General features: G+C 44.1%; 6 protein-coding genes across 15 annotated transcripts in view; 3 read left to right on the forward strand and 3 right to left on the reverse strand.

The window, feature by feature from the left end:
* SHROOM1 (shroom family member 1) overlaps window positions 1–5,011 on the forward strand; it is a 22,672-nt gene extending 17,661 nt beyond the window's left edge. The window contains exons 4-6 of one of the 3 annotated variants that reach the window (XM_044454673.1): window positions 397–538; window positions 3,811–4,083; window positions 4,461–5,011. In XM_044454673.1, the coding sequence (XP_044310608.1) occupies window positions 397–538; window positions 3,811–4,083; window positions 4,461–4,715 (670 nt within the window). In that variant the 3' untranslated portion in view covers window positions 4,716–5,011. The remainder of the gene's footprint in view (window positions 1–396; window positions 539–3,810; window positions 4,084–4,460) is intronic. The other 2 variants (XM_044454675.1, XM_044454674.1) reach the window with 2 other exon arrangements.
* Window positions 5,012–18,687: 13,676 nt separating this feature from the next.
* On the reverse strand, window positions 18,688–22,981 carry SOWAHA (sosondowah ankyrin repeat domain family member A). Its single transcript, XM_044454581.1, has one exon. The coding sequence runs from the start codon at window positions 22,979–22,981 to the stop codon at window positions 21,503–21,505; it is 1,479 nt and encodes a 492-aa protein (XP_044310516.1). The 3' UTR covers window positions 18,688–21,502.
* Window positions 22,982–38,920: 15,939 nt separating this feature from the next.
* SEPTIN8 (septin 8) lies at window positions 38,921–99,003 on the forward strand. 5 transcript variants are annotated; one of them, XM_044454140.1, is made up of 10 exons: window positions 38,921–39,061; window positions 72,132–72,249; window positions 76,941–77,136; window positions 78,303–78,489; window positions 85,671–85,832; window positions 86,598–86,694; window positions 87,213–87,381; window positions 87,685–87,817; window positions 88,925–89,115; window positions 93,563–96,897. In XM_044454140.1, the coding sequence occupies exons 1-10, from the start codon at window positions 39,032–39,034 to the stop codon at window positions 93,564–93,566; spliced, it is 1,287 nt and encodes a 428-aa protein (XP_044310075.1). In that variant the 5' UTR covers window positions 38,921–39,031; the 3' UTR covers window positions 93,567–96,897. The 5 variants fall into 5 exon arrangements, with proteins under 5 accessions (XP_044310075.1, XP_044310076.1, XP_044310074.1 ...); XM_044454141.1 differs by having other exon boundaries at window positions 72,135–72,249; XM_044454139.1 differs by lacking the exon at window positions 38,921–39,061 and adding an exon at window positions 57,178–57,742 and having other exon boundaries at window positions 78,309–78,489.
* Window positions 99,004–102,925: 3,922 nt separating this feature from the next.
* Window positions 102,926–117,437, reverse strand: CCNI2 (cyclin I family member 2). Of its 3 annotated transcripts, none has more exons than XM_044454144.1 (7): window positions 117,229–117,437; window positions 113,430–113,586; window positions 112,773–112,907; window positions 110,821–110,895; window positions 109,045–109,185; window positions 107,700–107,930; window positions 102,926–106,784 (listed from the first exon to the last, which is right to left on the reverse strand). In XM_044454144.1, the coding sequence occupies exons 2-7, from the start codon at window positions 113,541–113,543 to the stop codon at window positions 106,374–106,376; spliced, it is 1,107 nt and encodes a 368-aa protein (XP_044310079.1). In that variant the 5' UTR covers window positions 113,544–113,586; window positions 117,229–117,437; the 3' UTR covers window positions 102,926–106,373. The 3 variants fall into 3 exon arrangements, with proteins under 3 accessions (XP_044310079.1, XP_044310078.1, XP_044310080.1); XM_044454143.1 differs by having other exon boundaries at window positions 113,430–113,592; window positions 117,229–117,436; XM_044454145.1 differs by lacking the exon at window positions 117,229–117,437 and adding an exon at window positions 115,049–117,101.
* A 5,864-nt stretch (window positions 117,438–123,301) lies between these two features.
* On the forward strand, window positions 123,302–159,833 carry KIF3A (kinesin family member 3A). Of its 2 annotated transcripts, XM_044454539.1 has the most exons (18): window positions 123,302–123,430; window positions 127,428–127,710; window positions 129,948–130,092; window positions 130,667–130,751; window positions 131,354–131,459; window positions 132,326–132,465; window positions 133,159–133,356; window positions 135,110–135,284; window positions 136,278–136,379; window positions 144,981–144,989; window positions 146,087–146,243; window positions 147,796–147,976; window positions 148,501–148,611; window positions 150,848–150,973; window positions 151,826–151,879; window positions 152,566–152,634; window positions 152,777–152,901; window positions 156,050–159,833. In XM_044454539.1, exons 1-18 carry the CDS (start codon window positions 123,425–123,427, stop codon window positions 156,096–156,098), a joined length of 2,121 nt encoding a protein of 706 aa, XP_044310474.1. In that variant the 5' UTR covers window positions 123,302–123,424; the 3' UTR covers window positions 156,099–159,833. The 2 variants fall into 2 exon arrangements, with proteins under 2 accessions (XP_044310474.1, XP_044310476.1); XM_044454541.1 differs by lacking the exon at window positions 144,981–144,989.
* Window positions 159,834–205,823: 45,990 nt separating this feature from the next.
* Window positions 205,824–212,133, reverse strand: LOC123035755 (DNA repair protein RAD50-like). Its single transcript, XM_044454271.1, has 4 exons — window positions 211,607–212,133; window positions 210,557–210,699; window positions 207,805–207,938; window positions 205,824–206,323 (listed from the first exon to the last, which is right to left on the reverse strand). The coding sequence occupies exons 1-4, from the start codon at window positions 211,683–211,685 to the stop codon at window positions 206,137–206,139; spliced, it is 543 nt and encodes a 180-aa protein (XP_044310206.1). The 5' UTR covers window positions 211,686–212,133; the 3' UTR covers window positions 205,824–206,136.
* Window positions 212,134–215,321: the final 3,188 nt, after the last annotated feature.

Consider the following 215,321-nt stretch of genomic DNA (forward strand, 5'->3'; position numbering starts at 1 on the left):
GGACGGCTTGGTAGGATTTTGAGTAAGATTGGGAGACCCTCCCTGACCTTGTCAGATCCCCAGTTGGAGCTTTTTCAGTTAGTGCTTTGGCTGGAGAACCTGCTTTTCTCCGGCTTCCCCATCCCTGGGCAGGGAAAACAAAGGATGATCCAAGCCTACTCCCTGGGAGCTTCCAAGGCCTGGCTGAGCCCTGGCACCCCGTTGTTTTCCTGCCCTTTCTCCTGGCTGAAAGGAGGCTTACCAAGAGGCCTCACAGCTCTGACCAGCCACCTGGTGGGTCAAATTCCCCCAAAAGCAAAAGGTTTCCTGTGAAGGATTTATCTGACGCTCTCTGTTAGTGAACTCCCTGTCACACGGCTAGTGAAGAATTTATTGCCTGGCTGTTCTCTATTTCAGCAGCCAGCAGGCAGCAGGCAGCTCTTGTGGAACCAGGAATTCTCTTGGACGAAGAGCAGAAGCTGAGACCCTTCACATAAACCCAGCCCTGAGAGAAAACAGAGAGGACTGGGATGATCCAGAGAGCATCACATCCAAGAAAGTAAGTAGATGAGTGGCAGTGTTTGACTGTGCGTGTCTACTCACAAGTAAGGTTCACTGAGTTTAAATGGGATGTACTCCCGGGGAAGTCTATACAGGACTGCTGTCCAAGGAGACAGAAGCTTATCAGCACAGTGCAACCAAAGGACACCCTGCCCTTGTATCTGTTGAATGTCTTCGGATGTATAGTACGTCTTGGCAGAGTCACTGCTGAAAAGCCATGGCTTCCTCTGTTGATCCTGGCTTATATTAGCCACAGTGGCTGAATTGGGGCCAGCTTGATGTTACTGGAGGAGCCAGCCAGGAGCTGACTGGGCAACTGAACCTTCTTTCAACTCTGGTAACACAGCCGCTTCCTCTAAGGCGGACTAGCTTGGGCAGTGCTGTTTCTCCAGCTGCTCCCTTCCTTCCAGTAACTGCTGCCTGAGAGAGCTGCCTCACTTTGCTTCCTTTGTGTACGAACGAACAAACAAACCTGTTTTACATGCTCGAAAGCCCGTCTTGACTAGGACCAAGTATATGATGGCATGTTCACATTTCTGTATGCTGCCCATCGTGCACAGTAAACAAGGGCTCGTGTCGGTCTCCCTGCCTCCCCGCTCATATGATTTCTCCAGGGTAAATTAGATCAGGTAGAGGTGAAACTGACACGTGGCATTTGTGCCGGGCCCAAGACACTGCAGACATACAATGTATCCCTCCCTTTCTCCCTCCAGTAAATCAGAAATAAAGCCCATAAAATCTGATCTACATCGGATCAGGATCAAAAGCAGCCCAAGAAAGCAAGCAAATCTAAAACTAGTTGCTCAGCTTTCCCCAGCCCTCCAGATGTGTGGGACCACAACTTCAACAATCCTCAGCCAGCATGGTTCCAGATGGGGGAAGGTTGTAGCAGTGAGCAAGATATTATAGATGGCAATTGGGCAGCAAGAATGCGCATGTTAAGCGATCTAAGAGAATAAAAAAGTGTTGACCTGCAGCTGGAAAGCAGTGAGGTGCCACCGCTGAGAAGGCCTGTCCCTGTCTCAGTATGCAGAATGCAGCGAAGGCCCTCTGATGAGCTCAGGTCACGGGTCAGAATAGGAAAAGGTTTTGCCCCACAAAGGACATTGCAGATTTGGAAGCAACACTTCAAATAGGGCATGGCATTGAACCAAGAGCTGCAAAAGGGGTATAATACTGGCATAGTGTGGTCATATTTCCTGGCACCAGCTACTACTCATGATGCTAGACGTCGGCACCGAACTGGGTGGGATAGCTAATACCTGGAAGACAGAAAGAAGATTCAAGGTGATCTTGATAGGTTGCAGCTCTGGCTTGAAAACAAGAGGATAGGGATAGTGCCACGTTCCGCACCTAGGAAAAAGAAACCAAACGCACCGATACAGGACGGGGGATGTTTGGTTGCACAGTACTGCAAGTGAGCAGTATCTTGGAGTGGTTATAGATCACAAGATAAATATGACTCAACGATGTGATATGGCTGCAGAACGCACAGTGCTGTTTTAGGCTACAGTAATTGAAGCATCACTTCGGAATGATGGGAAGGACTAGTCCCCCTTTACTCAGCACTGGTCCGGCCTCACCTGCTGCACTGTGTCCAGTTCTGGGCACTGCAGTTCAAGGAAGACGCAGGTAAGCTGGAAAGATTCAGGCAACCTGAGGAGGGCAACAAGTAGGAACCAGGGACTGAAAACAAAGCCCTATAAGGAGATATTGAAAGAACTGGGTATGTTTAACCTCAAAAAGACTGCGGGGGAGATATGTTAACAGTCTTCAAGTACCTGAAAGGTTGTCACAAAGAGAAAGGACAGGATCTCTTCTTGATCATCCCAGAATGCAGAACACAAAATAACAGGCTCACATTACAGGAAGCCAGATTCCGGCTAGATATTGGGAAAGATTTCCTGGTTGTTAGAGCAGTATGACAGTGGAACAAATGCCTGGGGAGGTTGTGGGTTCTCCCACCCTGGAGCCATTCAAGATGCAACTCTGCAGCCATCTGTGAAGGGTGGTTTAACTCAATGCCCTGCACTGAACAGGGGGTTGGGTTTGATGGCCTTGTAGGTCTCCAAGTCTACTATTCTAGGAATCTGTGATTTTGTTATGGAAGTTTAAGTTAGAAATTACTAGGGGCAGTAACTTGCTTTCCTTCATTTCCTGTCATCTTGTGTCTTCTCCTGCCTGGTGCCTCCTAAGGACAAGGGTAGCTGGAGGTGATCTGGAGCTCGGAGAATGGGCTCCTGATCACCTTCCAGAAACAAAGGATTTGGGGCACTGGCTTGTAGATTCAAGGGTATAAAAAAGGGTATTCCTCTAGGTATTTATTTTATTATCTATCTATCTAATTTCTAAACTGCCCAATAGCTAATGTTTTCCAGGCAAATTACAGTGAAAAGATTAAAATTCCTTACAAATCTTTAAAACAATAAACTGCAATGCAACACAAAAACTATAAGTAGCGTAGGAATTGCTAAAATAGTCATAACAGTCTAGAGCTAGTTTTCTAGAATGCCTGGGAGAAAAGAAAAGGTCCTTGTCTGATGCCAAAAGGATAACAGTGCAGGCACCAGGAAAGCCTCTTTGGTGAGGGCATTCCATAGGTGAGATGCCCAGCTAAGAAGGGCTTCTCCTGTATAGCCACCCACCTTGCTCCTTTTCTGGGAACATGTGGAGGCTTTCCAAGGATGACCTCCATGTCTGGAGCAGGTGCATTTGACAGAAAGCTTTCCTTTGGTCCCAACCCTTTTGGGGGTTTTTTGTTCCTAACACTTTGAACTTGGCTCAGAAATGGACCGGAAGCAAGTGGCGTTTGGCATCCCCTCGCTTTGGCATCACATGATCATATTGGCCTGTCTGACAGACTCATAATCTTTTATCCTGCTACTTTTGCTTGTATTTTCAGGATAATAAACTGCATTTGCTTTATTTTAGACCTGTCAAGTTTGTGCCCACATTTTATGAAAGAGCCTATCTAGATGGGCTTTCCCAAAAAGGAGCAATTCTTCCCCATCAGCCTAATAAATAACTCCTGTTATGTAGCATTAGATCTCACTAGATGATTGAAAAACTGGACAGACTTGACATTATTTTACTCCCACGCAAACTCAACAGGGAGTTGAAAGGCAGTAAAAATGAGCCTTTAACCCATGTCATGTGTCATGCCACATAGCACATACCAATTTGTGCCCCTGGATATTTTTTTCCTGCCGCTCCCCATCCAGCAACCAGCCAACCAACTCATTTCTTCCCTGCTTCTCTCCTTTCTTCCAGAGAGAGCTCATCTCCAGCATCCAGCTCAGGCTGCAGGCTCTGTGGGACGAGAGGACGCTGGTCCAGTCAGAGGCTCAGGAGCACGCTGCGCGCAGCAAGGAGCTGGAGTCGGTGGTGCAGGGCCTCTGCAAGCCCAATGAGTACGAGCGCTATATGATGTTCATTGGTGATCTGGAGAAGGTGGTGAGCCTGCTCTTGTGCCTGTCCAGCCGCCTCGCTCGGGTCCAGAACGCTATGGGAGCCATGGATGAAAACACAGACGCCGAGGAGAAGGTGAGCCTTCAAGAAGGAAGCGGGGGGAGCCCTCTCTAGTGGAAACGCACATCTGACTCTCGATAGCCGCCTTCCCCAACCTTGTGCCGTCCTGACATGTTTGGACTGCAACACCCAGAATTTCCAATCAGTGGCCCTGCTGGACAGGAATTCTGGGAGTTGTGGCCCAAATGCCTCTGAAGGCCACCAGAGTGGGGAAGCCTGCTCTATAGCCTTTATACTGTTTTGCAGTACCTGTAGCAGCAACAGTATTGACAATGTAAGAATATTATTAATAATAATAATAATTGAAAGCAACTTGCTTATAGGCATGCCAGATGCTAGGTGAGGATTGTAGATAGATTAAATTCTGAGTTGTTTCGGTTGTTTGTCTTCAGCAGTCACTACACGAGCGGCACAAACTCCTGTCCAGGCAGCGGGAGGATGCAAAGGACTTGAAAGAAAACCTGGATCGCAGAGAAAGGGTGGTGTCGGGAATTCTTTCCAAATACATGGATGAGAGTCAGCTGGAGGACTATCGGCACTTTATACAGGAGAAGACCTCCTTACTGGTTGAACAGAAGGACCTTGAGGAACAGATACAGTTTCTTGAAGAGCAACTAGAGAGGTTGGAGAAGAGTCTTCTGCCCTAAGGCCACCTTCACAAGCAACGCTTGTGCTGGAAATCCATCGGCACGCCCTGACATTGACGAAGAAGCAAACGGGCTTGTTTGACGACCTCCCTTGGCACCCTCGTGTTGACGAAGGCTTAATTGGCTGTGACATGCATTCTTAGGGGAGAACGACAAAACCTTAACTGTAGGTAGCAGGTGTTATCTTGACATTATTGATTCAATGACAAATTGGTGTGTTTTTTCTTCCCTGCCAACTGCCAGTCTGTCCCCAGACTGATACCAGCTCAATAAAAAATAGCAAACCACCTATTGTGGCATCGTAACAATGCTTCCCTCTTCATGGGTGGAAAAGAGTGTTTAAATGAACTATGGCATGAGCCTTTGCATGAGAATTAGGCACCAAACCACCAACTCTGTGGCTCGCCTGTGGCCCTCGAACAAACTTCTTTTAAGCAGCCATAAAACCCTTCCTGGAGCTATGCATGCAATGCACTCATTTCTTTGAAGTGTTTATTGCAGAATGTTCATCATATCATGCTGTGGGTCACGGAGCAACTCTCCTTCCTTCCTTTCCTGCTTCTCATCACCTCTTCCTCTCATTCCTGCCTCCCAGGCCTACTCTTGCTGCATGTCTTGAAAATGCCAGGCAATTTCTTCCACACCACCCTTTGAAGCATTTGCTCCTAAAGACATGTGTCCATCTCTTATGGCCCTTTCAAGTGAAAAGAGAAAAGTGTGTTGCATTCACAAAATGGAAGAATGGGGAAACGTGTACTTTTTGTGCATGTTTGTCTTGAGTACTATATACTCAATTTTGGTTTGTGAATGTGTGTGCGTACCTATGGGGAAATCTGTGGGTAGCATCCCATTTGTTATTTATATCTTAAATGTAAGTATCGCTTCTTAAGCAACATCTGAAACTGCCTTATCCTGGCTCCAGGATTTGGGGGGTCATCAGACACAGAATCCTCAGTGGTCTCCCCCACACACACACACACGCCTGGATGATTTGGATATGAAATCTGAGAATTTGATCTTCATGCAACTCTCTGCGGTTGGCTTTTGTCCTGAATACTTGAGCCTTGCTGTCTTGGGCAGAGGTCTTTCTGAGCACCCTTACCTGAGATGGCTTACCTGCAGATACCAGAAATGGAATCTGGAACCTTCTGGATGTAACAGACCACAGGCTGAAACTTGGAAGCTTTCCAATCCAACTTTCATACTTTAAAAGCTTGTTGCTTCTCAGGAAATGTAAATTAGTCTAACAAGCAGGATTTATAGCTCAGATTACAGTTCTTCTGATTATCTGAATGTTGTGAACTGAGCTGGAATGCACAATGCAATTCTTGGTTGCCATACTGAGGGGTAAAGAAGGAGATGGGGGAAAGATCTCTGTGCTTACTGCTCCTGGGAGGAATGTCTCACGGGGTAGGGGCCTCTTTTCAATTTCTGAATGCTGCTAAAAGTTCAGCTTCTGGGTGAGCTTTTTCAACCAATCTGCCCGTACTGAATAGGAGTGTTTTTTTATTATTTAAAAAAAATTAACCTGTGCTTAGCTGCTAGAGCCATGCCTTGTACGTCCATGTTGTGTGTCGTATGGCTTGTTCCTTGTTCAAGTCGTATGGCTTGTTCCTTGTTCACCCGATAGTCTGAGGCACATTTGTCTAGTGAAACGCCAAAACCTGCTCAGCAATGAAAGGATGGAGTGCCCTGTTCAGTATTGGGATGGCATTTCGACTGAATCCGTCCATCGCTCACAATTTTTTACTCCCACTGGGAGTAATGGCTCACCGAGGTTTCAGAGAGGAGTTTTTCCCCAGCCATCCTTTGAGATGCCAAGAATTTAAACCTGAGGTTTCTTTGTGCGAAATGTGTGGTCTGCTACTGAGCCCTCCCAGTGATGGAACTCGTTGAAGACATGGAGGTGACATTGGATAGGCAAGTGGAGAAACGATGGCTTCAGGTAACGGTCGAGCAGGTGTGTACAATGTTCGGCTGCCTGGAGCTCGGCCACCCCCCGTGCCCGCCATCCCACCGATGCCCAAGGGGTGCAGTGAAGCGGCCATCACAGGCTCAGAGGCAGAAAGGTCGCGGCAAGTGCACAGGGGCACATGACTGTGGTCTTGCACTAGGCAGGGTGAGTCCTGCCATGGGGTTCCGTGGAACATGGCCAAGCGGGATCAAAAGGGAAAGAATAAGGGGCAACCCACGGTGAGCACGATCATCTGCAGGCTGCCATCACACGCTCTTCCACAAAGAACTACCCTTGCTAGCTGATTTGCAGAGTGGGTTGTTGTGGGGTCCACTGTTGCCCACTGTCTTAGTGAAGGGAGGTGTGTGTGAGTGTGTATGTGTGCGATAGAGTACATATGCTCATCACAGCCAGCTTCACAAGTGGCCCGTGCACCTTTGTAGTAAAAGAATAATATAATAAAAGACGTTTTAAACTGAAGTTTAATAGCCAGAAAATTCTTGTTCCCTTGTCAAACCACAATCAAATAGTAAGGGAATTATTCAGATTTTGTTGGGAACATTCTTTGAAAAAACAAAAAAGACCTTATTCAGGGTTGATTTTTAAGTTCTTACTAGCTTCTGTGGTAGGTTGTAAGGTTTTTCTTGTGTTTGTTTTTTGTTTTACTACCTTTAAATTCTTAGGTGCAGTTGAGCAAGAAAAGGCAACTGAGTTCAACTGACTCAAAAATATACATTGTGACCTTAAGTGCTCTTGCTTAGAAGTCCACTGAGTTCAGTGTGACTGCAGCTGTTGTCCTACACACACTTTCCTGGGGGTAAGTCTGCACAAGGACAGGGAGGCCTTTTTCTGGACAAACAGGTTCACTTTGCAACAACGATCTGTTAGCAAGGAGTATTTCCTAGTGGTTGCCACCTTTCTAATTAGGGGTCCTATCAGTTGCACCCTTGAAGACGGGGAAACTCCTGAGGCCAGATGCCTCAGGTCATCCAGTGCAGAGGGTGGGAGGCATTCTTTGCAGTCTTCTCCTGCCTGCCCTTCTGCCCTGCATATTTTGCTAAACTGGCTTTTCAGCCCATGGTGGGAGGGTGCTTCAGAAGGGAAGGGAAGGAGGCCGAAAGAAGCTCGAGATCGTGTGTGTGCTTGCCTCTCCGTTCTCTTCCCCCACAACCCACAACCCACCAGAACACCCCCTCTCCCCTCTTCTGACCTCGGGGCAGTGTGGCGCTCTCCATGTTGGCCATGTGGGGCTCACTCCATGGCTTCCCTTCTGAGGCTGGAGCTCTGTCTCTGGTACTGGTGCAGGGAGCCCCCCCTGTGCTATGATTCCTCAGACAATGACTAGGAGCCATACAATTGCTCTCGGTGAGAATTACTTTATCTCTTGCAAGGCTATTCTTTGCAAGTCTCATGAGCTGAGACTTGCAAAGAATAGCAGCAGCAACAAAAAGGGCTTCTATCAGCATGTAAATAGCAAGAGGAAGGGGAGACAAGTGGTGGGACTGCTAAATAAGGAGGAAGGAGATCCAGTGACTGATACGAGGGAACAGGCACAGATGCTAAATGACTATTTTGCCTGTGTTCTCCCCAGAGCAGGACAGGGGAGATCTGCATGGGGGACCAGATGAGGCCAGGGATTTAGGGACATGGCGGAAGTGGAGGAATTCCTCAGGGCACTGGATGTTACAAATGCGCTAGGCCCTAATGGGTTACACCCTTGGTTGCATAGCCAGAAGTGTGGCTTCTAGATCAAGAGAGGTATTACTGCCACTCTATGAGACGCTGGTGCGCCCACAACTGGAGTATTCTGTTCAGTTCTGGTCTCCACATTACAAGAAGGATATAGCCAGGTTGGAATTGGTGAGGGATTGGGCCACAAGGATGGTGGCTGGATTGCAGGGGAATTGCAGCTGTATAAGGTGAGACTGAGGGAGCTTGGTCTTTTCAGCCTGAGTGAAGCCGGCTGGAGCCAGGGGTCAGACTAGATGGCCTGGGAGACCCCTTCTGACTTGCTCTGTTTCTGCATCTCTTTCCTGAACCCAAGGTCCATTAATCAAAGCCTGGTGCATGTGTGTCAATGACCTATTGCACTTCCACAGAGAGATATAAAATCATAGGGTCCAATGCCCTGCTCAGTGTACGACTCCAAGTGAAACCACCTTCCCAGATGCATCCAATGAATGGCTCCAGTGTGGAAGCGCCCACAGCCTCCCCAGGTAACTGGTTCCACTGTCGTACTGCTCTAACAGGCAGGAATTTTTTCCTGATTTCTAGCTGGAATCTTTCTTCCTGTGACTTCAACCCATTATTCCATGTCCTGTACTTTGGCATGACCAAGAGGAGCTCGTGTCCTTCCTCTGTGAGCACTATCACATCTTCCCTCAGTTGTCCTTTCTTGAGGCTAAATGTGTCCAGTTCTTTCAACCTGTCCCCATAGGGCTCTGTTTCCAGCCCCTGGATCATCCTTGCTGCCCTCCTCTGAGCCCTTTCCGGCTTGTCTGCATCTTTCTTGAACGGTGTTAGACACAGTACTCCAGATGCGTCTTAATAAAGCAGAAGTAGTATTCATGGGATTTGGAAGTGATGCTTCTATTACTGCAGCCTAAAATAGCAGTTGGCCTTTTTGCAACTGCAAACCTACATCTGAGTAACCCTCAAAGAACCTGACAGAACTGTGCAAAGGGAACTACTGGTCATATTTTATTGGTGAGAAACACTAAAGCAAAAAGTGGCTAGCACAAGAGCAGCCATGGCAGAGATTCTTTTATCTTTCCATTTTATTTGGCATTGTTAAACTATAGGAAACCACAGACCTTTGTCCAGCCTCTGCAAGTCACCCAGAAATCTCCTAGTGCATCCCAAGCTGCCTTCCACTCACCCGTCTTTACTATATGAGGGAGACTCTGGGCATCTTGGAGCAATCACACCCCAGGGAAAGTGAGGTGCATTCTGGCTTCCCCTTAGCTGTTTTCTTTTTTTCTTCCTTTTTTTCTCAAGTTTCCCCAGTGATTCATTTCCAATCTTGGCTACATTACATGCTTAATACTTAATACTGATTAAAATTTTATCTGTGCCTGCCTACCTATATAATCTCACATGGTTTCACATCATGTGCACCATTTTTTCATTGCAAATAGCAACACTGGAATCTTTCCTGCTGCACCAACGACCCAACAGAAAATGCACCTTGTCCCCTAAACCGTCTCTTGGCATGAAAGTGAAGCGCCCGTTTGCACCACTGCCCATGCCAAGCATGTGCTTCTTAAGCATGCAGCTCTGTCTAATGAACCTAAGAGGTTTCTTCACATAATGAACTAGGCTCTTGTTTCAAAGCCATGGCTAGATTGTTGGGTGCATGAGAGGGAAAAACCCATACCAATCCCCACTAAAATGATGCATTTTAATTCTTGACCATGTTTAGTACTATTTACACTTACTCATATATCAAAATGTTAATTTGTTTTACTGTAAAGTCACCCCTCCCTCTATATAGAATGTATAAATATATATACATAAATGCATATGGCATATGCATTTCAGAGGCACAGCACATGAAAACTCCTGGCTTTATAGCAAAATACCATTCCAAAGAAGTATTATTCCAACTTGCCATATGGTGTGCCATTTACTGTTTTGTCACTTCCCCCTTTCACACTCCCATTGTCAGTCGCACATTTGTGAATTATTTTGGGTGCCTGTCTTTCCACTGAGGGCAAGTCAACAATAACTGATGTGGAAAGGATGGCTTAATTGCTGCCGACATGTGTGAAGGAGGGGGATAATAGTGTTCTCTGTACAGTGTCATGATATGGTCGGAATCCAAAGTATGTCTATGCAGAATTAAGTTCTGCTGAGACCCATGAACTTGGAGCCAGCACAGGCATTCTTGCAATTGATTAAGCACTGTGACTAACCTCTCTTTGGGAGAGGAGATCCTCATGGTAAGGTGTCCCATCATCATAAGGAACACTCATCTGGAAATGCCAACCAACTAACCAACCGTGTTAGTCTCTATTATCCACCTGATCTGGGCCTTTGTGTTTTCATAACCTTCTGTATCTCTTCTTTGGAGGCTCTTCATGAGGATGGAAGAACCAGCAATGTTTTAACTCACCTAAATTCTCTGAAAACCACCTGGTTTGTCTCACTTCTGTTTTTGTTTTTTCCCAAGCAGAGAAACTAAATACTTCATTTCTGTGTGTATTTTCCAAAAGTGCACACTTTTCCCCATTGACTAAAGTATGGAAATGCATGTTATTTTTCAAACACAAGCACAAATTTAGGAATTGAGAAATACTTCTTTTTTAAAAAAAAAGCCTTTACTCCTGAGCGCACACAAGCTTGTGTGAACAGGACATATTCTCTGATTTGTAAACAGGAATGGTATTCTCATGCATCCCTATGTCTGGCCTGTGAATTCACAGAGCCTTTTGTTTCTCGTCTGGGTCTCTGTGTTGAAGGCTTTGCATCTAAGCATCTCCTGCACTGATGAAGGAGCACCTTCTAGTGGCAATGCTGATCCTTTGCTCGTTAGTCCAGGGATTTCCCTCCCCACTCTGCATTTTTACGTAGCCAGTGGTTGTGACTTGGTTTAGTTTGCTACAGGTATGTGAGAGCATAGAAAGTATTCATCACTCTTCATTAAAAAATGACAGTCGTAAAGCAGTTCATGAAATACAACAAGTGGAACAGTGAAACGAGAGCAACTTCTGAGTTGTAAATAAAAGAATTTGATTCATTCATTGCAAGTTATGTGAGGTCTCTGCGTTGGTTTCCAATATGTTTCTGGACATAGTACAAGGTGTTGGTAATTACCTTTAAAGCCCTTCATGGCTCAGGTACTCATTACCTTCAGGAGCACCTTCGCTCATTATTCCACCTTGTCTGCGAAGGTCATCTTCAGATGATTATCTGAAGCTTGCTTCTGTAAGTGTAATGTCTACTCCCCAGAAGACTTTCTCAGTGGTTGTGCCTCCAGCTATGGAATGGCCGGCTGGGAGAGAGGTCAAATATCCTAGAGTGCTACCTTTAAGAGGAAGTTAAAGATATGTCTCTTCTGACCAGATTTCCCAGATTAGTTTTATTTAATATGCTTGTTTCAGACCTGGGGGAGTTTATAAATTGAGCACAAGAACCCAGCTCAGCCAAAAATTCTGTCTCGTCCCTCTTCCCACCATGGTCCACCTTGATGTGTCTGGCAGGACCTCAAACCATTCTGGGGGTGGGGGAACCTGGCGTGCTCCAGCTGTTGTTGGACTACAGTTCCCATCTTCTCGACTATGAGCCATACTGCCTGGGGATGATGGGGACTTGGAGTGCAAGATCTGAAGGGCCATAGATTCACCCTGCCTTATCCACCTGTTAGAGAGACAACACGCCTGCCTGTGCTTGCACGTGTGAGCAGGCAGAGGGGATGCTGGTTCACGTCAAGTACCCTAAACGGGAAAGCAGTGCGTAAAGGCTGCCGCTGGGGCCCCTGAATCTGCCTGATTTTACAATACCACACACCTGATGGAATCAACCAATCCTACCTCCTGCTGACAGTACAGCATGCTTACCTTCCACCCACGACCCATCATTAGAACGATTACCATTCAGCCAAGACAGTGATTTTCTTTTGGCCAAATAGGTATTAGATGAAGCAACCGAGTCCTTTAGATCTCGCATTCCAGATTCTGTTTGAGACCCGGAAAATTACTGGTTTGCTAAGTTGCTGGGCAGCCAAACCTCCCCTTTTGCTCAAACAGCTTAACCAGCTGGCTTCGTTCTTACACACATTATTAAATCCATATAAAGAATCAGTGTGCTCCTTCTCGACTTCCATCCCACAGGATCTGTGAATAACCTGGGAGCAGTCACATGTGCCTTTTCTTGCAGAGCTCCAGGGTAACTCGGAGCTGGAAATCAGTCTTCAGAAAAGAGGGCTTTTTATTGTTATGTAAGACTTCATACTTTTGATCTAACTAAGTGAAACAGCAGAGGTAGGTGGGCGTAGAAATAGTAACAACTGAGAAGAACCAAAAGCACTGCGCATTATGGGAAGGAAAGCAAAGCACGTGGGGGCACGGTAGGCTGAGGAGCTACAAGAGAATATTCTGAAGAAAGGCAGGGCTCGCAAGAGCGCCCCGTGTCCATAAGAGCTGGAAACACCTTTCTGCAAGGGGGAAAAATATTGAACAAGCATTTTAGAGGTACTTGATGATACATTTGATTTTCCAGACAATAATGCATGCTAATTATGCTCTCAAATCCATACAAATCTTTGATTTGTGTTTTAACTCTGTGTTCCCTTGACATGGACTTTTGGAGTCAAACTATATATTATTTATTTATTATTTATTAAAACATTTCTCTGCCGCCCCATTCGCCGAAGCCTCGGGGCGGCTCACAACATAAAATTAAAATACAACAAATAACAATATAAAGTAAGTCACCCTGGCCAGATAAAATAAGCAAATAATATTAACAATTAAAATGATGCTTAAATAAAAACGTCTTCGCCTGGCGCCGAAAAACAACGACGGCGCCAGGCGGACCTCTCTGGGGAGCGCATTCCATAGATTGGGCGCCACCGCAGAGAAAGCCCTCCTCCGAGTACCTACCCTCCTAATTTCTTTCACGGAGGGTTCCCGGAGAAGGGCCTCTCCCGCAGATCTCAAGGGGCAGACGGGCATATATGGATGTAAGCGCTCCTTCAGGTAGCCAGGACCCAAGCCGTTTAGGGCTTTATAGGTCATTACCAACACCTTGAATTGGGCCCAGACTTCAATGGGAAGCCAGTGAAGCTGATGGAGGACTGGAGTCATGTGAACATAACGCCCAGTCCCCGTCAGCAGCCTGGCAGCTCTATTTTGAACCAACTGAACTATCTGGACCGTCTTCAAGGGCAGCCCCATGTAGAGCGCATTGCAGAAGTCAAGGCGGGAAGTCACCAGCGCGTGTGTCACTGTCGCCAAGCAGTCGTACTCCAGGTAGGGGCGCAGCTGATGGATCGGCCAAAGCTGAAGGAAAGCGCTCCTCGCCACTGCTGTCACCTGAGCTTCCAATGAAAGCTCTGGGTCGAGGAGCACTCCCAGGCTGCGGACCTTGTCCCTAAGGGGGAGTGCAACCCCATTCAGGACTAGGTTCAATTCACCCTCTCTGAAGCCCAGTCCGCCAACCAACAGGACCTCCGTCTTGTCTGGATTGAGCTTCAGTTTATTATGTTAATTGCACAGAGTGCAACTGAGCCTATTTCTTTTTACTCAAAAGTACCACAAGCAAAGGCTTCCCTGCTGATCTTGAATCTCACAAGAGGCACTTGGGCATCTTCCGGTCATCATCCTGCTGGAGGCTTGAAGAACAGTAACTTTAGCAATGTGCCAACAGTGAAGGCATTTTCAAGTAGCATCCCGGAAAGCTAGAGATACGCCAAGTGGTTTGGCAGGACTGGAAAATGGGTCTGTCCCTGGTAAAGAGGGGCAGATTGTTCTCAGTTGATCCGTTTACTGCAGATAATCATTATGTTGTACGTTTGCAGTAAGCAAATGGCACATACCAAGGGCATCCTGTGAATATCCTCATTTAGAGGCTTCTTCATTAGCACTAATCATTGGAAACATCAATTACTGTCTCTGTGCCCACTTTTGCTTTGATTCACATGCCAAGCAAATCACAAAGCACCCCAAGGGAATGCAGGGCAAGAAACTCGACACACAGAGAGCAGGAGGCAAGCAAAATGACGTCTGTCCCATGATGAATTAAAAGTGTTTTTTTCCACATAAGAAATGTTGGAACGTTATTTTTTCACTGTTGATATATTCGACTTCTAGGATCATATAGAAATGATTATCCACCTTCAAGGGACTGCAGAAAGGGACCCAGTCACCAAGAACCTGCAGAGCCATGGCAGAAAGCACTGAAAGAGACATGGCAAGCTGCCATCAGTTTCAAAAGTTGTGCAACCCACCTTGTAAAGTGGAGCACGCTCGTCTGCATGGAAGCAGATCCAGAGCCTTACACAGTAGCTGGTCACAAAGTGTGCTACAAACGTCCTTGCTCCACTGTGAAATTTTCTGTGGAAGTGCATGAAAAATGGATAATGCAGGGGGTTTGCTCATTTGAAATGCTCCATGTTCAGCTTGCACAATTGATTTTCTAGGAATCTTAGCAGATAATTTGTCTAAAAAACCTGTCCAAATCTGGCATTTTTGAAGTACCTTTATGCTTATTGTTGAACAATGCTCCAATATCTTTCAAGGTGGAGCAACAGACAGACGAACAGTAAGAAATATTTTGTTAAGGTGAATTCTAACATTCTGCCATTACATGCCTCAAAAATCTACTACCTTTGGAAATGGCACCAGTCGACTTAATAATTTGCGACTTGGCAACCACACTCTTCCTGATGAGGTCTACAGTTGTGCAAATTTTCGAACCAATTTCAAGTCACCGCAGACATCACCAGTTCAAAAATGCTGAAAATTGGCACATGGCTCAGCGGGCAATCTGCTTCTTTCAAATCATGTGGATAACTATGGCTGTGCCTTGTTCAAACTTTTTGAAGTGATGTGCCTTTCACTCATTTGACAGAATACTCAGCAACAGTTTAAAAGTTATCTAGGTTTTACTGCCCATGAAAGCCAATTCAAGCAGCTAGGCAAGGCTTTCTCAGTTTCACTGTGAATGCTGTCAGTACGCCAGTGCTTTGAACTCCACTGTTTGGCATTCTGCTGGTGGGGAAGGGCTAGCAGGGAACTGATAACAGATGATAATTTTCAGGTCTGAGAAAATCAGTCTCACTGATATGATAAAGAGGAACAGGAAAGCAAAAATTATGCTGGAGTCTTGCAGCACAGGCTTATTCAGAAGTAAGTGATTCCAAACATACAGGGACTTACCAGTCGTGTACCCGCTGGGTACAATCTACCCATTTGATGACTTGTTTGTGTTTTGTTGTGTGTGTTTTTTAAAAAAAATGTTAATAATACATTTCCTTTTTTTTAAAGCCTGGAAATTTAACAAAAATCCTGCCATTTTAAAGTTCAAAGTTAAGGCTATCACATGTGGGCTCAAGATCCACAAGCCAGGAACTTGGAAGCTCAAACCTCCAAGCATCAAGCAGTTATGGGCCAACTTACAGGAGGACTGCTCTAGCAGTACAGGAAGGTTCAGATGCTCCAGGCCTACCCATCTCAGTTTGGGCCTGAAAAACCAAGGAAAAGTGGGGGTGCATAGAGGGTAAGTTGTGAGCAAGCACAATTTCCAACATTATGCATAATCAATATTGATCATAAGGTAAATCAGTTAAGGTATCAAGTTCTTGCTTTGACCATCATCTTAAACTGGCAGGGGTTTTGATCACAGAACAGCTAGATAAATTCTTGGCTCCTCAGAAAGCCAAGACACACATTTATGAAAACTACAGACTGAAAGAGATCATGTGATCAAGAGCACTGGATTTCTAAGCAGATGGCAGTAAGTTTTAGCTTTGATTAAAGCTAAATTAAGAGGAGTTCTTTTCTCCATATGTAGTATCTTCTGCGCAGCAAACCTTTGGAAGTATAAGAATGCAAGCCTAGGGTCTCTTGGGACCATATTGGGTATTTCTGTATTTTCCTATCTGAGGACTGAGAGATCTGCTGTTAGATGGAGAGAACCAACCTGGCAAGCCTTCTTCCTGCAACTGTGGAAAGTTCTGCCACGGGTTCTTCTCCAAAGTCAGAACTGCAGAGAGGACAAAAGAGAAGAGATGTGTTGGGAGAGACTGTAGATCCACAGATCCAAAGTCATTACATTTCCCTGAAGAACCCAGAAAACAAAGGAAAGTTGTTGGAGCTAATGTAGCTTATTTCACTCCTGCTGAGAACAATAGGGTGATGGGGGGCAGCAAAGCTTAAGAGAAACAAAACAAAGGGTAAAACGAAAAAGGATGTTCTCTCCCACACTGAGACTGCTCTACCATCTGCAAAATGAATCCTTCCCACAAATTCTTTGGGGTTCCATTGGAGAGAAGTTGCTAAAGGGTATTACACATCCAACAGCAGGACCTTAAAGCCTGTATCACAACTTGTATTTAGAATTTTTACAACTCTCATGTGATAAAACAGCTTCCTATTTGAGAATGTATTTGCATAGGTGCCTTCCTAGGTGGACTTTAGCCCAGTGCAGCTGGGTGTGGATACCTTGCTAGGTAAAATAAAATTTGTGGTTTGTTGATAAGTGGTGCCTTGCCCTGCCAGTAAGCAAGCATTTGGGAGGGGCGAACAACTGTGAAGAACCACCACAGTTGATGTTGAGCTAATAATACAGTCACACACACACACACTGGCTGAAACATTGAGGATTGCTATGTAATTCCAGAATCAAGCCATGGGGAGTAGCATTGCTGTCTCTTTTTAGGGGTGTCTATAATACTTCTAATCAGGTCCAAAGCAGGCAGATGTTCCATAAACACTAATATGATTTTCACAGCAGTGCATTTTGTCAGTCCTGCTTATTTTTAAAAGCATAGAGCCTCTGCCAGAAAAAAGTGTCATCCCTAAAGGGCATAGGCTCAGATTTAAAGGTCTAATGTATATGTACTGATTATATTTCAAAATAAGAAAGAAAAGTACGCTTAATTCTGGGTTTCTTGACTGCTTATAGCTAATTTGTCCTAAGTGGTTTGGATGCATTTTAGATTTTAAATAAAGATCCATCTTCTCCAATCCATTTAATTAATTTTAAATGTTATATAAGTCTTCAGTTTTGAAGGTGGTATACTATGCTAATAACAGGATAAAGAAACAATGACTGTGTGTGATGGCATACATGTTCTCACACATTTCAAGAATCAGTCATAAGCTTAATTTCTAGATCCTTTTCATTGAAAAGAACTACTAGTTGCTTTGATGAGGATTGTGTCAATAGAAGAATCAACAGATTAATCCCATAAATTTCTGAAAAATAGAAGCTATGTTAGATGTTGACTTGACAGAATTACCCACTGACTTATTTAACATGCAGACATGTTTAAGGGCAAATGCCTTCAATCAAAATTAGACTGACTATGGATGGTTTCATTTCATATGACTCAGATGTGGTTTATACATAGTTTTGCTTGCCTGCAGGTATAGAAAATATGTACCATATAAATTTGGTAGCATTTTCTTAGCTCAGAATGAAGCAACTTGATGGGTAATTATGAATGTGCATCCAATATAGTCTAAAGTAAATCAGAGCATATAAAGCAGAAGCTTGGAATAAAGGATTGTTTTAGTTTCCTGTCATCATAGTTATATATAATTTGTGCAGAACAATTATGTCTAGTCTCATGGGAATGAAATTAATTACTGATCATTCAATCTGTTAATTAACCAAGGCTTGGATAACTAGCATCGATTAATGGCATTGCTCACTAAGAAATGGTTAATGTAGCATTTGAATTGGACTTACTAAAGTGGAGACACAAACGAGTGGCCAAAGAGAGAAAATGTTTTAGTGTTCCCTTAGATTTTGGTTTAAACTTGCAAGTCTTACAGGTAAGAAATCTGTGGTCGTACTGCAGGTACTTGCAGAGGGCGTCATTCAAGAGGAGGAAGACGACAGGTCCTTCAAGATGAGGCTTTCATTTTGTCATCACCCTGTTCCAGTCACATAATTGTCCTCCACTTGTAATTTCCCCATGTTTTCCCATAGCTGCTTCTAACCCTGAATAATCTGTTAAGGAACCAAAGATGGAAAAGCTGAAAGAAGTGTGTTAATTGGTACTCCTTCTGTCAGGAAGCACCCTAAATAACCAGCATTTTTGTTTTGGGCAGGCTCCCATGATTTCAACAGGTATGGGACTAGTAAAAATTTAGCCTAGAGATACAGCAATATAAAAATCCTTAGTGTATCTATTTCTGCTCATTTTATACTTTCTAGTGGCATAGTGGTTACAGGTGACAATCTTTTCCCTATTTGTGGAGCATATTTAGTATGCAGCTTGTAGAATGCTTTAGCAAAGACCATTAGATCTGAATGCACACACGTAGTCAGAAATAGTAAGTTCTGAGTTTATTAATGCAAGTCTGATGTCAAAACATTTCAAGAGCCACTGACCTTGAAGAGTTTCAAAGCAGTCACTATTAAAATTTAAAACATCTAATGAATTTTAACAAAGGATTGTAGTTAGTAGTTTCAGTCACATATGCTTATTTATTTCTTCATCTTGTTGTAGCAGAAACAAGGACTTTAAAAAGTATCAGAAGAACAATGGCTTCTTAAGGCAGTACAAGGAAACAACATTCCATAAAGAATGGTTTAAAGGAAATCGAAGTTCAGTTCTCAACTCAAACCACTTTAAGTAACTCTTAAGTAAATCTGTCTCGACATTCATGTGCTTAACTTCAGGGTTTAGAAACAGGAATACGCTTTGGCGTGTATTGTGCCATGCAGCTTGTGATGTAATGCAAAGTGACATATACTGAAAACCATTTAAGTATTCTTTGTCCTTAAGCATAATCCCACTATTATCAGCAGAGCTACCTTACAGTACATTTCAGTTTCTGCTTCTCTACTTCCCCTTTGCTGAGTAAGACTTGACTGTGGGGTTAACCACCTTGCAGAAGTGTATGACTTCCTCTGTGCATCTAAATAAGAAGCTACAATGGCAGCCAGACCTTCAGTGAGGAAAGCCTTCCCCATATGAAATAGTAATGGCAACAGGAGAAGCTTCACTTTATGAATGTCTGCTTGCTGATAAATCTTGAATGCACTGGAAAACCATTAAATTTAACAGGTATTAGCATTACATAAAGGTTGCTTTCCACTCACATTTATGACAATATTTCAAGTGAGCATATTCATGTTTAAAATAGATTTTGATTCATTATCCAGCATACATGTAAAAGTTTATGATGCCCTATACTCAATTAGCAGCATTTGCACATGGCATGCACAGCAAAGTACAACAATGTGTTTTATGTGAAAACACTCTCAGTCTTCAGTCTGATACAATTTTAATAGGAGTAAGTCCCGTTCAACTCAATGAGAAGTACTTCCAAGTAAATATATAAGGTCCCCAAACACTGAATAATCAATTGTATTAAAATCAATTTATACTAAACAACTATCCATCATTTTGTAAAATGGTACAATAATTACCCAAATATGAAGGACCTTTAGTTCAATCAAAGCATGATCAAAACAAGATGCTCCATCAAGCTTAAAATAATCCACAATGTATTTTCAAAAGTGCCCATGAAGCCATAAAAACTGTATGGGATGCATTTAAAAGCTTAAAACACTCTGACCTGCAAGTAAGTCCTCAGCAGGCCTTACTTCTGAGTAGACATGCAGAAGGTGTACCGGCGCTTGCTTTTTTATATTACTGAGACGCACATACTCTTAGGCACTCAAGGTTGGCTGATGGAACAGCTAACATGTCCAAACCTGGCTTAAAAGTTCCTTACTGTAAATATGTCAACATGTTTCAGTGTTTATACCATGAACTGTAGAAAAATAAGTGCCTAAATTGCTATGCTTTCATTAGGCTATTCCTTGTATAAAAATACTCTAAATAGTTTTCCCTCCTGTTGCTACACTTTAAAAACATCACTTTCAGAGAGAGCAGAGAGTCGTATTATATTTTGTCAAACTGTTAGGCATTCAGAATTGCACCATATTTCACAAGTTTCCAACAAGCATTATATAGATATTCTTGGAAAAAAACAAGAAATAACTGGCTATATAAATGAAAGATTGAGGTAGAGATGTTAGGGATTTTCTTTTTTAAAGTTGGCTAGAGCTGGTTCATTTTCTAAGCATAATTTCAGTAGGTATTTTGTGTTCTGCACATAGTCAAGTACGTAGAAAAGTACTTCCTAGATGGCACTGTAAAAAGACATGTTTTTAATTTCCAGCACCCTCTTTAAAAATCAAAGTAGTAATTTATGACAGTTCCCTAATTTTTCTTGCCTTTTAACCACAGGACTGCCAGATCCTCTGAAAATTAAGGGAACTGTCATAAAAAGTGCACCCAGTGCAAACTGTTACAAAAATGGTTGTACATTTCCAATATTGAAAATGGCACGTCATTAGGAAAGAGAACCCTCCTTTTACCCAACACGTTAATCTGCTCTGGCAGAGCTGGCTGGAAGTTCTGAATCTCCAACAAGCCTTTTCATTTCCAAAAAGCATTTTGAAAGATATTTTAAGTCAAGCACTTTGTTCTGGAGACTCATGCAGACAACAAACGAAACATAGTGCTTTTGTTTCAACATGCACTGCTTCCAATGCAGTGGCAGCCATCAGAAATGGTCTCACTGGTTTTAATGGGACTTATAATTCATTCAATTAAATGAATATAAAACTACAGTTTTGAAAGATCCTACATTAAATTTTACTCACAAAAGCAAACAAACCTTCCAAAACCCTGATGAAGTTTCACATCAATTTAGCAAGCCTAACTTTTCTCAGTCAATGTTTGGATGCTTCCAGATTAAGTTTTTATTGGGTGGTTGCCCTGTCAAGGAATTTTATAGTGACCCCAGATGATGGGGACTTCCGTCTGTACCCCTTCCATATTCTCCCATTCCTTCTCTTTTCTGCAAAGAAAAAACCTGTTAAGGAAGGACAGATTTTATAGAATTCCTCTACCTGGAAGCCTCCTTTGTTCTCAGTGAAACGACTGTGTGTGTGAGGTAAAGGTCACTAGAATGCTGCAACCAATGTTTACATACACTCTGTGAGCAAATCCATTTTTTGCTCCTTAGATTAGATCTGTTAAAGAGAAACATACAAGCACACAAAAGGAAAGTACTACTGTGACAAAATGACCAGCGGATGTCTGCCTCAATATTCATATAAATTGACTTCAGTAAAGCAGAGACTAGTGACCAAAAAACAACTCTGAAACAGGCCTCCGCTTTACTGTGGTTTCTTCCTGCTCTTCTTCTACTGCCTCAACCAAGGAAGAATAGGATGAGAAGCTTCCTTTGGACTTCAGCCTTCGCCTTGAGGCTGTGGCTGCATGAAGAAGCCTGTTCAGGGAAGCGGTCTTTTTCAAGCCCTTGGTCAGTTCATAGAAGGCGGTGTCATCAGAGAGAAGCCCCAGGACGGTGCTGGTGGAGCTCAGAATAGAAGCAGCCACCTTCGCATTCTTCTTGCTGAAGGTGTTCTGTCCAGAGACCGTGTGAAGATTCGGGTCACGCAGGAGATGCCTGACAGCAAAGGAAGACCCTTCTCTTAAATACTGAAATGGTTTCTTCCCACTGTAGTCTCTCAAGCTCACCTTGGCATTGTAGTCCTTCACCAGCTGGACAATGACGTCTTCCTGCCCGTGGAGGGCGGCGATGTGGAGCGGCGTATAGCCCCCGAAGGACTGGGCGTTCACGTCAAAGTGGGCGCCGTCTGCCCGGGCCACCTCGATGACTTTCTGCAGCATGTCACAGTTGCCCGTTTTCGCTGCCCAGTGCAGAACGGTGAACCCAGTCATGAAGTCCCTTTTGCTGGCCAGGCTCCTGTCGTGCAGCAGCAGGCCGTGGAGGCGCGGGGACCACTGGCCAGCGGTGGCCGAGACCAGCCACTCGTGCTCGGCCGCCTCCAGCGGGACCGTGGGGGGGGGCCCGTCTGCCTCCTCGCCCACTTTCTGAGGCTTCGGCGCCCTCCGGAGGGGAGGCGAGCTGGGCCCGCTCTCGGCCGGCTCCTGCTTGCGCTGCGGGGAGGCAGACCGAGTGGCGGCGCGGGGGCCCACCTGGCCCACCTGCCGCCAGGCTGCGCCTGCAGGCGGCTCCGGCTCCGGCTCCGGGCGCGGCTCCTCAGCCCCGCGGCCGCGGGCACTGGCGGGCACCACGTAGCGCACCGGCAGCATGCAGGGCTTCTGCGGGGCGGCCCGGGCGCTCCCCAGGGCGCTGCCGCCGGGGGCTTTGGGGGGCTCCGGGTCGCCGCCTTGGAAGAAGTCCTTCAACTTGGCCACGGGCAGGGCAGCCTGGCTCTCCTCGGGGCAGTCCCGGGCAGGCGCCCCCACGACGGCATGCGGAGCGGGCGCCGGGGGGGCCGCGCCCTCGCCCTCCTCTCCCTCGCCCTCCTCTTCCTCGCCCTCGGCATCGCAGGGACGCGCTCCGGCCGCGTGCGCCGCCGGCTTCAGCACCAGGAACTCGGCGCCGTCCATGCGCCGCACGACGGCCACGTCGTTCACGAAGCCCTCGAAGCGCTCGCGGAGCTCGGCGGGCTCCCCGCGCTCCCCCGCGGGCGCCTCCAGCAGCGGCGCGAAGTGGCTCACCAGCAGCGAGACGCGCACCGCGCCGCCGCGCTCCCGCAGGAAGCGCGCCACGCCGGCCCGGCTCAGCGCGGGGGCGGCCACGGCCATGCCCGCCTTCGGCCGGCGGCGGGCGCGGGCGCCGCTGCAGCGCTCCCCGGGCGGGCGCAGCCACCTGCTGCCGTGCTGCCGGCGCCCGGCTGCGGAGGGAGGCGGGGGCCGCCTGGCGCTCCAAGCTGCGGAGAGCGCGCTGGGTGGAGTGAAGCAGAGGCCACCCACGCAGCCGGGGCGTCTGGGACTTGTAGTCGCGCAGCCTGGGGGAGCCCCGGCCGGCGCGGCTCCCGGGCGTGGGGGGGCCGGCCCCGCCGCAGGCTCTCCCGCCCGCCCCCCTGTCGCAGGAGGCTCCGCCCAGAACGCGGCACGGCCTTCGCTGCCCCTGCGGGTAGGATCGCGGCCGGAGTCGCCCCGCCGGGAGGAGCGAGCCCGCGCGCGTGCCCTGCGGCGGCGGCGGCTGCCCTGATTCCCCGCCGCAGCGCAAGGCAGCCCACGCCGGGCTGGCCGAGCGCATCGCCGCGCCGAGCGCCTTCGGCTGCGTGGCCCCCACGCGGCGCGCTGCAGGGCAGGGGGCCGCAGGCCTGGAGCCCCGAGCCGCACCTGCGGGGCATCCTACCGAGACATGCCTGCTCCTCCCCCCAGCTGCGAACTCTTTGGGGCCATCCCGGGTTTTGTGCACCCCTCCCCCATTCTGAAAGATTGACAAGTCTCTCCTAAGGGTAAATGTGGGCCCGTTTCTTTTATCTTTGGTGCCTCCGACTTTATATTCAGCCCCAACCAGTTTTGGAACGAGTTTTCTGTGAATTTTTACGTCTGATGCTTAGGCTGAAATATTTATTTATTTATTTATAGCATTTTTATGCCGCCCCCATCGCAGAAAGCTCGGGGCGGCTTACAAAGCTCTTCCTACCCTTTATTATGCACGAGGGCAGACTTTTGCGCTTGTCGTTGGAGATACTTCTCAAAGTATCTCCCGAACGCTCTTCTCTTCACGTAGCGTTGTTGCAACCGTCATTGTCATGTTGCATTGCTGGGGAACGAGCAAAGACATGGAATGAGTGCTCCAGTCAGGAAGCCCATCTTTAGCACCAACGTCGCCCGTGGTAGCGCAAGGGAGGGCAAGGGAGGCCAGCCTGCCAGGTTCTTAAAACAGTCAAAGAGCAGCACAGTCAGAGAAAAAAATCCCGAGCACTGCGCATTCAAGTTTAAAATTCAAACTCTGAACAGATGATAATGCACGTCATATTAAAGAGAGAGAGAGAGAGAGAGAGAGAGAGAGAGAGAGAGGGAGGGAGGGAGGGAGGGAGGGAGGGAGGAAGGTCGGGCATTAAAATTTATACTCATTGCAGGCAACACCCGGTCGAATGTATAAGCAGCTGCCAAAAAGCTCACCCTCTGGGCTGTGATCTGGGGGTTAATTCCCATAAGAAACTCTTGAGCACCCCCACATCCAAGGGATCGGTAAGTTTCTCCCCCAAGAGAGGATGAGCCCGCCATGTGCTTCCCGGTAGAGCGAGCAACGCAGCCCGAGGTGCTGTACTGCTCCCACCCCTCCAGACCCACAGGGGCAAACAAACCCTCTGTCATGGGGAGCCTCCTGTGGCAGCCGTCAACCACAGCTGAGGGGAGCGCGCTCCGTCTGGCCGAAAAGGGAGCCCTCCTATGCATGCCTTGGCAGCTCTCCTAGTGAGAGGTAGGCAGCTGGTGCTGCAGCGTAGCTTGTGTTCTCTGCTGCCAGAACGTTTGGAGCGCTGCTTGTAACACCCTCTTGCTGTTCAGGATCTAGCAGCCTCTGCCTCACGGCCACCTGTGCCTGGTGCAAACCCACTGCCAGGGCGGCCTCGGGGAAAACCCCGGAAGACTGAACATTATCTCAGAGGATCAAAGATGTCAAACCCTCGGGACTGTAATTCAGCTGGAGCCAAAAATCGACAGAGGCAAGAGAAACCCCGGCCTCAACTTTTCTTAAGCTGGAAGTCAAGCACAAGCTCGCGTTGGAGGTCCAGCTAGCTAGATACTTGAAATATAGATCTTGGGAACTTTGATTGGACACCTTCTGGCGCATGGGTCCTCAAATTAAGGCCCGTGGGCCGGATCCGGCCTGCCATGCCCATTTAACCGGCCCGCCCCAGAGGTTTTGCACTCGCTGTGCGGGCATGCAGCGTGCTCGCGAAGTGGTCCTTTGGGACTTGCTTGGAGAAAACGACCTCCTCTCGAGCAAGCTGCCGCCTCGCCCCGCGCCCTGCCTTGCCTCGCGTGTGCGTGCATGTGCGTGCGCCCCACCCCCTCACCGGCCCACGCACATCACCGGCACCACCTTGGCGGCCCATGCGCACTGCTGGCACCTGTCAACTGGCCCCCTGTTGAAAAAGTTTGAGGACCCCCGTTCTAGAGGGCCAAAGCTGGATAAAAGGGGACCCAGAATTGTATCATATAAAAGATGGGACAGGGTTTTAGCCTGATATAATTGTGTGCTGCTGGTATAGTCTGTCCATCTTTAGTACATGAATATTGAACTATTGCTCAGGCAGACTTCCAGGCAACTTCAGCTGCATATTCATGATGGCAATTCTCGCTCCAGTTGATTGCAGCATAACCCCGAGGGCCGAAGGAGGTCGTAAATGAGCACGCAGAATAATGCATAAGAAATGAAAGGAAGCATGGTTGGCCATAAGAGAAATCTCACAATGCATATTACCAACCTTTATGGTTGATGTAATAAAGTTATTACATGAATATGGGTTTTATAATAACACATATCACCCACCTCCTTCCCAATTATGGGCACAATTATTTTCCCTTCTCTAAAACATAGGCTCAGGGGTGGTTTACAAGCTAATTAAACAACACGCATAGCTATAAAACACCCATGCACAGTGAGAGAGAGAAGGGAAAAGGGCCCCATCACAACAGATTATACAACTGCACCATTTTAAAATTTCATTATTGGACTGTATTAAATGGCCTTTGAAAGGGAGAAATCTTTGTTCTCGCAGAAGGAACCCAGAGACAGGGCCTAACAAGCTTCCTTGGAAATGCACGCCGTAACAGAAAGAAGTCTTTTTCTTGTGACCGCCCAGCCTATCCTTCAAAGGTGTTGCCAGAGTCCAGGCAGGTGGCAAGCAGGGTTATGTTCCACAGGAGCCTAAGGGCTATTTGCAGCAAGGAAGCTTTTTCCAGAGGTCCAGGGCTCAAGGAGCAAAGTCCATCCAGAGCATTACATGGGAGCTTGGCTAATTCCCACCTGCCTGCACGATGATGGGTTGTAGTGCAATTGGACGGCCATCACGAGCAGGCACTCGTTTGCCCCAACTGGGGATGAAAGTGTGTCAGAGGCTGAGGCAGTGAAGTTGAATTGGGAAAGGTGGGAGGACATGGATCCCCTCTACTCCCCTGTCATCCATGATAAAGCCTCAGAACATTTGCATCATTCGCTATATCAGGCCTACCATTACGGACATGGTGAGAGGGGTGAAGCAGGTTGCAGCCGGCCCTGGAGCGCATGGAGCATGGCTTCCCAGGAGAGCCACAGGTGCAAAGGGTTTCTTCTGGAAGCATGTAAGGCCCAGAATGCTGAGATCTGTCAAGTTCAGCACCTTGAAATGAGGTCAGAAACAGGCCAACAGCCATTGAGATGTTTCGGAAGGTGAGGACATTTGCTCAGATTGGCTACTCCCAGATAGCAAGCCAGCCGCTGCATTCTGTGCCAGCTGGGTGTTCCTGGACTGCCTTCAGGACACACGGGGACAATCCAAATGCAGGCACCTAGCTGGGCATGAGTGGCAAAAGCCAGGCCCCTGTTTGTATTATGGATGCTTCGTAATTTCTTGGTTTCAGTGACCTGCCTGAGAAGGAAAGGTACAGTGCATCTGCTCTGGGGTCATTTCAACATCATCGTCATCGTTGTCATCACTGCACATTCCTGCCATTTAGCAGCACTGAGGGCACAGCCTCAGCACGCCTGTCAGGGATGTAAAACTGTCTTACCCGAATCTGGACCGTTAGTCCATCTCACCAAGCATGCCTGGCAGGGCTTCCCAAAGCTCCCTGCAGCGACCTCTCCAGCCCTGCCATTCGGCCTGGAATTTGCGGCAGGGAATGCCTGTACGCAGCCCATGGCCTTTGCTTCTCCAGTCCTGCTGGAACCAGCTCTGCCTGTGGCACATATAATCCTTCAAGGACTCGCCCTTCGGTTTGGGTGGGTGAAGTTCCTGGTAAATGAAAGCCCAAACTCTGCTCTGATCTTAAAGATATGTGAGTATAGGCTCTGTGACTCACATGGGGGGAGGGGGAAGAAAATGAGCTTGAAATCCTACTGGGGTCGCATAGGAAATGGAGTAGGGATGGCCAGGAGGTATTCAGATCATAGGAACTCTATGCAATCTAGACCAGTTGCATATGCCAGACTTACTCAATTTACAGCAGATTCCTGCAGAAAATATGGCCAGTTTCTTCTCCGCAAAAATTCTTGCCTTTGGGGTAAGAATAGCGATAGGATGGCGGGTTTGGCTGCCCTTCCTCTGCCATGCTTACTTCACTGATCCCCTGACTAGGATGGCCGTGCTCAGGGATAGGCAGCTAGCGGCTTTCCAGGTGTTTTTGCCTAGAACTCCCATCAGCCCTGGCCAGCATAATGATGAGAGAGTTGTGGGTTATCATATCTGGAAGGCCACAAGTTGCTCATCCCTGTCATACGCAGAGGTGGCTCCGAGTTTCGAGGGTTTTGATCTAGATTTATTCAGAGGAGACCCATTGAAATCAACAAGGCTTAAATGGGGTCAGGTGATTTCAATGGGTTTACGCAAAGTATGTGTAAATCTGAATCAACCCAATGATGGCATCAAGTGGTTGCTAATTGAGTGTCACTGTGTTACTGAGATTGGATGAAACACTGTGGGACGTTGGTCTTGCCTACCATTTAGCCAGATAGTGAAGATAAAGTATTACTTAAACCCAATAAGAAACATGGAGAAGTCTGACCATGTTAAAAATTATCCCTGCTACAAATGAGAAAAATGGCCCTCCCGTGTTCTTGCAGGCCTGCTGTGGTCAATGATTGCACAAATGGATTTCATTCTCCTTTCTCTAGGAGCTTTGCTAAGACATCTTCCATGACAATAATATCACATTATTACAGTCCATCTTTCGTCCTCCATTTAGAGAACTGAAATTCAGTGGTTACAGCAGGGAATTCAGAGGCAGCCCTAACAGCTGCATTGCCAAACTAACTTCCAAATGTAATAGAACAAAACATATTAATAGCGGGGCTGCCTGGACTAATAAAACACTGGCTTGATATATTTCTGCCACAATTTCCTGCTATCCGGCTACAACCATTGTCCTCAGGAAGCTCCCGCTGGCTCTCATCTGCCTGAGCTGCAGGTTCGACTGTGTTACGAACTTGCTGTACAAGCTATAGCAGGCTCCCATTGGTTACCCCACTGCACTGCTGTCTGGAGCGTCAGGGGGCAGAAGACCAAGTCCCGGGCAAGGTCACAAGTCATTCCCTTGCACCATACATGGCGCCTCTTCTTTGTTTTGGAGCCGGTGGGGCGGCTTCCCCACACCACCTTGAGAATGACCCAGCAGAGACTGTGCTGAGGTGGCGCTGGGGGAGGAAAGCCGGGCTCCTGCCTGGGACCCTTGTGCGACATCCTCAGGAAGGGGCCGAGCCTGAAACGAGTGCGGTCCTTTTGTGACAAAGAGGTCGCCGGCAGCGGTGGCACCAGGGGTGTCTGCCCAGTCTGTCGAGATGGAATCTGGAGTCTATCCTTGTTCTTTCTTTATGTATTTTATAACATGCTTTCCTACTACAGATACTGCTCAGTATAGTGTTGTAATTAAATCATAAAAACAAATCAGTTAAAGGTATATCGCTTAAGAACGCAAACACTGTCACTGTTCTTAGGACCAAGTTTCAATGTGACATTTTGAAAGGAGTGTTGACACTTTGCATCTATCCAGAATAAACTGGGATAATCAGATTGTTGGACTTTAAATTAGGGATGGGGAGGCTGTGGCTGAATTCAGGGTGTCATGATGTTTGCATCAGTGAGGGTGTTTAAGGACAGGTTGGGCATGCACATGGTAGGCGTGTTATGAGCAGAGTTGGCTGGAGCCGGGGGTCAGTAGATGGCCCAGGAGACCCCTTCTGACTGGCTCTGTTTCTATGTTTGGCCTGCAGAGACCTCGGGGAGATGATGCTCTGTCTCTGAAGCACCACCCTTTTGAGGATGGAGAGGGGCAGGAAAGTGACTGTGCAGCAGCCTTGGCTTCATTCCTGCTGCACCTTCCTTGAGCGGGGACAGAAGCAGATGCGGGATTTGGCTGGTGCCTTGAGCAGCTAGTTGAGTCTGGCTTGCTTCTCCCTCACCTTTTCTGTTTCTTTGTGATGGTGGGGTGGTTGTCAGGAAATAAGATCTGGCTGAAAATATATTTCAGTAGGTCTCTGAATATTAACCCCTCTAAGTCCCTGGAGCACCCCCTTCACCTGCCCCATGAAGTCATGCCTATGACTACGGAGAAAGAGCTGCTATGGTTCTCTCCACATTGCCAGGAAGGACGAGATTCGAGCACACATATCTAGCTCTTTTCCAGCCTTGGATCTAGGCATCCAAAGAATCCTAGGGCCCCCTCAATGCTGCCTACGGGCCATAAGATCACTCTGCCCATGGCTTTTGACATTTTTTAAAAATTACACTGAAATGTTGCACAATCTCACTAAAGGCCCCATTTTTGTGGATCCAGAAGGTAGCAGAACTGTAACTGTGGGCAGCCCAAGCCAGCACTGTACACCTTTGCTAGCTCTGGCTTAGTGGGGCATGAGAAGCTCTGAGGTAGCACAGAGACAAGATTTGTTACCGGGTTCAGGTTGGCACAATCTGTGCCCTGAACACCTTTGGGGCCAAGTGTGCCATCGCAGCTACATGCGGTTCCAAAAGTGGAGTGCCAGTTGTATCCACACATCGGCTTTTGGGGTGGACGATAGTCTGCGCACGTTTTCTCCTTGTGCTTTGCTGTGACTAACTGCATCCTTTCTTCCTGTTTATCAGATTAAAAACCTGAAAGAAACAGATTCTTTGACTGCAACCTCTTGCCAAATCATTCTACAAAGTGTTCTGCCAAAGACCAAAGAAAGCCGTGCCGGTGCATGAGTGTATCTGCAGTGCGGGGAGGCCCAAAATCCACAGTCTGGCAAGATCTCCTTGGGGCCAACCAAAATGTGCTCACATTTCCACAGGTTTGGATATCAGACAGACTTGCCTACAATTCCCTGGATCTTCCTTTTTGCCATTTCTTAAGTTAGGGACAACATTGTCTTCATCCAGTTGTCTACTATTTCACCCATTTTTCAAGATTTCTTAAAGACAGAGCTTCAGAGAGTCTGTCAATGCCCTAGGATGCCATTCATCTGGATCTTTTCGGTGCTTAGATTTTTCTCTGTTTGTCAATCTCAGTTTATACTCCTACCCACTGAACCTGTTTCTTACATATGCCTGATGGGCTGTAGATCCTTTTTTGAGAGTAACCAAAGTAGGATTGAGCAGTTCTGCCTTTTCTATGTCACCTGTCAGCAGTTTGTCATCTTTGCTGAGAAAAGGACACACTTTAGTCTTCCTTTGATTTTCAGTATATCTGAAGAGTATAACCTTTTTGGTGCATGCCTCACCATGCTCAGTTAATTCTGAGCTTTGGCCTCCTTGACACCATCTTGGCACTTCTAGAATATCTGGCTGTACATTTTCTAAGTGACCTGCCCCATTTCCACCTGCTATACGTGTCCCTTTTATTTATTCCTTAGTTTCAGATCTTCACAAAGAGTTTCATGCAGCTATGCTGGCCATATCTGTGACCTTTTCTTTCCCCCATTGATGGAATTGTTTCTGATTGAGACTATAGTATCTACTGTTTTTAGAATCTCCCATCATTTGTGAGCTTCTTTTCCTGTTAGGTTTTCCTGCCATGGAATCTCAGTTTATTAAAATCAGTATTCTTGAAGTCCAAAGTCTATATTTGACTACCTCCAGGTTTAAGTTTGTACCACTGATGGTGTTAGCAAGAAAGGGAATGCTAATGGGATGTTCAGAGCTACTATTTCATGGTAAATTCACTGATTCTGAGTAAAAAAAAACACACAAAATATTACTTATGAATAGGGCACCTCTATAGAAATTGTGGTGATTTGGTTGCATAGTACTCACAACCAATAGTTAAAACAATGGGCATTTTTGTGATCGTTTGCATTTGGAACCAAATGGTACAATTTGCACCTGTGGATGCAATTCATCTGATATCAAAGCTCATCAGAATAGCAACAAGCATTATAAAATTATAAGCATTGTGCTGAATTATGCAAGTAAAGATTACATCATGAGGAATGTAACATGAAGAATGTAATATGCTAACACAATTTTAAGCAAAATGTCAAAACAGTATTTAAATAATAAATTCTTATGGTAATGTGTATTTTTCTCCCACAGTCTTCAGTGGAAGGGCATTTTAACTAGGCTCATGAAGAATCCATTTTGCAGAACTCTCAAGAATGCATAGCGTTTCTAATCACAATTCTGCATGTACAACTTCTTAGAATACTATCCCTTGTGTTTTGCCCGCAGCATTTGGCTCCCAGAGGTAAACTGCCTTTAAACACAGAGCAGCTTGTCTGCTAAATTTGCATCCTATACCTTCAGTGTGCAGAGTCCAGCATGCAGTTCCCCGGCAACTGCCCAGCAGTTGCTTGGGAACATGAACCAAAGGACGCTGTTGTGCTCACCTCTTGCTCGTGGGCTTTTCACGGGGTTCTGGCTGTACGCTGCGTGAAGAGAGCTCTGCATGGCGTCGACCTTTGCTCTGATTCCTCAGGGTTCATCTTATCTTTGTAACATCATACAATTGTTTTAATGAAAAGTCGCGACAGTATTTAATCCTATATACAAATGCTTGAATTTGTCCCCCCACCTCAGTGAAATGATCAAGCCAACTGCAGTAATTTCTGCTGATCCCACCACTTCCGTAAGCACACTTTCAGTCACCTAAGCCCAGGGCCAATGCCTTGTTTCCATGTTTGACTAAACATACATCCGTGCAACGTCACAGCATTGATTGGATCCAGTGTTCTGCACCGTCACTGATACAGTAGTCTAAAGATCAGACAGGACCGGGAAATGAGGATTGCCATGGACTGCATCCAGCTGGCAGTGGAAGAGAAACACGTCTTCTGAGCCTGCACAGGAGGGATGGGGAAATCTTCAGAGTAGATGGAAGGGATGCAGTGAAGAGGACAGTAAAGAAATCTTGTGGTGTTGGACCGAACTCTATGAACAGTCCTTTATTAGGGACCTTCACAGTGCTGAGCTAGGTGTGTTACGGTTGTGTGCCTGCTAGTGCTCTTTGCTGTGGGTCACTAGTCTTGTACTTGTGGATAATTGATCCTGGTTTAGGGAGTGTGGGCATTACACTTGGGTGGACACATGCTTGCAGCATAAAATAATCCCAGGCAGATCTGTAGCTGTTTCAGTACTACAACAGTGGCAAATATATCTAGCAGTGGGATGGAACCTGTTGTTGCCAAGGAACAAAGTCACACTAAGTGAAATTAATACATAACTAGTAAAGAAAGAAGGCGCTTCTAGATTAGTATGCAGAGTAAGGCACTGGAAAATATTATTATTCCATACATGTGCAGGGTAAATTAAAAAGTACAAGGGGAGAGATTCTTGTCACAAGGTGTTTGCAGTTTAAATACCAGAGGACTCGGTGGGGAATGTAGGCAACAGCAAATGGGGAGAGCACAGAGGGGGAATGGAGCTGAAGGGGTGATGCCAGAGAGAGATTTATTTTACTCTAAAGAAAGCCACTCTTTCCCAGCTGAACTTTATGTTCCAAGCAATTCAGCTGCAAGCTCTAACTAAGGTGTGGCATCACGTTGCAAAACAGGTGATAGAAAGAAAGAAAAGGCCGAATGAGCAGGAAGAACATGTCTTTCCATCCAGGTGAATGGTGTGGAAGAAGAAACTCAGAGACATGCTTTGCAGATAGTGGAGTGGCTGTTAGCTCTCTTTCCTTTGTGAGGCAGAACCACTGGTATTTTGGCACCTTCAAGGCAGGGCAAACCTGCCCCTGTGCCGAAATCTTGTACTCTACAGCAAGCAGAACGATGGAAGCCAGGCATATTGAAGTTCCTCATTCATATTTCCTCTGAGACAAAGAGGATGCTGTGTGAAGGCAAACAGTTCTTCCATTGTTCAGAAGAGAGATTCAGTGAACATTTGAAAGGATAAACAATCACACAAAGGAGACATCAACAGATAAAAGGCATTATTTGAGCAGAAACTTGGATATAAACCAAAAACCAATTCTAAAATGTATCGCTCTGTGTAGAGACGTGGACAATATTGCACAGTGTTTTTCAAGAAGTCAGAGATTCCATTCAATTGTGTTATTGTTGTAGAAGGTTGTTTTGCTTAAACTAAGTTGATTTTTAAGTGGGGTTACACTTGAAGATAAGCCCGAAGGAGAGCAGGGTTGACCCACTCCATGCATGTGAAAAGTGAACGGGCGCTTGAGGGTGAGGATAGCTTAGCCTTTTATCTGTTAGCCAAGAGTAAAGTCTGAATCATGTAGCCCCTCACCTGCTTTTTGAAATACTGATGTCTCTAAAGAGCTTTATCATTTACTTTTTCTAAATGTGCAAATTGGCCCTTTGATTAGCAGCATGAGGAAAACATCTTACTAACTATAGTCCATTGCAGGCAATAGTCCATTGCAGATGCTATTCTCCTTTATCAGTATGTGATAACTTTTTTTAAAAAAGCTACTCTCTATATAGGAAGCATTACAACATTACTACAGAGTCTTCACAAAGGTTTCTTTATTTCTGCTTTGCAATATATTCATTTATCTGATTGATAACTAATTACGCAACCAAATTATTAACCAATTGAAAGTTTAGGCATGGGCACAGAATTTCAGTTTCAAAATCATGGCAAGTAACACGAGCACTTTGTGCTGTTTAGACATTGTCTTGAATACTGCATCCGGTTCTGGAAATCACACTTTCAGGATTCAGATAAACTGGAATGAGTTCAGAGAAAAGCAGCACAGATGATAAGGGTGTACAAAGAGCTGGGTGTGTTTTGCCTTTAAGAGATTAAATAGAGGCTGGATAGGATAGCAGTCTTCCAGGGACCTAACGGCATCTCACAAAAAAAGAGTTGCCACCTCTTCTCTCTTCTCTCTTTTCCAAACCTGCAGAACATGAAACATGGCATATTCCATGGGTGGGGAAGTGAGAGGTGGTGTGTTGCCATGGGATCTTAATAAAAGGCTAAGAACTCAGCAGCACTGAAAAAGAAAAAGACCTTGAAGTTGTTGTAGACAACAAGCTACATATGAGCCAGCAATGCAGTCCAGTTGCAAAAAGGGCAAATGCTATTTTGGGATGCATAAATACAAGTATCACTTCCAGAACAAGAGAGAAACTAGTTCCTCTTTACTCTGCACTAGTCAGACCTCACCTAGAATACTGTGTTAGGATCTGCGCACCCAAGTTTTAAAAAGATGCAGAAAAACTAGCAAGGGTTCAGAGGAGGGCAACAAGGATGATCCAGTGTCTGGAAACGAAGCCTTATGATGAGAGACTGAGAGAACTGAGCATGTTTAGTCCTGAGAGGGGATATGATAGCACTCTACAAGTGTCACACCGAGGAAAGAAAAGTCCTCTTCTCACTCATCCCTGAGTATAGGACACAGAACAATGAACTTAAACTACAGCACAGCAGATTCAGGTTAGTTACCAGGAAAAGAATTCCTCGCTGTCAGAGCAATATGACAGTGGAACCAGTTGCCAAGAGAAGTCGTGGGCTCTCCCACACTAGGAACATCCAAGGTGAAACTGGACAGTCATCTGAGCGGGATGGTGTGACTTGGCATCCTGCAGCAGCAGCGGATTGGACCCAATGGCCTCCATGGCCCCTTCCAACCCTATTCACAAATCTACGAAACTGTGACTTTTACTGGCTGGCTTTGCCAATGGCCAGCAAAGATACAAATGGGATGCCTCCTTCACCTAGTTAAAGAAAGTAATAATCCAAGGACCTGTGTGAAAGAGGTAGCTCAGTGATGTGCAATCTCTTTAGACCCATGAACACATGTGACTTTAGGGGGGCATGGACACTTTTGGGGGGCCCTTCCAAGATCCCCATTTTCTTGCTCCCCCTTCCAGGATTACCCCCCTTCCTTCTCTCCCCCCCTCACTTCCCTCTTTGCCTTCCTTCCCCCACCATGTCTCCTGTTTGGCTTCTCTTGCCCCACCTTTGCTGCTTCTGCCCCTGCCCCCTCCTTTCTCGTCCCGATTGCCCCACGGCCACCTCACCACTTCGGGTGCTACGTCCACCTCCTTTCTGTGCACAGTTCCACATTGCCAGGTAGCCTAGCCTGGCAGCAGACCAAGGAGCACGGCAGAACCGCGCAGGAGCTCTGAACCAGTTCAGGAAAATGCTGCTCCCCCGGAACAGCTGGCTTGGGGGCAGCTGATGTTGGGTGTTTGTTGGTGTGTTCAGCCTAGCTATGTTCAGCCCGAAAATACATGCAAACATGCTAGAAGCCTTCTATGACCTCTTTCCAACAAGGAAACTGAACTCAGCTGAGCACTGCTCAGCCCTTGGAAACTGTGTGTGTGTGTGAGAGAGAGGATTTTTGCTACAGGTTTCAGTCATTCTGAATTTTCTTGGGTACAGGATCACATAGAGAATTGACAGCTTAAATATTTATACATGTATGTATTCATAGAGTTGGAGATGACCATGAGCTGGAGATGATTTGATGGCACATCACAGCAACAAAACCTAGAGATGCTGGGGCTGAACTTGGGACCTTCTACATGGAAAAGACGTGCAGGTGCTACCCTGTTATGGCCCCTTGTTCCAAAGGGCACTAAAGAGAGTAACTGTTCAGAGTGTTTGGCAGCAACTAGGGAGACAGAGGTCTGAGTCCTCAACTTAGCCATGAAGTTCACCAAGTGACTTTGGGCTAGCCCCTCATAGGATTGTTGTGAGGATAAAATGGAAAGGAAGAGGATTGTGTAAACCACTTGGCTTCCTTGCAAGAGGTACAAAGATAGGCTATAAATGTCATAAAAGAATAAAAATAAAATGCAGCCATCTCCAACCGGAGACCAATGTGGGAGTAAGAAGCATCTTAAGCCCCCTTTGGCTGAATTTTCAATCTTCACATCAGCTTCCAGCTGCCATCTATGGGGAGGAGTTAGCATCTGGCAGAGTTCAGCTGAAAAGTTCTGCTGGAAAACTAATGGTAAGGGAAAGAAAGAATATGTTTATATACAGACACACAACTATCCCACTGAGGATTGCAGCTTTTAAGTTCAAAAAAGAGAAAGTATTGTGGGAGGAGGGCTACATATGATTGATGTCACATGTACTTTAAGAATATTGAAAGAGTCCTGCTGAATTGGGCCAAAAGCCCATCTGGTCAAGTCCTCCGTGGCTAACCAGGTTCCTCACTAAGAAGCCCACCGGCAGGACAGCACTTGTGAGGTTGGGTGTAACTGCACCAAATCGGATGCAACTGCTTAGCTTAGTTCAAGGAACGTGAAAACTGTTTGGCCAGAGGCTCCGAAAGGCCCCTGGCCACACTGATGGGGAGAGAACAGTGACAGCGGCCCATTGTTCCTCTGCCAAGAGCAGCTTGTCTTCTCTGAGGGCAGCTTTCACAGCCACTATTGGCACATCCTGCAGTGTGTACTGTGGTGCTTCTCAGCTATTTTGAACTTCAGCTTCCTCAGAAATTAAATTGCTTTTGTCTTCTGACATTCCTCCCCCTGCCTCCAGCACCTGCCATCTGTTCCACAATGGGAGAGTTCATTGCACACATCTCGTCCTCCCTGTCTTGAGTCTTCAAATGATGGCAAAGGGTCCCTGTTCAGTGATTTAGGAAACATGCGTGGCTGGCTGAGGAATGCAGGGAATTGTAACAGTTTTCCTCTGCCCATCATGCACAGAGTTGCATTCTTATTATATCTGAAGGTTAAACTTCTTGGACAATGACAGAACATAGTTTATATTCTACAAAATGATCTGCAAGTATATTTTTCTTTTGAAGAAATGCAACGTTTTACATATGGGGTTTGCCTTGGAATTCAAGAGGCCCACCCCTTGATGGCAGTGGCTGTCTTGGTTTCCAGCAGGCTGTTGCAACCCAACCCAGGCAAGGTGAGACAGAACAAAGACCTATAATTGGGACATGCTGGGCATCGCAGGTGTTTTTTTTTGTATAAATTTGCATAGGATGGAACCTTTAAGAGTCAGAGTTGGAAAAGACAGGAGGTTATGTTCAGTCCTGGTAATCCTTATTTGTTGCATATTTACCGGGTCGTTACTCATAGTGGCAGCATAACGTTATATCTGTGCGAATGAGAATCTCTCTGGAATGTTGAATTGTAGTGGTTTTGTTATAACCCTACACGACAAATGATATCTTTCATACATATTCTTTAGCTGACTTCACAAAAGTATGCATTTCCACAACTGGAATTCCTGACACCTGCCATTTATGCAACCCCTTCGATGTAAGAGGAGAATAGTTATAACTTAAGTAGTATAAGCACATCATTACTTGTTTTTGTGCTCCATAAGTTGCTCTATTGTACCAAGAAGTCACACTGTAAATGGCATGCATTCTGCTTTTCAAATCAGAGAGAGAGGTAGAGGAGTAAGTACAGAAAAGCCTTACAGGTTACGGGTGGTTATAATCACCCAGTGGAGGAGAAAAAGTTACTGTATGTAAAAAAGTAAACATTGTGTGAGTGGTGATGTTTAAAATGTCAGTTAATAAATGGTATTAAATCATGCCTTAAAGGGGAATAGGTGAACAAAGAGAGCATGCCATTCAGCTGGGAAAAGACTTAAGTCAGGCTGCTTAAAAAATTTTGATCAACCAAGCAGTGGGGAGATGGAACGTTGAAGAGGATGCTGAGCTTTCTGTCACACTGTCTGCATCCCTTGGATCCGGACTGTTTCATTGGCAACCCTGAACATTTTGTGTAGTTGGACTTGCTCCGGAGATAAGAGGGGGAAACACATTCCAAGGTTCAGGAGAGCAGGATATACCTCCCCACTAATGGATTTGCAGAGCAATCCTACACATGTCCACTCAGAAGTAAGCGTGTGGAGGATTATAGTACCTGAGCCCTATCCAGGTGGGTCCTTCAGCAAGAAATTCTCTCTCAGCCTTCTGCAGCCTGCCATCCTCCGGATTACAATGTCCAGGATACTTTTGCTGGTTAGAGCTAGGCATTGTAGTCCAATACACTGGCGGACACTTGGCTGACTCTGACAACTACACATAGGCCAGTATTTTCAGCTGCGAATGTTGTAGATAAAATAAAGCAGGTCTTAGTTTCAGACCTGCCAAAACTGCTGTTTGGGCTGCAGTCCTATGTGCACACTTAAGGTGGGCGTGAGTGCCACTGAATCCATATTTTTGGGTATGCGTGCATCGGATTGCAGGCAGGCAAGCTCTTTCTCTTGTGACTATAGTGCCCTCTCCGCAAAACAGCAATCACAGCAGCTGGAGCATTTTAAGGGTGCCTGTAATAACAAATGTGAAATGCCGCGAAAATGCCAAGACGTGGATTTTGCGGTGCTATTTTTAGCTTGTAGTTTACGCTGTTTTTATTAGTATCATTTAAATGCAACATCGCTATCCATATTCGCCAGATGCACGTCGTCGTAGCCCGAGCGAGGAAAAGACTACAGTTCCCAGCATCCCTTCCCAGGAATGCCGGCAGCGGCGATCGGGCAGCTGCCTGCGGGCCCCTCCACTCTGCGGGAGCCTGCCGGGCTGGGGGCTCGGCTGGGGCGCCGCTTGCAGGGCGCTCGCCGCGCCGCACTCCCGGGAGCCCCGCGGCGCCGAGGGGAGGACCTCGTCCCGCGCCCGAGCCAGCGTGAGAGGGGGAGTTTCCAGGAAGTGGCCATATTGGATCCATTCAGTGGCATCCACCGAGGCGGCGAGAGCAGGTCTCCAGCCCGGCGGCTTCCCGCAGCCTAACGAGGTGCCCCCTCGCCTGCTGGCCCCTGGATCTCCCCGGCCATGGCCGCGACGGACCTGGAGCGCTTCTCTGTGAGTGGGAGCCGGCGGGCGGGCGGGCGGGCGGGTGGAAGCCCCTGCCTCTTTGTGGCTGGGCAGAGGCGAGGCGAGGCGAGGCGAAGGCGAAGGCTTGCCTGCGGGGAGCGGCGGGCAGCCCCCTGCCCGAGCGGAGGCGCCCAGGCGCTCGGGGCTCCCTCCTCGGAAGGGGGCGCCTTCTCCCGCAGGGGAGCTCGCGCCCCAGCGCGCCCCGAGCGCCGACTCGCTCCCCCGCCCTCGAGTGTGTGGCAGGGGGTGGTGTCGCCCCCCTTCAGGCTGTGCCTAGGGCCGCACGGGGAGGGTGCTCATCCCCTTGGTCGCTGAGGAAGAGTGCGTAAACAGGGGGTGCTGGCTGGAGAAGTGCTCCAGGGTTCTCGCAGTACCCCAGAGCGCTCCGGCCAGAGGGGTTGCATCGTTGACGGGGGGGGGGGGGCGCCCACGCGCCGCCTCGCCTCCCCAGCGTTTCGGGCCCTGAGCGTTACAGTGGACTTTTGCCCTGGCCTTGCAGCATCGCTCCGGGCTTTGCTGCAGTGGATCGGGCGCTGGGCTTCAGGAATGGAACTGCCGCTGCAGCATGTTATGTATCTTTTCTGAGGGTCCAGCTTTCAGTGGGGCTTGCCTGCCCCCGCCACGGTAAGACCCATTGGAGAACAATGGGACTTGTTTCGGGGGAAGCTCGTGTTTGGGTGGCTGTGTTGTAATTGCTGCAAACGGCCCGGAGAGCTTTGGCTGTTGGGCGGTATAGGAATGAAAATAATAATAGGAAGCGTGTCTCCTTAGTTTTCAGTGAGCTGTCCTTCTATATCCTTCCTTGAGGAGGTTGGTAGTGGTTAGAAGGGATCCACCTTGGTGGGAAACAGGATGCATTTTGTACCTCCTTGGTGGGAAGGTAGGATGGCAGGTTATCAGCAGAAATGTTGTCTACAGTAGGTTGCAAAGATGCTGCTGTATTTGTGACTACATAGGCTATAATTTCTTTTAAACGAGATGCTTTTGATATATAGAGAGGCAGAGTGATTGGGACTAAATTCCTCTTTTCTGCTTCAGCCATCACAAGCAGTTGCAATTATTTATTATTATATTTATATCTTTCCTTTTTTTCTTGTAGGAACTCAGTTATGGACTGTAGTGGCTTGACATAGCAAAGTTGTAGAAATGTGCTGCTCCTGTTGCAGCCCCATGTATTGCACTGAAACTATCCCTTGCTGCTGCTGCTTCTTGGGGGTGCCAGCATGCACACACAGTTCAGGCTGTATTAGCCTCAAACTTTAGTTAGCTCTGGATTCCGCAAGTGGCTGCTCACAAGTTTGTGATGCAATATGCAAGATAAGAATTCAACATGGGTGGATGAAACTTGGAGCCCAGGATGACTTTATAATCAGTGATTCATGCTATCGGCTGCCATGTTTGATGTAGCTCCGTGAAGGGGTGGACTCTCTGTTTCTCAGGATCTCGAAATGCTCCAGTTTCCCATTTGCCATACATTCTGCTTGGCATCTACTAAAACAAACAGCTATTTTCTCGCTTTCTCTTTCAGAATAATTTTTGAAAGCTGATTGTCAGACTTCTGTGTGTTCCATTATCTTTACTCAGAACACAGCCAATGTTTTGTTTCACTTGCCAGATGGCTTTGGCCATTGCAAATCCTTAATTGTGTACATGTTGGCATCTCAACAAGTTAAGAGCAAGGGATGGCCTTTTAAGCCAACACTGTGGGTGCCTCTGAAAGGCAAAACCAGTTAAAAGGTTGATTTGCACATTTATAAAGCACACATTGAACTATGCCTTGCTCTGTGTTTGAAATGTCAGATGGAAAGTTTGGAGTGTGTGCTGTGTATGTTGAGCCTGAAAGAATTGATTATTGTTTTGTTGAGAAGAATTGGAGTATTATATATCTAACATACATCTGTTTGCATGGACACTGTATATAAGCAGCCACACATTGTATTGTATTTGGATTGTGCTCAGTGAAAGACACTGGTTAGAACCATCTGATGTTGCTTTGCATGGTATGTGTATCTGACTGCCCAGCTGAGTAATTACAGTGTTTTCTACATGGCCTTTCTAACTTGTGCTGATTCACAGAAGCTTATTCTCTAACCATCTGGAAGAGACCCTTTTTGGGTGCGCATCCTGTGCCAAAAGCCAAGTGGAATTCTGGGCTGTGGAAGAATCTAATCTCCATTAGGTTTATGGCAGTAACATAAATAGCAACTTTGATTTCCAAAGCTGGCTTTTGTGCTGTGCATTTTCTCAAGATGTGAGTTCTTTAATAGCTCTCTGGAAAAATTGCAACAAGGTAGAAACCAACACCTTTGTTGATGGTGCTTTGGTTTGAAAAAGGCATCTGCTACAATGTTGAAGCAATTGCCACTCTAGAGAGCTTGTTAACACTTGTTTTCACACATGCACCCCTTTTCAGCAGGTATTACATGCTATGCAGTCCTGTTGTTATTGTGTTATTTTAAGTTTGTTCAGATACTGCGTTATTTCCCCAGTGGAGTTGTCTCCAGTGGGTCAAGTCAGGTTGTCTTCCTTAGGCTGACAAGATCTGTTGCTGAGTACAGAACTATATTATGCTATATCATGGAGCTGCTTGTGTAAATGATTTTGTCAATTTTTCCTGGGATATTTTGTGTGAATGTGGATTTGGGCATTGTGAGTGGGGCTGGACAGCAAGGATACCTGACCCATATGGCTTCTATCGTTAGTTTACCAATAAACTTTGGGAGTAGTGGCGGAAGAGATGATTGAAAGTACTCTCTGCATACTAGCAGTTCGTGGCCCCAGGGGAAAAATAGCACATGCTCGGGGTGAAATGTATAATAGAAACTGTGATCATGGACAAGTCAAGTGCATGCACGCACACAGCCCTTTAGTAAATTGAGTTGGATCTATTCCACCTCTGTGTCTGTATAGGCACCTTACATGGACCTCTGTCTTGGAGACAAGCCAGGAGGGGAGGGATCTGGTGTTAAGGAAGTCCTCCCCTCCCTGCCCCTCCTAAGATATTTCTGGCTATAGCTCTATGGTCAGGTGATGGGAGTATCAAACATCTGCAGGGTGCCAGGTCATAGAAGCCTGTATTGAGGCGAAATCATAATTCACCTGGGTGAGGTAGCCTAGCTGGTTCACGGAACTGATTTGGATGTAATGCATTTCCTGTAGGTAGGAAGAGGCACCATATGATCACCTGCCATGTGTGTGCATGATTGGGCACCACCTCCGGCCATGGCTTTCCAGCATATGTGCAGCACAAGTCTGCACAGTGAAAGGATGAGCGTGTCACACAGTCATCAGCAAAGATCTTAGGGATTTCAAGCTTGTAAACATCCCGTTGTGCCAGCCCACGGAGAAGGGCGATCCACAGGGTGAAAGAAAGACTGCAGTGATACCCGACAGAGTAAAGCACTGTTCCCGGGACCATTCTGGCAGTCGGGGCAAAGCTGGAGGCTGGCATGGACACTGTGGTTCTAAGGGGTACCGTGCATCTGCATGGAAATCATGTGGAGCCACAGGATGCCCGGGTGTTCCTGTGCTGTGCGTCTTCTTATCATGTCCATCATACGTACAAATGCCATTCCTCTGGTCAAAGTGCATACACTGAATGACTATGGCCGTTCCATAGCCAAATTTGTGGGGAATCTCTACCTTCTGTTACTGATGTTCAAACTAGATGCAAGCATGGAGATGAAAGGGATCGGCATAAATGGAAGATTTTATTAAAGCAGGTTCATTTCTATTCTATTTCAGTGTTAATGCCTTGCAACTATCCATCTGGATAGTTACTGTAAATCCATCAAGAATATTTAGCACAGAAGAACATTGCTCCAGTACCAATATTAGGAGCACTTGGAGTGCAAAATAAAACAGAAACAGAGCATGAAAGGTCCAGAAAGTGAAAGCATCGTTCACATGAGGTGAATAGCACCTGTAACTTGAACTGGTTTTGTAGGTTTAAAGACTGGTGGTAGGTGTGGTCAAAACCTTGTTTCTTGTGGAAAAGAAACAAGTTCCTTTGAAGGGGTTAGAATAACAAAGGGCACTTCACTTTTCTATACTGGGAATAGCCCAACTTCTTATGCACAAGCAAGGAGGGTAACCATAGTATTTTTGAATAAGTGTATGCACAGTTCTTCTCCCCCAAACTGGTTTGTTCTCCCTGACATCCCTTCTCTTCGTTTCCCTCAACAATCTTGAAACAAGGATGATCAACTGTGCAGCTATCAGGATTGATTCTTTGGACAACTCTCAACCTCGTCTGGTTTCCAGCCTTATGCAGCCCTCACTATGGGCAGAAAGTAGTGGATGCACATGACTCCATCCATTTATTTGGATATAAAAAATTTCTAACTATTTCAGTAGGCTGGGACATTTTGGGTTTTAAAATTAGAGACCCATAGCAAAGTGAGGTTCAGATAAATGCAGCACAGAAAAGTTACTTTACTTCCTCCAAGGAAGAAAACAAGATTTTCTGTCCCTGCAATATAATACCTGAGCAGGCCTGTAGTGAACCAGAGGAACCAGGTGGCAGGCTATTAAAAATTAGTCTGCATGTAGAGTGCTCTACGGAATAGTTGTATTATTGCTTTAGGTATTTGGGGTGTGTGCTTTGTGTATTTTATGTCTGTGAAGTGGTAATTAAAATGAAATGTTGAGAGCTTGCTACAACACTTGGTTACGTAAGCTTTAGTGCATCAGGATGCCCTGCCTTTCTGTGACCTTATGGGCGACCTCTGGAAGATCAGATCAATACTAATTAGTGATGTGCTCCAGCTGAACAGCCCTGCCCAGCCATGAATTTCACCGAGCTGCCTTGGGCAAGGCATGATCTCCTGGTCTCATCAGTCCCGTGGGGCTGTTAGGACACAAATTGAATCTTTGCACTAAAGTGATACAGGAACAGATGCTTTTTGTTCTGTCACCTTACCGGGGCGGTGCACTGATACGTGCCAAGCTAGTGCCCATGTAGGCGTATAATGCATAGCTGTATGACATGGGAATTTTTGGCTGTGCCTCTGTGCATTCTTGGTAGTCAGACCTCTGTGGGAACTATTGCTGAATAAACATGCTGCGTAAGTTGGGCAGCGTGTTATGCTGACAGGCTGGTCTGGAAGCCGATTGCCTTATTTTGATCAGGTGCCAAAAGGAGGCTAAATAATGATGTTCATCTTTGGTAAATTTTGACTTTATGACAATATGGCTGCAAATGGGATGGAAGCCTTGGGGCTAACACTTGTGAATGCCTTTGTCTTCCATACAATAGTTGGTAAATACACTTTGTTACTTCCGCTCGGGAATAGGGCTGAATATTGTTGGTTTTTCCAGGTCTCAACCCACTGCAGACAAGGGGTTGAGCCCTAACAGGACATTTTCCATATTCTCCCACAAGGGTCTGGGTGTGCATGCACGTGCGTACGAGTATTTCCTGAATGAATGAGGATTACAAAACGAGTCCACCAAGAAGTGTATGACTGCCTTGTTTCTGTTTGTAGGAAGGATGGTGTTGGGTTTTGTTACTGTTTGCACAAGAACGTTCCAACATATCATCTGAAGGGTGTAGTGGTTAAGAGCATGGGACTGGGACTCAGAGGATCTGGGTTCCAGTCCCCCCTCGGCCATGGAGCCAACTGGGTGACTTTGGGCCAGTCACAGACTCTCAGCCCAACCTACCTCACAGGGTTGCTGTTGTGGGGATAAGTTGGAGGAGGAGAATGATGTAAGCTGCCTTGAGCCCTTTGTAGGAAAAAGGCAGAATATAAATCTCAATATAAATAAATAAATAAAAATAAAATGCTGCCTGGAGAGCCCTGTGCCATGTGATTCCGCTGACTGTGTCACTTGGTTCATGATTTTAGCCATTGCTTGACAGAGTGTATCTATGCACCATGAGCAATGATAAGAATAAAAACATTCATCTCTGTTTTGTGCATGAGGATGGTTCCATGCTTGATTCCCAGCGTCTCCAGGTAGGGCAGGAAAAACTGCTTGAAACTTGGAGAGCCATCACTGCCAATCAGTGATGGCCATATTGGACTAGAGGGACCACAGTCCTGCTCCCCAGAAAGCAGTTTCCACTCTGCTTACGCAAAGCTTTCTTCATCAGGTAGCTAAGTGTTTTGTTTCTCCAAACAAGATAGAGGGCTTGTGAGCTTTGACAGATGATATTTTTAACTGTGTTTTTTTTAATTATAACGTTAGTAATCCTGGTAGCACAAGTGCTTTGAGTGGATTATATGGTAATACAAGAATAAAAACACAGTACACAGCAAATTAAATCATCACTGTTTGAATTGGGCCTGAAAACTGACTGTGATCCGGTGCAGTGAATCACTGGCATCAGGTGGTGGCATTGAGAGTCCCAGTTAGCAATCTAGCAGCTTGAACTGGGTTGGTTGAGGTTTCCAAGCCATTTTAAAAGATGGCTTCATGTACCTTCGCATTGCAGTAATCCAACAGGGATGTTATTTCAGGCTAAATCTAGAAAACACGCGTGGAAGATAACCTTACTAGAAGGTAAGCCCATTGCATTCAGTGAGGCCTCTGCCCAGACATGCTTAGGATTGCGCTGCCAGCAATACGTAGCAAGGCCTGCTTTGAATGACATGCCATGGCTCTTAACCATGACACAAGTTGTGGCCCCCATGGGTGCAGTATCGGACCCCCACTTGGGGGCTGTCATATTGTGTGAACCTGAAAAGTGTGGGTTATGAGTGGGTTAGACAACCCTCACATAACCTGTACTTGACAGGTTTGCATGATCCACATTGCTAGTTGAGGTTTCATATTCAAAAGGAAAGTGGAGTTATGGCAGGAGAATTGTACTGGCAAAAGACGTGTGCACGCACCACTGTTTATTGAACTGAGAAATGCTCAATTATTCATCTGGTTTGCAAGAAATGGCAACCCAAGGGGATGAGAGAAGATTGAGCGAATGTGCTACCTCCTGCCCACTTGCTGCTTCTGTTTTCTTTCCACTATTGTCAAAACATCTCCTTGAAGCTTAAGATAAACTTTCAAGAATTCATTGGAATGACTGGAAGCAGAAAAAAATCAGCAGATCCTTAATATACCCCAACCTCAATTTGATGCAGGGTTCAGGAGATACGTAGTTAAAGGCTTTCTGCAGCACATGTTTGGACTCCGAATCATGTGCAGAGCTAAAAATATTGGAATCCTTCTGAGCATGTGCAGAATGCCCATTTCTTCATGATGCATACTGGGATCTTGTGTTGGGTTTTGTGTATGGAAGATGGAACTGCTTTGGTTTTTCTCCTCATAGGAGGTTCTCGCTGTGGATTGTTCACAGGAGGTGCCCCTGAATGTGCATTTAAGAGGGGATTGCTGGACTGGAGAGCCATATCTAACATCCTGCTCTTTCTTGCCCCGACTGCTGACAGTTTTGAAGCTCAGACTTGCATTAGATGGCAATGGTTTGGAATGGGCTTGTTTTCTGAAGCAAAGCCAGCGTTTCACAGGCTGTGTTTTCAGAGGAGTCAGTGTGGCCCTACCCTTTGTGGTTAGATGCAAAATATGACTGGGGAATTATTATAAGAAGCTGACAATTGATACTGGCTAACCTGGGAACCTGGGTTTGCTCTGTAGGGCGCCAAACTGCTAATGATTTTATGCTTCACCTCCAGCCGCCCAAGCTTGGTATAAAGCTTTTAGAGTGTTCTTGGCGAACAGAAAAAGTTAGGAAAACATTTCAGAAATGTTACCAATAACTGAAGCAACCCTGTGAGAACGGGTCATGTGTTCCTGTGCTCTTATTTCATAATAGACCACAACTGTGAAATGTTCCACAGAGCTTTGCTGTGGGAAAGTTGGCGGCTGTGATTTCCCTCTGAGCTGCCTTGCAACTGGCTTGCGGTACTTCCTACCTCACAAAAGATACAGGACAAAGAATGTCCTTCCTTCCAAAGGGAACTGTGAGGGTGGAGTGCACAGGTTCCTCCTTCCCCACAGCAGCTTGCTTCCCCCTCGTCTTAGCCCCCTGTGAATTGTAGCTTTGTTTTGGTGTACCTAAAATGATAGAGCAGTGAGATATATACAAGCACAATTAAGTCAGGTACAGATCCATGAGAGCAGCAATTAAAAAAACAACAACAACAGCAGAACAGATTAAAAGCAGCTGACATTATATGCAGGGATACTTGGCAAATAAACGCCTCCCTGTAACACTGCAGTGGCATCCTAATTGGCCCCAGGGTGTCACCTTGAGTGTAGGATATTCTGTAGGCAGGGTGCCGTGACTGATGAAGGCCCTCCACAGTGGCTCCCCATATAACGCCGGTTCGTTTTGAGGTTACAGAGGAGGATCAATGCAGAGTCCAGGCATGGTGATGCGACCGAAAGCGGCATTGCTGGTCCTGACCCCATTGGACCTTGACCTGCACCTCTTCTCCAGGGCCCCAAAGGCCCCAGAGCTGTTCCGCAGAGCCCTGCATGCCCATTCGTGCTCCAGACAGGCGCTTTTCCAACTTAATTGCTATGTGGGGGACCAGTTCTCAAGGGGGATGCGGTTGGGGGGAAGGGCGATGCATCACTTCCCCCTGCCTTGATCTTCGGGAGAACAGCTTCCCTGGTTTAGGAGGGCGCCTGGTAAGGGAAAGGGCAGGCATTTAGGGTATAGCAAAGGTAGGCCCAGGGAATATTGCTTAATAGGAGGGGAAAGAACATTGCTTTTCTCCGCAGTGGAAACTGCAGGCTTTTGTACGGTGCAGAGATGAGATGGTGGACAAGCAGGTTTGGTGCTCTTAGGGAGACGCTCGAATCGCATCATGATCTCAACTGCCTAACAGAAGCTGAAGTAGGTGACTGTGCGCAGAGCAGAGGGGCCCACACATGCAGCAGTAACTCTGCAGCAAAGAGAAAAGGAAAGAAGAAAAGGAAAATGGACCCAAGTCCAGAGATAAAGAAACCGCTTCACCTCTTCCCCAAATCACTTCAGAACATAAACTTTAAAAGCAGGATACCATTTTGTGTGCCTGAGGGAGGAGGAAAAGAGGACTTGAATGTGGGGGACGATTCTTAGTGAGGCCAGGTCTTTGATATACGCAAGATTAAATTGTAACAACAAATGTATTGGAAGAGTATCTGTTGTGGTTACATTTTATATGGAATAACACCAACCAGGGAACTCTGTACTCCTCTGTAATAAAGATCACATGTCTGAAACATTGTGGAGGAGGAGGGAGGGTTCTGCGCTGGACAGATTCTGGCTACTTGCCGTGGCCTGAGAAATGCTATGGCCACGGGACTGGCTTCCTTCCCAACAGGGAAGCTCTTGCTCTGAGGCTGCATGGTGCTAGGAGCACCTGGGAAGTGCAGCGTGAGTCAGGGCCCATGTTCTGCCCTCTTTCTGAGTGTGGGTAAGGTTTGTCCTCTCAGTTGCATTGCACCTTCCAGATTGTGCTTTGCTGGCACCTTCCTATTAAGGGCAATAAAGGACAAAATCCTATGCAAGTTTAGACTGGAACAAAATTCCCAGCATAAAATTGCCTTTGGTGACACTGAGAAACAGCATACATGAACTCTGAAATATTTTTATCGATGTTAAAATGGGAAACTGCACATAGAACGTTAAAAATAAAGATAGCTATGAAGAAAAGCTGCCACATCAGAGCCAGAGGGATAAAAGCACCAGAACAGAAACCTGTTGTTGGTTGGTGGTGGTTCTAAGTACAAACAATGAGAAGCCATCTTGGTTATGGTTTTGATATCATAGTGAAAGATCTGGAAGTCTTAGGATACCTGCATGCGTACCAGTAGGATGGAGCATGGAACTCAAGGCCCCCAGCATCTCTTAGAGGTGCAAAGAGGAGCTCAAAATTGTGAAGACAATGTCTGCAATAATCCAGAAGGAGAGGGAGACCAAAGGGATGGTGTTCCAGGGCTCAGGTAGGTAGGGAGCTTGGGTTCCCTGTGTATTTCAGTGAAGCTTGCTTTCAGTTAAGTGTTCTTCATACAGGACACAGAATTAAGCTTTTTCTAAAACTAGAATGTGAGGAAAGTGTTGATGTTGTTGCTACGTGAATCTGGAGTTGGCTTTGCGGTTAAGAATCATCTTGTCCCCATACTTGCCAGTCTTCCCAAGGGCCTGAACGACCGGCTCATGACAATGCATCTCCCACTACCGAGAGGAAAGCAAGCCACACTGATCAGCGCCTGCGCACCCACAATGACGAATCTGGATGAAGTAAAGGACAAGTTTTATGAAGATCTCGATGCCCTACTCTCATCCGTGAAGCTCACCGACAGGCTGATTCTACTTGGCGATTTCAACGCGAGAGTAGGATCTGATCACTCTGCCTGGGATGGCGTCACTGGAAAAAATGGAATCGGCAAATGTAACAGCAATGGCCTACTACTACTGAAGACATGTGCGGCTCATGATCTGATCATCACTAATACCATCTTCCGCCTGCCCACTCGCAAAAAGACGTCCTGGATTCACCCACGCTCCAAGCACTGGCATCTCATTGATTATGTTGTCATGCGGAGGAAAGACAGACAGGATGTAAGGGTGACCAAGGCCATGCCGAGTGCCGACTGTTGGACTGACCAGAGACTCATCATCTCCAAATTAAGCCTTCACATCAAGCCTAAGAGACGTCCACAGGGAAACAAAGCTGTGATGAAAATTGATGAAAAAGATCAATGTCAGTAAACTGAGGAACTCCCGACACAGCAACTTCACTAGCAGAAGATCTTGACAACCAACTCTCAGAGCTGCAATTAGAGGAAAATGCTGAGAAGGACTGGGAACGCTTCCGGGATATTGTGCACTCTTCTGTACTAAAGGTTCTTGGACCCTCACACAGGAAACAGCAGGACTGGTTTGATGAAAACGATGAAGAGATCAAGGCCTTACTTTCTGAAAAGCACCGCCTTCACCGCGCTCATCAGAACGACCCGTTGTCAACAGCTAAGGAAAATGCCTTCAACAACGCTCGCAGGACTGTACAGAGCAAGCTTCGCAAGATGCAGGACTCCTGGTTGAGTGCCAAAGCAGATGAAATCCAGTTTGCTGATAGAAATGATGCCAAATGGTTCTATGAAGTCCTCAGATCCTTGTATGGACCTCAGCCTTCAGGGAGCTCCCCTCTACTGAACTCAGATGGTGCAACTCTCATTACTGAGAAGATTCTGATTCTACAGCGTTGGGCTGAGCACTTCTAATCTGTACTGTACCACTCATCCTCCATCAATAACGAGGTGATTGACAGAATGCCCCAGGCGGATATCAACCACAGCCTGGATGCCCCACCATCAAAGCCTGAAACCCTACAGGCCATCAGCCAGCTGTCCAGTGGCAAGGCCCCAAGATCTGATGCGATCCCAGTGGATGTCTATAAGGAAGGTGGTGCAGTGCTTCTTGACAAACTCACTCAGCTGTTCCAGTCCTTCTGGAATCAAGGATCCATTCCTCAGGAACTGAAAGTCCGTCCATTGTACACCTCTACAAGAGGAAAGGAAATCGACAAGTCTGTGATAATCATAGAGGAATATCACTACTCTTCATTGCAGGCAAGATCCTTGCACGTGTGTTGCTGAATCGCCTGACTGACCACCTGGAACAGGGTCTACTACCTGAGACACAGTGTGGCTTCCGCAAAGAGTGTGGCACTGTGGACATGATCTTCACAGCCCAACAGCTCCAAGAGACGTGTCAAGAGCAGAATCATGAACTGTGCACCATCTTTGTGGACCTCATCAAGGCTTTTGACACTGAGTCATGAAGGTCTGTGGCGCATCATGTCGAAGTTTGGGTGCCCTGACAGATTCATCCTGATGGTATGTCAGTTCCACAACAGCATGACAGCTTGTGTTCTGGACGATGGAGAAGCTTCAGAGGTCTTTCCCATCACAAATGGCGTCAAGCAAGGGTGCGTGCTGGCACCGACCCTGTTCGGCATAATGTTTTCAGCCATGCTGACAGATGCCTTTTGGAACAACTCCTTGGGAGTCAGCCTGAATTACAGGACCGATGGGAAACTGTTCAACCTGCAAAGACTCCAGGCCGTCACCAAGATAAAGGAGACTGTGCTACGAGACCTCCTTTTTGCTGACGAATGTGCCCTGAATGCTGGATCAGAGCAGGAAATGCAAGCCAGCATGGACAAATTTGCAGTAGCACGCGACAACTTTGGGCTCCTCATCAACACAGAGAAAACCAAAGTGATGCATCAGCCAGCTCTGAAAGCCCAATACCAAGAGCCCACCATCACAGTGAAGGGACAAAAGCTGCAAGCAGTGGACCAATTTACATACCTTGGCAGCTCCCTTTCCCACGCAGTGACAATTGACATTGAGGTCAACTGCAGAATTGTCAAGGCAAGCTCTGCATTCAGGAGACTGCGGACCAAAGTGTGGGACCGCCGTGGAATAAGCCTTGCTACAAAGCTTAAAGTCTACCGAGCAGTAGTGCTAACTACCCTGATGTATGCCAGTGAGACTTGGACAGTATACAGAGGCACGCTAGGCAACTGAACCACTTCCACAAGACTTGCCTCCACAGACTTTTGAGGATCCGGTGGCAGGACAAGGTGCCAGACACAGAGGTCCTCTCCAGAGCAGGCCTGCCATCAGTTCACACCCTGCTGATGAAAGCCCAGACACGCTGGGCAGGCCATGTTGCAAGGATGCCAGACCACCGCATCCCCAAACAGCTCTTCTATGGTGAGCTGTCTCAAGGAAAGCGATCGCACGGGGGACAAAAGAAGCGATACAAAGACACGCTGAAAGCCTCTCTCAAGTCCCTGGTTATCGACACCACCTCCTGGGAGACCCTGGCACAAGACCGATCGACATGGCGCACACTGATCCACCAAGGCTGCCAAACTTCTGAAGCCAGAGGGACAACCATAGCACAAGAGAAGCGAGCACTCTGTAGAGCCAGAGTTGCAAACGTTGCAACAGTGGTGCCCACACATGTCTGCCTGACATGTGGCAGAACACTCCGTGCCCGTATCGGCCTTATCAGCCACCTGCGGACACACTGTGGACAACTCACAACCCGTTAGATGTCAAGGTCCTCATCGAAAACGATGGACGAACATCACTGATAATTGTGTAGTACAAAGTCCATATCTTGTGCAGAGCTTGAATGAAAAAGTTTCAACTGCAGGAGCTCTCACCCCTCTTTACACCAGTGAGTATCCGATTTTGGCATGGGTCTTTAGGACATGCACTTGAGCCACCTCTCTTTGTCTTTTCTCTCCCCGATTTGCCCCACCAAGTTGCTGTAAGGGTAAAAGGGGATCACCCTTGCCACTAGCCTCTCCCTGATGCCCTCTGGGTGTGTCGGACTATAACCCCAGGCAAATGGGCATGCTGAAGATGGGAACTGTAGGCTGAGCGCCTCTGGAAGGTGGCAGGTTGGGGGAGATTACTCTGGATTCCTTGAGAGGAGGTTCTTGTACAGACATGACAGTGACCCAGAGGTCTTGGGCCCAAGTTCAAAATTGCTAAGAATTTTCTTAATAGAGCTGTCGATTTAGGACTTAGGATTTTAAGACCTAGATTTCAAATATGTTGTGTATTAGTTTAATACATTTCCTTTGTTGAAGAACTCTGAAAGTAGTGATGAAGAATGAACATTTTTAATTCCTCTAAACGTTTTCAAATGAGCAGTGGCTTGTTAGCATTACTGACTTGGCCTTTCTTTTCTCTTTTCTTTTTAAGCCGGACACTGTTTTCATTTTTCAGTGTGACCTCATTTGAGGAATGGAATTCTTCTGCTGAAATCATGAACTATCTCATCCTTTAAGGTCATTCTGGAGGAAATGTCTTTCATTTTTCTGTTTTGCTTTATGGTTTCCCTCTGGGTTCATTAACTCCTCCAAGGCATCATTTCGGCCTGCAGAAGTGTGTTTTGTTCTGTCTACCGTAATTTGCTTGGCATAGGCGTATCTGGCTTGTGCCACAAGTTTGCATGTGGGAGTTTCATTGCCCCTCCAAATAAAAAAGGAAATGTGTTGCCCATGCAAACTAGCATGTCAGGGAAACAGGCTCTGACATTGTCTTCACCCTTCCAGGCTAATTTTGTAGGCAGAGGACATATTTCTTTGGTGGAACACCAAAATGGTTTGAAGTTGTACAGCCCTGACAATGGTTTACCACTTCAGTGAGAATGGAAGGTTTGGACAAACCCTATGTTTAGTCCTTTCTCATGTGTAAACTTTGAGTAGCTTAGTTTAAATAGGGCAGCAGCAACAAAAATCAGAAAAAATGGTAGATGCATGATTCTTCCAGTTTGTGCTTGGCTGGGGTCATTCCTAAATGTTTAAACATCTGTGCAAATACTTGGGCAGCTATTCTTTCAGTGGACACAGGGGTTAGGTTTCTGACCTGAACTCTTTGGGTTTGACTGGTTTTTCTATATTTTGCAGTTTTCCTACAAAATACTCTTGACAGGTAATAAATCCTATAGAGTGACAAATACCTATTTATTTTGGCAGGCCTTTGGCCCATCAGCCAATTTGGAAATATGTTATAGTTAATGGATTGTTTTTATTGATTTGCATCAATGCTTTAACTTTCTCCTTTATTACAGTTTTAAATTTGGATTTTACTGCTGCTTCACTGAATGTAATTCTATTTTATTCTGTTTGCATTATTGCTCTACCTCCCGTGATCACAAAAGGCAAAGCGCAACTAGTACGTACTGGTGCTCTTGTAGCAGCACACTTTGTGATAAGAGGCCAAGGAATTGGCATTATGTTGCAGTGTTCAAAATCTGCACAAAGGCAGGGAATAGAAGAACTCTGTGTAAATGCCTGCTGGCACGGTGGGAACCTGGAGCCATCCGAAACAAATTTCAGCAGCTGGCAGAAGGCAGTTCTGCTATTCTGTCCCAGCCGGTTTCCAGGTTTCCTTAGCAAGTCTGTTCTGCTCACAACAGATTCCGCAGAGGTGCAGCTGTAGTGTGGGGTTCTGCTCTACGTACATCCACTGGGAGTGGCAGGTTTCCTCTGCCACACTTTATTCCCGTGTGCTGCATTGCTGTGCTTCTCTGGAGGACCCCAGATCTTCTGCAGCACCTTACTGAGGGACAGGGCACTCCTTACAGCTGTCATAGGTGACCCAAACGCCATGCACAGTCCTCTCTGGATCCCACCTGAACTGTCTCTCCCACATTCTGCTTGCTTTGTTTGGTCCGGGATGAAAGCCTAATACAAAAATAGGGCAAAGGGGCAACGCGGTGCCCACAGGCATCCTTTTAAGACTTCCAGATGCACCCACGCGACTCCCGCGGCCCCGCTTTCCATCTCCCTTGCCAAGCCCATGCATCCACCGCCTCTCTTCTGCCCCGCACCTCATCTCCCCTCTCTCCCACCTCTGCCCCACGCACAGCTGCCCCAGCACTTCCTCCCCACTCTGTGTTTGTGCCACTTTCGGGTGACCTTTCCCATTTTCTGGCCCCTCCTGCTGTGGGGTGGCACGTCCTTTCTTCCTGCCTTCCTGCTGGTGCGGCGACATGTGTGCAGTGCATGGGGGCCCCTTTCCCCTACTGCTGATGGCGCCTTTGCATGCACTGCTGTGGCCTTTTGGCTCCTCTTGCAGCAGGGGTGGGGAGGGAGCCAAGGGAAGTGCTGAGTAGTGGGGAGAGAACAGAGGGGAAAGGAAATAGTGAGTGGGGTGGGAGAGGAAGGAGGCGGCAGGTGAAGAGAGGGAAGGAAGAGGGAGATGGTGTACCACCACCCCGACAATTTTTAGCGTGGACAATGTAAAGTATGGTGTGGACCCACAAAGCTTGCTGACCTGTCGCATAAGGAGGGTAGCAATTCAGGATGGCTAGTGGAGTAGAAAGCGGAGTTTGCATTTTGATGGCTGCAAATTATGCCCTTCTGGGTATTCAGAGGCAGCCTTCTTACACTGCCTCCAACACCTCCTATAGAAATGAAGTCAGTCAAGTTTAGTAGGACAGGCAAAGGGTGTGTGTGTAATCGACTCAGTGCCATTGTGAATGGGATGAGCAACTGGGAGAACGTGTGTGTCCAGACTGAGCATCTGTTTTCTTTCACAACCCAAGTTTTTAATACCTTGATTATCTGTAGGCTTTGCTTGGCGATTCAGGTGTTTGGAATTGAGCAATCCCTAGACAAGAACGATTTGCCTTTGAAGACAAGTCCAAAACCAGAGTTTAGATAAAGGAGATTAAATGTAAGCTCCCCCCACCCCCGCACCGTCTCGCTCGCTCGCTCGCTCGTTCTCTGCCTGTGTGTATGTTCGTGTGTGCACACAGAGCGGAGAATTTGTCTTCTTTTGGGAGATGTGGAAGAACAGCATGAAGAAGCAGGATCCAAGTCGTCATACTGGTATTGCTTCCTTGCTCGAAGATGTTTGAGTGCCATGTGAGGGCAATTCCATTTTTATCATTGCACCAATATTGCTAAGTAGGTCAAAATGAGAGATGATGACAGATGGAGGACCATCCTCTCAGCTTTATGGCCAAGGGTAATTTGTAAATTAGCCCAGATTCCCCATTCTAAGACAGGTATTGCACCCCAGTCAGTCCTGGTATGCTCCCAATGTTTTGGACTCCCTGTGTTCCTAATTATTGGCCCTTCTGGTCTAAAACGTTTAGAAATAAACCAGCAATTCCATCCGTACTTTGGCCTTCAGAGTTGTTTGCAGGATTGTTTTCTTACCTTTCCAATTAAAATTTAAGCATAGGGTCAAGAGCTCTGGACAATGTACTCTGATTTTTATTATCTTGACTGATTTAAGAAATGAACTGGCTACATAAAGAAAACTCAGGCCAAGACCAGTCAGGGGCTGTGCCCACACCCATGTGCTGGTGACTTGCTGCCAACTACACTGGAGGCCTCGGAAGGGCCATATTTAGCTTGATCAGGCTTTAAAACTAACTTTGGCCCACTTGGGCCACTGTACTAGTTTGCTGCCAAAATTTTCTAGAAAACAGCTGCCACAGTGGCAAGTCTGGCAGCGGGTGCCCTACATAAGACCAGGTGTGGATGTGGTCTGTGGGCTTAGCACCAGCTTGCTTGAGCCATAATGCAGTGAATAGCCTTCTGCACTTACCTTGGGCTGTCCAGAGGGCATTTTATCTTGCAAGAGGATTTAACTTTGAATTTCTGTTTGTGTGTTACCAACTTCATAGAAGTGCCCCTCAGAGGTCAGAAGCAACATTGCCAACTCTCCTGGGCAGAATTAAAGATTTCCTCTGTAGATGTTTGGCAGTTATATTGGCAGCTGGTTACAGGGAGTCAGTTCATCAGAGTGGCATTTATTCTTCACCAATTGATTGACTGATTGATTGCATCTTTATACTGTCCAAAGCTCTCTTTGCAATGCAGATGGCTACAGGTATAAGAAACGCTGAATATTATTTATTTATTTAGAAAATTTCTATGCTGCCCCATTCGCCGAAGCCTCAGGGTGGCTCACAAACATAAATAACTTCGATAAAATAATATAAATTAACAGTATAAATTAAGTCGCCCTGGCCAAAGAATAAAATAAATAAATACTATTAACAGTTAAAATGACATTTGAATAAAAAGGTCTTTGCCTGGCACCAAAAAACAAATAACGATGGCGCCAGGCGGACCTCTCTGGGGAGCGCATTCCATAGATTGGGCGCCACCGCAGAGAAAGCCCTCCTCCGAGTACTCACCCTCCTAATTTTCTTCACGGAGGGTTCCAGGAAAAGGGCCTCTCCCACAGATCTCATGGGGCGGGCGGGCATATATGGACATAAGCGCTCCTTCAGGCACATTGTTGGTACCTTATTGTTGGTACATCGTCTACTGTGAATGGTGAGGGGAGATGGAGGAGTCTGCAAATAGCTTAGTTTCCCATTTAGGAACCAATAGTATTTTAAAACTGCTTGAAGGTGTGGAGTTTGATTAAATGTTGTGCTGCTCTGTGTTCCAGTTTAGTTAAAGTGTCACAGCTGTACTTGTTCAGCCTTTCCCAACCTGTGGCCTTCAGAGGCATTTGGACCACAACTCCCAGATTCCCATCCAGCGGGGCCACTGACTGGGAATTTCGGGTGTTGCAGTCCAAACATGCCTGGAACGCACAAGGCTGGGGAAGGCTGCACTTGTTCAGAGTTTTCCTTCCTTTTCCCCAATCTGCATTTTGGGACCTTCTGCCTCTTCTAACTTACTTTTCCCCCCTAAAATGGTACAATCTATCCAGTTTGGCTATTGTATTACAATCTGGATTTTTGAAAAAAAATTGATTCTGAATAGTGATAGAACAACTACATGAGCAGTATTAGGTTGCATTTTTTTTAAAAAAACTTGTTGCTAATGAGAGTTGTTCAGCATAAACTGAATGGAAATACAGATTTTGTCCCCACTGAGGTGCTTAAATCGGTTCCTGGGATGTACCACTTTGGATAGCAGGTAGAAACTCTCCTGGTTGAACAGTCCTCTGTACAAATAAATAAACCAACCCTAATCCACAGAAGAGGATTCATGTGCTGGTAGACTGTTGATAAGAATGACTGAAACCTGTGGACTTGCATGGTTGAAAAGTCTTCTGTATCTTTATCATAGTTCAACTTGGATGCCGGTTTATCTTGACTGCAACTAGAGTTTGCGAATGCTTATTCCAGCAGTGGACAGAGGCTGCTGTGGCCATCAAATAATGCAACGTTTACTGGCTGGTGGAAGAAGTCACCATTTTGGTTTTGGCCTAGTAAGTTCTATAAAAGCCTTGTGGAACCTGCCCACAGCTAAAGACTCTATTTAACAGAATGATGCAGCTTGCTGTGGCCCTGTCTTCTGTGCACAGCACAGAGAAAGTAGTTCCAAGCAGAGAGAGCTGTTTTTCTTGTGTTTGTTTTTTCTGGAATGCCTTAAATGTTTGACCGGCTAGTGTTACACAAACAGGAATTGGTGGCCGTGGGACAAGGCCTGCAGGAAATGCAAAGCCTCCGAAAAAGTCATGTAAACATGTCTTGAGACGCTAAGGCGAAATGTAATGTTCAGCTGTAGCCTCGGTTTCAATTTTTCAATGACTTTAGAGTGCCAGTGAGAAGCTTGTTGGTATGGAAGGTAACACGGACAATTCAGTTTGAACGAGAGGATTGCAGCCTTAGTTTCATGCAGTTAACATAACCATAACCGTCTGGCCACCCTCCAGTAGATTTCTGGAGCTTCAGGCAACAGCCCTTGGGCCCTCACCCAATTACCCAAGCCAGTGATGGGGTGAGTGGCCATTTTAAATACTAAAGCAATGGCTTTTCATGGTATCAGAACCCAGGTGTTGTGGTTTGTGCAAGGGAATAGCCCTGGGGTGGACTGACTTGCTCAGCAGAAGAGCCACAAATGGTCAATGTCAGGAGTTTGACAGCCACAACAACAAGCAGAAATTGGCAAACAGGTGTCTGCAGGTGGTGGTGGAGAGCAGAGAATTGCAAGCAGCCGCTCATGGGCACCCACAAGAGGGATAGGCGAGCCTCACAATAAACTTGAAGAGCTGCAGGCAGCTCCTGAGCCTCGGTTTGGCCACCCTTGGTGTAGCCCATGCCCTGCTGTAGCTTGGGATGACAGGACAAGCCATGGCCGTGGCTCAAAGGTTCATAAAGGACCCAGCATGCAGTAGGGCTGCAGTGAGCATGCATTCTGGTCCATTCTCATAAGGCTGAGTTCTTCCTGTTTGCCCACGTTTCTCCCTACAAAAGGCTCTCAAGTGGCATTTCTTCTCCCCACACCCAGTATGTACACACACACTCATACCCTTACCACGCCTGGCTTAGATTATTACGTGACTGCTTACTGAAGAGAGACTACCTTTATCCCATCACTAAGCAAAAGTTCCAGATTATTCTGGTAATTGCTGCATCCTTCCAACCTTGAACTCTGAGCAAGTGCTGAATTTTGCTGAGCAACAGGAAATATTTGTATGAGCCTCCATGACCTTAAAAATCACTTAAATATAATAGAAACTGCTAAGCATTTCGAATGCAAGATGGCCAGTTTAATCAATGCTGTTTACTTGAAACATTTGAGGGTTCTGCTTCTGTGCACAGAAAGAAATGCAAAATGGCTGTATTGGCTTCTGGCCTGCCATACTGATGTGGGGATGCATCTGAGAAAGAGCCCTTCACACTTCCATGGGCAGGAAGCCTTGCAGTGCTCTGTCCTGTGCCTGGATGCACAGGCTCTTCACTAATAGGCATAGACCTGTCTTGCAACCTCCAGCTGTGCTATAATTGGGGGGAACTCGGGTGAAATCCGGCTAGGAGATCATTAGGTTAGTTTTCAGGTGATCAACGGATCCTGTAGAGTGCTCCAAATCCTGAAGATCCCTCCGTGTGCACTGCAAGGCATTTGAAAGTACAAAGAATTGTTTTCATTTTAAAAGCCAACAAACATAACACCTCTATAAACTACTATTATAGGGTGTTTTTCTATTCTGGGGAAGCAGATTGGGCTGTTTATCTCACTTGGTGCAATGCTCTTGTTTGCAACAAGAAAGTTGTTTACGCAACAGTCCTCTTCTGCATGATTTAAATAATGCAGCCATTCTTCACGCGATCTCATGCATGAATAATTGTGTAAAACATGTTGGGACATATAAAAACATGGAACAGTATTTTAGTTTGTGCACGGAATTCTGAGCTTGTCATGCACTATTTAAGAACTATATGGAATTGATACTGACCTTTCCTAACGTGGTGCCCTCCTTAGACTACAACAGCAGGGACTGTGTTTGGGAATGATGGGAGTTGTAATCCAAGACATCTGAAGGGAACTAGATTGGGGAAAAATGATGTGCAGGTTTGACTATGCCCGGAATGGTCCAGCTCCTGAAGATCTGTGTGCTAAAAGCCTGTAACTCAGTCCAACCTTGGCTGTCACATTATTGCTAGGGATTTTGTACAGGCGAGTGTTATTCAAGTACATATTTTACAGGTTTTTAACTGCCTCTTGGCTGATTCTTGGTCTCCCCTGGCATAGGTTTGACCTAAGAAGCAGAGCTGCTCTTTCTGTTGCAGTTGGACGGAGGCTGCCTGCAGGTATAAATCAGTGGAAACTTCCATGAAGCAGGAGAAAGCCGCCTGGCCTGGCCTGGCACTGCATCCTGTTTCTCACACCTGGGAGGGAGTTCTGCCAACATCACGACTTCTCAGCCCGTGTGTTGCAGTGGCTCGAGTGATGGACTAGAACTAGGGGGATCCAAGTTCAGATCCCCAGTCAGTCATAAAATTAATGGAGTGAAGTTAGGCCAGTCACTTTTTTGGAAATGACATGAAGGAAATGATACGTCTCTTTTGAATTTAGTAACAAAGGGCAGTGCAATTTTTGTTAAACACCATTAAGCATGGAGGCATTTTCAGGACAAGAAACTTTGTCTTAAAAATGTCATTACTATGGTGCTATACTTTTAACACAGTTGCAAAGAGATAAAGAAAAGGTGGTGGTGATGGCTATAAAAATTGTATTTTTTGTAACATTTTATATCTTGCCCTTTGGTGCAAAGGGTTCCCAGCACAACTTACAGGTGCAAATGAATAATTTTAAAAGACCAATGCTTCTTAATATGTACAGTGTAATACAGTGAGCAGGTCTGCAGATCAGGGAAGGAAAGTAAGCCACTGCAGCTTATTTTCCTGCCCACATATGCTGCTTGTGTGCCACTGAATTACTGCACTACTTGTAAACTGTTCAGAGAGCCAATTCTGGCTGTGGAGGATGGCATAGAAAAGCTTGTATGAATGAATGGCCCTTATTAGGTATGGTTTGTCTTGTTGTCTGAACCTGGTGAGGGTGGTAGGCAGGAACCATGCTTGTTCTAGGTTTGAGAGGTAGTTTGCAAACCCAGTTGCCCCCCACCCTTGCTGGGTTTGGATGGCACAACAAGCCATGGTTGGCAAGGATAATTATGAAGATGTGGTTGTGTGTGTGACTAGGCAAGAATGCAAAACATCAGCTCTTATGGCTTACTTTCCTTTCCCAGTCTTGAGAACCTGTTCAGTGTATACACATTTCAGGAGTGAAGGCCAGCCTGGCCTGAAAGACTCATCCTTGAAGTATACAATGTAATTAACATATAATGCATGAATGTTTTTTTCCATCACAGTGACTCATTGCTTGTTGTCTGAAGGAAAAAAGAGAAGAACCAGTCCCATCCATTTCTACACAAAAATAAGCCCTACAGAGTTGAATGGGAATTGCTCCCACATAAATGCATATGGAATTGCAGTCTTCAGCAAAAAGAAGTTGAAGTGCCATAGAATCAACATAGAGAGTTTCCTTAAAAAAATATGGTTGTGTGGATTTCTGCTACATAATCTGGATGACTGGAAAATAGGGTGCTGTAGCAGGTTTCAAGGAAATAAAAATAAGACCAGTTCAGAGACAATCTTGGAAAAATACAGGGGAATAAAACTGGAGAAAGTTAGCCATAGTCGGTGTTGTTTTTTCCTTCACACACCCCATCATCTGGTCTTTGGTGCAACCCCTGGTTTTTCTGCTAATGGGGGAATTCCTAGGTTTGTGGTGGTCCAGCTGTCTGCCAAAGCTTCTTCAGGTGTTTAAATACCTTCTTTTCTTTCCCCACCAAGCACACGGAACAGACTTCATTTAGGAGCCTGATTTTGAGCAAAAGCAGAAAAGAAAAGCCCTTCTAAGCATGCCCATATGTTTATGTGCACACACTGTGGGCACGTGTGTCTCTCCCTTCTTTCCTTCCCCCTCAATGGCAGCTCCTCATGTTGCAGTGGAAACCTCTTCTGAACGCCTGCCAAGTTACAGGAGCTTCTCGTCAGGAGGTTTGGGGGCTGCTTTTGGAAGGGGAAGCTTTAGAAGTACCGCTGAGCTCACCATGAAGCGTTTTGGCTCGTGGCTCAAACAAGGTATAGATTATTTCTACTATATTTCTTTCCAGAGAAGAAGAGATAAAAGATAATTTCTTGAGTATTCTGAAGCAGTCAGGGTTTGGTTGGTGAAGGAACTTGGGAACGCTCAAATAATGCAAACTCTTTGGAAAGAACAGAGAGGTAGTTTTCAACCTAAAAATGCAGGTCTAACCCAACCTCGCATGTAACATGTTGAGCAGAAGAAGATTGTGCTTAACCCAGTACTCAAGATCTAAATGACTTTCTTTCTGCATGAGGTAAGGGAGAGCTGATTTTAGACTTCCTCTCTGAGGAGGTGGGGTGAGGAATCGCCACTGTGCTGTGCTCTTTCAGACAATGTGTAGAGGCCATAGAACTGCTCTCTCCATTCGGATTCTCAGTAGCTGCTTCTAAACAAATGAACTCCATAGCGTAGAAATGCTTGTTCACTCAGCCATCCCCCACCTGGTGCCTTCCAGATGTTTTGGATTTCAGTTCCCGGCCAACACAGCCAATAGCCAGGTGTACTTGTCCATTCCCTCTTTCCTTCTGGGTATCATACTCAGGACAGTCCTTTGAAGTGCAGTTCTGGTATTTAAACTTAACAGATTACAGAACAATAGGCATTCTGAATCCAGTCGTCTTCCACTAAAGCTGAAGGAGAAGCATCTGGCCATGTAAGAAGCTGACTCCACACTGGAACCTCCCCCTCCACGCTTCCCTTTCAGAGAAGCTTCTGACTCCACCTTCATGCTGGCTCTTGGTGCTTCAGGGCAAGACAGAGGGAATACTGGAGCCCTCTAGGTGTTTCTCCTGTTGCCTCCTGGCTGGATCAGGGATGGGGCTTGCATCAGCTGCCTCCCATTTGAGAGGCTGGGAGAAAATGCCCTTGGATTCAGTGGGGCCTACTTCTGCATAGACGTGTATAGAATTGCAGTGTTAATACTGGCAAACCCTGTGAAGGTTACCGCTGCACTTTCAGATACATGATAGAATTTGGCACAGGCTTTTAAAACATATTCTGAAGTTCCACAGCAGGCCATGTTGGCATTGGCAAGACACCTGAAGCATGGCCTCTATATTTTAGGTATATTTTAGTCCTCTGCTAGGAATAAAGCTTGTTTACATGATTTGGCACACACTAAGCAATTTAAAGACCCTTCCTTGGATCAAATCGAGGCTCAATTAAAAACAATTTAACTGTCCTTCCTGAATCAATAGCAGATCACTTGTTACCCAGTGTGATCACCTAGCTCAGCTTTCCTGTGGATGTGCTAGATTACCACTTCCGTCATCCTCAGCCAACATGGGCTAGAGAAATGAGTGTTGCGAATAATGGGGCCTTTACAGCACTAAACTAATTAGGGTTGTGTGGTCTGGTTGAAGCACAGCATCTAAAATAGCTTATAAAGAGAAGGCTGGTCAGCTGACTTGTAGGTTGTAGCCTTCACAAAGGCTCAAATGCTTCTCCTGCCAGCGGTCAGTTTAGTTTATATATTAAGCGTTATTTTTCTCATCCAAGAACCCCTTGATTAGTTGATAGCTCAGTCTGTTGTTTATATTTCACTTTTATACGAAAAGTAGAAATGTTAACCAACTTCAAAAACACTTATGCCGCATACTGTTATTCACATGGGAAATGGTCCAGCCAAAGCCGACTGGTCCGAAGGTTGGTGTGAGAGCTGAGTATGTTCTTATCTTTCCCACTGAAACTGATGGACCTCACGTAGTTTGACTGCCACCCTTAGTTTGACCCAGTGTGGTGCTGCTTGTGTCTTTTGGGTGATGAGGTGGATCAGACATATGTCAAACATGACAAGTTTGTTCTTAGATCATGACAAGCCATGGGTTGTTGGGTGCAAGCGGGAGAAAACAAATGCATTGACTCCTGCATTCCCACCAATTTATTCAGCACCCCACAATCAGAGGGTAGTTGGGAGTGATATGGGAACCTGGACGGATGTGTTTAAGAGCTGAACAACCCAGAGGTTAACCCATGGTTTAATTGCTTAATTAATACTTGGCAGGAGGACCTTTGGAAGCAAGTCCAGCTTTTTGGGTGAGTCCCTGCCAACTTAGTGCTGCTGTGTCCCACAGTGCCTGCCCACGCGTCCTGGCGAAGTGGCTCTGGCGCTATCAGGCTGGTGGGGACTGGTGTGGGACAGCAGTCTTGCCACAGGTGAAGTCTGCGCTTGAACTGGGCCTTTCTTAGCCAGTTAGGGGTAGGGGTAGGGTTAGGGGTAGGTTGAAAAAAATTTTTTTGGTTGAATTTTTTTTTAAGGGTTAGGGTTGTTTTTAAAGCATTCCAGTCTGCCCTTGGCTGTGAGCTTTACACCATTGTCCAGCTGAAAGGTGACCCTTTCCCACAGTCCCAGGTCCCTTGCAGTCCAAAACTGGTTTTTCTCTAGAATTGCCCTCCACCCAATCCTGATTGGACCTTCTGTACAACTTTAGCCTTGGGTTATGAGGTAGCTCCTTGATCTTCATAGTGTTGTTTGTTTAGATATGTTCTCCAAAACATGACAGAGCTTTCCAGAAACAGATTATTTATTCTAAGATCATGTGGCACTGGAATTGCATGACAATAGACTTCATTCAGCTACTAATATGTGACTTCTGTAGGTCTCAGGTTGTGGCACAGCAAAGGGGTTGAATACTTGTAGAACCAAGAAGTGCCAGTTTATTTTTGCCTTCCTAAAATAAGGCAAAAATAAAAATAGTTTGCATGTTCATAGTGTTGAGTATCTTGAGCACATCAAGTGGTAATCATCTATCTGGGATTATTTCCCGTCAGCAAAGGATATTGCTGAAATTCATATGGCACCTAGGGCTTTTTTAAAAACCTTTTTGCCTCTTACTTTTGTGCCACAATAAAAATAGTTTGTAGCTTCACAGTGTTGAGTATCTTGTGTACATCAAATGGTAACAATGCCAATTAAAGAGCCAGTGTGGTGTAGTGGTTAAGAGCATGGGACTGGGACTCAGATGATCTGGGTTCTAGTCCCCGCTCAGCCATGGAGCCAACTGGGTGACTTTGGGCCAGTCACAGACTCTCAGCCCAACCTACCTCACAGGGTTGTTGTTGTGGCGATAAGATGGAGGAGGAGAATGATGTAAGCTGCCTTGAGCCCTTTGTAGGAAAAAGGCAGGATATAAATAGAAAAATAAATAAAAATAAATAAATAAAGACTTGGTTGTACTACAGCAAAATGTGGAAAAGGCAAAGGGGGTGAATACCCCACAAGGCAGTGAAACGCTTACTGAACTTTTTAAAGCTGCTATTTCTGCCTCATAGGCTTCCATGGTAGTGGTTCTGGACTGGGAGGTTTATTGGCCCAATTCACTGAAGTGCCAACAAGGCCTGGAAGATTAATCCCATCCAAAGAGGCTGCCGTGCAGGAATTGGAACATGTTTCCAAGCATGTGTAGCCATCTGCCCCAAATGAAGCAACTGATCTCTTTGCATAAGCCTGTTTCTGCATGCGGATCAGTGGTGAGCCTTTACTGAATGCAAAAAACCCAATGTTATTCACTAGCTTTATAGTATTACTGTGATACTGTTATTCACTCCCCATTGTAGCATTACTGGTGAGAGATGGGCCATGCAGGACGTTCAGTTAGCGCATGGTTGTGGGTGCCCATGGAGGTGGCAGGGGGACCCAAGGTGCACAATGTCTTCCCACCTCCCCTTGTGGGATGATCTCAATGTGACTTGGCTTGGATATGAGAGAGCTTTCTTTTAAAGTTTAAACTCATTATACTTATTCTGTCTGTTGCTTAGAAACATGTCTCTGGTCTTTGGGGGCATTCATATTCTAATCGTAGTTCTCTGTTAAAGCCTTGTTTACTTCCTTTCCTGGCATTGGAGGAGATAAGGCTCTTGAAGGTTTCTGTTTATATTTGCATTTCATTTCACTTATGTTTTAAATGAAAGAGTGTCCCCCCTGCCAAATTTGCATTTGATGCATCCTTTAACCTTAGCAGTGATTTCACTGTATTGTGTCCATATTTTGGTAGCAAAAGTGAGCTTGTAAAAAGCCACTTGCCTGCATTCTTGTGCTGAGAACAAATGGTATCTTGGTGTAAGCTGGAAAAGAAGCTACCCTTTGTCTGCTTCCCGCCCCCACCGCCCCACCTTTCTGAATCAAGCGACCAAACTACATCTGACCTATTTTTAATCACTGCATTTATATCCTGCTGTGCCTCTAAAAAGCCCGAGGCAGTGTACCTAGCTTTCCTCTTCTGCCCTCCCAACGTCCCTGTGAGGTAGGTTAGGCTAAGAGCTGGTGGCTGAGCCCAGGTCACCCAGTGAATCCTGTGACTGTGGACACATCTGAACCGGGATCTCCCCAGTCCCAGTCCAGTCCTATTTTGTATCAGTGTCCTGGGTGGTTCGAGGGGAGAAGCAGAATTGGGACTGTAATACCAATAGTTTGTCCTTTTCCTGTGTAATGAAGATACACTAAATTTCCAGTCCAAGTAGCTGAAATTAGTGCTCATAGAAATGGATACTTCTCTCCTAGGACCAGACCAGCAGCTTTGAATGCTTTAGGGTCGGACTGCAAGATGATGGCCTTGCGGCTGACCTTCATAATGCTGAATGGCTGCATAGGGGACTTTTCATCAGTGGGTCCTGGTCTGGTCTGGTGTTACTTCATAAACTGCTCTCAGATTTTGCTACCTACAGACAATAACATCTTTGTCACTGCTGGGATGAAGAAAACTGCTTTTCCCAATGGGAAGCTTGGGCTGGCAGCTTTATTACCATTTGGTGAGCATGAGCCCAGCCAATGCTGATCGGTTTTTCCAAAAATGCAGTTGATGTGGGTGGACTAAACTATTAGGTTTGGCTTATCTGATCTGGCTGCTCCCACTGGAGGCCCTTGGGCTGCTTCTCATCTGGGGGAAGGAGAAAAAAAACGGAGCAAAGTTGATCAGTATGTTCAGCAAAAAGGATAATGATTTCAAGGAGAACTAGAATACCAGAGTTTCATCACTGCCAAGAAAGCTGCTTTAGATTCCTTGTCTTTTAAAATCAGGAAGGCTTTGTTTGGAGAAGGATATTAAAAATGTTTGAATTGTTCTTAAGTTGAACAAATTTAATGTTTTGCTTAGTAATCTTTAGGGTGGAGGACGAGAAGAGAGAAGTCTTAAGCTACAGGTCTTTCATGGCAATAAATTTAATAATTGGGAGCCAGTCAAGGCTTTCATAAACCTTTAGCTTCTGTAGACACTTCTGCCTGCTGGAGCATCATAACAGAATGTATGTGGGTGTGAACTGGGAGACTTGATCCAGAAGCATGGATGTGTGTTTCCTACTGTCATTTAAGCCTGCAGTTGTTTGGCAGAGACTCTGCAAAGAGTGGGGACCAGAATGGCCAGCTTTTTCTTTGTCAGGGCACCTGTGCTTAGCCACCTGCACGAGGGAAATATTTAATATGTGACACCTTTCTTGGCATGGAGGTTTAGTAGGCAGGGGAAAATTTTCCCCCATTGTAACTTGCACATGGTTCTTCATGGCACAGAAGACCTGTCAGAAAAAAGCTGGCCTTTCTCAAGTGATAACAAAGGCTTGACTGCATCAAGCTAGAAGGGTGACTTTAAAAAAAATAGAGGGAATTGCAATAGACAGCAGTGGTTGATCTATGGACTGGAGCAGGCTGTTCAAGTATGTGAAGCAAATGAAGAGTCTGTAGTTCGACCCGGCATCAGAACAGTCCAGATCCCATTGTGTAAAAGCCCTTGAATTTAATGCATGCCACATGAGCAGGATTTCGCTTTTTTAAAAAGTTGAACAAAAACATAAGCCAGGAGGAGGCTGAGAGAGGCTGTTTCTGTGGCTCTGCCCATAAGTTCCTAAGGACGCAACCCTTTATGGTGCGCTCCCATTAGATGTCCAGAAGCTACAGCCAGCAGGATGGGCAAAGCTACAGGAACAATTTTCTGCCTTTCCTCCTTTTTTCTGTTTTCCCCCTGAGCCTGCCTAGAGAAGGCAGGAGATGAGACTGGGGAGACCAAAGGATTAAAAAAAAAAATCCGGGCCTCTCCCCTCCCCTCCCCTCCCCAGCTCATCTTTTTTATTTTTCCTAGGTCCTCCAAGGTTGCTTTTGCAGTCTTGGAAAGCAAATATCCAAGTTCTTCCATGGTGGCTTCAAAGGACAGTGGAAGAGGACAAAATAATGTTTGGAGGTCTCCTGAAATCATAGCAGTGTCTGCAGCTTCAGGAGTGGGAATCTGAAAAATCCTGTGGTACCTAGAAAGCTCTGTAGAGACCATAAGACTGTGTCCTAAAGCTGTTTCTTTAGGCTGCTTCACATAAAACATTAACCTACAGTATGGGTTGTTTGTCATGCTGTATAAATGTAGCCATGCTACACACTAACAAAAGTGGATTGTTAGGAAAGAGATACCATGGTTTGTTGGATTATGAACTCTGGATTGTTTAAACCATTGTTTGTAAAAGAAGTAAAAATAAAATCAAGTGGACAAACAAACCAGAAGTTCTGCATTTCATGGTGCTGCAAAGGGATTTGGGATATGAGGAGGGTGAGTACAAAGACCATGAGAAATAAATAATTGAAGGACTGAGGAAAGAAACCACCAGACAAACCCAAGATAGGGCAGGAAACCATGAGCTAATTGAGTCATGGGTTGATGTGATGTGGTAAAATGTTGTTGGTGGAAAGCATTTTGTTGGCAGTGTAATTTAATCATGCAGTTTTAGTATCTCATTTGTAACCTGTTTGGGTACAGGAAAATTCTCACATGAATTCTTTGGATTCTTGAGTGTGACCTGAACATACCACCCTTGACTACACAGGGGATGTTTGTTTGGTGGCATGGGATTAGATCCAGCATCTAATTGCCACACATAGAGTTGGGAGGACCCTCTCCCCAACCCCAGTATGGTGTATTGAACAGTCTTTGCCAGAGTTGAGGGTTTGGATGCGTTAGCGCCCAGTTCAGGAATGGGTTATTTTTGGGCTGTTTTGTAACATGGAAATAAAGCAACAAGCAGTTAGGAGGCAAGATGCTTGCTCCCATGTACGTGGCAACCATGGGTTATGCGATCATGGGTTGCATTATATTCAAACAGGTCCAGTGAGTGCATTGATGGGTTAATATAACACAACAGCCCCTTGTGGATGGCTACCCATGTGATTTTGTTGTGCAAACCTGGTACATTTTCTGCGAGATGGCTTCTTTTAGCACAAGTGACTGTGATCATCTGTAGCTTGCTGTAGGGGTTGTTGTACTCAGCTGGGAAACCAGTTCCATCACAGTTTAAACATTTCTTGGCAAAAGCAAGAATCAAGTTTGTCATTCTCTCCGAGCATGCTCTGGCACCCACCACTGCCAGCCACTCCAGAAAGGCCTGGGTCGCATTTGGCTTGAACTGGCTATTCCCACCCCCTGATCCCAAGCTCTTTTGGGCTTGCCATCATTTTGAAATTAAGATTGCTGGGAGAAATATCAACAACCTCAGATATGCAGATGATACCACTCTCATGGCAGAAAGTGAAGAGGAACTAAAGAGCCTCTTGATGCGGGTGAAGAAGGAGAGCGCAAAAGTTGGCTTGAAACTCAACATTAAGAAAACTAAGATCATGGCATCCAGTCCTCTCATTTCCTGGCAAATAGATGGGGAAGAAATGGAGGTAGTGACAGATTTTATTTTCCTGGGCTCCAAGATCACCACAGACAGGGACTGCAGCCAAGATACTAAAAGACGTCTGCTCCTGGGGAGGAAAGCTATGGCAAATCTAGACAGCATACTAAAAAGCAGAGACATCACTCTGCCAACAAAAGTGTCTATAGTCAAGGCTATGGTTTTCCCAGTTGCAATGCATGGCTGTGAAAGCTGGACCATAAGGAAGGCTGAGCACAGAAGAATTGAGGCCTTTGAATTGTGCTGGAGGAGACTCCTGCGAGTCCCTTGGACTGCAAGGCAATCAAACTGGTCGGTCCTAGAGGAGATCAACCCTGAGCGCTCTTTAGAAGGCCAGATACTGAAGATGAAACTCAAATACTTTGGCCACCTAATGAGAAGGAAGGACTCCCTGGAGAAGAGCCTAATGCTGGGAACAATAGATGGCAAAAGAATAAGGGAACGGCAGAGAATGAGGTGGCTAGATGGAGTCACTGAAGTAGTTGGTGTGAACTTGAGTGGACTCTGGGGGATGGTGGAGGACAGGAAGGCCTGGAGGAATGTTGTCCATTGGGCCTCGATGGGTTGGACACAACTTCAGGACTAAAAACAACAAATCGTTTTCTCACTCTCCCCACCCACAGAGGTTGCAAAAATCATTTGCCAAACCAGCTTTCGTGAGTCTTGTTTAACAGCTATGAACAGACCCTTCAAAATACCTCAGAAACACCTTGGAGGGGATGTCTGTGTTTGCCAAACAATTTGGCAATGATTCCCTAATTTTCACAAATATTCGCAAAAACAGTTTAAAAAGTCATGCATTCGTTTTACTTGCATTTGCCTGTGGATGTTTAACATTGCATGAGTAAAGGAATGGGGAGTCTTTGATGGACTGTGTGCCCCAAAGAGGATGTAGGTAAGTTTATTTCCCCTTTGGTTTTGTCTGACAGCTGTCAAAAGGTGAGATGTCAATGTAACCAAAGGCACAAGTGATCATAGTTCACAAAAGTGGAGTGGTACCTTTTTCAACCTGCTCATGGCAAGATTTTCATTTTTTTCCTGTTTGACCTTTTGTCCCAAGGATACTCTCAGTTCTTCCCAAGATTCTACCACCTTTGTAACTTGAAAAAATACAAGACAACCTATTTATAAGAGTAGTTACTTCTGATAGCTGTCAAAAATATGGGATGCAGAAAGGGTTAGGGTTTTTTTGCCAGGAAATTATACAGGCTCCAGGCTTTGCCAGCAGGCACTCCCTCTGTACACTGTCCACTCAAGGCTCTCCATTCCTGGATTGTCCACCTGGGGCTCTTGTTCCTTCACCTGTGCATATCTCAGTTGAGGGGTAAAAATAAAAATTGGAGGGAGAGTGATTTTTTAAAGTTTGACAACCCTAGGTAGTCTTTCCAAGATGCTGTTGGGACATTTTGAAGGGGCTCTCTGATAGCTGTCAAAAAAAGAACAGCTGGCTTTTGTATTTTCTCGGAGTGGGGAAGTGGCAAAAAAAATGTGCAGCAAGGCCAGAACAGCTGGTGGTGAGATAACCCTTCAAACTTGAGGGGAAAAGAGAGCAGGGGAGGGAGGCCAGTAACTCATAGGGTGTGAACAGAATGACTGCACTCAACAACCAGCCCACCATGCAGTATTCTTAGGGAGGGCTGCTGGTGATGTGCGAAGAAATGCACAGAGTGTATCACATTTCTTCGCTGAACATGCCTCAGTTCTTTTCAGGCAACAGGATTTATTCCTTGGCAAGAGCCTTTCTGGTTGTGACAGCTTGTGGCAGCAACCTACTTTAGTACTAGTAGATGTGTGATCCCTTCTAATTCCCTGATTTGTGCATGGCATTAACTCTAAAATATTTGACTCATCTGATACAACCAAAGCTTCCAGAAAAGGTTGTTAGCCCAGCAGTTAGCGCACAGAGGAAAGGAACAGATGGAAGTTCCTGGAGATGGGAAAGAAATGAGTTTAGAACAAGATATCGCTTTAACAAGAAGAACTGGCATAGTCACAGATGGCGGGCATGAGGGGGAGTTCAGTAGCCCCGCAGAGCAGCCCCCGCCTTCATTCCCCTTGGGACCCTGCCTGAACAAAGCTGCTTACGGCTAAGTCAAAGGAACCTGATCAAGGGCTCCTTAGAAACCTGCCGGCTAACATGAGTCAAATGTGGGAAACTTTAGAAATGGAAAGGGCTGTAAGTGGTAAATCATGTGAATTGGTCTTTCTTCCCCCCACCCCCCTTTGCATAATTACAAGCCCTTAGAGCCTACCGCATTTTGAGTTTCTTTTCAAAATTACTTCACAGATTAGCCTCCTGTCTCTTTAAGATAATTCTCTGTTAAGATCAGGAAGGTTTTTTTCCCCTTGCTGATGCTTGACTATAATTACCAGTATGTCTGGAATGTGGCATATAAAAACATAATAAATCTCCGTGTGGGCAGCTGTAGGATTGTTTCTGTGACTAAGGGAGCCTGCACTACTTTGAGTAAAATGGTAGTGTTTCTTGCCATTTCTAAATGCACGCACGTTTCCGCCAACTCTCATTAACTTGCCCTCAGCAGAGGCCTGCTAACTGGTGTCATTGTCTTTAGCAGAATGAGGAGAAGCGGAATCTCTCTCTGGGGGGCCATGTTGGATTTGACAGTCTTCCTGATCAACTTGTCAGCAAATCTGTGGCACAAGGCTTCAGCTTCAACATCCTCTGCGTGGGTGAGTAGAAGGAGAAGTGCCTGGGGACAGGATAGCAGCCCACGTAAAATATTGGCTAGAACCAAGGGACGGGCCCTCGCTCATAGGAACAGCACGTGCATGCAGAAGGTGCTTCTCCAGGTGAAAGCCGAGGGAGCAGGTGATGGGCGAGACTGAGATCTGTGTTGCTGCTGTCAATCAAAGCAGGCAATGGGCAAACAGTCTCCTTGGGTGTGCTGCATTTCTTAGCCACTGGCTTTAAATCATTGCCTTCAACCATAGGCAGAGTCACAGGAAGATCAGTCTCCCAAATTTGGGAAGGGGCATGCTCTCTCTGCAATGGAGCTAAAACCTGCTCTCAGTCTTGTGATCCTATTCCAGGTGACAGGATGCTAGTTTGGTTTTTGTATATCATACAAGTTTTATATGTAACATATATAGATTATGGAATGTAGAACATTATATATTCCACACAAATATACACAATTAGGGAGAAAACTATGCATGACAAAAATACAGAGGGCAGGAAGAAGAAAAAAGGTATGATAGGGGAAATACAGGGGAATAAGGTACAGGCACTTTTAACATTTAGTTGGCAATGTAAAATTAAAATGTAACAATGCAATACTTCATAACACAGAAGAAAGTTTATGGTTGTACTCTGAATTTTTTTATAGCAAAAGTTAATGATTGTTGGTCTGACTTTAAATCTGTATGTTTATGTACTGTTATAGTTTCTTGTGAAATAAGTCATTTAAGGACATCCCTCAGATTTTCTCAAGCTAAATACTTGTGGAATGTTTTGTTTTCCAGTATTTAACTCTCTCTATATATATTTGTACCCATCAACAAATATCAACATGCATTCAAAGTCTAGTGATGCTATTTTTCTTTTTCTTTTTTTAGTTAACCCAACAAAAGCATGTTAAGTTGTTGGGGGGCCATGTCCCATACGTTGATAAACCAAAGTAAAAGTGTTCTTCCAGAATATTTTTAAAAGGGCGTGAAGTTGCCTTGTTCCAGGAGGCCATAGTTCTTAGCAGCCACAAACTGTCCAGGTTGGAACACTAAGGCAAATTGTAGTTGGTTAAAAACAGAAACAATTGTTTTCTGCCTACAGGAGAGGGAATGGCAGGTTTATAGTTTATTGTTGCTTTACTCACCCAAGGCAGCTACAAACTATAGTTTCTCAATGAGCTCAAATGCAGCCATCAATGCACATTTCCCTCAATGCCTATCCTGTGATATTGCTGTGTCTGGTTCTTCCTTGTCCCACATCAGTGGCTGACACTGGTGCCAAGATTTCTGGAAGCTGGACTGATATCACAGCAGGGGTAAGTGGGGTCTATTTGGCACTGTATTATCTATTCCCACTGGTTGCTGCTCTCCAGCATCTTGGGCAGAGATTTCCCTGTCATCGGCTGGCTGAACCTTTTAACTGCAGCCATGAGGTCCAGTCCAGTCTCTCTTGACCGGATCCTTCTATATGCAAAATAGGTGCTTGACGACCGAACAGTGGCCCCTCCCCAGTGATACTGAGCACAGTGTCTGTGTATGCCCCAGATGCCAGCTCTATCTTGGCCTGAACTGGATAGAAGGTTGAGGGAAATTAAAGTCAGAAAATGCATGAGCTGCATCTAAACATGTGAGCATGCACATGTGTGTGCGCACGCGCGTGTGTGAGAGAGAGCAAGCATGCATGCATGCATGCAGTCACGTGGGGGTGCTTTTTAGATTTTCATTTATTTTTTGTCAAGACTGTGTGATGCCCTTGTGGCTCACTGAGGCTTTTCCATTCTTCGTCACTGCTAACTGCATCATGTCCCTGGTTTCATATTTGATAATGACCCTCAGGGTTTAGAGTTGCTTTGTTTAGCAATTGACCAGAGTGTATGTTAATCTGTGTTTCCCTTTTCAAATGAACAAGAAGCCAGGAATGGTAGAACCTGAATCCTGATTAAGTCCTCCTCCTCGTCTTAGGAGAAAGGGCAGGCATGGCATGCAAGCCCGAGGTCTTGTTCCCATAGTGCTAAATCATGGCTTAGTAGCATGTGCAAATACAGGGTTTTTTAGCATGTCTCATGCAGCCTTGATTTGAGCAAGTGGACCCTATGTGGCGTTCCTCATCAGCAGCTTTTTGTCTTATTTCCTTATCTGTATTTTGCTAGTCGAAACTTCTATTTTTTGTGACTTTCACAGAAAACATTGGCTAGTATACTTGCTATCAGGTTGAAACAATTTGCTGGTGGCAATGAAAATTAATGCCTTTGATTTATTTGAGATGCATCAGTGCATACAATCTTTGTTTTATCAGCAGGGAAAACAAGTTCTGGCTTGATTCTCCAGAGAGCAAACTGATCTTCAAGGTCAAATTCACATTGGTTTATGTGTGTGTGGGGTGGGTGGGGGGTCCAGATTTAGCTAAAACAAAATTCCACAGATGCCTTCTGTGCTCATTATAAATTAACTGTCCAGCCCGAAGAGTATCAGGAAAGCCTTTACTTCAAAGCTTTTCAGCAATATGATTTTCTTTGTGCTTATGCTCTTTGTTTGGAAAATATCTCAGGAAAAAAATTAATGTATTCCAGGTGTCTTTTGGTAGCTATAGATGTATACAAAAAGTCTATGGAGTTTTATGATGTTCCTGTTGAGCTTTGCAGTTGGATAAATCCCTTTTGCTTGTTTTCTCATCATCCTTTTCTGCTTAGCCAATTTATTTAATTGGGCAAGCACTTTTGCTTGGCTAGCAATGGTACCCCACATTGCCCTGGGCCTGTATGGCTTCCTGAAGCATCTAGCCTTACTGCTGGAAGAGGGTTCCTCTTCATAGTCTTACCCAGCCACAGATGCCAGCAGCGTACTGGTAACTCTCAGGGCAATTCATCTAGCAAAACAGCAAAGCTCAGATGCTTTAACAGGCAATCAGGATGATGTGGGACATTTTTGCTGGTACCTGATTGCCAGGCACTCCATTCTCCCCATCTGGATTAGAACCTGTAAGACCTAGGGAAAGTGTGGATGTGGGAGAAGCTGTGAGCAAGAGTGATTTGTGGCAATGCATAACATGATCATGGGGTGTATCAGTGAAGGTATCTGCCTTATTTTCCAATTTGCTGGCTTTATGGAGCCTGAGCTCAGCTTTGATCTTAGACCCAAAGGTTTTTTATTTAAATCACTGAATACACACACACACAATGATGATTTGTAGTTCTAAAGATGATGAAAGCTTTATGCATTCTTTAGAAAGAGTTTGACACTTGTTTTTAAGGAACCAAACAAAACTGAATCTCTGCCTGAGTGCTGCATTGAACACAGGTTGCTATAATAAACAAATATGATCAGGGCAGATGTAAATTCTGACAGGATGGCTAAGCATGGACTGTTGAGGCGGCTTTGTGGGTAGGGATAAGGGATTCAGGCTAAAGGCCATTCATCAAAGAAAAACCATGAGCAATCCTTTCACAGCTTGGAACATCTTGAAGGAATCTTAATTATTAGTGGGCCTGTGCCAGCTCTGAAAATTTGGAGTTAATTTGTGTTTTGAAGTATACCCACACTTCATTGCCTCTTTGACAAAACCACTCCACTGCTTCACATGCTTGGGGCTCTGCCAGCCGTAGCCTGAGGTGAATATTCCCTGAATCAGCTCCCCTTTGCTCCTCTGGCTCTGCCAGCAACACAGCCTTGCATCATAAAGCACCAGCCTGGGAGTTTCTGGGGCTCTGCCATCTGTCAGACAGGTCTGTGTGCAGGATTATTATATATAATATGCTATTACGTATTAATTCCTGGTCTTTCAAAGGGAGTGTCTGTCAATAAATTTCCTTTCTGTTAAAATTCATTTTCATTCTCTCCCTCTGTATTCTTTTCTCTCGAAGGGGAGGAGAGCAGGACCTCCTTCCAGCCATGCTGAAAAGGACAGCCTCCTGAAGGCTTCTCCTCCCTCAGCCGTCGCCACCAGCAGCCGTTCCAGCAGGCTGAGCTGAGGAAGGCGAGCAGAGCTGTTCTATTCGCCCCACTGAAACAATTTTGTTTCCTCTTTCTCTCCCCATTCTTCCTTCCTCATGAGACTTGTTCTTTTAGATTGGAGCCTGCGGGCTGAGGCTGTCTTGTTTAACTGATGATCTGGAACTGTCCTGGGAATTGCCCTTTTTGGCTGAGGAGCAGCATAAAAATACTTCAGATAAATGAAGTTTATTTTTTTCTTTTTTCTGATCCCATAAAGAAGCCGGATACTCTTCTGGCATTGGAGTGCATTGGCATGTCTTGTGGAGAGGCTGTACAAATGCTTGCCTGGAACTAGTCTTCACATGGTTTTGCCTGCTTTGTAGCTGGAGAAGCCCTGCAAGTTCACAGCTGCTTAAGAAAGCAGAGGACAGACCTTGCCTGAATGTTGAACTTTAGAGGCTGCAGTGTTTATCTTTGTGAAAGGATACTGCCCTGTGCCATTAAAACAAAGGAAGCAGGAAGGAACAGGATATACCATTTGCATTTCAACCGAGGTTGAGAAGTTGTATATACAGGGGAGTTGGTTGGTTCATTAGATGCTTTCAGGAAATCAGTTATGGAGTAGTCAAAAGGGGCATCTTTATGTCTAATCCCTGAGGGTGATATTGTAATTTTCTGGAGCCAGTTTGCTTTGAAATATTGAACAATCTCCAACAGGAGAAAAACATGATTGAAGATTTTTCTTTCATTCTTAAATTTCTTAGGTGAAACTGGCATTGGCAAATCCACACTGATGAACACTCTCTTTAATACAACGTTTGAAACAGAAGAAGCCAGTCACTATGAGCATGCTGTCCGCTTAAGGCCACGGACTTACGACCTTCAGGAAAGCAACGTCCACTTGAAACTGACAATTGTGGATGCTGTGGGGTTTGGGGATCAGATAAATAAAGATGAAAGGCAAGTCGCTTTCTGATTTGGTGCAAAAACGCTCAGTTAGACATGTGAAGGGATTCCATTCTTCTTGGAAGATGGCTGGATCACAGTGTCCATCACCAACGTCTTACAAGATCTCTCGTGGAAAGTTTAGTGGGAACACCAGGCCAGAACCATATAATTGTCCTTCATAACAGGGAAGTAAGAGGAAACTCTCTCCCTGGATACTCTTAAGTCCAGTGTCACACTTAGTGACTTTAGTGACACTGTCCACAAAATCTACACATTTAATAAGCTTTTCCACATGAGTTGGGGTTGGTATGAAACAAAAGAATTCATGTTGCCTTTGAAAATCTGACTGTTGGGTGTGAACAGGACAAAAGACAAAAATAAGTCAAGAAAGGAACTCATTAAAAAAATACCCTTTCCATTATCCCCACAGTGGACAGTGAGGATAGTGGCATGCACTATGCCAGACATGGGTTAATCAAGCCATGTTTTGCTGCTGCTCCATGCAAATGAGTTACTCTGTAGTGAGTTGCACTTATAATCATATCATACAGCTCAGTACATCAAAAGGTAACACATGCCAAAAAGCTCTTTCAGCAGTTGCTTTCCAGTTCACTAAAGGCAGTCCCTTGGCTATGAACAAGTTTCATGTCCTAAGAAAATGGAAATTTGCCTTTAAGTGGATCACATCTAGTTGGCCCTCCACATTCACAGGGGTTAGGGGCATGAAAGTGGAAAAACTGTGAATATCTTTACCCCTCCCCCCCCACCCAAACTCAGCAGCACCTCCTCTTTGCACCAAGGAAATGCTCTCCCTCTCTCCCCTTTTGCTTCCCTCCTCTCTGTGGTGATTCCTTAATTTGAATTTTTAAATATATAGGCTTTATGGCTGTTTGTTCGTAAGTATGGGTTGTTCGTCACTTGGACATTCATAACCTGGAGACTGCCCGTACTCCTTTTTTGAACAATCTTCTGCCTATTTAGCTTTTCTCTTGTGATGTAGCTTGCTATCTGTGACAGCTAAAGGCATTTTATCTTCTTGTGTACCAAACTCTGTGATATATGGGAAAGACTGGCCTATTCCTCTTGCAGATATTTTAAAATGACATACCTGAACATGGCCTAGTCCTTTCTTAGTAAGTGTGCCATCCATTCAGGTTGCTAATGGAATTCGTTTTTAGTTACAGGCCGATAGTAGAATACATTGACACGCAGTTTGAAAACTACTTGCAAGAAGAGCTGAAAATCCGGCGCTCTCTTTTTAATTATCACGATACAAGAATCCATGTCTGCCTTTACTTTATCACACCAACTGGCCACTCACTGAAGTCCTTGGATCTGGTAACCATGAAGAAGCTGGATAGTAAGGTATGTGCTTGAGGACACAAAAATCCTTGAAGCATTGACTTTCTCTTATGTTTGTGTCTAACATTTGCCTTGTAGGTTACAAGACTCTCCAACTGCTATACTTTTACATAAAATACTTCTTCTCTGCCTCCTCTCTCTGTATATAGATGGAAATACACATTGTAAAGGTGATGCAATACAATATATTGTAAAGATACATTGTAAAGGTGATGCCTTTTAGAAGTATCTACATATATGCCCGCACACACAGACGCATGCGCGCGCACACACACACTTTTCTAGACTTTGTTGTGTTACAACCTGGAATTTAATAGTTACATTTTGACATACACAAGCTACTCAACAGTGTGAACATGAAGACTATTTTTATTGTGGCACAAACCTTAAGTAAACAGAACTGGAATGGGACTTGTTGGTGGCATAAGTATTCACCAGCTTTGCTGTGACATGCCTGGAGAAGCTCCGGTGCAACCCACTGCTCCAGAAGTCACATGCTGCCAGTTTTGAATGGAGTTTATCTGTGTGCAGTTCCAGCAGATTAAATGCACCTGTTTCAGGAAGGCCTGAAAGTCTCTTGGACAATATATCTAATATATATTCATCTTATGAAGCCCAAACAGGTAATTTGAGATAATGTTGTGCAGAAGCAGCAATCAGGATTGGGTTATTAAAAAAAAAGTACTGACTCTGTGGGGAGGCAGGGAATCCTTATGCAACTAGCAAGTGCCAGCTTGTTTTTGCTTACTTGACTTTTGTGGCTCAGGAAAAATATTTTGCACCTTTACGTGTTGAGTGTCTTGTGTTCAACAAGTGGTCACAGTAACATCAGATCCATTTCAGTTCCAGGCCATAACACCGCAAATACAGAAAAGTCAAAGGGAGCTACTTGCTTTTGCAAGGCACTGTATATCCTGCCCTCAGTAGCCTCTTCCTGCCTGTTGCATTATGATCATTTTGAGCAGAGCCAGTTCAGGCTCATGCCATGTGTCATTTGTCTAAATGCTGCTCTTCTGGTGATCTGGCATTGTGTGTGTGCCCCTTCAGTGCTATCACTGGCCCTTCTGAGATGGGCATGAAGAACAAAAAGGCTAGGGAAAGAAAGTCCAGTCTGTGCATGGACCTTAGTCCATTGCTTGGTCCATTACTGTTCCGCTTACAGCGAGATCATCCTGAAAGTTATGCAGAAAGCAGCTTAGTGCACAAGTTGTGAGAAGATGATAAAGATGGTCAGTTAGTTCACATGGCTTGTGGCTGCTCTCATGCAGCAGTCATGGGATCCATTGTTCTGTTAGGGCACTTCTAATACAACAGCCATTTGTGATGGTGGTAGTCAAGGCTAAGTTGGCTTAGCAGAACAAATAGTTGCTTCTCTACGATGTATTTTCAACGAGCCCAGCTGATAACTGGTTAATTGATTTATTACTTGGCATTGAAAGAGAACAGGCACGTCTTTTAAAGTGCATGCTGTTGGGAGAACCTGGGGCAAATTGCAAAGGTCATTAACATCAAAAGATTTGTGTTCAAACGAAAAAAACACAGCTATGTTCTTGTCCTCTTTCTAATGGGTGACCCTTTCAGACAAATGACACTGTGCACAGAATAACCAAGCAGTACCCTTTCTGCACATTAATAGAAGCATCTAGTCTGCTGGAGAACAGAAATGACAAACCCTGCTATGTTTTTCTGTTGCACATTTATGAATCATTGCTTTCACTCCAAGGGTTTTGTATCCTGGACTAAACATATAAAGCTGTTCGAGTTACTTTTCTGTGGGGCTGTGACTGTCTATACACTAGTCCCCACAGAAAGCCCCTGCCCCACCAGCAGTTGCTTCTGGGACTGTCACAAACCAGACAGTCACAGTCTGATTGTATGTCTGTATCCTTTCTGCTTGATGGCCCACAGGCCAGCCCTATCATTAGGCAGGGGGTGGAGCTGCCGCAGGTGACAGATGCCGGGAGCAGGTCAGTGGCAACCTGCCCTTGTTTAGCGCGCTCCCTGTAGTTCCTCAAAGCTCGCTTGTTCTGTACCCAAGACGCTCGCCGGCTGTCCTCAGGTTCAGCAGGAGATGTTGATCCCTTGCCAGTGTTGAAGCAAGATTTAACTGAACTTCTGAGCCATGTTCATGTACAGAACTGTATGTGTGCCGTCTTTGCCTCAGGCAGCAAAACATCTTGGGTGGTCCTGAGAGGAAGCATGTATATTTTGCACCAGTGAATGTGTACAGAACAGAAATTCACAGAGAGAATCAGCCCAAAGGGAGCGTGCACAGGTGACTGGCCACCTTCACTTGGTGTGTGAAGTTCTTAACTGTGTGAGACCAATACAGGGATCAGTTTATAAGACCAACAACAAATTAGGGTTGTATCTTTCCACTGCAGAATTGATTGGTATTTTGCCCTCCCTTATGAGTTTCCAGCTGATTTTTGTAGACACTGGCATGGATTCTTAACAGCACTCTTTGGAAGACCAGGATATATTATCCTCATTTCACAGAAGAGGTGTGTTATGATAAGGGATATAAGGAAGTAAGGTTGATTATGCGTAGATCTGGGCGATGGACCTCTGGTGAAGTTATTCAGGGTGTGTGAGTTAGGCAGGAAATGATGCTCTCATTTTCCAGTTCCTTCTTCTGCCTCTTTCTGAGAGCTCCTTCCAGAATGGCTCAGATACCGCATTGGCTTGAAGCCTCACATCTGCTCAGAGAAAATGTCTTTTGGTAGGCATCTGAACTGGTTATGCATTGATGAGGGCAGCTGCTCAACAGTTTTGCAGTGTCAGCAGGATAATGTCCGAGAAGGGGGAGACATCATAGACTTCCGGTAATATTACTCTATCTTGTTGATCGGAGTGACTTCACCAGGCTTTTCCAGGGTGGAGGAGCTTTTGGCACAGTTTGCTTTTCCATCATGCATTTGTGTGTGGCTGAACTCATAACCTAACCAGCTGTTGCCTACTGTGTCTGATTACGTCCAGACAGACAAAAAGTCATCTTCAAAGCAGAATGCTCAAGCTAAATAACTGCTGGATTGCAATTAGAACAAGCGAGGCAGAGCGGAACTGAACCACATCGTGCTGTTCATATAGCGCAGCAAAAAGTCGAAAGAACCCAGTCTAGCATGATACACCATTTTACCTTAATGTGTATGTCGTTAGAGTAAAGTATGGCTCTGTTTTGGAAAGCCACCTGCCTCTGCAAGACCTTTTGTAACCTGCACATGCTTTCTTATGTTAGTTTGAATATGTGATACAATAGATATGTGTTGCACATCTTTAATCTCCTTCCATACACATTTTTCCTTTTTGATGGTCTCAGCTGAGAGATTTTGGCTTCTTTCCCAGCTCTGGAAATAAGGTTGGGAGGTGAAGATAGAGGGCCCTGTAGATCAGGGGTCCTCAAGCTGTTTAAACAGGGGGCCATTTCACTGTCCCTCAGACTGCTGGGGGGCCGGACTATAGTTTGAAAAAAATATGAACAAATTCCTATGCACACTGCACATTAAAAATCCATTACAATTAAAATCTATTACAATTAATTAAATTTTTAAAAACGATTAACAATCTTAAAATATTTGCTCTGTTCACTTGGGCTGCAGCAGAAGCCCAAGCTGAGGTGGGGAAGAGCATGTCCATATTCAAGGGGCATAGCTACAATGTCTGCGATCGTGCTGGGCAGAGGGAAGATGGGCACGATTGCGCTTGTGCAGGGAAGATGGGCGCGATGGCGGCCATCCTCCCCGCCAGGCACGACCGTGGCCATCTCCCCCTCCCCCAGCACGACCACGATCGTGCCCATCTTCGCTGCACGAGCGTGACCATGATTGCGCCCGTGTCCCCACTGAGTACGCCTGCTCTGGCTCGGAGCTTTTGGACTCAGAGATTGTTTTCTCCGAGCAAGTCCAAAAGGTCTGAGGCGGGCCGGATAATTCAGCATGGTGGGCCAGATTCAGCCCACAGGCCATAGTTTGAGGACCCATGCTGTAGATGCTACAGGACTTCAAGTAGATACAATCTTAATAATATTGACAAATTATCCATCAGGAAATCTAGAGAGCAATCATACAAGAACACACACACATACACACTAGTGAAAAACATACCATCCAGCTTCTGCAAATCTTAGTCCAACATACAGGGCCAGTTCCAAGCTAATTTGGTGGTGTGTTGTGAGCCACTAACCTATGCTGGGCACAATTTTTATAGTTACCACCTGGCTGCACCTTCTTGTGCCATCCAAACCTGGGCTACATGACTTGGAGGTTTAAGCAACCCTCAAATAACCCATAGGCTGCTTGTAGGACTATTTGAGGATTCTTGAACCCTCTAACAAGACTGAATACCTGGGTTCAAGCAATGTGACAAACTGCGCTCAGGCGGTTATTATACCATATGCCATTACATACTGGGGCTTGCAACATACCACAGCGACTTGTTTGATCATGTGTGAACTGTGTCGGTGCCTGGGCTCACATGCCAGCTTTGTGCTGGCCACACGGAATGTTTTACTCTGTTCTGGCAGCTGCTCCTTGAGGCATGACACACGCTCCCTTTGAAGATCTGTGTGGTTTCAGAAGAAGACTGCCATGTGCCATGAAACAGGGAAACCGCTGTTTCAGAAAGCAAGTCTGCAGCTTCCCTGGGCTGAGTGCAGTAGTTCTGCACTATTTTGAATTCTGGCTAGGGCTGACAACTAGTCCCTCTGACAGTGTTGCGGAACACCAAAAACAGCACACACTTCGGCTTTCATAAAATTATTTTTTCTAAAATTAAGCAGCCTTCCATAACCTGGGGTGATGGACTAGAATCCCCATAATTCCCAGCCAGAATGGCCAATTGGGTATAGGGGGATGCAGTAAACTATTTCCCCCAACCAAATAAATGTAAATAGAATTTTCTGTGGGTATTTGTTCCGTTGCCTCTGTAGGAAAGCCACTGTTAATGTACCTTTGCATTGGTAGCCACAGTTATTCAGTTTCTGGCTCAATTTCAATGAAGTTTCATTATTCTTGCCATACTACTGTTTCTTAGTGGCCTACCAGGGTATTTTTCTTTTCTCGCTTCATTCACATTTGAAAACAAAAACAAAACCCTGCACCTCTGCATATCTTCAAGCTAATTGGCCAACTTGGTGAACAAATAGCCTAGCAAAAAGAAAATGCTAACATTTTTATTGGTTGCCAGCTGTTTATAAATTCTGTTGGTTCACAAAGTTCCAGGGCATTAAAGGTGCAAAAGCTGAGATTCAAAGTACCATTTGCAGTGCTCTGTTATCTCATGATAAGAGAATGAGGGAAGCTCAGCTCCAGTGACGTTTCTCTACTTGCACCCTCAGGAAAGCCTGAAAAGGGGCTTATGAGGCATATCTTACAACCCTGCAGGCTGCCTTGGGTGGGATATAAATGCCACATAATTAAAAGCCCAGATGCACATAGACCACAAAGAAGAACTGGAGCTTTCAGAATCCTCTTTGTATGCAGCCATGTCCTGGTATGAAGTAGCCTGCCAAAGCAATTCTTTGATATGTCTTTGAACACTAGATGGCTCAGAGATATCACCTTGCATTTTGCCTCCTGATGATATATGAGAGACTTGAAGAGTGAACACCAGATTGCTAACTAAACAGTCATCCGAGAGCCTAATGTCTTGCCAGGTGGAGTCCTAAGTAACCTTTGAAATAAAAGGCAAATCAGGCGACGTTATTGCCTGTTCTCTAGAGTTCAACCTGAAGAAACGGGAACAGATGGGTTGCAAGCAGAGCCTCAACACAGCCTGGTAGGGCAGAGTGCTTCTCTTCAGCGGTCAAGCCATCCAACCACAACCATTTGCAGAAAGCTCCGATCCTTTTTTTATCTGGCTTTTTGTTTATGTCCCCACCTGCCTGGCAGCGTTCCGTGACTGCCAAGGAAGCTCAGACCTCAGTGGGCTCTTTTGAGTCTCCCCCTGGAGTTTTTCCCCTAAACATTCCTTGCACCTTAGCAATTCTTGGGCTTCCCCAAGACCCAGTGATATGTCTGCATAGCGTCATGAGGCAACATAAAGTTCCAAGAATGAGTTAACTAGTAGTTTATTTAAGATTTGGCTAGCTAGGACTGAACTGCACACAAGTTTATCTCTTCCAGGGCCCATGTGAGAATCATTTGGTTCATTCTTTTCCTGAGTGGCAAACCTTAATGTGCCATAGTCATCAAATGGTCATATTTTGGCCAGCCTTCATATCCATCAAGCAAGCCATCAAAAGAAAAGCAGAAAGAAATTAGTAATTCCGCTGCTTATCAACAGGTACAGCTTGCAGCCATGAAGCTGGCCTGCTTAATTTGACTGAACAACTTTAATTGTGGGAAAATCCTGGAAATGATGAATTGCATCTGATGTAGGTCACTAGAGTGGGGGAAAATACATTCCCCCCTATTGTGGTATGTGGAAAAATGCATTCTAAGTTGCAGCTTACAAGATGGAGGCTGGCCAGTTCGTTCCATTCTGTCGTGCTTTACCTTTTCATTGATCAGACCTCATAGGCAACCTGGTTTGGGTGCTGCTCATTCCAAGGGGAAGAAAAAGTTAAATGTTCTGGCAAGCATCCAGGAAGCTCTCGTCTTTGAAGGATTTAAGGGACAGAATTGATTGTTGTATGTGAAACTTGGAGCGGGGGGGTGGGGTGGGAGGGATCAGAATCCTTAAAATGAAGGGTATAAGATCTTGCAGTGGTCATCGTATGCCTGTGATGTACAAAATGTATGCCATCAATTATTAGTTCTACCATCAAATAAGCATTGAATTAGCCAAATTACTTCGGTCAATTCAGTGTGAAAAAATACTTAATAGCTTAAGTCATTCCAATCAAAATGTTAGCGCTGCCAAGGGAGTGTTCATATGAAGCTGTCTCTTCCAGTAAATTAGGGACCAGTTCCAAATTTCATAAAACTTTGACATTTCCCTTCCTTCGCCTCAGAGATTCTTGCCAAATGCAACACATATAATGTATCCAAGTCCTTTTTAGCCAGTCTACTGAATCTGACCCGTCAGCCTCTTTCCATTTACTAGTTGCCTCAATTTTAACTGTACTCCTAACAAATATTAAAACAGTTTTATAGCCAGTTCTTGATTAGTTGCAATTAAGCCAGTGACAAGCCTCAAAAATTGAGTTTCTAATTATGTCCAATGTTTTTTTCTTTTGTGTACAGGTGAACATTATCCCTATAATTGCCAAAGCGGACACCATCTCCAAAAGTGAATTGCACAAGTTTAAGATTAAGATAATGAGCGAACTGGTCAGCAATGGAGTCCAGATCTATCAGTTCCCCACAGACGATGATGCTGTAGCTGAGATTAACTCTGTAATGAATGTGAGTAATGAACCTTGCCTCTACTAGCTTTTGTACCGGTTACATTTCAGAACCGAAGTTTATGCAAACTGGAGGACTCTGATTAATTTCATGTATGTAAAGACATATGAGCCTTATTACTCATTATTAGCTGATTATTTGTGGGATTACACACACAGTCCTAAACAAACCGATTTCCCGAATGGGAGATGCTAAACCTCTCGCTTAAACCTGCAGTGTTGCAGTCTTCCTCCACCTGGTGCCTCGCAGATTTTTCAGACTACCTTCCTGATATCTGGGTTATTTTCCAGGGGCTGATAGGAGTTGATGGAGGAGGGCTGCAAGATGGTATATTTTACAACATACAGATTTCAAAGAGCTGGAAAAGAAGGTTTTGCACTCTCAGGATCAAAATAGTTACTGCTCCTAATTATGTAGCGAGCAGCTGACCTAAGTGAATGTGGTCCAGATTTGACTGAATCCTGCCCCACCCTACAGTTTTTTGCTTCCAAAAATTTCCCTCTCCGCAAGTGGGAGGGGAAAAACGGGGGAAGCTTTTATTAAAAAACAAAACAAAAGGTGGGGAGGGAGGCTTAATCGTACCCTCTTGAATTAGAGTCACATCCCCTTTCAAGTATGAAAGGCAATGCAGCATGCAGTTTATCCCGGAGAAACTCGTGTTTAAGAGCCAAAGGAGACTCCAGAGCGAAAGCAGCCAAGGTCTGAGAGATCCGCAACTGCAGTGTTATTGTCTGTGTGTAATTCCATGGTGGTGTGTTGTTTTAGGCTCATCTGCCCTTTGCTGTGGTGGGAAGTACAGAAGAGGTAAAGGTTGGAAATAAGATGGTGCGAGCTCGGCAGTATCCATGGGGCGTGGTGCAAGGTAAGTCGGCCTCTGGGCTCTTCACCGGGACATGTATCCTTTCCTGTAATGGCTGTTTGGGAAAGTTGCTTGGACATGCAGCCATTACAGGCAATGGGTTAACACAGAGACTATTTAACACATGCATTTTATTCCTTTATTTTATATTTTACTATTATTTATTTATATTTTATTTATTTAACACAAATGGAATGGAATTGTAACACATAGACTATTTTCTGGCCACTGTCAGCTTGCCTAGAATTCCAGAGAATGTCATGGTTGCATGTCACTTAAACAGTCATTCAGAAGGAATATGTCTGTAAGCCATTTTGGAAATGCACAAAACAAATCCTTAAGCTCAGAGTGACTCCCAATAATGCAAAGTATTTAAAAAGTAACATTTCAGTCAGTCTATGGATATATCCATACCATTATAACTTGAAAAACAAAATGCCAGAGTGATGCAAAAATATTTTCGAGGCTAGTTAAGCAGTACTCATTTTGCATGTTGGCTATACCTGTCTCTTTTTAATCAGTTGAAAATGAAAGCCACTGTGACTTTGTGAAACTGCGAGAAATGCTGATCCGTGTCAACATGGAGGATCTTCGGGAGCAAACTCATGCTCGCCATTATGAGCTCTACAGACGGTGTAAGCTAGAAGAAATGGGGTTCAAAGATACTGATCCAGACAGCCAGCCATTCAGGTGAGAGAGCATCTCCTCCATTACTTCTTTCCACTGGGGTACCGGCACAAAAGTGTGGAGGCTCGACAATATTTTGCAATAGCTGGAATATTTGCAGGTAGAGTGAGAGTAACATGACATGTTGAGGCTCATCTTTTGTGTCACTACCCATCCAAAGTATGTTCCTTCTTTGACTTGTGCACCTGTTGCCAGCAAGTATATGCAGGCCTCTCCTTACAGTGTTTTGAATTATTCAGTATTTTTAAAAAATCCCTTTTAATGCCACAATGATTTGTGGCTTGTGTGCTTTGTGTTTTCATCCAGCCTTCAAGAAACATATGAGACCAAAAGAAAAGAGTTCCTCTGTGAATTGCAGAAGAAAGAGGAAGAAATGAGGCAAATGTTTGTCAACAAGGTCAAGGAGACAGAGTCAGAACTGAAAGAAAAGGAGAGAGATGTGAGTGTAGCAGAGAATGAACCTGTACTGCAAATGCATGTCCTGGAAACTGTCGCTTTTGGGAACGACCATAATAATACACTGTACAGAATGAATCCCAGTGTGAAACAGCTCGAAAGGGAGAACTACCTTGCTGGAGCAAATGCAGGCTTGTCTGGTCCAGCATTTTGGTAAACAGCCAAATCCCTCGGAAGCTTTGCCAGAAAAAATTAACGGCACAGGGCTATTCTGATGTTCAGAAGTTCCCAAACTTGGCAGCTTATAGGCATTCTATGCAGACTGGCAGAAGCAGTGGAGGAAACTTTCCCTCCCCATCTTCTTGTCCTGCATATTTTGCTCGTCAGTCTTTTTTGCCCAACTAACCCAGAGCATTTTGGGAGCAGGGGAGGAAGAAGGCTGGAAAGGCTTTACGACAACTCTAAACCTGGCCCGTTGGAATGCCTCCTTTTCTCCCACTCAGCATGCCGCCAGTCCATCATTTCTACTTTTGCTCAGTAAACCATGACTGGCTCCTGCTGAGCATGACTGCTGAACCCAAACCACTGGTTGTTCAAGGACTAAACAACCCATGGGTCTGGGGTTGCGTGTCAGGAACCTGTGAAGGAGCCATCATGGGCTGTACTGTAAAGTGGAGAAGACAGGTTCACTGCAAGCAGGGCATTCACATATCCCCAACAGCTCATCAGTTTTTCAACACATAGGCTGTCCCCAGTATAAAAGTAAAAGTGTAACCCTGAGCCAAATACACCAAGTCTTTGCAACACTTACCAAAAGACAGACAGCAAACAGCTACCCCAAAAAGTGCCCCGTGCAGGAGATGGCATCCAGACACCTGCCAGCCGCAGCAGCTGGGTTCTCCTCACTCTAGTGAGAGCTCCAGCAGAGAAGCTGGGGTCGCAGTGGAGGGGTGTTGCTGCTGCCGCTGCTCCAGCCACAGAGAGCTGGCACCCGTGTTTCCAATCATGCTTAAATCACCTCCTTCTGAGTTCGTACGGGGCACTCTCAGCTGGGGGCTAAGCCCCTGCAGTGGGTCAGGATTAGATCCTCCTGACAAGTAGAAATGAAAGCAGCATCAGTGGAACCATTTTCTTTCCTTCCTTCTGCCAGCTACATGAGAAGTTTGAACATCTCAAGAGGATACACCAGGAAGAGAAGAGGAAGGTAGAGGAGAAGAAAAGAGATCTAGAAGAAGAGATGAACGCCTTCAACAGGCGGAAGATGGCAGTTGAAACCCTGCAGTGCCAGTCTCTGCAAGCCACTTCACAACAGCCCCTGAAGAAAGAGAAAGACAAGAAAAAGTAAGCAGTCTGGCCCAAACTTTGCTTTGCTTTTGTTGTTGCCAAGATAAATGCAGGGTGCAATCCTATGCATGATAAAACAGGAGAAAGTCCTGCAACGTGGCTGAGGCATGCTGGGAGTTATAGGACTTTCCCCCTGTTTAATCATGCATAGGATGCACCCATAGGCACATAAAATGAATTTGCTGTACAATGTTTAGTCATCTAAAACTGTTGCAGTTGCTTAAGTAAAGAGGTGTAGGTAACTTCCAGAACTATAAGGAAGTACCTATGCCTGATTCACAACTACCTCACAGCTAATAGGAGAGGCCAAGGTGGCCTTGTACTGTATAAATGCTAGCCTTGGCTCCACCACTGCTCTGGAGATGACTGAGGAGAAAGGCTTCTCAGACTCACGAAGGCGATCCAGTTAATGCTTGTGATGGCCCTCGGATAGCCCTGACTTTCTGTGTACCTTTAGCTTTGCAGGAATGCTGTGTCTGCTGGTCACCACTGAAGTAAAATACGAAAGCTACAGATCAACAAAGCAGTGGTGCATTCTGCAGTATTTTTACAATTACAACAGCTGTTGGGATGGTTGTTTCATGGGACTGTAAAATCCAGTTGGATAACCTTTAGTACTTTACAAAACACAAAAAAGTGCTTTCAAAAGTGAAGAACCAGGGTACCATGAATTGGGCACTGGGGTACATCCTACATGTTCTCGACTCCATAACATTATTTAGAGAAGGTCTCTGTTCCATATTGTTTTATCTGTTTTATTGAAAAATATGTAACACACCTGAGCATATGGAGCTGCCTTATCTTGAGTCGGACTGTTGGCCCATCCTAGCCATTATCACTCAGTTCTTAGAGATGTTACCCAGCACCACCCAAGTTCTGTTTAGCTAGAGATGCTGTGTACTTTCTTCCTGAAAGCAGGTAATGTAGTTCTGAGGTTTTCTTGCGCTTATGAGCAGCAGATACGCCTTATTGGATGAGGTCAGTAGGCTGCTGAGTCAAACCGTTGCCAGCCATGTGTCCCTGAGCCATCCACAAAGAGATCTGAATGACGAAAGCCACCATCTGATGCTTGCCTCTGGTGCTGGATAACAAGAGGGAATGCATCTCTTAGAGCCATGGATGTGTCTTGCAGAGCCATTTCAGGGTCAAAATAACTCATATTGGGAAGCTACATTGTTTTTCCCTTTCATTTTTTCTGCATGTAGTGCATTTTGACACAGCCAGGGATTTGGATCCAGGGAATTGGATCCAGTGTCCTGGTTGTGCCAGCTATTCTCCAGTTGTGCAGTCAAAATTTAGTGGATGAGTTGTGGTGCAAGGCTGCAACAGATGAGAGGATGTAGATGTCCTGTCCTACCAGTGGTCTTCTTCTAGCTGCTGATCCCCCAGTGCTGGATTGAACACTAGATATTAGAAGCTGCCCTGCTCCCCATGTTAGGATCTCAGTCCAGATCGAAGCCTATTCTGGAGTGAAAAGGGATAGCTGCTGGACACAATGTAACGAAATGCCTGTTCGTTCTTGAGTTAATAGCCACACTACAACTTGTGTCGCTGGTTTCCATAAAAGTAAGTCTGCAGTGTCCAAGCAAACACATGTTATATATGACAAGTCAACTGCTAAAAGGAAATGTACCAATAGGACATTGCTCCTTGTAGCTGCTGTTCCTAGTTGAGCCATTAAAGAAGGGAAGGCATTCAGAATAAAAATCATTCCATTCCTGCACTTGGTATTTTGTCTGAATTAAAATAAAGATCCAGACCTTATTATTTTAACCATTCCTGATAGTGCTAATAGTGGAGGAAAATACAAGACAAGTATTAGCAGCATCTAATTTCAAATTGACTCTTGATACATTGCTTTAGGATTTCAGTGAAGTTCTAACACTGAAAATTAATGGTAGCATTTACCTCCTGAGAGTGAGCTAGATGGTAGTGGCATGTTTTACTTTCTTGCCAATACCACAGAGAGACACCTGTCTTTTAAATCCTAAGCAAATAAATAGCTTGAGCTGTAAAGTCCTCGTGTGGTCATATCATGAGGCACATTGAGAAGAAGGATCTGTTTGTAAGAAGCTGATCTGTGGTTTCTTAATCACGGGTAGGTCATCGCTGGTCATACCTAAATCCATGCATCCTGGGGCCGGGGAGAAGCTGTGTTTTTCCATTGGAAGAGCTTAAACAATACAGTACGCAAGAACTTGGGAGAGTACCAGATTGGAAGAGGCACTATTGACTTATATGAAGTCACAGCTGTGGTTCATTTACCCAGTACTGTTGACACCCCCCTTCACAGTGGCTCTCAGAGTTTCCTACAGGAATCTTCAAAATTGGGACCTTTTCTATGCAAAACTGAGCCTTGGCCTTTCACCTGAAGCAAGTGAAGCCAACTAAATTATAAGTTATCAAGCATATGTAAAGTGCATTATAAAATACTAGCAAGCTGAATAGTGTTTCTTCCAGCATACCTTAGTAATATTGAATTAATTGCAATACAAGCAGTCTAGTGGTCTTTATGTGTTTGATGTCCTTTTCTCTTTTTATAACTAAAATTTATTTTCTGTTCAGTAGTATAACAAGCAAATTGTACACATGTTATGAATTTGGCAGACTGAACTACCTAACATCTCCGTAGACCCAGATGATAAAAGAAACTGCCTTTATCTGTCTTAATTTATAGATTAGGCTAGTGTATTTCCATTATGTGATAGTCCATCTGAAGATGTAATTTACTGATGTCATTCAAGTATGGAAAGAAATTGGTTCCTGTGGGGGGGGGGGGGGAAGGCAGCTACTGTAAAAAACTTTCTTTAATAAAACGAGGGTTTTCCCCCCAAATTCAGCTGAACTGGCATAAAATGATATCCAGACAGCTGTTAACAAAATCTACTACTATTCAGTAGCTTAACTTTAGGAAATCAGGTTTAGTGATTACTGTCATGGAATGTTTTTTCACTGGGGAAGTCTTCAGATACTAACTTAAGCAAAGCTGGGTCAAATAGAATGATTTCCTGTGTCCTTGCATGAACGTCTGTTCTCTGGAAAAGTTGGCCGCACTGAATGGTATGCAGGAGTTGCCATATTAAGCCCGGGAGATGTAGGGCAATGCACTGTTTCCATGCATACTTAATCTGACAGCAGTGACCAGGTCCAGTAGGTAGCAGCTGCTGTTGGAGAAATTGTCCATCCCTTACCATGAATTCAGTTCATACCAATGCATGAAGTGCAAAGCCTAGAGAAGTTAGCAAATCTGACCACAGGATTGCTGTAGGGGCTTCTGTCTTTACACATTCCAGTGATTTCTTTGGTCTTGACTGCTAGACTAAGCTTCGGCCTTTACTATCTTCTTAAGCTTTGAATTGTGATCATCTGGCTTTGTATTTAAGCTTCATATGGGCTTTCCCTGTTGAGAGATACCCACTTAAGGTTATTAATTATGTCCAATTTGGTAGTAGCAATTTTATTCTTGTAGATCAAGCTAATTAAGCACAGTTTCACTGAAACTAGCTAATGCAACAAATGGCATCCATTGGTAGTGTAACTGTCATGACTACCATTAGTTCAGACTTATACTGAGTTGCTGTGTATTTATTTATTATTTATTATTTATTTAAAACATTTCTATGCCGCCCCCATTGCAACAAAGCCTCGGTACGGCTCACAACAAAAACAAAAACATACAAAATCATACAAAAATTATACACTAAAAATATTAAAACCCGGTGCATCTCGGCTTAAATTTATTTAAAAATCCTACATAATAAATTAACATTTAAAATAAGTTTTAAATAAAAAGGTCTTAGTGTGGTGCCGAAAAACAAATAACGACGGCGCCAGGCGGACCTCTCTGGGGAGCACATTCCATAGGTGGGGCGCCACCACAGAGAAGGCCCTCCTCCAGGTACTCACCCTCCTAATATCATTCACAGAGGGTTCCCGGAGAAGGGCATCTGTTGCTGATCTCAAGGGGCGGGAGGGCATATATGGACACAAGCGTTCCTTTAGATATTGAGTTCCATATCCTGTTAGCTACAGCTGATTCAAGATCTCTGGCAGACCCAGTCCTGCTACCAGAAGTCACAAAAATGGCAGCATGCCTGGGACTGAACCAGAGCCCTGGTAGAATTTAGCTCTAGGGCAACCTTCCCCAACTTGGTGGTCTTCAGAGGCATCTGGATCACAACTCAAAGAACTCCCACCCAGCAGGGCCATTGACTGGGAATTCTGAGTGTTGCAGCCCAAACATGTTTGGAGATGCAAGGTTGGGGAAGGCTGCTCTAGGGAAACCGCTAGAGGGGGATTAAAAAAATGTGCCCTTTAGTTTTGATTGCATGCTACATCCTAAAGGACCATACTGCCTTTTTAGCTTGACTTGCTGTTATGTTTTATGCTTTCATTATGTTTGATTTCTATAGTTTAATTCATGCCTTTTATGTTTTTGTTTCAGTTAATCTCACACACAGACTTATACACCGGAAATGGACTCTATACATTCATACGTTTTAGTTGCTTGCTTTTCCACCTTGTGAATCCTTCTGTCATACCATTTATGCAAGTGAAACTTCATGAAAGACAGATTGATCATCTTCTGCCTTTTTCAGTGAATGGATTGGGACCATCTTGGATGGTTTAGAAAACAGAAATACTTGTCTTCTAGATTCCCTGTGGAAATGGTTTGCATGTTTAGTTCTGAAATGTCAGGAGTTTAATTTTTTTCCATCCCATTAAATCACCATTTATTTATAAACTGGCCCTAAGCATACCTAATACATTTTTAAAAAATGAAATCTAGAGTAATGAGTTCATTCTAAAAGTTGCTGTCATCAAGTTTTTGTTTGTTTTATTTTTTGACATTTATTTTGATATAAAGAACACCAATGTTTTCATTTTGGTCAACACATATAAATTGAATGTGTTGGAGTGACACTTTAAATTTCTTATTTGAAGGAAACATTGTTAACTTCATAACGTGCACACTTACTGACTAGTGTGTTATTTAAGCAAAACCCTTAAGCATCTTGTATGTTGTGTATAGTATATGGTAGTAATATAAAAGTAATATGTCACACTTTAGCTTTTCTGTTGCTTATGTGCATCCTTACTAAACAGGGATTTAAAGAGAGCTCATGTTCACTGTATGCTATGGGAGAGACAAGTAATCTCTTTTCTTTTACTTGTTTATGCTCCTGTCCAAGTAAGTGTTGCATCCTCAAATCTATTTTTGTAATAACACTTTCCTAGTAAAAGGTAGGGAAAAAGCAGTTAAAAAAAATAGCATCTCCACTCTTTCAAGGATGGCTCTTCTGCCTGTTAAACAATTGCCATTTTTAAACCTGTTGATTTTGACAATTTTATGAAGGCTGAAAAGGTGCATAGGATTTGAGTATTTCACTAGCTAAAGACAGCAGAGGTGAGAGGCTCGATGGCAGTGACATTGAGAGCAAGCATTCCATATACTTAAAAATTGGGCAGAGCTGTTAGCTAAAGTAATCCCTAGGGCACGTAGACATGAATACTTTTTACGATCATTCCTTTGTACTGATTTACCTTCTTCATTGAGCACCTAGATACACACATGGTTGTGAATTGCCTGACCAAATTCAAAAGTCTCTCTAGATTCTTGGCTAAATGAAAAGGTAAAGGCAAATTGACTTAACCTGCTTTCCCGGATACATCATGATTTTTTGCCACTTGTTTGGGAAAAAGATGCATTTCAAATGTGGGCCTGTGAAATGTCTGAAATATAATTTAGTAGTTTCCCAGTTCACTAAGCAGATAATCTGGGAATCTGGAAGGATTGTACTCAATGGATTTGGTTCTGTGTTGGCCGTGGGGAAATCATTGGCATGAATAAATTAATTATATTTATGAGGATGCAGGACAGCAGCTCAAAGTTTGAACAGGTTTGATATGAGCTTGCAGTAAAGTTTTGAAGAACACAGTCCATGCTTTGTGCAAGTAATGGTAGGAAAAACCAAATGCACTGCTAGCTGTTTGAAACATGAAGGGATCCTTGAGTGTTTCCTACCATTTTTTTCCTCCTTTAGCACATAAAGTGAAATCGGCTCGCACCTTCAGGAAGGCAGCCATGGCCCCTAGAAGTCATGCTTGGGTGTGTGTTTGTGTTTTTAACCTTTCTGTGTGTGTGTGTGTGTGTGTGTGTGTGTGTGGTGATACTAGCAACTCTTCACAGATCTTTTTGCTCTGGAAGCATTTTAGCCTTCCAGTTAAAATCCCTTTAGGGCTCATGTACTGCCTCTATTTAAAAAAAAAAAACAATCATGAAAGGCATTTTACTTGTCTTTCCAAAAGTAGCATTTAGTTGTATCGCAGGCCTGAGGTTCTTTGTCTTATTCATCCTTTAGAAGTTCTCAGATATTGAAATGCTGTCTTGTATTGCTTTTTCATGTAAGGCCAATGTTAGAATATATTGAAAGTCATGTTACAGTATTACTTGATATTTTTAAGAGAAAAAAACCTCATGAAAAAATATACAGGTACTTTTTAACAGCAAACCACCTAATGGTGGTATAGAAGATAGTTACACTTTGTTAGGAATTTATTATACTCTTTCTTTCCTTTTTTAAAAGGCTGTGCCTCTATTAAGCTAAATATATTTTCTAAAAGGTAACTTTCAAAATATTAGGGATGGGGAATGGCTGTGTACAGGATCAAATACAATGTATTGTCATGTATATGATGCCACATGACTGATTAAAAGTTGCAAAGCAAACCTTGTTTTCCTTTGTGAAACAAAGATAATGTATAAGCCTAAAGAATTAATGCAAAGGAGGCTGCAGAGCAGTAGAATAAAGTTTTATCCGATATGCAAACTAAGTGCAGCTTGACAGTTTTTCTAGCAGTTGCTAATGCCAACAAGATCTTCTATGCAAATATCTTTTTTCTGACATTCTGGAGCTCAGTTTTTTCCTGCCCATTTTTGAAAGTTTATGAAAATGTGGTGGTAATAATTAAAATATAAAACATGTAGAAAACATGGCCATAATGGCAGTATATTTCTGATGAAGACATTCAGAATGTATGTAACAATATATTAATTATTTTATATATGTGAGCATGTGTGTGTGTGTGTGTGTGTGTGTGTGTGTGTGTTTGTGTGTGTGTATATACTTCAAGTTGTGCTGATTTTCATTTTTAGTGAAATCCTGGCTTCATCTTTGCCTCAGTCTCTGGCCATCTATTTGTAACAGACTTCCCCCAAAAGAAGTCATTCTGTTCTTTTTCATTGGGGTCCTATTTGGTACTACTTGATTTGACATTTTTGTATGAGACCAAATGGCATATTGTATTTCTATACATTATTTCTTATTTAAGAAGTTACAGATGGTTTAATGTGATACTAATCTTAAATTAAATCTTAAAACTAAGTCCAAGATTCACCTCTCATGTATGAGGTAAGAAAAGCAGGAAAGCATCAGTCAGTTAAAATTTTCTTGTTTAATATAGTTTGACTAATGGAAAGATGTATCTTTCCATGAACCTTAACTACCTTTTTCTGTTCTCAGAACTTGAGTGTTTTAGCTGGATATTCATTTTGTAGTTTGTGTATTGTGATAAAAGCAAAATGGCAGCTTCTACTCAGAAGGTCCTATTGAATGATACCTGCAAGATGCCAACAGGAAAACCTATAGAACTAATTTCAAGAAATGTTAACATGTCACTGTCATTTTTGTTTTACTAGTTTTTTTAAACAAAGCTTTCACTTTTTTCCAATTTCCTTTGTACTTCTTTCTTTTTATTAAATGTTACATTTTACTTTGAGTTCTCTTGTGTTTTCTTTTTACAAATTTCTTTGAACCATGGTAAGCATCCAGTGGGAAAAATAAAAGCGGTGTGATGGTTCCAAGATTTTCATGTACTGCAGTCATCACTTAAGCTAATGCGACTAAGCTGAAATGATCTCACTTATGCCAATGGGCCCTAGACATTTTACATACAGAAATGCCTGACATTAGGTTTTTCTGGGTTTAAAATATGGCTTGTTTGACAAACATAAAATCATTTTCTCCACAGGTAGTGGAGATCAATATTTTTGCTTAGGGGTAACTTGCACTTGATGGAATTGTCAATGACTAGTGTAGCATATTATGTCAAATGTGCTCCAAAAAGATATGGTCTTCAGGGTGGCAGGGCTCGCACATGGAAGCAGACTTGTAGTGGCATTCATAAAAGTGCGCTAGAGGGCCCGATATGCACGGTGTATGTGAGGAATAGCATGTGGTCAGATAAATGTTGAAGTTTCTTTGGCTTCCCAAAAGCCATCGCAATCCAATGAGGAATGTAGAATCTAAGGACATCTTGCCTATGTTAGGAAAATAGACTAAAGGAGTGAATGGCAGGTTTCCAGTACTAATGAAAGCACTCAGCTGGAATCCACTGGAGTCCCATATATGGCAGTGGCCCTAAGCTGTTCAGAGCAGAAAGGGATAGAAGTGCCTTAAAAGTAGGCAGTGCAAAAAGTCTAGAGAGTAAGGGATCTCCATCCAATAGTTTTGTATCTGCTGTTCACCTTTAAAAGCATCTGCGTTCTCCATGTCTATTGAAATAAGTGGATATTGCGTGGCAGCCATATTTAAGGGATTGCCGTTGTAACGTCCTAGTTATTGCTTCATGTTATAGTAAGAGTTCCATGCACTTACTCAGACCTAAGAGATTTCTCAGCACAAATCTGGACAATAATATATCTCTAGAATAGGCAAATAAGGATGTTTTGAGAAATGCATTGCTTTGCACAATGATAGCAGGAGTAATGGGAATTCATACTTGTGGGATCAGAACATATTCTTGCACTAGATACTTAACTTCAGCAGCAGAGATATCTGAGCATATAACAATATCCCATTTCCCTAATTAGGCTAAGTTGTGAAATATTGCACTGTTTAATAACCTGGAATAGCTTGGTGTCCTTCAGATGTGCTGGACAGAAAGTGCCACTGACTCCAGCTGTAGTCCAACATGGCTCGAGGAAACCAGGTTAGGGAAGGCTATTCCAGCAAAAGAGTGAGCAGAAGATGGAGCTCCAAATGTTTTGGACTTCAGTTCCCAGAAGTCCCTTCCAGCATGACCAGTGGCCAGAAATGCTGAAAGCTAAAGTCCAGAGTATCGGGAGATCTACTTTCTGTTCTAGTTGGTACACCTACGCTATCTATGTGCATGGTTTATCTTCCCAAGCCTTGATGGAGGCATTCTTGGCTATTCCAGTGAGTAATTTTTCATGTATGATTTCTACATGGTTAGGATGGAATAATTTCTTACATGGTGAGTGAAGACAGGAAATCTAAAGAGTCTGTATTTGAAAGAAAGCCAGCATGTGGGGGAATATGGTTTAGTTGTTGCATGCACCTGCCCACATACTTTTTATGTCTTCGTATCAAAGGTTGATCACTACACAAACCCCTAAGACTTACTTGCAGGCTTCCATGTTCTGATTTGTCCTTGGGCTTTCATGCTTCCATGAGTCGAGCAAGCTGCAATCATGGTCCCTCCATTTGTTAAGAATGTGCTCTTGTGCTATAGACTTGATGTAAATAAGTAAACCTGAACGCTAAATATTGATTCTTTCTTGTTCTTTCTGTAGCTTCTTTAGTCTTCCCAGCTCGTGCTCCATAACGTCAGGAAGATATGTAAATTAGAAGATTTGTTAAGGGCAAAACACCTCATGCAGAAGAAGTTTAATTGGTGCTTCTACTTTTTATGCTTGCAATGTATTGCACAGAAGAGATTCTTAAGCAAGATCTGATTTGGACAACATTGCCTGACCAGGTTCCTCGATTAAGTAGAAACTAATAATCCAACTCTATACTGTTAATTCAGGCTAAATGCATGGCATGCACTAAAACCAAAGTACTAATCTTCTTACTAGATGGGAAAAGAACACCATAAATAAATTTCCCAGTGGCAGATTAAACACATTTGAGGATGTGTTCAACATGAAGTAGATTTTTCCATTTTTACGCTTTCCATTGCCTCAGTAATTGGAGGCCATTTATCTATAAAGATCTATAAATTTTGATTTTGACCAATTTAGTAACACTCTGCATCTTAAATGCACTGCATGGACAAATATCCCACATTTTTCTAACTTTGTTTTGTGGGACTAATAACCACTCAATTGTATTTAAGATTGAACGTTTTAAGATCTTAAGATTTTAACCTTAAGATATTTTAATATGTAAAACACAATTTAAAAAGACATAATCTCTCTGTGGAATTCTGGTATCTCTTAGCACTACATATTTTGCATGTAAATCTATAATGAGAACTTACCTTTGGAAAGGAAAGTTGCTCAGTTTACTAATAGTTTCCTAATAATAATGTGCCGAATTTGATAGAAGGACTCCCCCATTCTTCTCCCTCAACCCATTTTCTTTCCTTTCCCTATTTCTGCATTTGCAACTGTTTCTCTTTTCAGGAATGGGGGAAATCCTTTCCTGTCTGCAAACAATAAATTGAACCTGGCTGTGAAACCATTTTAAAGGACAACTAAATAGGGGAGCAGGATACATGAGCGTTCTGTATCCTAGCATCCTGAAATAAGGAAACAAATAGCCCTCTCCCTTTACCAAAATAGTGAACAGGTTTGTATGGCACTGATGTAAAGATACTGCCTTGTTCAAGGATAAGGTAAGATCCAAGAGCATGAAAGCCAAGCTCACCCATGGCTAGGAAAATAGCTTTCTGTATTCAGTTTGTAAAGCTCTCATTTTTCAACTCACTTGGTACTAAGAGGCAAAATGGTCACTGTAATCCTTGAAGATGAACTGAGAATACAGTCACTTTGTGTTGGTAGGGATTATTACCTGTTTTCCTGCATTTTGTACAGTTGTCAGATTTTCCTTTCCCAAAATGCCTATAGGCAAAAACTGACAGAAGTGAGGATAATGACATATAGATCTAGGCCCTAAAATGCTCTGTGGAAAAGCTGAGGTAAAGTTGTGGGGCAGAAACTCAGGGTCCCACTCTGCAGAATGAGGGCTCCCAAATGTAGCAGCGCTGATATGCACATCTTGAGGTAAGTGATATAATATACACACATTGCTGGGTGCCTCCCCTAAGAGCACTAATACCTTGGGGAAGAGGAAGGAAAGCAACAAGTCCCGAGTCACAGTACTGAAAATGTAGTAGACAACAAGCTTTTGCAAATGTAGCCACCTCCCAAGGCTGGCTATGTAAGTGTCCTTTTCTCCCTTCCTGACTCTTGGTGAATGGAAAAATGCCTGTTGTGAAGAAACAAGGGCATTCAGCAGCAATCAAGAGGATAGCTGCCTATTTTCTTAACCCCAGCCACCAAAACAGACTGTACATGCACCTGCACCCACTCACCAAAACATCTCAAGGGGTTGGTACTTGATACTGAAAGTGCCTATTCTCCTGTGCTTGTAGAACCTAATGGGCTTGCTTTCCTTCTGAGGGAGCAGTCTTATGACCCCTAGACTGTTTAAGGGGGGCATGGGGTAGCTTGGATTCCCGTATCTGGGGTTGGAATCATAGGAATCACAGAATCCTACAGTTGGAAGGGGCCTAGAAGGGCATCAGGTCCAACTGGTTGCTCAATGCGGTGGGTTTACAGCCATTGCAATGGGACTATGCCCTAGAGCAGGGGTCCTCAAACTTTCCCACCAGGGGGCCAGTTGAAAGCTGCCGGTGCTGGGCACGGGCCGGAAAGGCGGTGCCTGGAACCCTGAGAGGACATTACTTAATGTGTCATGAGCAGTTATGGGACTTGCAGCTGGCCTAGCAAACTGCCATTTCCATCAAGCTCTTGTGCTGGAGGCGATCATGTACATGTTACACAGTTCAGCAGAACTTGCCCTTCTCAGTTTTTGCAGCCAGAATCAGAGCTAGGAATCAGAGCTATTTCTAGAGCAGCATCCCCCCCTCCTTCATTCGTTTTTTTGGCCCCTGGTTGTTTTATTACATTTCTGTTTTCTGAAAGTCTGAATGCACAAAGTCTTATCCTCTTTGATTTGTTGTCTCCTCCATTGATTCTGGCTTCTTCTGCATATGTCTTGAGATGTTCCCTATCCATAAATATATAGATGATAGAGATAAAGCATTGGAAGGATTAGATTTAGAGAACCTGAAGAAATCTAGTGACAAAATTTCCAATCCCATCTTATGCACATTTACTCAGAAGTAAGACCCACTGAGTTCAGTGGAACTTATTCCCAGGGAAGTGTGTGTAGGACTGTCGCCTTTGACACACTTGCTATTTTCATGTTTGCAAATGTCAAAAAGGTGTGTATATTAAAAGGGAAAAAAAGGGCAAAAGGTTTCAATTAGGTATTTATTTATAACAGAAATTCAGAGTGGAGGAACACCCGATTTTTAAAATAGAAAACAAAGGCAACCTAAGCTGACATTAAAAATACAAACAGTCAAGTCACAGTTGGTGATCAAAGAAAAGGGGAGTGCTTTGGTCCCATAAATGAAAAGCAAGGTCTAGATCTGCTTCTTCTATGCTTTCCCTCAATAGGTCGGCATTCATACCTATAGAAAGCCTCAAGCAGATTTTGTAGCCTGATACGCTGCATTATTTAAATTCCTATGGTCTTAGCTTATTCACTGTGTATCAGCAGCACTCCTGCCACCAGGGTACCGCTTTGAGTTCTTCAGCGCTCAGCAAAACATTCACAGTTTGGCTATTGGGAGTGATGGGAGCCTTGATGCTGCTGCTTCCTTGTGGTATACCAGCATGTGCTGAAATGTGCGCTGTTGTGTGTGTGTGTGTGTGTGTGTGTGTGTGTGTGTGTAAGGCTCTTCACCCACCCATCAGGCATCTGGCTGCCACAGTGACAACGCTGCTGTGCACAGCACCTCTCAGCTCAGGGTCTGTCCCTGCCTGGGGCTCCAGCTCCCACCATGCCCAGCCAGTGTGGCTGCGTGTGACTCATGCTGCTGGCAGGCAAACACATGGTTACGAATGAACGCGATTCTGGAAGCGCACAGCAAACTTCTGCCTCCTGAGCATTTGGATGCATCCCGCTGGCAGGATGGAGATGGAGCATCATGCGGTCTTCTAGGGCTACCATGTCACACAATCATCTCAGGCAGGCCCCCCTTACTGGTGTGAAACTTCACTTGGGTATTTTCATCTTGATAAACTAGCACCATTGTGCAAGTTTCTCGCACATGTGCACTGCAGGGCAGGGTCACTTCAGAGATCTGGGTGTCATTAATGGGCAGCAATTTGTCAATTACGGAGCATATTGTTATTTCCCTGTCAGGGTGGGTGTGCTTGGATTTTCTGCCTTGGGAGCCACTTTTGAACCTGATGCTATCAGTGTTTAAGGAAGTCCAAAGTGGGTTATATCAGAACAAATGTCTTCGAGGTTTGGAGCAAAACACCTCCAACACCTATAATGAAATCTTGGAGCTGTTTAATTGAGTTGATCTGTCATAGTTGGGCTGTGTATGTATACTTTTTCAAACATAAAAATGATAGAATGAGTGAAATGCCACACAAAGGAAAATTGTGTGCTCTTTGCAGGGAAGAAAGCATCTCTTTCATTTTAAACAACTTGCTCTCTTTTTGCTGGTCATTAAGAGGACGGCATGGTACTCAGGAAGTCCTGCTTTTTTCCTCTTTGCTTCGGAAATTTTGCCAAACAATTTGCCATCTTCTCAGCACCATGTTAAAATGGCCCTCTTTGTGGAGGCCTTTAAAGATCTCCCTGGTTACCCAAGGGCCTTTTGTTTCCTTCTTCTTGGCCTTGTCTTTTTCATTTTATTAAATGTATCCAAATGTATTCTAATAGTATTTTGTTTTATTTTAAAATGTTTAAATGCTGTTTTATGCATTACATTTCATTGTTTTTATAAGCTTTTGTGAACTGCCCAGAGATTTTTGGCTACAAGCAGTATAGAAATGTAATTCATAATAATAGTAATAGTAACAACAGCAGCAGCAGCCAACGAAGCCTATATTCATATCCCAAAAAGGCTGCACAAGCTTTCATGACTGATCTTGGGCAATAACTATTTTTTTGCTTTACCTACTTAAATGCTGTGAGGGTGAAAGGATAAGGGACTGCGGATGCTGCTTTGAGGAAAGGGCAGGGCATTTAATTGTATCAGGGAAACATGAGAAAGTGGATATAATTGTTTAAATAATGAGGACTCTAATCTGTAGAACCACTATCTACCTCAGGCAACTCACTAGACCAGGTGTCCAGCTAGGTATCTGCCTAAGGCAGCTTTTCTGGCTCTTGGGAATTAACAGCAGAGCCAGGCTGGATCCGGCTGAGGGTCCGTTTCATCTCACCCTCTCGTCACACCATAGCCAGGCAGGCAGCTGCGGGAAGCCCCCAAGCAGTGGCACGCTGCCGCTCACGTTCCCCGGCAGTCTGATCCCGGCGGTGCTGCTCACCCGATGTCGGCCATGCTCACTGACAACCTCCTCCTCTCTGCATTTGTCTGATCCTCTTCTAAATTCATCTCTGCTTCTGGAAGTGAGTTCTGCAGTTCAGCTATGCACTGGGTGAAGGGCTTATCTGTCCCAAATCTTCCTCCAGGTTCAGCTTCACAGGATTGTGGTATTACGCTTTGTCTCTGCACCATGCATGATTTGATATATTTCTTTCATCTCTCTCCTCACTTGTTTTTTTCCTAAGGTCAGTAGCTGCAGCTGCTGTAGATTTTCCTCACAGGGAGTTGCTCTAGTCCCTTGAGCCATTTGTGTTTGCCCTTTTCTGCTTTGCAGGCACAAGAGGACTGACAACAACAGCGCCTGGCTTGTAGATTTGAGCTGGATGGGTCACCGTTTCAACAGGCAGTTTTTTTGTTGCTCCATAGGAAGTAGGAAGTTTTAAATTAATACAAAAATGGAATGGAGATTCTAGGGTTGGTGATTTCTGCACCATTCCACAGAGGCGTGGCACAAATACAGGCTTCAAAGACCATGTGCAGAAAATACCTTTTCGTACCCACTGAAAATACCCATCTTTACCCACTGATGACATAGGAAATTGCCAGAAGCCCTGATGTGTAACAGTCATTCCTGTCTAGTGACCCTCATTTAATCGGGCAGGCCTGGATACAGACATGTGAAATTGCTATCATTCCTATTATACTCCTAATATAATAATTATTATGATTATATTTATTTATACATTCCCAATACTGGGACTCAAGGCAGCTTACATCCTATGCTGTTAAAACATTAATATAAATGTACAAAAGTTAAAAATATAATTAATTCACCTAGAAAATATTAAAACAATATAGACAAGGGAACTAGTCCAACGTGATCTCACAGATCCTGACTATTCCCAAAGGCCTGATAGAACAGAAAAGTTTTTGTTTGCCTCCAAGGCATCAATCTAGCCTCCATGGGAAGAGAGTTCCAGAGACTTGGGGCAGCCACCAAGAAGGCTCTCCCACAATCTTGCCAAACATGCCTGTAAAGGAAGTGGCACCAAGAGAACGGTCTTCCCTGAAGATCTAAGGGTACAGGCAGGCTCACAAGGGCCTGGACCTGAGCCATAAAGGGCTTTATTGGTGTTAACCAGACTTTGAATTATACCTGGAAACAATCTGAGAGCCAGTGAAGCTGTTTCAGCAAATGATTCCCCTGCTTCCTATAGCCAGTCCCAGTCAACAGTCTGGCAGTAACTCTTCAAACCGGCTGGAGTTTCCAAGCAGTCTTCAGGGCCAGCCCCATGCAGAGCATGGCAGCAATCCAAATGGGATAGAACCAAGGCATGTGTCCTGTGGTCAAATCGGACGCCTCCACGTATGAGCACAGCTGGTGCACTAGTTGCACAACTGTGCAAATACTCTCTTGGTCATTGCTAAAACCTGGGCATCCGGGCTCAGGGTTGAGTCCAGAAGTACCCCAAACTGCAGATCTGTATCTTCAGGGAACTGCAGCCAAATCCCTCTTCTGACTGACCATTACTGCTGAAAGACATCCGTTTAGCACCAAAATGGCTTCCTAGGAAGGAGATGGAAAGCAGAAACAGACTTGGATGTCATCAGCATACTGTGACACTTGACCCCAAAATGCTGGACAGCCGCTCCCAACCTTTTCATGTATTAGCATGGGGGACCAAACAGGACCCTGAGAAACTTTATAGGTCAACAGTCAGGGAATTGAACAGGAGTCCTCAGCCCCAGCTTCTGGGTCTGCCTGTCTAGGAAGGAATGGAGCCCTTGTGAGACACTACCTCCGGTTCCCATCCCAGTGAGGTATCATGGTCAGTGGTATTAAAAGTCTCTGAGAGGTCCACCAGAACCAACAGGGACACACTCCCCTTGTCTGGTTCCTGGCCTACATCATCTACCAAGGTGACCAATGCTATTTCCACCCCTTAGGCAGGTATGAAGCCAGACTGAAATGGATCTAGATCTTCCATCTCATCCAGAAATTTCTGGAAGTTGGGAGGCCGCCAGCTGCTCTAATATCTTGCCCAAAAATGGAATATTGGAGACTGGCTAGGTAGCAAGCATATTTCACATGTCTCAACCCAGGCTTAGCCTGTGCTTATATTGAGGAATACGGCACCACGTGGAAGAAGACATTGTAAGCCCTAGTTTAGACAGCTACAGGGTGGTGTTCTGCATTTAGGTAAACTGTCTTATTTGGGCTTTGGTGATAGTAAAACTGCACCACAAGAAGAATCAAGGTTTAGTGAACTACTTAGCATTTCTGCTTGCTCACTGGACTTTGAAGTCTAAGACAACTGGATTGTTCAGCACACTTCAGGATAGAATCTTACTGAAGTCACCAAGTCAATCTTGCGGTCTCAAAACGAATGCAGCTCAGCTAGAAGGTTTGTTAACATGTCATCAGTGCAACTCATCCATACAACTAACCTTAGAACTCATCCACAGCTCCCTAACAACACAGCATAGTTTAGCATGTGCAGGAGGGCAAAGCTAATGTCTAAATAAAAACAAACTCTAAAACTATTCTAAGGAGAACTTCAGCAAGTTCTCACTTCTTCCTGGAATTGAGTTTGATCTGTATTTCAAAGCACAGCACTTAGCTCAGTTTGCTGAATGTTGGTCCCTGAGGTTTTTGTCTTTCCGTCACTCATAGTTCAGTTCTTCATCCTTTTGATTTACATGGTGAACATGCTTAAACAAAAAGATTTTTGTGGGAAGCATCTGAAAAGCTAGGTGCTGCAAAATAGGAAGTGCCGTTCAAAAGAAAAAAAATACCAGCTTTACTGACCTCTGAAATACCAGAAATGACCTCTACAGCCATCTGGTCCCTTGTCACTCTGTAGGCCTCACTAGCTAAACTGAGGGGCAGGCTGTAATGATGGACAGGCACTATGGCGTTCCTCCTGCTTCGGATTGTAAGGAGGGCTGCTTCTGCTGGTCTCTCCAACTTCTGGCATCTCATCCTCATTGTACAGGTACCTGAATCCATCATAGAACTCATCCGTCTGCATGTCATCTTCATGGGTTTTGGCTCTAAGAACCCTGGAAGCTGCTGAGGCTGGCCAGCTCCCTCTGGCTTGCGCACTACTTTCCGTTGCTTCCTTCACTGTGGAATAACAGCAGCAGGGAAGCTTTTCATCCACATGAGGTTGAATGTTTTGGTTTGCAGGGTTGAAAATATAGACAGCATTGGATGCTTGGAAGCCCAGAAGCTGCTGGTCCACCAGTCCTTTACAGTGGATGAACTGAGTGCTGTCTATCTGTAATGCAATACGTAACAACACCATTTTATTCTTGCTTTTGTCATTCTCAGCTGCCACTGGGGTTCTCATCATTTAGACATGCAATCAAAAGTGCGAGAAGATCAAACGTTTTATTTCCAAATCTCCACCTGCACTGCAATATTAAAGTTGCAGAGTCAAAGTCTACCCCAGAGGATATGCATAATGCAGCCTACAAGAGCCAGTAGAGGGAATCCAAAAGATACGGTGGAGCTTAGAGGGCAGGGATAATGGGGCTTGGCAGAAAAGCCTCCATTGCGCTGGATCTGTCTCCTAAAGGAACAGGAGTACCAGGAATGGGGAAGTAGGGCAAGATGAAAAGTGCTGTGCTATACTGTGGCCATATTTAGAACACTTGGTCCACTCCACTCTGCTCAGCCCTGCCCCTGCCCCTGCTCAGCTCCGTGGTAACTGAAGGGTTGTAGCGGCTCTCTTCTTTCCCCTGGATCCCCACTGGAGCTTGGCTCAGTGAGCTGGAGATAGTCATTGGAGAGTTCAACAGAGTAGAAAGCCAAATCATGTGGCACGGTAACGATGGGGAATGAGGGGGGCTGATAAATTCTGGACCGTTGTACTTCTCTTGCTTAGGTAAGAACTTCTGGCTACGTGGTGGGCACTCTTGAAAATGTAGCCTACATTTAGCACCGTGTTATGATATCGCAGTACCTAATAAAGGGCTTTGAATGACTGCTCTTTCTCAGGACATTAACCCTCATCAAACTAACACGGAGTTCTCCATCTAGCTGAAACTGCATCCTAACAAAGACACACAAGCACTCCTGAGAAGTACATTTTTAAAAAACGTGCAATAGTTTAAAAATATTTGTGAGGTTTTTTCTTTAAAAAAGTTGTGCTGGCCTCAGCTGTGTGCGTGGGGGCCATCTTGACTCCTACCTGTGCTTTTTTTAGCAGATCAGTAATCACAGGAAACCAGTCAGGAGTCAGCCTCTCCAGCTCTAAGGTGATGATCACCAAAGCCAACGTGGAGCCTTTAAACTGCAGTACTTGGTGGCAAGCCATCCAGTGCTGCAGCTGTTTGGTCAAGAATGCGACGTGGCGGGAAGGATTCCTCTGAGGCAGTCCATTTAGTAGATGGGGCCACTTGGACATCACCATGGCATGGAACTGGAGAGAAGAGAAACATTTATATTATAAATACATATTTAAACACACGCACATATATGTATCTGGAGAGACAAAGATATATATATATATATATAAAACAGAGGTCTACCGTGAACTTTGTACGTTTTCATATGTCATTGACCAGAAGTGCAAACTAATCCTTATTCATGGCAGGAAACCTCTAAATTTTATTATTTTTGTGTACCACTGTTACCATTTGTGTCGTATTTGCCAAATATTGAAATGTTTAAGCTTATCCTGAATGCAACTAATTCTGAATTCATTGCATTGTCGCAATCGTAAATTCAGATGGTTTAACTTATTTGTATAATTTAAAATAGTGATATTCAAGCCAGCAAATAGAAGCAAAAGAGGGTGAAAAACAGAACTGTCAGCAATGCTTGAAGCAAATTTAACATCAGCTCATCTTCCTGGTTATATAGGGCATTTCCCTGAACAATCCTCAGGCCAGGATGGACAGCCCTCTTTGCCATAAAGAGATGAGCTTTGCGACAATGTTGTATTACAAGATTATTGCCTTACTATAGCACATGGTAACTTCTTAAAGGGGAAATTTCTTTCTATAAATGTTTAGCAATTAAGATGTGACTTAAGTGCCAGATCAGAGTGATCTATTTTGCCTAAAATGAGGGTCAAGGGTGTTTATGCAGGGTGAAAAAAAGAAAAAGCTGATCTGAGATGCTCTATTTGTGAAATGTAGCAAAAACTCTGAAAGCTTTTTATGTACAGTATTAAAAGTGCAGATAGTTAGAAATATTTTTGCAGTGTGCATTTAAACCAACAAACAAAACGATCTCTGGTGGAATTGGAAGAGTAACTCTTTCTAACAGTTCGTTTTAGTTGTCCTTTCAAAATGGGAATCTACATAATTTATAAATCTGACTGCAGCATTTGGAATGTGGGTGGGCTCAAATCTAATTCCAGTATCTTCATGGAAATACACTTCAAAAGACTTGCAGATAGCTAAGAATGTGTGGTCTGTGAGACGACCTAGAAGGCAATATATGTGTACCATTATGGTTTTTTCGTTTTATTCAATACAAAAAACTAATTCAGACTTTTGCAATGACAACAAAGTATGTTTAATGCTTACAATGTTTAAAAAATCCATTGATGTTGCTGTGTAAAGATCCCAGTGGAGTTTATCAAGTATAATTCTTTCCATTCTTAAAATTTCAGCTGGAGAACATTTGCAACCACTCTGCACTGCAAGCTTCTTTACTGATGGTATTATCTGTTTTAAAACAAAAGGAAAAATAATAAATGAAGCCCAATTCCTATGAAATTTTGTGTGGTGGTGATGTTGATGATATGCATACCTGAAAAATGAAGAGTTGCCTTTTAGATTGTCTACATGAGTGGTAACTAAGTGGTTCTTGAAATAATTTCTCTCTCAAGTTAGAAATCAGAGGTACCCCCACTATTTACTAGAGGGTAACATCCTCAGGTTTGAATAAGTCTAATTTGCCTCTGTACTGAATTCCCTGATGGGTAAGCCTTTCTCCACCAAGGTAATCCATACTGAAAAAAAGGGTGAAAAATAGTCCTCAACTGTTTTATGTTGCATTCTGCTGCTATAGTTGGACTGTTTTTAATACATCTATATGCACCAAATAAAAGCCCGCTTAAGATCCTTGAGAATTCAGATGCTCTCTGCTCCTGATCTTTACATGCCTGTTGCCAAGCTGTACTCTTGCTTCCATACCGACTGCATTTGTGTGTCACAAAATCAGGCCTGGCCACTAAACCCAGTTTTAAACAATGCATTAAGAAAAGAAACTGTTATTTTGCAGTCTGGACAATAAACTTGTTGAAAATTGTAGCAATTATTACTATTAATTATATTTCTTTACCACCCAATAGACAAAGCAACTTGCATTATCTTCAAGGTTGCCAATAATATCCTGTTGGTGTTGCAGCAAGTCAGGGCTCCTGCATCAGCAAGCACCATCTCCCGACAGGTGCAGGAAAGGGGGGGGGGTGTTCTAGGCACCATTCCTAAGCTGTGTCGGAAGAAAAGGGGAAGGCAGTCTTGCTGGCCATACAAAATCCCTCCTCCTGTATCAAGGCAATACTTTTATTAGGCCAACCAAACCACCACAAAAGATTATGCAGGCATTTTGGGTAATGCTAAACAAAATGGAACAAAAAATCCAACTGTTATTTTTCAAAACTAAAGGATGAACTATTGCAGGCTTTCTTCATCCCAGCAGCCTGAGGTGGGGCATTGCTTAGTGGCAGTGCACATGCAAAAGGCCCCAGGTTTAATCCCTGGCCTCTTTTGGTAAGGTCAGGCATAAAATCAGCCCGAAGCTTTGAGGAGCCCCCTGCCAGGCAATGTTCACACTAGATGGGCTGAGGTGGCATCAGGCACCTCCCTGTGGTCAACTTGAAGCCATCACAGAGCCGAGACTGAGCCAGTTTGAATCCTTGCCCCCTCCTCTCCACGTTCCATCTTGATGGCCTCCTGATGTTTGGGTCTTTGAATCCCATCACTGTGACTAAATATAGAATCCACCTCTTCACGATAGGGCAGTTTTTTTTCGCCCTTCCCCCTGCCCCCTATTCTTCCAGCTTGGTTCACCATCAAGCCTGATGAAGAGTTCTGTGGAGCTCAAAAGGCTGCCAAGAGCTCTCACTGCAGCTCTGCTCACTGGATAGCTGGATCTAAGTGACTATAATAGGGCTGCAACCAACAGGCAGCCTAGTGGAGACCGAGGTTCCACTTGTCCTGCACGGATGCCCTGGGATTCCATCTACTTCCACATAAGGATAGAGCCCTTTTATAACAGTGGAGTGAACATGCTGCACATCACTCTTAAAATAAGCTGGACCCCTCTGAACTTGCCACGTGTAAAGCCATGCATACCTCATCTTCTTCATTGATTTTTGCTGCAAGAACCAGACAAGTGATCGCGATGCATCGTAGGTATTTCAACTGCGCCTGAAAGAGAGGGGAATGGGGTGGGGAAGGCATGGAGGATGAGACCCAATTGGGAAAAGACCTACTGAAAACTATATAAACTAATATTAGGACAGGGTCAGCATGCCCCTATGGAACCCTAATGGCAGGGCACACAGAACAGCAAGAGAGGACACCACTGGCAGAACGGCACCATGGCCGCCACTCCACTCTGCCCACCCCCACCCCTCTGCAGTAAGGAAGGATCTGTAAGTCCTGACTCGACAGCAGTACCCTTCTGCTAGTGGAACAATTCCAGAGCCATGCAGCTCTGCTTTATTCTAGCTTTTGGTTTGTTTAGGTTTTCATTTTGATTTAGAATTGCACGATAAAATATGTAAAACCAACCAACAAACAAAAATTCTAGATTCAACAACATGTTGTCCTGCTTTTCTTTTTTTAATTAGGTTCTTTAATTGCACTTGCTGAGTAAATCTGTACATAGCTATGGTCTATGGAAATTTTATCAATTCAGTTGCATGTTATACTCGACTCATCAGCTGCATACTATTACGTTGAAGATCTTTATACAGGAATCCAGGGATATTGGGTCCAAAAGAACAGAGCAGTGATAAAGAACCATCTGCAGAGACCTTTGCATTGTGCATATTTTATATATGAGTTAACTGATAAAGTGATGAAAGAGGTCCAGATATAATTGCAGTCGTCTTCCAAAGAGATTCCCTGGAGGTTCTCCCAAGCCCTGACTTTGCACATGGGGATTCATATCCAGTTACAAAGCAGTGGCCCTCCATCACGTGAAGGATACATGCATGTTTTGCTTCACTGAACTTTCAAGGGCCTTTGACTGAGAGTGCAAGGTGTGGAGCACATCTCAGCTCTAAGCCTTAGAGATCTTCTCAGCCACATCATTGCAACACACAGGATACACCGGGCTGGGTCCAGACTAAGTCGATTGCACTCAGTGGGACTTCTTTCATGTTTTAGGGTGCTTTGCTCGCCACCCGCACTGCTCAGAAACCCCCAAACATGCAGGTGTTCAATATGTCCTGCTGGGCTGAAGCTGGCAGGATGGGCGAAGTTCAGGTGACCCTTGAGCAACAGACTTTTCAGTCCACCTAGCTTTGCACTTCAGTGGGGAGGGAAGGAGGCTGGAGGACGCACAGAATAAGCAGCATCCTGGCCTCTCCAAGGTCCTCTCTGCCAACTGGAAAGTTCTGTTTCCCCCCTCTCCAAGGTCAGTTTTCTGACCTCAGAAAGGCAAGCAGAGCCAGCCGCAGGGCAGCAGACCTCCAATCCCCCACCTGATGCTGGAGCACTGCCACTTGGGGGTGGGGGAGGGATGCTCTCAGGACTCCAATGGCCCCTGAGATGCTCACACAAATTGCTCTCTTATCTTTTCACACCGATTTCAAGGTGTCCTAAGTTCCGCTAACAAAGGATGTGACCCTGTGCACACTACTAGGCTGTAAACCAAAAAACTGGATCCTTTTTCTGCGTAGGGTTGTACTGTTGGGCTGCACCCCTGCATGCACTTAACTCAGTACCTTTCTCTGGGTAGGGACCAGGTTTGGACTTGTGGATTGTGCTGGTGGAAGTGGGTGTTCCCACACCCTCCTCCCCGCAGCAGCCCCTGGAAGACCACACAAAGAGTCAGGAGACCCTGCTAAATAGACCAAATTGTATGTGGAGGGAAAGTCCCGCAAAAGTGGGCAGTGCAAAGCAGGCCTTGGATCCAGCACAATGAACTCAGTGGGACTTGCGGTGAATAGATACGCTTAGGATTATGATGTAACCCCCTTTGGGATCTTCCCCGAGAGCACCTGCATGCAGCCAAGGGAGCCCTTCGTCACACTTCTCATTACTGGTAACAACAGGGAGGGGCCCACATTCCTTACTTTTACTGATGCCAGCAACCGATTCAGAATGCTGATCGCCAAGGCAAAGGTTTCAGAGCAAAACTGAAACCGGGAGCTTAATTCTCCAATCCACAAAACTGCTTTCTCGTAATATAGTGGAGAGATGTCTGTGCCCTAAAATGGAAGAATGGAGTTAAAACTAACAAGAGGCTCATCTGGGACAACCCAGAATTGAAAGATCATGTTTCTGAGCAAGGCTGAAAATGGAGTTCGTATTCATAGGGGTTGCCTGCATTTCCTTAGGCACATGCCATGGAAAAGCAGCTCAGATTTTACTCTGCCTTATTTTTACTTATTGTACCAGGGACAAGATGCTCTTTGCTAGGAAGAGGCTTTTCAGACAAACAGAACCCATGCCTCATCTCCTTACCCTGTGGGATTCTTCATTTTCACTCAGGCTCAGTCCTGGGAAGGTTTCTGCCTCACACAAAGTGTTACTAACTGTACGCAAGTTACTCAATGTCCATCTAGATGATGGGCAGCAGTGTATGTGGGGGGAATGGGTGGGTACCTGTGATCGCCTAATCCTAAGGCTGGGAAACACCAATCTAGCAGGGCCTCATTCCCACGTGTGTGTGGACCTCTAACTGCGTATGTCGTAGAGAGTCCTTCCATATGAAATGTGGAGGAGCATACCTTCAATGTGAAATTGTGGAAGACAGGCACCTTCCAAACTTTTGCCTCCCTTGCCAGAGCATGCTTCAGTTCCGAGGCAAGCTTCAGGCTCTCCAAAGCCCCCGTGCACTTCATAACCGTTACTGAAGAGACCTGTTTCCTGGAAAGGCAGCACTACCTGCAACTGCAACACCAAGAAGTATTTTATTTCCAAAGTACAGTCTCAAATGTAAGCGTTCAATGATGTGACAGCACATGTCAGAACAGGGACCCATGTTAAAGATAGAAGTTAAGAGACCAAAGTCTTCTCAGCCTGCCTCTCTCCGGATGCAGCTACCAACATCTCCAGCCAGCACGGCTAATTGTAGTCCAGCATATCTGGAGGGCCTTACCAGTTCGGCATTACCAAAATGCGATCACTACTAGACTACTGCAGGAGCAAATCTTTTCTAGAAAAGTCAGTATAGCCATGGGCTGAGGTGACTAATAGAACGCTCACTAGTTCTAACCCCAAATGCAAAGTGTCACAATTAAGCAATTTAAATTAATGAGACAATAAAATGTAAAAGGAACACTCAGCTTGTATGTTATGGCCTTTTGGCTGGTGAGACATCGAGACATACTGCCTCTGCTAACTGTACCATTTTTCCAGGGCAGCTAACAGAAATGTAATAAAAGCACTATTGTTGTTGTTGTTAGTTGCAAAGTAACATCTAACCCATTGCAACCCCATGGACAACATTCCTCCAGGCCTTCCTGTCCCGGAGTCCACCTAAACTCACACCGACTGCTTCTGTGACTCCATCTAGCCACCTCATCCTCTGCCGTCCCCTTCTTCTTTTCCCGTCAATTGTTCCCAGCATCAGGTTCTTCTCCAGGGAGTCCTTCCTTCTCATTAGGTGGCCAAAGTATTTGAGTTTCATCTTCAGTATCTGGCCTTCCAAAGAGAAGTTGGGGTTGATCTCCTCTAGGGCTGACTGGTTTGATCGCCTTGCAGTCCAAGGGACTCGCAGGAGTCTCCTTCAGCACCACAATTCAAAGGCCTCAATCCTTTGGCGCTCAGCCTTCCTTATGGTCCAGCTTTCACAGCCATACAGTACTTTGCAACTGGGAAAACCATAGCCTTGACTATACGCACTTTTGTTGGCAGGATGATGCCTCTGCTTTTTAGTATGCTGTCTAGATTTGCCATAGCTTTCCTCCCAAGGAGCAAGCATCTTTTAATTTCTTGGCTACAGTCACCGTCTGTGGTGATCTTGGAGTCCAGGAAAATAAAATCTGTCACTATCTCCATTTCTTCCCCATCTATTTGCCATAAAGTGAGAGGACCGGATGCCATGATCTTAGTTTTCTTAATACTGAATTTCAAAAAAACACTGTACAATACTGATTAAAAACACACCAAAAACTAAAACTTAGACTCTATTTCTCAGCACTTTTTGTAAAGGATACACATCTAAACAACTAAGGGTATGCCATCACCAAGAATGGTTTTACAATGATGTACAGAAGGCGGCATCTAAGATAGTGAGCTAACATGTGGAAAAAGATAACATGCACATGAATTTGTGGACTTTGGGCAGGGGGACTTTCATTTAAGTACATTCCAAAAGTACATTTACACACACAGATGCACACACATTTGCCAAACAGCTTTCTGAAGTTCGCACCACCTGGAGGATCAACCAGATGTTGCTTTTGGACTCCAGTTCCCATCATGCCCAGTCTGCATCGCTGATGGTCAGGGTCATTGGTCATTCCCCCCCAGCCCCCCAATCTGCACCAACAAGCCTTCTGGTCTAAGAGCCTTCACACTGCATGGCATTGAGAGACCAGATTGTGACACACAAGCCAGGATTCCCCTCAGAACAACAGGCTAGACAGGTGGAGGTGAGGAGGTCATGCCAGGGTCATGTGTCATCATGTCCATGATAGCCTGACTCAGAAGGCATGTTTTGGATCAGGAAACTTCCGGGACAAGGTGAGTATCCACTTATTCTGAGAGAGAGAAGGGAATTGGAAAGGGCATCTCAGAAAAAGGGCTCACAAAGATGGTCTACGAAGTTAAAAACAGCCTGAAATCCCAATATACGAAGCAGCAAGCACAGCAACTGGATGCCCGGGGGCTACATATTACCAGGTTCTGCACTGCCTCACATCTTCTACTCTACAGCCGATCTCTGAGCACAAATCTTTTGTGCATTGAGATACAGGAGATAAATACACATCCCTGATACATTTCTCTCAATGTGCTCATGCACACAGAACTACTCATTTTTTCTTGCTTGCTTTCCTTAGCCAGAAGCCTGAAGTCACTATGCCTACATTTCAACCCAAACATCACTCACGTTTATAGACAGAACAGGTTGGCCGATCCTTTGCGAGGCTTTATCAGCCTGTTCTTTCAAAGTAGTCCACTGATAACTCTGCAGCTCTGCCAGTCCTAGGCCCACCCCACCAAGATGCAGTGACCAATATTCACACTGCATGTGGCACGGCAGATAAATTGCGGTAAGCATTTCCCCAGGCACTTAGGGCTCACCATAACTACCCCGGAACCTGAAGCTGAGCAACATAAGCAGAAACATTCAAGATCCCTATCCATACCAGACTGAACTTCCTCATAGCTGAGACTATAACATCAAGTTAGAACAAAACTAAAGAAAGAACTTCTTCACCACAACTGATCATTGGTTAACCCCTGGAATAATGCTCTGTGCCACCCAGGCTGTGGAAGGCTTGCTACTGATCCTGGATAGCAGTGGGAGGCTACTGACTGCTAAAGGTGACCATAGAAAGAACCCTCTTTCCCAATCCCGAGAGGTGCACTGGCAATATCTTGATGTTTCAGCACCAGGTGCAGACTTTTACACGTTCCAAGGTTTTTGAATACTCTGCAAATGGACTCTCAACTGAACTCTTGCCATTTATTTATCTAAAATTTTTATATGCCGTCTCCTATGCAAGGCCTCTTAGGATGGCTCACAATCAGTAAAATCAGGTACATTAAAAGCAATCTAAACAATAAATAACATATAGCCAAGTTGCTCTGTTGTTCTGCCAAGTGACTTTTAGGCTGCTTTTTAAAAGGGTGATGTTGTAATGTTTTTTTGTTTTTTGTTTTACTTGCTTTAATTTCAAGGTTTGGTTTGTTGTTTTGATTTGATTTCTTTTCTTTTGTTTTGTTTTACTAAGCTGCATTAAGAACTCTGTTGAAAGGTCGGGTCTAAATCCCGACAAAGCTGAGGACTACAGCAACAAAACAAGAAACCTGCATTTCATGCATTTGACGGCCTTCAGAACTTGTGGTGGGGGCGACACATAGTAAAATGAGATTACGGGTATGCTTGTTTGTTAGTTTGTTTGTTTAAGTCTGGTACGAAGTGCCTTTCAGGGGGACAGTTGCTAAGCGTATCCTGCCTCAATCTGCCTTGCAGACAGCAGAAGGAAGACAGGAAAGTGCAAGTCGCCCAAACGGACGCAGCCAAACCACTGTCTCTTTCCGTTTTCAGAAAAGCTAACAACAGGAAACAACACACGTGACACAGATCATATGAATGCCTTGCAGTTCAAAAATAGAAAAAAGAGAGCGAGCGAGAGAGAGAGAAAATGGAGAAAGGGAAGAGCCGCAGCGCTTCGTTTTGGGAAGCCGCCTCCGGGCCGGGGCGCCCGCGAAGGGGGAGTCGCCGCGCGACAACAAACCGCCCGGGAAGCGCGTCTCCAAGTGTCGCCCCGGAGCGGAGCGCGCGGGCACGCCTGGCGACCGCCCGAGGGCGGCTGCCTTCCCCGCACAATCCCCCCGTTTCGGGCGGGCTCTTACCTCCCCGGGCCGGGCCGGCGGGACATGGCAGCGCCGGCGGCTTCGCGGGCGCTCTGCCCGTGGCTCCTCTGTTGCCCCCTCAGGCGGCTTCGCTGCGCTTCCCCGGCAGGGGCGCGATCGGCCAAGAGGCGGCGGCACTCGGCATCGTGGCGGGCGAGCCCGGCGGCCGCGTCTCTCTCCGGCTGCGAGCCCTGCGTGGCCCGCGCAAGCAACAGGGGCCGCTCGGCCTGCCTCCGGAGCCGCTCCGCCGCTGACTGGCAGCCCGCCCGAGTGCGTTCGGCCGGGAGCGCCCTTCGGGGGCGGGTTCAAGCCGCCCGGCTCCGCCTCTCTGCTCGGCGCTGGCTCTTTCTGCTCGGGCTCGGCTTCCCGCTCTCGAGTCCGGGGGATGCTCGGCGGGGCAGAGGGCCGGCCAGCTACGTGCTGCGCGGCATGAGCCCGCCGAGGTGTGTGCGGACCGGCACGGCTTGCGGGGCGGGGCTGGAGAGGAGAAGTCGGGCGCCCGCGGCTTAGAACCGCCCGGAATCTTTCACACGGGGTGCCGCCAGCATTGCGGGGGGTTTGGAACCGCTAGTGGAACTTCCGGAGCCCCTTCGGGTAATAAGATGGAGCCGGGGAATGTAATGTAATGTAAACTTCTTTTACATTAGTCTTCGCATGTTCTAGCGGAAGAAAAAGGCCCCCTTAAAGTTTCCTGCCACAGAGGGCACTGCATCCCTGCGACCTTCAGGAGCAGAGGTGGCATGCCTATGTACCAACGTTGTGTTCTAAGGTTGTATTGGACTACAGTTCCCATCGTCCTGCACTGCCGAGGTTGTAACCTAACATAAGTGAATGGTGCCAGTTAAGGCAAGTGGAACAGAGTTGCAGGGGAGCTAGGGGAATCATTTAGGACTGTAGCCAAGGCCATCCCACTCTTTCATTCAGGTAATAAGGTGGAGCTGAGTCAGGGAAAGCAGCTCCCAGCTATGCTGGCTGGGGAACATTGGTCTCTAAGCTATAGGCCTCAGACTTGAGTGGGATTGTTCCCTCAGTGAAGGATCTTTTAAGTTGTTGGCTCCAGTATATTTGAAATTCCATATCTAGGTCTGAGCCCAATCTTGGAATGGCTTCTGGAAGTCATGCAAACTTCTTACAGCTACTAAGAATGTATTTAGGGTGTTTTATGGAATTGGGTGTTGAATATATTTCAAATACTGACTTCTTTAACTATTGACTTCTTTAATGTTAGTGTCTCCGATCCTTTGGGGAGGCTTTGCTGAATCTGCACTGTGGGCCTCCTCTATTTTGAATTATGCTATGAGATCAGAGGGATTTGAGATCAGAGCTACTCTTCTCAACAGGGAGACAAAGCAAAGAGGAACAGTAGCAGTCTACAGCTCCTAAAGTGGCAGTATGCACATTACAAAAGTGAAATAGTTCTCTGCTGAAGTTTCTATAGAAATAATCTGCTACTGAAATGGGTAGTAAAAATGCATTACAAGATTTACATGGAATCTACACAAAGCAAAGTTTCACAACCCTAAGTAGGTATATGCATTTTGAAATGAATTCCATTGAAAGTGGTGACACACAACTGTTACTGAATGTTCCTGAGATGTGTGTAAGTGTATGCGTGTTGAGAGATATACCTGTTTAAGGGACCTCTGAAGTTTGCTCTTATCTTGGCAGAGGTGACTGAGCAATACACAGTCAGAGATATCTTCAAAAACAGGAATTTTACTGGACACACAAGAATAGAATTCACACAAAGATTGCTCTTTGCTGATTGTGAACAGGCACTATATGAACTTTAGCGTGACAAAGAAAACCTTTGCATAGGAAACGAATGGATAAAAGGCAAAATAGATGACCATGCACTAGATTCAAGTGGTGGAGACCTTAAAGACCTGTTCAGCGGCCAAACCAAGGGCTGCAGTCATTTGTGAAGAGTTTGGGCTGAACTTGCTTGGTCTGTGGTTCTGAGGGAGCTGGGAAGCTTATGGCAAAGCAAACTGGGACCCCAAAGTAGCTGGAACAGAAAGATAGAGAAGATTCAGAGAGATGCAACTGCAAGCGGGGGAGGTGGAGTTCACAGAAGCTTGCCTTTAGCAGCAGATGATAAGCCAAAGCCAGTCCTTGCATCAAGTCACTGTGACGAAGTGGGAGACAGGACTCAAGTTACCGCATTCCAGCTGTGATTGTTCAGTGCCTTCTCCTCTATTTCCTTTTTTTCTTGTACCCTGCAATAATCTTCCTTGAGGCCTATATCTATTGTATCAAACTGCCACAGGGACTGATGACAAAATAGAAACGGCTCATTGGGAAAGGGAAACAAAGGAGATCCAGGTTTCAGCCACATTCATTCCCACTTGATGACCACCACAAGACTGCATCGAGATGTCTGGGTTTCTGACCCCAAAACTGGTCCCTAAAACAGACTGAATTGCTAAGCCTGCTGCTCACACAGGCATGCAACAGGAAGGTGGGTATAGGGCTGCAGAGTTCCATTTGCAGATAAAGAACCTCCAGAAGATAGAATGGAATTGGAAGATACCTTTCCTGTGATCCTGAAGGCCCTGGGATATAGGGAAATGCCTGAGGTTTCAGGAAAATTTCCTCTTGCTTGGGCTTATGTGGCCAGAGTGGATATTCTGGCAAAAGGAGTCTGATGAGGCCTGGACAGAACCCAAGATTCCTTGATTTAGATTGCAATGGTGGAGAGAGAATCAGCAGATCCAACCAGAACAAACTAGGCTTCTACCACAAGCAGAAGTGATTGCAGCAAAAGGATACCTTGACTACAGGTGACTAGGAACCCAACCAGTGATTTCAGCAGTGTGGGACCATGTGGTTGCCAGCACCCTGAGAGCTTGGGGCCCGGGTTTTGTAAAGGTTAAACAAGTGCTATAAAGGGGTTTGAGTCCAATGAGGCCAATAAACCAAAGAGAGGAGAAGACATGGGCAGAGTCAATATAAGTCTTGGATTGCCGGGAACAAGAGGACTTGCTGCTAAAGGTATGAGGGGTCTCAAAAGGGCTAGTTTAAGAAGGTTGAAATCTAATCAAAATGGTACTGTGCTGAACCATTAAGGCTGGGGAAATCTCCATCCAACCACCCTAGGTATCAACAATTATGTTATAACTGGAGGCAAGTTGCTGGGGTGGATCCATATCAGATTTCCTGATTGTGTCATGAAGCACTTGTGCTGCAAGATTAAATAGTGTGACTAAAACTGGACCAAAGTATGTCAACAAGTTCTGATCTGTTCCTGACAAAAATTGCTTACAAAATTCTTTGCTTACTCTGGGACATAAAAGTGGTTAACATTGAATCGATTTGAACACTGCCAAAGTGTTACTATCCCTCTAGTACATCATTGGCCATGTATCACTAACTTGTCCTCCCTAAAAACAACTGAACATCCCAATCTGTTGCTACATTTTAGGTATTTTTGTTTATGCCTGACATTTTTTGAAAACTGCTGTGCAACAATTCTTACACCTGAAACAAAAATTGCAAGCAAAATTCGAAACCAATATCCCCAATATAAACTTGATGTAATCTCATAGGCATTCAGTAAACAGCTAACAAGCATGTTTTTGTGACCACAGCAATTAATAGGAATGGACACTTGCTGTATTCTATGCCTTGCTTTAGCTTGTTATGGCCTACTTTTGGAACTCCCTATGAATAAGCGGAAATGATGCAAGCCACCACCTGCCTGGCTGAAACCAACTTGTCTGATTTCAATCTCCTGACTGGTCACTTCAAAGGTTTCCCTGAATGCTAAAGAATGACTAATTTTGAGTTTGTATGCTTTCCATCTAATGTTCAAACCTATCAGTAGTGTCTGTTTTCTCCTCCTTTCTTGAGTGGTTACAACATTATGTAAAACCCTGTAGCTAGAGTTTATATTCATTTTCTTGATTGCTATCCTGTTGTCATTCTGAATCTCTGCTGTAATATCTTCAGAGACTCACCAGTGAATCAGCAAAATTGTATTTGGACATGTAAACTTGTGGTACTTCCAGATGAAGCAGTTGCACTGCCCTTCCTCACGTACAAAATGTTCAGAGATCCTCAGACCACACTGTGTTCAATTTGAACCCTCTCATATTTTCCCCCTGCTGTGTCCATTCTTGTTCTTACCATAAAAAAATGTAAAAACTGTTTAGTAAGAAAAGGTGGAATACCTACAGAACAGAAGCCCTCCATCTGGAAGCACTCTTGTGAATGGCTTTACATATTGCAAATGTCATAGTTTCTTTACACATTGAGACCACATACCTTTAGGAAGGGGTTGGCCAAAGCATAAACCTAAAAAGCTCCTGCTTTAATTTTATAGGGCTTTGCATTTACATAAAAAATATTGGGACTCAAAAGTTAGTTTTCCTTAGATTAAGAGGATTTGCTTGAATTTATGTATAAGAACTGAGAGATATTACAAGTATCACTATTAACATAATAGAATTGCTTTCTATTTGTCAACGAGGGTGATTTTATTTCCTCATTTAAAATTTGTTTAGGCAGCAAGGATAAAGACCCTCTTGAACTGGCATCCAAGCAAAAATGAAATACCATAATACACAAAGAAATTAATAAAAGCCAACTTTAATATTAATGCATCCTATTAAAAATACTAAAATTCAATACATAAGTAGCAGCCAAGCCAGTATTAATAATCTATGTAATAGAAAGGGTTTTTTTTAAAAAAAAATCCAGACTAAAACCCTGCACTGTTCTTAATTATACAGAAGTTATGGTTTTCTTCCATAACTTCAAGTTAAGATCTACCACACTCAATTCTCCACATTCTTTCCCAACATTTTCCCACAGTTTAGGAACAAACTAGATGGAACTTTTTTCCTATGACAACCATCCAGGCCCAGATTCAAGGTGAGTTGTGGCGGCAATTGCCCCTGCAGCAAGTAACTTACACACACAGCAGTTGTACTAAATTTAATCGCCCCCTCATCTCCACCCCCAGATGCAGATAGAGGATGGGGAAAAGATTAACCCTTTACTCCGATGCTATTTTCCTACTAATAATTCCCCCTGTCCGTTAGAGTGGCTGTATGAATACAAGTCTTCAGCAGCGGTCACAGCGCTGGGGCAGAAGTTCCACCCCCACCACGTGATATCCCTGGATGCTGCCTTCTTGCTTGCGCAGGTGCATGGGCTACCAGTCACGCACACTTGATCGGGCACCATGGTTAAGTAGGGGCAAAGCCTGCCTACCGCCGCGATAACCTGTGGCCAAACTAACCGCGGACACAAAAGCAAAACCCTCTTTTGAAAGCTGTTCAGGAAAGGGGAATCCTTGATCTTTACTGCATGCCCAGGAACTACTTACTTCGTTGGTATGAAAGTTTTCGACATGTATCCATTGGCTCTTGTGCCAGATGGTCAACGGGACAAAAAGGACTTTTGGGCACAGTCTTAAAACCAGAGACTGCCAAAACAGGAGGATACAGAAACCAGTGGGAGTATCTCTTGACTTTTAAGGACACATATCTTTAGATATATATAGCGTAGTTGACACTGCAGAATTTAAAACAACCACCATTACCACGACTGGACAATACGTTTTGGTTGAAGGGACCATAAGCTGTTGTTTTTCACGCGGCAGAACAAGAATCTTCCCCTGCTGATGCGATAAAGCCATGCCGGGCTGACCGATGCTCGGTGAGGATGAGGACACAGCGTACGCAGCGAGGGATTGCTCCCCACATATGCCGGAAAGAAGATGCTCTGTCCTCTAGAAACACTTTCTGTGTTAGCCAAACTTACTTAAATACATTCATTGGCAAATAGCCTGAAAAATAACAGTAATAATAGAACAGCTGATCCCCCTTTCACTTTAAAGCTTCACCGCGACTATTCGCCAGGCTAAAGCCTTCCCTCTTACGGCTGCTATCGAAACCCGTGCGGCCTTTCTCTTTCTCTCATTGGCTACAAAGCGGGACCAATAGCTGAGGAGATCCGGCGTGAGCCTTTTCCTATTGGCCGAGAAGCCTCTGCATGACGCAGGCGGGGGGCGGGCGGGCTGCTCGTGCTGTCATTCAGGCGGCGCAGGCGCACTGGCCCTGGTTATTGTTACAATTGTATCAAAGCCGAGGACGGGTACCTTGTATCTGCGAGCGGCCCCTTCTGCCCTCTGCCCCCCACTTGGGCCGGAGCGGAGCCTTCTAGCCCCGCGGACCCCCGCGCAGGAAGGATGCCGGTGAGCAGCCAGAGCCGGCCGTGCCTTCCAGCGGGTCCTCCGCTGCTGCGGCGGGCCGGTTGCTAGGGGCGGTGCTGGCTGGGAAGCGAGGCTTGGCGTCGGTGATGGAAGGGCAATGGAGGATGGCGCGGGGAGGGGTCGGGCCGGTTTCCCCGACTGCATCCTGAGCTTGTGCAGCGGGGCTGGGGAGGGGATATGGATGAGTCCCTGGGCTGGGCTGGGCTGGGCTGGGCTAACACCCCAGCTGTCTGCCGGTAGTGTCGGTATTGTTGTTGTTGTTATTAATAATATATGTCTGGATGAGCAGGGTCCTGGAGGCTTCTTTCAAAATAAAATTCAATTCGTTGCACTAATTATGCATCCATAATAAAACCACGTGATGCCGTATGGCAATCGCAGCTTTTGGCTATTTAGATCTCTTCATAGAGCAAGTTTGTTATTACAACAACTGCATCTATTGCATATTAGTGTCTGCCTGGCTTGTGATTCTGGGATTAATTAAATTCTGGTTCAGTTTTGCACATTGCTGATGACTGTGGAACCGATGTTTCCTAGGAAATGTGAAGGCCTTCCTCTCTTATGCTACTGAATAACCCACAGTAATCTGTTGTATATCTAGGTGCAGAGGGCAGGCTTCCAGAAAGCTTGGTAAGCTAGAGTTGTTGGTAGGACTCTATTTTGGAAAGAGCTACTCATCTGGAAATTGTGGGTGTGCCCCATTCACTCTCACTACCTCAACAAATAAGTGTGAAATACACAAGACAGAGGTGGTCAGATCGATTACAAGCTGTATACACTGCTTGTCTGGAGGTGGATCATTGATTACAAATCACACACATGTTGTCCAGGCATGTATGGAAGTTCAGTAGTGTCAGTTACTGATTTTTAAAAGAGCAGAATTCATCACCTTTTCAACCACTCAGCATGATTTGTCTGTTCATTCTGAAGAAATCAGTCTATCACAATAAAGCCACCTATTTTGTACTCAGACTTGTTCTGTTTTGTATCTTAGATCTAGCTTGCTAATTGGTTTATTCAGTCTATGACTTAGCAGTTTTGAACTGCATGAGAATCTTGTCAGAAGACAGAAAGAATTCAGGATCAATCCAGGGCAATCCATTGAGTTTCAGATAAACCCTGGTCCTGCTGGTAGATAATGGGGACTATAGTACTTTTTGCATAGCATTGTGTTTCTAATTACATAGAAATTAAGTTTATTTTTCTGCCCTTATACAGTACAATGAATTTAACATATTTATTTATTTTTAAATTTATATGCTGCCCACTAGGCTAACATGAATCTCTAGATGGCTTACAGCAAACAATTGATATTATAAATTCTAAAACACTAAAACAATAAAAATAATTACAGTGGTACCTCAGCTCACAAACTTAATTTGTTCAACAACTCTGGTCACTACCAGAATTGGTCACAAGCCAAGTCAAATTCCCCCATAAGGTTCAATGTAAATAAGGTTAATCCATTCTGTAAATATTTTTTTAATCACAAAAAATTGAAACAAAGTAACAAAGAACAACGAAGTAACAAAATACAGTAGAGAACACTGACCTAGGTGAGGGGGAGGTTATTGTTTTGAGGGAGAGTCCCCCTCCATAAGGACATCAGGGAGATCTCCTTCAGGGGTGTCCTCTCTTCTTTGTCTCTTAGCTGCAAGTTCTGGTCACCTTCATTACCGCTCTGCACATTCTTTTTACCACCATGCTTGCTCTGCACTTTCTTTGGAGCCCTTACTCAATATTATTGTTGAATAATACTTTACAGTACTGTATGTGCTAAAAAGCACACAAAAAAGCTTCACAGCAAGTGACCACAGGTCTGTCTGCGACCGTGAGCAAGGAAAATGAGTGTGATTGCGATTGTGCTTGTGTGGGGAAGATGGCCATGATCGTGTTCATGCAGGAACATGGCTGCAATGTTCCATCGGTTGTCACCCGATGTGGAGTTCATGAACGGAGGCAAAATTTTTCTGAAACTTTTGTTCATGAACTGAGTTGGTCGTGAACTGATGTACTACTGTATATGTTAAAACAAGCACTTTAAATTGGGCCTGTGTTTCAAGTGATAAGCAATGCAGTTTATATAGAATTGGAGTTATGTGGACCCACAGGCGGGCACCTGTTACTAAATACGTGGCCCAATTTTGAGCCAATTGAATTTGCTCCATCCAGGACATGATCATAAAAGGTGACTTGTCTGACAGGATGAAGATCCAACAGCACTTCTACCTTGTCTGAATTGAGTTTCAATTTATTTTCCCTTCTTCAGTCCATTCTTGAGCTCAGGTTCAGCACAGGGACCACCTCTCTTGGCTTAGATGTGAATAAGAGATAGAGCTGAGCATACTGCTGACATCTCAGCCCAAACATCCTGATGACCATTTCCAGCGGTTTCATGTAGATGTTGAACAGCACTGGGGATAGTATAGAGTCCTGTGGAATCCCATGGCACAGGGTAGAGCAACTATTCCCCCGCACCACCTTCAGGACACAGTTGGCCAGGAAGGAGTAGACCCGCTGCAAAACAGTGCCCCCAACTCCCATCCCGGCAAACCTATCCAGAAGGACACCATGGTTTGTGGTGTTAAAAGCCACTGAGAGATTGAGAAGAATCAACAGAGAGACACTCCCCCTGTCTCTCTCCCAGCAAAGGTCACCATAGCAGCCAAGGCAGTCTCCATCCCGAATCCTAGCCTAAAACCCAATTGAAATGGATCCAGAAAATCCAAGAGTTCTTGGAACTTCCCAGCCAACTTTCTCCAACACCTTGCCCAAAAACAGGAGGTTCACTACCGGTTAGCAGTTGGTGACTATCCCTGGACCCAGGTTTGGTTTTTTTCTACCATTAAAGTCCCTCTTGGACTTGTTTTTCCTTTTGTTAGTTTTGTTTTTAAACCTATTTTGTTAAAAACATGGATATTAAATAATGTTGAAAATGGTGATGTTCTTCTAGCACATGGCACTTCTTATATAATGCAACTAGAACTGAATATATCCAGTAAATCTTTTACTCAAGACATACAACAGATTTAGGTTTGGTATATTTAAATGGAGAGGCCATTTCAAGTGGGAGAGTTTTACCTGAAAATCTCCATGGCTGTGTAAGTTTTTTTGGTGTATAGGTTGCAGAATAGAGCAGTGCTGATTCATAGTTCTTGTATATTCATGTATTTACCCCCGCAATTCTCCCAAGCTCTTTATTTATTCAAAATGTACCTATATGTAGTCTTTCAGGGCAAAGCACTTCCAAGGCTCCTTATGAAATATAATTTAACTTAACATTAATGCCAGGAATGTTATGCTTCCAAATTATTTATAGTACCATCCACTTGCTCATGCTTCCAGTCCATGCTCCCAAGAATCTTCCCCATATCCATCTATTTCTGGCCCATTCTGTGAAGCTTCTTCCCCCAAGTTGTCCCCAGCCATTATTCTTTTCCCCAGCCTCAGTCGGTAGCGTGTCCTCACTCTGGAAAGATTTTGACATTTCAGCAACACATTCTTTCAGAAGTGGTTTAGACCAGCCTAGTGTCCTTCCATTAGGCTGTTGGACTACAACCCTCATCATCCCCAGCCAGCAAGAACACAAGCTATGATGGGTACAGAAGATGGAAGTGTTAGTCTGGCACACTGAAGGCTGTCAGGTTGTGGAAGGCTGGTGTTGATTGTCTTGATATATGGTTTCTGACATTTAGAGGTATGATGTGACTTTCCCTCGCCAGCTGAGGGAAGGGTTAGGGCAATAGATATCTGCTGAATAGATACCAGTGTTTAATAGAAGTCAGTAGCAGGTGGTCAGTTACTCCTTTGGTCCAGAACTGATTGCATGTCTCAAAATTTGTGAAACTGAGTGATGATCTTCTATAGCTTCAGAAAGAAGTTCCCTATAGTTGATGGCAGCAATTGTCAATCACTCTTACGAAGTTTTGTTTCTTGCTCTTTCATGAATTTAGAACTGACCATTTCTTTCTTTCTTCAGATCAACAAATCTGAGAAACCAGACAAGCCTGAAAATTCTGATAATGTCAAGGTCGTTGTCCGTTGTCGGCCTTTCAATGAACGAGAAAAAACAATGTGTTACAAGATGGCAGTTAACGTTGATGAAATGCGGGGCACAATCACTGTCCATAAAACAGATTCTTCCAATGAACCTCCCAAAACATTTACATTTGATACTGTTTTTGGGCCAGAGAGCAAACAGCTCGATGTTTACAATTTAACAGCAAGGCCAATTATTGACTCTGTTCTAGAAGGATATAATGGTGAGTGCTTCTTTGTTGTATAAAAGTGACTGGGGGGTGGGGAGCATAATTTGAAGTAAGTATTCTTCTGCAGCTAAACCTTCAGTAATGCAAGTATCAGTATGGAATACGAGCTATTTATAAAATTATTTGCTTTTTTCTAATGGCTCTGCTTGGTCGTTAACAACAATGAAATCACCATGGTATTACGATTAAGATTCTAGTATTCTGTTTAAAAGTATTCGCATGTTTCTGAAAAATAGATCTGCTCTGCACTTTTCTTCTCTGTGATTCTTTCACAGTTCCTTGTAGAACAGTATCTGTTCTCCAAAGGGCAGCATGAAGGGCTGCACTTTGCTGCAGATGAAAATTCTGTTCTGGGAAATGGCTTTCCTCCCTACCCCAAGTCAACAGACAGTGGCCTAGTGCAAACAGAGATCCAGTTTACACAGTCGCATTGGTCCACCATGGCTTTTTTTAGCCCCGGTGAGCTTCAGCTTATGCTGAGTGTTGTTTGAACAGTCAAGCCATACCTGCAGTTCATCATGCCATTGAATCAGGGCAGCAAGAGTTGCGCAAGGGTTGAACAATCTTTGCATAATCCTCGAGCAGACCTAGAGATGACACGACAAATTGTAGCCATGGCTTGAATGGCTGCCTCCATGAGTTGATGTGCCTTTTATCTGACCATGATTTAAATATGCCATCGAAGCTGACTGATTGTCTGAACTGAATCATAGCTTAATGAATGAGCCTACTCATCCCTTGCGCCCCTTTTTTCCTATGTTCTTTCCTCCTTCAATATAGCTCCAGGGAAAATACTTGCATCTGTTTCCTCTTTATTCAGGACTTATCCTTGCATCCAAAAAGACAGACAGTCGTTACAAGCTAGAACCATAAAACCCAGATTTTAGTCTGTTTCAGTTAGCCATAGTTGACCAATGCTTGTCTTTTTCAGATTAACAGTAAGCCAGGCTTAGTTATAAACAAGAATCAGAGGCTTTCACTCTCCATTCTGTAGCTACACAAGAAGAAAAGAGAGTAAGGGCCAGACACATACAAAGCTTGAACAGTCTTATCCATGTGACCCTAAAGCACAGCTTAACAATGGTCCAGTTTCATCCTGATCCACATAAGTTCATGATATGTTTGGCCTTTAACATGGCTTTTAAATGCTGGCTTGTTTAGAAATCATTAACCAAAAGTTCCCAGTTGGACTGTAACAGGAAACTATGGTTAATTGCAGCTTCCAGACTTGCCACTCAATAAGAACATTGCCCTATGTTAGAGTAAAACATATTTTCTTGACTGAGTCAGCACTCTCCCTCTAAGGCTAACTTAGCATATCTGTGCTTCTGTCTCAGATAACCAGGGATCTGACCACACACTACGGTGCATCTCTGTGTAATGTTAGCTTAATGGTTCTTTCTCTGTTGCAAAGTGCTCTTGTGGGGGAAAGGAAAGCTTGGCTCTTCTCCCAACAGCCATTTTCTCAACCAGTGTTCCATACTCATAGTTTACCTTACATTCGTGAGGTAAATCAGGAAACAAGCACCACAAAGGTTAAAGCAGCTGGGAGATGGGCATTTCAACAGGAAATCAACTGACAGGAGAGAGGCCGAGTACTCTGCCATATCCTGCTCCTAATCTTTACGCAAGAAACCCCAAACAGTCTTAAAGATTTTTTTTCTGCTCACACCAGCAACTGCTTTTGCAGGAAAAGTTTTAAAGGTGCGTCCATCAACTTATTGGAGAACCTTCAAAGCAGCTGATGGACACATGGGGTTTATAACATAAACTTCATATGGACAAAGACCTTGGATTGCATCATAGTGATAGTTTTTTTGTGGTGAGACACATGTGCTGATTCTTCTTAGCTTTTCCCAACCTTACAGTTTGGATTAGTCTGTAGTAGGGATGCTGGAAGACTAGAAGTATGTTTTGTTCAATCCACACTTTAAAATGAATGAGCTTGGTTCACATTTGGTTGATGCAAGAGTGGGACAGAATGGAATTAACAGATGCTTCTGTGTGAACCTGAGAGGGGACAGAAAAAATACTTTTGTACATCCTTACCTGAACACTGCATAAGCTTCGTTCTCTCCCACTTCTTGGCATACACTCATGTTGGGAAGGCTGCCGTTTGCACTATTCTGCCTTACTAGTGCTGCTGGTACAAAGATGAGTTTAGATGTGATTAATAATTTCTTCTGTCTATATCGTTATGAGGCATTGCTAGTGCTGTCTTGTATTTGCAGGCACCATTTTTGCTTATGGGCAGACTGGAACAGGAAAGACGTTTACAATGGAAGGGGTCCGAGCTGTCCCAGAACTCAGGGGGATCATTCCGAATTCTTTTGCTCACATATTTGGGCACATTGCAAAGGCAGAAGGTGATACAAGGTAAATACAAGGTACCCTCTTTCAAGCTAGATGCTTCTGGGAAATAGACAAGCAGGTCATGAAGGCAGGCAGCCCTCCCTTGGGATTTGGGCAGCCCAACAACTGGTATTCAGAGGTATCCTGTCCCTAAACATGGAGTTCTACTTTACTCTCAAAGGTTGTTCTCTGTGACAACACCCTGCTAAAGCTGATAACAATCAGCACATCATGTGCAAGTATGTGTTACATGAAGAGGTACATTCTTAATGTACATTGACTCTACTACCCACAGTTTACTGCATGATTTCTTGTTAGTATTGTGGTGGTTAAAAAAAATTACTTCATAACATTGTGTTTATGAATTTCCATTATGTGGCAGTTCATAAACCTCAGTTGTTGTCTTTACTAAATTACTTTCTAACTCCCTTATGTGAAAGCTGTTCCAGCCCTCTTTTTGAACATTGATTCCTTAATTATTATTCTTATCCGCTTCTTTTGTGTTGGAATGTTTTGTAAATGTATTTACTTGTATGAGCAACTTAATTTTTTCAATATTTTTGCATTTTTATCATTATTTTATATCATTTAACTTCAGATTTTTGGTTCGAGTCTCGTATTTGGAAATCTATAATGAGGAAGTACGTGATCTACTGGGCAAGGACCAGACACAGAGGCTAGAAGTAAGAACTGAGTTTTTCTGAACTACTACGAACAAACGCAAAGTATGAAAAAGGCCTTTATCATTGACATAACTGCTCACCTTGAAGCAGGTACCCATAACTTTTGAAAACAGGAAATGGCAAGAAAAGATCCATTCAGGTGCTACTCCATCTTCTAGCCAAAGAGTGTGAAGGGGTGTTCTGTGGCAAAGTTAATGTGGCTATTTACCTTTATAAGGGCGCAATCCTAATTTAGAGAGAGAAGTCCTTTCCCTCTTACATAAAATTTTTCTGTTAGGCTGCAGTTGTATGCACACTTACCTGGTAGTGAATCTAATTGAAATCAGTGGAGCAGGCTTCTATGTAAATATGCATAGTATTGTGTTATCAGGCTTCCTTGACAGACTTACATAAAACATTGTACTATAAAGTAGCCCTGAAAAGGAATCCTTTGTTGTTTGTGGTTTCCAGAATCCTTTTAGGATTGCCAGAATAGAAATGCATTTATGCTCCATTCGTGATATTGTGCTCAAGGGTTATAAAGAATTGCATTTCTCTGTGTCACATAGGCACACCCTGTTTAGTGATGCGTCCTGGAAACAACTGTCTGATTTGTCTTGTAGGTTAAAGAACGACCTGACGTGGGAGTCTACATTAAAGATCTTTCAGCATATGTTGTAAATAATGCAGATGACATGGACCGAATTATGACACTGGGACACAAAAACCGTAAGTTGCATAGCCCCTTCTGGCACTGTTAATGGCCCGTTCCCACCTCCATACAGTGATGGGCTGAGGAAAGCTTTACCGTGCACCTGTTGCTGCACCACACTGGATCGATCCTCCTGTGTTCTTGATGCAGAGAAAAGAAAAAGCTCACCTGCTTGCACATTGCCACTTGCCTCATGCCCTTCCAGATCTGCTCTAGGAGGTCTCCTCGTCCTCTCGAACCAGCTCTGGGTACATGAGGGGGCTATAGGCGGGTGAGGAAAGATCCTTCTCCCTCGTCTACTGTCAGAAGCTATTCCTTCAGCAGGGAGGAGTTAATTGAATACCACTCTGACATAAGAAGTCATTATTTTTATAGGTTTCACTCATCCATTCAGCTAGTGTCAGTTTCCTGCATTTGGCAGGTTGTGAATCAAAGGATAGTATCTTGGGATGCAGATATCAATTCAATGTAATGCCCATTCAGGAAATTCCATCTTACTTATTCTTGTATTCATTTCCTATGTAAACAAAGCTTACAGCCTTGTGCAATTTGCATTCTTGACACTTAAAAAAAAGAGCTCAGTACCGTAAGACATAATTCTAAATGGGTTTCTGGCCTCTTGCATGAATATGAGTTGAAGCTGCTGAAACTGACTAATACTATAGTTTAATTTTAAAAATAACCATTCATTTTAGTACTGAAAAGCATGGTAATGATAATGTGTGACTTTGATAAATAAGGTCCAAAAGCAATGTGTGTATTGGGTTTTGCAAGAAGTGAAAGCATAACCAGTGCAAAGTGCAGTGGTACTTCTGGTTATTAAATGGAACTAGTGCCCACCCTGTTAATTTGAGCTTTTCCTTGGATTTCTCCGGGTCCATAGGTTCTGTGGGTGCCACTAATATGAATGAGCACAGTTCCCGTTCCCATGCGATCTTCACCATCACCATTGAATGCAGCGAGAAGGGTGTCGATGGGAACATGCACGTGCGCATGGGCAAGCTGCACCTCGTAGATCTTGCGGTAGGTTGTTGCATGCATCCCTTGGGAGCCACCTTGGGCAGGCTTTGCTCCACAGCCGAGACCACCATCACAAGCACTGCAGGGGCCACGTCACGAAGAGCAAGCCTGTATGTGCTTCCTCAAGCAGGGGTGCTGCTCTGTTCAGCGGAACTTACTCCTGGGTGTGCGGTCTCTGAGCACAGAGATGGACACAATCTAGGCAGGTTCACTCAAGCCAACTGAGTATTCAGAGTGTTCATGTGTTCACCCACACATGCCATAAGAACAACAAGGAATAAGGACTTGGCACCTGTGTAAAACAGACAAAATGAGGATCCAATGTAGCCCCTTACTCCAAGATCCTCATAGTTGTGAGGCCTGAACTGGAATATGGTTCTGCAGAGCAGTTCCCTAAACCTATCTAGAGTCACCTGGACTGGTCCAATCACATGCCAGCAGATCAACCGTTGGTTTTTGGGGATGCCATTGAAGAAGCATATAAGGTTTCATGAGAGTCCTAAGAATGCAGGTCACACTGGCCATATGTATATTTTGCGTAACCATTTTCCCCTCTTACTTTTGTCCAATTAAATTAAAAATTGTCCTACTTCCTTTTCCATTTACCTTGTGGGTTTACCTTGCATTGTGCTCCTCTTTGCAGAAATTGCCTGCATCGAAATCTAATTTTCTCCCTATCTCTCCCCGCTATTCAAGGGATCAGAAAGGCAAGCAAAAACTGGCGCTACTGGGCAACGACTCAAGGAAGCTACAAAAATTAATCTCTCTCTCTCTACCCTTGGGAATGTCATTTCTGCACTGGTGGATGGAAAGAGCACTCATGTGCCGTATCGTAACTCCAAGCTGACTCGACTCCTGCAGGATTCTCTTGGGGGCAACTCCAAGACTATGATGGTAATAACAGGAGTTTGCATGGTAGTGACTTGGGCCTATTTGTTGTAATGGCTGCGGTGTGATGGAGATACCTTTATCACTTGCATTTATTGTTGTTACTCGTACATGCCATTAAGTCACTTCCAGCTTATGGCAAACCTATTCATGAAAGCTCTCCAAAATGCCCTACCATGACAGCCTTGTTCAGGTCTTGTAAATTCAAAGCAGTAGCTTCTTTAACAGAATCAATCCATCTCATATTTGGACTTCCTTTTCTTCTTCTGCCCTCAGCTTTCCCTAGCAGGATTGTCTTCCCCAGGGGATTTTGCCTTCTCATGAACTGCATGCACAATATTAACAGTAGCATTCTATCTTCAGAGTAATCCTCGTAAGGTATGATAGGCTGACTGAAAATAGCTAATCCATGGTCACCCATTGAAACTTTGTAGGCGAACAGGAATTGGAGGTAAACACTTTATCTGCATCATATTGGCCCTCAATAAACATTTTTAATGCTTTAGTTTTGGTGTGTGGTGGGCAAATATGCCCATTTTTAGTTTTCCATCTCTTTATGGGGGGATCACAATTACTTAAAGCAATTACTTAGGCGGCAGGTCTCCACAATAAAAGAACCATGTGAATTACATTATTTATTTATTTTTATTTATTTATTAAAACATTTTTATGCCGCCCCATTCGCCGAAGCCTCGGGGCGGCTTACAACAATAAATTAAAATACCATTTTAAAATATATACATTAAAATACAAATATATAATACCAAAGTTCTCTTTATAAATGAATATTTATTTATTCAAAGCATTTTTATCTCACCCTTATCGAAACATATTTCAAGATGGCTTACAAAACCAGAAATGTAACAGCACATTAAAAATAGAAATCCAATATATAAGAATATGTAATAAAATAATTCCATTGTATGGTTTAAAAAGATCAACGATGAAAAGACGGGGTGAATAAAAAAGGCTTTGGCCTGGCGCCAAACAAATAGTGTCAGTGCCAGGCACACCTCTGTGGGAAGGGAGTTCCAAAGCTGGGGGGCTACCACAGAAAAGTCCCTTCCCTGAGTAGTCACTCTTCTACCCTCCTTCAGAGAGGGCTCCTGAAGAAGGACCTCAGTAGGTGATCTCAGAGTTCGAACAAGTGTATATGGAAGGAGATGTTCCTGCATATACCCAGGCCCCAAGCTATTAAGGGCTTTGTATGTCAAAGTTAACACCTTAAATTGGGCCCAGACTTCAATTGGTAGCCAATGAAGATGAAACATAACTGGTCATATCTGCCAGTCCAAGTGAACAGTCTTGTAGCTCTATTCTGTACCAACTGAAGTATCCAGACCATCTTCAAGGGTAGTCCCATGTAGAACACGTTACAATAGTCTAGTCAGGAGGTTACCAGAGTGTGGGTTACTGTTGCTAGGCTCTGCCCAGAGTAGCGAAGTAGTGAAATATGACTCTAATCAAATCAAATCAAATCAATAACTTCACATGGAACTTCATTTATATATTTATACTTCCAAACTTGAGTATCCCTATAAAGTACAAACCAAGCCATGACCATTTGTAGGCCTATTGGACATCCCTGTTTTCACTTCTGTAGACTACACACCATTGTGGTTACATTTCGGACTGAGTTTTGTTATCTGTGGGAACTGAGCGTGGGGTTGCCTGGAAACGTTGCTTTGTATTGAATTGCAATTTTCTGTAGTTCTTATTCCTATACACTTTTCTCTTGTATATGAATCTTCTGCATTAGTGTGCAAATATTGGCCCGGCCGACTACAATTATGATGAGACTATCAGCACTCTGCGATATGCCAATCGTGCCAAGAACATCAAGAATAAGGCTAGAATTAATGAAGATCCAAAGGATGCCTTGCTTCGCCAGTTTCAAAAGGAAATAGAAGAACTTAAGAAAAAGTTGGAGGAAGGTAACCCACTGATTTTTTTCCTCTATAGTAATTATAAATAAGTATTGGAAACAGTTTTTCATACCTAAAGTACCTTCAGAGTTCCCTATAGAGAATGAAGTTCAAGATATTTGTTGTCCTAACTGATGTCCCTCCTTTATCTTCACAGGAGTCTCGCAAGGTAGTTTAGACTGAGAGTGATTAGGTTCAGACAACACAATAGCCTATGGTCAGGGGTTGAGTATAGATTGAGTGTGGGTTGTTATGGAATCATGAATTGTCTGATCCCAGCCTCACTAACAAACCATGACTTCTTAACCACAAGCAACCCATGAAGAAAATCTTTGATTTGTTGTTGGGTCATGAAACCACAGTTCAAGGACAGCCCACCCTCAACCTTTGAGTGTGGATTACTGTGTTGTCTGAACCCAGTAACTGATTTGCCCAAGGTAGCCTATCCCACCTTCTGACAGAGTGGACTAATGGATCTGGTCATTCCAAAACCAGTACTGTGGCCATTGTTCTCAGCTTCAAATTAATGCTTGCTTCTTTCAATAAAATATTCTGACTGCCCACTAGATGGTACTTGGAGCCAATGCTGGGTTGTGAATGTCACCTCTTCTTCACTTAGTTTAAGCTTGTTTGCAATTCATGCACAGCAAAGGGTTCAAAAGAATTTGATGTACATCAGTCTATGGGGCTGCATCCAGCAGCTAAGACTTTTCTGGAAATCCACTTGGCAAAGTTAGTTGCATTGCCTTTCTGTTCCTTTTTCTATCAGGGATGGAAGAAGTTAAGAAACAGGGCTCAAGTTTAAAGTCTTTAGTTAGCACAACCCTATGCATGTCTACTCAGAATTAAAATCCACTAAATACAGTGGGCCTTAATCCCAGGAAAGCAGGAAAGGATTGTCTCCAAACCCCTTAGTAGCAAAGTATAGTTCTGCAGATGAGCTTTCACTGGAAAGTGTCTGTTTCTTGGACCCATCTGTAAGTCAGTGCACTAATTCCCTAGGTGAAGAAATTTCCGGCTCTGAAAGCAGTGGCTCTGATGAGGAGGATGAGGATGAGGACGAGGAGATTGGCGAAGATGGAGAAAAGCGAAAGAAGCGAAGGGGTAAGGAGCCGAGGAAGTAGTCACCTTTTCCTCTCAATGTTATTGCCTTGTGTCTATCCTGTCCCCTTTAGAAACAGACCCTCTTGCAGGGTCTTGGTTTAAGCTGACCTGCCTTACTTAAAATGTGCATTGGGGGGATTATTATTTTTTTTTTTAACTGAGGTGGTAGATTTGAGTAGAGACTCTCAAGTGACGGCAGGGCAGCGTTCATAGTTCATGACTGTACAAATGTTGCTCTGCATGTGTGCCCACATGGGCATATGCAGGCAGCCGGAAAGAAATGTTAAGAGGCAGTGCTGGACTAGTCCCACCTCTTCCCTGTTAAGGAGCTCTACAGATTGGGTTGAATGCAACGCAAGGGTGCGGAACCTGTGGCCTTTCAGAAGCTGCTGTGCTGCCGTGGTTATCCCTGTCCGAGATGACATACTGGTTGGAGCTGATGAGAGCTGTAGTCCAACAGCACCTAGAACAGGGCTAGATTGGAATCTATTAATAGATCTCTTGTTGATTTGAAACAGCTCTCCAAATGTTTCTGATTCCCAACTGTTTAACTAACAACAACAAAAATGCTCCCACCCCTTCTTCATGAGCCAGCTGAATGAGAAAAGCTTGAGGAGATGCTGGAAACCAAAGGTCGCTTATGTGTGTGAAAGGACTGTAGGTCCAGGTTTGATTCTGAAAGCAAGTTTTTGGTCCAAGCCAGGTGCTCAGAGGTACCCTTTTCCTTCATTCCACTCTGTGTATGATTGCCCTGAGCACTATTTTGTACCTGGCTCCCGGAGCTTGCACTTCTACTAACAATCCAAACAGATCCCAAAAGCCTGAGGTCTCCCCACCCCAATCCTAAGAACCACAGGCTCTCCACCCTGCCATAAACTGATTCCAATCAAGCATTGTAGTGTTCTCCAATATTGTTACCGAGGGTGGTAGGTCTTCTAAATGGGCTCGTTGTGCTACAAGAGGTTTCTATGAAGGAAAAATCTGTAAGACCTCAAGATATCCATCAAAGTTTGTTTCATGTACTTTCATTCTTTGTACTCACTTACTTGGTCAGAGGTAAAAAGTACAGATGGGAATATCACTTTATTTATTTATTTATTTATTTATTTATTTATTTATTTATTTATTTAAACATTTTTATGCCGCCCCATTCGCCGAAGCCTCGGGGCGGCTTACAACAAAAAAATAAAATAACATTTTAAAATACATACAATAAAATACAAATATATAATATAAAACATACACTATAAAACAAGCCGCCCTGGCCAAATAAAATTCAATAATATTAACATTTAAAATACTGCTTAAATAAAAAGGTCTTCGCCTGGCGCCGAAAAACAAATAACGACGGCGCCAGGCGGACCTCTCTGGGGAGCGCATTCCATAACTTAGGCGCCACCGCAGAGAAAGCCCTCCTCCGAGTAACCACCCTCCTAACTTCTTCCATGGAGGGCTCCCGGAGAAGGGCCTCTCCCGCCGATCTCAGGGGGCGGCTGGGCATATAAGGATGTAAGCGCTCCTTCAGGTAACCAGGACCCAAGCCGTTTAGGGCTTTATAGGTCATAACCAACACCTTGAATTGGGCCCGGACTTCAATGGGAAGCCAGTGAAGCTGACGGAGAACTGGAGTCATGTGAACATAACGTCCAGTCCCCGTCAGCAGCCTGGCAGCTCTATTTTGGACCAATTGAAGTATCCGGACCGTCTTCAAGGGTAGCCCCACGTAGAGCGCGTTACAGAAGTCCAAACGGGAAGTCACCAACGCATGTGTCACTGTCGCAAGGCAGTCATTCTCCAGATAGGGGCGCAGCTGATGAATTAGCCGAAGCTGGAGGAAAGCGCTCCTCGCCACTGCTGTTACCTGAGCTTCCAGTGAAAGCTCTGGGTCGAGGAGCACTCCCAAGCTGCGGACCTTGTCCCTAAGAGGGAGTGCAACCCCATTCAGGACAAGGTTCAATTCACCCTCTCCGAAGCCCGATCTGCCAACCAACAGGACCTCCGTCTTGTCTGGATTGAGCTTCAGTTTATTGGCCCTCATCCAGCCCATTACCTCGGCCAGGCACCGGTTCAGCACAGCCACTGCCTCACCTGGATTGGTGGAAAACGAGAGGTAGAGCTGGGTATCATCAGCGTACTGATGGTTCCGCAGCCCACACCTCCTGATGACCTCTCCCAGCGGTTTCATGTATATGTTGAACAGCAAAGGGGACAAAATGGACCCCTGCGGTACTCCATGGCATAGCTGCCATGGCGCAGAGCCATAGTCCCCCAGCACCACCTTCTGGAACCGGCCATTGAGATAGGAGCGGAACCACTGCAAAGCAGTGCCTCCGACCCCCAATCCCGCAAGCCTATCCAGAAGGATACCATGGTCGATGGTATCGAAAGCCGCTGAGAGGTCCAGCAGAACCAACAGGGACGCACTCCCCCTGTCCTTCTCCCTGCACAGGTCATCATACAGGGCGACCAAGGCAGATTCAGTACCGTACCCGGGTCTGAAGCCGGACTGCAATGGGTCCAGATAATCAGTTTCATCCAAGAGTGCTTGGAGTTGTCCCGCCACCACTCGTTCTAACACCTTGCCCAGAAACGGGATGTTGGCCACTGGTCTATAATTAGTGGCCATCTCTGGATCCAGTGACGCCTTCTTCAGGACCGGTCGGACTACCGCCTCCTTCAAAGGGGCAGGCACCCGACCCTCCCTCAGAGAAGCGTTAACCACTTCCAAGATCCAGGTTCCAATCCCGCGCTTGGAATCATTTATTAACCAAGACGGGCAAGGGTCCAAAAAGCAAGTGGTTGGACGTACTCGCCCAAGCACCTTGTCCACATCATCGGGCCGCAATAACTGAAATTCATCCAATAAATCTGGACCAGACGGCAGCGTTGGTGTCTCCTTTGAAACCTCTGAATCAATAGTGGTGTCCAGCTCGTGACGAATCTGAGCGATTTTCTCCCTGAAATGCCTGGCAAAGTCGTCACAGCGGGCCTTTGAGGGTGGAATCAGGTCTTCCTTTGGACCTGGACGGACCAGGCCTTGCACCACTCGAAAGAGCTCCGCCGGACGGCATTGTGAGGAGGCAATGGAAGCGGAAAAGAATCTCTTTTTTGCCGCCCTCACCGCCACAGCATAGGCCCGATAGTGGGCTCGTAAGTGTGTTCGGTCAGATTCATCTCGTGATTTCCTCCACCTATGCTCTAGTCGTCTCCCAACCTGCTTCATCGCCCTCAATTCAGGAGTATACCAAGGGGAAGAGCGGGCTCTGCCCGGTGGGAGAGGACGCTTAGGAGCGATCGTGTCTACAGCCCTGGTCATCTCCCCATTCCACAGTTCGACCAGAGCCTCGACAGGAGCACCCGTCTTGTCAGCCGGAAACTCCCCCAGGGCCTTCAGGAATCCTTCTGGATCCATCCGGCTCCAGGGGCGGACCCACATAATCGGGTCCGCACCCTTACAGAGGGAGAAGTCGCTCTCGAGCATAAACCTCACCAGGAAGTGATCTGACCATGACAGGGGAGTCAAGCATAAATTACTCACCCTCAGACCACCCTCTTCCTGCCCCGTCGAGAAAACCAGGTCCAGAGTGTGTCCCCGTTCATGAATGGGGCCGGTGACTTGTTGAGACAGCCCCATGGCCGTCATGGAGGCCATGAAGTCCTGAGCCGCCCCGGTCAGACTAGCCTCGGCATGGAGATTGAAGTCCCCCAGGACCAACATCCTGGGGGTCCTCAACACCAGGTCCGAGACAGTCTCCGTCAGCTCAGGCAGGGAGACTGTTGGGCAGAAGGGTGCGCGGTACACCAACAGAATCCCCAGTCTGTCTCGGTCGCCCAACACCAAATAGAGACACTCCAGCCCTGGTCTCGAAGGGACCGGAAGTCCCTTGAGGGAGATGGAGGCTCGGTAAACCAAAGCGACCCCCCCTCCCCTCCCCTCCGGCCGTGAGCAGTGCTGGACCAGATACCCGGGCGGGCACACTTGGGAGAGGGCAACATCCCCCCCCTCTCCCGCCCAGGTCTCCGTTATGCAGACCAGGTCGGCCCCCTCATCCACAATCAGGTCCTGGATGAGGGCAGATTTGTTATTGACCGACCTGGCATTAAGCAACAGCACCGTCAGGCCGGAGGGGCGACTGACGAGACTCCCTGGCACCCTCTGGCTGGGAGCAAAACCAGAAGTAGGGACAGGTGTCAGCCATCTGTCCCTCCTTCTTCTATGCGGACACGTTAAGCTCCCAACGCTGTTACGTCCCCTGCCCATAACCACCTCAATGGCGGCACCCGTGCGCTCCCCAGGAAACATAAGCGGCAGCATGGCCAGGGACGACTCCATAAAAAGATTTAAAATACTACTAAAAACACACACACACACACACACACACACACACACACACACTCACCCCTCACTCACAGCCCAGCAGGAGGGCCTACCATCGCCAAGCGCAAGCCCCTGGCCAGCCCCGCCCCCTGCTCGGCCACCCGAACGGTGGCGACCGTCCTTTGGCCGACGCCCTTTGTAGCCGCCGGCCCTGCGTCCCCCGCCTCGTCCGAAGCACGCCTGCCACACGTGCTGGGGCGTGGCGGAGCAGCCAAGTGGGCGGTGGATGGCGGCGCGGTCTTACGCGGCCAGGCAGCGGCTCCCCTCCGGCGCGGCGCGGTCTTACACAGCGAGGAGGCGGCCCTCCTCCGGCGTAGGCTGCCGGGCGCAGTTGGTGTACTCCCATTCAGTGGCATGTCAGCCTTAAATTAGGCCACACGATGCATCAAGTCATGGCAATAACTTGGCGTGCAATTTCCATATTTATTTTCAAAGAGGTTCTTGGGAGAACAGTTCCTTTTTCTATTTCACTGTAAAAATAAAGACCTTGTATGTGGTTTGAATAAATGAACCCTCTTAGGTTTATGTGATTCCCCACCCCCCACCCCCATTGTGGATTGTGTGTATTGGCTTTTGTGGGTGGTGCAATCAGGACGGAGCAGGCTCTCAGCCTCATGCACCTCCTCACCGTTGTCTGATGATGTCCTTCACTGTGTGTAGAAGATTCAGAGATGGAGAGCTTGGCACTTATTTCTGTGTGGGCCCAGCTAGTTACAGAGAACACAATTGCCCTGTTCTGAGTATGGAGGATCTGGTGGTTCATGGAATTCAGGGTCTCCTGGTGGGAGGTTGTCATTTGCATGCATGACGTGAGCCTGCAGACCCCTGGTGGCGCCATGCATTGCGAGTGGCAGCACTGGGAATGCCCAAACGGGCCTTTTGCCACTCCTGCTAGTGCTGTGGGCCTCCACCCTTTATGAGGAATTGGCAGGTGTCTGCCCTGTTAAGATGCTTTTAGTGGGCTCTGTTTAGATTGGTGTGTAACTGTTCTTGGTCTTTAGGTCGGGCCTTGGCTTTTTCGGGTAGATTGTCTGTGCCCTTCTGCTGGGACAAGTGGGCAAATTGCAAGGAACCTGACAGTTGCCTTGGCCGCTGTTAAAAGGAGCAGCGTCTCACTCTTTGGTGTCATTTCTGTTTTGAAGCAGCATGGCAAGTTTGCTAGAAGAGCCTGTGCAATAACAGAGGGGAACAGTGGCTCTTATTAAATAGCTTCCTCCCCCAACTCCCTCCCCTGGGCTCCTTTTGTAGTAGATGATAACTACCCATTTCATTGTCTGAGAAATCTGCTCAGATGACAGCCACTGACATAGTCACCCAAGGAAGAGACCTTTTTCTGAGAAAGAGACCCCTACCATTTATTTCTGCCACAGCCATTTGGAGTCAACCCTCAACTAAAATTTTGGATGTGTACTTTTTATGTGCTCCTATTAGTCAAATGCTGGGGCTCTTTTCAGGAAATTGGTATTTGAACTCTGTTAACAGCATAGCAGATCTCCAGGACTGAGAGATTAATCCAATTAATTGTGAGACAGAAGAGCAATTTCATGGGTTTGTGACCACGTCTGATGTGGCAGAGGCTGGAGTGTAAACTAAAAACCAGTAAAAGCCATTCTGGTGGATTCTGGCCTTCACGCTGTCAGTCATGTGACTTGAGCTGGCTTCTGCATGCCAGTATTTTCACAATACCATGCTTTCCTTTCAACTGCTGAGTTTTTAGCAAGTCATTTGTCCTTCAAGGTTAATAAATGATCAAACACCAGAAACAATATTATTAAAAGCCCAGTTTTGGCTGCCAGAAGAAGTGGCCATGCCACCTTTTCACTGGGACCAAGACAATTGTCAGTCGTGCAGGTGACTTTTGTTGTTTTTTCTCACTGAAGCTGCTACACTGATTTGGGATCCTTGGCCAACACTCGGGATGTGTTTCATTCTAAGCTATACTTAATGCAGCTGTGTAGTAAGGTGCTCAAAGAAAGATATGAAAATATGATTATGTATCATTAAACCAGCCTCTCTGAGTTGATTGTCCTTTAGAGCTAATGCCTTGCATGTGTTTCTTGTTTCTTCTTCCTTTCTGGTTTTTCCATGGGGCCCCCTTCTCTGTTTTCCAGGCAGTAGCAGCGGCAGTAGTTCAGACTCTACATGCTCTGTCATAGAAAAACCTCTGGACAAATCCTTCACTAGTGAGTGGGAGCTCTTAAATCATCCAGTGAAACTCCAGCCTGCCCATAGCCTGTGCACTCATTGTTCTGATGCTGCATTTTGCTCCCTATCCCTGACATTGGTTTTGTTCAGAGTGAAACGTGGATCTCTCCCCCCACCCCATTAAGCAAAGCATGCTTTTTTCCTTTGCTGTTTCAAACGTGGAGCAAAAACAAATCCGAGACTCACTTTTGGTTAAATGGTTCAGGAAAGCAAATTTATTTAGTATTGTTCAAGAAAATATTGTATTGATAGGAAATAGAGTGGATCTAGTTTGTGTTCTCTGATATATTAATATTCTATTACATGCAAATACTATTTCAGTAGGGTGTTCATAGTCAAGGGAAAGATATTCTAGAAATGAAGCTTCACAGAGTGCATAATTTGGTAAACTTTGGGGTGACTGGTTGTAGCATTTGTGCCTAAACCATTCATGGCTTTAAACTCCTTTGCTGAACTCCAAACCTGGCTCCTGCAGGGGTTTCTCATTAGCTTATACAAGACAGAGCACATATGTGGCAGTGTTTTTCATTCTGCATGTCAGGCATTCTCCATTCTCACAGACCTGATTCACATCTAACAACTCATTATTTAATGCATGGTTTGTTTCCCTAACCAGGGTTATCTGCCAAACAATTCAGCAAAACTGGTCAATTCTTAGTCTCTGGGTTTCCTTCCTCCTGTCTCCATTCCCTTTCTGTGTCCGAAATGCCTTTGCTATGCCACAGTTCTGGCAGACAGAATAGTTGTGGGGTGGGGGTGGGGAGTTACTGCTCCTGTCTGCCATTTCTGTAGTCTAATGAAACTTGCCACGAACAACCCTCAGTTCTAGGATCACACAGAACAGCAACCCATGGTTTGAACAACCCAGAGTTCAAACTTTATAAGAAAAGCTGGTTACCAAGAATTCAGCACCCATTAGCACTATGTGTGAACCAGGCCACAGAAGGGAATGGGGAGCCCCTGCATTTGTAGGCCTGGTTGTGTGGGTCGGACCTGCTAGGTTACAGCATTCATTCATTCCGTACATCTCTGTGTCAACAATCTGCATTGTTCCTGGAAGCTGACAAGATGGATCAAGTTCAAAGAGCCCTTATTAGGCACTTTCATTAATAGTTTGAAACAAATGGGCTTTTCTCTGTTTTTGGATTTCTCTCTCACACACCCCAGTGCTTTAAATCACAATGGAATGCTCTAATTTGAGGAGCTCTTTGTTGTCTGTGGAACAAATTCCAGCTTGACAAGAGTGTGACACAGATCGGGCCTCCACATTTCCACAAAAAATATGCTTCCCTTGTGGTAACTGTTGCTTTGGTTTTTGCATGTTGCATGTTTTCACTGCATTGCCTCCTCTTTTCTTACCCTTCTTCCCTTCCTCTTTGATAGCACCAGCTAAAATGTGCTGCTTTACCACTATGGAAGCATTTGCATTTCTAGAAACAAATTTGTTTTAACACCCTGTTCAAATTAATATTGGCATTATATAATTTATACTCCTGCATGTGTGATCGGTCATATGAAATGCAGGCAGTACTGGAAAATGTAATCATACTCCAGACGTAATTGGATTTCTGTGACAATTGGCTTCTTCAGATACCCAGGTTTTCCTCTAGGATGGGAAATAATTCTCTGGCATATTTCTCAGGAGGGCATGGTCCTTGTGAGAGTTTATAGTCTGGACAGCAGAACAGACCTAATATCGTTCAGAAAAAATAATGTCATCATGTGATGAGCTGAAGATAAATGTATTCTTCAGTTTGGGATGCTTACCCTGTTTCAATACAGAAATGGGACTGCAGTGCTGACATTTAATCTTGCATTTTAGTATTTTAATTTGCTGATTTTTCTGTTCTTTTGTTGTCTGTAGATGCAAATCTTGATGAATGCTTTTATTTGTAACCTTGTTTGTTTTGTAAAACAAATCAAGCAATAATCTGTTTCTTTTTCCCTCCCACACCCTTCCTCTTTGTGCGTGTGCTGCCTCTCTGCGATTTGTTTGCCTCTTCCTCTTAAAATGCAAGATCAAGCAGGTTGGTGTGTTTGATTGGCATTCCATCTAATACCATTTAAAGGACTTGTTTTAAGGTCGTGTTCAAACTTCCTAGTTGTTCTCTCTCTCAACCGCAGTGGACTCAAGGTGCACAAAGCTTTCTTAACAGTGTTAAGCTGGTGGATTTGATGCAGTCGCAAACTGAATCGTAATGGGACGCACTCTGAAGTCAAATGGGATGCACAGTTATGGCAAATGCAGCTGTGGGAGTCAGTGAGGCCATTGTGAGGGAGTTTCCCTGTACAGTAGCAACAAGACCATTGTTTTTATCTCCAGGGTCCTTGGCTGAATCTCGATAGCCTAGATTGTACAGCAAGGTGGTAGGGGAAAGAGCAAAATGGGACCAACAAAGGTGTGATTCTTTGCCCCACACCATTTTCTGCCTTCTTACCTTAGTACAAAGAGATTTATTTTGATTTTTCCAAGCCTGATTTAGCTCCATTGTTTTGCTATTTTTCTTTTTCCAGCATGTTATTTGTTCACATGCATACATACATACTTGTGTGTGTATAATTTTATTGTTCTGACACTATGCATCTAATTTTTAGTTTTGAAATGCTGACTTCTGAGGGTTATGTGTGGGTATATTTTTTTAAAAAAATCCAGATGGCTTTAAATTGGATCAGTGAATTGGATCAGTGACTTTTTCCCTGTAATTAAGAGTCACATTTTCCCCACAAATGACCTTTAGAAATCAGTTCAGGGCCTCTGTTACTATTTTGCGTATTTATTTCTAAAAGTGTTTTTGTCACAAAATCAGCCACATGGCAACATACCTTGGCAAGCAAAAACTCTTGGCATGTCTGTATTACTAAGAATTTTGATAAGGTTTGCAGCTGCTGGTGACCCATCAAAATCCATTTGGTGCCAAGGTTTAAGAGAAATTGTTAAACTGCTTCTGCTTTGATGTACATCTTAGGAGCTTCTAAGCTACAGTAGTAACCATGGGCTTTTTAATTTTTGTTCTGAGAACTCATCTAATATGATGGCATATCATTCATATGATGGGAAAATTGCATACATGTATGTTTTTAGCATGATGACATTCTTTAAACTTGCCCTTGATTCTGCTCAAAGGAAAGAAGAAAGTTTCTCCTGACAAGATGATGGAAATGCAAGCCAAGATAGATGAAGAAAGGAAAGCCCTTGAAACAAAGCTTGATATGGAAGAGGAAGAGAGAAACAAAGCCCGGGCAGAGCTTGAAAAGAGGGAGAAAGATCTGCTTAAAGCGCAGTGAGTATTTCTGAACTTGGAATACAAGCCTTGAAATTCATGACTCCTGTAAAGTGCTTTCACATGCTCCAGGCACTTAGCTTGCCTCCTCTAGTTGCAGCCCTTACATCCACCCTGCAAGGCAGCCTTTCTCAGTCTGGTTGCATTGGAGTGCAGCTCTCATCAGTTCCACCAGCATGGTCCTTGGCTGGGAGGGATGGCAGTTCAACACATCTGGAGGATATCTGCTTGGAGAAGGGTGCTGTAAGGAAAAGCCAGCATTCTCATCTGTCCAGCAACCCCATATTGCAGATGGCAGGACTGAGGCTGACAGAAGATGGCTTGCCCTAAGGCCTGTGAGGGATGTCCTGGCAGAGGCAAGACTTGAAGCAGAGACTTCCTAGTTGTAGCTCAGTCTCTTAGCCACCATGCTGGCAAGGCTCACTAGTGCCCAGGGTACATGTGGGGTTTCTGGCCTTTGGCATATGCAAGTGTTCCACATGGGGGAGCATCAAGAAGAGGGGGTGGGCAACCTGTAGATGCTGTTGGATGGCATCATCCCTCACCATTGACTGTGTTGGCCTGGGCCGTCTGGAGTTGTATCTGAAGGGCTATAGGTTGCCACCCCATTCCCTTGATGTACGGTATGCACACGCGCGTGCACAGGCACACATGCTGAAACTTCCATAACTAGACTGACATGGCATTGCTGACAGTTCGTGATGTTCCCATGAGTATCTCTGACAGCAGTTGTGGGCAAAATGCCTTCTCAATAAATACCATACTTTGTCAGGTGGTTAGTATTACGTTTTCATGTGCGCATGTGCATTCTAAAACTCCCTCCTTTGGGGATCGTTCACGCTCCAAAAAGCCCAAATGTGCTTAAAAGGATACCTGCACACATCCCCATAGGCAGCTGCTCTCTTACACATGTTCACTGCCCTTGAAAGGCTTTTTCTCCTTCTGTCGCCACACGTTCCAAACATTCACTCCTTGCCCGAGTACACTTCTCAGATGTGTACAGTGATCCCCACACCACAAGTGGGCACTGGAATTGTTCAAAAGTTACTCTGGTGCAGGGGGAGCAGTAGGGGATCAATAATGCCTCTGTTATTGGGAGGTTTTTTTTTTCCAGGCTCCCCACCTTTACAGGAAACACTTCAGAAATAAAGGAGCAATACCTAGAACCTTCCATCTTGCTCCCATTGGGACAGTCTCCATAGCACAGTCCCTTGCAACAGCAGGGCAGCGGGTGGGGGGAAACTTGAGAGGAAAGGCTGAAAGGGTTTCCTTGTTTGTAAACCAGCCACCCCTAGTGGAAAGGATGAGCAGCTGAAAAGTAGGCCGTCTTCAGCCTGGCTAAAGTTGACAGAGCTTTCAGCTTAAATATTGCTGTGGTAGCTTCCCACACACGTGCATGCAGCCCCTGCCTCATAAGCTGATAAACAAATGTGAGAAGCTACCCAGGACTTCAGTTGTGCATCATATGGGCCTCTCAAAATTGAATTTGGGATCTGTAGTGTTAGACTCCTGGCTTCCAATGAGGAAAGTTTTGTCCTGTCCATTCACCCAGGCAAGAACATCAGTCACTGTTGGAGAAGTTGCTAGCCTTGGAAAAGAAGGTGATTGTGGGAGGAGTGGACTTGCTGGCTAAAGCGGAGGAGCAGGAGAAGCTTCTGGAGGAATCTAACATGGAACTTGAGGAGCGAAGGAAAAGAGCAGAGCAGCTCCGCAGAGAACTCGAAGAGAAAGAGGTTCAGTTCATCTCTTTGCTATACTGTTGTGTTCTTACTAAACAGCATCACAGGTACCCTTCATCTTATTTACCTGTGTGTTGGAGTCATGTGTGCAGGCACGGCTCATGCATCTCTGAAATGAGGGGTGGTATCTGCATGGCACTGCTTAAAGGATTGGAAACATTTCACCGGAGTATTCTGCCGCTTCTGCTTGGTTTCCAGACAGGGCTGAAGTTTACCTGGAGAAGAAGTCTTCAGCTCATGAATTTGGGGAGTAGAATTAAGTGCAAAGCTGCTCCTCTTTTCAACCTTGGTTCTGTTCTGCCATAGTCAGCCAGACTGAGGTTGGCAACTTTTGAACCAAGGTGGTAGACAATGTGGAAGCAAAATGCTGGCACCTGGCAACAATTAACATGGCATCCCCACCATACACTTGGGCCGAAAAACACCCCCCACAATCCTTTGCTGAATAGTATCTTTTAAACAGCCATCAGTTGGGTAGTTCTTGTTAACCTTTGGCATTTTTAATTATTTGTTAATAGCAAGAGCGTTTGGACATTGAGGAAAAGTATACCAGCCTTCAAGAGGAAGCTCAAGGGAAGACCAAGAAACTGAAAAAAGTCTGGACAATGCTAATGGCAGCAAAGTCAGAGGTCAGTCTCCTAAACAGCCCTGTTTCCAAGCACTGTTGCAGGCAGATCTGTGTTTCCAAATGACCATCAAAGGGACATAATTCACATGCAAGAGTAAATAGAAACCAGAGGAGGAAAGGCTACAGGGGTGTAGGTGTGCTTTCCATGTGGATGTTCAGGATCTGTGTAGAACAAACGTGCAGTTGGCAACATGTATGCCAAAGCTATTGAAGCATAGAAACATTGCACTTGAATTATTTACAGGATTATCAGTATCCAAAGTCCTTTACGCAATAGCATAAAGAGAAAAAAGATGATCTTCCTGTCCTGCTGTGCTTGAAAAGTAGGTTCGGAGTTCACTTTGGAGCTCTGTGGCATTAACAGCTTTGTGAAGGCAACAGTTCTCTGGCACCATTGCACTACTGCAATATGTTCTAGTAGTACTGTTTTAGTGCTAGTGTGAGTCCAGCTTGGTATGCACTGTGAAGGAGATCAGAGAATACCTTGAAAAGCCATTGCGACATGTCTGCTTAAAAATCTGCTCTTAAAATCCCTTGTGGTTGGCCCATCATGAGCTCTGCTTTTAGGATGCTACAAAACCCAGCTACAGATGTCCCACTGGGTTATGTTTGCTTAGATAGGTCTCAGTTTTTGCAGTCTAAAGATTAATGGTGAGGTCATGTGCCACATCGGTCCTTGATTCATGCCCTGCTTGGTACTTCATTCAATAAAGACCTTTCCAGGCACCGTGAAGGAGGCCATTGTATGGCCATTCCTCAAGAGGCCAGCTCTGGACCCAGTCAACCAGCTGTGCACGCCTCCTTTCCATGAGAATTGGTTGAGGCATTAGAAGTGCTGGACTATAGCCTGCAATCTGTAATGGAGTAAGAGACAGATGCTCCATTCTGACAAGACAGAGATGCTGTAAGATGGCAGTCTGATGGATTTGGGAGGGGGGGTTGTTTACCTTAAGAAAAAGGTCCATGGGGTGGGGCTGCTGTTAGATCTCTCTTACTTTGGAAGATCAGGTGGCCTCTGTGGCATGAATCAACTTTTTACCAGCACATGCTGGTATATACCAGCTACAGACTCACCTAGACAAAGCTAGATTACCGCCATGCTTTCTGTGTGAGGCTACTTTTGAAGGAGTTCAGAGACCTCAACTGATTCAGGACACAGTGGTCACACACTTGACTACTAGGATGATCTGGTGCATTTCCAGCTCTATCTAAGGTGTTATTCTTCACCTTCTAAAGCCTTAAATAGATTAAAATAGATTGAAACCAGGTTATCTAAATGTCCATCTTCTCTCACACAAACCTGCCTGGAATGTATGGTCTGCTTCAGAGGGCCAGCTCTGGGTTTCTCTGATAGACAAAGTTAGGGGGAGGCAACTGCAGAGAGGTGGTCTTGGTTGTAATGCCCCATTGTGGAATGCCATTCTGTGAGAGGTATAAGAGATGCCAGTGCATCTCTTCTTTAAAACTAGTGTATTCTGATCGTTTGTTGTCGTTACATGCTTTTCTTGATGTTTAAATGAATTTTCATGGTTTTTATTAGCTCTGAGAGTTGGCTTACTGAATTTTCTGTTGGTGGTATATTTTCCATACATTTATTTCATGTTCATTTTGAGTACTTCTGGTTAAATTTTTTAATAATCTTTGCTTATAGTCTGTTGGCCTGCTCATTTTGTGTGCGTGCGAGAGAGCGAGAGAGTTGTATATGCAGATACTGTTTAACAGAAAATGGCTAACAAATCTTTTAAATACATTTTGGTTTTCCTTCACCCTACTTAAGTTTGCAGTGTCCGTGGAAGCTTATGCCATCATAATTTTGTGGATCTTTACAATACCTGCAAGACTATTTGATGTCTCCACTTTGCAGCTTATTTTCAGTAACTTAAAATTACTTTCCTCTAAATGGATAGCATTATTTATATTTTTTTATTTATCCGGCATCATCTGGCATTTCAAGTGGCATTAAACTTAGCACAAAGAACAGAATATACCAGTCCTTGCCAGACTAGCCCAAAGTCTAATATGACACAAAGGGAAGGAAGGAAGATGAGGAAGGAGAAAGCAAAATAGGTCTGTTTGCTTTAAAAATGGCCTACTTACAAGCCCAGTGTGAAAATACTCTCTAGAAAATAATACACATACTTGTGATTACCTTTGCCACAAGTTATAACCCGTGGAAGGATCTAAATATTCCAATTCCTTATGAAAGACCCTTTTTGATGGTTTGGTTCAATTTGTAGATGGCGGATCTGCAGCAGGAACATCAGAGAGAAATTGAAGGCTTACTGGAGAACATTCGCCAGCTCAGCAGGGAGCTTCGTCTTCAGATGCTCATCATTGATAACTTTATACCTCAGGACTATCAGGTGAACACTAAATTTGCAGTAAGACCTCTAGGAGAGCCTCCTTTCATTGTCACATTTTCACTCTTAATGGCCAGTTGTTATATTCATGAAGCTGTCAACTGCCAGCTTCTGTGTAGCAGTTCCCTGTGCTGCCTTGGAGCAGGGCCAGGCCAAGACATTTCGCTGCTTGAGGTAAAGGGCAAGATGGCGCCTTCCCCTTCAGCTGGACTGGCAGATGGTTCTTACCTGGATACTGGCCCTCGGATAGAATTCGCTGCATCTGAGTACTGCAGGCTAGCTCAGGGATGCAGGGCGGACGGTGTGAGGCACAGAATTCTGCGGGAAAATTTCACTGCTGCCCAGTGAAAAAGACAGCCCTGACTGGGAGCTCAGAGATTATATGGGAGGGACCAACATGTGGTTCCTTCCCACATGCTCTGCCCAGACTGCAGCCACCCTTAGGTGGCATGGAAAGGAGCCTGAGGGAGCGACAGGCCTGCAGATAGTCTCCTAGCCATAATGACTTCTGTTCCAAAGGCAGTTGGCTACTGACAATCAACAGTTGGCAGAGATCCGTTGCCAAAATGCTTGTGTTCATCCCAGATACATGTAGGATGTACAGACTAGTTAGGGCTTTGGTCCAATGTTTGAGTGCTGCTCTTAGGTTCTTATCACCTGTTTTGAACTCTTCTGCAGTGGGATGCAGAGAAAGTGGGGAATGGCTCTGCAACTTCCCCCCCCCCCCCCCCCCGCAAGCACTTTTGGGAGGTGATGGACTGGGATGCAATTGATGTGCTTCTGAATTTGCCTTGCTGACTGATGAGAGCAGAGGCCATGAGCTTAAGCTGGGTTTTTTTGCTGGTTTCTTTCAAGGAAATGATTGAAAACTATGTTCACTGGAATGAAGATATTGGAGAATGGCAGCTGGTATGTAAGCACAATGTGATAAATGGGAACAGTGATGTAAAAGTCTAAATGTGTTTTGAAGGACCTCATGGTCATGTTTAGTCCTCATCTTCATTTACTAAAACTAGAAATGAAAGCAGTGACTTCCAGTTTTGAAAATTATTATTATTTATACCAGCCTTTTTTCCTCTTGCAAGAAATCCATGGCAGCTTACATAATCCTCCGCTATTTTATCCTCACAACAGCAACCCTGTGTGGTAGGTTCATCTGAGAGTGAGAGACTGGCCCAAAGTCACCCAGTGAGCTTCATGGCCACATGGGGATTAGAAGCTGGGTCTCCCGAGTCCCCAGTCCTTCACTCTAATTGCTGTGCCACACTGGCTCTCAGTTTAGCCAGTTTAAAGTGTGTGGCATTCCATTAGAAAGAATGACTGCTTCTTACACAGGTCTTGTCAGGCTTCCTTGGAAGTATCCCACTGATTTCAGCAGAACTTATTCCCATGTATGCGTGCACAGGATTGTATTTTAACCAGTCCTGAGCATTTGCTAGTCTCTGTTGGGCTAATTATAAAGAAAGCTGCCTCTGCATGATTTGATGAGATATCCCCTCATTGTGACCATATAAATAAAGGAGATCCCTCCCCCACCACACACAGGTAGGATTAATGATACAGTGTATAATTACCCTTATTTTTTTTTCTTTAAGAAATGTGTAGCCTATACTGGAAATAACATGAGAAAACAGACTCCGGTACCGGACAAAAAAGAAAAAGATGTAAGTGACGGCAAATGTAGGCTGCTGCCCTCTACCTTTGTCTGGTTGCCTGCCAGTGTGACATTTCTTTTCAGTTTTGATGGTGCACTCTCCTGTGACCTATGGATGTCAACTCACAATGCCCTCTTTCTTCCCCACTCAGCCCTTTGAGGTGGACCTTTCACATGTATATCTAGCATACACTGAAGAGAGCTTGAGACAGTCTTTGATGAAACTTGAGAGACCGAGAACTTCAAAAGGAAGATCAAGGCCCAAAACAGGCAGAAGGTAGAGCTGCTTTAAATTTTGTTTTGTACCAACTCGAAAGTTCAAAAGGGATGTTTACATGGTGCCCCAGAGTTCAAAGAAAACAGGATTATCTTCTTTCTACTGAGTGTCATTCAGAGTTGCATGAATAGCCCTGTTGCGTATATGGTACTAACACTGAAGAGAAGGAGAGGTCCCTGTTTTGTGTGTATACCAGAGCCAAAGGAGCCAGGTGTGCATGAGGAGCCTGTTTTGTTTTCAGTTTTTACTCTTTAGAAGCAAGGAGATGTGCAGAAGTGGAGTAGATCAAATCAGATTTCAGGTGGGGTGTGGTCACAAGAGGAAACTCAGTCCATTGACTGTGCACAGTCTAACCTTACAGGTTGGAAAAGAATACCTGAGATCTGTTGGTTTTGTACTGGAGCTGTTCTCTGCAGATGAAGCAATCCTGCCTGGAACATGGCTGGTGTAAAAATATATTGGACTGTACCATGGCAGATGATGCAGGTGCTTTTATTCGTCCTGTGCCTTGGTGGCGCAGTGGTTTAAACCGCTGTGCTGCTGGGCTGGTTGATCGAAAGGTCACCGGTTCAAATCTGCACAACAGAGTGAGTTCCCGTTGCTCCGTCCCAGCTCCTGCCAACCTTGCAGTTTGAAAGCATGCGAATGCAAGTAGATAAAAAGGTACCACTTCGGTGGGCAGGTAACAGCGTTCCGTGCACTTTGGTGTTTAGTCATGCCGGCCACATGACCATGGAGACTGACTGCGGACAAACGCTGGCTCCCTCGGCTAGGAAACGGAGATGAGCACCACCCCCTAGAGTCAGGCATGACTGGACGTAACGTCAAGGGGAACCTTTACCTTTACCTTTCTTCCAAGGGAGTCCAGTGTGATATACAACACAATCAAAATGCATCCATTATACATAAGTGAAAGCACCATAGTGTTCCTCAGTTACATAGCATTTACAACAGCAAACCTAAAATTAAACTAAAAACATGAAACATGTACACAACCTTCAAGCAGTAAAGGGCCAAGTTGTATTCAAAACCACAAGTGGACAAATATGTTTTTAGTTGTCTAAACCTCAGCAGTGTTGGGGCCAACCACATGTTTCATGGATTATTGTGTACTTATTGATATATTGGACACCACATTTAATGCAGTTCCACATCCAGAGCACCATCTGGTCCAGTTTTATTGGATGAGCTTCAGTTATTGAGGCCTGAGAATATGGAGAAGGTGCTTGGTCAAGATTAGTCCACCACTTATGGGTGTGACCCTTTAAGCAACTAAGGAAGGGATTTCAACTTGGGTCCAGGAGCCTATAAGCATCTGCTTGAGAGAGGGAGAGGTGCCAGCCTCTCTAAAAGAGGCTGTAATTAAGCCTCTCCTGAAAAAGTCTAACCTGGTTTTAGAATGGAAACTGTCTTGATCATCCTATGGGATGATTTTTGCCAGGAGAAAAACAAGAGGAGTTGATTCTCTGGGACCTCTCGGCGGGTTTCGATACCATCAACCATGCTATCCTTCTGGATAGGCTGGCTGGGCTGGGAGTAGGAGGCACTGCATTGCAGTGGCCCTGCTCCTCCTTGACTGGCCAATTCCAGAAGGTGGTGCGGGGGGCTTATTGCTGTGTGCCATGGGGTACTTCAGGATACTGTTTTTATCCCCAATATTTACATGAAACTGCTGGGGAAGGTTGTCCAGAGGTTTGGGTGGATGTCCCACCTGTATGCAGATGACACTCAGCCCTGCCACTCCTTTTCATGAGACTGAGGTCTGGCAGTGACCACTCTGAATCAGTGTTTGAGCAAGGTGATGAGGTCAACGAGGGCCAACAAACCGAGACTCAATCCAGGGAAAACGGAGGTGCTGTTAGTAGGTGGTTCATTGGTCGAGTTGGGTGATAGTCAGCCGGCTCTGGAAGGGGTTGCACTCCCCCTAAAGGGCCAGGTTTGTGCTCTGGGGGTGCTCCTTCATCCAGAGTTGTCACTTGAGGCACAGATAGACTTGGTGGCACAGAGCACATTTTACCAACTTAAGGTGATATACCAACATTAACCCTGCCTGGACAAAGAGAACCTAGCTACTGAATCCGTGCTCTGGCAACCTCTTGTTTGGATTGCCTCAATGCACTGCATGTGGGGCTGCCTTTGAAAGTTCTGGAAAGTTCAACTGATCCAAACCAGGACAGCAAGACTGTGCATGGGGACTGACTCGGAAGAACACATTGCACCAGTCCTCTTCCCTCTGAGCTAGCTGCCAGTTGCAGTCTGGGCTGGATTCAAAGCCCATTCAGGGCAAGGTTTTCTGAAGGATTGTCTCTTCCCATGTGTAGCTGCCTGGACTATGAGCGGTCCTTCGCTGGGAGTCCCTTCCAAAGGAAGCGAGGGAGGAGGCTACCAAGAGAAGGACCCATTTGATTGTGGCACCTGACTGTGGAATGAGCTCCCCAAAGAGGTGTTCCTGGTGCTGACTTTGCATTCTTTTTGGTTCCAAGTGAATGCCTTTTTTTTCTCCCAGCAGTTCACCTTTATTTTCAGTTGCATTTTATTCAGTATCACTGCTGTGTTTCTATGCTGATTCAGTTGCGATTGTTTTTGTCATTTTAAGTTATTTTTGTTTGTGTGTGTTTTTCTTAACTTTCATTAAATGCCCAGAGAGCCTTGACTATCAGGGTGCGTAAAAATAAATAAATAAATAAATAAATAAATAAATAAATAAATAAATATTGCCCTGAGTAGTATCTGGTAGAAAGAGGACTTCAGGAAATAGCTGTTTGACTTTTGGGGCAAGTAAAGCTTCTGCTGATCCCACCAAGTGTCAGTTGAGAGACTTGGAAATCAAATCAATAAGCCAAGCACTCCCTTCTCATCACTTGAGCCGTCTCCATGGTACAGCTGATTGTCTTTGACTGTGGTGACTTCACTCACCCCACCCCACCCTGTCCACTTGTACCATTGATCATGGCCTTACACACTGTACCCATTAAAAAATAGCAACTTAAGCTGTTCTGCAGGTGTGAATCACATTTCCATGCTTCCCTGAGATTGTGTGCACAACCTGAAAAGGTGGTTTCCTCCTGGAATAAATGTTTTGATCTCAAAAGTATTCTTGCCTCTCTTGCAAATAATAACTAATGTAAAATTTCTTCTTTCCATACAGAAAACGTTCTGCGAAATCAGGGGCTGTGATTGACTCATTGCTGCAGTAGACTAAAACAGGGAGTGAGCTTGCAGTAGGCGTGTGCTTGGCCAAAAGATGCAGATTCTTCTTTCTGGAGGTCACAGGAGAGTTTGATGTATTGCTGATCCAGAAGTAGCTGTAAAGGCCCATGCTGTTGCGACTGCAAGAAAATACATGGGTTTCCCTTGATTTGCCATTAGGTCATCTGTTATACTAATGTAATTTTTTCAGTCTAAGCTATGTGGTCATTGTAAATTGTCATTGTTATTAATGCCACTTTGGACATTATGCAGGGGGAAACTGTTTGGGATATCCTGTGTTTTAAAATGACATGTACAGAATGGACGAGATTTTCTGTGTGTGTGTCTAAAGTTAAACAGATTGTGAGTAGACAACCAGAATTCCATAACCTGATATACTGGTTTTGCTTTGTACTTTGCTGTTAGTCCTTCCCATTGTTCTGTGTTTGCACTGTTGTAAAATGTCCTCTTCTTCTTTTAAGAAGTGGTAGCTGCAGAGTCTGAAATAAGTGGAAACCCCTTCTGTCTGAAGCACTCTGTCTAAATAATTTACCATTCCTGTAGTATACATACAATATACATAGACTTAACTCAGTGTTGTTACGCAAAGATGGAAGGTTGCAAACCTATGTAGTGGTAGGCTTGCACTTGTCTGGAGGGCAAGGATAAGGTATCCTTAAGATTAAAACCTATCTAGCATTTGATTTCGAATGGGCCATGCCTGATTATGGGAACAATCCAATAACTACTGCTCTGCAGCTTCCATTCATCTTCACTGGGGTTTACGAAGTTCATGCTGAAGTTACAGAGAATTGCCAGGCAGCCTCTGCTGCTTGACTAATCAATCTGGAAAAAAGCATATTTGTGTGGACAAAACTCCAGAACTGGATGCCAGGTAGCTTTGAGGAGGGACAAGGGAAAAATTCAGTCTGTAAACTGTATTTTCAAGAAAGCTGGCAAGGAGTTATTTTGGGGTTGCCTTTGAAGCCTAGTTCATCTAAAAGCAGCAGGAGGAGCTGACTTGTGTGAGACTGGAGGAGTTTGCTTGAAGATCAGGCCTCTTTAATAACTGCTACATCTTCTGGCTCTTATTGCTGTACTTTCAGCAATAACTCGCACCACTTCCTTCTGCCACCATATTCCAGCTCTAGTTTGGCAGGACATGAAAAGTGAAATCTCTGTCTTTGCCTGTTAATCTATCGGTTTTCATGACTCTCAACAAGATCAGCCACCGTCAGAACCCTTGTCAGTTACAGTCAAAGATTGTATTGCATTTGATGCTTGGAAACTGAGATGCTACAATGTTATTCAGGAAGAAGCTTATGTACATAGTTTTTAAAGTTGCCTCCTTTTCTTAACTGTTTGATTCTAGGCCAATTAAGTTTTTGGATAGAATAAGTGAGCTTGGACGTGTGTTAGAAATGACCTTGGCTTGTTTCCTCATAGTATTTTAGTGGAGGAAAAGTAGAAATTTCCCCAAAATGTCAAGAACAATTCTATCACTACTGAACCATAGTTTGATTTATAGAGCATTGAGACAGTAGCATTACCTTAGAAGGAGCGGATTGGTACAGTGTTATGCGTTCTTTAGTCATTCTGTTTCCAGTCAAAGGAAATACAGATACTTGCTTGTTCTGTCTACATACTGAATTGGCACCCGCTTATCTTCCAAATCCAATCTCTTATTTATGAAGTTATACAGCTACCACACATGAACTTTTGTTACATATTTAGGATGGTGATGACTGCTAGACATATCTCTTATTGTATGTATTTTAAAAGTAATTTTAACCATTCCTGTGCAATGTGTATTTTAAAAAGCTGTGCTGGCAGCTGTGAAATGCTCCTAACAAAAAGAGAATTTTGATTATATTTTGGTAACAGGACTGCAATCGCCTGTTGTTTAGTGTTATGAATGGCACCAAATTGCTGTAAGCCATGTTGCCCAGAGGCCTCTGTAGTTTTATTTTTAGAACTTCTTTAATGATTTCAGCTAACGGTCAGCTGAAGAGAAATTGATGATGAATATGGAAGAGATGCTTGGGTAGAGCAAGCAGGATGAAGCTGGAGGAAGAATAGCTTTATGTTCATAGCTGGATTCAAACAAAACACTCGAGCTGTCCTATGCACCGAAGATGTGCAACTGTTAGCTACTGTTGCGGTGGTTACACAGGAAACTGTTGGTCAAATAAAGTATTTGAATATGGTGTGGGCTTTTTTCTCAAGCATTCAGAAATTCTTTATAATTAGCTGGCAAACATTAATACACTTGAGGGAGATAAAGCTGATCCTACGCTGACACTGATCTCGATATTCTGTTTTCAGGATTAGAAAGACATTTTCACTGCTGTGATATGCTTCATAGTGGAAGGTGGAGTGACATTTACAAGGAGCCAGGCATCAGGAAGAAGGGGTGCCAGCACTAGATCGGGGCTTCTTTTCTGATGGGTGCAGCATTGTAAATGTTTCAACTCAAGTGCTCACCTGCCTGGCTACATGCAGATTTGTACCACTTGAAAGGCAGTGGACATGCTGCTTGGGCTACAGTCTCTCTTGATGTTATAATTCTGTGGCAGTTTGTCCACAAAGCCATACCTGACAATTAACCAAAGGGAATGCCAGTGCATCCAATTTTCCTTTGATGGTACAAGTTGATCCTATTTCCTGATAGCTTTACTTTGGGAGGTTTACAATACTTGCTTGTACAGAGGTGGCAAACTTGAAAGTTTTCTCTTCCTAAAGTACTTCCAAGGAGAGCCCTAACAAGTATAACTGCTTACTTTTTAAAAGGCAGAGTATCTGTCATAGTTACAGCTGGTGCATCATATTATTTATTGTGGATGTCTTTATCCAGGTTTGATTTTTAGCCTTATAGCCCAAGCAATCTACAATAGCATGCTGGTTTAAAGAAAAGGCAAAAGGCCATTCTGGTTTAGACACAGCCTTGGGAATATCAAAGGCTTTTTCAGGGAGAGAAGCAGCAGTGGTGCAGTACAATTTCAGCAGTCTCATCCCCACTTCTGTACAAACCATGGCAGGTGAAACTGAATGAGCGTCAGACAGGAGTGGTTTCCTTGAGTATTGTGCTAACTGGTCACAGCTTACTGCAATGTTCAACCTGTGTTTCCATTACTTGCTTTAACGACATCTTCCCCTTTGACTCAATTCCTATCCTGCCTGCAACCCATGTGGTCCCTGAGGTCTTTCATGGCGCTAACACTTGCTGCTAGGAAGAGCAGCCTGGCCTTGTTCTGCCTATTGATATGCGAACACCAAAGGAAGAGGCTCTAATGTAGGTGATGTGTCTCCTTGTCCATTCTGCCATAGCCCAGCAGACTCCTGTGTTTTCAGGAAAATTGACCTGAGGGCTCAGTTTTTTCTTTGTTTCTGTTGCAGCATCTTAAATTATTTGTGTGTAACATTTTGTTTTTAAAACAGCTTGCCTACTTCCTGGATTGCAAGAGAAGAAAAAACGCCTCTCTCTGTGCCTTTGTAGTTAATTACCTTGCATTGCTTACATCTTAAATTATAGTAGTTGAGTATTGATCCACATTATCAATTCTGTATATAAGGATGAGGCAAGAAAGGATGTATCCCTATTTATTGTTTTTCTAAGTTTTTAGTTAACACTTCTGGTTTGTGGTTTTGTCATGTACAAAGTGTTTATGTTGTATATAGTGGTACTATGCCTCAACACTGAGCATGTTGAAACCAAGAAATAAATGTCTTGGATTCCCACTGTATTTTCTCCCTTACTTTCTTTCCCTAGGCTCTTTCCAACATCCCATGAGCCCAGCGTTCACATGTACTCTCCGTATCTGCTTCCCAGCCCTCTAGACCAGACTTGCTGGATGCAGGTGAGGTTGTAGGAATCAGAGAATAGGCTTTGCTGATGTTTCCCATTCCACTGATGGAAGGACAACATTGGTTGCAATCTCTTTGCATTGACTCCTGGAATCTCTCTTCAGAAAATACTGCGGTGATTTGTTTAGGAGAGCATAGCAAAAAATCTCTGGCTAGATCTTAATGCTAAATGGTGTGACATATCTAGCTTGCAGCAGGGCCGCCTTGACACATGGGCCTGATGGGCACTTGCCCGTGGGCCCATACTAATCTGTGTATGTTAACCCTTGGAAAATTGGAAAACTTCCAAAATTAACAGTAGTTGTAGTTGTCGTAGGGGCCCCAGTACACTGCTTTGCCCGGGGCCCATAATGCTGTTAAGACGGCCCTGGCTTGCAGTGGGTTAAAGAATGGTGGTAGTAAGTGAAGTCTTCCGTACTGTCTGGCCGAGTGGATGCGATTGAATGTGCAGAACATAATATCTGCTGAATAGACTCTTCTGCAACATTTTGTTGCAGCTTCTGAATACCACTTTGACTTCAGCTAGACTTTCTATATGAGTAAGAGCAATAGCCTGGGGCCTTTTTGACTTTCTTGGGAAACTGGTATTTTGGAACTGATTTACAAATAAGTTTTTTGAGATTGAGTCAAATACAGGGAAAAAAACTTCTTCAAGAGAGTGTGGCTAAAGATTTTATTGCATGTTGGGCATTTGAAACATGATTTACATTTCCATTAGTTTTATTTCAAAACACATTCACATCACTTAAATATATTATTCAGTTATTCATTCTAAATCAGCTGATAGATGATCTTGAGGATGAAATAACAAGTAGGAAAAATGCTATAATATAACCAAGAACTTTAAATAATATTAACTTAAATATTAAATACTGGCCCTGTAATTCTTACAGTTACACTCTTTTGCTTCACCAACCTTACTTGGGAAGAATAAATGCTTTAACAACGGTTTCTCTCATGTGGCTTTAGGAAGAATCATTATGTCTTGTTCGAGTTAGTTATCCCTTTTCTCTATTTCTGTGGTTGCATTAGGGCCTCAGATCACAAATGTTTCATGGAGCAGCAATCTGCCAATGCATGACTGCATGTTCAAACATCTCTAGACTGTTAAAGAAGCAGGTGATTGGGTCTGGGAACAAGTTAGAATGGATTTAGGAGGGGGCAAACTCATGTTTGTTGGGAAATGCACATCCCTTTTCCAAGACCAGATACATTTCTACCCATTGCCTGTGATGAAAGTATTTAAAGAAAAATTATCTGCTGGATGGATTATTATCCAGGGGAGATGAAAAATACGCTATGTGATCACTCATGCTCTGAACTCATGATTCCTCTGCCACAAAAGAGGGCTGAACGAGACATATGTGTGACTTGGAATGTGAAGACAGACATTAGTTGATTAGTATCGACTCTCTATGGGTTGCATCCCATATTAGTTCTGCTTATAGTAGATCTAGTTAAGTTAAAGATATATTTAATTTCAAGTTAAATAGAACATTGTCAATCATGACTGCATAACTTAGTAATTACAAACATGAATGAGGTCTTGGTTTTTAGGAAGATGTCCAGTCCCAAGTTTTCTCTGAAAAAAATGAGTTTTCCTTATACTGTACATATGTTATATAGTCTTTGGAAATAATCTCTTAGTTTTGGGCAGAACTCCTTCATAGTAGTGCGAACAGTTGACAAAGTGCAGCTGACCTTTGAAAAGAAGAAGAAATAGATCTCAGTTTGATATACAACTCCTACAGTACCCTGTTATTGAAATACAAGTAGGTTGAAATGACAATATCCAATGTTTCTCATTTTAAGAGAGTTTCTGTGCTTTGAGAAGCCCCGCCTTCTTATAGAGAGCATTCATACAAGATCAGGTTTATTTCACAGAAATGATGCAACCCTAACTACTTCATTCTGGTCCAGAGAAAATTAATTCACATGCGGAAATAGGTTTTTGCGAGCAGCTCAGGTGGGAGGGACTTGATCCCACATCCCATTACAGGGTGAGAATTTCATGTAGATCCCTGCTCAGAAAGCTAAGGAGGAAGGTGCTGTCTCCCAGTCACTTGCTATCAACCTAACCTACCTCACAGGGTTGTTGTTACAAGGATAAAATGCAACTATGTAAGTTGCCTTGGGTTCATCACAGGAGGAAAAAGGTGGACTATATATGCAATGTAATAAAAATATGTTGGACTGGAGACCCAGTGCAATGTGGGGGAAAGAGTCTTGACTGGGGACTTGGGAGATCTGGGTTCCAGTTCCCACTCAGCCATGAACCCCACTGGGTGACTCTGGGATAGTCACTCAGTCTCAGACTAACCTACAGGGTTGTTGTGAGGGAAAATGGAACCATGCAAGTCAATCTGGGTTCCTTACAAGAAAAGGGGTGGGATATAAATGCAGTTGAATCATAATACACACCCCATCTTGGCTAACACAATTTTCTGGATGGGGGCAGCTAACTGTAATTCAGATTTCAGATGAACTTTCCTTGCAGCTGGAGCCCAGCTGGAAATCCAAACCTGGCTGCATTCAAATTCATTATTCAAATTACAGATTTTTTAAAATCTCCAAAAGCATGGAGACTATGAATTACATGATTTCCAGTTGAAACTGAACCATTCTACCCCAAGTCCCTGCATTTTCAGCCCTCAAAAATAAGATGTATGTTGCAAACCAGCCTTTCCCAAACTGGTACCCGCCAGGTGTTTTAGACTTCCATTTCTATCAGCCCCAGCCAGTATTGCTATTTTGTACTGATAGGTGATGAGAACTCAGATCTTAAATTTAGAATTCTCACCACCATTGAAATGAATTATTGGCAGTATCCTCCAATGTAAAAAATATGCAAGTTGGTAATAAGATAGCTATCAATTGTTTCTATGTTCTTAAGAAAAGGACAATTTCCTCTAAAACCTGATATTGTAGAACTGTAATGCTTGAAATACCTACAATGAACAATAATATTGCAAGTTACAGTGAGGGAGAACAATCATAAGCCTAGTTTTCATTGCAGTGTTAGGCTGCAATTCTAAATGGAAGTAAGCTTCCATGGAGTTCAATGAACTCATGGGACTGCCATCTGCATAAACATGCATCGTTTGTGCTGCATATGACAAGTACGCGATCAAAAAAGCTATGGATAGCATGTAAATATTCCTGTCCCCAGAGTTCAAATATTTCTTAAAATCACCTAATGTGTGTGTGTCAGCTTTCTTATTTTTCTTCAGTGAGAAATGTTGCCGCTCGTTTAGTGCCATCAAGTCATCTCTGACTAATAGCGACCCAATGAATGAAAGCCGCCTCTCTCCACCAAAATGCCCTCCCCTTGACAGATGTGCTCAGCTCTTGCAAACTCAAGGCTGTGGCTTCCTTTATGGGATTCAGCCATCTCAGATATGGGCTGCTGCTTCTCCCTCTGCCTTAGCATAGCGTGATTTTCTTCTCCAATGACAACAGGAAATTGGTGTTTTTAGTTCAAATACTTACAGGTCTTTTCAGAAAGTCTGACATTTCCTCGATAACTGGTGAGGTAATATTTTTGCAGGTATGGGTTAATTCCCTCAGAGCCTTGTTGATTTCACAGAATGTTTTCCGGTAGGTAATACACTGTAAAAAGTGGAAAATAAGTACAATGTGATAATTCAACATATGTTGAACTCAGGATTCATGCAGCTTCCTCATTTTAGCAGAAGCTTTTTGTGTCAGACCAACTCCAGGAAAAGTACATTGTCCTGAATAAAGGAATCCTATTACTCATTCTATAACAATCTGTTTTCTTTTTCATTTGTTTTATAAGAAAGGTACTGTAGAGTTTTTGGCTGAGGCCAAATAAATGAACTTTTTGACTGAATGAGTTTCAAGACAATATTACATGCTAACACTTTGTAATAAGCAGATGTTTATGTGTTGCATGTGATTACATGAAATGACAACTACAGAGGATGCCATTCGAAGTCTTCACACACATATAAAGGAATAGTGATACTGAAAAAGTCTTACTATTCTGTCATGAATACTCCAGATTATTTGGGAAAGGTGATTCTTTCCAGAGATCAATTTTAGAAGACTAACCTTAGATTAACCTTAAAATGCTTATAATATCAGTTTTGGAAAGATGACAACCATGGACCAAGACATTACTTTTTCTTCTTCTTCCCTTAATTATGAAAGGTCTAGACATTTCCTTCTTTGCATTCTGATAAGATCCTGGCTATTCCATTTTCTAATAATTGCAATGATCCCAGTCAGGAGAGCTTTTCTACAAGGGGCCAGTATTTTCATGGAAAAAAAACCAAACAATTTAAACAATTTCATTAATAGAATGCATGTCCTGCATATATTTGCCTAGTATATGATATCACACTGAGCACTTACAGGTTCTTTGTTGTCCCGGAAGAATTCCATCCTGATTTCTCTTACTCTCTGGTTCCCACATGGTGAATCCTGTGTAGGAAAGCAAAGTGATAACCAGATAAAGAAGAGACTTCGGCCTATATTTTCTGTGAATGAAAAGCTTGGTCTGGTGAAACACTCCTGTCATTTCATCCAATTAAGAGGCCCTTAAAAAAGTTTGTTTAGTATGTGAGTGTCTGTGCTTTGGATGCACCCTTTATTCCCAGGGCATCCATCCGCCTGGGGACAGAGCACCGTTATGGCTATGTACTTGGTAAGGCAATGCCCACCTCTACCATGAACCAAAGTGGGTAGACAAGAGTGGTCCATGGTCAACCACTGGACCACCAGCCATTTTCCCATCGACCACCCGACGCTTACTGCGGGCTGAATGCATACAGAGCAAAGGGCAGATGGCTTGCTCCTCTGTTCTTTCAGCAAGTCTTGGCTAATAAACAGAGCTATGAGCAAGTGGTCATGGCCCTATGCACATTTTAGACAGAAATTGTCTGTGGCAACAAGTAAAATACAGAAATCACCTGTGGCAAGAAGAAAGTTGCTATTTGTTATAATAACACCAAAGGAAGCCTCCACTTTCAAGGACAGGACACATTTACAGTATGTGGTTTTCAAATCTTCGACTGGATCCAGATTTAGTCATCCTCATTAGCCATGATCTACTTATGCCATTAATTTCAGTAGGTTTACTCTAAGCCTTGGTGGACACTGAACACCATTCAGCAGTCAAGCAATCCATGAACTGTTTAGGCCGCACAGGAGCAAGTGAGCACACTGCCTGCTGTTCACTCCCTGCTTCTGCTTTACATCCCCTTTGCTAAACAACCCTGAGTTGTTAGTTGAGCTGTCCAGTCCAGGCAGTCTGGGTGGCTGAGAGTTAAAGAACCCAGAGATTTAATCCAACAACAAACCATGGATCCAAAAATCTTGGCTGTTTAACCCTCAACAACCCGCACTGCCAAGTTCAGGAGGTGTGACTAATAACCTAAGAACATGGCATTCCTTGTTTCTTTTGCAATGCAGGGCAAAGCAGAAGCAGCAAGCAGATGTGATGCAGCAGGTGTGGACCAAGTTTCCATGGTTTAATCAACCCCTGGGCTATAGTACGATTCAAAATTTTAAGGGAAATTCTTGTTAGATCAGTACATGAAAACCTATCATTAGATGGAGAAAAAGAAGTAAAATCTTGAAGAAATAGGTGTAACTCTTTTCACATACCATATCATCTAAAAAGCACAATCACTTATTGAAAGGTTTGCTCTAATGTGGGAACAGATTTGATTGAAAATTAGATCTCTCAATCTTGCCAGTGATCATATCCACAGCTCTTCCAAGAACTAGAGCCAGTGTGGTGTAGTGGTTAAGAGCGTGGGACTGGGACTCAGGCGATCCGGGTTCGAGTCCCCGCTCAGCCATGGAGCGGACTGGGTGACTTTGGGCCAGTCACAGCCTCTAAGCCCAACCTTCCTCACAGGGTTGTTGTTGTGGGGATAAGATGGAGGAGGAGAATGATGTAAGCTGCCTTGAGCCCCTTGTAGGAAAAAGGCAGGATATAAATTGAAGGAAAAAAACCCCTAGCTTTTCACTTGCAGAGTTACACGGTGCTGAGGGCTATAGTCCCTTGGAGGTCATCCCAGGGGCCATTCAGCAGATCGCCACAACCACCTGCAGAGGGGGAGACCCCTGGGCAGGGAAGGGGGCCCAACCACCGAAGGATTCCATATTGCCCTGATGTGCCCCCAGAGCTGGCATAATTGCTTCCCTCCTGTTGAGATCAATGGGAGGGGGAAGTGTTTAACGAGGGGAGCTAGAAGGCCAACATAGGAAAGGCCACCACTCTATGGGCCATCCAACCAGTGCAAGCCGTCTGCCACAGTAGCTCCCACTCTGGACCAGACAGGACAGGCCTCTTCATGTTGCTAAACTTCTGTCAAAAATCTTTTTGGCTGGGACTGTAAACATTCCAACAGCCAATATTTCTCTGCTACTTCTTCTTTTTGCCCAAACCTATCTTCCATTCCCTTCACCAAATGCAGAAAATCTCATATCAAATAGAGCAAAGCCTCTTACGAAACCAAGTCTTTTGCTTGTTAAGCAAGCAATAACATGAGCATCAATATGTAACTACAACATGACAACAAGAAGAAAGATCCAAAACTTACCTTCAGTGTACTGCACGTAGTATTTAGAAAGCTTGTCAAGATCTGTGTTTGTCTTGGTAACTTCTGTGGGAACGAAGTTGAAAGAATCGTGTTTCCTAAAAGACAGACAGGAAAGATCGCTTTCAAAAGCATGTTCATGTTCTTTTGATTGTTAACAGCTCTGAAGGGGATCCCAACTACTGTTTTAGCTCATCTGCAACCGGATTATTTATATCATGCAACAGAGGAAAAGATAAGTATTTGACGTATAGAGGTGCAATGTGGATTTCCCTGAAAATTAAAAACCACACATATCTACCTAAGACTGAATGGAAAATGACTAATTATTCATGGAAAGAGGAAAGTTTTACGCCAGTCCTTACAGGACTTCAAAATGAATCGTACTGATTTTTTCTTACGGTCTAACACATGTTGCACCGTGATGCTGGCTCAGCAAGAAGAGCCCATTCATGATAGCAGGACCAGTGCACCTCCCCTGCGAGCTGCCACTGTTCTGCCACTACCTGTGCTCACCAGCACGGAGCCTGGCAACTTCCAGAGAAGTTGAAATGTGTTACGTGTGCAGATCTGGGTTTGACTTTCCCAATCAACAGATATAGGCCTGTATATGTATATAAGGACATGGATATGATACAGCTACGTGCAAGTACTCCATGACTATAAAGCTTACGTTCTACAAGAATGCATGAGTGGCTGCCACTCCACATTCTTCCTTCCTCAGTCAGAGACTGATTCAAAAGCGCAAAGTGATCTTCTATATTTTGCTGTATATGCAACATGGTTTGCTCCTGGCTGGAGCATCCGGGCACGCTTACGAGAGGATTGTTGCATCTGAGTTTCAAACAAGAGAAATAAGAATTGTCAGCTTCTCAGTTTCTAGTGGATTGGATTATACGCCTACCAAATTTTGTTTTTCTAACTGCGGTGGAAATTTTCTAACAACGTTGGTATCCTGAGGGGTGAATGGCTAGGTTTGCATGCCATGGCAATGTATCATGGGTAACCAGCCATGACGGTACCCACGATGGTTGTGCCATGCAAACCTGTACCACTTCCCTCGGGATGGCTTGTTTGCAGGAATCCACCCTGCCCACCCATGGATTGTTCTAGGAGTTACTGGACCCACGGTGGGTAGTTAGGCCATCTGAACTGGATGACTGACCCCATCCTGGGTCAGGGAAGCAGCAAGAGTGCTGCACGGCTCTTTCCACCAAGCAGCACTTCGGAGCAGCTCTCACTGGGTTGTTGCCTCCTGCTGTCCTTCCACACCTCCCACTGCCCCCCGTCACGTCTCCTTTTTTTGTCTGGTTTGTTTTGTTTTCCAGAGATCATTTCTCATAATCTTGGAAGTGACAGCCACTGGCAGCCCTTCGAGGTGCCTAAACATCACATTCAAGAGGTTGTACATGGTTTGCCATCCTTTCCCCAACTGAATGTGTGCAAATACCTTCACACGGAAACACACACTCTAGCTGGGAATCCTGGGAGTTGTGGGGCATTTTTCTGTCTAAACACACAGTGTATCCCACCTTTAGTTTCAAAGGGATTGCAGAGAAATGCGTTGCTAGTTGGTCTAAAAGGGCCGCTCTTGTACTGGGCAGGGTACTGCTTGATGCTACATCAGAGAATGTGTCCATCTAACTCAGCATTCTCGGCACCCGCTGACAGGAATCCTTGAGGTTTGAAGTGAAATATTCTAAGGATGGGACCTAAAAAACTTCTGTATGCAAAGCATGTGGTCTACCATCTGTCATACTGAACTTAACGATTGAATACCCAGTGGCCACTGATAATCTAGTGATAAATGACAGATTGGTAGATGATGGAACAGCGGAAAGGGTTGTCTGTCTAGCTTTCAAAGAGCAGGAACAAATGAAAGAAGACATTCCGTCAAGTACCCAGCATCCATATCCTGATTCCAAGCGGTAAATCTCCAGCACCACTGTAAATTTAGGCTGCAAACAAATCAGCAACAGCAGGAAGTTTCTACATCTGGTGCAGGGATAAAAACCTGACTGCCACATTATGAACCAATGGGAGTTTCTAAACTGCTTTCAGGGAGCCCTGTGTGGAACACATTAGAATAGAATCATACAGTTGGAAGGGGCCTAGAAGCCCATCAAGCCCAACCCCCTGCTCAATCCAGGATTCAAGTCTCCCATCCAAATACAGTGGTACCTCGGCTCATGAACGCCTCAGTTCATGACCAAATTGGGTTGCGAACAGAAATTTCAGAAAAATGTTTCCCCAGGTCCCAAACTCCGCATCATCGTCCCTGCATGGGCACAATCATGGTTGTGCTCGGAGGGGGGGGGGGGAGATGGCCGCGATCTTTGTTGTTCTTTGTTACTTTGTTTCAAATTTTTGTGATTTAAAAAGTGTTACAGAACGGATTAACCTCATTTATATTGAACCTTATGGGGAAATTTGACTTGGGTCATGACCAATTTAGGTCACGACCGGAGTCCTGGAAAGGATTAAGTTTGTGAGCCGAGGTACCACTGTACCCAGGCCTGTACCCAGGCCTGTCTCAACTCAGCTTCCAGGGTTAGGCAGGATCAGGCACATCAGGCTATTTGTACACAGCATAAGTTGCTGAAGTTTGCTAAAGAAGCTGCTGGAGCAGGCCTTGCTGATTATTTAGTAAGTAACCAGCAAAGCAGTTGATGTTGGTAAAACAGGCCCCAGACCACAGATTTAACATTTTCGCCCTCTTGACCACCGCATCACACTGCTGACTCATGTTTAGCCTGCAGTCAACCAGCACCCCAAGATCCTTTTCACAAGTGCTGCTCTCCAGCCACTTGTCCCCTAACCTGTACTTATGACACCCATTCCTATGCCACAAGTAGAAGATCTTGCACCATGTTGAACACCATCCTGTTGTCCTCAGAAAGTTCAGAAATAGTTTGAGAGTTGAGTTTCTCATTTAGTTAAAAAGAAAAAGAACAATTGCTGAGCTCTTGGAAATCACATCCCTTCCAAAATCAGATACCCAGTGATAACCTCTTGCATATCCAGGAAGCCTGAACCACTTTATGTTGTAAGCCGCCCCGAGGCTTCGGCAAATGGGGCGGCATAAAAATGTTTTAATAAATAAATAAATAAAAAATTCTTTCCTTTTGTGTAGTGTCACTTCCAACAACCAACTGGTTATTGGCTCTGTCCCTAAACAGAACATCAGTGCTCCCAGGGGATTCAGTAAACTTACATTCCTTCTCATTGGAAACAAGTGGAGGCCCATCATTCAGCTTCCATTGCTCTTCAAAGAAGCCCTCCAGTTAGATTGATAGCAGCAGCAACAGGACAAGCTAGCTAGTATAAGGAGGTGGGAAGCCAGCCGTCTGAGCATGAAGAGTCCTAGTGATAAAGCACAAGGACTAAGAATTAAGCACTGGTGCCAGTTAAGCATCAGGAAAGGAAGCCAGTGCAGTTGATACTTCCATCTCTTCTCACAGCAAGTAACTGTAGCAATACAGTTACAACCCTTGCCTTCTTCCAGTGATTAACCAAATCCAATAATGGTAGATTTAAAAAGTTATGAAGGTAGAAAGTCGGCAGGCTGGGGGTGCCACCCAGTGTCTTGCACCCAGTGCCAGTTGCATAGTCCAGTTCAGTATAGTGAGCTCCTGGGTACCGGAAACAGGCTTGTTCTCTCAAAGCCAAGGGTGCTGACCTGGAGGAGCTCAGAGAGGCAGAAGGTTGGTGAACACCACCATCAGGGACCTAATACCAGTGTTCCAGTATGCTCCTCTACAGGTAAAAGAAGGTAAAGGTTTCCCCATGACATTAAAGCCCAGTCATGTCTGACCCTAGGGGGTGGTGCTCATCTCCGTTTCCTAGCCGAGGGAGCCGGCGTTTGTACGCAGACCGTCTCCGTGGTCATGTGGCCGGCATAACTAAACACCGAGGTGCACGGAACGCTGTTACCTGCCCACCGAAGTGGTACCTATTTATCTACTTGCATTTATACGCTTTCGAACTGCAAGGTTGGCAGGAGCTGGGACAAAGCACGGGAGCTCACCCTGTGTGCGGATTCGAACTGTCGACCTTTCGATCAACCAGCCCAGCGGCTCAGCGGTTTAACCCACTGCGCCACCGCATCCCTTTTTTGCTCCTCTACCATCCTGGAAAACAGGGGGCTTTGGGAAGTAGGGTGTCATTTGGAGGATCCCTTCCAGGGGACCTATTCCTCTGATGTCGAACAATTATCCTATTGCACTGAGGACGTGCCTCTGGGAGACTGGAGGTGGCAGGAGTTTGATGGTACGTCCCATAGATGGCTGGGTTTGTGATTGGTGTGTAGACTGCATAGTCAATTGCTTGCTGTGAGGTTTATACCTAGTGGTCAGATGGAGTGAGTGGTCATAGCCTATGTTATTACTAATGGCATAGTCCTGGAAGCCAAATTTAGGTTGCTAGGTAAAAATCCAAATGCTACATGTTCTGTGCACAGCACAGGTGGGGAATGCTGAGGAGTCTCAATTCAGGGATGAGACAATGATATGAGAGGAGGGTCAGTTTTGTTAGGCACTGGGGAACATTTTGGGACAAGCTGGGCCTCTGTAGGAGGGACAAGTTTCACTTGAACCAAAATGGAACCAGACTGCTGGCACTAACCACAAACTATGGCTAGCAGTGCAGCTTTTAAACCCCAGAGGAAAGCTATGTAGCATCTAGTTTGGGTTAAATTGTCCTTAAGATGGAAAAGTTTCTGATTGTTCAAAAGTAAAGCAGGAGAAGAAATAGGCCATGGTCTTCAGACTCCAAGCTTCTTGGACTTAGGAGGAGGGTCTTTTTTGATTTGGTACCTACTTTCTGGAAATTCCTACCTCAATGGACTGACTAGCTTGCTTGCTCATAGTTTTGAAAAAAGCTAGCAAAAACATTATGTTTTCAAAGGCTTTGGTTGGCTGGAAAACATATTTTATATTCTTTTAAATCATGCTTGCTTTTTGTTGTTTCAGATGTTTTGGTGTGAGCTATTCGTATTCTGTGCTTTTATTGTAGTGTTGATTATTTTTTATTTTAAGTGATTTGGAAGGGCTTTTAAAAGCCAGAAATAATGGCATATCAAATGTATCCATCAAATATAGATAAACAAGGATTAATCATATTCTATATGACTGCAGCGTAACATTTATTCATATACTGTAAGAACAAAGAATTTGCAGAAACCCTATCTGGCTTACTCTTTGTAATGTAGAAAGAGATTAGCAAAATGCAAATGGCCAAACTACGGGAAAAGTTACGAAATGCAGAGATTAATGTAAGAAGCAAATATGGGGGGAAAGAGTGTGAATGTGAATAGATTTGGGGCTTATCAAGAAAGTGGGTTCCAGACAAGATAACATCTTTTTTCGCTAAAATGACGCTAATGGGGAAATGCCACTACCAGACTCGTGAAGGAAATGGTTAGGGTTCGATTTGTGCGCATGGAAATTTCTAGGAGTCATTGGAGAGGCATTCTGAGAATTTGCCTAAAAGGCAATTACAAGCCCATGAAATTAAGAATTAAAGACATTAGATTTGTTAGATCAGCCAAAATGCATGGGGTAGGATGTCCAAGCAAAGATTAATTTACTGCTAAAAGCTGATTTGTCAGTTTAAGTGGCAAGACTGACCTGTGATGAGCTAGCATTTGTATTTTAGATTCAGATGCACTTCCGGAAAGATTTGCTTACTCTGAAGAAATCGTTCGAGGTACAGATTCAGAAGAAGTTCCCTAATGACAAATCAGCTTTCATAAAGGATACCTATGGCCATGCAGAGTGGTTTGAAAGTGTACAAAGAAAGCTCAGTCATTTTATTTGTGAACAGGAACTTTCACATTTGTGTTTTTGTTTGCAATGCTGAAAAAAATGTCCTGTTAGTTTTTGGTGTTGGGGAGAGAATAACTTTTATGAGTTTTGTTCTAATAAATAAATAAATGAACCTGTTCTTTTAATGTTTGAGGGATGCACCAATATAAAGTGCACCCCAGCTCTTCTACCCCCTCCCCTGCCACAAGCTATGCAGAAGTTGCTCAGACAGCCATCACATTGTTCGTTTATGGCCACACAACAGTGTACTAGTTCCACACTGTGGCGGCATCTGCCACCGGTTTCCAAATCACTGTGATGAAAGGATAGAGAGAAAAGAGGGGGTGGGCTCCACAACACAACTGAACAAACAGGGAACAAAGCCTCCGAATTATGTGGAGGTACGTTCTTACACATGCACTATCTTTCTTCCACCAGAAGAAGTTCCAGAGTCAATACAAGGTAGGTTTGGCTTTCTTTAGGAGTGGAAACCTACGGTGTTTCTTTGCTATTTGATATATCTACAAGTACAGTAAAGCCCCCAAAGCCATTGTTTTAGTTATCAGTTTCACTTAACTGCGGTTGACTGTGGTCTGAAAAAATTAAATAGAATCATAGAGCTGGAAGGGGCCATGAAGGCCACCGGGTCCAGCCCCCTGCTGTTGCAGGACACCACGTTACACCATCCCACTCAGATGGCTGCCCAGTTTCTTTTTGAATGTCTTTGGTGTGGGAGAGCCCACCGCCTCTCTAGGCAGCTGGTTCCACTGTTGTATCGCTCTCACAGTGAGGAAGCTTTTCCTGATGCCCAGCCTGAATCTGGGTTATCACACCTTGACCTGATTATTCCGTGTCCTGCACACTGATATGGGCAAGAAGAGATCTTAACTGTTCTCTTCGTGACAGCCTTTGGAGCACTTCTAGAGGGATATCACATCCCCGCTCAGGCTTCTCTTCTCAAGGCTGAACATGCCCAGTTCTCTCAGTCTCTCCTCACAGGGCAGTGTTTCCCTGGATCATTTTTGTTGCCCTCTGCTGGACCCTTTCTAATTTACCTGCACCTTTCTTAAATCTTAGTGCCCAAAACTGGACACAGTATTCCAGCTGAAGTCTGATTAGTGAGGAGTATAGGGGAACTACTGCTTCTGTGAGGGCTGGGCCACGGGCAGCAGCAAGGCGGGGGCAGAATGCCAGGTCCAGGGGACGAGCTCGAGCTGAGTCTGGAGATCACTACAGGCCAGAGGTCTGGGGCAAGTCAGCGGGTCCAAGTCAGAGGCATGGATGAAAGCAGTTCGAGTTTGGCACGTGCGGGCGCGCAGAGAGCGAGCGAGCGAGCTAGCGAGCACAGTTCCAGAGTCGGTTTACCAGAGAGACGTTGATGCGAGGGTTGTAGCAGGCTGGAGCAAGACAGGGTCTACTTGGAGGAAAGACGGGAAGAGCCGAAAGGGTGCTGGCTGGAGCCAGGTGGGAACAGACTCGAACACGGCAGGAACGAACGGGAACAAGGCGAAGTGAAGCCGGGGCCGGAGCACAAGAAACCCCCAGGAGACTTGCATTGCTGCAGCAAGGAGCAGCAGTGCAGGGAAGCCTTTTCTGCAGGTCTTCAGGGTCTCCAGCTGCACTGCGTAATTGCTCCAGAGTCACTCCTTCTAAGTGCCTGCAAAGGCACTCCTGGGTCTGTGAGCACTTGCAGAGTTATTCAGGCCCTGATCCTGACAATGTCTTGCAATTTGGAGGTAATACTTCTGTAAATGCATCCCAACATAGCATTTGCCGTTTTGGCAGCTGCATTGCATCGTTGGCTCATATTTAGCCTATTGTCCACAGTTACTCCAAAATAGAAACTTCCAGGGCCAAATCATTCAGAATATAATAGGGGAAGGTCAGCAGTGGGTTAAACTAAGTGGCAGCAGGGCAAGAGAGTGGGAGCAGTTGGCTTCCTAAGTGCACTAAGGCAAGAGGTGGACTGTGTATATACAGAAGATGGGGAAGGAAGCAATCATTTAGTCTGTGAAACCACTTTGGAAGCTGATGGGACTCAATATTAAGAGTTAAGGTTTTGTGGGGGAGCTATAGATGTTTGCAGGTTTTCTACTTTTATGGGGGTCCTGTGCCTGTATAGGTTCACTACTATCTGCAGTTTCAGGCATCTGCTGGGAGACTTGGAACCTGCCCTATTGCAATACACATAGCTGAAGGCAAGCAGCATAGGCATTCATCAGATCTCCAGAGAGAATGATCTGCACACTCTCAGATTGCCAGAGATAATCAACTGTAGCCTAATGTGGCTTTCAGCTTCCAGCTCACAGGCACAAACTGTAAGTTATTCTTAGCTGATTTATCCTTAGGTGAGTGGAACAAGCTGACTTCTCCAAATGGCTCTCACATTCCAGGGATGGTCATCGAACCATCTCCAAGCAATTAGTTCCCCAAAATAGGCACCCATCACCCATACGGGGTCATGTGTCCATAATTTCTCTAACAAAAGGGATTGTTAGCTATGCTTGGTTAGGATTCATAATACCAAGGGAGCCTCAGCTATCTAGTGTGCAAAGCACTTCAGCCTCCAGGAACAAAAGAAATGCAATTTGGTGTTTCTTTACAGGAAGCATTTAGTCTGCACTAATGACCACTTGCTCATGGCCATCTGGGAGGCCTCTTCATGCCATTCCCCTTCTCCAGAACTTCACCCATGTTTTCCAGTCTTTGTCATGGATTGTCATCGTTTTAAGAGTGCAGAAAGTCTATTAAATTTTAAATCATGATAAATTGGAAGAAAAACACCATGCTGCAGTATAGCCACACCATGAAAACGATAGAAAGCCCAAAAAATACACCAGGAAACGGCAGGAAAAAAATGTTAAAACCCCATTTTCCTTCCTGAAACAAAATCAGAGGAATACATGGTAAAGCAGAAAAGTATATCTCACATATAAATAAACTGCTGTTTATTGAAGTATAACAACAAGTTATTTGAATTACTACACTAATTCTTCACACTTTTCCCATCATAAATCTCAAAGCAGTGTACATGCAGGTCTGAAGCAGTCTCCTATGCTGGCACTGACCAGACCAAAACTTGCTTGGCTTCAGCAAAGTGGCCTTTGCACAACACGGAGAAGTCCCAGCCTCCTTTTGGGAAAGCTGCCCTGAATGAGAGAAGCACATGGGCAGTGCACGGCACATCACCAACAGGGCGAGCATCCCAAGGAGCCCGTCTCCCTTTCTGCCTCCTGCCCTCTCCTTTGCTCCCATGGTGCCCAACAATCAATGGGGCTTTCAGCAAGCCCTGCTGCCCCCCTCCCACAGCTGTGGGACAAACACTATCCTAGCAGCCTGCTGGAAAACTTTCCCATCGGATGCCCATGTAGGATCCCTTGAGGAAGTCTACCTGGCCATATGTGCTGCCTCCATTCAGGCACAAGTGTCCACACTGATGCTGTTGTCAGGATGCCTTGATAGCAGCAATGAGACAGGATATTTGGGTTCAGTAGGGAAAGACCCCTTTCGCCTTGAACCTCAGCAGTTTATTGAAAAATCACTCAGTCCCCCTGCGGTTACTTACGACAGCATGCTACCAGGTAGTGGTTCTCTCCACCAACTACAAGCTTTTAGAACATATATAGAGTGTTATATAGGTTCTGAATCACATGACATAGTAGCAGGGTGGATGATGACAAAATGAGGGGAACACAGTCAAAAGAAGGTGAGAGGTCTGGCTTAATTCAATAGCATTGATTACAAGAGATTTTAAAAAAACGATCACAGAGGCACAGGGATTATTGTGGGTCTTGGCATTTAATGAAGGGTGATTGCAATACTGCTAAAAAAACTTGTCTGGCCACCTTATCAGTTTTGTTAGCTGTTGCACAAGAATAGGCAGGAATTAACTTTCTTTGGGAGCCCCATTCTGCAAAGACTTTTCCAATCAAAAGCAGTAGCCACCTCTTAAAGGAACAGCTTTGAAATGCACACTAAATAGAAGCCTGCTTGGACTTCTGGTATTTTCTGAGAAAGAGGTGCAGAGATGTTGCAAGTTTGATTTTATAACACAAAGGCACATAGAAGCAAGCTTTTTCTACCAGGATTTATCTGACTTTCCCCAGCACCATCATGTGCCTGGCACTGTGACAGCATGTGTAAGCCCTGCACTTGGGAGAGCATGGGCACATGTGGAAGGAGGGTGGAGGGAGGGGGGATCTGCTCACACATCGGCACCAACTATGGCGGCACTGAGGAGCACTTCTGCAGTGCTACACTAAGTAGCCACAGAGCTACTTCAGTGAGCAGGCAGTTGCTTTGCGAGGCAGAAGAAAATCAAAAACAAAATAAGGCAGCTGGCTGCAGCCACACTCAGCGGAGCGTGTGGGCCACTGAGGGAGATGCAGGTGACACAGGCAGGAGGACTGCATGCTGAGACACAGGGACCAATGGGATATGAACTGCTGCTTGAAGGGAGGGAAGAGGGAAACCAGATGCCTGTCTGAATGTGGGACACAAGCTGAGACAGAAACGCAGAAGCAGAGCGAGTCCAAAGGGACTTCCTGGACCATCTAGTCTGACACCTGGTTCCAGCCGGCTTCGCTCATGATATGCCCACCATGTGCATGTCCAGCCTATCCTTGAACACCCGCACCGATGGGGCCTCAACCACCTCCCATGGAAGGCCATTCCACACCCTTGGGGTACTTGAACCTTGGTTCCTTGAGCTTGGCTCCGTTGGAGCGCCTCCTGCCTTCCTCTGCAGGGGAGAACAGGTCTCTACCCATCTCCATGTGACATCCCCTCACATACCTGTATGTTGCCAACATATCCCCTCTGAGTCTCCTCTTCTCCAGGCTGAAGAGACCCAGTTCCCTCGGTCTCACCCTTTATGGCTTCCCCTGCAAACCAGATACCATGTTGTGCAGCTCTTGCAAGGTGTGGCTTAGCTTCATGAGTGAACACACCCATCAGGCCCCAACTTTCCTGATTGTCCCAACCACTGCTGGCTGGGACTGATAGGAGCTGTAGTTATAAAAAAAATCTGGAGGGCACAAGGTTGGGACATAATGTCAATACCAGTTTGACACTTCACCCCCTTTCTTGCTCCCTCAAGAATTGACAAGGAATAGTTAGTGACAGAGCAAGACTGACCTCCGACAAGTCCATCTACTCTAGATATCCACACAAGGTTGAAGCAAAGATGCTCAGACATTGCGGTCTGGGGCCACCAGGGTTGTGAGTAGGCTGTTTCAATATTGCCTCTTCCAGACACTGCCATGGACCTGGCAATCAGAGTCCATGTGGATTCAGGGGAAGCATCTGATCATTGGAGATCAGTGTGGAACAACATGCCATTCATAGGTACAATTCATATGGTCTGGGCAAGACACAAATGATGGATGACACATTACAACATAAGAAGATATACAGTGCATGAAAGCAATTGTCCATCTAAGCCAGCACTCTGTCTCCCCAAAGTTGTGTAACTATGATGGCTAGCAGCCTTCAACTGGCTCTCCAAAACTTTTTAAAAGATCTGTCTAAGCTAAGGGTAGGCAAAGTGATGCCTACAGATGTTTTGCACTGCAACCTCCATAATCTCTGGTCATGCTAGTTGGGGCATATAGGGATTATAGTCTAAAATACCTGAAGGACACCAGGTTTTCTACCACTGGTCTAAGTTAATGGCAATCACTACATGGCATGGCATGAATTCCATAATTTAATTGTATGTCATGTAAAGCACAGATTCATTGAAAAATATGTCCTCAGTTGACATAATGTTCATCCGAAAGGCTTTCAGTTCAAATCGTTTTCCATCAAGGAAACAAAGACGTGGAGATAGTGGCAGGGATGGACATCTCCACTGGGATGACATTTCATTCTGGAAATAGTTAGAGACCTCCACTGTAAGGAGATGAGAGGATGTGCTGCCAGCCAGTCCTCCTGTGTGGGAAGAGGGGTTCTGTGATTTTCTCTTTCCTTTCTTGGAACCCTTTGGGTAAATGAAAGTGGAAATCTCCCATGTGAGCAGCAAGAGACATATCCAGTGTGGCACAGTGGTTAAGAGTGTGGGGCTGGGACTCAGGTGATCTGGGTTCTAGCCCCTGCTCAATCATGGGGCCAACTGGGTGACTTTAGACTAGTTGCAGATTCTCAGCCCAAGTTACTTCACAGAGTTCTTGTGGGGATAAGACTGAGAGCAGCAGGAGAAGAATGAAGGAAGCAAAGTAAGTCATTTTGAGATCTTTAAAAGCAAAAGAAAAAGGTGGGATATAAATCTAATAAATAAAATAATTAATAAATATCTTGCACTTCACAGTAGAAATCTCCATCTACAATCTGGTTCACAGTGCGAAGACTGCAAGGCTAATGCAGATGGATATCAACTCACATGTGCCGTGGACTCCTAGAAGCCCACCAAACTCAGTTTTGGTTAAATTCTTAGGAAAATAAATATTTCACCAACTGATACACTAACTGGTCTCAGAACAACACTGGAGCGTAATCTCCACCCCCATAGTTCGTGTTTTGTAAGGGCTTGTTTCCTGAATACAGATAATACTTTGCAGCTTTGTTAGATGCATGTGCTGTGAGCAAGCATGATAACCGCTGCTTTGGTGGTGACAGGAAAGTGTGGGAGACAAAGGTCAACAGGATGGTTAAGGACGTGTGTCCAGGCTTCTCATCCCACAAAGTGCCTTGCAAGCAGGCTTCTTTCTCTCTCAAGTCAAAAGTCAGAGCTGCCCACAGAAGACAATAAAAAAATCCAGAATTGTAGTGTGGCTGTGATTGAGGGGCAGTATCCCCCCACCCACATTTTAAGGTAGAGTAGCAGTAGCTAAGACAATAGTATGAGCTGTTTCTATATTTCTTATTGGCGAAATTGTTTGCTTCTTTCTTTGTTTTAAAGTCTGTGAACTCTGAAAAGTACAATGTGTTGGCACGGACGCCAGCAAAGCACAGGGCTTCTTCATGTAACTGAGTGCTGAATTTGAGCTGGAAGTGGAACGGAAGGACCATTGCTGCATGCTAAGGGATATTTTGCATCAAGAGTTCTTGGCTGCACCACCAAATGAGACAGACCCTGCCACACCTCTGATCTTCATGACTCAGTGGGATACATGCACAAGCCACTAGGAAGCACAGCCCATATATTTCCTCCCAAATTTCATTTGTCTTCATCTGCAAGACCACTTTACCAAATGGAAAAGGGGATGTTATGTTCATGTGAAATAAGTCCTGAATTGGACAGAACATACATTTCGAGCTTGATCGTTAGCAAGATGGTTCCTAGCTGGCTTACTCTTAGATTCAGTTTGAACCTCCAATTTGACCTCCTTGACTTGAGCTGAGTGGATAGGTACTGACTCCATTTATTAGCCTGGCTCTAGCTGTTTTAGCTGATGCTTTTTTTTCAAGGCTGACTGGGTTCTAGTCCCTGCTCAGCCATGGAGCCAACTGGGTGACTTTGGGCCAGTCACAGACTCTCAGCCCAGCCTACCTCACAGGGTTGTTGCTGTGGGGATAAGATGGAGGAGGAGAATGATGTAAGCTGCCTTGAACCCTTTGTAGGAAAAGGCAGGATATAAACCAGAAAATAAATAAATAAAGGTATATTTATGAATATATATTTGCCTTGGAGGGATGGAAGAAAGGGAAAGTGATGATCTCTGTGGAGCCGGCGGAACCGGCGGTGGCAGCAGAGTGGAATTATTCCTTGTAAGAGAGAGCAACAGCAGTGCTTGATTCCAGGTATTCTCTAAAACACTTTTGTAAAATGAAAGAACAAACCAAATTGTGCAAACTGAGAGCGCAAAAACACCTTCAAAACATGCCAGTCACTGACGGCTCCTGCGAGGTACTGCTTGAGGAATCTGAAGGGACTGTTACAATGAAGATGGTGAAATCCAGTTGTGAAGCTGGTTTTTGTGATCTCACATGAGCCAACCTTGGTCTGCAATTGCAGCAGGGAAAAGGAGAGAAGTGAGTCCTGCTGCAGCATCCCTTGAAGAATGAACAGGGAAAGAGAACTACCCATAGTGAACCTGTCTAGCACTGGATACTACATGCATTGTTTGTAGAACAACCAACCCGCTGTGGCTTGTTATCAGGCATGTCATATGAGTGCACCCAGAGGCCAAGTTCAGACATCTTGATCTGGCCAACAGGAGCATGGTTAATTCTTCACTGCTCCAGTGGTAGCTTCCCCTCCTTTCCTGGCCCATTCATTCTGCCTCTACACTTCCCAGATGTGTGAATTGGGCTAATCACAGCTCTCCTGTGCCATATGTAGTTTCAGTTCTTTGGTCCGTATTCTAGGAAACCATGAAGGGACAGCTAAAAGGAAGTAAAAAAAAGCCACTTTTTGGGAAGAAAAGATGTCATTAGAAAGTTAGAAGAGGCAGGCATCATTAGTATGCATATAAGAATTTTGTATTATTATTTAAGACGCTTTAATGACTGTTTAAATATGATGCTGTATATTACTTTGGCAAATATTATTCTTTCTTCATTTCTTACAGCAAAAATGGCATAGGAAAACGGAAACAGAACAGAAACCAAAAATCAGAAAAGAGCATTTTGCCTTCCGGTAAACAGTGGTCATTTCAGAAGGTATTCAAATCTGTGTGTAAACCTGTATTAAGATCCTATAGTCCCTAGACAGTATCTGGGGGCCTCCAGATGTTTTCAGTCCAGATGCAAATTGGCGATATTGCTCTGATTCTCGCAATTGTTACTCTGAGCCTACAGCCCCTTCACAGGCAGCCCAGGAAGGACCTCAGGCGTTCTCCAAGGCAGGAAAAGCAACCTCAGAAAAGGGCGAACGGGGATGTTCTGGTGGACAAGAGGGCAGGGAAGACAGAGGAGGCCAAGATACCTCCTGTTATTCTGCAGCTGCTCTAGCCTGCTTCTTTCCCTCCCTGAGAAGCTTTAGCCAGACAGTGAAAAGGGCCATCTAGCAAAAACGCAGCATGGAAAGATGGGGAGGCACAAATCAGCCCCACTGCTTTTGCTGCTGTGTGTTGGATGCCCACATGCCTCTGATACAATGGCTGATGGGCATCATGACAGGATCGTGCCCTTCATAGAGTGAGTACTTATAAGGAATATTAAGCAAATGTAAGAAATATATGAACGTGTATAATGCTATGTAAGGGGAAACTGAAGCGGGGAGGAGAGACAGAGAAGGGAAAAGGAAATAAAGCTGGAATGAAGTAAAACATGGTCAGATGCCGGGAATGTTATCTACTTAAACAGAATAAACATTAGGCAAGGGCTGACTAGCTGAAGGTAACAATGGCAGAAGCTGAAACAAGCCTTGGAGGACTGGGAGCATCCTATTCAAGACAGGAGGAACAGGGGAGGCAGTCTTCACCTACCCTCTCCTCCCACTCTGCATTTCTACTAGACAGCCATCTTTTCTCATCTAGCTGGGGCACTTCAGAGGGGGAGGATAAGAGGTTGCAGAGAGCATTTATGTCATACCTGGGCTTCTGCAGCCTCTTCGCCTCCCAAGATGCCCTCTTGCAGCCCTCTCTGATATTGAGCTCCTGGCCACAGAGGGGCAGCTAGCATGGTCTGCCAGAGAAAACTGATCTCTGAGAGTTGATCTTTGAAGCTGAAGTCTCCTACAACACTGCCTGGGGTTTGCTCCCTTAGTAAATTTTCTTCTCAGGCTTGGAACCTCCTTGGTGTAATCCAGACAAATCATGATCTTATACCTGATATGAATCAGCTTTGTTTGATTTTATTTTCATTTTAATGGTAGTGGTTCTATATGCCTTAGCATAGCACCCATTTAAACATGTTGTTGTTAGTTGCGAAGTCATGTTCGATCCATCGCAACCCCAGAGACAACATTCTTCCAGGCCTTCCTGTCCACCATCCCACGGAGTCCACCTAAGCTCACACCAACTGCTTCAGCGACTCCATCTAGCCACCTCATCCTCTGCCGTCCCCTTCTTCTCTTGTCATCTATTGTTCCCAGCATTAGGCTCTTCTCCAGGGAGTCCTTCCTTCTCATTAGGTGGCCAAAGTATTTGAGTTTCATCTTCAGTATCTGGCCTTCTAAAGAGCAGTCAGGGTTGATCTCCTCTAGGACTGACCGGTTTGATTGCCTTGCAGTCCAAGGGACTTGCAGGAGTCTCCTCAAGCACCACAATTCAAAGGCCTCAATCCTTTGGCGCTCAGCCTTCCTTATGGTCCAGCTTTCACAGCCATACATTGCAACTGGGAAAACCATAGCCTTGACTATACGCACTTTTGTTGGCAGGGTGATGTCTCTGCTTTTTAGTGTGCTATCTAGATTTGCCATAGTTTTCCTCCCAAGGAGCAAGCATCTTTTAATTTCTTGGCTGCAGTCCCTGTCTGCAGTGATCTTGGAGCCCAGGAAAATAAAATCTGTCACTACCTCCATTTCTTCCCCATCTATTTGCCAGGAAGTGAGAGGACTGGATGCCATGACCTTAGTTTTCTTAATGTTGAGTTTCAAGCCAACTTTTGCACTCTCCTCCTTCACCTGCATCAAGAGGCTCTTTAGTTCCTCTTCACTTTCTGCCATGAGAGTGGTATCATCTGCATATCTGAGGTTGTTGATATTTCTCCCAGCAATCTTAATTCCGACTGGTGATTCATCTAGCCCCGCCTTTCTCATGATGCGCTCTGCATATAAGTTAAATAGGTAGGGCGACAGTATACAGCCTTGCCAAACTCTCAATTTTGAACCAATCATTGGTTCTGTGTCCTGTTCTCACTGTTGCTTCTTGACCCGCATATAGGTTTCTCAAGAGACAAATAAGATGGTCTGGTACTCCCATCACTTTAAGAACTTGCCACAATTTGTTGTGATCCACACAATCAAAGGCTTTAGCATAGTCAATGAAGCAGTAGTAGATGTTTTTCTGGAACTCCCTAGCTTTCTCCATGATCCAGCATTTAAACATAGAAACAGAGCGAGTCAGAAGGGGCCTCCCGGGCCATCTAGTCTGACCCCCGGCTCCAGCCGGCTCCATTCATGACATACCCACCATGTGCATGTCTAGCCTTTCTTTGAACACCCTCACCAATGGGACCTCAACCCACCTCCCGTGGAAGCCCATTCCACACCCTCGGGGTCCTGACTGTCAGGAAGTGCTTCCTGGCATCTAAAAGGAACCCGGGTTCCCTGAGCTTTGCTCCGTTGGAGCGCGTCCTGCCTTCCTCTGCAGGGGAGAACAGGTCTCTACCCACCTCCACATGACATCCCCTCACATACCTGTACGTTGCCTGTATTTGATTTTTTTTTAAATGGACTGAAATGGATCATATCTATGATTTATGTGTTATAACATTTAAAGGTAGGTACATTCTGTCAATTTAGTAGGATCTAATTGTGTGAAGTGAAAAGCAGTATTTTTTGTCTTTTTCTATGTTTAATGTTATTTCAGGGAATGCCAAAGGATTGCAGAAGTTCAATAAGCAAGAGAGTTCTCTCTTAGCTAAAAGTTGAATGCCAATGTAGCTTTAAAAACAAACAAGAGACCCATTTGAAATATTAAACTTCAAGGTATGAAACATTCTGATCTCTTAGTTTCAATGCTTCATCATCTTTATAGTCACTTTTTAAAATCACACTTCTTTTCTTCATTGTTAAATGGTGCTTATATTACAGTGATTCCTATACCCAGCAAGGTAACGCTATCAATCTATTTCATTAATATTACAATATCAGCTGCCATTTTGGCTGAGAGGATTGCAACAAGTTATTGCAACACTGCTTTGTGGTTTTATTTTGTTTCTGAAAGTTTACAAAATATTAATGTAACTAAAAAAATTAATTACTAAAATTAAAAAACCAAATTTCTTACATTTCTATTCTGTCCAATAGCTAACCCTCTCTGATTAAATCCCAAGATTAAGCCACTTAAAAGTATATAATATACAACCAATGTACAAAAACAGAAATTGAAAACAATCAGCAAGTCCCAGGACTCTTAAAAATTTATCATCTGCTGTTAAATGAATGGACGTAGAAGTAAGTCTTGATGTTGTGCCCAAAGCATGACAATGTGGGTGACAGGCAGGCCTGTTCATCAGTACTGAAAGGGCCATTCATTGCTTTTTATGCCAGTGCATGAATGGAACATTATAAGCTATATGTGTTATACTTAAAGGTAAAAGTAAAGGTTTCCCCTTGACATTAAGTACAGTCATGCCTGACTCTAGGGGGCAGTGCTCATCTCCGTTTCCTAGCCGAGGGAGCCAGCGTTTGTCCGCAGGCAGTCTCCGTGGTCATGTGGCCAGCATGACTAAACACCGAAGTGCACGGAACGCTGTTACCTTCCCACCGAAGTGATGCCTTTTTATCTACTTGCATTTGCATGCTTTCCAACTGCAAGGTCGGCAGGAGCTGGGACGGAGCAACAGGAACTCACCCCATTGTACAGATGCTAACTGGTGACCTTTTCATCAACCAGCACAGCAGCACAGCAGTTTAAACCACTGCACCACCTGCATCCCTATGTGTTACGCTTACAGTGCTTTATTCAGAATGGAGCAGATATTACAAAATAAGGCAAGGGTGCGATCTTGTGGCCTCCTGGCATTACCTGGGAGCAGGCGTAGGATTATTTGGCATCCCAGTTCTGAGGTTTTCTGGTCAAGCCACCCCCTGCATCCCTCTCTTGCACTGTCAAGGAAGAACCAGGACAGCTCTGTCTCTGAGCTTGCACAGAGACTCTGGAGAAAAGTGAGGGTAGGCGGCTGGAGCTGGCAGATTGCTTCATACCCAAACAATGCCAAACTGCTTTCCTTCCTGCTCTGCGCCACTTCATCTGGATGGCCAACCAGCTGCTCCATTTAAAATGAAGGGTGTGAGGTACAGCAACGAAGACCACTGCTGCATCCCCTCACTGTGCTCTGGATGCATATAAGCCTCCAAATCTGGAAGGTCACATGCATCAACGGCAGGGGGCACTGGACTGCGCCCTCGGGCAAGTTTCTGTGGGGGGGGGGATAGGGGATGACCCATAGGTTGGGCAAATAGAGCTGCTGTCTGACGGGGAAGGAACTAAGTATGTGTTAGATTGGTAAGTAGTGCTCACTAATTTGGATCTAATGTTATGTGAGCATGTAGGAGGCATATTGGAAATTAGATGGTGATATGATTAATAAATCTAAGAACAATTTTTTTGTATTTTTATACAAATTGTTAAAAGAGATAGGTTAGTAATAAAGCTGAAGCTTGTCTCAATCTGCGTTAGAGAAAACAGTGCCATCTCAACACAGGTACTTTTAGATCAGATGGCTTCCCTGTGCATGCTTTTTGAAGCTATCCAGTAATGTGCACTATGCTGGTAGAAAAATCCAGCACATGGCTGTTTAGAACTGATGGGTCTTAAAACTGCCATTGATGGTCACACAATATGACATTGCACAAGAATATTGTCATAAAAGGTGCTGGGTAAGCATAATAATAACATATCCATATGTACATAACTTTACTGTTTTCCCAACTTGCCCCCAAGTGAATGGATTAGGAAAGAAATCCTGTGGGATACTGACAGTGTTGGCATTTCTAAACTCTAAAGAAAATCAGCTCTATCCTCCATCTTTTATAACATAAACTATGAATGGGTTTGGTGGATCTCTGTGTGACAATTTCCATTTTATCCCATGAATATTGCCTGTCTTAGATTTGATTCCCTTGAGGCTGTAAGCAAGAGTCTGCTGACTCTTTCCTCTGATTTCCAGGATGCCTGCCAAGTGTGTGACAGCAGATGGGGTAGCATTCAGCACTGACCCTGCACTAGCAGGAATGACCGTGCGTGCAATGGGAAGGTAAAGTAGCTGGGACAAAGACAGCAGATCTTCTGCTTCCAGAAAGGGGTATGTCAGCAGAGCTTATGAAAGAGGGTTCTGCTTACTTATCCTGTTCTGGGAGCAGTTCTTTTAGCTAGCTTGTTGTATTCCCGAGTGCTAGCTCCCTGGTGCGCTAGTAACCATTCCTGCTAGCCAAAATGGCCAGCACAGGATGCTGCTTATAATCAGCATGCTGCACATGAATTTTAGTAATCCGATTGTATTGTAAGAGCATCCATTACATGGCACAGGCCATGTAAATTTCACACAGGTGCCAGCTGTTTAATGGTTCTACTGTAATTCTACCAGAACTTTGGGCCTCCCTTTTTAAATGAGGTGTGTGAAATGACCTTACCCTGCAAATAAGCTTTCAGTGTAACCCATTAGTAGCAGTGTTGCTAATCTATGGGGTGCTGATTAAATTCAAGAAATTATTGTTTGGCTAACTCCATAACAGAAACAAAACTGGAGCCTCATTTAGGCTAGAATTGAATTGAAAGAGTGATTTCACAGTGATAAATTGATGCACTCTTTGACAATCTAGTGCTGTCTAGATATGTTACACCTCTAATAATCCTTGAACATCTATGATAGGCTGGCTGGAAGAATATGGGAGTTGTAGCCCTTCAGATTTAAAGGGCACCAGATCAGGGAAGGCTATGGTTTCCCCAGTTGCAATGTGTGGCTGTGAAAGTTGGGCCATAAGGAAGGCTGAGCGCCAAAGGATTGAGGCCTTTGAATTGTGGTGCTGGAGGAGACTCCTGCGAGTCCCTTGGACCGCAAGGCGATCAAACCAGTCAGTCCTAGAGGAGATCAACCCTGACTGCTCTTTAGAAGGCCAAATACTGAAGATGAAACTCAAATACTTTGGCCACCTAATGAGAAGGAAGGACTCCCTGGAGAAGAGCCCAATGCTGGGAACAATTGATGGGAAAAGAAGAAGGGGACAGCAGAGGATGAGGTGGCTAGATGGAGTCACTGAAGCAGTCGGTGTGACCTTAGTGGACTCCGGGGGATGGTGGAGGACAGGAAGGCCTGGAGGAATGTTGTCCATGGGGTCGCGATGGGTCGGACATGACTTTGCAACTAAAAACAAAGATCGGGGAAGGCAGATCTAAGGTCAGTAGCACTGGGCTCATCAGGGCATAATCCAAAATTAGAATTGGTCCAATCACAAACCTCATGGTTCTGTGACAAAGTAGAGAAGTAGTTAAAAAAAGGGTTGGCCTAATCTTTACATGCATGGAAAACAATTTGTAGTCCCAGTGCAAAGGATGTAAGAATTGCCAAATATCCTGGAAAGCTTTTTCATGCAGCTGCTATACCTCAGCTTACAGCCAGGCTCTTACAAAAAACAGTCTTTGTTGCCCCCTAGTGACATATATGAGAGAGGACACAAACTGCCAAAGTTAGTAATAGTGGCCACTTATGTATGAGGCTGGTTGCAGGACAGATCATGGCGTGAGCTTTCTTAATCCTTACTTCTTCCAGAAGTGAACCAGTGACACAATCATCTGTAAAGGGTATACACTAATAAAACAGAATTAAGAATAGCAACACCCAAAACAGTGCAGCAGCCTCTTTCTGCCTCAGGGTCACTTCACTGGATTCTCTAAGCTGGGCAAAGGGCTTAAGCATCTCAGTTCTCTACTAAGCTACCATTTCAACAGGTATAAAAATAGCTAAGTGGAGAATAAGTTGTTGCCTACAACTGTTTATAGCATTTTCCAGTAATAAGTTAGCCTCAGGTTAATACAGAAAAAAATTCTCTCTCCAAGTGAGCATTCTGAGTGAAAGTTCCTGGTGAGCATGCCCAGAATTTGCATGGCACTCACCGGGAACTGAGGTCTGCGTGAATGACACTGGCAAGAGTGAAAAAAACACCCAAGAGAGTCGGCTGGGTGTGTACAATCAAAACATTTACAGTTTACTCAGACATACAGGAAATATATGTGACACGTAGGCAGCCCTCAAAGGCACTACAAAGATGGAGTCTGTGCAGGAAGTTTTAATAATCTACCAGTTTGTGGGAGGGTGGGAGATCAGGTGGGGAACTGAATACACAGTATGCTAGAGTAAAACAGTAGGGATTGGGACATGCAACCTGAAGAAGAATCTTCAGGACAGGTAAACAGATATGTTAATTAACAGAGTACCTCCAAAGGACAGGCCTATTAGCATTGCTAAGGTGGAAAGTGAGAAACAAGGTTTGTAAGATGGGTTTCTGATCAGATCAGGAATCCCATCTCAAGTCTAAAGCTATTCTTACAGTGTCAGGCTTTTAGCAACCATATTATGGCAGAGCTTTTGCTCATTTGTCCTGACAATCCACAAGCTGCATCTCTGTTGCCCTGGCTGGGGTCAGGAAGTTTTTGGGGATTCCCAGAAAGTGATATGCCAACTCCAGATTTATTAAGAAGGAGATTATTATTGCAATAATACTAAATACGCTAGCTAGTCTTCAATAACATTCAGCAGCAAGCCACTTAACATCATGTAGTAAGGACTTCTTCAAGGTGGGATCCCAATCAGCTGAATTGCTCTCGAAAAGACTCTGAACTAGAGAACAAAGAAAGTGACTAACATCTATAGATTATAAACTTATGGTATTGCAATGCATGCATACAGCATTCTACATAATTAAAATATATGGTTACAGGAGTGATATTGTTTACACAGGTGCTAAGAGATAATTAAGTATAGTGAGCTTATAAGGAGTATTCCTGCCTGGATGATCAATGTTTCATCTCTGCCTGAACCTCAAAGCACAGACTCATTACTGCATCTTGCTCACAAAAGTAACACCTAGTAAGGAACGTTCAAGGGCAGTGTGCATGGTCCTTGTGCCATCTTGACATCAAGAAGAGAAAGCTCCCTAGTTTCATGCAAGTCATGGTCACAGCAATGCTAACTAAAGCTCTATCGTACTATTGTAAGCATGATAGACTTTAAAGCCAAGCGAAGCAATCAGTTCAGAGAGCTAGAGACCCAGGCCTGGCCTTTTGTGGTCCAGGACCTCTTCCACACTGTGTGCAGCAGGCTTTGTTGGGATGTAGCCTGTGATGTGGAAGGAGTTGCTGGTTGCACAGCTTTTGTCTTGTAAGCATCCGTGGACTTCCTCTTGGCTTGGCTCACTTTCCAACACAGGGTTGAGCATGAGAAGTCTGCAAGCCTCAGAAGGACACAGTCTGCAGGGTTTCATCACAACCCTAATACCTTCACACCAAGGTGATCGATTGCTACAGTGCATAAACAGAAACTCACTGCTAACAAGTCACAGGGCACACTGTCTCAGCCCCAAGGCCTCCGCTAAGAGTTGGGGGGAGAGGCCCTTGTGGATCTCTTGCCGGGACTAAAATTGGCAGGTGTTCCTAAAACTACATTGATAAATCACAACAGCCCCCACTGCTGCTCAATAAATTGCACTGCTGCTAGAATCTTCTTCAAACTTCACAGCCACCCCCTGCATTTTTATACAAAAAATAACAACCACCAACAAAACAGAAGACTGGATAGCAATGCTGAATTCTACCTCAGGATTGTCATTCACTACACTGCCCCACCATAACTGGGGTATTTTGCAGAGCTGCTATAAACTACATGCATCCAGCCACAGCCCTGCATCCTGTAATGTAGTTATGCTAAATGTGGAATTTACCTAGGTTCATTGTCAAGGATTACTTTACTGTTTTTATTTTTTGGTAGTTACTAAGATCTGAATTGGAAAGATCATGGGCTGTTATCTTTACTTTTGGGGTAGACATACAATTATCCAATCTTGTCTATGATAAATTCCTGGATTTTTGAATTGATTTTTCTGAGGCTGCAATCGCTTCCCAGCAGGGGTGACCCCACATTAACCAGGAAGCTCCTGCTCCAGAGAACATGTCAGTCGTTGCCATGACTTCTGCCAGAGAATGCTGAAAGGTGGGGCAGGCCTTTTTTTCCCTACAAAATGAGCGGGCAGAATAATGGCTGTGTGTGTTGCCTTTTACCATGTGCTCTACCAGGACAAGAGGCTAGATTTTAAAAATCCAAAAAATGGGACTCTCAGATTTCCCCTTGTGCCTCCCCATGCCTACAGGCCCTGCCCTCTTTTGTAGCTGGCCGCCCTCCAGGTGGCTTGCTGGGACAGAGATTGCAAGAGAAATTAACAACATTCTTAGGTACAGAAACAAAACACAAGGGCAGTATTCTATGGCACTTTCCAGTGGGAAAACTCCCATTTGCGCATGGCAACGGGGTAGATGTTTTCTGAGCCACCATACCAACTGCAGCTTGAAGAGGTTTTCCATTAGTACAATGTCACCAGTGTATACAACCCAGTTTTTCTATATCTAACAAATTATGTATTATGCCTATATACTGCCTTATTTCCTCTGCAAAGAACCCACAGCTACTTACATAATCCTCCTGCTCCATTTTGTCCTCACAACAGCCACCCCCCAGTGAAATGGATTAGGCCGAGAGTCTGTGACTGGCCCAAAATGAACTTCATGGCCAAGTGGGGACCTAAACATGGCTCTCATGGATCCCAGTTCAACGTCTGCCACACTGTCTGAAAGGCCAGGTTAGTTGTCCTCTGTCTCAGTTGCTTCATGTGTGTTTTTAGCGGCCTGTTTCTAACAGTGCCTCCAAGCAAGGCACTTATTGTGCACTCGTGATTCACTTACTCACAGAAATGTGTGGGGCCTTTTCACGACATCCTGCTCCTCTGGAGCCTCTTGATTTTTCCAGTCATTTTCCAAACGTTTTTTAGGAGGAGAAAAATCTGGTCATCTCCAAGATGGCAGCATTGTTTTCTGCAGAGGTGTCATGTAAATGCACAATTCTGCTCTGCAGCCCAGAGCCACCTTGTGAACAAGGGGACCATAGGAAAGGCACCTGAGAAAATCGTGGTGCAGGGTGTGAGACCCCTCCTGTGAAGGACTCTAATGCTGCTGCAGAGAAAGCAGGAGAAAGCTTGGTAAAGGGCTGGAAAACGCCTCACACAGGGAAGGCTAAAAAGGGAAAGGAGCAATCCTTATTGCCTAAGAATTCTCCAGCATGGCCAGAGAAATCTTGCTCAGCAAGTCATCTCTTTGCCGTGATGTTTCCCGTCTGTAAAATAGTGGACAAGAAGAAAAAAAAACTAAAACTAAAACTAGATAAAAACGAAGGTGGGGAAATGGATTAGTCTGGGTGGGGGTGTTCCACGGACTGGCACTTCCCCAAACGACCAAGCTGACAGCTTGGGGTCCTGCTGGGCTTCATGGTGTCTTTGCAGGGACAACTGGTTGTGGTGGCTAGGAATGCCTTTATTAGATTAAGCTGTGTTGGAGTTGCCCTAACAAATAGAAATCTTTGACACACACGCGCACACACACCCCCGTGCCGCAACTCTCCAGGTTTTTCCATTCAGGCTGCTTCTACGGGAAAGGGGGATGAGCCTTAGGATATGTGAATGAGTCAGCAGCTTCCTAATTTCCTCAAATGCAGAACACAGCCAGCAGGGGCGTGATACTGTGCAACTAGTTCAAATACTCAGATACTGGGCCAGCACCTCATTGCCTTTTTGGAATTTCCTACCTCAGACTGAAAAGCAAACATAGAATCCTGTTAAATTCTGTAATATCTGACTGTTTCATTTTTTATCTGTCACTCAGTCTCTTGATGCATCATGATGTTTTTTCTAATGTTTTCCTGACGATTTCCCAATGTTTCTGTATTGTCCTTTTGTGTGTCTACATCGTTCTTGCATATCATCCATTCAAATCTCCTTCCTTTCCCTGCAATGCGTATGTGACACCAGCTCCATAAAGCACTCTGTGTTTGCTCAGTTTCCTTGTAGCCAGTCTTAAACTGGTTACCTCTCAGCACTGTTGCAATTTAGGAAGAGCTGTTTGCTGTAAATAAACTATTGAATGAAAAGGAGAAACAGAGCTGCATGCCATCAGCATACCGATGACAGCACACTCCAAAACTCCAAAATGACCTTACTCAGCAGTTTCATATGGATATTGAATAGCATGGGGGACAGAACAGATCCTCAGGAATTCCATGCTGGAGAATCCATGGGACCAAGAAATATTCCTCAAGCATCTGCTTCTGGAATCATTCATCTAAGTAGAAGCAGAGTCACTGCGAGGCAGTATCCTACTCCTCAGCTCAGACAGTCACCCTAAGAAGGATACTGTGAACAATGGTATCAAAGGCCATCAAGAAATCCAGATCATACTCCCTCTGTCTCTCTCCCAGCATACAGGGTGACAAAAACTGTTTACATGCCGAAACCTGCCCTGAATCCTTACTGAAATGGATCCAGATAATCATTCTTACCCAAGAGTGTCTGGAACTGGTTGGCTACCAGCCACTCAAGAAACCTGCTCAATAAGGGAATGTTTGCCACCTGCCAGAAGTTAAGATCTTGTTTCAGTGATGGTTTCTTCAGGAGAAGTCTCATCATCATCTCTTTCAGAAGGCATGGGACCACTCCCTCTTGCAAGGGATCATTAATCCCTTCTTAGCCCAGTGAGTTCCTTCCTGGACCAATGACTGGTCAGGATGGTCATATGGTTGTCATGGAGTCCATGAAATCCTGAACCACCATAGACAAGCTGCCCCCAGCATGCATGGTGATGTCTCCCAAAACCAACAGCCTGGGGGACCTCAGCATCATGTCTGAGAGCACCTCTACCAGCTCAGGCAGGGAGTTTGTTGAGCAGCAGGGTGGCTGGTGCAGCAACAGAATCCTCAATTTGTCCCATTGACCCAATTCAAGATGTAAATACTCCAGACCTGTTGTCAGGATAGGGAACCTGCAGAAATAGATCAGGTCCCTCCAATCTGCCCCGATGCTGAACCAAGTATCCCACTGGGCACAACTGGGAAAGACTACCCCTTCCTGTTCACTCATCTAGCGCTTAGTTACACGTGCCAGACTGGCTGCCCCATCTGGTATTAGAGCATGAATGAATGAAGTCTTGTTCTGCATAGATGTGGCATTTAAAAGCAGCACCTAGAAATGATTGTCACTAGTTCAGCATTACCCCCTGGGGCATAATATCAGATTTAGAATAAAAAGTCTTTGTAAATCTAAATCTGATATTATGCCCCAGGAAAGGCAGTTTGTATCTGAGTTTAGCAACTCAAAAGATAAGCTGGTAAACTTTACTTTATAAATTCCACTTCTGTCTACCAACCATGGGTTGATATCACCCTGCTGGCTTCCTGAAGGCTATAGTAGGAGGCTGTAATCAATTAAGCAGATCTCCCTGGCTTTGCCAAGTGTGTTAATTTCCTTCCTTCTCCTTAGAAATTAAAAGAAAGGCCTCACTGGGGGACTATGCTAGAAGAACTCAGAAGACACTGCCAGGGCCTCTCACTTCCCTGTGTTGCTTAGCTGCTGTAATTGCTGCTCCTGCACTGTTGTTGTTTGGGAAGCCTAGCATGCTTCCTTTGCTCTGTTTCGAATTAAAAGACTTGATTCCAGTCTTTTAACAAATGATTGCATTCAAGCATTTTGAATATAAATGAAAATCCAAAAAGAAAACCAACACTTCAAGAGTCTTACTAATGATTTAATTGTGCATTTGGTGTACGTTAAAGTTTTGACATTTTAAAAGAGCATAATATAAAAATACAAATTTCATATAAAAAGAGAATCCATGTCAGTTTAAATATATTATCAATTTAGTTTCTTACTCTTAATGAATTATAATTTAAACTGTTTATGTACTGCTCAATACCATAAGATCTCTAAGTGGTTTATGTAAAAATATGGAAAATACAACATAAAACACAATATAAAATAGTAATAAATACATAAAAATAATTAAAACCATAAAACATAGCACTGCCATTGTAAATCAGTAAAAACTTGAGTGAATAGGTAGTCTTCAAGAGGCATCTAAAGCTCACCCTAATTTCTGCCTCTCAGACCACACGAGGCAGAGCAGTCTAGAGCAGTGGTTTTCAACCTTTCCACATCTGGGGACCACGGAGGCAGAAACAAAAAGCCGCATCTCCCCTCCTTGGCCCCCCTAGAAGCACTAGTGTGCCCCCAGCAAACACGATGCCGACTGAGGAAGAGGTGGTGGAGCACAGCCAACCCCCACGCGAGTTTGTGGCAACTGGGATGCGCTCCTCCCCCCCCCCGCCCCCCGCCACCACAGACTGGCAGGAAATCTCCAGAGGATTGAAAGTTGAAAACCACAGGTCTACTGCAGGGATGTAGTATATACATATTAAGTTATTAAGTTATACATATATACTACATACATTGTAGTATATACATATTAAGTTATACAAAATCAGGAGCATTTCTTTGTTATTTCCATTTATATCTGACCTCTCAAAAAGAAATATCCCAGGAGGCCGGTTGCTTTCCTTTAACTGTCGTTCTTTGAGTGGTCATCTGTGCATTCACACATCGACCATGAAGAACAACAAAAGCTTTTACCATCTGTACATTCACATATATGTGGATATATAGGAATGTGTAGGTCATACTCACACAGAGAGATAATACAAGTATATGTGTGTGCATGACCAGATCATCCAGAAAAGGCCATTCACCCAGTTCCTGAACCTAAGAGCTGCCCATGGACAGGGCTACCACCTGCTGCAATTCAGGCTACAATGACTGGCTCTCATCCAACACTGCTGCCTCCAAGCTCTGATCCAGCACCTGCTTGGAGGCAGATGTACATATAATGAGAGGCAATCCACTGGAATCAGTGGTACTTGAATGGATGATGACTCTAATTTAAGTCCCATTGACAAATACTTGGACTCCATATGGAGCCAATAAAATAACAGCCTGAGGGAAGGAAAAATGTAAATATGAACAAGAATAACAAAATACATAAGTTAAATATTAAATAATGGCCACAACTCTGATCGTTACTGTTTTCAAGAAAACCTCCCTCTTCATGAGGGACAAAAACTTGCATTGAAACACAGGTTTGCTTTCTGATCAGAATCAGAAAATGCTTTGAATATATAATATTAAATATGTTAAATAGAACAGTAATAAATAAGTTCAATGTTATGAAACTGTTATGGGGCAATGTGAAAGGTACCAGACGTTTCACATTCCCTTTCCACCTTCATGGATAAATGTAGAGGAGCATTTTATCACATAGCTGCACATGACCTGTGGTAAATTTTCCATCTTAATTGGTAGGAACCAAGGCAGTAGTTACACGCACACTGTTGAGTTTCTTCTTGGGAAAGAGTGATTTGTAGCGAGCTTATAGTATCAGTTATTTGATAGACAACAATGATGCACAAATACAACATGATAAAACATGATTTTCCTTTGATTCTATGGCAGGGCTGTAGGAGAGAGAACAAGGCCAGAATCCACTCATCGCATCATAAATGTAAGCACCCTGTTTGGAACTGAAGGGAAAGAGTTGCCATTGCTGTATTCTGCTACCATTGCTAGTGTTTTCCATTGTTGCTTCTCGCTTCATTGGTTCCATGTGGAAGTCTTGTGCAGACTTGTCCTGTCAGAATGACTTGACTTGGGAAGATTTCGTTATTCTATTGTCCTTTTAAAAATTACTTTAATACATCTGACTGGATGGATCATTTTCAATATCCTGATCGATGAATGGGTGAAAAACATGCTTCCCACACATTCTGTAAAGTTGGTGTGGGCTAATGTGGTTAAAAAAAAAAACTACTGCATTTCAGTTAAAGTATCAGCTTTCCCTTTCAAGAAAATACTTTTTCTGGTCCTTATTACAAATTGCTGTTGTTGTTTGGTCTTGTACAGTTGTAAAATAAGTATTGTTACAGAGTATTTTGGGGCTGTGGACACTTGCGAAACAGCTTTTCGACAAAATCCTTTAGTTGTGGGACGAAGTCCTTCATAAGAATGTGATCGGTCGGTAAACTGCACTTGTCCTTTTAAAGAAGAAGAAACAGTTGTGATTCTTTTGTACACCCTTCATCTGCATTAATTCAAATGACTGAAAATAGCAGCATCCAGGATTCTCCCATGGTAAAAGAAGTCATGCACATGAGGAGGTCTCATCTTCAAAGAACACACATATGAGATCAAACATACTGTAACAGGACCTATTTAATGTTTCTGGTATGAATTTTGCTCAGGTGCATGCTTTGTCCAGATCCAGAGAAAGAAAGACATAGGGGGAAACAGGTTTCTGGAGGCAGCTGAGCAGAACCGGGCTGGCAAAACCCAGCTGCAGTAAGGGGGGCCTCCATCCCATATCCCAGTTTGTGTGTTCTGTCCCAGCCCCCTGCACAGGATTTTCATCTCTCAAAAATAAAAGGTATGTTACAAACCAGCCTCCCCCAAACTGGTGCTCCTCAGTTGTTTTAGACTTCAACTCCTATCAGCTGCAGCCAACATAGCTGTTTTTATACTGATCAGTGATGAGAGATGAGATTTAAATTGTGAATCTTCACCACTGTTAAGATTAAGCATTGGTAACACCCTCCAATGTAGCCAATCTTCCAAAAATGATAGTGGAGAATGAGAGTGCCTCCTTGTTTCTAAATTGCTAAAAATGATGTTTTTAACTGGAAAAAGGAGGCTCTCCTGCCACACTTGTCATTTTAGAAAACTGATTTTTCTAAAACTTATAATGAACAACAATGCTCCTAATATTGCACTTCTGATTGCAAGGCGTGGTAACCTTGATCATAGTTAATGGCGCAGCACCCTGAGATGTGTGATGCGCAGAGAGCACAACGAAGAACGAACTTTATTGATTGAATACCTATAAATATTCCAATCAGACATACTGAAGTTAAAAGATGTGTTAAAAGTCATACGTAAAAATCAATCCTGTGCTACCACACCTACGCATTTGTTTTGGAGTGAAAAAAAAAGTTTTCTTTCAACTGTTTTTCACTAATGGAAGTATATATTTACTGAGGATACTTACAGTCCCAAGCTTGAACTCGCTTGGCAGTATTTTTGTCACATTTTCGCACATGGGTTTGTTGACATGCTTTAGAGCTTTGTTAACTTGGCAGAACATGGTTTGGTAAATTGAACTGTCACACTGTTGGAAAAAAACAGAACAAAACATGATCACATCAACACACATTTAAGACCATTCTGTCATTGGAAGAGGCTAGGCTTGAAGTGTAGGGAATTGATGCTTTTAAGAGTTTCTCTGGCTTTGGCAGAAGGAATCCAGATACTCACGGCGGGCACCTGCTACTGTAAAGCATTCTGCAAATTCACATAGTGCTGGCAGAGCTCATCATCTTTCCATGATGAAAGTGCTTATGCATTACGCCTGCACAACAACATGTGCAACTACTTGCAACCATAACTTTAGTTGGATTTGCCTTCTAGGCATAGTTTGCAACCATAATTTGCTAACGTATAATTTATAACATATAACATCATTTGCTAGCATAATATCAGTTGGATACTGCCCATAATTCTTTTTTATTTGTTTTTTTCCCATGTTATTACAGAAGTGTCTTATCCTAGATGAGCTACTTGCATTCCATACACATTTTTGGAGACTCATGTGGGTAATCTTAACATGGTTTCTGCAGTATAATGAAGTTCTTGAGATTTCTGGCAGTCTACTACAATTATGTAGTAGACTGCCAGACAGCATAACAACTACTGTACTGGGATACTTAGGAACATTCCCAAGTGAGGGAAACAGTGGCTACTGGATGTGCAGCTCTGGGACAGAGTGACTGTGGTAGCAGAAAGCTCTGCTGCTATCTCCTCCAGCATCACTGCCCTGACAGTAGAGGATGAACGGGGCATGTCTGGTGTGGGTAGCAGGAAGCCCTGGATATGCAGGACCCAAAACACATCCTATCTCCCGAAATGTCCTTAAGAAGAGAGATCTATGCCAGGCTTAGAGCCAGTGCAGTTGGCCAAATACTTCAGGGAGGTGAAGTTGAGGGACAGCTGCTCCTGTACTTTCTGCCATGGCTTGGGAAGTGGCAGCTTCTTCACCACAAATGCCTCCCAACCCCTGCCTGAAACCTCCATAGGATCGTTCTGCCCATTTTCAAACTGCCTTCATAAGGACGTCAAGAACTTCGGGACCAAGACTAGCATAGCTCCTTATGCATTGCCATAAAAAGAGGATTCCAATTTGCATAAAATTTGTACCTGCTAATATATTTGCAGAAGTACAACCATAGAAAGGATTGCATAATTTGAATAGAATGTAGAATACCTTTCACTATAATGTAGAAGACTCTTGACCAAGTGACCTATGTACCTGCCAGCTCCAGCATTTCCCCAGATGCTAACTGGATGGGCAACCTTAAGCCCTTTGCTTTCCATTCATTTGGTTGGTTGTTTTTAAACTGTACTTGGACTGGGCAGCCCTTTAATCAGAGAATGCCTTCCACTCAGGAACTGTCTTCTGATAGTCTTTCAAATAAAGGACTGACTTCTGTTCCATTGTTCACCTATAATTGGTTTACTGGAGAATGCATTGCTCAGTTTTGAACAAGTTCTCATATTTCTGTTAGTACTTTCAAGTGCAATTAACTTGAACCAGAAAGGACAGTAACCAGGATCTGCTTTGAGCATATAAAGTACCAGGTTGAGCAAGGGCATGGCCAAAACTATTTTAAAATTGTGGAAAGCAAAACAGCAATGGGGGAAAAGTAAAAGATTGGTGTATGAAAAATATTACAATTTCCTAAAATGCATATTCTGTCATTCTAGGCTACTTCACCCAGATCCCTGCATGAAACCTTTCCCTGCATTACAACCACTCATAATAGGTTAAAGGACCCTTTCATAACATGTATTCTTCTCACTGTAATTTCTAAACCAAGATATAAACTTTGTGGAAGTCTGCTGAATTCTCTATGCCTAAATATGACATTTTAAAATTAAGGTAGAATGATTTGGTGTGTACTATGGACATTCAAAATGCCAGTATTTCCATGCAGATAATTCCAACCATTTTGTATTATGTGCTAAACATTTTTTTTTTTTTTGCTTGTTATAGACAGAGGTTTCACTTACGCTGTTGGCGTCAAGTATTACGTGATGTACTCTTGCATCGCTGCAGTTCTTAAGCTGTTGATTAAATTGGAAGAAAAAAAGTCATCAATTAGATAAGGAAGAATCTTGCTTATGTTTTCTGTGACTGGGAAGCCTGACCACATCTCTCATGCCAGGTGTTTTGTTCAGGTGTTTAAAACAGTTTGCCTAATGCCCTCGGGCCCTTCCATGTTTTGAAGGCACCTGTTGTTTCCAGGATATGTATCCAGCTGAGAAAAGAGCCCCCTCATTGCCATGCATCTGGCAAAGCAATGCCAATCACATTGGTATAGAAATGAAACAAAATATGAATAAATAAACAATAACAACCCAGAATGAAGCTTCCTCATTCAGAGACTGTACCTATGTGATTATTATCAGGTATCAGGAACAGAAACTGGGTGTAGATGTTTCCATTTTACCCTATTTGTGGGCTTGCCAGATATGTCTGGCCTTCCACTGCTGGAAACAGAGGACTTTATTAATATCTACATAAATAAGTGTAGGCCTTGCAAGATTACATTAATGAGATTAACCTATTTGTTCCTATTCTGTGTGGAAACAAGCCTTCATAGGCAACTTGTTCCAGCTTCTTCCTACACAAAAACTTCTTGCACGTGGAAATGTCCAGCAAAGATACCATGCGGAGGCAACCCCTTGCAGATGGCCTCATTTGCCCCAAGATGTGCACTCAATCACTTCTTAAAAAAGAAAGGGGGGGAAACACCAAAATGGTTTCTTCCTACCTCTCCCATGCTAAGGATATGAGGATTTTCAGTATTAAAATAGAAGATGGGAAAGCTTAATTCTCCTTTAATGAATCACTACAGTCCCAAATTGGGGTTCATGCTTAGCTGTGATAAATTAGCTTACAAAGGAAAAATTTTGCTGACATGTAAGGCACTGATCTGGAGGAGGAGGACTGGAGGCCACCATGAGAGGCAGCCAGGTCTTTTCCCCACTCTTGCCATGCAGCTCTGTAGCCTTTTCCAACAAAACATGTATAAGCTGCTCAGTGAAAAACCACTCAGAAAATAAATCACCCGAACAAGCCAAGAACAAGCCGTGGGTTCTGAGGATGGTTTGTGCACGGCTAATGAACCACAATGAGGGAACTGTGCCAGACTCAAATACCACAAAAAGCCTTCAGGGAATCAATCCACCCTGAACATCCCAACGACCAGCTATGTGTTTTCAGAGTGGCTTGTGTGTTGTCAGCAACTCATGACAAGGCATCCAGCCAGGCTTGCTCATCACAGCAAGCCACTCTGAAACAAACAATGGTGAGAATCCACCATGGGATTTGTTTTGTAAATCAGGTCTCTATTTTGAAGTCAACAAACTTATTGTAGCTTTTTCCATCTCCATCAGGATCAGGCCATTCCTAAAGCTAATGGGTCTTAATTGCCCATTCGAAGCCGCTCGCCTCACAAATATTTTGTACTGCAACAAGGAATGCTCACAGCATGATAGTATGGGAGGGGAATCCATTCCTCTCCCCACAGGCTTTTGTGAGGATGCAGCCTTTGACCCTGCAATCCCTGGCTCCACCACACTACTGCTCAGTAATGACGATTTGATTTCTCGAATGTGCAGACATAACCACCAAATTATAAAGAGGAATGTTATGGTATGGTTGACTATTACAAAATATGGAGGGTTTTACCTAATAATTAAGTTACACAATGCAGTGGTTTATACAATGCATCATTTGGCTCATGAAGGATACACAACTGCATATCATTCTCAATGCATAAACAGACAAAGCACCAATGCTTCCAGATTGTACATTCAGTAAAACAATGCCTCTTATTGGAACAATTCTGCTGTGAAGGGAATTACAAACTTCTTCAAACGAGAAAACTAGAAGAGCTCAATTGCTTGCATATTTTTTGCAAAAATTGGTCCAATAATGAATTGTCAAGAATCCTCATCTTCTTTGCAATTGTTAAACAAGCAATACATTGACAGTTAAACAAAACAAAATGACAATAAAAGTTAGTATATTACCATCGATTCATAATGTTCCTCAATGTTTTTGAAGTAGTATTGGAGGTTTCTTCCAAGCCAGAGATCTGCCAATGAAGCAGCAAAAACAATCCCCGCCATACAGTTGGCCAACAAAATTGCTTTCAAAAACATGTTCACTTAATTGCTAAGAGCTATGAGCAGAATCTTTACTGTTTGTAGCTCCTTTGCAACCCGAATATTTATATCGTAGTGCATGATATGACATACGCTAAAGGGGAAAAAAGATGACGCAATGGATTCCCCTTGTATCAAAACCGCATCTTTCTCAGCATCTTCATGATAAGATGCAAAATGACTAATGGTTACTGTTCAATGCAAATGGAGATTTTAATAGGTATACCTGAAAAACGGTTCCGCAAGATTGATATTGATATTCATATTGATATTCATTTTAATTCAAAGGTAGCAGTGCTCTTTGCTACCCATTCTTTGACTCACACGTTGGAGGTGGGGTGAATTTAAAGCAAAAGGAAGTGTCTGAGTGGAAAAGTAAAACTAACCCTTCTGTTTGCACTTTAGGAACAATTAGATTAGGGTAGGCCATTTGTGGCCTTCCAAATGTTTAGGCCTACAGCTTCCATGAACCCTTACCACTGGTTCGACTGGAGCTGTAGGCCAACACATGCGGAGGGCCATAAGCTGCCCAGCCCTCACCTAGTTGCAATTAACACAGCGTCCAATTTTGCCTTCCCTGAAGGTAACATATCCATGTAGGCTTTTACCATCCATGCAACATAGGTGAAATATTACAGACCTTTGGAAATGTTTTAGATGTACAGTTCTGCACGTCTATATGATAAATATATAGAAATGTATCTCAGACAGGCTCTTGTCTATGTAAGCATTCATAGTGACAGCTGTTAGTAGTAAGAATAGCTGCACTGATATTGCAGTGGATAAACAAGTGTCCATCAGGGAGCACTATGTAGAAATACTGGGGAGGGGGGTTTGAGTTGTGCACAGGCTCCTTGTAGCTTATGGGTACTGGTGTATTGATATGTACATCATAGCATGATATATGCTATGATATGAATATATCTTTTCCTCCATGGAATTCAAAGTGGGTTGCATCCAATGTTAGTTTAACTTAGGTCTGTTCATAGCATGGGTCTACTGCATTGCCTTCAACATGCACCGGAGCTGCATCAAGAGATGGCACATGTTCTATTCTGGAGGGTGCCCCAGAGAGTGGGTGCCACCACAAATGGCCTTGTTCTCGCCTGATGGACATCTGCCAGATGTGGCACAACCAGATGTTCTTTATGCTTCCAAGCCTGGTTCAAGGTTTTGGTTTTAACCTATAAAGCTTTACATGGCTTGGGATTACAATACCTGATGGAAAACCTCTTCCAGCTGCAATGTATCTGGAAACCATGCTCCACGTCTGAGGCCTTGCTCCATATGCCACCTCCAAGAAAAGCTCAGTTGGTGGTAATAAGGAGACCTTTCTCTGTGGTAGCCCTCCAATTATGAAAAGATCTCCCCACTGAGGCCCATTGGACCTCATCTTCACTTTTTTTTTGACACCCGGTTAAGGCTGCCCTCTTTTCCAAGGCCCTTGGCAACTCTAAATAGCACATGAGGGAGGGAGGAAGGTGTTGCCAGTTACTTTTTAGCAGACCTAGCTGAAATGGCTTGGAACCAGGATACCTAAAGGAACGCCTTTTTCCCTACATGCCCTCCTGCCCCGAGATGGGCGGCAGAGGCCCTCCTCTAGGAACCCTCTTTGAAAGAGGTCAGGAGACAGAGTACTCAGAGGAGGGCCTTCTCTGCAGTGGCGCCCCAACTATTGAATGCGCTCCCTAGAGAGGTCTGCTTGGCACCATCATTATGTTTTTCGGCGCCAGGTCAAGACCTTTTTATTTGGCCAATATTTTAACACATAGTAATTTAATGTGTTTTAAATGATGCTCAGTGAGGAATAGATAATTTATCGTATTTTATTGTAGTTTGAAATAATTTCTAAGTCATCCAGAGGCAACAGTAATGGACAGCATACAAATTTTTAAGGACAGATCTTAGTTGACCATCTGTAGTCGTTAACGTTGTTTTACACTATTGTAATTTTATGGAAAGGTTTTTTAAAAACTGTAATCTATATTTATATTGCATTTTATTCATAGTAGAGAGTTTTGGCTACCAAGAGAGAGCTATACCAAGTGGTATAGACAGAAGTAACTGTAGTTGCTGCAGAGTTCTGTACTGGAGAAGGTGCTCTCTGAAGAATCCTGGTGAGAAGAGCTATGGTGCTGTCTTCTCTCACTTCTGCTGACTGAGGAAGGAATGGGGAGAGCAAAGTTTGCTTAGGATTCAGCCTGACTCTTGTGAGGTTAGTGGAGTCTATTTTAGCCTTTGCTTGACTTGTCCTGATGGGAGTGAAACCGCTTCTTGACTCAGTTGCATTCACCAACAGAAGCTCATCGGGACAGGGAAGGGGCAGCATATACGGCTTGAGACTCAGTTGGCTCCTTCAACTGGGACAGCCAATTTTTGATCAGGGAAAGTGAGGAAGGAACAAACCTGGCTGCACATTCAGCCAGCACCTGAGGAAGGCTTTGGGTAAATTTATGTTCCGAGTCCCTTTCTGTGTGCGGCTTGAAACATGCATCTCTGCACAGAGCAATGGGGCAGTTGATGACAGGCAGTTGGCCTTTGTAAGAGGGGAAGGGACTTCAGAGAAGGGGCTTACTGCTTATTTAAGTTTTTTATAAACTGTTTGTTTAGCAAAAGCTTTCAGAACAGTGTACAAGATTACCACTTACTATTATCCAGCCCATAGAATCATTCTGGCACCTCAAATGTCAGAATTAATCCCATTTTGAAATCCACCAAAAACTAAACAATGCCACAGTGTTTTTATGGCCCACCTATAGCTAACAATTGGAGTCCAACCTAATTTCTCTAGAGAGGGAATTCCACACTTGGGGTGCTTCCACAGAATGAATTATTATTGTTGCTTTGTGCTGTTTTGTCTGGTGTGTGTTTTGTAAGGTACTATTTGAGGGGTTAATCAGATAGAGTGGCATAGAAAATGTAAAAAAAACCCCAAACCCTCAAATAATAATGGATTTCTCTTATACTATATGACTGTGGGCATAAGATTTCTAATGGTGGCCAATTTTTGCAAAATTAAAAAGACTACAATGCAAGGAAGATAGATGCCAATTTCAGAATTTATTGCAAACCACTATTCCTTTACTATCTTTAAGAAAAAACTCCTATTATGGGCATTATCAAGTAAGAAGAGTGCTTTTTCTTAAAATAGAGTTATGGGGCAGATATGTCACTTCAAGAAAGGAGATAAAAGATTTTATCACACGATGACACTGAAAAGAAAAATGATGGTGCCAATGAAGAACAGTAATTAAGATAGTTAATTGTGCGCAGAGGAACAATTCTTAGCAGCCAAAGCTGGAGCATTCTAAGAATTTGCCCCAAGAATTTTATGCGTATAATTATATTAAGAATTGAACTAACTGGACTCGCCACATCCGGCAACATATATGGTTTCAGCCTTCAGTGTATGACATTTTGAGGCATAGGGTGCTTTATTATGCAATCTCTCCATTGGCTTCATGGAATTTTACGTGGGCAGGGGAGGTCCAGAATTCATCATCTTCCATGTGTAATCCTCCTGTAATATCCTACCAGTCCTTTCTTTTTGCCCTTACCACAGAAAATTGGAATTTCTTTGAAGTGATGGAGCTCATTGTAGTCTGTCTGCAAGCAGGGATTGGTAGAGAGAGAACAAAGGGAACCCTTTCTTTGTTTTAATCTACTATCAAATGTACCTTTCTCTCTCTTTTTTGATTGTGGGGCAATTTGCAGCTGGAAGGTATGAGACCAAGCCTCATTTGGTGACTGGAGAAGCTCTGGGGGGAAGCCTATGAGAAGCTCCTCAAGGCTTGCATCCGTGTGAATTGCCACATACATTCTTGACCCCTGTCCTTCAAGGCTTCTCTGGGGTAGCCAACTAGGACTGACCAGGTGGATCAGAGGAGTGGTGAGTACATAATTAAGGACTCACAAATTTACTGTGGCATAATAAGTCATCATGGACTGGAGTCCAATGTACAGAAAATTATTTTGAAAAGTATCACTTCTGAGATAACTGGAGAAAAATGGCACTTGCTGAGAGATAAAGGTACCAAAACTCCAATGATCTCTATTGAACCAGCTAGCTTTTTTTGCCGTTATGTGCTTCTTCTTCTACTGCCTCCCTGTAATTGTTCTAAGTCTTTTCCCCCTGAAATCAAAAGCTCAGAAGATCCCGGGCCCATGCCCAGGTAAGCCCATCTGGATGCTGACTATGCCCCAGAGGCTTCATTCTTCCAAACCTGTTTAGTAGGGATCCGAAGGGCAAGGAGGGCCTTCTCCCTCAGCTCTACCTAACTGGTAAGCAGGCATAAATGATATCTGATCAGTGTATCAGCTGAACCAGTGTGTGGAGCCAGGGTGGTGGTGCCCACAGAGAAGAAAGGTGGTATTTCATGCTGCTGTTTACACACAGAAAGCCTATGCAGATTTAATTTCACGTTACATTCATTTTTGGCATTTCCTCAAGTTTATTACGAAGTGGCCTGAAACACATATCTTGTCATTCTGGGACATGCAAGCAATAATTGTTAGACTACCATATTTCTGTGTGCAGAGTTTTATTTTATTTCTTTCCTTTTCCTGCTTTAAAAAAGAAACTGTTCTGTACCAATCAGCAAGATACATATTTTTTCAGCAAAAACACCATATCAAAACAGTCATATTAGAGGGTCCTAAATCAAAGAACTTTAAGCTAGTTGTGATCTTGGTACAACTTAAGTTCCACTTATTTCAATGAGTGTACTCTAAAGAAATTAAGTATAGCTCTAATTCATAGTAACTTTATCCAAAGATCAGTATTAATTTTCATTCTATGCTTTTGAACAATGTTATAATGTAAAATTGTTTCAAAGTTCTAATGAACATAGGATCCTAAAGATGTGACATTACATTTCACAATCTCAGAACACTGGTCAATGTTCTTCTTAATTCTGTAGAATTTCTCCACATATTCAGACCGACTCAGGAGTTCCACAAAATCTTCATCATGTGTTATTACAAGCAGTTGAAAATTACGTTGCTGGGATCTACTTTTAATTATCCTAAGAAAAACAATATATAGAACATGTAAACAAATGAACTTGTATTCCAGATTGACAAGTAGAAAAAGACAACACTTCAAACTCTAGATGGAAACAGGCAGCTATTCTAATCAACAAGTATATTGTCAATTTTGCTTATAGGATATTGTGCATTGTCACATTTGCTTATAGGATACAAAACAAATCTTCAACAATTCCAATTTCTCAATCACTCACCCCATTCCATAGCTGGCAGGGACAACAGTAGTGGGGGATGTGATGGGGAAGAAAGAAAGTGGGAGGGAAGCCATGGTGAAGCAAGCAGCAAGAAATAAAAGAACTAATTTGAAATTCTCAAAAGGCTTAGAATATCAATTATTATTGATCAGTGGGGAGAGACAATTCCATGATTTGACCTAGCAGCCTAGAAAAAAGTAGTCCTTCCACTCTTGTTAAATTCTGGATTGCTCCATGTCAGATTTGCAAACAATCAGAAAATAAAATACAGAAAATCTCCCAAAACTTCTGGTAGCAATTATAATCCAAAAGTATATGGCTGAGTGCTTTGGGCCCAACACTTCCCAGCCTTGCAACATTGAAACTATTGCTAACTAAGTATAGTACCCTATACTATAAAGGGATAACTCTTTAGTGCACCCATCAATGCACTACAGAAAGTATCAAGCTGTGGGAAACCACCTTTTTTCTAATAGAAAAGTTGCAGGTCCTCCATACAATGATACAAAAACAAACAATTTGGGGCAAGATTTGGGAAATACAACAAGACTCCAAGTGATGCAGACTAAGTATAGCATGATACTCTCCGAACTCTTCACCATAGTTAATACCAAGAGTTTCTGTTACAATTATATAAAAAACCTGGGGTGTACTCTTATATGACAAACCAGAATCAGAACTTAGTTTGTAGTCAGAGATTAAACTACAATTTCCTGGTTTGTATCTAATCAGAAACTGTGGTTTCAGATTTAACAAATCCTAGAAGTCTTGTACTGCAGAGGACAGGAAAAGAGCATGTGGACACAAAGTTTGTTCTTCAGATAGTAAACCATGGTTTATGATTGAGATAACTAGGTCTAAACCAAACCATATTATCTTCTTCTCTCTCTCTCTCAATATAATCTGGACAACCAACATTACCAGTCTCAAACAGGGGAATTAGTCATGACTTGATCAACTGGTATAACAACAGATCTCCCCAGTTTATTTTATATGCCGATATCTTAACAAAATTATCACTTAGTTGCATTTGATTATATTACATCTGGTGGTGCATCTTGGCTCCTGATCTCCAATGTGGTGTGAATTTAGTGAGTATAATACTGAGCAGATTGAGCTAAAATTGTTGGTGACATTTAACATGTAGAGACAACAGCTGAAGTGCACTGGAAAGGACTGACCCATGGACACTGGTTGCTTATCACTAGATTTACAGACTGTATAACAAACTTCCAGACTTTTCAACAAAATCTGCAGATACTTACTCCACCAAGGCATGTGCCAGAGATTCAATATTCTCTCGATCAAGATTGGTGGTGGGCTCATCTAGTGCAAGAATGCCACAGTTGAGACAAAAAGATTCTGCTAGAGCAAGACGGATAATGAGGGAAGCAAGAACCTAAATGAAAATAAGAGGTCCCAGTTCAGTAAATAAATCACAGGGACAACATTTCTAGAAACATTTGATGCAGCAGTAGTTCTGGGGTATATCTGAGGTGAGAGGGGTGTTGGTGAGGAAAAAGGGCCTTCTCGGTCATTGCATCTCAACACTGGAATTGTTTTCCAAGGGAGGTGCAACTGGCACCCACTTTATCTTGCTTTCGGTGCCAAGTCAAGACTTTTTTTATTTAGTATCTGTTTTTAGATTGGACTATTGGTTTGCTGCTGGTTTATTGTTTTATTGGTTATTGTTATTGGTTATATTGTGCATATTTTCCTCCAGTTTCCTATTTATTTGGTTGTATTTATATTGTATTTTAATGTTACTATGTTTTACGGTTTGTTTGTTATTGTTATTTATTTTTATCTGTATCTTTTATATATATATTGCACAGTGAGACGCCCAGAAAGCCTTTGGCTATGGGGTGGCATACAAATCAGAAAGACAGACAGACAGATAACTTCAGAATAAAGATGAGTGCTAATGTGACTGACTGCTTCTCAATATAAAAACTTGCCTTTACATAGAAAATTTGCAAGCTAGAGAGAAGGATTCTAGCTTAGCTTTTTTGCTCACATGCCAATTTTCCACATGGATAAACATTGGTTTTGGAAGGCAACTGCTGCCTCTTCACATCACCAGGGACAACTCTGCTCTCCTCCACAATTACCAGTAAGAGTGGCAAATGTGGAAAGGCCTCACTGTTCTGCCTTGTATGGCCAGGTTGCAGTTTGGTAGACAAGGGAGGTCTGTCAGGAGCTAGAGAGGAAGGAGCTTGCTGGATTTGAGCTGCAGTACTCTTGGCACCTCCGTAACACAGTGGCCAAACAATCTGCCTCTCCGTCTCGGTGCTAGGGATGGGGCAGGGACTGCTGCACACGGATCTTTGCACACCCTTGCACTTCCAAGGCTGGGACTCACATGAGGGGGGACGGAACATGCACTATGATGAGTAAAAATGGATCTCAAATTGTTTCCTTTAAGCCAGAGCTGAATCAACAACCTAGGAATTTCTACAATTCCCCACTCTACTCCCACCAACAAACTGTGGAAGAACATAATTCGCTTCTCTCCAGCAAATGTCTTTTCTGCCTATGTTTCTCTTTCCCTTGAAGGATCCTTACCCTGATCTCATTCTTTTTGTCTTCTCCTACCATTCTCTCTCCCTTATATGTGACCTGGTTGGCAAGATTTCTAGAGCATCAAGTGGAATACAATATAACACTTTGCAACTGAGTAAGGATTGTATTGAATAACACAATTACAGCCAAAAGGAAATTACTTTGTATCAACACTGTAGAGCACATAGAGGGACTAAGACCTCTAAGAGGTTCAAATGCTTCTTTAGTAATGGGCAAAGTATTATCTCTTACATTTAACTCCTTCCGTGTAAAATGGAATCAATATCCTACTTCTTTAGATCTGCTATTAGAAGAGAAAAAGAACACCCCACCCCCATTAATAGGTCATGCCAATAGGTGGATCATGCAACTACAGTGGTGCTTCGTAGTTCAAATGACTCTAACATTGAACGATCCAGAGTCAAGATAAAATCTCTTCGAAGTGCAAATGATGCTTCTAAGTTCGAACTGCAAGCACAGTGAAAAATATGTGGTCACTGCCTAGATGTCATCAGCTGCATGCCCAAGTCATCTCTCATGGCATCTGTGCCTTTTCACTGTATGCCTTTTCGATTGTTCTCAGTGCCTTTTAACTGCCTGCCTTCGCAATCGTCCCCACTGCCTTCTTGCTTCTTCTCAATGTCTTTTTGATTTTCTGCTTTACCATTCCTCACTAAAAAATCTCGACAGTAAATGTAACTTTAATTTTATTATACCATACTGCACATATTTACACATTTTATTAATTTTGTTCAAGTTTTAATTAATAAATTTGGCGTTTGTGTTATTTTTACCTTATGTGTATTTACTGTTTATCAAGATGGGTACTGTTCAGGGTCTGGGAAAGGACTGATTCATTCCATTAATCTAATGGGGAACATTGCTTCAAATTTCAAACGATTCAGAGTTCAAATGGCCCCCTGAAACGAATTAAGCATGAGGCACCACTATACGTTTGTTCATAATTTTCACAGCCTGAACAGAATGGGTTTGTTCAGATGACCAGATCTCAGCTTCATAAGCTGACTCATGACAATTCTCATGCACCTTCAGGTAGCTGCTCTGTGGTTTCCTTCACGCATGCAAGCAAGGAGATCAGAAGTCCACAGTTAACTCAGGTTTCCTGTTACATCATGACTGGAAAGTTATGGTTAGTAGGCTTTGGAAGAAACCAGGAAACAAAGCTGCTGATTCAAGTTGGATTTATATAATAGCTTGTACATTAACCATATTCTCCCAATTTGGAAGAAATAGGAAATGATGGTTTTCTGGTTCATGTGAAAGAGCAGCATGAAGTTTGAGCATTTAAACCAGATATAATTGTGTGAACATGGCAACTTAGTTAAGTCTGTTTTGAACAACCATGAGAAAGGGGCTATTATCTAGGTTGCCACAGGAAAACCACCCAAAAGTCCTTCACATGAACTGCTACAAAAACACAATGCTATTACATACCTTTTGGCCAGCACTGCATCTGCCCCTCATATCTAGAGCAGTGTCTCCTTTTATCATTACTACTCTATAATTGTAACTTCTCCTCTTGTCAGAAGCACAAACATTCTCATCTGCATCAGACCGAATTTCTATGTATTCAATATCTACAGAGGGAAGAAAAAAGCTTGAATGGTTATTTCCAAATGGTAGGCAAATTGGCCTTCATTCATAAGCCATAGTCCAATCTTTTGCATGGAGGCATGATGGGCTATACTTAAACCTTCTTAAATGGTTAGTACATATGACAACCATACTATCTATGAGCTCCCAGATACGCATTACTGGTTATACTCTGCTTAAAAAATGAAAAAATCAGCACCAATAAAAGTTGTATATACAAGTTCATCTTTACATAATTTACTTTGCTTTTGTTAGCTAGAGGCATGGGCAAAGTTTCCTGCAAGCATTAACCACAGAATAACCTTCTTCAAGATTCTGCAAATAATTGGCGCATCTCTCTTCTCAGATTGCTACATTATAGTACTAGTACACACTCAGAACCAGTGTGGAGGGGTGGTGAGTGTTAGATTTGGGAGATTTGGGTTCTAGTCCCCACTCAGTCATGAAGCTCACTTTGGGCCAGTCACTCGCTCTCAGCTGAACCCACTTGACAATACCATTGTTGTAAGGATAAAACAAAATGTAAGAAGGCTATGTAAGCCACCCTTGGGCTCCTTTGCAAGAGCATCAATATAAACGCAATATAATAATCATAATAAATCAAACACTTGCTACATCCACAAAGTTCTTGCTGCATTCACACAGAAAAAGAAGGATCTGTAAAGATGCATCATGACATAGGTGACTGCATGGTAAAAATACATTTAGCAGGCTAAATCAAGATGACTTAAGCTGGTAATGACATATTGCTTGTTAGGAGGAGAAGACTCCTGTCCCTGGTCTTGACACTAAAACCTGTTTTTAACTTAATAGAGGACCAACTTAGAACCCCATGCCCACAAAAAAATGCTCTAGTGACATTAGTAATAAAACTATTTTTTATACTGGTACCTTGTCCCCTGTAGGTAGTTCGCCAAAGGTCACGGATTATCTTGTTTATTTCTTCCATTTTCATGCTGTGAAATGTCATTATTGCTCTAACAGGGAACAAAAATAAAACTATGGATATTACTGCTTACTTCACTGAATTAAGCTCCTTTCACCAAACTTCATTTTCTCTGTAATCAAAGTATATAAACTCATGGTACAATATTTGGATTGCAGAAGCCAGAAGTGTTATAGCTTATATTTTAAACCATGTCAACATCATTTTTGCAAGTTTTCTAGAAAAGCACCTTTATAATTCAAAGGATAAAATTCTACGATTCTGTATTTTGAATTCTGTATAATCCACTGAGCCATGATTTGTAAAAGAAATCCCTTTGCCACACTCCAATGAGAGGTTGGTGTTCTAAAGCCCACTGATTTTAATTGCCCTAAGTGTGCCAAACTGTGGTCTAAGTTGGATAAATTCTCAGGAACAGCCAAAGGCAAGGATACAGGAAAACACAAACTCGAAGTCCTGTGCGTTAGAATAAATCTTATGAATAAAAGATTAAAAATGCTTCGAAAGTAACAAAATAATGAAATTGGCAAGTTAAATTAAAAAAATAATTAAATTCAGTAATATATGTGTAAAAAAATCTGTGAATTTTACAGTTTTAAGTCCTATAGTGCTGAAGATGCTTTTTGTTTGTATGACATTATAAGTGTGCAAGCATGAGGTCATACTTAGAATATGAAAGCCATCAAAAGCATAGCATTTATATTCAGTAGGCAATACACATGCAAACCCTATCCCTATGCTCAAGGTCAGATGTAATTTCAGACCATATTAATGTTTAATATGTTAGAATATGCACAAGCAGTGTGCCCCAAGTTTTTCTCTACACCTAAGCTAGGAGGCCAGGGTTCACCAGTAAAATGTAGGATCCTATGATAGGCAAAGTAGGAATTATGGTTAATGGTTTTTAAACAAACTGGGGTCTGTAAACCAACTATGAACTCTTGAGTACAAAAAGATATTCATGTCAAGTTTAAGTAACGGAAAATGAAAAGATTAATAATGAAGATTAACTTGTGGACAATTTACGATACCAATCTAGACATTAATCCACTGGCCAATAATAAACCTCATTCATAGGGAAGCTCTGTTGTGCTTTCGAACACCTGAATCAGGCTGAGCATGCATAAAGTTATTTTTGCCCTTTGGATATTTCAGAAAATGCCAGGCCTGGAGACTTTACATGTCACATGCATTGCAACAATACTGCTAGATGTAAAGACAGAAGAGAGATAATGGAAAAGGTAACTTGGTATGGAACACCTTTAGTCTCCACTATACCAAGAAATATTGCTTTCTCTATTCTTATTAGTTATCTTTAGTCATAGCTTCCATTATAGTAGAGGTTCTTTGAGCAGTTCTCCATTAGATAACATCAAATATATTTAATGTTGAGTCATGGTTATTTTTGCTGCTGAACTTAGCTGCATATTTTGGTGCATCAGATAAGACTGCAGAAAGAGAAGCAAATTTGCCTCTTATCATGTTTGTGGGGGAAAAACATGGTAATAATGAATTGTTTTAAAAAGAAGAACAAGGAAATGCTAGTACAACATTTCTTCTGTTCACACCAGTTACTGCTTTCCATTTGAGATGTGTGAAACTAATACTATTGCTAGGTCTTAAGAAACTTAACAAGCTTATATGTTACAGGAGCCAGGTGAGAGTTTTATAGTGCAAACTGGTCAGTTATCATAATGTCTCTACAAATATGTCTGCACCCAGGTCTTGTGACCAGTTTCTTCTTCCTACAGCATCTGCTTGGCTAGGTTCACGCAAACAACCCCACATGATTTCCAAGGTGTGTGGTTTTTGCCCAAATTTACAATTACATGGCTGTGAACAGCACAGTTTCCACACTCTCCATTCTGTTCTCCCAGTCCCCTCATGCATCCCAGCAGCCCCACAAGTGAAATCCCCGTTCTTTCCCTATTCTTTAATGAGCTTCCTTCCTTTCATGGTTTTCAGGATTAGAGGCTGGAACTATCTAAACTGAACCTGCTAGAGAACCCACACAAATTGGGTAAATGGAGCTCCCATCTTTTATGGAAACATTTTGGACATGTTTTATGTCCATATTTGTGCAAATGTTCTATATGGAAATATCAAATTTCTGATCTGAAGCAATTACTATGGGGCAGTTCTCACCAGGAAGCAGTTATACCATGTTAACACTGGTAAGTTTTTGAGCAGTTTTTTACCCTTATACTGTGACTATACATGCACTTGCACCTTTATCTTTGGCTAACACCCCCTCCCCTTTCTTTCACACTGAAAAGGCTGAAAAGTGTTCCTGGCTGCTATTCTGTCAGCATTTCCTCCCTATCTCTAATTATAACATGATTTGCACAACAGTATTGCTATATCCTGAGACTAATGGCTCATTATCACAAGAGTCAGACTTCTACTCTCTAAACATTAGTAGCATACAAGTGAACTTGTTTTCTTAACTATCTGAGAAGAACTGAAATTGTGGTAGCTGGAAAATATATGTTCCTGAGTGATATTTTGCCCATTAATGATTCTTTTTTTTAATACAGACAACTAGAAAGCCAGTGTGGTGTAGTGGTTAAGAGTGTGAGACTTCGACTTGGGGGAATCTGAGTTCTAGTCCTCGCTCAGCCATGGAGTCAGCTGGATGATTTTGGGCCAGTCACAGACTTTCAGCGCAACCTACCTCACAGGACTGTTGTGGGGATAAGACTGAGAGCAGTCAAAGAATTATGGAAGATGCTTTGAGTTCTTTGTAAGAAAAAAGTGGGATATAAATCTAATAAAATAAATAAGTAAATACACACATCAGGTCCAGTAAGAGACTCTGAACTGGAAAATTATAATACACAGACATAAAAGATACAGTCTTAAAGGTTAATTAATAGAACAAAGGCCTTCTGGGCCATCAAGGACAAAGACATTCAATTCATGGAAACATTAATCCATGGTCCCTGAGAAGATCAGCACACATTTCACAAATGGGTTAACAATACAAAGGTTTGGAGAAGATAAGAAGCTGAGAGAGAGTTTCATTAAGGTAAAACAGGCAATAAAAGACAGAGCAACTGCTCCCTTGTAGGAGCCAGAAACCCAAAATCTTGGTGTAGCACTAGTTGAAACTGTTTGCAAAAGGAACACCATTTTAAATGAGAAAAAAAAGTTCTCCTTTAAAAGAGATGCTGCCACCAGCAAAGCTCTCATGTGTGCATGAGTTCATAAGGAGTGGCTGCTAAACTCTTAATAATTCCTCTGTCTTGACAAGAGTGTCTGACAGTTGCTCAATGCATCAAATCGGCATCGCTGCTCTGCCCCTTTGACCTGATGCTGAAAGCTTGGAAACAACCCCAAACAACTCTTCTCCCATTTTTCAATGGAAGTTTTAGTAGGTAAACTTCTGCAATCAGCTCAGGGCCAAAATACAACTGCTATATAAGGCATAATGAGATTTCAATTCTCCTTTTACCTGCAATTAGCTAGTAAGTTGAACAATGACGTAGTCTAATGGAAACCACCTTCTCATGGCTGCATGGAATTCTACATTATGCTTATTAAAAGTTCAAGCACATGCAACAAGGCCTACCACCCAGGGCCAAATCCAGGCACATATGGAGATAAGCTTCTGTGAGTTCAAATGCCCTAAGGAATTTTGCGTTGTGAAGGGCTTCCCTG

This window comes from Varanus komodoensis, unplaced genomic scaffold (genome assembly GCF_004798865.1).
Source record: "Varanus komodoensis strain SLA01 unplaced genomic scaffold, ASM479886v1 scaffold7_3, whole genome shotgun sequence".
NCBI lineage: Eukaryota > Metazoa > Chordata > Lepidosauria > Squamata > Varanidae > Varanus > Varanus komodoensis.

Bases quoted from the DNA above. Each gene is read 5' to 3' on its own strand.
- SOWAHA (XM_044454581.1), bottom strand. From the start codon at position 22,981: ATGGCCGTGGCCGCCCCCGCGCTGAGCCGGGCCGGCGTGGCGCGCTTC.
- SEPTIN8 (XM_044454138.1), top strand. From the start codon at position 57,647: ATGCTTATTCCAGCAGTGGACAGAGGCTGCTGTGGCCATCAAATAATG. The intron at 72,250-76,940 runs GTGAGTAGAAGG...TAAATTTCTTAG, and splicing joins CTTCAACATCCTCTGCGTGG to GTGAAACTGGCATTGGCAAA. The intron at 87,382-87,684 runs GTGAGAGAGCAT...GTTTTCATCCAG, and splicing joins CCAGACAGCCAGCCATTCAG to CCTTCAAGAAACATATGAGA.
- CCNI2 (XM_044454144.1), bottom strand. From the start codon at position 113,543: ATGAAGTGCACGGGGGCTTTGGAGAGCCTGAAGCTTGCCTCGGAACTG. The intron at 112,908-113,429 runs GTATGCTCCTCC...CTTCCATTTTAG, and splicing joins TCCACAATTTCACATTGAAG to GGCACAGACATCTCTCCACT. The intron at 106,785-107,699 runs GTAGGAGTCAAG...ATTGCATTACAG, and splicing joins ATCTGCTAAAAAAAGCACAG to ATAGACAGCACTCAGTTCAT.
- KIF3A (XM_044454539.1), top strand. The intron at 135,285-136,277 runs GTAACCCACTGA...CTAATTCCCTAG, and splicing joins TAAGAAAAAGTTGGAGGAAG to GTGAAGAAATTTCCGGCTCT. The intron at 152,902-156,049 runs GTAGAGCTGCTT...CTTTCCATACAG, and splicing joins AGGCCCAAAACAGGCAGAAG to AAAACGTTCTGCGAAATCAG.
- LOC123035755 (XM_044454271.1), bottom strand. From the start codon at position 211,685: ATGACATTTCACAGCATGAAAATGGAAGAAATAAACAAGATAATCCGT. The intron at 210,700-211,606 runs GTACCAGTATAA...TTCCCTCTGTAG, and splicing joins AACTACCTACAGGGGACAAG to ATATTGAATACATAGAAATT. The intron at 206,324-207,804 runs GTAAGTATCTGC...TGTTTTTCTTAG, and splicing joins CTGGCACATGCCTTGGTGGA to GATAATTAAAAGTAGATCCC.